The sequence below is a fragment of the Vicugna pacos genome, chromosome 31 (assembly GCF_048564905.1).
Source record: "Vicugna pacos chromosome 31, VicPac4, whole genome shotgun sequence".
Taxonomy (NCBI): domain Eukaryota; kingdom Metazoa; phylum Chordata; class Mammalia; order Artiodactyla; family Camelidae; genus Vicugna; species Vicugna pacos.
The window spans coordinates 19,073,793-19,362,150 of record NC_133017.1 but is presented as its reverse complement, the minus strand read 5'-3'; the positions used below and the strand labels follow the sequence as shown (position 1 = coordinate 19,362,150).

The 288,358-nt window shown below is 44.0% G+C and overlaps 2 protein-coding genes, 1 long non-coding RNA gene and 3 other non-coding genes across 7 annotated transcripts; 3 read left to right on the top strand and 3 right to left on the bottom strand.

The window, feature by feature from the left end:
• The first annotated feature begins 17,452 nt into the window (after nucleotides 1–17,452).
• On the top strand, nucleotides 17,453–17,525 carry TRNAA-AGC (transfer RNA alanine (anticodon AGC)). Its single transcript has one exon. It is a non-coding gene; the product is annotated as a tRNA-Ala (tRNA).
• Nucleotides 17,526–100,261: 82,736 nt separating this feature from the next.
• On the top strand, nucleotides 100,262–276,555 carry DOCK5 (dedicator of cytokinesis 5). 2 transcript variants are annotated; one of them, XM_072952781.1, is made up of 52 exons: nucleotides 100,262–100,539; nucleotides 147,552–147,635; nucleotides 162,619–162,659; nucleotides 167,960–168,015; nucleotides 169,891–169,987; nucleotides 179,920–180,068; nucleotides 182,560–182,695; nucleotides 183,752–183,909; nucleotides 184,115–184,196; nucleotides 186,562–186,691; nucleotides 188,891–188,963; nucleotides 192,630–192,772; nucleotides 194,974–195,099; nucleotides 199,385–199,509; nucleotides 200,918–201,016; nucleotides 202,341–202,413; nucleotides 204,844–204,947; nucleotides 205,966–206,149; nucleotides 209,910–210,007; nucleotides 210,246–210,335; nucleotides 211,880–211,980; nucleotides 214,456–214,590; nucleotides 218,603–218,714; nucleotides 219,407–219,477; nucleotides 220,137–220,243; nucleotides 222,113–222,249; nucleotides 224,144–224,239; nucleotides 228,797–228,895; nucleotides 232,300–232,394; nucleotides 233,641–233,719; nucleotides 235,089–235,189; nucleotides 237,504–237,562; nucleotides 237,863–238,017; nucleotides 238,776–238,861; nucleotides 240,986–241,145; nucleotides 241,934–241,974; nucleotides 242,644–242,734; nucleotides 244,055–244,174; nucleotides 247,559–247,648; nucleotides 249,111–249,215; nucleotides 252,872–253,013; nucleotides 254,011–254,092; nucleotides 255,236–255,320; nucleotides 255,771–255,857; nucleotides 257,809–257,985; nucleotides 261,840–261,923; nucleotides 262,551–262,688; nucleotides 264,122–264,288; nucleotides 269,845–270,013; nucleotides 270,683–270,821; nucleotides 271,755–271,858; nucleotides 272,439–276,555. In XM_072952781.1, the coding sequence occupies exons 1-52, from the start codon at nucleotides 100,497–100,499 to the stop codon at nucleotides 272,541–272,543; spliced, it is 5,610 nt and encodes a 1,869-aa protein (XP_072808882.1). In that variant the 5' UTR covers nucleotides 100,262–100,496; the 3' UTR covers nucleotides 272,544–276,555. The 2 variants fall into 2 exon arrangements, with proteins under 2 accessions (XP_072808882.1, XP_072808883.1); XM_072952782.1 differs by lacking the exons at nucleotides 100,262–100,539; nucleotides 147,552–147,635; nucleotides 162,619–162,659; nucleotides 167,960–168,015; nucleotides 169,891–169,987 and adding an exon at nucleotides 174,435–174,532.
• On the bottom strand, nucleotides 214,153–214,226 carry TRNAT-AGU (transfer RNA threonine (anticodon AGU)). The gene has a single exon. It is a non-coding gene; the product is annotated as a tRNA-Thr (tRNA).
• Nucleotides 246,154–248,246, bottom strand: LOC140690789 (uncharacterized). Its single transcript, XR_012066112.1, has 4 exons — nucleotides 248,177–248,246; nucleotides 247,900–248,050; nucleotides 247,457–247,771; nucleotides 246,154–246,391 (listed from the first exon to the last, which is right to left on the bottom strand). It is a non-coding gene; the product is annotated as an uncharacterized lncRNA (long non-coding RNA).
• Nucleotides 276,556–278,670: 2,115 nt separating the features above from the next.
• Nucleotides 278,671–278,742, top strand: TRNAA-GGC (transfer RNA alanine (anticodon GGC)). The gene has a single exon. It is a non-coding gene; the product is annotated as a tRNA-Ala (tRNA).
• Nucleotides 278,743–280,025: 1,283 nt separating this feature from the next.
• On the bottom strand, nucleotides 280,026–282,984 carry GNRH1 (gonadotropin releasing hormone 1). The gene is made up of 3 exons (XM_006203219.4): nucleotides 282,797–282,984; nucleotides 281,390–281,485; nucleotides 280,026–280,223 (listed from the first exon to the last, which is right to left on the bottom strand). Exons 1-3 carry the CDS (start codon nucleotides 282,959–282,961, stop codon nucleotides 280,182–280,184), a joined length of 303 nt encoding a protein of 100 aa, XP_006203281.2. The 5' UTR covers nucleotides 282,962–282,984; the 3' UTR covers nucleotides 280,026–280,181.
• Between the last annotated feature and the right edge of the window lie 5,374 nt (nucleotides 282,985–288,358).

Below are 288,358 nucleotides of genomic sequence, written 5' to 3'. Positions count from 1 at the left end.
TTTCTTAGTGTTTATCACCATCTTCGATACTGTTATGAGCTGAATTATGTCCCTTCCCCCAAATTCTCGTGTAGTGGTACTAACCCCCAGTTCCTCAGAATGCGATCTTATTTGAACAGTGGGTAATTTCAAATATAATTATATAAGATCAGGTCATCTTGGAGTAAGGTGGGCCCCCAATACACTGCAATGGTGTCCTTATGAAAAGGGGGAAATTGGACACAGAGAAATGCATAAAAGAATACAGGTGGAGATGAAGACGGAGATTGGGGTGATGCTCTTATACACCAAGGAACACCAAAGACTGACAGCAAACCAACCACCAGAGGCCAAGACAGAAGCATGAAATAGATCCTCAGAAGGAATTAACCCTACCCACACCTTGGTCTCAGTATTCCAGCCTCCAGAACTGTGAGACACAAGTTTCGGTTGGTTAAGCCCTCCACTTCGTGGGACTTTGTTATGGCAGTCCCAGGAAATTAATGCACACACCACCTATTTTCTTGTTTGATGTCTTTTTCCTCAACTAGATTATCAGACCCCTGAGGCCAGGGTCTCCAGGAAGTGAGACGATAAGACAGATGAGTCTCTAGAGTTGGTGTCACACACCTGTCATGTGTACCTGTCTGGGCTCAAGAAATGGCTTAGAGAGCAAGCAGAATTTCATGAGAAGGTAGAGTCAGAATTAGCAGCTGTAAAGTCAGTATGCATTAGACCAGCATAAGAGGTTGGAGAAACGTGGTTGGTTGGGCGAGGATAAGAAAGTTTGGGGCTTTTCTAAGACCTGAGTCTTGCAAAGTTTGCTCTTCCAGGAGGGAATAAAGGAGCTGACTCCACTTCCAACTCACAAAACCAAGTAGAGATAAGAAAAGATTCACACTGTGAGAGGGAAAGCTGAGAAGCAGGTTTTGGCCAGGGCTGAGGGTCTCAGTGGACCTTGGATAGTCCTGGACACGCATCCACCAGGGGCAGGGGCAGCCTTCCTCAACCTCAGTGCCATCGGCATTTTAGATAGGACAAACTTTAGCATCCCTGATCCCCACCCTCAAAATGCCAGAAAGTGCCCTTCAGCCATTGTGACAACAAAAAACGCCCCCTCCCTCCCCTCCCCATCAGTACACATTTCCAAGTGCTGCCTCCCATCAAAACTACTGGGCTAAGGTGAGAAGTACTCAGTGTACCAGACTGTCACCCTCAGGTTGAGAAAGGGGAATGACAAAAGCAAGGCAGGACCCGTCCAGGGAAAGGCATGCGGTGCCCAGCCGGCGACCCAGATGGAAGAGGGGTCAGAAATGACAGTGGAAGTCATTCTCCTCTGGTGGGGACCCAGGTTAGAGTGAACCAGATACTGAGTGTGGAATATGGAGCTAGAGATGCTTAAATACCCTGCACTTGAGGTTAGGTCCAGATTCGTTCCATAAAATTGAGGATGGGACAGAGACCAGCAACAGTGAGCATTTAGGAAAGAGAAGGGGCGTGAAGCAGGCAGGCAGGTAGAGAATTTAGGAGGCTGAATCCCCCTTTACATTTCACTTGGTTGCAACCAAGAACAAAGAGAGGGAAGATTGTCCTGTTCCTATACCCCACAGGGGCCAACTCCCCTCTCTCCCCACGCCTCATGTCCATCTCATCCAGAAGAAACCCGGCATTATGAACAGCAGCAACAAGTCACAAAAGACTGAGTGCCAGTAGCTAGATGTCTATGCCCACCCCCGGTGCCTGGGATGGAGACATTTCCCTGGGATAGATCCTGCCTATATGTGTGTCTTTGGTGTGTTTCAGCCGCAGCAGACACACCTCTGTCCTCTCCATGGACTTTCAGAGTCATTATCCAGCTACTGGAAGACTAACAAAAATATGTGGACCCAAAGCAATGCCCCAGCGCATTAAACCCCAGGAACTGCTCCTGGGATAGTGTTCTCACACCCAGAACCGTGAACTGGAGACCCGATGGGCAATAACAGGTAAATACTTCTTCAATAAGGAAAAGAGGAACTCAGAACAGGCCGAGGTCAGCGACTTCTTGATTCCCTTTCAAGCTGTTCCAGAAGAGCTTTTCTAATTAAAAGGCTCTTTGTGGGCATTAAGGATGAAAAGACACTTTATGCCACAGACGCAGGGAGCCCACTTACCTGATAACACGGGGCTGTTTCTTGCACTTGACTTCCATTTAATATTCCCCATAAGCACTGAGCTATCCTGTAACAGACTCCAATGGATTATTCTCCACCCCTTGTCTTTTTCTTCAAAACCACCCAGCCAGGGAGAAAAAGAGAACATGAAATTCTCCCATTGCTCCTTTGGGCGATGACCGTGCATTTTATATCAGTGCTTTATGATCGGGACAAGGGTCCTTGCATAATTCCTGATGTCTCTTGGAATGCTTCTTAAAAGGAAATACGAGTTTATCAGAATTAGGGTGAAAATGCCACATGAAGAGCCTAATCGCGCTTCTAAACGCAGAATTATGCATTAATAGTCAGCTCACACTCTGAGACAGCAATTATGTTAAAGACAGACCTTTATACAGCAAATAATCTCATATCTAAACTAGGGCGGAAAGCACTAGTGCTTAGGGCTGAAAACGTCTCCGAGCCCCAGTAAGACAGGGGGGAAGGGGGCAGGGCACAACCATACAAGAGGTGCTACAGCAATTAGCATCAAAATGGTGGAAGATTCAACCCCCAAGACGCCTTGAGGCTCAGGATGCTGAGAGATTTAACTTCTAGCAGATCTTGAGCTTCATTATAGCTCATTGTAATATATTAACATGGTGAATAACACGCCCACGGGCCCCTTGGCAGCCCCAAGGCTGGCCACAAAAGGTCAAAGGGTGGGAAATGGCCAACTTCCAGGGAGTCCCAGCCCCTTCCCCAGGCTACTTAGACTGGCCCTTCCTTTTTAGCATATGAAGCCACCAAGCCCATAAAAGCCAGCAACGTGGCGCTTGGTGGCTGCCCCTCTCTCCCTGTTTGGAGGCGGCCCGCACTCTGTCTATGGAGTGTGTACCTACTTTTAATCTGAGCACCCAACCCCCACACCTCGTGGCCTTTCTTTTGCCTTTTGATGTATCTCTCTGAATATATCTACCTTCACTCAACTGTGGCTCGCTCTTGAGTTCTTTCCTGCGCGAAGCCAAGGACCCACGCTTGGCGGGGCACGTCCCAGGGGCTCAACCGAAGCCTGGCACCTGGCCCTTCTCACGCTGTGCACCTGTTTTCCTGCATCACCAGCATCCATTCTGGTTTGCAAATTGACAAAAAGAGAACTTAAAGAGGAGGCCAAAGATTTTTTCCTTTCCTGGACTATACAGGAAGTACAGCTTGGCTATTCATACTCTTAGTTTTCTTTTTGTTGATCATAAAGGATCAATATCACTTCACAGGGAAAAATTCTTAAAACTTTAGTTTCTAAGCAAAAAAAAAAAAAATTCCCCAGTCTCAGTTATTATCTGAGTTTTCTCTTCCCACTCCCACCCCCTCGCTACAAGTTACTTTCCTTTAGCGGTTGAGGGGTAGGTGCCAGTGGTGGGTGGGACTCTGCGAGGTGGGTAAAGTACAGCTAGTTAGTAAGTGCCGTTCACTGCCGTTTTGCAAAGGGGGCATCAGGCTGGCATCCAGTCTGGCCATGGGACTCTGCATGCTTGCCCTCAGCCTTCCCATCTTTACCTGAAAATCGCTCGCCATCCAGAATTCTGTGATTCCATGAGCGTTCAACTTTCTCTCCCATTTTGCTGCTAGTAGAGGTTTTTTCCCCTATACACACACACACACACACACACATGCGCACAGTTCCCTGACTTTCTATGAATAGGAGAAACCGGATCTGCTCTATTTGGGGATCAGACCACAGGAGGAGTTGGCATGTCTGTGCCTTATCTCCTCTGGGCCTCTTTGGTCCCTGAGCCCTGACAAGCGTGACTCAGGCTTTTCGGCGGCGCCGTCCCCGCTGCAGCATCTCTGCCGCAGTCCTCAGTCCTCGGAAGCAATAAGCTCCAGGATCCTAGCCGGCTGTAAGGTACACGGGCCATCAAGCAAACCATTAGCTCCCGGGGAGCCGGCCGCCTCCCTGATAATGTAAATGGACTCATTGTTCGGGTAATTTACTAGGAACCGCAGTAAACCTGACATTTTCTTTTTTTCCTTTTTTTTTTATTGAAATTTAGTTGATTTACAATGTTGTGTTAACTTCTGGTGTACAGCAAAGTGATTCATTTATATAAATATATATATATATTCCTTTTCATATTCTTTTTCATTATAGGCTATTACAAGTTATTGATACAGTTCCCTGTGCTATTCAGTAGGACCTTGTTGATCTGTTTTATGTATTGGAGTTACCACCTGCAAATCCTGAATTGTCAATTTATCCCTCCCTACCCCTCTTCCCTCCTGTAACCATAAGTTTGTTTTCTATGTCTGAGAGCCTGTGTCTGTTTTGTAAATAAATTCATTTGGATCCTTTTTTTTAGATTCCACGTGTAAGTGATATCATATGGTATTTTTCTTTTGCTGTCTGACTTATTTCACTTAGAATGACGATCTCCATGTCCATCCGTGTTGCTGCAAATGGCATTATTTTATTCTTTTTTATGGCTGAGTAGTATTCCATCCCACAATCTCTTCATCCAGTCATCTTCTAATCACTGAGAGAGAGAGCTGGTGGAAATCCTGGAAGCCGAGCTGATTTGTTCATTTTGCTGTTGAGAAAACCCAGAGAAGGGTGTGACTTACTTGCCCCTACCCCGGCTGGCTAGTAGCAGAGTGTGGGTAGGAGCCAAGATGCCTGACTTTGACCTCTTAATGGCTCCTTCCATTATACTGTGATGCCTGCACTCTCCTTGCAGGCGTGGCCAGAGCACAGAGGACAGAAGGACGGAGGGGAGGGAAATTGCCAAAACTGTGCCAGGGCAACGGTCTGGACAGCAGTGTGCCTTTTCAGTGCATTACTATCGGGAGGCAGTAGGTACCAGCGCTGTGGGTGACCTGGTGTCACAGCCAAGCTAAGCTCTGCCCTTTTCTCTGCTTTGTCACTTTGGTCAGTTTCCTTTGTGAGTCTCAATTTCCACACATCTAGAAATTCCTCACAACCCAGAATGATGGCAAAGATTAAATAAAACAATTTGTGTAAATTGTACTTGACACCTAGATGATACATAATTGGTTCCCCTCCTTCTTTCTTTGTAACTTCCTTCTTCTACTTTTTTTTCTGTTTTGAAAGGAAGAAATGATACCACGCTAGTTATATAATTTTTTTTTTTTACTGTGAAAAAGTAGCAAAAATTGCATGGGTATGTATCCTGTATCTGATTGGAGTTTCCCCCAAACCGGTCCTAACATGTAGGACAGACGTTCTATGTGAAAATATAGCACAGGTCTCTATTTTTTTTTCGGATTTTTTGAATTGAGTTATAGTCATTATACAATGTTGTGTCAAATTCCAGTGTAGAGCTCAATTTTTCAGTTATACATGAACATACATACATTCATTGTCACATTTTTTTTCGCTGTGAGCTACCACAAGATCTTGTATATATTTCCCTGTGCTATACACAGCTCTCTATTAAATTAGCATGAGGCTTGCATGAAAATTGTTGCTTACCAGTATCATGAAATATTTATTGAGACTCCATGTAGAGTGCTGTGTGATGTCTCTTACACGGAATTACCATCAACGTCATCAATGTAGTTATTGTAAGAAGTTGTAAACAAGAACCACACAGATAAAGATTGGACACTTTTCCCTGAAATATCCCAAACAGACATGGCCTCTGGCCTCTGTGATCGCCCCGTGTTGCTACTGAGAAATCACAGCATAGGGTTTAGGAAGCCTTTCAGGGCATTTCCATAGTGCAGAGATCAGGCATTTTAAAGTGCGTTGTATGAATATGAATGTCCTTCCCATTACTGCTACTTGAATCATTGACTGGAACTGTAATGACACCTATTAGACATGCCTACTTTTCTCGTTCGTAGAATAAAATGGTTCGTTAGCCAAAAAGAAGGATGCTCAGTATTCACTGATGGGCAGGGTCTTGCTGTGTGCAAGTGGACAAGAGTGTTTTACTAAGATGATCAAAGTGGAATCAGAATGCAGGAGGAACGCAGAACACACAGGAGACAATTCTCCCTGTCCTTGAAGAGTCTGGTGAATTCCTATCCTGCAAAACTAACAGCTCCTCTTGAAAAATGCCAATTACAGCCTCAGGCAGTGGACTGCATATAATATTTTGTTTTGCTCATGTCCTTCCTTTGTGCATCGTGACCCTTTGAGCAAATCTCTACCGTGGACATGATCATTCTGTATTATTGTAATTGTTTGTCTTCCTCATGAAAGGGTCAGGAAATATATTTAACTCAGGAAGTGAAAGCTTCGATTGCAAACCTGCTGTTTCATCAAAGAAGCAGGAGTACTAGGGATATTAAAAGTGGGGGGGGAACCTACTAAAATTTAAATATTACTTTAAAGGATGGGAAGAATGTAAATGTTTTGGGTATGATCGGAACACGAGTTATGGAGGGGGCAGTGGTGAGAGAGAAGGACGAAGGTGTAAACAGGGATCCTATACATGTTGCTAAGAAGTTCGCATTTTATTCCAAAAACAATCGAGACCAAATGATACCGCACGAGCAGGGGGTGACATGTTCGTGTTTTTAGGAGGATGGTTCTGACACTGAGGGGAAGAATAAACTGGGGAGCAGGAGCAAAGTGAAAGGAAGGCGAGCTCATGGAGATCATAAATCTAAGACACGATGAGACCCCCAGTGAGCCAGTGAGAGTAAGAAACACTGAGGTGGAAAAGCATTCTGCACTGACGAGGGAGAGCTTTGTGGCTTTTTTTATGGGGTCTTAGTCTGCTGGAGTTGCCAAAACAAAAGACCAAAGGCTGAGTTTCTTCAACGACAGAAATTTATCTTCTCACGGTTCTAGAGAATGGAAGTCTGAGGTCAGGGTACCAGGAAGGTCAGGTTCTGGTGAGGGCCCCCTTTCTGATTTACAGATGGCCACCTCACATGGCCTTTCTCGCTCTTCTTCTTCTTTTTATAAGGAAAATCAGTCCTATCGAATTAGGATCCCACCCTTCGTTTAAACTCGATAATCTCCAAATACAGTCACATTGGGGGTTGGGACCTCAACATATGGATCTGGGGGAGATACAACTCAATACATAGATGACAAAGAGGAGTAAAGGATGGCGGCTAGGTTTCTGGCCTGGGTACCTAGATGGACAGTGTGCGATTCACTGATGGAACACAAGAGGAACAGTGGCTGCTTTTGATGGGAAGAGCCATGAGTCCAGTCTAGAGCACGCTGAGTGTGACCCACCTGTGGGACACCTTGTGGAGATGTCCGCAGGCAACTCAATGAATGTGTCTGGCTCTTAGCATACAGAGATGGGCTGGAGACACAAGCATAAGCACCGTCATTGAACACAAAAGGTTGAATCCACGTGAGCAAATCAGAAAACCCAAGGAAAATGATTAGAAGAAGCACAGCAGTGAGTCTAGGACAGGACCCTGGGCCACACCAGTGTTTAAGGATTTCTAGATATGAGAGCCCTGGGAGACTGAGGTGAGTAAACCCGCTGGAAGAAATCCAAGAGAGGTGTTGGCTTCGTAGTCAAGTTTGGAAGATGGCCGCAAGATCTGTGCGTTCAAGAGCACCAAATACCCAGACAAGGCAAATGAAATAAAATGCCCTTCAGGTTTAGAAACTACTGGGTCCTTGGGAGCCTGAGCAAATCTTGTTTCCCTTGAGTAATGTGGGCGGAACTGGGTCACAGGGGGTTAAGGAGGCATTGAGAGGTGAGGAGGGGGAGCGATTCAGACATCTGTATATGCTGATCGACATCTGTCCACATGTTAGCCCAATGCGAAAATGGCTCTGTAGTCAGTCATTAATCTACCTGTCAGCTCTTACACTTACCCTCTATTTCACTAGCTTCCCACAAAGACCTTACGAACGACTCTCTCAAACACCAGGCTGAATTCCAGATGCACTGTGTCTACAGCTTTGCTCTAAGCTGCTCAGTCCTGTTCCTCTGTTGATAAAGAAATGTTGACCTGGCATTATATATTTATTTTGCTTGGGGTTTGCTGAGCATGAAATTGTGGGTTGATATTTTCCATCCAGCTTGGGGAAATGTTGGTCCTTAGTTTCTCCAGAAATGGCCTTTCTGGTTCTATTCTTTCTACCTCTCCATCCAGGATTCCAGTTACACATAGACCACGTGATACTGTTCTGCAGGTCCCTGACATGACGTTCATTTTTTTTTCCAATCCTTTTTCTTTTCCTGCTTCAGTTTGGGTAATGTCTGTTGACCTTTCTTTCTTCAAGTTCACGGATTTGTTCTGCTGCAGCGTACAATCTGCTCTTAATCCTATCCAAGGATTTTTTTTTTAATTTTAGACTTTGTATTTTTCAATTCTAAAGCATCCATTTGGGTTTTTATTTTATTTTATTTGCGGGGAGGTAATTAGGCATGTATGCATTTTAATGACGCACTGGGAATTGAACCCAGGACCTCGTGCATGCTAAGCACACACTCTACCACTGAGCTATGCCCTCCCCACCAGTTCTCTTTTTTTAAGTTTCCATTTCTGTCCTGAAAGCACCCATCTCTATCCATGATATCTTTTTTTCCTATAAATTCTTTAACATTTTTAATAGCTGTTTTAATGTTTAAAGTCATTGTCCAGTAATTCTAACAACTGGACTTGCTTCCAGTGACAGCTGTTTTCTTCATGAAAGGACACATTTTTCTGCTTCCTCGTGTGTCTCACTTTTTTTCCTTATACCTCTTTTGTATGTAAGAAAGAATGGAGGCTGTAGCATTATATTTTTCTATTACATTTTTGTTTTATTCACTTCCCAGAGAATGAGAGTCCTTTTCTCTGTCTGCTGGTAAAGCTGAGGGAGAGGGGGTGCTGGCCAGTCCCATTCCTCCTAAAGCTGAATTGAGCAGGAGCTGGGCAATAGCTTTAACTAGACAGAGTCATCTCTGATTAATGCAACCTCCAGCACCTCATTCACAGCCCAGGGGCTGATCTTCGGGGTCTCATCAGCATTTGAACTGAGAGTGGGTTGGGCTTCAGTTTCAAACAGTTTTGGTTGGTCTTTGAATTCAGCTCCAGTAGGTTCCCAGAATGGAAACAAAATTCTGAAAATGTGATCTCTCTCTCTTCTCCATCCCTTGACCACTGTTGCTTTCTCTTCAAAACTCAGCATGGAAGTGGTGGGGATGGGGGGGAAGGGCTTGGGGGATAGTTTTGAACCAAATGATTTGATTTTGCATTCGAGGCTCTTCCAAAGTCCAACACATCCATTGAGCCCTCACTGCTATTCTCCTCATCCACACAAAGCCTCTCCATCTACGGCTGACTTGTCCTCACCTCCATAGACCAGGCATCCACCTCCAAGGATGGAAGCACCTGAAAGTCCCTATTCAGTGGTGAGGGAGTGGCTTTCCTCTGCACACCAGTTCCTCACGCCCTGCTTGCATCCTACTGCTCTTTACTAGTTCCACAGATAACTCTGATTTTTCTTTTGTCTGTTTTTTTTCCCTTTCCTTTCTTGTAGTTACCTCCAGAGTGAAACTCTTTCACATCCTTGTTCATCCTGACTGGAAGCAACCCTCTCTTTGATCTTGAATCGGCTAAAATCATCAGTATGTCATGTAAGAAACTGGGGACACTCCCCATTTTTCAGCATGAGGCTTCCAACAGACATCCAGGTAGAAAAAGTCTTTTTCCGTCATGCCACCAGCCCACAGGAATAATGCATCTTTTCCCGTTTTATGATCTATGTCCTGAGGCACTTACGCATTACCTCACTGCAACTGTTGCTGAAATGCATAACTAAAGCCAGAAATCTGTATTCAGGGACTGGGTCTGAGAAACTGCAGGCTGCGGGAGTGACAGACGAATGCCCACAGTCAGCACATCAGTCGTGCTACCAGGAATGGCTAGTGCGGTGTGGACCAGGGCGGAATGCTCTGGACGACACAGCTCACACAGACTAACACGGGAAGTGGATTTAAACCAGGTCCAGAAGATATGTTACCCTAACTGTGCTTTTGAGAGGGCTTTCCCATTAATTTTGTGTAGAAGGATTGGTAAGGAATCACAGAATCACACTACATATTTTTGATAATTTCCTTTAAGTCTGTATATGCACATTGAATCAATCATGTATATTTCATATCATATTACAGATTATCCTTCTGGCCTACATAGTATTAGATTTTTTTTTAAACTGTATATTTAAGAAAGACACCAGAACAGATCAGATAGACACAAATGACATTGTGATTGTTATCCTGACAGCTGGTTGAAGTGAGCGGCTCTAAATAGGAATTATTCTCAGTTGGTGCAGATAATAATAGATACAGTATAATTATCCTTTTAACCACATGCCAGGTACTGCACTGATTTAATGTAGTATGTTGAATGCCCCTATAATGTCACCAGATTGGTAGGTTTTATCATCATTTTACATTTGAGGAAACTGGCTCGGAGAGGTTAAATAATTCATACAGTTGATGAATATTTATAGAACGTTCACTATTTGCAGGAACTGGGCTGAGTGCTGGGGTTGCATTTCATGAAGAAGACAAGCTGATAACCTAGTGGGATTTTTAACGTCTTTTTCATCTCCTTGTGAGTTTCCTGCTTTATGAGAAATTAAACACAGCAAACAGAGAAGCAAAAATCAAAACGTTAGCAACGTTATTGATAAATTCGATCGTATCTCCCTCCACCTGGTCACTGGCCCTACCGGATGATTATAGGTCTTCCCTCCTTCCTGCAAGGATCTATGGCTCTTACCCAAGGCACAGAGCCATCCAGGATGGGAGTCCCACCAGCCAACCAGCACCGGAAAAGAGAAATTCACAAAGGACTAAGCCACGCCCACCCAGCTGTTCCTCTCAACTCTCCAAACTGAGAAGGGAAAGAGAGGCAGGCATGAGGATTACAGAACAGAAGTAACTGCAGGTGGAAGCATGAGGCTGGAGGGAAGGCTGTGGCCCTGGAACAAAGTCTAGTGTGGGAGATAGACAGTAAACAAAAAAATTATTTGTTCACTTAATTTCTGATTTTGGCTGGCTCTATGAATCAGAAGCGTAGGGTGTGGTAAGAGTGTATATCAGGAAAACTTCCCAAGACTCCCCAAGGAAGTGATATGAATGAGTAGGAGATATCTGAGCAAAAAGGGGGAGAGTGCTCCAGGCAGAAGGGATCTGCACGTGCTAAGGCCCTGGGGCAGGAAGTCACCTGTAGTGCTCGGGGAAGCAAAACGCCAATGGGCGGTCACACAGGGAAAGACGGAAGTTGTCAGAAGAGACTGCTGTGGTCTGAATCATTGGCGTCCTCCCAAAATTCATATTTTGAAATCTCAATCCCCAAAGGTGATGATATGAATAGATGGAAACTTGCGGAGGTGCTTAGATCCTGAGGGTAGAGCTCATATGAGTGGGACGTACGCTCTTATAAGAAAGACTCCCCATTCCCTTCTACCACGTGAAGACACAGCTAGAAGGTACCAGCCTGAGGCAGGCAGAAGGCCCTTACCTCACTATACTAACACCTTGATCTTGGACCTCCCAGCCTCCAGAGCTGTGAGAAATACATTTCTGTCATTCATTAGCCACCCAGTCTGTGACCCTTTGTTACAGCCACTGGGATGGACTCAGGGCTGCAGAGATGGACAGAAGCCCTGCTTCCTTGCAGGCCTTTGTGGAGTGTGGAGGGTTTTGAATTGTACATTAGAGGCCAAGAAAAGTCATGAAAATGTTGTAAGCAGGGACTTGACATCATCAGAGCGCCCACGATGACCTTGCCTCCACCTTCATACTAATGATTTACTATCACCAGAGGAGATTTTTCAAAGAGCTTCCAATTTTCTTTGCAATTCTCTCGTCTTGTACTGTCTAATTCATCCTCAGCAAACACAAATGAGCTGAGGGCTTTGAGGCTATTTTTAGTTTCATGATTAAGTGGTATCCAAAGTGGCAACTAGTGTGTTCTGGGACTTTCAGTGGATTCGTTTTCACTCAGTCGGCTGGCCTTCAACTCACTGTTTCATTTATTCATGTCTTCCTTTTTAAACTTTAATTTAGCAAAGCGCTCTAGATGCCAAAGCTCATTATGCTTCCCGACCTGTGATTTAGCTCGTCCACCTTTGTTGATAACGCGTTCCAATCCATCAACATCACTGTAAATCCCAGGTCTCCGGGCCTGAAACTGTCGCTGCCGGTGCTTCCCTGACTTCACGTGAAAACGCTTCTTCCAGCAGATGTGCCCTCCCTGGGGGAACCGCATTTGTGCGTATTTGATGCCTCTTTTTTCCAAAACGATGCACAGTTGACTCTTTAACACGGGTTTGACCTGCATGGGTTCACTTCTACGTGGTTTTCCTTTTCCCACATTATATTGCATGTAAATACATATATAGAGTACACTGCACATTCTTTTAGCTTACATGTATGTACTAATTATTGTTTCAAAGAACAGATTAGATCTTTAGCTTTTTAAACTTACATAGTTATCAAAGGAATAAAGCCAACTGTAAAATAAGAATCAACAAAATGCAGTAATCCAATCATAAAGGACAGTCAAATGTGCTTACACATATTCAAGAAACCAAAATAATATCTTTTTCAATAGAAAATACTGCATTACTGCGCGATCCACAGTTGGTTGAATCTATGGGTGCACAACCAGGGATACGGAGGGCTGACTTATGCTCAGGTATTCCACTGTGCAGACAGTCGGTGACCCTAACCTCCCCTCCTCCCTGCGTTGATGAAGGGTCAGCTGTAATTCCAAAATGTGGATCGTATCTGAGGGATCCTTCCTAACTTGGATGAACCAATCCAATCATTTAGCCTTCTAGTATTTGTTGAACCTCTTAGAAACTTTAGAAACAACATATCTAGAGACTGTAGGAAATTTGAGGGAAAGGCATATATTGTAGGTCTTGCCTTAATTCTGCTTGTGTTCTAGCTGCTGGGAAAACACACATGCATTAAAGGAGCACCGATAACACAAGGCAGTAGGTGAGGGTTGCTAAATAAATGACAGTAACACGGAGGAGTGTGGGGAGGGAGAACTCCTAGCAAAGGGAATCTTTGGTGTGCAAAAGGACCTGCAGGGATGGGCAGGATTCAACGGGCAGAGAAGGTGGCTAGAGCTTTCTAGTTGGAAACAAGTTCCCAATGAGGGGAAATGGTATGTAAAAAGTGCTCAGAGAAACTGAAGTTTCAGTAGTTGAGGAACAAGCAGGATTTAAATGGTAAGGGGTCATGGGGTCAGATTGTAAAGAACTTTCCATGTCAGAATATGGTTAGATTAATTAGCAAATCATGGCTTTAACTGCACTGTTCTTAGAAGTGGAAGAGATAAGGTCAAATCTCACTTTTTAAAATGGAAAACTTAAAACCCAAGATGGATATCTTATTGAAGTTTTAATCTATATTTTGTATTTTATCTGCTTATAAAAAGCTTCTGAGATGTTTCCAGTTTGCCCAGCTCCTTACTTCCAGTATTATTCAGCCAAGCAGAAAGATAATTTCTAACTAAGCTCCTATTGAATATGGCTGTTGCAAACACTGAAGTTATTTGGTTGGCCTAAAGTTTTCGGTATATTTTATCAATCTTTCATCTTTAAGTAAGCTACAAAATGAGATCTCCTATTAAAGTATTCTCTAGTGAATCTGACTCATGCTGAGCCACATTGCTAATGTGATCTGGCATTACTAGAAGTTTTGCATGGGTTGGTCTAGGTGAAACCACCCACCACGACCATTTCATCCTTTCCCCTGTGAATATGAGCATCCTACAGAATTCAGTTCCTTCTCTGTCTACTCTTGAAGGCTTACTCATCTGCCCTTCCTGTTGAGTCATTCCTCTCTCCTCTGATTTTCTGCAGAATTTATTGTCCGTGGCAGCCTTGTTAGACTCACTAAGTCTTCTGTTTTTGGTTTCTTTGTACTTTACTGAGGAATAATTTACATAAAGTAAAATTCACAAATCCTAAGTGTATCACTTGATAAATTTTGACAAACGTAAAATCATTATTTTGACCAACATAAAGAACATTTACAACACCTCAGTAAGTTCCCTCCCACCCCTTCCCAGTCTAATACTTCCACCACACCAAGGCAATCACTGTTCTAATTCTAATCACCATATATTTATTCTGACTATTCTTAAATCCATATTAAAGATTTGTACATTGCAATGGAATCATACAGCATATGTACTCTTTTGTGTTTGGCTTCTCTCACTCAACATAAAGTTTTTGAGATTCACTCATGTTGTTTTATGTTTCCATACTTTGTTCTTTTTTTATTGCTGCATAGTATTCCGTGGTAGAAATGTGGTATAATTTATTTCCCTACTGATGGTCATTTGGATGTTGCCATTTTTCATCTGGAATATTTTTGTGCAAGTTATTTTGTAGACATACATACCAGATCCCTTGAATAGATATCCTGGTGCAGAATTGCTGGCCCATAAGTCTGCATGTAAAGATATACTTGTAACTTTATTAGAAACTATCAAAGAGTTTTCCAATATGGCTGTACCAGAATGTATTCCCACCAAAAAAAATATATATATATAAGAATTGCAATTGCTCACTATCTTCATTGACTTTTTTGTTGTCAGCCTCTTTAATTTAAGCCATTCTGAAAATGTCAGAGGGATGTCATTGTTGTTTTCATGGACAATTGCCTGATGTTTCATGATGAACACTTGTTCATATACTTATGAAGCCTTCAGATGTCGTTTGGTGAGCATTTCTTCAAGTTTTTTGTCCACTTTTTACTGCATTATTTGTCTTTTGATTTGTAGGAATTCTTTATATATTTGCAGTACAAGTCCTTTATCAAAGGTATAAATTTTAATATATTCTCCCAGTTTGTGGCTTTCCATTAACTTTCTTGGCATTGTCCTTTGGTCAGCAGAATTTTTTTTAGTTTGATGAAGTCCAGTTCATCTTTTTTTTTCATTTATGGTTAGTGCTCTTTGTGTCCTAAGTAATCTTGGCTACCCAGAGACCATGAAAATATTCTTCTAAGTTCTGTTCTAAAAACTTTATAATTCTAACTTTTACTTCTAGGCCTAGGATGCATGTTAAACTAATTTTTAATGTGTAGGGTAAGGTATGGAACAAGGTAATTTGTATGGTTATGAAGTTACAGTGCCATTTATTGAAAATAACTTTATCTCCCCCATTAAATGTCTTATGCCTTTGACAACATTTAACTCATGGTCATAAGTTTTGAAATCTGATAAATAAGTCTACCAGCTGCGTTCCTCTTCTTCAAGACCCTCCTGGATACTCTATGTCCTTTGCATTTAAATATGCATCTTGGAATCAGCTCATCAACTTCCATGAAAACAAAAGCCTGCTGAGATTTTCATTGGAATAGCATGCATCTATAAATCATTTTGATAAGAATTGACACCCTAATATTTTGAGTCTTTCCATCAATGATTATGATATATCTCTTCATTTATTATATATCTTCCTTAAGATCTCTCAACAGTGTTTTGTATTTTTCAGTATAGAGGTCTTGCTTATCTTTTGTTAAATGTATTCCCAGATATTAGGGGAGCGTTTTGATGCTATTGTAAATAGTATTGTTTTTCAAATTTAATTTTTTAGTTTTTTGTTGCTAGGATACAGAAATAGCCATGGATTTTTAGATATTGATCTGTGTACCCCAGCCTTGTTACATTTACTTATTAGTATCAAGCAGTTTGTAGATTCTTTGGATTCCCTAACAGACAGTCATGTCAGCCCTGCAGTGAGGTAGTTTTAGTTTTTCCTTATTGTTTCCCTGGGGAGACTTTTCCGCTGGCTAGGTCTTCCAGTACAATGTTGAGTAGAGTAGCAACAGTGGACCTCATTTCATTTTTCTAGATCTTAGAGGACAAGCATTCAATATTTCACCATTAACATATCAACTACAAGGTTTTTTTTATGGATATGCCTTATCAGATTGAGGAATCTTCTTTCTATTTCTTGTTTGGTAAGAACTTTAACCAGGGATAGCTGTTGAATTTTATCAAACTCTTTTTCTGCGTATATTAACATGATGATATGTCTTCCCCTTTATTCGGGTAATGTGCCAAAATTCACTGACTGATTTACAAATACTAAACCAATTTATATTCTCCTGATGAATCTCATCTGATCATTATGTATTACCCTTTTTTCATATTATTGCTGGATTCGATTTGCTAATAATGGTTGCTAACCTTTTAACTGTATCCATGAATGATGTTGGTCTATAATTTTCTTATAATGTCGTTGTCACATTTTGATACCAGGATTGTGCTGGCCACATTAAACTCGATGAGAAATTTCCCTCTTCCTCTATCCTTTGAAATGATTTGTGTAAGACTGGTAGTATTTCATCATTAAATTGTTTTATAATCTCTCAGTAAAGGCATTTACTATAAAGACAGTATATTTACATTTATGAGAGTAAAGCTTAGACCTTCTCTGCAAAGTTCCTGATTACATGATTTTCTGTAGTAGATATATATTCAGATTTTCTATGTCTTCTTGAGGTTCAATTACAGTTTACATTAAAAGGAAGAGAGGCTAAAACTTACGTCTGTTTGACAACAAAACCATGAGCTGGTTGATCCTCATTTCACCGTGTCCTCCTTCCAAAGGGCCAACTTCCTAGCCTGCAGATCTGGTGGAGCCTACAGAATAGCCACCAGTTCCTTCAGCATCTCCCCGGAAGAGCTGGAAGTAAGTTTCGTTAGTCCAGAGCCTCAGCGATGTGTTTTAGCCCATGAAATGGCATCCTGGCATCGACCATGACTCAGAATCAGTAGATCCACTCGCATTATAAATGTCCTCACTTTCCAGGCTGTACTCCAGGGACTTTTTCTTGTGTTCAGTGAGATTCCTGAGGACTTGACATATCTGTCCTTTCAAGTTACAGAGGCTTGGAGCCACTGTTCTTCCTTGCGTTAGAGAAGTGATGTCTCACACACCATGTGGGACTGCTGACTGGGTGTCCGTCGTGGGCACTTTCTGGAACTGGCAGATCCCAGGGCCATTATCTGACATCACTTTCTCAGATGCTGTCTATATGAAATACATTATTTATTATTATCTCCATCACGGGGTTTTAAATATTTGGAAAGCATCTAGCATACATGCAATAGAGCCTAAACAAACAAAAGCCTGTCTCGTTGCTCCTGATCCTGGGCTGAGTCAGCTGCAATGAATGTTTGTTTTCATTTCTTTGGCTGCCAGAGTTCTGCTTTCTTTATGGGGTAACCTTGAAATTTCTGTTTCTGTTGGGAATAATTTACTGAAGAGAACATTGGAAGGGAACGTGATAAGCAGATTCATAAAGGTTTTTACAATGCAATTTTGAAGGAAAAAGAGAAAGAAAGAAAACAAAAGAGGCTGAGGCTGGGGAGGGTATAGCTCAGTGGTAGAGCATGTGCTTAGCATGCACGAGGTCCTGGGTTCAATCCCCAGTACCTCCATTTTATTTTATTTTTAAAATTTTTTTGTGGGGGGAGGTAGTTAAGTTTACTTATTTATTTTTAGAGGAGGTACTGGGGATTGAACCCAGGACCTTGTGTATGCTAAGCATGCACTTTACCACTTGAGTTACACCCTCCCTGCTCCAATACCTCCATTTTTTTTTAATTTTTAATAAATAAATAAACCTAATTACCCACCCCCATAAAAAACAAAGAGGCCAAGCAGAACCCTGGAACAATTTTCCAACTTGTGGAGAATGAAAATAGATCTGACACATGCACAAAAGGGAATGATGTGGTCAGAGAAGAACCTTCTGGTATGCGTAGGTGTGTTATGATGCAGAATTCTCAAGAGATGAACCAAAGCCACAAACCCAGCGTCTCAGGGTTTGAGAACAGCAGACCTGAGTGTAAGCATGGGGGGCATCCCCCGAGAAGATACCAGGAGAGAAAGGAAGATGTTGTGGACTGTTGCATCCTGAGATCAAGCTTCTCTGCATTTTGGGGTGAGAGTAGAGGGGAGACGAGAGCTAAGGATCCTCGCCTCATCCGAGCAGCAGTCAACCGGGGACCGTGAGCCCTGCTGTCACGGGACTGCTCTTCCGCGGGCACCAGTAAGGAGCCCGCTTATTCTTGCTCTGCTTGCTCTTTGGCTTCTTGGCATCTGACTGCGCTTTTAGCAAAAAGTCTTGACTGCACCCCAGAACCCATTTCCAATTTCCTGCTCTTTTCAGTTAAGCGCTTCTGAGAGTCTCTCAGTTTCTCTCCAGGTCTTTTACCACCTCCCATATCAGCTCCCATTTTTCTGCCTCTTGGCTTCAGACTCTGAATGCTGTCTCACCCGAAGAATCGGCTTTTTGACATACCACCCCACCTTCCATCAGCATCAACAGAAGTACCCCTGGATGTCTGAGCCTTGGTCCAGCCCCAGAAAGAATCACTTAGAGTCATAAGAAGGCCCCCTTCTGGGGTGGGAGTGGGAACGGAAGGCCTATAGACTGAGAGGGTGACTGGAAAAGCCAGAGAACATCGTCAAAAAGCTGGGCAGATATCTTAAGGCTGAAAAGATCCTAGAAGTCTACAGTCAGAATCATCTCTGTGTCTGGGTCTAACTCAGGGATTAGCAAACTTTTTGTGTTCGGGCCAAATTCTAAATATTATAGAGTTTATGGGCCATGTGTTCTCTATGACGTCTCCTCAGCTCTGCCATGGTAGAGTGAAAGGACTCACGGGCAACACATCAATACATGGCCGCGGGTGTGGCTGTGGCTGTGCCTCAATAAAACTTTATTTACAAACACAGCTGTTGGGCCAGACATAGTGTAAATTTATCGCCAGTTGTGCCATTTATTAAGTATATGACTTTGACCAAGATAATTTCTTGGTAAAACAGGATAATTATACCGACTGCTCATATATGTTTAAGGGACGAACATACATATAAAAAACTTTGTACAATGCTTTGGCCTATGGTAAGCAATTTATAAATAGTAGCTTTCACCATTCTGATGATCATCATTTTTTTTTTGCTACTGTTGATCATTATTTTATCATTATTGTCATCACTATCAGATCCAGAAGAGGCCACTCAGACGAATTTCTCTAATTGCTTGAGCATCTCTGTTACCCTTGTTTGTTCTTAACTATTTTTTTTATTGAAGTATAGTTTAATTTGCAATGTTGTGTTAGTTTCAGGTGTACAGCAAAGTGATCCATTTATACATGTAAATGTATCTATTCTTTTTCAGATTCTTTTCCATTGTAGGTTATTATAAGGTATTGACTATATTTCCCTGTGCTGTACAGTAGGGCCTTGTTGTTTATCTGTTTTATGTATAGTAGTGTGTATCTGTTAATCCCAAACTCCTAATTCACCCTTGTCCCCATCCTTCCCCGCCTTTCCCTTTTGGTAAGCATAAATTTTTTTCTGTGTCTGTGAGTCTATTTCCGTTTCATAAATGATTTCATCTGTGTCATTTTTTAGGATTCCACATATAAGTGATATCATATGGTATTTGTCTCTCTCTGACTGACTTCACTTAATATGATGATCCCATTGAACGTGTTTTACTTAAGGCACCTGTGTTCTACCCCTTCCAGACAGCCCCAATCTCTCACCAGACAATGTCTTGGTCAAAGTTAGCCAGAAATCCTTGGACAGAACTAGAAAGCTTGGCTAGGCCCTGGGACACCACCAGGTGGCTATGGAGAATCTGACATTAACATCAAAATTGGTGCCTCTCTTCATTAGTGATGCACCTGCTGGCTTTCTACTTCCTTTGATCTGCAACCTTCAACCAATGCTAGTTGTCCACTCTTTCCAGCCACAGCTGGCTTTTCTGAATGCATTTCTCTGACTTCCTGGACTTTTAATACCATCATCTAAGCTTTCCTCGTATTAGGCTTGGGTCCTTAAACTAGGCTTGCGTACTTAGATTTCTAGTTCCTGAGATGGCCTAGACCAGGGCAGGCATTTACTAATGGTCTGGATCCACAGCCTGAAGGTGGTGTCCATTGTAAGCTTTGATGGGCTCACACACCCACCCAGTTGTAGCTTCCTTCTCAACCTCACTGCTGTTCTGCCAACTAACATCTGAGTTTTGGCCTGTCCCTCTGTTTTACCTGAACATGACTGTGGGTATGTTTTGATCCCAACAGTTTATTTATGGGAGTCTATTCTAGGCATTGTTTGGAGGTGGGAAGAAATAAAATATTAGGTGGTCCTCACCCCACAAATTTAAGTGCAGAAAATTGAGCACCCTATGAAAATGACTCAATAGACAAAATTAATCAATCGATTAATCTTTGATTTATTTATCCAATGATCTACTCAAGTGGTTGTTAAATGAAGGTATCGTTAATCAACGAGGTATTTACTGACCGCCTATTATTTGCCAAGACTACGCTGAGCTCCACAGGGAATGTAAAAGCTAGATGAACGGATTCCTCCAACAAGAAGTTTACAAACTGAGTGAGAGATAAAACTACCAAACATGAGACAGCAAACAGTTAAATGATTAACTGCTTTATAGAAATGATAAATTGGGTAGGGAAATCAATAAAGATTTTCTAGAGGAAACTGTAGGCAAACTGAATCTTAGATGCTGACTTTAATTGGACTAGACGGATGACAGTGGGAAGGACATTCTAGGCGAGGACAATGATATTACACATGAAAGTAGCACTGAGCGTGGGGAGTTGGGTGGGCAGCCTGACCACCTGATGAGGTCAAATGATGTGAGCTGAGGACAAGTGGTAAAAAAACAGTGGAAAGGCTGGCAGATGGCCCTAAACATCAGACTGAGAAGATTTGACAGGAAGCAATGAAGTAATGATATATATAAATGTCTTGAAGATGCCTTTTTTGGGAAGGGACAGGATGAAATGTGTCAGCACAAGGAAGTGACAGCAATCTGGGCCAGTGGTAAGGAGGCCTGTGGACCCAGGTGGGGATGGATGGGAAGGATATGAGATACTGTGAAGAGAAAAATAGGATCATGTCACACACAGGAGGTTTTAGATCGTTAAATCTGAGTAATTTGCAAAATGATGATACCACTGCCAGAGTGAAGAAGAAGAGATCAGATCTGTTCGGCAGAAGGCGGCCATCTGTAGTCTGATGAGAACGGGGTGCAAGTGAATAATCCCAGTGGAATAACCCAGAATAACTTGGAGATAAAGTACTGGGGTTCGGGAAGGAAAACTGACTTGGAGAGGGAAGCATTTTGCACAGAACCTTCTGCAGGTAGGCATTCAGTATGTACCTTTTGATGGACTAGGATGCAGAGATATGTCTGAAACACAAGGTATGTGTTTAGGTCAATGAAGGAGCCTTGTCAACTGAAGTTTTGAAAATGGAATGAACTCTTTCAGCCAAAGAAAGTTGAGCAAAAAATCCATTCAGGAGACCAAGGGACACTCAGAAGAGTAGTAGGAGGCCCAGAAGGGTGAAATGTAGTGGGAGTCAAAGGAGGATAAAATTTCCACAGGGACAGGGAGTGGCCAGAGGTGTGTGAGCAATGCGGGAAAGGAGACCACCAATACTGTCAAGTTCTGCAGAGTCCAAGATACGGAAGAGCTAGGAGCAGGCCATTTGACTTATAAAGCACCACTGGTGTCTTCCAAAAGAGTTGCTTTAACTGAGTAACAGAAATGCAACCCAGGGGTCAAGGATCAAAGGCTAAGCATGAGACAGGGAGAGAGAAAGGCACATCCTATCGCAGAAGACCTGACGATCCGGCAGGTTGAGAATGGGCGCTCAGAGGCCCACCTTATCTGGAGCATCGTGGGGAGCGGAACACAGCCTGGCTATCACCCCTGCGAGGAGACATCTCCGTCTGCGACTGGCGGATGGTGACAGTCCAAGTTAATGAAACCAAGGGCCTGAACCGGCAGGATTCCGTCTCTGGAAGGCAACAAGAGAAGACAATAATAAACCAAACTAGGGAAACTGAACACGAATTGCTTAGCTGTTTACAAAGCAATTTGAGGACTCCAAGAAATAAGAAACAAGCCCAGCAGACAGACAGGCAGTCGGAACAATTAGCAAATCACCATGTGGGTTCATGCTCCTCCAGTGCAATCAATTGTTTGTTTTACGTGCCGCTGCTACCTTGATTAAAACACTCGGTGATGCCCCTGAGTGGTTTAAAACATGACCCTTGAAATCAACCCATGCGGTTTCACCTAAATTACTAAATTAAGGTTAACCAGTTGGCTTTATCTCATAACTTGGTTGCAGCTGTTAAGTGTTCACTGTTAAGTAAGATTCTGAGGCTTGTCAGGAAAGGGTACCTTTTGATAAGCAACTTTATAGGGAGATGTAGCATTGATGCCTCCCATCTCCTACCTTCCTACTAATTATCTTTTGTGATGGAAGATTTGCGAAAACCAGGACACTATAAAATGTGTTCGTTATCCTTTCTACACGTCAGTTTTAGAGGAGGCAAAAACCTGTGTTACAAATGCGAAACGGTCTCGTGCTAGGGAGCAGCAAATGAATAAGGAAGAGTCTAGAAGTGAAATTGGAAATGCATAGGGAGTGACACACGCTGGGGATAGAAAGATACAGAAGAGAACAAGAGAGAAGGATGAACAGATAAACAGAAAGGGGCAGAAAGGGACACAGGGGGAGATGAGTCTCTGGCCCCCTCCCCCTTTTTTCCTTCTCAAGTCTTCTCTAATTTTCTCCTTTTCTGTTTGCAATCTGGATTTGGCAGCCCGGGGTCCCCAAGGCTCGTACCAGACCATCTTCTGGGATCCGGTAGCACTCCCCAAGGCTCAGAGGACATCAGAGTTACAAGACAACTGCATTAAGAATTCCTCCAGTCAGTGACTCAAGCATGCTTGAATCTTAAATGTCTAAAATGTGTACCTTTCGCAGATAACAGAGAAGCCAGCAATTTCACCCTACGTGTGGTCCCTCATGCTGATCTGGGCTTTTTATGCAAAACCAGTCCAATATCTCCATTTAATTCTAGTCTTAGTCCTAGAAAATGTCTGTGCTCACATGTCCAACTAGAGGCACTATGAAATATTTATTTAACCTTCAAGACTATGACTTTGCAACAAAAGGACTAGTTTTCACCGTACTAAAAGCTCACAGCATTCATCAGTGGCCTTTTGGGTTTAATTCATTGTCACAAAAGCATTTCAGGGCAGGAATGGAAAAAAAATTGAAAACCACTGCTTGTCTTGGTATCTTAACGTAAATTATTTATACTCGCTCATCCTGGAGACAGTGGGAAGAACAGAATGAATCAGCAGTTTTCTTTGTAAAGCTGTATGGAGCATAAAAAGCAACAACGTGGACGAGGTAAGACACAGAGGTATATATTCTTCAGTGTAGTACTTACATAACACCACCAACTGGCCTCCTCTCTTCTGGTATTTCCTTTGAAAATGACCAGAACACAGACTCACAGACATAGAAAACCAGGGGGGAAAAGGGGTGGGGAGGGATAAGTTGGGAATTTGTGGTTTAACACACTAACTACTATACAGAAAATAGATAAACGACGAGTTTCTACTGTACAGCACAGGGAACTATATTCAATATCTTGTAGTAACCTATAATGAAAAAGAATCTGAAAAGGAATATATGCATGTATATGTATGGCTGAAACATTATGATGTACATCAGAAATTGACGCAACATTGTAAACTATGCTTCCGTAAAAAAAGAATGCAAATTAAAGAAAAATTTTTTCAAGTGAAGGGTAAAACAAAAAAAAAAAAGAAAAGAAAATGACCAGCCCACAGTCCAGGAATAGGTGTCCTAATTAGCTGGCAGCTTAACTCTCCCGTTTCACTACAGGAAAACAAAATGATGCCCTGAGTGACCTCAGAACAAGATGTTCCCAGTGTCTGGCTCCTTCCCCAATAAAGGCTCCTGCATTTCCCTTGTGTGCGATGTTCTCACCATCTCTAGGGTCTAGAATGCCCTCATCTGTATGTCAATCGCCAGATGAGATGTCAGGTCGAATGAGAACAAAAGAACACAACGGGACTAAAACTATCCAGCAGGTTTCAGGAGAAATGAAGTATTTACGAAGGATAACTGGGGTCTAGCTTATTTGTATCTGAGAATCTTAATTTGGGGGCTGCAATTAAAAAAAAAAGGTTCCTAAGATCCTGAAGCTGGATTCACATAGGGTCTTTTTAGCGATGGCCTGGGTGCCCTGAGGAATGGCCTCAGCTAAAGGCAGGGCTAGGATTCCAGGGACATGCGTCCCTTCCCGGAAAGAGAGAACGCATGATACGAGCTTCCAGAAAGAGGCTCTTTTCATGCTATTTAGAGCATCTTCCTTAAGGAGTCTGACCTCTATCTAATTATGAACACAAAGCCAAGTTCTGGCTGGAGCAGGAGCTCCGATAATGAAGGCAAGAGGCTTGAGAGCAACAGGGAACGTGGTGGCCGCAAGGACATGCCCTCTGCTGTCCGATGATGTTTATTCACACGTTCTTTCACTGACTCATTCAACAAACCTCCTCCACAGGCCTCCTCTCAGGTCGGAGGATTATAGAAGCTTAGGGAGACAGGGCCCCTGCCCTCTGTGAGCCTCCCGCCCAGTGAGACAGACACTTAGGGGATTCTGAAAATGAGTCTTGATCTTAATGTGAATTATTGTTGTATTTTGAGTTCTCAAAATTCCTTCATTATCAAAAATGTGGATACAGAATAGCATGATATAAGGTTAAAACTCACTTCCCCCTAGAGACGGCACCTGATTAGGTACAAATCCTTTTATTCCTGAGTTTGTGTGCACGTTGTGTCTTACTCTACCTGCCGGCTTAAGTCCGAGGGGCCAAGTGATGCCGACTTTCATTCTGGGTGAAGAAGAGGGAGTTCTGCCCCAGGAGCTGGGAGACTGGGACGTCGGGGAGTCTGGTCTCAGTTCCCTCTTCTCTACAACCCACGTGGGTGGACTCTCTTTCTCTGAGGTCCCTGCCAGCCCCCCGCCGGCTCCCTGAGTGTTAGATCCTCAGAGTCAAGGTTGCTCTGTTTAAATATCACATTGTCGAGGTAAAATGGGACTTATAACTCAAACCCATCCAACACAGGCATTATATATATAGAAAGATGGCTGGGGCTCTGCTTTATTTAAATTTCATCTTCAACTTCAGAATCCTCCGTAAATAGCATCCTGGGAAAAGTGTCATTTAATCCAGAGATGAACTACTTTTCCGTACAAATGAGTTCATCTCTCAGGCAGGGCGCCTCCGAACTGTATTCTGAACAAAAGCCACGGTCGGGAACAGGCTCTCCCAGCTGCTCCCTGACAACCTCCGCCCTGCGGCAGTGTTTTTGCTGCAGCCATTAGCATTCCGCGGCAGGTCTCCTGCAGACCGGGTCCCACCCGCAGCAGAGGCCCTGCTGAAATTTCAATATGTTAAGAGGAATTGACTTCGGCTCGAAGAGGATGATGGATCACAGCAGCTATTAGCTAATAGCATGTATCAGCCAAGTCTCGTTCTTAGCAGATAATCAAGAGTGAAAACAAGGGTGAATGTTCACTGACACACTTTCGTTTGCCTTTTGCTTCAAAGCTTGTGGGTCTGAGGATGGATAAAAGGACACAAGTTCTTAAGACCTGGAGTGTAGTCCCGGCTGCCATCTGGCCTTTTGCTTTGGGTCCCTACCAGTTCAGGCTTTATGATCAATAAACTCCCTTTTATTCTCAGTACCTAGCAGAACGGATAAAAGAGCCTTTGATGTTAATAAGCCTGAGTCTAAACAGCATGAAGTCAAGTGAATGTAGGTAATTTGCTCAGTATCGATGAATCAGCCTGAAAAACCTGCCGTACAGAGTCCCCTGACTTCTTGGGACACTGATGGTTCTGATGTGGCTGCCTGTGGTTTATTCTGCTGCCCCAGTGATGCTGCAGCAAAGCCCTTGAAAATGCTCACCACTTACAGACGCACTCGGCTGAATCTGGGAACCCCAGCAAGGGACCCTCATCTCCAGCAAACACGCCATTATTGACCATTAATTCCACCAATTTTTTCCCCTTAGATCTAATGGGATTTATCATCTTTTACAAATATTTTTAAGGAGGATGGCCCTCTTGTATTTTGTCTTGGGGTGGGGGAGGTAGCCGGGTTTATTTTATTTATTTGATTTTTATTTATTTATTTGTTTGTTTTACTTTAACAGAGGTACTGGGGATTGAACCCAGGACACTGTGCATGTTAAGTATGTGCTCTACCACTGAGCTATACTCTGCCCCACCAGCCCTCTTTTAAAATAAGCAGCTGCAGGTCTAATTTATTATGCTGGTATTTGATTCGATCATCTCACTAACCATTTTTAAAAAGGTACCCAGGTGCTTCTTAGAACCTTCTGAATATGTATGATTTAAAGATGAATTATGCTGATCAAGGCCAACTGGTCACCTCTCCATATTTGATTAACAATTATGTGGGCCTAACAGGAGACTGGTTATTAGATTATTTCTTAGCAAAGGAGAAAGGAGAGGAGACAGAGTCTGATGGATTTGTAGGGCTCTTGAGAGAAGACTCACCGTGGCCTGAAAGCGTTTAGAGGCTATGAAGTTAGGGAGCCTTCTGGAAAAACCCATCAAGCCTTTTTGTTCCAAATGTGGTAAATCCCTAATGGGATGAACCAATGCCTGTCTGGCTCTGACTGGCTACGCTTTAAACCCAGATCACCATCTGTGCTAAATGCCTCCGATCCAGATGTGTTTCTTTACTGTGGAGCTAAATGTTTTTCTTTCCTATCTCTGACCAACTTAAGTGAAGGTAATTAAACATCTGAAGGGATGGAGTGCCATTCTGAGGCCTTCAATAACTCCAGGCAGAATTAGGCTCCTGGCCTTGAACCAATCAGTTAATTCTGTCATTCTGAAGTGCAGCATTCCCCAGCTTACGTATCGAGCTCTTCTCCTGGAAACTTGGTCTGCAGGCAGAACTGAGTGCCCTCTCGGGTTGAGTCACTTGGCTTCATCAGTGGCCTTGAAGACATTCCATGAGGAAGACAACCAGAGACTGCCATGATGCCTAATGGCTTGTAGCAGTGAATGCACATCCATCTTGCTGCTTGTGGGCAGTGCCTTGAATGTCTGCTTCTCGATGGCAGATGAAAGTCAGCTGAACGTACAAAACCATGAGAAGTGGGATCGAATAGGCACAGGGGGCAGTGGTAGAAAGTCCCAGCATTTTTCAGACAACGAGGTAACTCTGCATTGCCAAGAAGCGTTGAGTGTCCAGAGCTCAGGGGAAATGTCCTAGCAATGAAGTCCTTTATTGGAGTAGAGGATTTTAATAGGCCTAAGAGAGGGAGGTAGGGTAGGACATGGGGCTGGAACAAAGGTAAGGAGCCAGCAGCTCAGAACCCCAGTTGTCTGGGCTTTAGATCAACCAGTGAAACAGTCAAGGCCTCGGACCAGCATATTTTTCACTAGGCTTTATTTTTTTAGAGCAAAACTGAAAAGGCACAGAGATTTCCCATAAGCCACCTACCCCAACGCATGCATAGCATCACTCACCAGAGTGGTGCATTTGTGACACTTGATGAACCTCCATTGATACATCATGATCACCCAAAGTCCGTAGTTTACATTAGGGTTCATTCTTGGTGTTCACATGCTATGGATTTGGACAAATGAATAATGACATATATCGACCATTGATTTCAGTACCATACAGAATATTTCTACTGCCCAAAAAAGTCCTCTGTGTTCTTCCAGTCCATCCCTCTTTCCCTCAACCCCTGGCAGCCACAGATCCTTTCACTGTCTGCCTCGTTTTGTCTTTTCCAGAATGCCGTATAGTTAGAATCCTACAGTATGTAATAGCTTTTTCAGATTGGCTTCTTTTGCTTAGTAACATGCATTAATTTTCCCCCATGCCCTTTCATGACTCAGTAGCTCATTTCTTTTAGCACTGAATAATGCTCCACTGTCTGGATGTACCGCTGTTTCTTAATCCATCAACCAGTGAAGGACCATCTTGGCGGCTTCCAAGTTTTGACAATCGTGAATAAAGCTCTGTAAAGATCCACGTGCAGGTTTTTGTGTGGAGACAGGTTTTCAGCTCCTGCAAGAATTCACATTTTCTGACTCCCCATGGCGTTCTCTTTTCACGATGCCTCGGAGTTCCTTTTTTATCACTTCCCTATGGAATCCCACGACTTACAATTTCTCTCCCTTCTGGGTCTATGACATCTTCTTCGAATCAATAGATGTCAAGGGTTAAAAGAAAACCTTTGGTCACCCACTCTAACGCTTTTATTTTACAAACTTGAAAACCAGCCCAAAGAGGGCAAATCGTTTGCCCCAGGGAGCATTGCCAAAGCTGGCCTCTGACTCCAGTGCTGACGCTGCTCCCCTTTGCGGTGCTGCCTCCGCCCTTTGTAACCGGGGACGCAGAGCCTTCTTTCCTAGGGGGTTTTAAACAAACTAAAGTTACCTGTGTGGGATGATGGAAATGTGGTCTCGTATGAGGCTAAGAGGAAGGACCAAGTCTGGAAGCTCTCACCTGGGGGAGGGGATGGCTCAAGTAGTAGAGCACATCCCTAGCATGCAAGAGGTCCTGAGTTCACCCCCTCTACTACCTCCTCTGAAAATAAATAACTAAACCTAGACGCTCTCACCTGCTAGAGGCAATTTTTGTTGTCTTTTTCTTGGATGTGTCTCATTTTAGTCTTTTGGAGGCAGACAGAGCAAGGACTCTGGTCCTATTTAATGAATGAGAAAGTGACATAACAGAGCCAGGGCCAGAGTCTTCTGCCTCCTGGTGCAACGAACGGGGCAACACTTGCTTCTTCCTAAAGGATGGAAGGGAGAGCCCTGTCTCTGGCACACATGTAAGCTGAAGTGTGCTGTCCGTATGTTCGCTGGAAGGGAGCACTTTCCTTGGAGGAATCACAGCTCTGCAGGTCCCCTGCCGTCCCCCCATCTGCCGGCTCACCGGATGAAGATGTTGAATTTGTTGGTATCCAAACACCTAACCCATGATACTGAAATTTTTTGTTTATAGGTCTTCTTTTAATCAGACTATAAGGCCCTTAAGGACAAAGTCACAGAACAGCCTATCAGTACATACACGCTGAATGGCACTTACGTATAATCTGGAAACTACTTTTTTTTTTTTTAAGAGTGGTGACGGCTAACGAATTAGAATAAAAATGTGACTCTTTTATAACTTCGCGCCAGCAGCGTTGGCTCTTTAGCATGGATTGTCACAGCCATCTCATCTTGACTGTCTAATCTATTCTAATAAACGGTTTGACTGTACTTGGTCCTGAGGCTTTTCATCATTGGAAGCAGTTTTATAGATTGGATGATAAACAGGAGGGGAAGCCACTTTTAAAAGCACCCGTCGTTTCTTTGAAGAAAAGATTTAGTGCGGATACTTAGTAAAAATAACTTTATTACGCGGAGTGTTTCAGCTGTCAGGTTGCGGAAATAAAAGAGTCTTGCCGATGGCGATGTTACTGAAATGCTCCTGTAGTCACCTCCAATGATAGAATCGTAATTAGGGAGAATGGGAAACAAGAGAAGTGGGGAGCGTACCACGTATGAGAGGGCAATAAAGCAAGAGAAGTGATGGGAGAGGAAGAGCAGGGAAAGAGGATAGAGTTGTGATGGTTTCTGGAATGAGTCAGCTGTTTGCATGAATCTTCTCATGGAGGTTGCAGTGTAATCCAGCGTCACCAATAGTCCTGGTTTTCAGTACAGCTGAACTCAATTCGGACGCGATGTTGGGTAGCTCCGTGTGTGTGTGTGTGTGTGTGTGTGTGTGTGTGTGTGTGTGTGTGTGTACGTACGCCCATGTGTTCAGAGGTATCAGGAGAATCATAGTAGCCAATCAATGAGCTTTATGTATAAAAGCTCAGTCCTCAGAAATGACTCATTTCTTCCAAAAGAAGCTTCCCTTCATGATGGATGGGTAGTCGATTCCTGTCAGCTAATGCATACATCCCCGCACGGTCTGAGACGATAAAGTGGTTCTCTCAGAGGAAGGATGTAACAATAGCTCTTTCGTGATTATGTGCAGAGAGGAGACAGAAATAGGATTTCGGCCTCGCGGAAGATGGGAAAGGAAAAAGGCAGTCACAGATTCATCATGTTAGTTCATGCTTTGCTGTTAGCTGTCTGTGTGACCTTAGACACTCTCTGATCTTTAACATCCCTCCTAGATACATTAGCTGAGAGCTACCATACATTTCCTCTCATCCATTTCCATCTGAAATTCTCTCTACAGTCAGCTACATCATTCGTTCATCATTTGTCTTTGGATCCAACGACTCCTACCAAACACTCTTATATGCCAGACCCTGGAGTATCTATCACCATATTGTGACCTCCCAGAAGGCAGGTTTCTTTGCATATTTTCTACTGTTTAGTCCACTGTCATTGGGTGTTCGGTAATCATTTGTTGGATTGAGTTGAATGGTGTCCTTCAGATAAACTCAAAGGTTAGACATGCTGTTTTAGTGCTGTAATACCTCACTGTGTTAGAAACAGCACAGCCTTGGTGCCAGAGAGGCCAGATTTCAAATCCCAACTCAGCCACTGCTGGGAAACTTTGGGCGAGTTACTTAACTTCAAGGTGTCTCAGTTTTCTCCATCGTAAAGTGGGAATGATCATTCCTGTCTCAGAGGGTGGTTGTTAGCATTAACTATGAATGTCCATGGAAAACAGTTCTCCAAGTGTCTGAAACACAGCAGGCTCTGCATAGATGGTGGTGATTCTTTTTCCCTAAATTCATCTGGGTTTCAGGGTTCGACTTTATAATTACTGCATTTACCCTGCAATTTTCCTCTGAGCTGCTCTGGTACTCTGAAAGGTTAGACCAATTCTTAGAAGCTCATTCAATGGGAAAACATACCTCAGGAATTTCATCAGTAAGGCAACATGAAAATGCATCCTGGTGCAAAGGAGGTGGACTCGCCTGGATCCAGTGCCTGGATTGAGTTCAGGTCTGCCACCACTAGCAAATTACTATAAGCAAGTTACTTATGCTGTTAGCAAGTTACTCGAGGCTCTCTGAAACTCAGTTTCAGCGTCGGTAACTACTAAGATAAAAACCAGCTTCCAACATTCATTATTCACTTTCATTTAACAAATATTTATGAAAGTCTTTCTGAGTGGCAGGCATTTGGAATGCAGACAAGACTGAGATGGTTAAAGTCTCTTCTGAGTTTATCACCTAGGAATATTTTAAGGACCAGATCAAACCTGGTGGTACATGGTAGACACCTGCTCTGTGTCTGATAAATTACCACTGAGTGTCTGTGCTGCGTGGAGGGATCTTTCAGGTCAACCCCTCTCCCTCTCTTCCCCGCCACTTTGATTACAGAAGATGAACTTAATGTGCTTCCTGTCATGACTCAGAAAGAATAGATGGCACCGGGGTCAAGACTCCCTCAGCTTTCTCTCTATTCTAGTCAGTCTCTTCAATTTCAAGTCACTCAGGTTATCTCATAATTCACGTGACAGAGAAATTCCATGGAAACCCAGGAAAGCCGTAGAGCTTGGTTAAGTAAGGGCAGGAATTAACAGCAAACCTGGGCTGCAGGAGAAACAGCTGCGGGGCTGGACCTTGGAGTCTTCCTTCCCTGCTGGGTCAGTGGGGCTGGTGCCTCTTAGGTGGAGGAGAGGAGCCTGGGGACGAGACACTGCACATGAGGAGTCCAGACATGGTGGAACCTAAGATCACCAAGCTGTTTTGGCAGAGGCGGTGGGTGGGGAGGGTGGGCAAAGTGTTGGATACAGTGTGGATTTTTTAAAACATAATGATCATATTAGTTGAACTTATTAAGTGATATGTAGGCATGCTTGGTAATTTCTAGCTTCCTTAATGAAAATCAAATCCCAATCCTCCAAGATTATAAATGCAGAGGAACTCTAAATGGAGTGCAGGTGGGACCGAGACCTCAGAGCCCCCCATCCCTGTCACCTGGCATATACTGGCCCTTTGGAGCTTTCTCACTAATTGCCAGTCTTGGAAGATGGGTGCAAACCTCACGCATTCCATATAAATTCAACATACTTAGGAGAGACTCAGTAAATATTTATCTGTTCAATCAATTAAATTCCAAATATAAAGCAGAAGATTTCACGTGAGTCCAAAAATCTCTGGTAATTCTGGTTTTTAGGGACCTAAGGGAACACTGTAAATTAGTGCCTCAGCTTTCAGATTCAACTGACCATATACGTCACCTTCATTTGACACAAAATCCTTTATCTCTGAAGAGAGAGGACAACATTTCAATTGCTCTGTCAGCATCAATCTTTCTTGCTTTGAGTGCTTTGAGCCTAAAATGAGAATTAGTGGGAGCACATTTGTATTCAGAAGAAATAGGCTTTGAAGTTTATTTGTATTTTGCCTCATAGAAGTAAATTCATGGATCTGTAATGGGGAAGGACAATTCTGACTCTACGTTAGATCTGTTTCTTTCACTTTAACCCTTGTATCCTATTGCTTGCTAATCACTAACAGGATGTTGCCTATAAGCTTAAATTAAATATAATGGCCCATCTCTGGGACCCCTGCTCCCAAGTAATGAGCATTATGCTAAAATACCTTTGTTTAGCTCACAGGAGACATCCTGACCACGCCCCCGTGTGAATGACTGCGGGGAGGAAGAAATTAACTCATCCCCTCGAGTCTGACTGGAACCAGGAAATGCTTGACTCTAGCCCCTCCCCTTTTAATATAAAAGAAGCCTGAATTCTAACTCAGGCCAAGATGGGTCTTCGGGACACGGGTTCACCATCTCCTCAGTCTGCTGGCTTTCCGAATAAAGTCACTACTCCTTGCCCCAGCAACTCATCTCTCAACGTAGTGGCCTGTCATGCAGTGAGCAGAATGGTCTTGGTCTTGGTAACAGGTCCAAAATTGGAGGCTTTACTTGGTAAATAATTATCTATGTTTAAATTTTTTTTCTGAGGAAGAAAACTAGTCAATATATGGTAATTAGATGCTTTTCTAACACTTTTCTTTACCACAGCTGCTTACAGCATCTCATTTCCTTCCATGAAATCTTTTTACTAGAAACATTATCAGCGCATCCTACATTTTTTAAAAATGTTTAAATATCCATTCTTATGATACTATCATGCAAACATTAGGTTTATTTATTTTGCCTTATTTTTCTTTGAACATCCAATTCCTATGAGTTATCCCAAAAGGGTCTCTAATTCTTCCTCAAATGTTTATCTTCAGATCATCTTTTCACGGGTGCTCTGAAGTGAAAAGTCTTCTTCCCAGGCAGCTTCCAAGTCCTTGTATTTGACTAAAAATACTTTTTTTTTTTTTTAGAAAGCAAGCATTGGTGGTTTATTTTATTTTTTAAATTTTTATTTAATGAAGGTATAGGGGACTAAACCCAGGACCACATGCATGCTAAGCACATGCTCTACCCCTGAGCTCTACCCACTCCCCCCCCCCAAAATACCTTTTAAACACTTTCTTTCCTAGATTCTACAGTGGAAATGCTTGCCTCTCCCAGATCCATATGGGCGTCGAGTTCCCACCCTCTCTGATCCTCAAAATGATTACACACTTCTTTTTTTAAATGAGTCCCTCCCTCACCTGCAACAGAATCTTCTAATAGAAAAGTCAGCTCTGGTATAACACGGAAAATACTGGGTCAAAAGTTAGAAGACCCTACATCCAACCTCCCATCTGCCGTTTGTAAACTGCAAGAATTTTCACAAGTGACATAACCTCTCTGAGCCCGAACTTCTTCCTCTGAAAAAGAGGGATAAGGAGCCATCTTTGCAGGTTGTCAAGTTTAAAAAGATCTCTCTGGGGAAGCCCCTGATGCAGTCCTGGGGCCCGCCTGTAGCAGGTAGGCAGAACGTGGACTGACACTGAACACACGCAAGGCTCTATTTTAGAACTCACATAACTCGTGTCTAGACTGCTGCGGTCACTTCCTAACGGGTTGGGGTTCTTTTCCTCTTGAATCCATCCCGCATCAGAGTGCCAGATTAATCGTCTAAAAGCACCGCTTTTATTATGTCACCCTCTTGGCTTAAGGACGTAGATCAGGAAAGAATAAAAATCCTCATTCTGACATTCGGAGTCCTCTGTGACCTATGACAACATGACAGCACAGAATCTTGCCTCATCCCGGCCACTCTCATCTCCCCTGCCTCTCCCTACTCGATTCGGCCTTTACCCTCATCTGCGGGTTCCAGTCCCTTCCTCCACCCCGAGGTTTCCTCACTCCCTCATCTTGTTCGTCCAAACTTTGTCTCTTTAATCTCTTTTTAAAAAAATTTTTAATGTATGCCTCCCCATCCCCTTTCCCCCATAGCCATGTTTGTTTTCTATGTCTGTGTCTGTTTCTGTATTCAGTGCTTACATAGCATTCCGCTGTATAAATAGATCATCATTTATTTAACTAATCCTCTGCTGAGGGATAGAAAATTGTTTCCAGCCTTTTGTCTTTCAAAATAGAAAGAACTTTGCAAGGAGTACCTGAAATGCCGGGCACTTTGCAGTGAACAGGTTTATCGGGGGTTTGCGACTAAAGCAGCAGGTCCACTGAGAGAGCAGGTGCCCAGGGGGGATGAGTCCTGGGGTGGGGGGAACTGCCCAGGCCTCTCCCCCTTTAGGAGACAGGTTATCAAAGAATGCGGGGTCTTATTGTCCTCGGTGGAGACGACTTTACTGGGACCTGGTGGCCACTAGCATTTTGTATACAGACTAATGTTCCTGGAAAAGTTCAAATGACCTTGAAATACACAGGTGGAAATACGGGCATTGTTTCCCCTTGTGAATGAAACTGGGTCTTTAATTAGATCAATCAGACCAGAGCTAAGAAATCTAAGAAGTGTTACCTGAAAACCATGACCTTTCTGCCCCACGCAGACTGTGGTCCTGTGTGAGCCCCCCACCCACCAGAGCCCTTGCTGAAGGCCTGCTCTCCGCTGGTGGTGCTGGATTCCTCCAGGCGCAGCTGAGGATGGAGCCTGGCTGCAGGGAATTCAGGGCTGTGCCTTTAACAGGGCGTGCAGCCCAAATGCTGCAGTCTGCTCTGCAGTGAGCGCTGGATGCTGGGCGGATGCTGTCCCAGTGCCCAGGCTGAGCCCATGCCCGGAGGTGACACCCCTGACAGCCAGCAGCAGGACCACCCGTGAATCGCTCAGCCTTGCTTAAGCCCTGAGTTCCTGGTGCCTACAGATTAAGACACGGGTGAGGAATGGCCCAAAGTCTGCTTTCCTTAAACAAGCATCCTCCAGACATTCAACAATTAATTACGGGCAAGGTCTTCACGGGGAGCAAGCACTTTCTAAAGCTGAGATCAGAGCTCCTTGCAGATACACACGATGTTGTGCTTTGGACAGAAGTCTCAAGCGTCAGCCTTGGATGCAAATGGGTTGCTTTATTGATTTCTTTCTTTTTTTTCACACTCTGGGAAGATTTTCTCCTCCAACATGGCTGTTGTGTGAGAGCTTGTTTAACATTTTATCGCAAAAGCTGTGCTCATTTAAAGAATGCCAAGATTATATCAAGATTATAAAATGCTCAAACGTGGAAACAGGTTCTCGATCATAACGTCACTGCCACGTTAGCTGTAATTCTAGCACAACTGGTGTGCGCTGGGAGGACTCGCCCCGATCTTCGCTTGATCAGTCTTCCTTACGTCCTTTATATAGGAGTGCTCCCCCCTTTCAGGAACCTACTGTTACATCAAGATACATACAGCACAGCACCAATTAAGTGCTTTTCCTCCCATCTCTAAACGTCCCACACCTCCCCGCTCTCACAAAAATCACAAGCCCAATTAAGCAAGTTAAAATAGCAGGTCTCTCCAATAGCCCCGTGTAGGCTGCTATGTATGACTTTACTGCATATTACACCCTAAGAGAGATGCTCTAAAAAAACAAGATATTAATACGTCCCTGTTCCTGTTGGCTCCTAAGTTAGCCTGCGGCGCAGTCCTCATAGAAGAACTGAATGTTCCGATCCATTGCAGGATGCTCCACCGTACATATCCCTCCCGTTTATGCCCTTATGATGGAAGCAAAACTTAGGTAGAAAGGGAAGAGGTGAGGGTCCCACAAACTTTTACTTTATTGGAGCATTTTTCCTCAAGGAATTCGTTCTGCAAGTGGCTAGTTAGAGTGTCCTTGGAATTGAGGCAAAAGAATGAGAGGACTTAATATAGTTGCACGTATGTACAGTCCTGGCACAAACATCGTCAGTGCCTCCTTTTCAGCCTAGATTCACTACACGGAGGCTCCTGCCACCTTATGGTCAAATCGCACCACAGCAAAGCCCAAAGCAGGGGACTGGTGGACTTCTCTCTTGGACCAAAACTATTCAAAAACTGTCTGCTGTCTTTGGCTTCTGCCGCCGAGTCCCCACACCAAGGTGGTACAAGAGTACAGGATGCTTGAGCATGGTTTTTCCAAGTCTATGGAGGAAAGACGACTGATTCCTTCTGTGATTTGTCATAAAAGAAATAGAGTGCTCCGCTCATCAGGAAAACTAGATGCGGGTTTTGTCTTTGCCATTAACCAGATGTTGAGAAGGTTAGTCACTCTCAGTTTGTGAGCGTAATGGAGAGATTCAACAGATCGAGAAAGTCTGTTCTCCTACTAATCTGAGTGGAGAAGAAGATATGGGTGGGCTCCGGTAGGCTGCTGTGTGTTAGATGACTACCAATGACATCCGGAGAAGAATGCGCAAAAAAGGAAGCAAAGATACTGAGATCTTGGTGGGTACAATGGCATATAGTCACTCAAGCTGAAGAGCTTACCCAAGGTGTGGTCTGTTTTAATTCGGAGACAATTCAGACCACCATACATCTGATTATCTACAACTTCACAGGCTCAGTAGAGATGATTAAAACACATACCACAGAATTATATTCATGCTAAATATAATTAAACTATGGCAGTAAAAGAAACAGATACCAAAAGGCAGAATTCTCCAGTTTACTGTCTGTTGTCTTTGGAGCTAAGGTTGTTCTGCTTGTTTTATTTTGTTTGGTTTGTTTCTGGTTTTGTGTTTGTTTTTCATAGTAGCTCCGGAATCAGGAACACGATCTGGTGCAGACACTTTCTTTCCGACTCCATCTCTCTCCAACCATCATGGATTTGTGATGTGGCGGGAGACTGCTAGGTAGGGAAAGGACTAACATCTGATGCCTTCTAGATACTGGACAGCGGTTGAATGTTTTCAGATGCATCTTTTCCTTCCACATTGCAAAACCCCTGATAAGAGAGGGACCGTTGTCCTAGATTTTACAGAGGAAATGGAGACTCAGAGCAGTTGAGTGATTTAACCCGTTAACCAGCCGCTGAGTGAAAGAGCTGGGATCTGATCTAAATACTAGGAAGCAGCTGGGGAAGGGTGTAATTATGGGATTTTTGCTGTTGTACAATAATGGACTCAACATGCAGTCCTCGTTCAGTGTGAGTTTAAAAGCACCTGGCACATTAAAGCTCAAAAAAATGTTAAAGCTGAAAAAAAAATTAAAGCTAAAAAAAAAAAAGAATGCTACATGCTGATCAGATGTACTTCGTTAAGCTGGGGGAAGGACGTGGTTACCCAATGTGGCTAATATCTCCCTTTGAACATGAATAGAGTTGACCCTAGCTTTGACTTTGGGATGTTAAAGCCTTTAGATGTGAGCTAGAAGGGGACTTGGGCTTCCCCAGCCCTGAAGACACGGTGACACCCAGGACTGTCACAGCAGGTGGGAATGCTTTGTTTTGAACATTCTGAGCCATCTCAGGAATTAGGTGTGGTTGATGGTAGCAGCCCCGCTACTGCGTCTCCCCCAAGCTTTCAGATACCCTAGTGCCAAACACCGCTTACTCAGTCCTGATCAAAAAGACACCTCAGCCCACGGGAAGGAGCGCAAGCCTGAGCTCAAGATGCAAAGCTACCCAGGAAGGGGGAAACAAAGACATCACCCCCAGCATCCACCGCAGCCTCTCTCTGGGAGGAAGGGAGGGGCTTCCGCCTGCACTGCCCCTGGCATTTCACTTTAAAATGCAGCTCAGGTGAATGACAATTGAAATCTATTTGTCAGTGGATGAGATGACACTGTTGTAAGGCACGAACCGGGTTATCTGAAGGTTGTGGTGGATAAGGAAATGCATTCTCCTGCCGACAGGAGGAAAGCTGCTACAATTCTGCAGTGATTAGAGACAGCTAGAGCTAGTTTTCTCTTTTTTCTTTTCTCTTTTCTTTCTTTCTTTTTCTTTTTTCTTTCTTTTTTTTTTTTTTTCTGAGCATGGAGGATATGGGGCAGAAGTGGGAGGCCAGCCTTCAAACTCAGGAATCCCTGGTCATTGCCAGCATCATTTTCCCATTCTTTCCTCTCCCTGCTTCCTCCCTGCAGGGAGGAGAGAGTGCCCCCCCCATCTCAGCTGCTACCTCTGAGTAACTATTCCATCTCACTCAGCCAGGGGGCCACAGCTCAGCAACTCCTTTGTCACCGCTTTGCACTCAAAGCCAGGAGGGGCTATGATTGAATCAGCTGCACGGGAGCGCCGATGGGGGCAGAGCAGGGAGGCATTCCCCACTAGATGTGGCTATTTCTGGAAGAAAGCTCTGCTGTGTTTGTTCTGAGCCTAGTAGACCCAGGGGAACTGACTTCAATACCTTTAGGTCCTAGATTCAAAAGTAGGGGAGAGTGAGACACCCACCCCATGCGGAGGAATAGTGGGAAAGCGTTCCCCGAAAGGCCACCCACCGCATCCCAGACTAGAATGGGTGCTTAAGTCACCGCCTGGTTCTAACCTTCGTTTTTTCCTCACTCCTTTTTTGGGTGAGGCTGGGGAGCAGGTTGGTGAATCCTGTGCACCGCATCTCATAATAATGCTCTCAATCCCATAAAATAATGGAAAGCCAATCATATTGACAGTCAGTTCTAAGATTCTTTGGTTTAAAATACAACTGTGGTCCAATTAGTTCAGAAATCAGTTGTCTTCTCATTAAGATTACAAATCATTTTAGGTCAATGACTACGCTTTTTATTTTTCCTAAAATTCCCCTTTCTAGGAGTCCCTGCAGAAGTCTCCCCCAGGGGGGAGGTGAAGCACTTAGCACATCTTTGGGGTTTATTAAAGGCATGTTTCTCTTTCATGAGTTATAAACTCATAGTTTAAAAATGTAACAAAATATATACTTTTCTCATTACTCATGATTCATCCTCTGCTGACAGGGAAAATAAAAACCCATCCATTAATTAAATCAGAAAACATGAATAAAAACATCAACATGCTTTTACCATCGAGAAATCTGTATGAAGTAATGAGGTGACTCCTGGTTACACATTAGGATTTTTCAGCCCGTCCTTTCTGGGCTTGTAGACTTTGTCCTGAGTCCTCCCACTGAATGATCTAAGGTTACTCTGTGCTCAGACTGGAAGAGGTCACATGCTGAAAGGGTAGGGGGCTCACGTGTGGACTCACTGCTTACTCCTCACCCTGGAAGGTGGCACAGTACAGGGCTGGCTGACAAGTTCATAGATGCTAGCTGATCCTTGGAAGGCATTCAGCAATTTCCTGATTTGTGCAGGTCAGTCGGGAGAGAAGTATCTTCTGCTAAGGGATTCACCTGTTGGAAAACTGCAGCAATAATTTATTCACTCCAAAGGCATTAAAATTCTATGTGGCGCTTGGAAAGAGCTCAGGCAGGTAGACTAGCTCCTAGGTGCCAGGCTTTCTTCCAGGCATTTTGTGCTGTCTTATGTAACCTTCACCTTAAACCTGTGAACAGCTACGATTATCCCAACTTTCCAGAAGAAAAACAGGCTCAGAGGTAAGATTGACAGAGTACAGACGTGTTTCTGTAGGGGAGAAAAAAATAATTGTCTTTCTACTCTTCTGAATTTCTTGGCTGAGACCCCCTATAAGAAAAGACAGATTAGCAAGAGAAAAACAAGTTTCTTAACATGGGTACCTCAGGTGCACATGAGAGATGCCCAGGGGAAAGTTAGTAACTCAAAGAGATGGCTTAGAACTCTGGTTTATATACCATCTTCAGCTAAAGACAAAAGAAAAAAGATGTGTGTGTGTGTGTGTGTGTGTGTGTGTGTGTGTGTTGGGGGACAGAGGGGGCAGTCATAGGAGTTAGCAGGAAAAGATGGTAAAAAAAAAAAAAAGAGGGGGAAGGTTCGTTATGCTGATTCAAATCTGCCATCTCCATTGCAAGTTTCTCTTGTGACTTAGTCATCCTCTTCCTGATACAGAGAGGAAAGCATCCTTACAAATGGAGGTTCCCTCTGTACGTGTAAATTTACTACACAAAAGAGTAACTTCTACTCTGTTTTCAAAGCTTCTCCTGTATCCACTGTTTCTCAAAATAATCCTTATGCCAAAGAAGCATACTTGGGGTGGTATATTCTGCTACCCTTCATTCAAAACCCAAGCCTGACTAATCCCAGAGCCCACACAGATCTCTTATGTCCTGCAAGCAACAAGGAGACAAATGTACCAGAGCAAAGGTGGGGGGGCGTAAGTGAGGGAGCCGTTGACACCTTTGTAACCAGTACAGAGCACCCTTATATGTGCTAAGTGCTCAGTTAATATGTGCCCCTTTTTTTGGTTTATTTTACTTCTATATTTAAGCAAGTAAAACTGAAAATGTAGTTTGAGTCCCATTGACAGGATTGAGAAAGGCTTTTGGAATGCTTAACTGAGCCCCAGATTTTATTGTGAAGTTTCTAAGAAGCCAGTGTTAAAAAAAAAAGAGACAACAGGTCCAAAATGGAGTCACGTGTGCTAAGCCCCTGTCACCAAACCGAAACTTAATCCCTAACTTAATTGCAGTTCAAATCTCCCCCAGGAATGTAGTCTTAACAAGTCAGTTTGGAATTTTCTGGTCACCACCAATGAGGTCATGTGCCACATAGACCCCTTTTCATCCCCCAAAGGAAGATGAGGTCATGTGCTCTCTGGCTATAAAAGCCTTCTGTTTTGTGCAGCTCCTGGGAGCTCCTCTCCACTTGCTAGATGGGATGCTGCCCAATTCATGAATCATTTAATAAAGCCAATGAGATCTTTAAAAGGTACTTGATTGAATTTTTGTCATTGAACGCCAGTCACATATAAGGAGCGACATCATTAAAGCTCAGCATGAGACCGGATGAAGCGAGAAGGATGATATTAGACACAGAGGCAACCGTTAGGACAAGAATTTGGATGTCAGGGGTTCTGTGAACCTCCAGATATCATATTCAAAATGTGCGTATGTGCACAATCACATTTTTCTGGGGAAAAAAGACAGTCTTCAATTTCCAATGAAACCACAAAGGAGTCTATAGAACAAAAAAGTTTAAGGACTGTGAAATAAAAGCTGAGACTTGGGTGGACAGTAGCAGAAATACGAAGAAGGGGATCAATACAAATGTTTGGGGGTAAATTAATAAGACTCAGTGACTGTTTATTGATAATTCAGGAAAGGAATGAGTCTAAGATAATGAAAAGATTTCAGATTTGATTAGCACACACTGCTATTATCAGCAGAGGGGAAGGAGGAAAGGACATTGGGAACCTGCTGAATTTGTGATGACAAAGAAATATTCAAGAGGAAATCTTTCATTGTAGGGAGAAAATAGAAACAAATCTTGTTGAAGGTATAATTTCATAGTCATCTGTGCAGAGACATTCATGGGAAGTCTTGAAAACAAGACACTTTCCAAGTAGAAAGAGTCTAAGAGAGTGTGGGATCCCAAGAGCCAAGAGAGTTTGGGGTGAAAGAAATGACCAGTAAGCAGATGCATCTGAGAGATCAAGGGCATTGCCAGCTTCCAGGAAACACCCCCTAAATACCCTGTTGATGTGTCAAAGCTGAGTTCATTTGCAAAAGAAAAACACAATCTAACCTCAGAGGGGTGAGAACAGGTTAGAATGTGTATGAGATCTGACCTTTGGTTTAAGGTGAAACTTTCAATGCTGGTAGAATTAGGTAAGAATCACAATATAATAGTTGAGGATTGGTGGGCACTAAATTGAGAGCTTTGAAGAGACTTGCAGAGTAAATGCTGACTTGATGCTATCTATTGAAAAAAACGCATGTCTGATTGATGTTTTGTTAAATGAGTGTTTCACAAATTTCCTGAAATGAATAATAAAGTCATTTGCAGGTTTCTTCTTCTGGAGCAAGAGTTTTCAGAACGGTAAAGTACATTAATGAAGACAGGATAAGAGTAACATTGTATTAGTGAAGCAGGCGAATAGTACCATCAAGTTCATGTAGATAACTTGTGAGATGTAGATGGTTTCAAGTCGCAGAAGTAAGATGTTCCAGCAGATCTGGTTAGTAGGAAGTTGTGAGTGATCTTTGAAGCTCTAGGGGTTTGAACTGCTCCAGAATTCACTCAAATTCCTTGTCTTCCTTCACGGCCCCCCACCCCCCAGGTCCACCCCGATATGGACCAGTCCAGTCCTCTAGCCACTAGCCTGCTCTACAGTCCAATCTAAATCTGGGGCAGGATGGTGCTACCAGACTGTTTCCATCACTGAGGTCCTAATCTGCATACTGTTTGAACACATTTGCAGTAGTAACTTCAAAACACCCCATTTGTGAATCAGAAGAACAAAATTTTTTGCAGTCTGTTGCAATTCTTCTGAGAGCAAAGATTCAGTGCAAAAGAGTAGAAGAGAATTTTAAATCATCAGAGAGAGGAAGGAAGAGGAACCCTTTGCCTGCCATAGGCAGACTACTTACATGGCTCTGAAGAATAGAATAAAGGAGGAAGCTGACCGGTCCTCTTTCTCTCCTGCCTTTGGCCTTTCACTCTCTCTCCATCTGTCTGCTATTAGCGACCCTGGCAGGAAGCAGCCTTGATTCAGGCAACTGCCTGAAAATAGAACCCGGGGGAGGGGGCAAAGGACTCATTCCCTGATACCAGGAATCTTCATTCATCTCCATCACTATCCTCTGTCTGCATTTCCTCCAAGATAAAGCACAGAACGTACCCACCATGAAGTTAAGCAAGTGTATCACCCCATCTGTGATAGTTCCAGAAACTTCTTTTTCTCAGAGGAGTTTTTTTCTTAGAGAGCTTTTGTCCGCAGAACAAACACCCTGCCCGGTTAAAGCCGGCAGCGTGTCATGTGGAGCCCTTCCTGTTTTGTGTTCTGCTGACCTTTCGTAGTGGGGGTCAGAGCAACAGCTCAGACATGGGCATCTCCATGAAAACTCTCGATTTCCTCGTCTTAAACTTCGGGGTGTCTTACACGGCTGTGTTAACAGACACTATTCTCGGCATCACTTCCTCCCTCAAATAAAACAGCTGTGATCAACACAGAGCTGCACCATGGGTCAGCTAAAAAGAAAGCAGGAAGCCAGGACCTCTGCAGGGGGTTTGGATGCCTCTAACTCGCGGTCTTAGAGTGACATCTAGAGTTGACGAGGTAAAGATCAGCTACTCCCTGATGATGGCCCCAACGCTGTGTCAATACTCATAAACGACTACAGCTGGGTCACTTTACATGGGTGATACACGAGTTGTCATCTACAACATCAGTGTGCAATAAAGGCCACATTTTTCCCCCTAAAAATGTTACCGTGGGGAAGGAAGGGAAAAACCTCTATTCTTTGTCTTATTCGAGAAAAAGAATTTAAACAGAAGACTGAAAGTGTGACATAAACAAAGGATTTTATTAGTAGGAGCAAAAGTCGGTATAGTATGCTCTCAAGAATTGAAGGCGGGCCAACCCAAGAAAGGAAAAATGGCCCAGCTTCCTTGTGTCTCCTGCTTTACCTCTTGGCTTTAGGGGCGTGCTGGTGATGGATTGACGGTTTATGTCCCTTTGTTAGAGCAGGTAGATAGCTAGATATAAGCAGAGAAAGAGGGACACAGACCAAATGGCAGGAACTGGGCAGAAAGGAGGGGCACAGGCCAAATGCAGGGAAACACACATCATGTGAGCACCAGGGGTCCCTGGGCAGAGAAAGAAAAGCAGGAGTCTTTGGGCTGATAAGGGGCTACACCTTTTGGCCTGGAGACCAACAAAGAAAGTTCAGAAAAAGCAGGAATGTAACCTTTTGCTCATTATGCCCTCATTTCAATAAAATTAGCCTTGCAGGTCAGAAGTACCCATCATGCACCGATGCCATGACCCTTCTGATCCAGACTAAATAAGGACAAAAAACCCCTCCTCCCTTTGGGAAGGTGGAGTTAGGATGATAATCAGGAAATATGACCCCAGCCCTTCCCTCCTCAATGAATATTCTGCCCACTCATTTTTACACTCTGTAACTAACTTGCCAAAGAAACTGAGGGCAGCCGCTCACCTGAGCCTGCCCACTCTCTCCTCAAGAGTGTAATATCCATCCTTTAATAAATCCTCACTTTACTTTTTTTTAACCTCTAAGTCATGTCTGAATTCTTTCTGGGACGGGACAAGAACCTGGAACACTGGTTGGATCCACCGGCAACACCTTGAGTGCTTAGGGATGCTCATCTCCTTTGCACACGCTCTTACCCGTGATGCACACAGACAAGCCTAAGGGAGGGGGCCCAAATCGCAATGTTAATTATAGTCCGATGAACATTGGGTCCTGTCTGGTTATAAGTCCTTTTTCTACTGTGCAGTTGTGGCTGTTGGGTTCTAATCTGTTTCTTGCTGGCGCTCACTTAGAATAAGTAAAGACGGGCACAACGCCATCTTCTGGACCATCCTCCATCTCCTCCACCTGTCTGTCCAGTGCCCCCACTTATCTAACTACTTAACAAATCCAAGATAACCCGATGGGATCCACCATCCCATTAGGTTGTCAGAAAAATTCTGTTTCAGGCATTGGATGTGTTCCCTCCCCACAACTCTCAAACTATCATTTGAGAAGGTCTCAAGAGATCTTACATAATGCAGGGCATCTAGGCAAGTGCTCTCCATTTTTTCCAGCCTACTCGGGTCACCACTGACTTGCTCCTTGTCCAGGATACAGGTGGACAAGGATTTGAACCCCAGCTCAGTGTTGGTTGGGTAAGTCACGTAATCTCCCTGAATCTCAATTTCCTTTTGCATCATGGAAGGAAAATCAAAATGGAGTCAGCATTGCTAAGACAGCTCTCTAAAACAGAACCGAGAGCCCATCGAGGAAGGTGACTTGTGCACTTCTCAGCCTGGAAGGAATCCGATTTGGGGGCCACTTACTGTCCTAATGAAGGCTTCCAGAACATCTGCCAGAAACCCAGACCCTTCCCCTAAGATAACTCCAGACAGCCTCTCTACTTATGGGACCCCTACACTAAAACACCCCATGATTCATTAAGGGCAAATATTTCCTCACGCCCATCAGTCCACCACAGTTCTTGCGGGCAACTTTTAACAGCAAAAGCCCCTGACTCTTTCTCTTCCCCGGAGCACTCTTTCCTTGTCTCCCAAATTGCAATTCTTAAGATCCTCCCAAATAAGCTCTTCTCTTACTTGTCGCTTTCTGCAAGTGTCCTTGGTTGACACCATACAATCACTGGATCTGCACCTTATGAGGATTAAATGAAGTTAAGAGGAAGGAAGTGCAGGCCTGACATAGGGTGGGTGTTACAGAACCACACGAGGGTTCGCCCGCCTGTTGGCAGGAAAGCCAATCTACCGACACCAGGTGGTGATGAAAGAAAGTGCAGTGTTTATTGCAAGGTGCCAGGCAAGGAGAGCAGGGCAGCTGATGCTCAAAAAGCCTGAACTCCCCGCTGGGTTTCAGGGAGGTGTTTTTAAAGGCCAGGTGAGGGCGGGGCATCCCAGGGCGGGTGGTCAGCGGTGCACAGCCCTCCGATTGGCTGATGGTGAGGTAAGAGGGCGTGGTCACCGGGTTAACGTGATCAATCCTCAGGCTCCAGGAGGGCGGGGCGCTGTGTGCTCAGGGTCATCAAGTCGCTAACTTCTTCCATTTGGTGGGGATTTTAGCATCTGTAAAGCAACGCAGGAAACGTGCATCAGTGACTGTTATCTGGGTTCTTCAGAGGGGAGCTAAAGCGGAGGATGTGGGGGAGGGGTCTGTCCCGGGAAGGCCCCACAGGGTCCTGTCATCTACATAGGTGTTCAAAGGCCTTCTCTCCATGTTTCCGCATTTCCTTTCATAAAACCACTGCCTCCAGTCACGCTGCCCTTGTTTGTTCCTACCTGGTCCCCAGCTTTCTGCTGGGGGGTTGGCAAATCCACCCTTCTTGTTCAAACTCCATTCAGGCTCCTCTCGGCCCCTTTTCCCACAAGACCCCATCTTTGAGCACATCTTCAAAAGCCCGGTTTGAGCAAGAGTCCTGCTGACTTGGTCTCGCCAGAATCGCCCGCCCTCACTGTCTAATCACCCTCATCACCTAGTCCAGTTCCTCATCCTCCCCCATCTCCCAGGGGCTGCCTGACCGCCCAGGCCTGCCTGCAGCAAGAGTCCTGTTAGGTCGGTTTAGCAAAGAATTACTTGACCCTCTGAGCAACCTGGCATCCGCGGAAAATTCCCACCCCACCTCCACCTACAGTTCCCATCTGTAAACCCCCACCTTTCCTTGTTACATTCGGAGTTGAGCCCAATCTCTCTCTGCAAAACCCCACTGCACTAATCCCACACCGATGGCGACAGTCCTAAGTAAAGCCCACCGTACTGTCTTAACAAGGGTCAGAATAATTTGTCCTTGATCAGCAGCCAAGAGAGGAAAGTCAGAGTGCATATTCTTGAGGCATTTGTAACGTGCGCATACAAAAGACTCGACTTTATCCTCCCCAGATTCTCAACCCTGTACTAAAAATTTTGCTGCATCATTTCCCTCCTGGAATTCTAGAACTCCACACATCTGTAGCGATCTGGTGAATCATGAGAGTCAAAGAAAGAAAGATTGCCTTAAATCTGCGGGATGCCTGGGGACTTCGGGAGGTATAAACGACTGTGAAGCAAGACTCTGTGATTATTTCTGCCTCCAGGTGATGCAGTCAGTGTCAGAATGAGCTTCCCTCATCTAAAAAATGTGGGTCTGGCAGTTCAGTAAAGCACAGACACCACCAGCAGACACAAGCAAGTTGTCTAGTAAAAGGGCTTGTTTATCTTCATCAAAGCTGGTTGCCTTCCTTCTTTCCTGACATTACAGACAAGTTTTCTGATGCCGCGAGTCATTTTGCAAACCCGGGATACAATGAGCATGACAAATAGGACGTATTAAGACGGGATCTGCAGAGGGCAAGGAGCAGGGGGAACCCTCTCCATCTCCATCACAGTCTTCTCTCACACCTGACTCTTTCCTCTGTAAGGGAATTCATTCTTTGACAGAGAACTACAGAAATTTGAGCCAGGGAGATTATGAGAAATCTGTCATGCATTGGCTCACACTGACCACCTGGATGCCCACAGCCATTAACTCAGCACCAATTAATTATACACTGTATTATATTGTTTGCTAATTGTTACGTGTGATCCTCTCATCAGTCTTAAAGGGTCACGTTTTCTGTTTCTCGTAACATCCACAATATCTACAGCAACACTAGATACACAGTCGGTGTCCGGCACTTGCTGATTGGTTCATTCTCATTTTGGAAATATTGTACCTGGAAAGGGGGAGCTGTATAGAGCACTTCTGTGCTTTAAAAAAAAAAGTCCTATGATTGCATAGCAGGAACACCAATCTGCAGTCTGATCGTGGGGCCTTTGACACCCATAGCATCTTCAACTCACACAGTACAGGCAGAGGGATGGCGCTTTTTTTGAATGCTCAGCAGGGGAAAAGGAAGGAAAGTACTCAAGCAGGGAGAGGGGAAGAGAAGCACTCGGCTGGGGAGCCATCAGCCACGGTGGCCGGTGGAGGCAGCTCCGTCCCGGGGCGGGCCGTGTGGACTTTTATAGGAGGCTTCTGCCATCATGTCCTCCCTGTGGGTGTGATGGCACCCATCAGTCCTTGTACAGGCTTTTCCGGTTGTTGTCATGGCAATCGTCAGCTGTCATGGTGCTGAGGGAGGGGGGTGGTCACTTAACATGCTAATACATTACAGTGAGTGTATGATGGTCAGGTCCACGGGAAGTCAGATCCTCCGCCATCGTGGGCCCCATCAGTTCTAACCAGTTCTTGTTTCTTCTCTGCAGCTGCCTCCTGAGACTTAGGTAAGAGTAATTGGTTTTTAGTTGAGGGAGGGGCAGGGGCATCATCCTGGGGGCAACAGACTTGGTTACAAAAAAGAAAATTGCTTTTAACCAGAATGCCTGCAATCTGGTGGACCCAGCATCCCCATTTCTGAAAAAAAAAAAATTTTCCAAAGAGTCTGCTTAGCCATGCAAGTTTTAAAGGGAAATGGGGGAGAAATCCAAGTTAATGGTTGAGATATGTGGTCGGAGTCACTGCCATCCCCCAGCGCCTGCAGGCTTGTCCTGATCGACTGCTTGAGTCTGCTCTTCTGAGACTCGGGGAGGCCGGGGAGACGTCAGATGTCCCATAAACAAGAGGCAGGGGCGGTGGGGGAGCCCTCAGGGCCCTGCTCCCTTTCAGATGCTCAGTTAATTGAACTTCTGCAACAGGTGACATGGAGATGGGAATGACAATTCAGCTGTGTCACCCTTCCTGTGGGTTCTTTACTTCTTCCGAAAATTGGCCTGAGTAAAGAATTCATCTGCCGCAAAAAAAAAAAAAAAAAATCAAATTTTCCACATTGAGATAAATAAATAAAAATAAGTTTTCCACCCTGAACTCTGAAGAAAGGATCTGTAAAAGAAAATGATGTAAATGAATTCTTTTAACAGGCTTAACAACAGCTCCAGGAAGAAAAGTCACAGCTAATATGCATACAGTTTACGGGGAAGTCACAGCAACCAGACGGCAGCGTGCGAAATCAGAAAGGAAAAGCGCCCCCTTCAGCTCCTTATCCAGCAAACTAGAGCTGTTCCAAGTATGTTCGGAACCCAGGATTGTCACACTCTCTGCATGTTCCTTATTCCTTCGGATCCATTTACTCAGTGGTTAGTTAGCATATAGGTTCAGTTGCTGTAACAAAAACCAGAATTTAAAAATGGCTTAAACCAGATTAAGGTTCATGTCTCTTTCATGTAAAACACTAGGTCAGAGCTCCAGGGGAGATGTGGTGTCTCCACAGTCATAAGAGTCCCAAACTATTTCTATCACATTTCTCTTGAGACTCTCATCTCCTATGCCAATATGGCTGCTCCAACTCCTGCCATCACAGCTATATTCCAGCCAGTGGAAACAGGGGAGGAGGAAGTTGAAAATATGCCCTTTTCCTCTGAGGGAACAACACAGAGATTTCTCACATCGATTCCTCCAGAATGCAGTCAGTGCTCTCACTTAGAGGGCTTGAAAGGCAAACTTTATTCCAGGCAGCTCTGTGCATAGTTAAAATTCACAAGTTCTGTTATCAAAGGGAGCAGGTGAGAATAGATAACTGGGGAACAATTAGCAGTCTTTGCCACATTATGTCAACTGTTTAGTGATCTCTCAGCTTTTTCTTGGTACCACAGAACAGTGATTCTCAAGCTTGTTTAGGAGGTAAATCACCTGGGAATCGTGGCCCAAATGTGAACATGAGATGCTCAATATCAGTTTTTCCAAAAATTTCTCCCATGGAATATTAGTCCCACTGGACAGATTGGAGAAAAAATATGGTGTGGGGGAGGTCAAATAATTTTGAGAAAAACTGCAACTTCATTCTTTCCTGGAGCTATGTGGATACATTCTCATTGTACAGACTCCAAGAAAACAGTTTAGCTTTGTTTAATCCAATATTCCCCAGATTTATTTGACTGAAGACTTCTATTGTGTGAACCAAAAGTCCCATGGAACTCATGTGCTGCAAAATATACACTGGAAGACAGATTTCATTTATCCTCCAACCTGGGAGCATCTTTATTAGCAGAGAATATGACTATTAATTATCATTAAAAGTTGCAACTCTAATTTCTCGTTCCAAAACAAAACAAGCTCTCAGACTAAGAATGATTAGGTGTTTCTGTGCCTCTTGCTGCATCTGTGTGTTTGTGTGACACATTTTCACTCATTTTATCCCGCAAAGGTAGCAGGGACAAAAGGTTTTAGTAAAAATATAAGAGAAAAACTTGCAAAAACTCTATTATTGGTTAAATTTTTCCAGAAATTGTGAAATTTCCCCAGTAATCTGTAGACAAAACATCTGAGCCTGTGTCACAAAATAGTCTATAGGAGGACAGCTTGAAAACCCATAGGCTTTTTATTTTTCGGAAGTAGAGTCAGTTTACAATGTGGTGTCAATTTCTGGCATACAGCATGGTGTTTCAGTCATACATATACAGACATATATTCCTTTTCATATTCTTTTTCATTATAATTTACTACAAGATATTGAATATAGTTCCCTGTGACATACAGTAGGATCTTGTTGTTTATCTATTTTTCATTTAGTAGTTAGTATCTGCACATCTCGAACTCCCAGTTAATCCCTTCGCACCCTCTTAGCCCCCGGTAACCATAAGTTTGTTTTTTTATGTCTGTGAGTCTCTTTTTGCTTTGTAAATAAGTTAATTTGTGTCCTTTTTTTAGATTCGACATATAAGTGATATCATATGGTATTTTTCTTTCTCTTTCTGGCTTACTTCACTGAGAATGATGATCTCCAGCTCCATCCATGTTGCAGCAAATGGCATTATTTTATTCTTTTTTATGGCTGAGTAGTATTCCACTGTATATATACCACATCTTCTTTATTCAGTCATGTGTCAGTGGACATTTAGGTTGTTTCCATGTCTTGGCTATTGTAAATAGTGCTGTGGTGAACATTGGGGTTCATGTATCTTTTCAAAATTTCTGGTTTTGAACATATGTAACCTGTTTGAGGAAGGATGACTCACCCACAAAATACAGCAAGTTTGAAGACTTTTTCCCTTATGGCTAGTATTTTACATTTGTACCTATTTCCAGTTGACTCTTGCCTCTCAGAAAAAAGAAGTTTTAAATAAATAACAGCCCAGTTATTAGATACGGGCAGTACTTTCACAGAGTGATCACAGGCTGACCCATGTGACCCCCACCACAAACTCTAAAGTTTTGTGTGCTTCATGGAGGGGGATGGTGAGGGGCAAAATGGGCGAGGGGGGTCAAGAGGCACAAACTCCGTGTACTGAGATGTGTTCTCTCTTTTTTTCCCCCAAATGAGCCAGAAGTAACAATATCTTCAAAAGCCAGATCACATGGGCCCTGGCCCATCCCTGGCTTGGGAGATGTGTTGGTAACTGCTCCCATTAAATGGTTGCATCACCATAAAATGGTTAATTTGAGTGAATATTTTCTATTTGTATAAAATAATTGGGGAAGTCGTGGAGGTGAGGCGGATAATCCGAATTTCAACTCCATTTGTTTCCTCATTTTACTGTTTTTTGTTTTTTCGGAGTGATCCCACCCACGCTCATGGCTCCCACATTTATCTACACTAATCCTGTATTTCCATCTCAAATTCCCCTCCTGAACTTCAGATTCTTTTCAATTCAGATACCAAACAGGAATGGTACATATCACTAATATGTGAAATCTAAAAGAAAACCTAAAGTCATAGAGATCAGATCGGTGGTTGCCAGAGGTAGGGGACAGTGGGTGGGAAACACGGGTGAAGCAGATCAGGAGGTGCAAACTGCCAGTTATAAGATAAATAAGCCCTGGGTATGTAACACACAGCATGGTGACTATAGTTAACAATACTGTGTTGCGTATATGAAAGATGCTAAGACAGATCTTAAATGCTCATTATAAGAAAAAAGTTCATAACTGTATGTGGCGATGTATGTTAACTAAACTGTTCATGGTGATCATTTTGCAATATATGCATTGAGCAAATAGTTATGTAGTACACCTTAAACTGATAAGATGTGACATGTCAATTATATCTCAATTTTTAAAAATAAAAAAAAAACTTTTAATTAAATATCCCAGAAAAGTTACCCTCCATGTAAAACCTTGTTTCCATAAGTAACATGAGTAAATTCATCTCTTGATACTGTTAAAAAAAAAGGGGGGGAGTACTTCGTTCCCCTAGTCATAAACTTGAATGTCACCCAAGATCCTCTCCTATCCCTTAATAAGCACCGTTGATTCTTCCTTCTAAACCTCTCAAATCCAGCCCTTATCCTGAAACCTCACTTGGTTCTGCCCAAATTCAGGGACCCATCATCTCTTCTTGAGCTGTTACAGTAGCTTCCGTTTGAATCTGTCTGTCTATAATCCTCACCTTGTCTGATTTATCCTCCAATCCGGAGTACCCTTTCTAACACTTACATCTTAAATTCCTTCTCTACGTTTTAAGAGCCATCCATCTCCTATAAGCAGTGACTCTCAAGTTTAGTAAAGGTAATGCCTTCTTGTAAGGGGGAAAAAATCCTATGTATTAATTTCCCAGGGCAGCTGTAACAAGTTACCCACAGACTCGATGGCTTGAAACAACCCCAATGTATTATCTCACAGTCCTGGGGGCCAGGAATCTGAAATTGGGTTTCATTGGGTTAAAGTCAAGGTGTCAGCAGGGCTGCCTTCCTTCTGGAGAGTCTTGGGGAGAATCCATTTCTCCAACGCAGAGCTGCCGGATGCCTTGGCTTTGACCTCTTCTGTCTTCAGAGCCAGCAGTGGCCAGCGGAGCTTTTCTCCCGCTGCCTCACTCTGGCTCTGCTGCTGTCACCGTGGCTTGCTTTTTGCAATCTTCTAGAATGTGATCCATGAGCCTGGGTTAAATATTTAGTGGGGGAAAGTCCAGCGCAAAGGAAGAAGTTGGCAAATTCGTTTCAAATTCACTCACTACGTAGCTTTCCTCTTTTATCCTAAAGCCGTAACATTGCTCTCCAAGAATCAGAATGCCTCCAGCCACAGTGAGTTTCCGGAGCTGCTGAAGAGAGCAGGCGAGCCAGTCACATTGAAAGAACTCCGGGACTTGCTTTATAGATGTGTGACACTGCTTAGAAGGGACAGACCAGAGGCCTCGGCGCAAAATCACTTTCATTGTGCTCAACACAGCAGGCTTTTGTCACAAGACCTCAGTGTGAATGGCATTCCTTGGAATTGTGCAACACGTAGCCCTAATGGGGTCATGTCACTATTAGTAAAAACACACCCCTAAGACCTCTCAGAGAACTAGAAATAGCAATGCTTCTCTAGGGCATCGTCTTTGCGTAGCAGGGACACCATTCTGAGTTTGGTTCATCCTGCTCAGTCCTGGAAGTCATCCCCCAGACTCAGGTCTCCTTTAGAAAACCTTTATTCTTATGAGATATTTGCTTTGAACTTTTTTTAGGTGACAAAGATGGCACTTCGCCTAATTTAGCCATTTCCGCCTCTGTGCTTAGAAGGATATTTTCACATTCACTCAAGTGTCATTTAACGAGAATGGCAAGATGGGCTTCAGAAAATAAATTATTTATGAGACCTTTTTCTTCTAGAAGGAAAGGAAGTGAATAGCAAAGAGTCCTGTTACTAGATTTTAACAGAATTTCATTTCTTAATACCAACTGAAAAGAAAAGAACCAGCGTTACAAAGTGTAATTTCTGATAATAGTACTAATAAAGATTTTATTTGCAGTCTTATTATTCAGTGAGAAGGTTACTAAGCAATTTACCAGAGCGTGGGCTGAGGATCATAAAATCCCATTTGCGTGAAAATGAGACAGTGCGTTGCCATGGGGAAGGGCCGGTCAAAACAGGATAATGTTCTGACTCCCTTGAAATGTATCAAGTAATGATTACTTGATATAAAGGAGGCAACTCTGTTCTCATCATCTTCGAACTTTCTGGAAACCACAAAGAAAATCTTAAAAGTTCTAAGCCCTGTTTCTCAAACCTGGCTGCATGTTGATACCATCTGAAAATTTTTAAAATATACTGAAACCCAAGTCCCATCCCCAGAGATTTTGATTTAGTGACATGCAGGCTGGGACTGGGATTCTGAAAGTTCTCCAGGTGATTCTAATGGGCAGCCATGTTGGAGAAACTCATTCTAGATGGTGCTACGTCCCTCCATCCAAAGAGTACACGGTTAAAGTGAAGCTTATTTATCACATATTTGAGACTCAACATGAATGAGGGCTTTGTTTTAGAGGCACTTATATTGGTGTGTCCAAAGACAAGCGAAGAAATAAAAGTATAGAACTAGATTAGAAACAGAACATTTAATAGAGTAATAGATAGTATAAAATCAGATTATATTTTATATCAGATTATATTTTATGTATCCACTGCTAGGATAAGTTCATATAATAATAGAACTATAGAAAGACGTACAGTCCCAGAGTTTATAAAGATTTACATTCAAATAAACTCAGTCTGAACTTGACTAGTCCACAGTGAAAAATAAATTTTGTTTGCAGGGAATGTCCAGGACTTCCGCATTTAGAAGAAAACCAGTTGCCCTTACCTGTAAGGTTACAGGTGGAAGAGATGGTCTTGATACCAGTAGAGGTAACTGATTGGGTTTCCATTGGAGTCTGGGTTATTTAGCTTCTTTGCGTTCCATGGAGCCAAACTACGATATTGAAGTTAGCAAATGATCACAGAAATACAGAGAGTTGACCCCAAAGAACATCAAATTTAAATCAACTATCATCAGTGAGTAAGCAACTGACTGATGTCAGAATTCATGTGTTCATTCATAAAGCATCTCTTGAACACCGACTAGTTGCAAAGCAGTGAGCTTGGTGAAAATGGAGGAGTGAGAACTTTGTATCTGTGAAGTTTTATTACTTCACAGATACTTTATATATGAGAAGTTTCATTACTAAAGGATCTGAGGCAAATATGGGTAAATTATAACATTTGCTCAGTATGGCTACTGAGTGCCTTTGGTGGCTGGATCATTATACTTTCCAAATGTGTTTCAAATACTTCACTTAAGTTGAATTCAACTTGGACTCTAAATTGAAGAAATCTACAATCAAGGTGCAGGAAAAAGAGAGCTATGTAAGCAACGGGAATGTAAATTTGAAGGTCCTGGTTGGGATACAAAAATAGTGTGTTTCCCACTCTCTTACCAGTTCCAAGCAGGTGTTCAGTGCGCAGCTTTCTAGATGGTGATTTAGGGACCCAGCTTCCGTCTTCTCACGGCTCCACCATTTCTTTCAGCCTCTCGGCCCCTCACTGGCTCTTCAGCATCCAGCTAAAGATTCCGGGGACCAGAGTGGAGGACTGCAGGCAGGTTTTTTTAATCAGCCAGACTTGGAAGCAGCTCACATCATTTCTGCCTGCGTTCTATTGTCCCAGACCCGGCCACATGGCCGGCCCTTGTTGAAAACTGGGAGAGGGAGCCTGGCTCGTGTCCAGGAAGGACTGTTTGGTGAGCGTCTGGGCAGTCTCTGTCAGTGACCACATGCAAGAGGGGAAGATGAAGTCCTGTGCCATCTCAGCACTCTTTTGCAAAAGGAATTAGGGAAAGCTTGATGGGGAAGGGAACTTCTGAAATGGAACTTGAAAGACTCTAGGATTCGGAAATGCAGAGGTAAATTTTATTTGGCGTGTGGTGGGGGTAAAAGCTAGGCACAAAGGCAAGAAAACAGAGACTATGTTCCATGTAAGGAACAGAGAGGGAGAAAAAGGGAGGTGGGGCTTGGAGCAGCCAGGCTGATAGTCAGCTGGAAGGATGTGCAAATTGCTAAAACAATGAAACACTTCTGAACTAATTCCACCATTCCTGGCCCCGAATATTCACACTGCTGTCCCAGCCACCACCTGGGCTCCCTGGACCCCCCCACCGGCCAGAGACCGGAGTTGTCCTTGACACAGCAGGGCTGTGGTCCCATCGGTTTGGGCTGATTGGCGCCCGGACTTTACCCACTGTGACACTTTTGAGCATCATCTCAGAGCACAGGATGACAAGGAGGGCTCACAGTAAGGTTCGTAAAGGCGGGCTGGGGCCCTCGAATGCCACACGGTAAAAGGTTGGATGTTCCTCATTAAGAGGATGGAGAGCGTTCATCACTGATTTCCTTGAGTGGGTGAGTCATGTGACCGGAGCTCCATGAAGAAAGATGAGTCCAACAGCAGCTAATTTAGGATGATGTGAAGGGAGAGAAACAAGAAGCAGGGATTCAAGGATCTTGGTAAGGAATGACACCACTTTATGAAAACAGCGGGGACGCAGCATCTAATTAGTTATTACAGTCATTAAGGTAAGGCAAGCTGCCAGCAAGCTAGATCAGACCTGGCCTTATTCCTTTGTTCCAATTATCAGTGTTTATAACTGTATTGTAACTCTTGTATCTGTGTGGGTGGCAATGTGATTCTGATGTGCATCTGAGGGCTCTGATGCCGGGACTTACAGAGCATCACTGCAACCATCTTCCATCGGCCGCCTCCCCCATCTCCGTGAGGGCAAGGACCTGCTCTGCTTTGCCCTTTATTTAAGGGAAGTATCCTGGATTACCCCATCCCCATATTTTCCCCACATGGCCCCATCCACACACATCGACACCTGAGCAACCATGCATCGTGCACAAGCACAGCCACACACACCCCGCAGGACACTGGCATCTACGAGGGAACCCCCTCCCTACCCTCACGTGCTAACAGGATCCACTTGCTTCATCTTCGCCAGCACCGCATCCCAGAGAGGAGCCATGATTTCCAGTCTTCTCCTAGTTCTCAGACGGCCTGCCTTTGATTTAAGAATCAGAGCCAGGTCTTTCTTACTATGTCCCTCTGAGGCGACGGTCCATCCTGATCACCCCAGATCAGGTCCTTCCCTTGCCACCAGCCTCTGGAAATGGAACCTTGTTTTCCATGCCCCTGCCTGGGTTTTATTCTTGGAGGGCTGGCCCATCCCAGGGACCGCACATTTGCCCCAAATCCCTGCTTATATCTGCTTAATGTCCCTGCTCAAGATTGGAACGCATCCTTCATTCCCAGCACGTTTGTGTGACGTGGGTCAGAGAATGGAGTTTCAATTTGCTTTGTTTCCTTTTCACCTGAAGCTGGCAGAAACCGTCTGTGGATGGCACCCTCCACAATGCTTTGCTCAGTGCTCCATACCTGGGTTCTCATGAGAAACTCCGTTTGGGTGGAGAGAATGATGTGTGGGAAGAAGATTGGACTAAAAACATAGGATCCGTGGCCCTGGTCCCACTCTCTCTACTTCACAACCCTAATTCCTCTGGCCTCAGCTTCCTTCTCTGTCAGACCAGAGTTTCCCCACCCTCTGTCCAGGGGAACATCGTTTTGCAGGGAAATAATAGGTTGGGGTAGGGGGCAAAGTGTGCTGGCAACACGGGGGTGCTTTTGTAAATATGTAGATTGAAGAACCAGGTTAAACCAAAATAAGCATCTTTAAACAACAAGGTCCTACTGTCCAGCACAGGGAATTATATTCAATATCTTGTAATAACCTATGATGAAAAAGGATCTGGAAAAGACTATATATATGTATAACTGAATCACTTTGCTGTGCACCTGAAACTAACACAACACTGTGAATCAACTATACTTCCATTTTTTTTTAATGGTTTAAAAAAATGGCTTCTTTACGCAGGGATTCTCAGAGCCTATAATGTGTGAAGCAGCCTTGTAATAATCTAAAGAAAGATATGATACATAACATTAACCCAAGGCATTTGACTGTAAAGCCCTTTTGTCTTAGAGCATTTTGACAGCCTAACATTTCAAAGAACCCAATTTTGCTGAGATGCACCTTAAGTCCCCCTCTATTCTTCAGGAGCCTCTGGGGGGACGGTCTCCAGGTGCATCCATGTTGCTGCAAATGGCATTATTTTGTTCTTTTTATGGCTGAGTAGTATTCCGTTGTATAAATATACCACAACTTCTTGTCCATTCATCTGTTGATGGACATCTAGGTTGTTTCCATGTCTTGGCTGTTGTGGATAGTGCAGCTATGAACATTGGGGTGCATGTATCTGTTCAAATTAGAGTTTCTTCTGGATATATGCCCAGGAGTGGGATTGCTGTATCATATGGTAAGTCAGTTTTTAGCTTTTTAAGGAATCTCCATATTGTTTTCCATAATGACTGCACCAAACTGCATTCCCACCAACAGTGTAGGAGGGCTGCTTTATCTCCACAGCCTCTCTGGCATTTATCATTTGTGGACTTTTGAAGGATGGCCATTCTGATTGGTGTGAGGTGATAGCTCATTGTAGTTTTGATTTGCATTTCTCTGATAATTAGTGATACTGGGCATTTTTTCATGTGCCTGTTGGCTATTTGTATGTCTTCACTGGAGAATTGCTCATTTAGGTCTTCTGCCCATTTTTGGATTGGGTTGTTTGTTTTTTTGTTATTAAGTTGTATGAGCTGTTTGTATATTTTGGAAATTAAGCCCTTGTCAGTCACATCATTTGCAAATTATTTTCTCCCGATCTGTAGGCTGTCTTTTTGGTTTGCGCATAGCTTCCTTTGCTGTGTAAAAGCTTATAAATTTAATTAGGTCTCATTAGTTTATTTTTGCTTTTATTTCTATTGCCTGGGCAGACTGCCCTAGGAGAACACTGCTAAGAGTTATATCAGAGAATGTGTTGCCTGTGTTTTCTTCTAGGAGGTCAATGGTGTCTTGTCTTATGTTTAAGTCTTTAAGCCATTTGAGTTTATTTTTGTGTAGGAAAATGCCCAGCCCACATTTTAATATTTACAATTAGGTCTCCCAGCCTCAGTTTTCTGTTTTAGTGTTATGATTTTTTTTAACCCGAAGTGAAAGCCAATTTATATATAAATCTATGTTTGGACTCACATTTTTCTTATGCCCTTATTAGTGATGATAATGTAAAATTATTTCAGGCTCTGAAACTAAATGTGTAATTTCTGCAACACTGAATATATTCAGGGGAAATACGTCATTTCAGTTAGTGTATTAGAATATTAGACATAGTGCTATTTTTGGTCCTACCCTTTGTTTTATAAATGTGTAAACCTTTCTCTAACAATCCTTTGTTTCAAAGACCATCCTGATACAAAGATTTCAAGCACACAAAAACTCATAATAAATCCACATTGATTCTTGCAAAAGAGCTTATTTCTGAGACTAAAAAATGAAAAACAGATGGTAAATATTGCCCAAAAAGGGGAGAGGTTAGAGCCTGACCCCAAGGGCCCTAAGTCCAGTGTCTTTTGCTTTGATTCACCCATGGTTCCTCTCGAAACTGCTCTTATTTCAATGCCTCAATTGCATGGAAAGAAATTAACTTCAACCTTAAAAGTTCCGATCTTGAGGGTCCAGAATTCTTTGGATTGGATGAGAAGTGGGGTGTCTCTGAGCCTGGATCCACCCAACTGCTCTTTGGACTTCACCTCCACAGCAGTGTAATGTGTCTAAATAAATACATTAGTTCAAGGATTTACAGTTAGTTCCTGGGCACTGAGAAGTCATGGTATAAAGAAAAGTTCATAAATTTTGCTCAGCGTCAAAGCCTTATATAAATCAAGGCATCTTTTTTTGGAAACCGGTATTAACAGCCATCCTGACGGGTATCCATTTTAAAAGCCGTCTTGATCACTGTTCCTAACTTAGGGAAATCAGTCTATAAAAGGAAGCAAACCCCAAAATGCTTGAGAGACAGCGCAGAAGGAGTGGCCATGAAATGACAGTGCAAATGCGTGTTGTCCTTCAAAATAACCCCCACAGGGGAGAGCACACATACTTCAGTGATGCTGCCATTTGCGAGTGTGTGAGGGACCATTCTGAATCTTTTCTGAGCCACTTTCAGAGACCCATAAAAAGTCAGTTTAGGGGGAGGGTATATATAGCTCGGTGGTAGAGTGCCTGCCTAGCATGTGTGAGGTCCTGGGTTCAATCCCCAGCACCTCCATGAAAATAAATAAATACACCTAATTAGCCCCCACAAAAAAAATTTTTTTTAAAAGAAAAAAGAGAGGGAAAATGGGGAAAAAAATCAGTTTAATAGGCAACATGCTCTTTGACATTGGTCTTAGCAGTACCTGTCTGGGTATGTCTTCTTAGGCAAGAGAAACAAAAGCAAAAATGAACAAATGGAACTACATCAAACTAAAAAGCTTCTGCCCAGCAAAGGAAACCATCAACAAAAAGAAAAGACAATCTACTGACTGGGGGAAGATGTTTGAATATCATCTATCCAATAAGGGGTTAATATATAAACTATGTAAAGAACTCATACAACTCAACAACAACAACAAAACAACCCAATTGAAAAATGGGCAGAGCATCTGAAGAGACTTCCAGGTGGCCAACAGGCACATGAAAAAGTGTTCAACATCACTAATTATTGGGGAAATGCAAATCAAAATTGCAGTGAGATATCACCTCACACCCCTTGGAATGGCTATCAAAAAGGAAAGAAATAACAAGTGTTGGCAAGGATGTGGAGAAAAGGGAACCTTCATGCACTGTTGGAGGGAATGTAAATTGGTACAGCCACTGTGGAGAACAGTATAGAGATTTCCTAAAAAATAAAGACGAGAACATCCGCATGATCCAGCTATTCCATTTGAAAAAAAAATGTACATACATAAATGTCTGTGATCATCACAGTATAGTTTATAAGAGCTGCGATATGGAAACAACTTAGGTGCCCACTGATGACTGCTGAATGGATAAAGAAAATATGATACAGATTTTTTTTTACTACTCAGCCATAGAAAGGAATGGAATCGTGCCATTTGTGACAACACGGATGGACCTTGAGATCCATCCTAAGTGAAATAGGTCAAATGGAGAAAGACAAACACCATATGAGTTTACCCATATGAGGAATATAAAAAACAAAATAAATAAAACAAACACACACATCCAGAGAACAGAGTAGTGGTAAGCAGAGGGGGACAGGAGGAGGGTGAAAATGGTTAATTTAAGGGGGTAAATTATATGGTGACAGATGAAACCTAGACTTTTGGTGGTATATACATAAGTCAAAAGATAATGTTGTATACATGAAATTTATATGATGTTATAAACCAATGTTAACTTCAATTTAAAAAGATCAGTTTAGTCACTATCCTCCCAGTATTTGTTTTTTGTGACCAAAGAACATACACACAGTTCAGTGAGTTACCAGATTTGGTTCCAAGTGAGTTTGGGACCATATTTAACAGCTATCTGAAAAGTCAAACATTATCTATCTATTGAGAATTCTCCAAGAAATAGGCTCCTTTACTAAAACAATACCAAAGTAAAAGTTCCAAGGTACTTTGCATCTTGGGTATAATCCAAGTGTTAGCTCGCAATGTTCCCAGCATGAGAGAGAAAGCCATTGGAATGTTCAGATTCTGGGATTTTGTTAAAGAATTGGTCACAGCATTTTATAGACCATGTATTTTAGCTGTGCCTTTAAGGGTAGAAAAAAATGTCAACAATCTTCCCCAGCATTTTGCTTTCTTTACTTAATTACAGTCTTCATTTAAATGAGATGTTTTTCCAAGATGACTTTCCCAACGACAACGTCACATTCAGTTCCACTCCAGAAGACGCATCACGAATGAAGGCTCACAAACTTAGAAAGACTTTTGTTATTGTTAAATGAACACTGGAATGTAATCAAAGTTTGCAGGGGCAAAAGTTCTCAACAGATCAAGTGACCACAATGAAATCCAATGGAACCAACAGACGAGCAGAGGGAAAACACTTCCTGAAAGTAAATATTGGATGGTGATGGTATATGTTCTATTCCTTTGTATTAGTGTACTCGGGTTCTCATAACAAAACACAGTTGACTGTGTGACTTAAACAATAGTCATTGATTCATTTTCTCACAGTTCTGGAGACTAGAAGTCCAAGATCAAGGCTCTTGGTCCATTTCTGTACCAAGGTAGGGTCCATTTCTGGTGAGAGTTCTCTTCCTGACTTGCTGAAGACCACTTTGTCCTCACGTAGCCTTTCCTCTAAGTGGAGGTGGGGAGAGTGGGCCCCCATGTCTCTTCCTCTTCTTACAAGGGCACCTGTCAGATTAGGGCCCCACCCCATTACCTCATTTGACCTTTATCACCTCCTCACAGGCCCTGTTTCCAGATATAGTCAAGTTGCAGGTTAGGGTTTCAACCCAAGGTGTGTGTGTGGAGGTTGGTAGAAACACAGACAATTAGTCTGTAACATCCTTCCTACTGGACACCGAGGTCATTGTCACTGGGGTCAAGACATAGATTAAAATAAAGAAGAGTGAGCCCAAACTGTTGGGATCTACTAAAAGTGATGTCCAAGTGAGTGGATGAAGGTCACAACGAAAATCGGAATCTGAAAAATCAGAAGATTCCCACATGTGTTGAGCAGGAAGAGTTACGGAACCACCAAGTTCAAGCTCATTACCTGTTTGAAAACTGGTAAAGTGAGAGAAAAAGGAATCTACCAGGAGTGAGAGGAGTGAGGCTTAATTATCTACCAGCACCGACCACTGTTCCCTGGAGGGCCGTGTAAGTGTAGTGCCCTGTGCCTTCAACTTTCTGGTTGTTGTCTGCAAATTGGGTCTCCACACCCTTCACCTCGATGAGGGACTCAGCCCAGTTCCAGCTTTGCATCCCCCTTGTGTTCCTCCTGTTATGCTCCAAAACACAAATCCATTTTGGAAATCATTTGCAAGGTCAATATTCTGAGCTACCCGGCTCCTCCAGGTCCTACTGTGGGACTCTTGGTGGTTGACAAGATGTCAGCTCGCCCCAGATGTGGATGGTTGTTTGCCCTGGGGCCTTGGCAGCTATAGACTGGGCTTCGGTCTAGGCCTCAGCCAACTGGATGATTCCCCAGAATTTTGCTCTGGAGGAAGTGATGCAAGAAATTAGAGGACCCTTGAAGAAGTCTCCCTGGTGGTGGGGTCAGCGGCAGACTGAAGATGGCATGTGGCTTCCTCTGGCCACAGCAGTGCTGGGGCTTCTGGACCCTCTACCTGGGTTGGCTCTGGGGCTCCAATCCCCCGCTCCCCTCTTCCTATTACACCATTTCTATTTTCTCCAACCTCCCTGTCCTTCCTGTGAGCTCTCTGACCCCCTTTTAATACATCCCGTTTCTGCTCAGACTAACCAGAGGTGCCCTCTTTTTGCACCTGCGAAGCCTGGAGGACACACCGCATCTGGTCCCAATAGTTGGGATGGAAGTGGAATTCCGAGCTGGAAGAATTATCGACAATTAAGCATAACGGCAGTCATGGAGCAAGAAAACAGGACGTGAACGTGATTAGGAACCAATTAAAAGACAAAAGCAAAAAAATCCCCAAGCAGTTGTTTTTTTTTCTTTTCATCCCTGAGGCTTTGTGAAGGTCAAGCCGACTTTTCAACAGTTATTTGATCTCAGACTAAAAACACTCCTTGAATCTGTATCTCCCACCATTGAGAAAGGCACACCTTTTTACTTGCTTGGCTAATTCTTGAAGCCAATTCTCTGCAGTGTCTCATAAAGGCCAAGCACCTTTAAAATTATTACTGATTGCTTCTAGACTACAAAACTTAGCCAAGTTTTGAGAGTTAATTTATTCACAACCTGATTTCTTCCATCAAGTGGGGGCCCAGGGCTCTCTTTCATATCTAGTGTGTCAGGAATAAGTGGACCTTGGTGAATTCCAGAAAACAAAGACATTTGGGGAACAACTAGGGGAACATTCAGAACTTTCTAGCACCACGGGGCCTAATCTGCCACTCTGTCAGATTTCAGTGATCCTAATTTTAGAGTTTTACAACACCTGCTGGTAAAGACATGCAGCCTTCTCTTACTGAATTGATAAGTACATAAGGAATAATGTTGTACTGAGAGCTGGGTAATCAGGAAACAGGGAGGAAAAAAAAAGAAGATGTACTGCTCTTTCTCTCCGAGATGAGCCCACGTAACGCGGCATGAAAAGTCTGCATTTTCACACAAACTAATTAAAACGACTGGAGACTTACCTCATTAGACCAATTTCATTGAAGCTAAACATATGCAGGGAGTCCTACAGTCAACACGATTTGAAATAATACAGGATATGAGGCTTGGATAGTTGCCAGCTTAGTAGATGGGCCTCTCTTTACCCACTAAAGATGTGTTTCCTGCCTAATTTGACCTGATTAGATTAAGGGCTTAGCTGCAAAGACAAATACAAGAGGAACGGTATTGAAGACGCTGAGTGGATCACAGTGGATAAATCAAGGATGACTCCTTTGATAATAAACATAAATGGTGATGTTGAGTTCTGTTTCTGCTTCCCTTTAGGCATGATTTTCCTTTCCATTTTTTTTTAATATAATAACATTTTAAAAATAGAAAGCACCTCGCCGGGGTTTCTGGATGTCGGTAACAGATCGGGTATGTGATGTTCGCATTTGCTATTAAGAATGTAATAGATCAGATTTTGATTTGCTATTTCTTCTGTCTCTCTGCTTTTAAGACTTCACTTTCTTCATTCCTTTTTTCTAATGCCTGAAACAAAAAACTGTCATTAGTGCTCATTCGAGGTAATCTGAGGAAAATCACAGTTGTCAGTCTCTGCTCGCGGCTTTGACCTTGTTCTCTTTTCTGTCTCCAGGGTGGGCATTTGTCACATCAGGGAGCATGGAAAGAGACTCTGGCCAGGACAAGACTGTGCCTCAGAATCAAAGTCTCCTTGGTGTTGTCAGGATCCCCCAGACTGGTGTGGGGGGCACTGCTGGGAACATAGGGAGGAAAGTTTTCATGGGACATGACAGGCGGAGGGGAACAGAGGCGGGGGCAGGAGTACCTTGAGGAAGGACCGAGATCCCATGAGAAGGCCCTGGTTCCAGGCCAGCACCCAGAGGAGACCTGACCAGCCGGGGGCTGGAGAGGTGTCGGGGAGGGTCAGGGAGGAAGACTCAGCTCTGAAAGTGAAAAGCAGAAATTATGTGGGGGGGGGAGTGGAATAGCTCGGTGGTAGAGTGGTATTGGGGATTGAACCCAGGACCTCCATTAAATACATACATACATAAACCTAATTACCTCCTCCCACCCTAAAAAAAAAAAAAAAGAAAGAAATTCTACGAACACCAGGTAGAGTTGTGGTCATTGCAAGCGTTCTTTTAAGTCAAGGGAGAAAAGAAGCAAGCCACGCCCTTACGTGAGTCTAGAAGAGACCAGGAGAAACACGGGCCCCCATTCTTGATACAGAGCAAGGCACGACTCTGTGCTTTAGCCAGTGCAGCCCAGGCCTTAAGGAAGTTTTACCAACTCTGGGCATCCAGCCCCATGGGGCTTAGTGACAGTCCGTTCTCAACCGAGGTTACACCAGGAGGGAAAGGAAGGTCTGAAACCTGACAGCGTTATAGCTTAAAGAAGCAGGAAAAAAAAAAAGAAAAAACATTTTCAACAAGCAAGAGCTTTTGTTACATACTGACATTCCTGGTCCTGGATGTTTGGGTTTCTCCGTATACTTTCTGTCTGTTTGCCGTCTAGAACATAGCAATGCGTTAGGAAGGACCATTGGCAGCAAGCAAAAGAAATCACCTCTGGCTGAGTTAAGCAAAACGAGCAATTTTTTTCCATATTTAAATTAAGATTTATAAATTTATTTACCAAAAAAAACTCATTTAACAGACAATTTTAAGGTAATGCTTAACTTTTTAAAAATTACTGAGGTATAGGCGGTTTGCAATGTTGTGTTAATTTCTGGTGTGCAACACTGTGATTCAGTGTTTTTCAGTTTTTTATTATAGGCTATTACTATGTTGAATAGGTATTGAATATTGGTATTGAATACAGTTCCTTGTGCTACACAGTAGTACCTTGCTGTTTATCTATTTTATATATAGTAATATCTGCGAACCCCAAACTCCCAATTTAGAGGGGAGCCCCCCCTTTCCCTCTGATAACCACAAGTTTGTTCTCTGTCTGTGAGTCTGCTTCTGTTTTGTAAGTAAGTTCATTTGTCTCATTTTTTTAGATTCCCCATACAAGTGACATTATATGATATTTTTCTTTGTAGAAAAGAGCAATTTATGAAAACGATATTAAGCATCTCGTGAAATCACTAGGAGAGAGGTCAGGAATCCCCAGATCCCACCACAGACCTGTTTCCCACGCCCAGGTTAGCAGTTCCTCCAAACAGCGGTGACTTCCCATCTCACTGCCCCCACTGCTGCCGTGGAACCTTAGTCTTCCATATCCAGCAACACCTCCAGCAGTGCAGCCACCCCTGTGCTGGGGACACAGTCCTGCTGCAGCTGCCCCCACCACCACCCCATGCTCTGTAGTCCTTGCTTCTGGGTGTCCCCAACTCCTGGTTCAAATCCAAGGGCAGTGGGGTATGAGGCTGGCATCGCCTGAGTCATGTGATTATGGCCTCACTGCAAGGGACACTGGAAACACAAGTGCAATTTTAGTTCCCATGAGGGCAGGTGGGCTCTGATTCCCACAAAGACTCATGCAGCAGAGATCTCTTCACACTGGAGACATTGGTATGGGGACCAAGTGATGAGCAACCAAAAAAGAAGGGCAGACCTCAATGACCGGCATCTAATACATCTATGACAGGGCTATGGACCGAATGTGGGTGTGCCCCCTGCCAAACTCACACACTGAAGCCCTGACACCAATGTGACGGTACCTGGAGCTGGGGCCGCTGAGTGGTGATTAGGTCACGAAGGTGCAGCCCTCATGATGGGATTAGTGCCCTGCTAAGTGGGGGACACAAGAGATGCCCTATCTCTTTCTACCATTTGAGGACACAGCAAGAAGGTGGCTGCTATAAGCCAGGAAGAGAGCCTGCAACAGACACTGACTCTGCCAGCACCTTGATCTTGGACTCTCAGCCTCCAGAGCTCTGAGAAGGTGTCATTTAAGCCCCCTGGGCCGTGGTGTTTTGTTGCAGAAACTGGAGAGACTAAAACAAGTTGGAAGGGAGTGCTGGGCCTTTCCCCTCTGACAGGCTTTGCCTCACTCCCTGGTTTCATGATCAGAGCCCTGCCCGACTGTCCCCTGGGGCGTCTCAGTGTCCAGGTCCTCTCTGTTCTCATCTGCCAGCTCCCCGGGTCCTGACCTACTGCTCCCCTCGGACCTCTGGAATCTGGCTTTGACTTGCTTTCCTGTTTATTCGAGACTTTTCTCACTCTCAGATTCTGGCTTCTCGTGCCGTCCAGTGGCCCTGCCCCTGCAGAAGAGTCAGACATCACCTCTGAATGACGACTGTGCAGTCCTTCGTGATAAAGCACGCCGCTCTATCTGAAGATCGTAGCTCCCTGAAGGCACATGATCACGAGGACCTACAGGTAATTGAATCCCCGTGGATGAGGCTGAAATATGCATGATTCATGCCAAACCCTGTGTCTCCACGGAGTGTGTTCAGCGAACTGCACCATATCATCGATGAGATCTTTTTGCTGACTTGCTGTAATAGACCCCCCGACCAATCATCCCCCTAGAGCAGATCAGAATTTTCATTAACTGAGTTGAAATATGACTTTAGAACACTTGTCTCTTGAGCGCTGTTTGACAATAACTGCCATAAATCTGACAAGACGTCGGAGAGACGAGAAAGTGGCCGCATCAGCAGCCCCGCAGTCCAGCCCTGGTGTCCCTGGTACGGCTCCTTACTTGCTGTGCCTGTGGCTAAATTCTTCCACTGTGGGGTACTCTAGGAATCCCAGCGACACACATCCCGACGCAGTTAAAAGAAATCGCACAAGAATGTTTGAAAAGAATTCTGGCAAAATAAAATGCTGTGTAGTCATCTGGAAAGCATGGGACCATTCAGAAGGCAGAGACAGAGGAGCCACAATCGGATTAGGACAAGTCACCTTCTCTGCACCAAGGATCAAACCTGCTGTCTGATATGCCAGGCAGCAGGGCTCCAAGAGTGCTAGAGTCGAGCAAGGAATTAGATTCCTGGGAAGCAAAAACATGGAAGGAAACTGACACAGGGGGGATAGTCCACCTCGGGGCCAAACCAGCTGATAAACTGTCTCTTCACCCTCCTGTCCCAAAACCACCCCCTGTGAACTTGGACTTGTGAGCCTGTCTCCTCATGTGCTTCGCTTTGCATGTTGCTGTCCGATGCACCTGGCCTGATCCTCTCCATCCTCTAGTGCCTTGTCGTCTGCAAAGCGCTCTCACATCCACTTTCTCCTCCGATTCTCCGCAGGTGAAAAGGAGAGGTCAAATCACAGGGCCCCAAAGCACAGGCACAGGGCTCCCCACTTTCCCTGGACATCACAGAGAGTCAGCAGCGGTGGAGCCGGGTCCCCTAATTCCCACTCCACCGCTGATTCCCTTGTGCAGCCCTCGTTTCACGTTAAGCGCTGTGCTCTCTTCCAAGAGGTCCAGGAAAGAGACTTTCCTCCCTTGGTTTTGAAGGAGACACGGGCTATTTGTGCTCGCTCTGCACTTCTTCGGTTCTTTGGGGAGCTACCCCTTCCCTATTTTTGAAGGTCCTGATGTCACTGTCATCAAGAGGTAGACTCAGAGTCTTCACAGCTCGACCAGAGCCCCTCTTGCCACATGGCGTATCCTAAACTGGTGGCTGAAATATGCAAACGAAGAGATTTACGGGTTTTCCACGATTCACCCCAAAGGGAGAGCTGACTTGTTTCTGCTGTCAAGATCCCAGAACATCCCTGGCATTGTTCTTGAAACCAGGAATTCATATTTTGCTGAAGTTAGCCAGACCACACTGACCTAACCAACTCCACTCCATTCATACCCTTAGTCAACTGCAGTAGGAGAGGAAAAACCTTGGTGTTAAGCCCTAGAAAAAGCAAACAAACTCTGGCTTCTGGGAAACACGTCAAAAATCATTTTTCTTGCCGGCAGGAAGGTATTTTTTTAAGATTTGTCTATGTGTGCAAACTTGGCATTGACGATCGAAGTTTCTGCACGTCCTGTGGCATCAGCAGAAAAGACCTCACAAATCCTTCAGGGAACGGTAACACTTTTCTGACAGTCACTTGAGGAAATGCAAATAGTCATTAAACATCTTCATGGTCTTGACCAGACAGATCTAAACGGGCTTCTGAGCCTAGCTTGACTAGCACCCCAGGGGATCTCAAATAACTACCTTGCCAAGCATTTTCAAAAACACATCATGCTCTCTGAATTCCATTTGGCCCAAAGGGTTGGTATCACGCCAGTTTCTCTTCCTTCGCTCTTGGGAATCGTCCCCTTCTTCCCAGTGCTAGTCTGAGGCCAAAAATGAGAACCCAAGAAAGTGTTTGTTTGTTTCCTCCAGACTCAGCCCTTCTTTGAGGCCAGCTCTTACATCACAGCTTACTTCTAGCAAAGGAGACAATATTCATGATTTATTCTACTGCACACATTTATGTTAGGGTCACAGATCCTAGAGCATTTCAGCAGGTTCATGTTCCGCTAACAGTCAGCAGGTGAGGGAAACACTGCAAAGGCTGTTGTCACCTTCAGACCTGGTCTGAGAACATGGCTTGTGACTGAAGCCATCATGATCTCCTCCCATACGAAGATCTCCACCTCTCCATCCCCAACAAGAGACGAGGCCAAGAGCATGTTAGATTTCTTTCTATGGCCTGATTTTCTCTAGACCTTCTCCAGTTGTATTGTTGTGAAGACAGTCATTTTCATGGCAAGGGCAGAAAGGCTCAAATTCACAGGAGAGTGGAACAGATGTCATCTGACTTGGTTCTAGTCCTCACTTCCATCCATGCAAGCATGAGCCCCCTGCTCCTCACCCTTCAAGGTCAGATCTGCATGTGTCATTACCAGATAGGGTGTAGGGTCAGCACCCAAAGATTCCAGGAGTACTTTTCATTGGGGACTCTAGGTTCTGAGCACTGTAGGAGAGGAAAAACCGTTTTCCCTCTACCCTTCTAGGCTTTTGGCTGAGACCCCCATCAAAAAAAAAAAAAAGATAGATTAACAGGAGAAAAACAAATTTAATTGTGTGCATATGTATGGAAGCCTCACAAAGACATGAGACTCAAAGAAGTGACAAGAATCAGAGATGGTATACCTTTTAGACAAAGAAATAACGAATTTGTGAAGAATTGGCAAGACAAAAGGGTTTGGGCTAAGGGTAGTAAAATGATGAAGAAGTAACAGGAGATGTTTATGTAGCCTTCTTTGGTCCTAAATTCCCTGTCTCTCGTGATGTCTACCCTCCTGGGAGGGTAGACACATGGGAGGTTTATCTCTCTCTCTCAGGGGGACAAAGAAGGGTCACATAGTGTCCTTCTTGTACTGGCTATTTTTCAAGTACATTTAACTCAAATTAATCAATATGCCAAAGTGGAATATTCGGGGATAACCAATTCTGATTATCCACATCACCGATTCCAATGTGTAGGATTTTTTTTCCCGTACACCAAGCAATTCTCAGACATCACTTGGATGTCCAAAATCTGTTCAGTTCTGACACTGCCTCCCCCAAGATCGCATCAGATCCCACAATTTAAACATTCAATCCTACAAAACCCTGTCCTTCAATTTCAGACCCCAATTAACAGGTCCAAATTTTGTACCTGTGCTTCTGACCAACTGGCTATAAATCAAAAGGTTCCCACTAATGCCTCCTTGGATTCTGATAAATTTGCCAGGGTTGCTCACAGAACTTGGAGAAATATTTTACATACTAGATAACCAGTTTATTATAAAAAGGTATAACACAGGAACAGCGAGATGGAGGAGATGCATAGAGCATCAAGGATTTTCTGCTCTCTAAATGAAACATTCTTCCCAAGACTCCATGTGTTCACCAACCCAGAAGCTCTCTGAACCCAATTCTTTTACATTTTTAAGGAGGCTTCATTATATAGGCATGACTGGTTAAATCGTTGGCCACTGGACTCAATCTCCCTTCACAGAGGTCAGGGATGACAGGGGCGGGGCAGGGACCAAAAGTCCTTATGCTCTCCAGGCACCACTGGTTCTCCTGGCAACAAGCCCCAATCCTCAGGATTTTTCCTTAGGTCACCTCATTTATATAACAAAAGACATCACTTAGGGAATTCCAAGGGTTTAGCATCTCTGTGCCTGGAAGCGGAACCAAAACCAATTAAGCATTTCAGTTTTTTTTTTCATTTTAATTTTTTTAATTGAAGCATAGTCAGTCAACAATTGCACAGTGTTGTGCAATTAAGTATTTCTTATTGTAAGTCAGCGTATCACAGTATCACAGTGACTTCCTCATCAAAAGAATTCTTTTTTTTTGTTTGAAGTACAGTCAGCTGCAATGTGTCAGCTTCTAGTGTACAGCACAATGTCCCAGTCATGCATATACATACATATGTTCGTTTTCATATTCTTTTTCATTAAAGGTTATTACAAGATGTTGAACATAGTTCCTGCGCTAGACAGAAGAAATTTTTTTAAATCTATTTTTATATTCAGTGGCCAACATTTGTAAATCTCAAACTCCCAAATTTATCCCTTCCCACCCCCTTCCCCCAGTAACCATAAGATTGTTTAATATGTCTCTGAATCTGTTCCTGTTTCGTAGATGAGTTCATAGTGTCTTTTTTTCCTTTCTTTTTTTTTTTTTAAGATTCCACACATGAGTGATCTCATATGGTATTTTTCTATCTCTTTCTGGCTTACTTCACTTGGAATGACAATCTCTAGGTCCATCCATGTTGCTACAAATGGCATTATTTTCTTCCTTTTTATGGCTGAGTAGTATTCCATTTTATAACATGCCATAACTTCTTTATCCAGTCATCTGTCGATGGACATTTAGGTTGCTTCCATGTCCTGGCTATTGTAAATAGTGCTGCTATGAACACTGGGGTGCATGTATCTTTATGAATTAGAGTTCCCTCCAGATATATGCCCAGGAGTGGGATTGCTGGATCATATGGTAAGTCTATTTTTAGTTTTTTGAGGAATCTCCATACTGTTTTCCATAGTGGCTGCACCAAACTGCATTCCCACCAGCAGTGTAGGAGGGTTCCTTTTTCACCACAGCCTCTCTGGCATTTATCATTTGTGAATTTTTTAATGATGGCCGTTCTGACTAAAAAGGAATATGTATGTGTGTGTGTATGACTACAACATTATGCTGTACTCCAGAAAAAAATAAAAGCACATTGTCTTAAGGCAAAATTTTAAAGGTGAAAATTTTGACTTTGGTTCACTTGCAATAGTCTTAGAGCCCCCAAAGTGACATTATCCTCTGGCCATCTGGCCATCCTGGTGGGGCACAGTGGCAAAGTGGGCGAGAGCGAGAGCCATGGGAATCTCTGTTCCGTGGATGAAAAGAGCCGGCTTTCATCCCATTTCCACCACCAGTACCCACGACCTTGGCTGGGTCACTTCTCTGGACTTCAGTTCTGCATTTCCAAGTTGAAGAGATGGGACAGGATGCATGCTACCATCCTTTCAGCCCCTAATGTTCTGCACTGCACACCTACATTCTACAGACAGCTGCCTCTCTTCTCTGTGATGGCCACACCTAGCTGGCCTGTGAGGCATGGCAATCAGAGAGAACAAAGCAAACAAAACACGCGAGAGACTGGAGGCAACTGCTGCTCACCTGGTGACATAGACACCAGCGGCATCCATTCTCGGGAGCCCACCGCCACCTCGTGGACACTGGTGCTGGTGAGCGCCCTTCGTAGGGTTTTTTTTTAATCGTTATTAAGGTGGTGGTTGTTCCGGAGTTCTCACTGCTTTTACAGAGAAGCGAGTTTCCAGAGGTCTTCACTTTGCCGTTCTGGAAGCGCTTTCTAGTTGATTGTTAATCCAGTTGGCAAAGATTACAAGAAAACAGTGTTGTGCCGTCTTGGGGAGTCAAACATTTCTTTAACAACACACACCCACACCATAAAAGAAATTTTTGATAAGTTCAACTACAGTTGACCCTTGAACAACACAGATTTGAATTTTGCAGGTCCACGTACACATGGATTTTTTTCAATGGTAAATACAGTAGTACATGATCCACAACTGGGTGAATCCATGGATGCAGAACCATGGGTATGGAGGACTGACTGTAAAGCTGCACATGGGTGTTCGACTACACAGAGGGTCAGCATCCCAACCCCCACATTGTTCAAGGGTCAACTGTACATTAAAACCAAAAGACTCTGTTCACCAAAGATACTATTAAGAGTGTGTAGAAAAGCAAGTCCCAGAGCAAAACAAAGATATTTGCCATTCATATAATTATTACCTCTTATCTAGAATGTATGTAGCACTCTTACAAATAGATAGGAAAAATATAAACAATATAGTTAAAAGAGTCAAAGAGCAAGATAAGAGTGTCAAAAACAATGAATATATATACGTTCAGGTATAACTGAAAAATTGTGCTGCACACTGGAATTTGATACAACATTGTAAAATGATTATAAATCAATAAAAAATGTTAAAAAAGTAAAAATAAAACTGAATACTAAAAAAAAGAGTGTCATAAAAAAAGATAATCAACTGGACTGATAAATGTATGAAAAGGCACTAGACTTAATTTATTATTAAGAAAATGCAAATTAATACCACAATAAGTTACTCCTACACATTCATCAAAAGAACTAAAACTAAAAGGGCTGACCATACCAACAGGTGACGGGGATTTGGGACAAATATAACTCTCACATGCTGTTGATGGGAGTTAAATTGAGCCACCACTTTTGGAAAGTTTTTTGGCAATATCCGATAAATCTGAGCACATGCATAATTCGCATCTCTAACTCTCACTTCCGGTACTGACCTACAGAAATGCACGCGTGTGAATCAAAAGTCATCATGTGGAAAGAGTACACCCCATGCCGGAGAAAATAAACTCAGAATAACCAATACCAACGTTTATTCTGGTAAAATTATTGGATTTTAAAGAAAAAAAAATCCTTTGGGCAGCTAAGCAAAAGAGCAAGTTGCCTAAAAGGGAAAGAAAATCTATTGTCATCAGACTTTTCAACAGTGATGCTTTATCCTGGAAAAAGGTGGAGTAAAACATTAAGACATTCAAGGAAAGAAATGTGAAGAATGTGAAAATGTGAACTTTAACATCTAGCCAAACTAACTTTCTGATATTAACACAAAACTCAGTTCCAAATCATCTAGAAATGTAAAGATGTAAATTACTATGAATCTGGCATCTCAATTAAATTCTGATTTTTAAAATATGTGAAGTGCTCCTTCACTAATGTGCTCCCCTACCACTGACGGACTCATCTGCAAAACAGAAACAGACTCGCAGACTTAGTAAACAATCTTACGTTACTGGGGAAAGCGGGTGGGAAGGGATGAACTCGGGAGTTTGAGATTTGTAAATGATAGCCACTATATATAAAAATATATATATTTTTTCTGTATAGCACAGGGAATGATATTCAATATCTTGTAATAACCTTTAATAAAAAAGAATATGAAAATGAATCTATATATGTATATGCATGACTGGGACACTGTGCTGTGCACCAGAAATTGACACGTTGTAATTGACTGTACTTCAATAAAAAAATAAAATTAAAAGAAAAATAAATAAAAACCTAATTACCTTTCCCCCAGAATTTGGGGGGGAGAGTATAGCTCAGTGGTGGAGTGCATGCCTAACATGCACAAGGTCCCAGGTTCAATCCCCAGTTCCCCCAGTAAAAATAAAAAGGAAAATTAATAAAAAGCTCTCACTAAGCTTCAAGGACTTGGGCAATAGCTGTGCTAATGAACGCTTCTCAAAGAATCTGCTAGAGAAAGAGCTCTCAACCATCAACATGATCTGAGAGATCGTGATGTAAAGTCCAGTGGGGGGTTGTTTTTTTTTGGAAGTATAGTCGATTGACAACGTTGTGTTAATTTCTAGAGTACAGCACAGTGATTCAGTTGTATATATTCCTTTTTGTATTCTTTTCCATCATAGGCTATTTCAAGGTATTGAATACAGTTCTCTGTGTTATAAAGTAGGACCCTTATTTTTTACTTTTTTATTGAAGTATAGTTGATTTACAATGTTGTGTTAGTTTCTGGTGCACAGCATAAGGATTCAGATAGATACATATATATATATATATTCTTTTTCATTGTTATAGGTTATTAAAGATACTGAATGTGATTCCCTGTGCTATACAGTAGGACCTTGTTATAAAGACCATTGTTGAATGTTAAATACATAGTAGCTACTGAGAGAACTGAGACCAGATGAGGATTATAAGGAAGAAAATATAAAAAAATTTTCTTATAGTAGGAATGGCTACATGCACGACAATTATGTTTTTTTTTTTAATAGGAGAAAAACAGAGAGAACAGACGCACAAAAATAATTGTAATCATATTTGCGCTGGTTGTATTGCTAGTCTGTCCTGGGACCATTACGTGTGTAAGGTGGGATAAAGTAAGTGTGTGCTCATGTGATAGTCTAGCTCTATCGTCCTCTGTATCCTTGAGAACTATTCTCAGTGTGAAAGAAAAGATTTACGATTTCAGACAGAAGAGGCTGGGGCAGGGGATAGCTCAACCTGGCAGAGCGCATGCTTAGCATGTGCCAGGTCCTGGGTTCAACCCCTAGTTACCTCCTCTGAAAAAATAAGTAAATAAACCTAATTACCTCCCTCACCGCCCCCCCAAAAAACACTTTAAAAATAAAAAGGCAGAAGAGGTAAAATAAAAAGCCTGTAGTCCTGAATTTGTATTGAAAATATTAAGTTGGCCTCATGGGGGTTTTTTAATGTATTTTTTCTAGTTCTGTCCACTGACAAAGCGCAGTAACGGTGACCTGCGCAGTAGCAATGAGCACCGCTAGCCCCCGGGTGTGGTCTTGAAATACCACTCTCTACTCAAAAGAAATCAAAGAAAGAAGAAATAGCCAATTGCAGGACTTGGGCAAGAAACACACAAAACAAGCGTAGTGCCTTTTGTCAAGAAAAGTGTCAAAGACGACTGGGGGGGTCATCAAAATGGCACAGGAGCAACTTGAAGAAGCTTCCATTGGCCGAAGGTGGACATGATGATTATTAGGAGAAAAAGCCTGAAATACTTTTTTGTTGTTGCTGGGGGAGGTAATTAGGTTTATTTATCCATGTATTTTCCTTAATGGAGGCACTGGGGATTGAACCCAGGACCTCATGCACGCTAAGCACGCGCTCTCCCACTGAGCTGTAACCTCCGGCTAAAATATTTTCGATGATCCATCATTAAGAAAGTTTCTCTCTAAAAGAATACACTAATTTAGGAAAGACTTTGAAGAAACATTTTATATATTCTTCAATACATCAGCCTGTTTTCTGGAATTCTAGGGTCATTATTTTTACCCTAATCTAAGGTGCAATTTAAATACATGAGTTCATAATGACACTTTAAGAACGTGGCTCTCTCTCTCAGTGGTAGCGCACATGCCTAGCATGCACGAGGTCCTGGGTTCAATCCCCAGTACTTCCACTAAATAAATAAACAAACAAATCAAATTACCTCCCCCACCAAAAAAAAAAAAAGGAATTTGGCTATCTCTGAACAATGGTAGGGAGTCAACTCCTTATTTTTAAAACCGGTTTTTCTTTAAGGAGGGGAGGGGCAAGAATTAGGCATTTTCCATTACTTTCTTTTTTTTAATTAAAAAAAAATTGTTTAGACTAATTTCTTTTTTCACATCTTTGTTTATTTGGGGGGTGGACTTAGGTTTATTTTATTATTTCTTTTAAATAGGTACTGGGGATTGAACCCAGGACCTCAGATGTGCTGAGCACGTGCTCCACCACTGACCTGTACCCTCTCCGCCAGTTACTTTCCTCTGGAATCTGCACCAGATACTACGCCTGAGTGCGTCTCCACGAGTATTTTAGCAAATCCCTCCGTCCTCTGCGTTTCCTAGAAACCGGCATCTGGAGTTACAGGCTTGCTCATAGTCGGGTTTGAAATTCCGAGTCAGATCACTTCCTAATGGGAAAGTCCGCGTGGAAAAAGGCCCAGTTTCTTCACCAAATACAATGCATCTGTAATGATGATACCAGAGGGGGAGTCGTTCCATGGAAAGAGGTTTGAGTGACTTTTTTTTTTTTTAGAAACAGACAAAGCTAAACTTCATTGTTTAGGGACAGACAGTTGGGTGGTAAAACTATGAAGCCGGGCAAGGAAACGAGTTTTCTATTACCTGAGCACAGGTAAGCCTCTGTCTTCCCTCTAGAGGGAGGGGCATGTGTTAGGTCCTGAGTAGCTGGTCATGTTTTATCCTTTCTCTTGGGTGGTGGTTATAAGTGTTCGCCTTATAATCATTCCTCATTATTTACAATTGTTTGGTGTCGTTTATGTATCTGTGGTATATTTTAAAAAAAAATTTTTTTAAGAATCTAGGATAGTGACTAATTTTGGAGAGGAGGATTTAAAAGAGCGCGTGAAGGTTCTGAGGACGTGGCGACATTCTCATTTGGGGTCTAAGTAGTGGTTACTTGGATTTGTGTAAAAACGTGAAATAAACATCCATGACTTCTTCACTCTTCTGTATGTATGTTTTACTTCAATAATAAAAGATATTTTTAAAAATAAAAGGAAGAAAGCACAAGAGAATCTTCCTTAGCCCCTGCTTAATTTACCCTTCATTTTTTTTTTTTTATTTTAGGAAATGTTGCCTTTTGGTCTCATCTGTGTCATGGGAGAAATACATAATTTCATACCTGATTTAGAAAGAGTCCAGATGCTGTTACATTATTTAGTTGGCACTGTGTGGAAGTGTTGCTTAAAGAGAGACTTTCAGTGCCAGAAATTTCTTTGCAATATATCATGTTAAACACCATTGATTTGTGTTTTAAATTTTGGCTAATGCTTTTTGTAGCATTTGAAATTCTTATTATAAACTCTGAGAGCTGTCTGCAGGGACTCTGGGCCTTTTCTGTTTCTCATTTCCTTCATTTGGGGGAGATAACATCACAGTAGAGAGAGAGGGGACCCAGTTATTTCCAAATCCATAGATTCATCGGGGCTGGGAAATGTCAAATCAGCACCTGAATAAATAAAACACGAGCCCATTAGTGCAAGCTTATGTGACCTGTCAGCATCATTAGGCTTTGCTGTGCACAGAGAGCCAGCTGGTAGAAGGCCTTTAATAACGATGGCTTCTCTCTCGAGAGCCCAGCAAATCCAGGCTTTGCTTTCTGAATAAGCATTCTGCTGTTTACTTTCCAGGCGAGGGCCTCACTCCGCTTTCAGGTTGCTGTAATTCAAACCCTGCCCTCCTAGGAGTCTTCCCACCCGCTGTGAGTGGGTGCACCCAATTCCACAGACCTAACACACGTCAGCACCCCACAGTCAGAACCTTCCCCGGGCCTTACATGCCTGATGTTGGCATCCTCAAAGGTGGTGACTGCCGGGACCTCTTTGTTTGAGAGAATAAAGTCGTTAATTTTATTATACAAACTCAGGTTGTGAATGTGAGTGTTTAAGAGGGTAAGTTTTCAAGCATAGACCTAGACCAGACTGTCCAGGTTCAAATCCCAGCTTTGCCACTTACTAGCTGTGTAACCTTGGGCAAGTTACTAAACCTTTCTGGACCTCAGTTTATTCATCTGTAAATGGGGATCATGTGATCAGCTATCCCACAGGCGAGAATTAAATGGTATTATTATTTATAAAGCACTCAGAACTGTGATTATAGTAAGCACTGTAAGTGTGTGTTGTTATTATTATTATTAGCTGTGTGAGCTTGCACAAGTAACCTAACCTCTCTGTGCTTTCGTTTCCTCATCTATAAAATGCAAATTAAAAGAATAACTACTTTATAGGGTTATTACAAGTGTTGATTTAGTTAATTCACGAACAGTATGTAGTGAATTGCCTACAGCGTAGTAAGCATTCAGTGAACGTTTGCTATTAACACTTGATCTTTTCTGTTTTCATACACATACAAATGTGGATGGAAAGCTGGGCTGGATATAACTGACAAAACATGGTCACCACTTTCAAGAAAAAATTATCAATCTGTTAATTTACCTGTCATATTCCAATTATGAAGGAAATATATTTCTACAATAATACACTTGTAAAATAGAGAAAAAAATAAAATTTCCATAATCTCACTGTTCAACAAAATGCATTTTATATAGTCTAGACCCCTTCCAGTCTCTTCTATACCATACACAAACTCTGGGCAGGGTGAAAGAAAATCATAATTTTAATAGCCCTTGAATTCATTTGTTTTCAGTTGTCATATCTTTTTATTTTTTTCCTTCCAGTCTTTCTGAGGTATAATTGACATATAGCACTGTAAGTTTAAGGTGTACAGTATAACAAGGCGACTTACATACATCATCAAATCATTATGACAATAAATTTGTGAATATCCATCATCTCATATAAATACAAAATTAACAAAATAGGAAAAAAATAAAATTTTTTTGAGATGAGAACTCTTAGGATTTACTCTCTTAACAACTTTCATACATAACACACATAAGTGTTCATTGTAATTACCATGTTGTACCTTAATTACATTCCCAGTACGGCCCCTGAATTCCTTTTAAAGGGGAACTGTCTTCCTTTAGCAAAATTCCTTCATAATATCACTTGGGTGGGAAGTGAGACTGTCAGGGCATTAGGAACAGTCAAGGCCACAGAAGGAGAGCTAAACCACCTGACAACAGGAACGAACAGTAATTTTGGAGGTTGAGAAACGCAGTGAAATGGCTGAGGTTTCTTTAAAGAACAAGAAGGTCTACTTTTACCATTTAAATTTTATTACATAAACACCACCCATTTCCCCAAAGGGCCTACGCAGTCTGTGAGCACCAGCAAAAGCTTTGTGTAAGTGTGTATGTGTTTCGGTGTGTGTGTAAGACACGGAAGCATGCTGAGCTCCGTGGTTGGACTGGCGTGGTGCAGGGGAGACACTCCATGCCTGAATGCAGCTGAGACTGACCAGTGGTTCACCAGCATCCTTCATCAGCATCTTTCAAAACAGGACCCCTGAGTTTTAGCTGAGGACCCGGCTACCCAGCTGAAGTCTCCCCTTCCTGTTTTCTTGCAGCCAGGAGGATCCGCATGAAGAGTTCTAGCAATGAGACTGGAGGGAAACGGCAGGTGCTACCTCCTGGTCTAGACAATAAAACCTCCAGCAAATCATGGAAAAGCCTGTGCCTCCTCCTGAGGTCCGGGGTTTTGACCCAGATGCAAGGGCTTGCTCGACTTCGGGCCGTCTCCCTTGAGGAGGGGCGCAGTGTGTCCTGCACCAAGAAGCAGGTAGTAAAGGTGACACAGACTTTAAGTGGCCCAGACTCCCTGGTGTCAACTTCATTACAAAACCAGGGACCAGAGAGAACAATGGACAAGAGCGTGGAACCCCAGAATCTGGCCTCAAAGCCACTCCACTGCTGGAGCAGGGAGCCTTCACAGTGGGTCCTGCAGGAATCAATACCATGGACATTGGCTGCTGTGTGTTTCCAATTCTTTTCTTTTCTTTTCTTTTTTACAAATAAGGGACAGTTTTATTGCAGATGTCCTTGTCCTGGTCTACCATTTCATAATGCATCTCCAGGAGGGGATACAAACAATGTGGGTTTTGTTTTGGAGGTGTTGGGAGAGGCAGGTTTGGCCCCCACTCTGCTGCATACAAACGGGCCTTGGGCCTGAAACTCTTCCTGCTAAGAGACTGTGAGCCCACGCAGCCTTGCTGGCCAGTCGCCTGTGTGGGGATCTCTCTCCTGGCTTCAGGCTCAGTGGACACTCTCTTGTCTCTGCTTGAAGCATGTGTGGCAGGTGGCACCTGGCCAGCCCCACTGCTGTGTCCGTTCTCTGCAGGTAAGGAACAAGCTTCCTTCAACTGCGGCACCAGAAGGGTGACTACAGGCCAGCGGCCCCGTGTCACTGCCGGGAGAGAGCCCCTGGCCGTGGGGCACAGAGGCGCACAGAGGAAACTCATCTTGCCCCGTCTCCTCTCTATGTAAGTGAAGCATTGAGTCATCCAGCGCTGTCTTCCTTGGCCACTTCCGTACAAGATGCAACAGGAAGGAGTCTGGGCTTCCTTTCCTGGTAGCTGGCATAGTGGTGGTCTTTGCTACACCGCGTGTAGCTGGGGTCCTCCCCTGGCACTGGCGAGTGGTGCATGGGACTCTGCTCCACAACAGCGCATCAGATCACGAGGAGCCGCATCCAAACGTGATGGATGCACGGCAGCTTGAGAATCCAGCCATTCAACCGCGTGAGGGGTCTCACCTGAGGAGCTGTGAGTACGTCCCCTGCATTGGAAGAGAAGGATGAGTTAACACTTAGGGATCCAGAAGGATCGACAGTGCCAGAGTGCTCACAGCCCCCCGACCTGATCCATATCCATGCCCTGCCACCCACTTCCAGAGTAATAGCGGTTTCCAGACTCAGGGCAGCCAGCAAAAGCTACATTCTCAGCCTCCCATGTAGCAAGGTGTGGCCATGGGATGTGAGCAGGATTGATACGTGCCACTTGCAGATCATTTTTCAAAAGAGTTGTTGAGTGTGCACTGCCCTGGCACTTGCCCCCTTCCCAAGGATGCTTGGAAGGTGATGAGAACTGAAAGCACCAGACCTGGACTTTCTACCTACAGACCAGCGCCTCTCTGTCTGTGGTGAACGACAGTCTTTCAAGGACTGACACTTTTGAAAAATACTATACAATTCAATCTTTAGAAAACATGAAATGAAGAAAAAAAACAAGGACAATTCCCAAATCTTTGATTATTAGATTCCACAATAATAAAATGAGGTTTCAAAAAATATAATAATAGCAAACAACACAGAAAAACTATAAAAACTGGGCATGTTAACCTTAACAAAAGATGTGCAAGACTCCTTTACTGAAAAGAATAAGCTATTGCTTTAAGAAATTAAAGAAGATCTAAGTAAATAGAGCAATATAACATGTTGATGGACTGGAAAACACAATATTATTAATTCTGATTTGCAGAATCAGCGCAATCCTGATCAAATTTCCTGCAGGCGTTTTGGCTGAAACTGACAAGCTAATTCTAAACCTTGCAATGAAAATCCCTATAGACCTAGAGGAACAAAATTCATTTTGAAAAAAGAATAAAGTTGGAGAAAACGATCCGATTTCATGATTGACTCTGAAGTTCCAACAATGAAGACAATGTGGTTTTGATAAAAGAGGAGCCATAAAGGTGAACGGAAAAGTGACTCCAGAAATAGACCCTCTTCTAAATGGTAAATTTATTGTCCACAGACACGTCAAGGCAATTCAGGGGGGAGAGGGAAGTCTTTTCTACAGATGGTGCTAGAACAGCTGGCTACCTGAGTTTAAAAAAACTGGACGTTAATCCTTACCTCACACCATCCCAAAAATTAGACGTGTATCAGAAGCCTAAGTGAAAAGTCAAAAATTGCCAAGTTTTTAGAAGAGAACTTAATAGACCATCTTTACAGCACTGAGGGAGGCAATGCTGTCTTGGTGCAGAAGAAACATGAACCATAAATAAAAAATGTTTTTCTTCACAATGGACAACGTTAAGACACTGGAAAGAAAGCGGCAGAGTGACAGAAAACACTGACAATACATATGTGACAAAGGAGTTGTATCAGAATATATACAGGACTCTCACATCTCAATGTAAAAAGACAACCCCATTTAAAAAAAAAGACAAACAGATAACATCACAAAAGCAAAGCTGTGCAAATGGCTGATAAGCACATAGCAGATGCTCCACATCAGCAGCCTTCCAAGAGATGCAAACTAAAACCACAATGAAACAGAGCTCTACACACATTAGAATGGCTAAAACTTCGAAAGATGAGCGATACCAAGTGTTGTCAACAATAGGCAGCAACTGGAACTCTACCACACTGCTGGTGAGGATGTAAAGGGTACAATAACCTTGGGGAAAATTCTGGCAGTTTCTTAAAAAGTAAAAGGCACCATACAACTCAGCTTCAGGGCTGTGAAAGTAGCTCTAGATGGTATGCGAACTCGATTTACAAAAGCAGCTGGTGAGCTAGACCTGGCCAATGGACTACAGTTTGCTGCTATGGTCTGGAACATCTTTTTGTGCCAGGGAGAAAGGAAGTTCCCAAAGAATGAAGGAAACACAGTCCACTGACCCAATGGACAATCGGATCATTAAGATGAAAAATGATTGAGTAACAGACTATGATGCATTAAGTGAAGTAGGAATCATGACAAACACACACAGCCATAAGAGAGACACACATACATAAGAAGGGACAACTCTACCTGACAATGGGATGTCAACTAATAAAGGTAGAAGGAATAATGGCATTCGGAAATCAACACTTAGCAGCCACCGTAGTAACAATGGATTAAAACAAAGAATTGCTAATAGATAACTAGCAGTAAACTAGTAGGGGAAACTTTGATAAATTTGTACAAAGTACTAAGTAAAAAACATTTGTTAACTTTACAATAAAGATATATGCTAGGCATGATTTTAGCCAAATGAAAAATGTTAAAATTGTGTGCCTCCTAATGTAGTGCTCTAAGAAGAACACAGAATCCCTTCTGCAGTATTCCTGAAAATATTATACAGTCTGAATGTCACCATGAGGAAAGATCAGACAAACCAAAACTGAGGGGCACTTATACAAAGTAAGCTACCTCTACTTGTCAAAATTGTCAAAGCCGGGAAAGCCGAAGGGAGATGGAGGAATGGTTCCAGATTGAAAGAGACTGAAAAGATAAATCAACCAACTGCAACGTGTGACCTTGGCGTGGGTCCTGAAGCTGTACCTGACACCGCTGGGACGACCAGTGAGATCTGAATGGGCTCTCTGGATGTTCATTTCCTGACCGATGGCTGCTCGGTGGCTGTGCGGGAGGCTGTCCTTGCTTTTAGGAAACATCAAGAAGTAATGGGTGTCCTGTCTGTAATTTATTCTCTAATGACCCAGAAAAAAGAGATTATTATTGTCCTGGTTATTATGTAGCTAATTACCCCCAAAGCTTAGTGGCATAGAACCACCGGTTACCACGCTCATGGATTCTATGGGTCAGGAGTTCAGACAGCACACGGCATGGGAGGGTTGTCTCTGCTCCATGATGCCTGGGACCTCAGCTGGAAGGCGGGAAGCCCGGGGGCTCAGGCATCACTCTGTTGTCTGACCGGTGATGCTGGTTGTCGGCCAAGCTGATGCTGGTGCCGTTGGCTAGAAAATCTATATGTGGCCTCATCACATGGCCCAGGCTTCCCACAAAATGACAGCTGGGTTCCTAGGGTGTCTCAAGAAGGTAACTAGGCAGAAGGTGTGTCCTTTTTATGACCTAATCTGAGAAGTTACATAACCTCACTTGGCCCAGACTGTTGGTTGCAGCAGACACACACCCATGCAGGCTCGAGAGGAGGGGACATGGACCACACCTCCTGATGTGGAGTGGCCAGGTTCTAGAAGAGCGTATGGAACAGTGGCATAGTGCGCTGACCAGTTTTGGAAAGTATTATCTGCCTTGTGTGCACAGAGAGAGAATGAGGAGGCAAAGGTGGCAGCACGTTAACCACTGGGAAATCTGGCTGCTCTTGTAACTTTTCTATGGGTCTGAATTTTTTTTCTTTTTTTAAATTTTTAATTTTTTAAATTGAAGTATAGTTGATTTACAATGTTGTGTCAGTTTCAAGTGTACAGCAAAGTGGTTCAATTATCTACCTGTCTATTTGTACACACATCTACTCTTTTCCAGATTCTTTTCCATTACAGGTTATTACAAGCTATTGAGTACAGTTCCCTGTGCTATGCAGTAGGTCCTTGTTGTTTATCTGTTTTATATATAATAATGTGTATCTGTTAATTCCAAACTCCTAATTTGTCCCCTCTGCCCCTTTTCCCTTTGGTAACCATCGTTTGTTTTCTACGTCTATGAGTCTATTTCTGATTCATAAATAAGTTCTTTAGTATCAATTTTTTTAGATTCCACATATAAGTGATATCATATGATATTTGTCTTTTTCTGTCTGACTTATTTCACTTAGTATGATCATCTCTAGGTCCATCTATGTTGCTGCAAATGGCATTGTCTCATTTTTTATAGCTGAGTAATATTCCATTGTATATACATATACCACAACTTTTTTAACCATTCATCTGTCAATAGATGTCTAGGTTGCTTCCATGTCTTGGCTGTTGTAAATAGTGCTGCTGTGAACATTGGGGTGCAGGTGTCTTTTTGAATTAGAGTTTTATCTGGATATATGCCCGGAAGTGGGATTGCTGGATCGTATGGTAACTTTATTTTCAGGTTTTTAAGGAACCTCCATACTGTTCTCCATAGTGGCTGCCCCAGCTTACATTCCCACCAACAGTGTAGGAGGGGTCCAGAAAGAGCACGTTTAAAGGCCAGGTGAGGAAAGGGCACCCCAGGGCACCTGATCAGCCCGTGCATGGTTCTCTGATTGGCTGGTGGTGACGTAACAACAAGGCGGTTAACATCCTCAATCCTACGGCGCCAGAAGGTCCAGGGGCCACGTGCTCATGATCAAGTAGTTAACTTCTTCTATATGGGGGTGGTTTTAGCCTCTGATGCCCACTTGTTGGAAAGTCTTCTGGGCAACTATGTGTCCAATTGGAACACACAAAAACTGGGAGTTCTGTTATTAAAGGAGTGTGGAGAATGGATATTCAGGGGAAAGTTGCAATCTCTAACACAGCCACAGACATTTTCACTAGTTGATATATATCCAGTAACTTTTTCTGTATTCAAAGTAGCTACAAACCACGCAGTCATCAGTCCTAGGTTCCAGGTATTTTTCCATTAGGATGCAGAGGAGAGAAGGTACTTTTCAGAACCCCCGAAGGAGATCAGATAAAGAAACTCACTCTCCTCCGAGTTAAGAGAAAAGAAGCAACCAGAAGACAAGTTGCAACAGAAATGTGCTAGAAAGGCTTCCAGACTGATATTCATTAAAACCAATGTAGTCAGTGTGTGTATAACACTTTCTAAACGTTTTTACAACTCCTCCCATTAAATCCTCACGGGAAAATTGCTGTCTGTATCACCATCCTTATTTGACAAAAGAGAAAGCTAAGATGCAATGAATTTAAACGATTTACCCAAGTTTAGGAACAAAGGACTAAAATTAGTGTCCTCAAGTTCCAGAGTTCAGAATCCATACTCTTTCCTCCCCTCCAGCCTCCATGCCTCCTTTGGCAGAATTTGACAAGTACACGTGTCCCCACGTTGGACGCAGGCAGGGATGACTCACAACCCCTCTGGGTGCTAACAAGGACACTGCAGACACGAGCTGGGTAACATAGTTGAATTATTGAAGAAAGACCTAGCCCTCTGTTACAACATTGCCTTTGGTCTGTAAACCGAAGAGGTCACGCTAAAGGCGACACTACCCTTTCCAAGTGGGATGTACAGGCAGTCAGACAAGGAAGCCAAGATTTCTCCCACGGGCTCTGTTTGTTTCCTGAGACATTCAGCTACCGTCTTTCTGCCTCAGTTTCCATCAAGACTCCCTAGCCTGCTAGCACACAGAGGGACAAGCACTGTGCGGTTCCACTCTCAGGACTCATCTAAAGTAATCAAAAATCATAGAAACACAAGTAGAAAGGTGGCGACCAAGGACTGGAGGGAGGAGGCATTCATTGTAATATGTATCCAGTTTCAGTTTTGCAAGATGAGGAAGTCCCAGAGATCTGTTGCGCAACAATGCAAATACACGTCATGCTACTGAGCTGTACTCTTAAAAATGACTGAGGGTGAATTTCGTGTGGGTTTTCACTGAGGTAGAGTTGGTGTACAGTATTATGTTAGATTCAGGTGTACAACATAGCAATTCAAAATTTTTATGGATTGTTTTCCATAGTTACTATAAAACAGTGGCCATCTTCTCTGTGCTGTGCAATATATCCTTGTAGCTGATTTATATTACACGTTGCAGTTTGTATCTCTTAATCCCCTCCCTTCCCCTATTCCCTCTTCCCGCTGCTCACACTTGTTTGTTCTCTGTAGCTGCAGGTCTGTAAATTTTATGTGTTCTTTATCATAATTAAAGAAAAAGGAGAGAGGGTATAGCTCAAGCTTAGCATGCATGAGGTCTGCATTCAATGCACGGTACCTCCTCTAATAAACAAACAAATTAATAAATCTAATTACCTCCCCCAGCCAGAAAAAAAAATTTAAAAAAACAACCTTTAAAAGGAACAGGAAAAAATTACAACTCACACACCCACACACATAAGAAGCAGAATTCTCCAGGTGAAAAGAAGGATGCTGGCCCGGGAATCAGTTACCTGGCTTTGAGATGCCAATCTAAGCTGTAACTAGATAACAAAGCTGTGGCTTTGGCATACGCCAGGCTCAGTCAGGTTGGGTGTTGACTCTCCTGATCGCAGAGATGTTCCCCTAAGAAGCAGCACGCACTGTCGTGGAGTCCCCATGTAATCAGGCTGGGCTCCACATCCTCCAGCTGTTTGCGCTGCGCTTTGTAGCTGCCGGGACCACATCCCCAGCTTCTGCTCTTCCGGTGACTGGCACCTGGGCACGCGCTTCTGATTTTGTTTCTGTCCTCCGACTGGATTTGCTACCCTGCCTATGTCTCCCTCCGCTTTTCCCCTCTGCCCTGCTGGGCTCCCATCTATTGATAGAATTTTCCATTGGCTTCATGCCCTCTCTGTTTTATGTTTTTAAACCTTGGACACAGAATATCTAATATTTAGCAACAAACTCTAGGATTTGTTAGAACGTGGGGCTCACAGTTCTTAGCAGCTGCATGCCATAACCAAAGAAGATTTGATCATAACAAGCCATATACACAAAATAAGGACCAGTAAGCCCTTCTTGTCCTCCTGATAGAAAAATACGATGGTTGTGGACTCCTCCGTCTAACAGGGTGCCTTTCAGGGAAAATCTGACCCACCTGCCTGTAGCTAAGCTGTGGTAGTCTGAAAACAGTCAAGTACAAGTTATTCGGGTCAGACACGCCAATTTGCACAAAGGCAGATAAGGGTCTGAAACTTGATAGGCATTTTTTATTAAAATGGAAAAAAACCACCCAAAAGATGCTCTTCTTGGCTCTACTAGTATTTTATAATGATTCACTCCTCTGTATGAATCCTTTTGAAGATGATAAACCGAGGCTGAAGTGATGGAAAAGTATATTCTGAAAGATCTCCCCAAAGGGAGCTCCCAGGACAAAGTAACGTAGCATAAAAAGGCAGAATAACCACCTTGATGTTGGCTTCCGACCCGACAGTCCGAGTTCTCACCCTGGCTCTGCCACTCACCACATACCTGACCTTGCGTACCTACCTAGTGACTCTCAAGGTCTGTTCTGTTCACCTGTTTAATGGGGATAAAAATACTACCTGCCTGGTAGAGTTGCTCTGACAAGTAAATGGGACGGTCTGTGTGAAATTCTTAGTGCACAGTAGGATGTGGGTAAGTGGAAACAGTGAAAACAACAGAAAACATCTACGTGTTCCTACCCTGAAAGAAGAGATTTATTTAAAAGACTTTATTTTCAGAACAAATCCTCTATTGGGTAGCTGCAATTTACATTTCCAACAGCAGGTGGCACTAGTACCACATTTATCCAGTACTACGTTGCCCCTGGATTTTTTTTTTTTTTTTACGTATTCCTTTTCAGCTTTCTTTTCCAGAAATAGCAGCATTTCCCCCTTGACCTTTTAACTTTTTTTTTTATCCCTTTAAGGTTTAGTAAGCTATTTTCAGTAGCATAGCACAACATAGTAAATTATTCCTATTTTTAATATTTTTAATGCAGGCACAAATTGCCCTGGGCTGATTTCACGAAATTTTAACATTTATTTTGAAGTTTTGTCCTCTTTCTAATTCATACTTTAAATTTGACTGTATTGTTTTCCTATGGACACTGAAAGAAGAATATTTTACATCTGTGGTCTCCATTATTCCTAAGAAAGTTTCAAGCCCTTTTTCCAGACAACCATAGGATATACACTTCTTGGAAGGAATGTTTAAAGAAAAAACTCTGAGCATGGCAAAAGGCAAAGTATCTGTGGCTGCCATTGCAGTAATGCAGGTGGTTCACCAGCCCAGCTGGGAAGCCCCAGGGGTTGACTTTTATTGGGTTGCATCAGGCTTCAACTGTAGCATGGCCCCGGGCTTCCTTGCATCACAGAGTTTACAGAGTCTCAGAGTGAACTCAGCCCTTCACAGTACGATGCTCACTCAGAGCCAACCGAAGGCAATGACAGGCTCTGTGCAAAATGCATTTGTGCAACCACACCCCAAAGTCTCGTTTGCAACCACAGTTCTGCGGTCAGAGCACAAACAGTGGTGTTAACGGAGATCGACCACAAGGGCAGGTCTGTCAGCTCGCACTGGGCTGGAAGGTGAACTCTGAGGGGCCTGCTAATGATGCCTTTTAGGGGAGCAATGGCACCAGCTTTGGGGGAGGAATTCAGAACGACATCCTGAAACCCAGCGAAAGTCCCATCCCATCCAAGAAAGTACACTAGTGACAAAAGAACAGTAATTATGTTGACCTGTTTAAACTTCTCTGTAACAAGAGAAATGATTTTGAGCCTAAATTCTCTTCTGTGTTTAAAGATGGATAACGTTAGGGGAGTTGCTCTGTTTTTCTGGGTATCTCTCATGTATACAGGAGTGTTCATGCTGTTAAACTTCAGTTTGTTTTTCTCTTGTTAATTTTTTATTACAGGGGATTCTCAGCTAAGAACCTAAAAGGGTAGAGGAAAAATTATTTCCCGCCCCCCAAACCCCCATTCCTAGAATAGTGCCTGGTGCAAAGTAGGCGCTCAGTAAGTTTTTTTTTTGATTATGTCAATAGAAGTACCACGGGGGGAGGGTACAGCTCAGTGGTAGAGGGTGTGCTTAGCATGCACAAGGTCCTGGGTTCATTCTGCAGTACCTCGGTTTAAAAGTAAAGTTACCTTAAAATAAATAAATACATAAATAAATAAACCTAATTACCTCCCCCCAAAACAAAACAAAACAAAAAAAGATGGATAACTTTTTAAGTCAGAGAAAGACAAAGGTCATATGATGTCGCTTATGTGTGGAAACTGAAAAAAAAACAAAAACACAATTTTATTTGCAAACCAGAAATAGACTCACAGACATGAAAAGCAAGCTGTGGTTACCAGGGGGCAAAGGAGAGGGGGAGGGATAGATTAGGAGCTTGGGATTAACAGATACACATGACTATATATAAAATAGATAAACAACAAGGACCTACTGTATATAGCACAGGGAACTATATTCAATTTCTTGTAATGAGCCGTACCCGAAAAGAAACTGAAAAAATACATATGTATGTATATGTATAATTGAATCGCTTTGCTGTACACCTGAAACTAACATTGTAAATCAACTACATGTTAATAAAAAAATAAGAATTAAAAAAATAAAGATGGATAACTTCAGCTGGGGAAGACTAAACTTGGCAGACACTAAAATATCATATACACAGAAGGGTAATAAATTTAATGAAATGGCCCTAATTTTTTTTTTTTTTTGGCCTATGAGGTTCCCTCGTGTATATTCAAAGAAGAGAGAAGAGTTAAATATATGATAAAATTCTGATTTATTTGAAAATATTCCATGTTGATTCATTGTTGGCCAGTTACGTGACCAGCAAATAAAGACAATTTGTTATCCTGCAACTCCTGTCTCACATTTCCTTGCATTGGAGAGAGCCGCCCTGAATACTGATCTAACAGTGGGGACTTAATTTCTTCTTTCTGGTGAGTGGGAATGCATGACAGTTTGCACTCAGTGTGATGCTAGCTGCTGGTCTCCAATGTATACTCTTCATCAAGTTAAGGACTATATTCTTTTCTTAGTTGACTAAGAGTTTGGATCAAGAAGGAATGTTAATTTTACCAACTGCCTTTGGCACAGCTACCCAGATGATCACGTGATTTTTCTTGGGGACCTTTTAAAAGAGCTAAATTCTGTTGATAAATTTCTTACTACTGACCCACCCTTGTATTTTTAGAATAAAACTTATGTAAGTCATTCTGTATTCTTGTCATAGATCGCATGATGAGATTCACTAATGGTTTATTTCGTATCCCAATTTATGGCTGTATTTGTACAAATACACATGTGTATTTCTTTATTATTTTCGTCTACATTTTAACAAAGTTTTCTGCCAGGGTTATGTTGTTCCACAAAATAAATTCGGAAGCATTGCTTCTTTTTCTATGGGATAGTTTATATTACATTCAAAGGATGTAGTCTTTGAATATACAGAAGATACATGTCTTAATATGTAGAGCTGGCATGTTTTTAATTTTTAATTTTTTTCTTTTTTTTTTAAACTGAAGTATAGTCCATTTACAATGTTGTGTCAATTCCTGGTGCACAGCATAATGTTGCAGTCACACATATACATACATATATTCCTTTTCATATTTTTTCATTATAGGTTACTGCAAGATACTGAATACAGTTCCCTGTGCTATACACTAGAAACTTGTTGTTTATCTATTTCATATGTACTAGTTAGTATCTGTAAATCTCAAACTCCCAATTTATCCCTTCCCACTCCATCTCCCCGCCCCACCCCCACCCCCCGTAACCGTAAGTTTATTTTCTACATCTAGGCACTTTTTTTAGATGTAATTTTTGGACCACATTTTCCATGCCTTCTATGCTATTTCGTCAGCTCAGATATTCTACTTCTTGGCTCAATTTTGTTCATCTTTATTTTCCTAGTGAATTCTGTCTTTCATTGTGATCTGTACAATTTAATAATTAAGAACTCTACGGCATAGCCTTATGTGAATTCGCTTCTGTCCATCTACGGTCCTGTGTCCTTTCACATCCTAACTGTGTGTACAGTATTTTTTTTTCACTTTTGACTAGATTCACTCCAGGTCTGTTCATTTTATCAGTATACTTCTACTTAAAATGGCTTACAGAAATTTAAGGAAAATATATGGCCATTTGAATTTCCCTGTTGTCCACATTCTAGGTAGACAGAAGCTTCCCATCTTCAAATAACACACCACCCCAAAGAATTCTAACATTAGTACCCAGGCCATGAATTACAACGACAATTTTAAAAAGAGGAGGACGAAAGTCAAGTGAGGCCTTTTTGACAAATGACAGGAGAAATCAAAACACACCTCGCAGGGCTGAGCTCCCTCTTGGCACTTGAAGTGTGGGCCAGGCCCAAAGTTAACAAGGACGGACGCTGACTCCATTGCTAAATGGAGTTTGCCTCCAGAAAGAACCTAAGTGAGCTTATTTCTCCTCCTAAGAGACTTTCTGTGTCTGGGGCCTGAGTCGTTCTGAGAAACAAACCCGGAGGCATAATTTTATGGAGGGAAGGGCCTGTTTACATAAGAACTTTATGCCACAGGAACATGACTAAGAAACTCTGTGAGTAAGGAAGCCCAGGGCGCTGTCCTGTCCAGCTGGGCCAGGTGATCGCTGCAAAGCATTTCAAGATAACCTGTTGTTGTGAAAGAACTGGGCTCAGAATATCGCCCAGATGCGGCGCCAAACAACATTGGAATGAAGCCAGACTTTGAGCTTGAAGACTCTACCAGAAAAATTCTTTCATAACGTTGCCAACGCGTTAACATTAAAGGTTTGCTGTTAAGCTGTCATTAATAGGTGCTGTAATCACATAGTTGCTTGATTCAAAGAATAAACCTTAAAAATATCCAAATTTAAAATTTTGCCATCCAAATGAACCATCGCTAAAACTCTGAGTCAACTTTTTTGTTTTTTTTAAACCTATAGCCTCTCTTGGGAGGAGGGCAGGGAATTAGGTTTAACTATTATTTATTTTACTCTTTTATTTTTTAATGGAGGGGCTGGGGATTGAACCCAGGACCTCATGCATGCTAGCATGCAGCCCACCACTTGAGCTGTCCCCTCGCCTGGCCATTCTCTTGTATTTTCTACTCTGACCTGGTGGTGTCACCAGTATCTACATGGCCTTGCAAACCTTTTTGCAGGTGTTGTCACATTTCTTTCCAGAGCACCATGATCTCAGCCAAGGTCCGCTGCCATTTCCAGTAGGACAGCCACAAAAATGCCTCCCTCCACTCTTTCCCCCCCAGCTTTACTGAGATATAATTAACATATAACCTTGTGTAAGTTTAAGCTAGACCACAGGTTTTGGGGGGAGGGGTCGCGGGGGGGCGGGTTGGAGGTAATTAACTTTATTTATTTCATTATTTTTTAAATGGAGGTACTGGGGGGTTGGAACCCAGGGCCTCGCCCATGCTAAGCTCTTGAACTGTTCACCCTCACCCCTGACCACGTGTTGATCTGATACGTCTATATTGCAAAACAGTTACCACCGCAGCTATAGCTAACACCTTCGGTGCCTCACCTAATTATCATATGCGTTTTTTACGTAGTCCAGGTGAAAACACTTAAGACCTGCTCTCTTAGCAACTTTCAAGGATATAACACAGCATCGTTAACTGTGGGCATCATGCCCTACATCCGACCCTCAGAACTCAACTCCTCTTCTAGGTGCCAGATTGCATTGTTTGTATCCTTTGACCAACATCCAGTTTCTGGCAACCACCATTCTACCCTGTTTCTGTGAGTTCACAGATCACACAGGATTTGTCTTTCTGTCTGCCTTATTTCACTTAGCATAATGCCCTCAAGGACCTCAGTGTGGTTGCCAATGGCAAGATTTCCTTCTTTCTCATGGATGAATAATATTCCATTGTTTGTATCTACCACATCTTCATTTCCACCTCTGGGCTACTGTGAACAATGCTGCAGTGAACATGCCTCGCTCCTCCTCTTTCTTTTTGTTTTTAACTCTTTTTATTGACGTATAGTTGATTTACAATGATTCGGGTATATAGCAAAATGATTCATTTATACGTATATATCTATTCTTTTATAGATTCTTTCCATTATAGGTTATTATAAGATATTGAATATAGTTCCCTGTGCTATACAGTAGGTCCTTGTTGTTTATCTATTTTATTTATTTTTTAACCTTTTTTTATTGACCTATAGTTAATTTATAACATTGTGTTAGTTCAGTTTCAGGTGTACAGCAAAGTGATTCAGGTATACATACATACATATCTAATCCATATATACTTACATAGATATACATGTCTATTCTTTTTCAGATTCTTTTTTCCTTTATAGGTTATTACAAGATGTTGAATACAGTTCCTTGTACTATTTGCCATAGGACACCTTGTTGTTTATCTGTTTTATATGTAGCAGTGTGTATCTGTTAATCCCAAACTCCTTCCCCTCTTTAAAAGTCTGCTTGTTCAGTGGGTACCAAAGCAGTGACTCTGTGCTGCTGTCTTACAGAGATTTTGTTATCTTTTTATAGTTTCCATCACTCAGAATAGAGTTCAGAGGGGCTAGACCAGAGGGCAGTTCCCCAAAACAGACTCTCACTGCTCTCAGAAGTACCCTGACTTCTGATTTCTAAGGCAACCTTTACTACTTGGAGTTCTTCTAATGACTTCTCTTCCAGAAGCTTCTACCAACTCCTTATGCAACAGGCTTCTGGTAAGCAAGTCCCACGTGGGCACTTTGGAGCCTCCCTCGTTCCCCGTCCCCTCTCCTGGAGGCCCCTGCAGCCCCCCTGCACCCCCGCCTTCCCACCACTTCAAAGGGTGGCAGTCACAGCACAGAGAGGGGTTGGCAGAGTCAGCCCAAATCCGGCCCACCGCCTGTGTTTGTGCAGCCTGCACGTGAAGAATGTTTACTATATTTTTAAATGATTGAAAAATCAAAAGAGGAATAATATTTTATCACATATGAAAATTACATGAAATTCAAATGCCACATCTACAAATAAAGTTTTATTGACACAATACGGCCACGCTTATTTCTTATGTATTGCCCTACGGCTGCTTCTCTGCTACAATTGCAGAGTGGAGTGTTTGCAACAGAGAACGGACGGCCTGCAAAGTCTAAAATACTTAAAGGGGCCCTTAAAAGTTCACTGACCCTTGGTTTGGACCGTGGAAACTGGCGCCAGTCTGCCTGGGGTTTGAACTTAGTTTTGCCACTAACTACGTGGGTAACATCCTACCATGTCCTGAGCCACGATTTCCACACTTGTAAGGTGGGGATGGATGACAACAGACCTATTGACCTCGTTAGATTGGGGATTAAAGCAAGTGGATTTAGAACACTGCCAGGCACAGGATGTAGATGTTAATTATTATTGTTACACAACAGCTGGTGACCGTGGAAAACCTGCCTGGTATCAAGTAAAAATTCTAAATCAAACTTGTTTCTTAACTGACCTCAAAGTAATAGGAAGAAAAATCTGCCGAATATAAGTCACCTAAACAGTATAGGAGAAGTGTCGCTGTTACGAGGGAATTGTGAAGTGAAACTTCCCTCCTGTCACAAATAAAGGTCAAATTAAGGCATTTAACTTCCTGCTTTTCTGCATGGTCCGGGGAATTGCTGCAACCAAGTAGTATCTTTTATCTTGTTTTGAAGAAGGTTGAATATAAAATTTTTTCCCACTTTCCCCTAGAGCCATTTTCCATGTAAATATATAATTTTATGTAATTACAATCATCTTATGGTATATGCAGCCGAATTATTTTTACTTAAGTTGACATCATAATTTTCCACATTGCTTCTTAGTTTTCATCTTTTGTGTTAAGCAGTTTTATGAAGATAATTTTTCAACATGTTTTTCAAGATACATATACATATATATAGTTTTTTTTAATTCAAGTAGTTTTCATTCCTTTTCACCTATCAATCAACCCAGTTTTCATTAAACTAATGACTTCAGATTGCTCATGTCATCAACTTCTCCCCAAGGTGATCTCAGAGCGGCCAAGAGCAAAACTAAAAGCTTTTGGCTGCAAAAGCGCTCACCAAGCATGAATCTCACAGTGATGGGGATGGGAACATGAACAGCGTGAGTGCCCTGACGATCATCTCCCCATTCATTCAGAGAAATTGGACCTCCAAGGCCACAGAGCAGAGCCACGGAAGACCCCGAGATGCTCCCAGCCAAGTCATTCGGGGGCAGAGAGCAATAGTGATGTCTGCAGGTTATGCAAAAGGTGTTTCTAGGGCTGAAGAGATCCGTTCCTTAGTCCAGGGTAGCTCATGGGGCCCAAATGATAATAGAACTTGTATGGAACCTGCTCCCAACCTGCATAGAACTGCCCAGTCTCACAGCAGTTGCCCTCAGAAGACTGCAGAGTGGTACTGAGAACTAAATACATCCCCCTCCCCCATTTTTTGTAGCTCTAGCAACTACACTCAGTCATTTGGAGGATCAAAGGAGCCTCCTCTATCTGGGCAGGGGGCGAGATTTTCTTTAATAGAATCCATAGTTTCTTTGGGAGAAGCAATTAAGTCAGCCAGATTTGGCCAAATAAACCTGGCAATCAACAGAGGAAGTGAAACCCTTGCCAACTGTCTTCACATCCATCTACTCTCTTAGGCATTGTAAGGGATCATCACAATATTCCTGTCAAAGCAGCCTCTGAATTCATTTATCCTCATTTCTTTCTCCAAGGTACCTTCAGACAGAGCACACTAGTGCTTATGAGTGCTTAAGTGTTTGTTTTAGCATCTGAGTATCCGTGGTTGTGGAATATGCCTAATGTCTCTTCTGAAAAGATATCAGAGGAAAAAAGGGGAAAAAAAGGTATTTCTGGGAATCATGCTGTTATTCCACCTACCCGTCTCATTGACACTCTAATTTTAAGCCACATTTTAATAAGACTCTGAATAGCTCTGCTTTTATGATTTAAATGGACTTTCAAATTGGGATTTAACCATCTGATATAACAGAGTGGGTGGACTTCAGTCTTCAGAGGAAAAAAGAATAAACATCCTGAAAGCTGTAATTACAATTTTCCGTTTTCCTCCCACCCTCTTATTGCAATTATTGTCAAACTTGAAATATCCAGTGTCCAAATTCAAACCTTAAGTTTTGCAAAAAGCCTTCAATTCAATGCAGCAGGGTGGGGGTGGGGGTGGGGCTGGGGGTGAAGAGTGGTGGGGGTGGACGAGGCAGCTGAAATCATTTTGGCTGAAATCCAGTTCTACTCAGTGAGCATTAATACTCTGATGCGGGTTAAATTTAGAGAACATTGGTTATCCAATCTTCCTGAACACAGGTGACACTGAAAAAACTGTGAAGCCTCTAATTCCACAAGGCAAAATGCTTCTGTTCCTAATGGTCCTCATGGAAGCGTTGCTGAGGAAGGTGAGAAGAGGTGAAACCTAAGGAAATGTCAAAGGAAGACTTCAGCACAGAACAACTCGGATGTAAAGGGTGAAGATGAGGTGGATATCCCAGGTGACCAAGAAGTGGCAACTCTCTTTAGTAGCTGCCTGACCGGCCCTCCGGGGACAGACCCCTCCCCCATATCCTCTGCTGTAGCTCCTCTCTGAAGTACCCAGATGATAGTATCTGATGCACATTTCCTGAGTTGTTTTACAGATGCTAAACCCCCCACCAAATGGAAGATGTTAACTACTTGATGACCCTGAGCCCACAGCCCCCAGCCCTCTGGAGCCTGAGGATGGAAAATGTTAACCTCTATGACCCTACCCTATTACCTTGCCATCAACCAATCAGAGAATTGTGCACAGCTGATCACAGACCTGGGGACACCCCTCCCTCACCTGGACTTTGAAAATGCTTTGCTGAAACCCACAGGGGAGTTTGGGCTCTTTGAGCACTAGCTGTCCTGCACTCCTTGCTTGGGGCCCTGTAATAAACGCTGTACTTTCCTTCACTGCAACCCGGTGCCAGCAGATTGGCTCTACTGCATTTGGGCGAGTGGATCCAAGTTTGGTTTGGTGACAGATGCTCAAGCCCCAAACCTTAGAATTACCCTTGACCCATCTTTCATAGCACAGCCTGGGGGCAAGATCCAGAGCGTCTGGGGCCTGAAGCCTATAGAGTGAGGCTCTTAAAAAAAAAAAACAACAAAAAACTTGTATTTTTCCCCAATACATCAGCACGTTTATTTACAAATGCAGCTGAACAGAAAGTTTCACTAGTTTCTGGAGAAAACTTTTAGCATACAAACTATGATGAATTTTCCATGAATGGAAAGAAGCAGCTTTCTACTGGGAACTATTTAGCGGCAGTTCTGGTGAAGAAAACAGAGCTCCCCTCTTCAAGCAAATCAAATGTTATATAAGCTAAAAAAATGCTTTAACCAGAATATTACATAGATGAAAAGAAGGATACTGAAAGTAAATCTGGCGGTGGATCTTAGTGCAACTTTCCACAAGGTTCTGCATTAATTTACTATACACTACAATAAACAGAAAATGCAATTACATATTTATTTTAACTATTTTGAATGTTTCAGAACCTTTAAAAAAAACTAAAATAACCCTCTTCAAAACACCATCAGACAGTTAAACTAGATCTATCTAGCCACCAAACTTTCCAAAAACATATGCTGATTAAAGGATAGTAAGAAGCCTCAGTGCCCACACTGCCCTCTTGTTTCCACCCTCAATTTATGTCAAGAACCCAGCCTCTTTTCCACCTCCACTCCTACCATCCTGGACCCAACGACCTTCATTTTTTGCCTGAACTACTGAAACAGCCTTCCATCCATCTGATCTTCCTGCCTCTTCCCTTGTGTCTTTACAGTCTATTCATCCCACAGCAGGCAAACTCCATCATGCCCTTGCTCGGTTCAAAATCCTCCAAATTTTTCCCATAGCAACATATAAAGCCCTTGCTATGCCTTTCATGATCCTGTTTTATTGGATCGCCCTGTGCCTCTTGGAACAAGTTTCCTCCCGTATTCTGCCCCTTACTAACATCTCTCACCACCCAGGAATCCATGCTGTTCCTCGCAGTCTTTGGAACCTGCCAAACATGCCTCTGGGCTTCTGCACTTGCTGTTCCTGATGTCCAGAATACTTTCCTCTGAAATCCTCTTTTCCTGCAGGTCTATTCTTCACTGTCACTGCATCAGAGATGCCTTCCCAGACCACTCAGTATAAAACTGCAGGGCCCCCTACCCGTCCTGTCCTCCCTGCTCTGGATTTTTTCTAAAGGCTTAGCCTTGTTTGCATACTTTGTTCATTGCCCAGCTCACCTCTTTTAGACTGTAAGCTCTATTTGAGGGTAGGGATTTAACTTTATTCACTGCTGTGCGCCCATTCTTAAAACAATGCCTGACATCTAGTAGGCACTTAATAAATATTTGTGGAAAGAAGAAGAAATTAAGGAAAGTAGAAACTGGGAGATCAGGCTGATTGTGATGTCACTGGCAGAGGAAGGGAAATTTGGGGAGAGGTGGTCGGATTCCTTCTGAATGCTAAGTCTAAAGGGACAGATTTTTGAAATTATCATTACACTTTGTGAATAAATACCTGTTCGTCGATGGCGAAGGGAGTCCTAGGAGTGACCCACCATGAATAAGACCTTTAAAAAAAATTCAGATCTGACTTTGCAAAAAGTTACCAAAGTTAAAATGCACTAAGTCTTCAATGAAGTTTCACTACATCGTCCCTTCATGTTCCAAATAAGCCAGAAAACCTTCCCAGCCTGCAAGGACAAACCAGTTTCTTTCAAGAGGCATTTTCTGAGGCGGTGAACACAAACCAACTGGTCATTTACTCTGATTTTACTTCTGTGTGCGAGGTAGCAAGGCGCCCCACCCCCACCTCGGATCCAGATCCAGTCTTCATTCTTGACGTCTCTCCAGGAGGAAGTGAGATCCAGGAGAGTTTCAGAGGAGCCTGGGGCCGTTCAAATGAGCAGCCCCTGAGTTTGGCTCTTTGTCCAAACAATACGGTCGGTGAACGAGACAGACTTGGCTGTGCCCGGCCCCCTTCTCCGCAGGGATGCTCTCTGGGCTGCTGGGCTGCTGGAAAAGGGAGATCTGTGGGGCGGACCTTTCCCTCGAACATGAGGGTCTGACTGTCTTCAGCTGGGGAGGGCTCCCGGGGTTTGGGGAAGACAGGATTTCCAAGTCAGGGCTCCCTACGTCATCTTCCCACAGAGGCCCCCCTAGGAAACGATCTGACACTTTTGAGAAGCCCGTCTCCCCTGCATCAGTTCTCTGTTTACCAGGAGACAGACGTTCCTGCTTTGACGGCTATAATCGGTGGCCGCAGGAGATCTTGTCTGTCCTGGAGTCGGGCTTCCGGCTCTCGTGGTGTCACTGAAAGCTCTAGGGGGTGAACGCAGCAATCAAGCGCTCATTCATTCAACAAACATTTACTGAGCGCCCGCTGAGTGCCGGGCACTGCGGCTGCCCCGGGGGCGAGAAGTAACTCACGCAGGACCCTAGTTCCTGTTAACTCATCCTCGTTCCCGCAGAGGCTCCCGCGCGCGCGGTGCGAGCGGACCCCGCGCTCCTCGCCCGCCCGCCCCGCCCCGCCCGGCGTGCCCCGTGCCTCCGGCGCAGCCCTCCGGCCGCCCGCGGCGGGGAACCCGCCCCCCCGGGGTCCAGCCTCCGGGGTTTAGCCCGGGTGGGGAAGGCGGGGAGAAAAAAAGCAAAACACAGAACGGAAAAACAAACGCCTCCCAGGCCGTGCTGGGAGGCTGCTCCCGGGAAGTGCGCGAGGCGGAGCCGGCGCCGGCCCGGGGGAGCGCGGAGTCCCGGGCGGGCGGGTGCCCGCGGGCCGGGGCGCGGAGGCGGCCTGGGCGGGCGGAGGGCGCGGCCGGCGGGAGGGGCCGGGGCGGCGCCGGGAGGGGCGCGCACGGCGGCGCGGCCGCCGGGCCCAGCAGGTGACCGCGGGCTGGAGCCGGGGCCGGAGCGGACTGCGGGCGGCGCGCGGGGCCGGCGAAGTTGGCCGGAACATGGCGGAAGAGCTCGGGGCGCGCGGGAGCGCGGGGCGGCGGCGGCCGGAGCCCCAGGAGCTGTAGCCGCCGCAGCCGCCGCCGCCGCCGCCGGGCGAGGTCGCCGCCATGGCCCGCTGGATCCCGACCAAGAGGCAGAAGTACGGGGTTGGTGAGTGCCTGCCCCACCCGCCCCGACCCGGCCGCCGCCAAGTTCGCGGGAGCGGCCCTGCCCCGCGCGGAGTTGGGCGGCGGACGCCGGGCCATCGGTGCGCGCCCGCCGGGGGACCGGGGTCCGGCTCCCGCTGCCCTCGGGGGCGCCGGGAGCCCGGCGAGGGAGGTCATGCTGGCTTTGAGGAATCCAGTGGCTAAAAGTGCTTTCTGGGCTCCGGGACTGGCCATCCTGCCCCCGGCTCCAGAGCTCCAGCGCTCTGCGGAGGAGAGACGCGCAAAGCGAGGGCGCTCGCCTGCGGTTGGTTTGGGACACCCAGCTCTGCCGCTCGCCCCTCTCCTCCCCGGCCGTGCGGCTCCATTCGGGAGTTTGCAACCGGCCGAGGCCGGCGGAACGCGAGTCCGCTGGCCGGCCCGGTGCCTTGTGCCTTCCCTCTTCGGTTCTCTCCGAAGCCCAGGGTGAGGAGAGTTCGGGCTGGGAAGCCGCCCTCCCCTCACGCCTCCCAGGCACTGGGATCCCGGTAGCAGTTGTAAGCTGATTGGGAAATTCGAGTTGTGGTGTGGTGATGGAAGCGGCAGGAAGTGTGCGGCATGGGAACGGGGGTGGCGGGCCCCCGGGGCAGGTTGTGCGGACCCTGGCCCCCAGCGGAGCGTGTATGGAAGGAGAGGGTTGCAGACTGCCTTCTGAATCCCAATTCTGTCGAGTAAGTCGGGGACGTTTTATTAAGAAAACTGTGACAGGTCCCGTGCAGGGCGCTTGGCATTTCGTAAACCACGGCGTTGGAGAGTCCCCAGGACGTGCGCGGGGTTGCTGTCGTGTTGGGTTTCGATCCGAAGCAGTGGCTGGGCAGGGTCTTGACCCAGGTGAAAATGGTCCTTATCCACTAACAAGGAGTGGGGTTGCTGAGGTCTTGAGGGAAAACTCTGCCATTAGCGGGGCGATTATTACAGTGGCCAGTTCGGCTTGGGTGCAACTCGCTGGTGTATATGGTTGTGGGCGTTGAGAAATTTTATCACTTCCTCTCAGGGTCATTCATTTGGCCTATTTGTAATTTAGCCTTCCGCTTCACCCCGCCCCCAATTTTTCCCCCCTTCACCTTAGTGGTTACTAGGGAGCCCTCTTTGAACCTGTTAATCTGTTTTCTGATGGCTATTTCAGAAATACTTCTATTTTTTTGGTTTTCTTTTTTTTGGAGGGGGTGTAATTAGATGTAATTATTTATTTTCATGGAGGTGCTGGGGATTGAACCCAGGACCTCATGCATGCTAGGCATGCACTCCACCACTGAGCTAGACCCTTCCTTCGGAGATACTCTTAACATCATCCATCTCTAGGTGCCTTTCAGCTCTGTGGCCATGAGTCAGTTACAAGAAAACAAACATGCTCCTATTTCTTACTTTTAGATTCTGATCCTTTACGTATGTATGTGGTCATGTTATAATGATACACATATAATTCCTTATTTTCCATATGTTGCAAAACCCTTTTTCCCTTTAAATTTCTTTTGGAATCCTTGCACTCTCCTAAGGCTGTATCTCCGATGTTATATAGATGTTTTTGTCCCAGACCACCCCTTCGTGATTTGGTCGCGAGATTTCAGACAGGGACTCCTGATCAGGTGTACGTTAGTTAAGTAGCTTGTCAGTTGTTGTGGACGTGAGTTGGAGTCAGTTTATTTGTGAATATTACTGGGTACTAACTCCTAAATTAAAGTATGTTTAGCAGTGGCTAACCAGTCTACTCACAAAATAGTTGTCAGTTCTAACTTTGTTCAACAGGGGAAAAAGCTTTCCAAAACCATTATGACTTTGGCATCGTTAAATGCAGACATGCCCTTAGAACGTGGTAGCCAAATTGCACCAGGATATAATTTGGGAAATTCTGTTTCACGAGGCACAATAGATTCTGATTAATCTGGTTTGACAAAAGGGCCCACTGTTAGGACAGATAAGCTGATGAGACAAATCTCCGTTGTTTATTCCTAAAACACATTGTTGTTCCTGTTACCCCCCTGCTGGGAAGCCTTCCTTGGCCTACAACAGGGTAAAGTCTGGACTGAGCCCGGCTTTCAAGGTTCTGATAATCCAGCTCCACAGACCTTCCCAAACCGTCTCTCTCACAGGTTCTTTCAGCCCTCCCGCACAGACGCTGCCCTTCTTGCTCTTGTGCAATATACCACGGAGAGTCCCTCCTTTGGGACTTTGCCCCCCTGTGCTTGTCCCCTGTTGAGCGCGCCCTCCCACCTCTGCGTCCCACAGTCCAGCCTCCCGCTCAGGGCTCCCATCGGTACTGCCTCCTTCAGGTTTGGTGTTCACCAGACCCCATACCGTCACGCCGCTGCCTCACAATTCCTCCATTTTCTTGCTTATCGTATCTTATGGTTCAGTGAATGAGAAGATTATGGTCCTGTGTCCCTGGGACTCAAGAGGGGTCCTCGGTTTAGAGCATGCTTTCGGCAGGTGCTCGTCCTTGGTGGTGGGGTGGTGTTCCAAAGCACCAGCCTCATTTCTATGACTTAATGCAGTTTTTTCCCCCATCAGGTTTTAGCATCTCCCTCACTCCAATATGAGATTTATTTTGTTCTGTTAGATGGATGAAGTGAGAGCCTTTAGTCGGTCTTCATCTTTGCAAGTAAAAAAATGAACCATGCTACTGAGAAAACAAACAGAATAGACAGACTTTTGAAAATACGATTGGGAAAATTGGCTTATTAGCCTTTGCCGTGGGGTTCACTTCTGAGTGTCTGTTGGACAGATTTCATTTCTGGGAAATGAAGCAAACCCTGTGATGGACATTTTGAAGCGTTTTAATGACTCATAGCCACTCTGTGTGGGGGGAGCGCTTTGATCTCAGTTTGAATTGTGCACGGTGAAGCCAGCAGCCTGTACTTAGGGCCACGATTGGCTGTCGCTGACAGCCTAGATTATTCTACAGGGACCGACATGCAGTCTGTCTGGGCTTTCTTAGTTCTTCAGACGTTGGCTGGACGTCTAGCATTAGGTAGGCTGAAATGACCTCTGTGTGTTTTTAGGCGAGAGGACCACAGACTTGCTTCTTTAAACTTCTGGGGCCATTTGTGCCCTGGTGTGGAGTGCTAAGTTCTTAGGAACAAGTGCTCTGCCCCGCTGCCATGGAAAACTGTTTTCTTCCTCCTTCTCTTCTCCTTGTTTTCTTTTCCTTTATTCTTTCTTTCTGTCTGTCTTTGATTTTTTTCTGTTTTAGGATATGAGGGTAAAACATGTTTATTTTTATTTTAACCTTTTTTTAAAATTGAGGTATAGTCAGTTTACAATGTTGTGTTAGTTTCTGGTGTACAGCATAAAGTTTCAGTCATCCGTATGTTCCTTTTCATATTCTTTTTCATTATAGGTTCCTACAGGATACTGAATATAGTTCCCTGTGCTGTACAGTAGAAACTTGTTTATCTATTTTATATGTGGCAGTTAGTATCTGCAAATCTAGAACTCCCAATTTATCCCTTCCCACTCCCTTTCCTCCTTGGGTAACTGTAGTTCTGTGAGTCTGTTTCTGTAAAACACTTTTATTTAAATGTCAAGCAAACGTTAGTGATGTATATTCAGCTTAGCCTTCTGATGATTGAAACATTTCTTCATCAGAGTTGTCTGCTCCCTAACAAGCTATTCATATCACGAACAGACCCAGATTTTATTGGTGATGGATTCTTTGCAAAATCGTTCTTTATTGTTGGTTAGGATTCGTCATATATATTGTTATAATGTGATGAGAGGCAATTTGGGGCGGAATGTTTGCTTCACTATTAGCTTTTCAACTGTTTGGTGTGCTGGGTAGGCCCAGTTAGTTTAAAAACATTTAACTTTGCAGATTCTCGAATGTTAGTGGTAAAAATTTGTGATACTGGAACACAAGTGTTCTTTATTAATGCAGAATAGCTGCTGTACTTTTGAATTAGTGATGAGCACTTACGATTTTTTTTCAAGATGTCTGTAATCACCATAATGCGAATGAAAACACCTGTGATTTCAGTTGATGCCAAGCACCAGGAGTACGCCTGTGGCTTATTGCCTGCGGTCATAATTGAAGTAAATGCTGAGTATCAGAAGACAGAGGTGTAATTTTTTTTCCCTCTTCAAGTGCATGTTTCCTCGGAATTTGCACACGGATGAAGAATCCTTGGCTATAAAGATCACATAGTTAATTAGTTATAGAACCAGATATAAGCAACAACAGTAACACATTGATCATCTGGCTACTGGGACACACAGGTGCTAGACATTATACATTTGTAATGAATTGAGGAATCCTCCCCCTAAGGCATCTGTGTTCTAACAACACTGAGGCTGAGAATAGAAGGAATAGAGAATTAATATTTATTAAGAATTCACTTTGTGACACTGTTTGGAAGCTTTTATTTCAGTATGTTCCAGAAACATGTAGGGGTCTAGGAAACCCTTTAGGGGGCCCATGAGACTGAAACTTTTTTTTGGCAGTAATACTAAGGTGTCATTGGCCTGTTGCCACTCTGTCCTCCCATGAGCATACAGCATAGTTTCCTAGGGGCGGCATCAAGTGTGATACAGGGATGGACTAATGTAGAGCCAGATACGAGAAACTGACTGCCTTTAGTGATGCCAGACATCGAAGAGATTTACAAACATGCAAAACCATGCAACTCTTCTGAGTGTTTTTGTTTGGAAAAGTAGATTTGCTCTAAATAGATGTATATATATGTTTGCTAGTATGTATTGGGTTTGTTATGGTTACTTTAAGTACCAAATAAGTATTTTTTAAGTGTCTCAGCTTGAATTTCTAATATGGAGAATAGTGATAGCTCTTACCTCATACACAAAAGCTCTTTGGACTTCTCAATAACTTTTAAGAGTGTTACAGGGGGAAAAAAACCCTAAAGAAACTAATTTAAAAAAGAAGTATTAGACACAGCATTGTAAAATGATTATAAATCAATAAAAAATGTTAAAAAATAAAATAAAATAATTATGCTTTAAAAAAAAATAAAGCACCAGCATATTAGTACATCATCTCTGCAACGTCCTGAAATAAAACAGTGACTATTTTTTAAATGAAATAAATGAATTGTTTTTTTAAAAAAAAAAAAGCATTACAGGGGTTCTGAGACTAAAACCTTCAATGCTGCTACTTTACACATTATGCATTGACTCTTTGGGATAATGCTGTAATTCTCACAGATTGTCTCCTTCTGCAGATAAGAAATCCCAGATAAGAAATAGACATTTTTTTCATCCAGGGGACAAGGAAGGGCTGTAGTAAATAGTCCACTGGAGGAATTGAGAGTTTGAAGCGTAGTGGCTTTTCATTGGCTGAGCTCCTGCCAGGCAAGAAGAGGAAGGCTCTTCTTCCTGTTGTGTTCTGCCGTTAATGCACGGCAGGAGCCCTCCACTTCTGGCCTCCTGACTATTCCAATAGAGGTTTCTGTTTCTGTGCCAATTTTTACACCAGGTACCCTTGTGTAGCTGCTTCTTGCCCATTGCTGTACCCATTTCCTTCTCTATTATGTTTTTACTTAATATTTTCTTTATGTTGCCTGCTTTTTGTTTTTACCTAAAACAATTTATTGAACAAGAAAACCTTACTTTCCTACCATTAAAGGAGAACCAGCATCACTTGCTTTAAAAAGAGGCCACCCTCAAAGTAAAGGCAACAGAGATAAAACAGCAGTGTATTGGATTCTGGCTCGATGCTGTTGCCTGTGAAGCCATTTTCTCCATTAAAGAGGGCGGAGGCTGGTGCCCAGCTGAAATTTTCTCTTTGGTATTACTGTGGATTCTCTATTTGCGGCAGTTAAAATTCTATAAAGCCACCTCAGACACTGACTTCGTGCGTGTTGAACCATTGCTCCGAGGGGAAATACAAGGTCAGGTTCCTGGGAGCCTCTGGTCACATTTTCATCAACTGATCAATATGTCACCTTATTTTGTGTTTCTACTTAAGGTTTAAAGACCTCATTTAATATACATCGTTGATTCACTAACATTCAACTCATGGCCAAGAACCCTGTATAACTCAAGCCTGAACAAAACTTACCTACCCTGTATATTTTCTCCATAAGGCAAATCACGTCCTTTTTGGGCTTAAGAACACGACACAGCCCTTGAATGCTAAGCTTGGGGGCCATTTAAATAGCAAAATCATTAGCAAAGAGCGTAAAATTAAAACGTGGCACTAAAGGTAAGACCCTGAGAAGGACTCTTGCTTGCAGCATGAGAACTAAAGCAGAAAGGCGGGGCGACCCCATGTCCCACCTCGAGTGGGAACTTGCGTGTCTCTGCGCACACCTGGGAGTGACCGGCAGAGCACCCAGGAGTGTTGATCTGGGGCTTACGAATAAATTTTAGTGAGTGGGGGGATTCACAAATACTGTAGAATCTGCGAATAATGAGGATCAACTGTAGTTGATTTAGATAGAGAATTAAAAATGGAATCCCGTTCCCTTCTTAGCTCTTTCTGAGAAGCCTAGTGAAAGGTACTACTGTCTCGGCCCACAGCCTGTCTGGCCACACCTCTCGATGTCTCTCCTTTTCCCTAATTGCCCTATTTGTTTGTTTGTTTGTATTTACTGTCTGTCTCCCATACTAGAATGTGGGGTTATGAGGACGGGAGCTTTATCCTTGTCATCAGTGTTCCCCAGCTCCGGGGAAGGCACCTGGCACGCAGTCAGCACTCAGCAAATAAATACCGAAGGAGTAAATGAATGCTGCTACCTCCCGAAACCTGTCTTGTGGGCCCTAAGAGATAATTTTCCCCATGTATATTGCCCTCTGTGTGCCTCCAATGAGATAGTCAAAAGCTGTAAGAAAAAAAAAAAAAAGGAAAGGATAGATAACATCGGCTTAATAAGTTGTTTAAGGAAAGGATTGTGCAAACATGGCGGGAGAGGAATGGAAATCCTAAGCGATGATTTATTAGACAGGAGGGAAATGGGAGCGCTTTGTGGCTACTGCTTTCCCCCCCCGTCATTATCGGTGGAGGCTTTGTGGAGGAAGATGCACTGTAGCCTTGGCTAAATGGAAGAAAAAGGCTTGACCACAGTGGTGAATAGGGTTTAGGAGGTTCTGACTCATTGGATTAGCGCCGTGTTGAGCACGAGTTGGAAAGGAAAGAAGATGCAACCTAAGGGAGGGAACCAGGCGTTTAAAGTCACTCATCCCTTCCCATTACCAGGAAGGAGTCGAGAAGCCGTTCAGTCAGCACCTGCAGACTGTGTGCAGGGTAGTTAAACCAAGAAAGTAAGAGACCACAGGTAATGTGGAAAAGAAAACATCACTTAGAGTACGGGCGAGGGGCTTGGAAGCAAAGGTCATGGTTACAATTTAGTTTGTCCCAATTTACAGAAGACTTTTTTTTTTTTTTCTTTTGGTAGTATAGTCAGTTTACAATGTTGTATCAACAGAATGCTTTTTGCAGTGGTCAGATCTGCCATCATAGTAGCTTGACACGTAAATTAATTTGTGGTTTCGCCTCATCTGAATTTTAGGAGACAAACCAGTGGGGTTTGAGGGTAAGGAATCGTCTCATGGCCATGACTTTTTCTGTAAAGGAAACGTTTTCCAACTTTGAGTGTATCCCCAGCAACATCCAATATAATAACAGTAAGTTTATACATGTAGAATATTTTAGTACTGTCCAAAGGATAAAAAGAGGACCGTGGGTCAGAATCTCATACCTCATTTCAGTTCTTCGAAATGAGCTGTAATAGAATTGTAAGAATTTGACCCATATCTCTGTGGCCCAGAAACTTGACTAAGGTCACATAGTTTCTTCTTCAGTAAATATTTCAAAGGTGGGAAAACTAGTTTTCTCCGTCATCAGATAGGTGAAATCACCCAAGAAATGCCTACTGTGTGTAGACATGAAAGGGTGTGATACATCCTCTGGGCAGCCTTTGTCCTGAGTTTAGAAGTGGCGTCCAGCCTACCTCAGGAATAAGGGGGTTTTATCAGGAATAAGGGGGTTTTATTTTTAAGCTTAAAAAAGTGCTTTGGGGGGAGGGTATAGCTCCGTGGTAGAGTGCATGCCTAGCATGCAGGAGGTCCTGGGTTCAAACCCCAGCACCTCCATTAAAAAAATAAACATAATTATCCCCCCCACCCATAAAAAGAAAAAAGAAGTTTATAAAAAAAGAGTTAAAAACATGCTCTGGAGAACAGGCTAAGAAATGATTTTGAGGCAGAGATCTGGGTGGGGAAGGAAAAGCAGGGCTAATGTAAATTTTCCAAGCGAGGTCCAGGCCACACGTCCTCTCGGAGCCCAGGCCAGCAGCCCGAGCTCACGCAAACCATTGTCTGAATTGCTGGCAGCCAGTTCCCCAGCAAGAGACAAAAGTGGTCTTTGTGTTGTCGCAAACCTCTGGGCCATCACAGAGCTGCTGCTGTTCAGATGGACCCACCTTTCCGGGTTCGGCCATTTTCTCTTACCTTCCCGCACCCGCTGGGACTGTCCAGGTCAGCTGAAGTCACTGGAGCCCCACAACGTCCTCTGAGAACCTCAGGCGGCCAATTTTTGCCTTTTAAAACAACTTGAAGGTAGGAAATTGCAGCAGAGATTAATTCCCTCTTGAAAATAGCTCTTCGCTGACTCAACCCAGGTGAGGGAGAATGCACCCTAACAGCTGGCGTGTTACCTGGGTGCCGGTGGCAGGACGGTCTGTGCTGTGTTTGGACTGTCTGTGAGCCTGGAACCAGAGGGCTGTCACTCCGCAGCCATCCTGCAGGAGACCGGTTCGAAGACTAAGTCAGAAGTCTCAGTTACGGAAATCTAACTGCCCTGCCCTTTGGTGTGTAGACTCACAAAACATTAAGAGCCAGATTCATGATGTATCACCTCTTGGCGAACACCTCATTTTTTTGGAAAATTATGTCCCGGAGGCATAAAATGACTTAACTAAAATCCCAAAGCTTGTAGCAAATGTGTTTCAACTTGTTGTCTCCTGGCTGCTTTTTCTTCTTAACTGGAGAAAGCGTGTTTTTTAAATCACGTCTGCTTGGTAGTCTGAGGAGTACATTCTCTCCACCCAGGAAAAAGCCTGTGTCAGCCCTGGGTTTTGTCCAGGTGGAGGTTTTGTTCTATAAGATCCAGCTATTAAATATCCCCCCCTTTTTATTGAGATATAATTGACACAGAACATTATTTCTGTTGCAGGTGTACCATATCATGATTCGATATTCATGTATTACAAAATGATCACCACAGTAAGTCTACTTAACATCAGTCACCACACAGAGTTACAAGTTAGTTTCTTGTTTCTTTGATGAGAACTTCAAAAATCTACTCTTGTAGCAACTTTCAAATATACAATACAATGTTATTAACTATAGTCACCATACTGTACATTACACCCCCAGGACTTACTTATCTTATAACTGGAAGTTTGTACCTTTTGACCACCTTCACTCATCTCTTGCCGCCTGTCCCCACCTCTGGCAACCACCAGTCTGTACTCTGATTTTATGTTGTTGTTTTTAGAGCCTGTGTTATTAGTAATAATATATAGTGCTTGTCTTTCTCTGACTTACGTCGCTTAGCATAATGTCCTCCAGGTTCACTCATCTTATTTCAGATGGCAGGATTTCCTTCTTTTTTCTGGCTATTCCATCTTTTTTTTGAGTTAGGGTTACTGTTTCCTTCCGGTAAATGCCCAGAAGTGGAACTGGTGGATCACATGGTAGTTCTATTTTTAATTTTTTGAGGAACCTCCAAACTGTTTTCCTTAGTGGCTGCACCAATTTGCACTCCCACCAACTGTGCACAAGGGTTCCCTTCCCTCCACATCATCACCAACATTTGTTAATCTCTTGTCTTTTTGAGAATAGCCATTCTGACAGGTGTGAGGTGATAACTCACTCATGTTTTGATTGGCATTTCCCTGATGACTAGAGATACTGAACATCTTCTCAGGCACCTGTTGGCCACCTGTATGAGTCTTCTTTGGAGCAATGCCTGTTCAGATCCAGCCCATTTTTAAATTGGATTGTTTGGATTCTTTGATATTGAGTTTATGAGTTCTTTACCTATTTCGGATAGTATCCCCTTGTCAGATATATGATTTACAGGTATTTTTTCATTTTGGTAGGTTGTGTTTTCATTTTTTTTTTTTGATGGTTTTTGCTGATCACCTTCCCCTTTTTAAGAGGTCTGAGAAGGAAGTGTGTTTAGAGGTTTGAGCCTGCAAAGTGGAAGTCACGCTGTGGGTTCCATGGTGGTCACCATGTCTCAGACGGCGATGGGCCAGTGTCTCTGGCCCTCAGCACCATGGTACTGACGTGATGTTAGTCGCAAAATTAATAAGTAGCGTGACATCTTCATGACGTTATAGGCATGTTTGAAAACAAATGTTACTGTGGTTACAAGGTGCTGATGAGTGAAGGGTCAGGTATTGATCATAAGGGGTTAGAATACTGACCCGGAAGTGAGGGGACATTGGTTTTTTTTTTTTTTTTTAGGCTTGTATTTTGAACAAAATGGTGATGTCCTGTTCTAAACACTTGATGTGGGAGGAGTCTGAGTAAGATTCCTTGCTCTGACCGTGCTGGGCTTTGAGCTTCCTTCAGAACAGGCACAAATAGCGGGTGTCCCGGCTCTTGACTGTGTGAAGCAGAGCACACTGCCTCTCCAAGCGTGACAGTGTGATTCATTTTAATTTCCATCTCTCAGGATGGTGAGGCACAGTTTCTGTGAACCGTACATGGTTATATATATTTCTCCATCAGTAGTTACTACAAGCGTAGTTATGTATCTGTCATCCTTAAAAAAAGGGCTCCTAAGGCTTAGAAACGTTGGGGACTTTGGTATAACTGAAGTTCTGATGTGCTGTGTTTTATAACCATACTGTGTGTACAGTTCACTGTGATCTGAAAAACCCATTTAAAATTGGTATAGTATCTCTCAAATATTGGTTAAAATTAAAAATGCACATACCCTTTGACTTAGCAATCCCATTTCTATGAGTTTGTCCTACAGGTAAACGAACACACGTGAGGAGTGATACATGGACAGGATTACTTATAGCATTATTTATAGCAAAAACATGAAAACAGCTTAAATTTGAATCAGTGGGGGATGTAGCTATGTGTATGTAGACATGTGCATACCATGGAATATTATACAGCCATTAAAAAGAATCAGACTCAGTGACAAAGTGTCTGCTAAAGATGATACTAGCATGCAGTGATGATACTGGCATGCAGTGATGATACTGGCATGCAGTGATTATAGGCTGATCTCTTCAGAAATGGTACTGGGTCAGGTGGTTATCTATATTGAAAAAAATATACTGGACACCTACTAAGTGCCATATAAAAAATTGATTTCAAATGTCCCAATGTGAAACAATGAAAGCTTTCAGAAAAAAGCATCAGAGAGCATCCTGACCGTGGAATAGGCAGAGATTTCTTAAAGGGACACAGAAAAACACTAACTTTAAAAGAAAAAAAAATTAACGCTAAGACATATTGTAATTAAGAACTTTGAACACCCTGAAGAAGAGATTAAAAAGACAACCCACAGCGTAAAAGCCATTCTCAATACACGTATCTGACCAATCGCTCTGTTATGAAAATGTGAACAACTACAAATAAATAAGAGAAAACAAAAACCAGAGGATTTGAATAGACACTTCACAAAAAAAAATGGTATCCAAACATCCAGTAAATATTTGGAAAGGTGCCGATCTCCATTTGTCGTCACAGAGAGACAAACACAACGGCAGACAACAGCAGCCCTGCCAGCAGGGCTAAATGGGGGGCAGGGAAAAAACCCACATGCCAAAAATGGAAATTCCAGCCGTGCGTAGGATGTGTGGCAACAGGTAGCCTTGTGCACCGGTGGGACTGTAAATTGGTCTAACCACTTCGGAAAGCTGTTTAGTAGTTCCTAGTAAAGTGTGACCCAGCAGTTCCACTCTTGGGGAAATGAAAAACTTCCACAAAAAGACTTGGGTAGAAGGTTGCTAGTACAGTCTTCAAAATAGCCCCAAATTGGAAACCGTGCTTGTGGCCATAGTAGTTGAATGGATTATAAATTGTGGTGTCCTCACACCAGGAAATATTATAAGATGGTGAGAATGAGTAATTGACATGCACATGCCAAAAAGATAGATAAATCTCACAAACGTGAGGCTAAGTGAGAGAAGACGAACACAGAAGGGTTCACGCTGCATTATTCAGTTTCTGTAAATACCAGTCCAGTCAAAGCTGGCTGTTTTCAGAAGTCAGGATCGTGGTTCCCCTCAATGTCTGCAGGGTAAAGGGGTGGTCTTTGTGCTGGAAGGAGGATGAGCAGGACATTATGCTACTGGTAATGTTTGTTCTGTTTCTTGATCTGCATGCTGGTTAGGTGGGCGCAGTCAGTTTATGAAACGTTAGTGAAATGTACATGTATGGTTTGTGCACGTTATGTATATTACACTTACATAAAATTTCTTTTTAAAGAAAAAGAACAAGACAGCCCTCTATACATTGATATGGGCTATTTCCAAGGTCTGTTTGAGGAAAGAGGCAAGATTCAAAAAGTGTATAAAGTATTAATTTCATTCATTAAACAAATATTTACACAGTACCCATTGTGTGGGCACTGTTCTAGGCACTGAAGGCAGTAGACAAAGAAGAGCGTATGTTTCTGTATTTGTAAGTGCTAGATTATTTCTGAAAGCGTGCGTAAGATATTGCCCATTATTGGCGCACTGAGTGCAGAGCATTTTTTATGGAATATTTTCGCACCTTTTAAAGTTTGTACAATGTGAGTGGATGACCAATTTAAACAAATAAATAAATTGAACTTAACAATCCTATTACTAGTAATATAACTTGTGAACTAAAGGCAGCAGCTGTTGTCACCCCTGCTTTAGAGATCCAGCAACTGAAGCAGACAATTTTTTTTGTGATTGCCCCAAATCACACGGGTTGTCTTGGCTGGGTTTGGCAAATAGGCATTCCACCTGGTATCTCAAACTGTGCTGACTCTTGCGTAGTCTATTAGCAAACAGTCTAACTTGATATGTTCCTCTATTCTTGATGACCGTCCGTAATTTCATACACTTTGCTTTCGACCATTCAGTTAATTACTTATGACACATTCTGTCTCTTTGTTTGTAATCAAAGTCAGATCCAAGATTTTGCTTCAGTTAAGGTCAAAATGGAATTTCCATGTTTATCCTAGTCTCATCGCTTTATAACCCTAAAATTTCAAAAAACTCGTGGAATCACGTGATTAATTTTAATGTGCTGATTGTTGTCAGGGTCTACACGGTTATTTTATTTTATGGTGGTTATTTTATGGTAGTCTCAGACTTTGACTCCTCTATCTGTTGGAAGATAATAAAGTGTGATGTCACTGTCTTATTTTGATAAGGGAATGGACATCCCAGATACACAAAGTCTTGCGTTACATAAATAGAATATTTCACCAATGAAAAATTTATATATAATTATTTCTATAGTTAACAGCATCACTAACATGATATGCCTTTTAAAAAAATAAATCACATTCTGAGTTACTGAGAAGCTGGAGATGAAGATGTTGATTTGCTCAGCGACACGTGGTGAGCTGACATCAGAACCGTGGGTGCTACTTAACGTCCTGCAGACCATTGTTACAGTGCCTTGTGGCTAAGCCGTGGTGAAGATCAGAATCGTCAGGGTACATGCAAGAGGCATTTGCTGCAGAGTGAAGCTTTGGGGAGTAGCTTTTAGGTTTGGAGTTTTCAAGTCTACGTCTTCTCACTTTTATTACTCTTTGCACTTGTGAAGTCATAGAAGGCTCTAAGCCAAATGAGAAAGGAGGAATAGGAGTTGTACACGTCCTGGGTCAGCGGCCAGGCAGTCATTACCTGCAGGTTTGTGACGCGGGAGCCTGCCCCCAGTAGGTGCCCTTGTTTGCAGAGCAGGGTTGATTCCTAGGTAGATAAGCAAGTTGAGAGGGGAGGGTGTAGCTCAAGTGGTAGCGTGCATGCTTGGCATGCACAAGGTCCTGGGTTCAATCCCCAGTACCTCCTCTAAAAATAAATAAATAGACCCAATTCCCCTCCAACCAAAAAAAAAAAGAAAGAAATTTGGTTAGCTCTGAACTCATCCTTGAAGGTCCAGACTAGATTGTAGTTATTTCCAATTTCCAAGCCTTTCCTTGTGGCTGGAGATGGCCTCGTCTTGCAAGAATCTCCATGGAACGTGTTTGAATTCTTAGGAGTCTCTGGGCGATGGGGGTCTTCTGTCTCTGTGCCTGTGTTTTTTTGGGGGTAGCACTCACTGGCTCAGAATAATCTGGGATTCTGAGAGAGAGCAATAAATAATAAATTCACACATAACTAACTGGACTAATGGACATGGATGTTTTGAGTCAGTCCAACTGGAATTTGAATCCGATTCCCTGTGACTAACCTCTGAGCGCCAGCTGCGTTCCAGGGGCTTATGGGGGTGGTTGTGAGGATTATATAAGGTAAGAAATGTATAGAAACTACACAGAAAGGGTAGGCGGGGCTTCACAGAAGGCTGCTTTTCCTCGCTCTGGCCTGACAGAGCCACAGAATATACCACCACCAGCCTGGTGAACTCAGACGTTCGTGACCAGTAGCCCTGGGCCGGCCGCCTCTGGTCCAACCACACATTATCACAGAGTCTGACTGTAGGAATCCCTCGAGGGCAGGGTCCTGCTTGCGGGCCTGCAGCTGTCCTTGAAGCCGGAGCCTGCTCGAGCGGAAGCCTTGTCTGCATGCGGAGTACTCTGCAGGCCTTTTTCAGAAGAGCCTTACCTGCCCCGGGAGAGGCTGGTTCCCGCTTCGTCTTTGGCACCATGAGGGCTGTCACTCAAGCTGGTTTCCAGACCGCTTGGTAGTGTCAGGGAGGTCTTTTCAGAAACGCACAAATTCGGAAACGGTTTGCGTCTGTAGAAGAATTCTTCTCACGTTCGAGCTCTGATCTAAGCCAGGAGCCTTGGACATTTTCAACCTGTGTCTTAGCTGCTTTGCTGACTTAGGTGTGCGTCTGCTTGCTCAGGTCAGATGTGAAATACGTCAGAAACAAATGGCTCACCCCTTGAAGCCAACGCACCATCCCATCTCCTTTGTCTTTTGGTGGCATTTTGATGCTGACATAAGGCATTGACGCTTTTTAGACCAGAAAACCGGAGAGCCCCTCATTTGTTGCCCAAAGGACTGCATTTTTAAGGAGCAGATCAGTGTGTTAGGGTGGATGTTTGGACACGTGGGTTTCTGCCTTCATTTATTTCCTTTTTTTCTCTTCTTTACTTTTAGTTTGATTTCTTTGAGATCCCAGGGGGGCAAAATTGCACGGTGAGGAGGCTTTGGCTACCGGTTATAGAGTCTTAGGAAAGTACAGTACCTCTGTGGTCCTGTCTTCCTAAAACTCCTGTCAAGAAATGACAGACGGAGGAAATAGAAGTGATATCTAAAATAAAACATGTGTTCTGCCATAATATGTCTTTATCTTCTTGCTTTTATCGGCAGCCCTGAGTGGACAGGGTTTTATACTTTGGGAAGATTAAAGGGCTTGCTTTCTTGCTCTGCCGTGTTCTTTTGTCTGCCTCAGTCCTGAGAATTTTTTTGTTCTAGTTTTTAACACCGTGTGTTTGGATTAAGCTTTAGGAATTATCCGTTTCATAAAGGTCACTTGTTTTTTATATTCTGGGGGCATTTAGGGTTTGGAGGGGTGGGGGTGGAATGAAGCCAACAGAGAGGTACCGAAACCAGGCATTAGGAAGCCGGGTTTGTGTCTCAGTCTTGGTTACATGGAGTCAAGTGGCCTTGACTCTTTTTAGCTTAGCTTTTCCATCTGTAAAACAGAGATAATATTTTCTTCCTTCCAAATTCTCAGAGTGGGAAGAATTTTTAAACGTTGAATCTGTCTGTAAAATAAGCAGAAATGGTCAGGCTACATTCACGAATCCTAGAATGTTGAGATCCAAGGTTGAGCTTTCTGCCTGAAGACATGCTCAGGAGGTTTTGTCTAGAAAAAGCTCTGGGGCAGAGAAGCCCGTTTCTTCCTGGCCTTTCCCTTCACATGCCAAGTAATCTGATCGTTTTCCTTCTAATTTCTTGGCAGCTTTTATATACTGTTCAGGCTGTTAAGTGACCCGTGACATGAAAAACTAATGTCCTCCACTTGACAGTGAGCTTGTGATCTTGTTCATCTGGTTTTGAGCTCTGAGATTTCCCCTTAATGCTCCCAGTCACCTTTCCCAGAGTCTGAAAGGGAGAGCGGGTTTAGCAGGGGCTTGGGGGGGGGTGTGAAGCATGAATCTGATGTTGTCAGATCAAAGTCTAATCCCCATATTTAACCCCTGACTTTTCCCTTCTCTAGTGGCTCCAGTGAGGATAATTGACCCCCCCCCTTCAATCCCCACCAGATCCGGGCCTTTCACAACCTTCCAGACTCGAATCCTGATTCGGTTATCATGGCTCAGATCTGTTGGGGAACTCGTGGGTTAGCAGGCCTAGAATTGCAGGTAGCAGACTTGTGAAATAAGTCTTCTGAATTCATTCACCATGGGCTTCCGAGTAGCTAAGTGCGGAGCAGGTATATAGTTGGCACTTAGAAGGATCCAGAGAAGTGGACGCAGATCCCATTCATGGGAGGTTTATAATGGATGAAAGGACCCCACCGTATGCAGCCAGCAATAACCATTGTAAGAGGCTGAACGTGAGAGGGGTGCAGATAACCATACTTTGGATTCCAAGGCTTTAGAGAAGCAGAGGTGGTTCTATCAGAGGGAATCCGGTTGGCTTCAGGGAAGAGGTTGAACTTGACCGAGAAGGGTATTCGCGTGTGGGAAGGCTGGGGGTGTGGCTTAGCAGGAGTGCTGGCTGTCAGGCAGGTCCTCTGGCCAGTGGAGGATGAGAAAGCGTCCCTCCTGGCTGAACCAAAGGCTGGCTGAGAAGGAGGAGAGGGAAAGGACTCAGGTGACGCCAGGTTGTTGGGGAGCCCCGTTTGCCTTGATGTTTTTTGTCTTCCTCCTTGACCGTGAGTGCTGCAGTGGTGTGCTGGCAAGCGGGCTCTCCAGGAAAGCCAGAGAAGCCCTCATTTGTAGCATTTGCCAACGTCTGGGGTGTAAATACTCCCCCTGTGGCCGATTTCCAGTTACCTGTGAATTAACGCAGAGCTCTCAAAATTCTGGGAAATTGAACAGCTCGAACGCCAGCATAAGCACGCTGTGGCGCAGCCTGGTTTATTTAGTGCCTGTATGACAAATGTTAGTGTAACAAATAGCCATCGCTGTACCTGTCTGGGCACAGCCTCTGCAGAAGACCTGGGGAAGGCTCGGGAGTCACGTTGTGCACCGTATCCGACTCCCACGGCCACGCGGGTTGGCGCAGGGATGGGCGCACCACCCCAGGGAGGCCATTCTGGAGTCTGGACGATGACATAGGTCTTGGCCCAAAGAAATAAGTAGATTCCATTAGATTCCCGGGAATTTGAATGGAGGAATCCCAAAAAGAGTTTTGCCACTGAGGCAAAAGCAAAAAGGATGGCATTTAAGAGAGTTGGATCCGTGACACACTGAAGTCACGTGGCCGCCAAAGTTATGAATGAAAAAACCGGAAACTGAGGAAGCTGATGTATAGAAGGGAGCAGATGTGGAGGGACACCCAACAACCATTGCGGGGGGATGAGGGGCAGAGAGGGGGTGCATCCAGGCAGTATAGATGTCCTTGTTCTCAGTGACGTTCCAGTTTCAGGTCTAAAACATACCTTTCCCTCAGGTCACCTGAGAGGGTCTCGGTTCCTTGCAGTGCAGTGACCTGACTGGCACAGTTTACACGGCACTTCGGAGCCCTTTGGAGAACTTTTCATGAATACAGCGCATCTCTTAAGAGTAGCAGACCGATCACGTGCTTCTGAGGAGACAGTATGCTGTTGCCTCTTATTTCCTTGCACACCCTCTCCGCACTCCTCCCCAGTGGCTTGTGAATATTATTTCTTTCATCCCCGCAGAACTGGTCTGGAATCCACGGTGTCGAAAGTGTAGCCAGTAGGACATGTGACGGGGTGATGTTTCGTGGGCACTTACCATTACGGGAAAGCATGAGAAAGTTGGAGCCATTAGCCAGGAAAGAAAAGGAGTTCTTTATTTGCTAAGGGCATCTGGTGAGTGTGGCTGTGTGACGATGCCCTGTCCTGGTTGGGATGAAATGCCATTTGATGGAGGCTCAGGGCAATTTGGAGCCTTCAGCCCTGTCTGATGTTCTCACCATATGCAAATTTGTGAATAATTAAATTGTCAGGAAGGGGAAGGCGTGCCTCACTGTTTTGGCTCGGGGCTTTGTTATGACCGTAGCTACTGTGGGAGTCAAGTGGTCTAGGAGGGGCAATCTGGCATCGCGAAGGAACACTACAGGGGGAGGATGCAGGGGGAGGAGGGACCCCTGGGAATCAGCCAACGTGGATTCTGCTTAGAACTCTCTCACTGACTACCCCGCTGACCTTACGTAAGTTGCTTTGTTGGGGAACCTCAGGTTCCTCACCCAGAATGAGAAATTTTTGCCAAGAGACTTTTAACTTTCTGTTTGAGAAATCAGACTTCTCTGAAACTCCAATGAGCCCTACAGAGTCTTTCCACAGAAAATCGTGCACCTGCGTGCAGACACAATTTCCCAGACCTCTTTAGGAAGTGTACACACCTTCCAGGACTTATAGACTCCAGGTTAAGAAGAAGCCTTGCACTGGATGATGCCTGAGCTTTTTTCTATCTAAAAAATTCCTTTTTTCTTTCTTCTTTTTGGTGGGGGGAGATTTGGGATGGGGTTGGAGGTAAATAGGTTTATTTAATTATTTTTTAATGGAGATGCTGGGGATTGAACCCAGGGCCTCGTGCACGCTAGGCATGTGCTCTGCCACTTGAGCTATATCCTCCCCACTAAAAATTCCTTTTCTAAGACTTTGGATCCTGGAAGGAACCTGGAGAGTAAGCCAGGCCCCTCCTTTCTATCTCAGTGAGAAACAAGACTCCTCTGAGACACTTCAGACAGAAGAAGGCTTAAACAGTAGGGGAAGCTTGTCTGTTTTGCCCAAAGAATCCATACCCTCCTGGAGTGTGCATTCTAAGTGGGAAGAAATGGACAGTATGTTTAAAGTATGTATCATGTGGAGGGGAAGGAAATAACTCTGGTAGAGCGCATGCTTAGCATGCACGAGGTCCTAGGTTCAATCCCCAGTACCTTCATTAAACAAGTAAAAGCAAAGTAGATAAAATAGAATGTCAGTTAATGTTAATGACCATGGGCATTTTGATAAAGGACTGTGATACTATAAAGACTGATGGGGGTGGGTGCTCTGGTTCAGTGCCGGCGGTCAGAGGTCGCTTCTCTGAGGAAGTAGCATTTGAGAAGAGATCTGAATAAAAGAAGGAATGAGCCATGAAAATCTAGGGTAAGGACAGTCCAGACAGAGGGCTTGGCACACTCTGTAGGGCCAGTGCATGCGGAGCTGAGAGAGGGCAGGAGGCAGGGTGGGAGTGATCGAAGGTAGGTGGAGGGGTTCGCAGAGTTCGGGGGTGGGGAGTTCTGGAGCACTTGAAAAACAGTTGAAAATATCTTGAGTGACATCTCATAATAATGGGTTATTCACTGAGCCATTTGGTTAAGTTTTGTTCGTTACCTGCAAAGTGCAAGGCAGTTGCCCTTTGAATAAGACAGTGTGGTCCTCAGACCTGGTGTGTGTGGGTAGCACCTGGACAGCTTCCTGAAGATAAAGGTTCCAGAGTGCCGAGGCCAGCGTCTCCAGGCTGTTGTGTTTGATGTCAAAAACTTCCCAGGTGTTTCTGATAAGTGGCTGCTGGACCTGTCTTGGGAGTACGTATGTTTGGAATAAGGTCTCCCCACCTTCGGGGAGCTGACAGTGGAGCAGGGGGGATGGGATGACCCTGAATTGTTGCATGTTCGTGGGAGAATGTATGTTTCATAAGAGAAGCACAAAACGTGCTAAAGAGGGTTTCAGAGGAGGAAGTGAGCACTGTGTATTGGAGAGGACAGAGGAAGCCCTAGAAGCAGCTAAGCCAGTTTCCTCACCCGTGAAACTGGGATTCTAGCAGAATCCCCCCCCACCCCGAGGGTTGTAAGGACAAAGTGAGGAAGTGTCTGAGAGCTTTCCCAACAGGGTCTGGCACATAGCAAGTGCTTGATGAATGTGACCAGTTATTGGAGTTGGATCTTAAGGAATGGCTAGGATTTCTGAAAAAGAAAATTCTATCTACATAGTTTATCATCTAATAAAGATTTTATAAGTAACGCTTCCATGTAAAGGGCCATTCAAATAGCCAGCTACAACAGAAGGTAGAGGGGTGAAGTGTCTGACTGTTAGCTGGATGAATAGTCCTGGCTAATGAAGGGCTCAAGATTTTCCAAATCTAAATCCATCTGCATAACCTTATACAGGAAACCTTTGTTCCCGATATCAATTGGGGTTTAATCTGATAAATCTGAACCTTCTTCCTTGTCTTTATTTATTGTTTCATTTACTGGACCAGTTTTTAAGGACCCCCTCGTGGGCCAAGCGTGGTGCTCAGTGCAGGGGCCATGCCCCGTGCCCGAGGTCTGGAGACGCTGACATCATAGGAGGGGAAACAAGACGTACACATAAAAGTCAAATGAAGCTGAGTCTTCATTCAGTTGGTGCCACCCAGGAAGGGCACTGGATACCCATGGCACTTAACGACATCTGGATCCCATTTCCCTCGGAAAGTCTGTTTTAAAAGGAAACAGCCATACGGGTCACGTGACTGCGATCGCTTCATTCAGAGTCGTTAGAGAGTCTAAATCATTTTGCCGATGCTGACGCTTGCAAGTGGGAGCGGGTTGGAACCCCCTTTGTGGGCGCTAGGCTGGAGGGAAGCCTGGGCAGGGGAAGGCCCTGCGAGGCATCGCGTGGGGCTGACAGAGGGCCATACTCTCTTCCGGCGTCGCCTGTCAGCGCTCGGGAAGCAGGCTAAGGCACTGGGGCTGGGCTCTGCTTAACTGACCCCTGAATCGTGACTGCCAAAACCGAATGAGGATTAATCTGCTGCTTGGAGACTATTCCCTGGAGGCTCCAAGGATCATTTCTTGATTCCAAGAAAAAGGAACGGTTGCTTCTTAGCCTGAGCTTTGTAGATGCTCCACACTGGATGTGGGTGGGCGAGTCTGTTTGCAGAGGCCCCCCTTGGCTGGGCCCCAGTGGAGTGGAGGGAGGTGTGTGTGTGTGGGTTGGAATGAGAGATGGAAAGTCGAACCCCGGGCTCAGTGGGAGTGTAATCAAGAGAGAAGGTTCCTGTGGATCCAGCCAGACCCAAGAGTCGGGGGACGGCTTCTCTGTTTCCGGCCTGAAATGAACTGACAATGTGGATAAGGGGGTGGGGGTTCCAGCAACTTCCCTGGGGGAACTCCTGTTCAGCGTTCTGCTCACCTACACACTGTTGTTTGTCCCACGCACAAGTCAAGAGCTGCCTGAGAAAAACACATTAGATGTAGCAGAGCAAAGCTGATCATCTCTAGGTTGCTTGTGGCCCTTCTGGCTGGGAAAACGGAGCGTGGCTTCCCCTTTGTGTCCTGTGGGCATCGTGTTCTTTTCTGAAGGCTTTCGAGGCGTGAGAGGCTGGCGACCCGGGAGGCAGGGCTCAGTGCGACTCCAGTGTGGGTTTTCCTGGTGCTGCAGCAGGGCTTAATTAGAGCCGTCCTGCTGGCAGCCTTCCTGGAGGAGGAAGCATGCTCTGTGACTAGCTCCCTGCACCCCAGGGAGAAGGAGTAACACACATTAAATGCACATCCAGGATTGCAGTCATCAACACATTTCTTCTTCTTCTTTTTTTTTTAAAGCACACTTCTTCTCGAAAATGAGTGCCGTGGCGCTGGACAAGGTTATGCTTCTGACTCTGGCCAGGAGGTCCCTTTAGCACGCTCAGGGCAGGTGGGAGGCCGCTGCTTGGGTGAGCAGAGCTGCTCCCGGTCCTGTTTGCTCCCCCACCTGCCCCTCTGCTTTTAGAGAACGAACTCTTCGCTTCGCTCTGCCTGTTCCTCTTTTGATTGTAACCTGGAGTGCTTGGCTCCCGTTCCCTGCGAGCTTGGTGTGCAGGCGGGTGTAGACAGATGAGCAGGACCCCGGGCATGGCCTGCGAGTGGGAAGTGGTTTGGAGTTAAGTAACCCAGGGCGGTGGGGGTGGGGTGCTGAGCACCTCTGATAAAGGGGAAGTGGCATTTTCACACCTGAACACGCACTTACGTCTGATCTGGTAGTTCCCAGTTTTTATCTCATCTTCAATCTTCCCTTCAACCTCCATGGGTGTGACATTCACGGTCGATATCTCTAATTTTGCTCAACGATTCTCGCTGTAGGAGTGTCTGAGGGTCCGAGAGAAGCCCTCCCTACAGTCTGTCAACCCCCCACCCCCTGCCACTTGGCGTTTGGTGTCGGGGCTACAGAACTGAGGCGGTTCTCTGGTCCCTTAGAGCATCGGTAAATGCCAGCCCCTCCCTCCTCTTGCCTTAGGTGGAAGCAGGTCCTGTCAGTTCCATGGACATTGGTCAGCTGGTCGTCTCCTATGAGTTGTGCCCTGAGTACATGTGAAGGGGACAGAGATGAATGGGGTGTTGGACTGTGATGGAAAGGAGAGGCCCTGAGGGGGCGGAACACAGCTCAGAGGACCAGAATGGGCTGCCTTGAGTCAGTGTCCCCAACTTTGTTTTTCTCCTGTGCTGGCCAACTCCCATTTGCCTCCAACCAGCAGCAAGCCAGTGACTTGCTGAACTTTGAACAGGACTTCCCCCAGTGAAGTTGCTTGGAATAAAAGAGTTCATGTGATTCCGCTGGACGTCTTTCTCCCGAGCATCACCCGATGAGTCTTCTGAGGGAAGGGACATGATCTGTGAATGGGGTTGGAGAAAATGAGCAGGACGCTGAGCTGCGGGAAGTCCTGGACTCTTTGTTTCCGAGCAGGAGTCATCGTCTCCGCCGCTGGGATACGGTTCTTCAGACCAGGGAGCGCCCTCACAGTGGGTCAGCTGGACTCTTTGTGTCTGTTTGAAAAGCGGGGGGAATTGGGTGACCAGTTTGATTTCAGCGTTAAAACCTGGGTAAGCTCGAGTGACATGGCAGTCAGAGTATTCTGTGGGAACGGAGCACCTTTGAACAAAACAGAGTCACCGGAGGGGGCGCAGAGGGAAGGTTTCTTTTGCCCTGTGTCCCGCATCCGGAGTCATCGAGGAGAGAGCGATGCAGACATTTCAGTCCTTTGAGAGCAGGAGTTGCTTCTTCCAGGCCCTCCCCCAGCACCTGGCCCGTGATCAGGTCCCGGGAGGGTCTCCTTGGCCACTTACGCGCTGTGTCATGGCAGTGGTTCATTTTGAGGGAGGAGCAGTGCCTCTCCAGGAGGGCAGAGATGGGGGGAAAGAATTGTTCTTCCCAAACAGGAGAGCCACTGACAACCTACTCAGTCTCCCGGACTTTGGGTGTTTCTATTTCTGGCAACTGACGTTTCTGACTACAGTGTGTGTAACATTGGAGCACAGGGTGGTTTTTTTTTTTAAACCACGAAAAGACCATTTACTAAAGCAACATTGTCCTATTATTAAAGGATTTATAATAATAGAAAGTGACAGCTATTAACTTTGATATCACTTCCCCTAATTTGGATAGAGTAAAAGCTTATTATATTTTCTATATTGTTACTAAAAATAACATCTCAGGGCGAGGATATAGCTCTGTGGTAGAGTGCATGCCTAGCATGCATGAGGTCCTGGGTTCAATCCTCAGTACCTCTGTTAAAAAATAAAGAAATAAGAATCAATAAACCTATTTACTTTACCCCCTTGCCGCTCTGAATAACATCCCAGATTTTTCTTATAATCTTTTCAAACCCTGGAAACACCGCACACTCACACACTCACACAACTCTCTCATATAATAATTGAGAGGTGATTTTTATAACTATTTTGTGTTTAAAACAACTAATTACGTTGATGCTCTCTGGACACCTGAGTAGTGGGTATCTTAGAAAGGAGCAGTCGAAGTTAGCTATTTGGGTCATCATCAGTTTTCTGAACTTCCTACTCATGGCAGTAGTCCTGATCCGCAGGATTATTTTATTTGGGAGTTGTGGGTTCTTGTTTCTATGCCAGCTGATGTCAGCATCGAACAGACCAGAAGCCAGGCGTATAGTATAGTTCTGGTGCCATGAGTTCAGTGACCCAGTTCACAGACATCAAGCTTGGGTGCTTGGGGCGGGGATGTGTTGGTGGAGGGCAGTGGTTCCAGGTGGCTGGGAAGGGCTATCGCTGCCCGAGGCCAGCACCTGTAAGGAGGCAGCCGTGTCTCTGACTTCATAGGATTTTAGATGGCGTGGTACGTGGCGTGAATGTAACAATGAATCAGATGGTGAGGAAATGATTCCTTTTGAATTGTCTTTCAACAGCCCTGGTTTCACCCAACAGAAAGTCTCAGGGCTTGACCTTGCTGGCTGCTGTAGCCACTGAGACTGTGATTCTGGCACCTGTGTTGTCTCTTCTGCCAGGTTATTTTTCTTCTTTTTTCTTCTCTTTTCTCTTCTGTGCTGTAGTCCTCATGTTGGAGAATTTCCCTCAAATATTTGCTGATCTCTTGCTTTCTTGTTCGTCTAGAAGAATGAGAAACTCCGAACTCTCTGTCTTTTTAAGAACTTTAAATGTTTTTATCTGTAGGATTTTGTCTGGGAAGGTTCAGATTCTCCTAGAAGAGGGGTTCTAATTTCTCACCTAGGGAGAACACGCCTGGCTGTTAGCACTCGTGGACATCAGTGGGAGAAGAGAGCTGGGCTGATCGGCACAATTTAAGATGGAAATCGCTTTGTCCTGTTTCCAACATCTCTCTCTCTCTTTTGCCTGGTGTCCGTGAGTCTGGAACATCTCTCATTCAATTTTTTACAGAGGACGAACTTCCTGTGTCCTGTGGAGAAGGGATTGTTCTCTGGACGTGTGGAGCGGTTAGGGATGTCATTCATTTTTCCAGCCTCTCAAATTTCCCCATCTTGACAACTGGCTTCTCCAGTCTGTCCATAATCATGGCCCATCTATCTAGATCACTTTATTTCTACAGGTTTTTTTTTTCCCCCCAAAACCTCTGCAGTTGTTACATATTTATTAACTTGTTTACTGTTTTTCCAATTACAACTAAACTTTTTTTTCCAATTACAACTAAACTTTAAGTTCTCTTGCCTATTTCTATTTCCAAAAGAATATTTCCAATAAGTGGGATCACTGGATCAAAGAGTAAGAATATTTAAAATATCTGAAGCTTTTTGAAAGCTTTAGCTGTGTATTGCCGGATCTTAAATTCCAGTTCCACTGCTAATTATCCTCATCCTATCTGTTACCACCATCAGCATATTCGTCAGTACCATCATCACCACCATCAGTGTGTTCACCACCACCGTTATCACCACCATCGTCCTATTCCTCACCATCACCATCTTCCTCACCCCATCACCATCACCATCATCATATCTATCACGATCAGCACCATTGTGATCATCACTCAGTGGGCACCTGCAGGGACTGTTTTAAGCACTTTACATTCTTATCGCATTTCATCTTCACAGCAATCCTGTACAGAAGGCACTGTTGCTAGCAGGTTGGCAGAGAAGAAAGTGGAGGCTTAGAGAAGTTGAATAACTTGCCCAGAATTCCAGAGCTGGTAGGTGGCAGAGCTGGGATGCCTATTCTGGCGCCCTGACTGCGTAGTTCTGCTGATCCTATCAGCGCACCGTCCCCAGGGCTGCTGCCCTCTGCTCCTGCTTATCAGGGCTCGTTTTCAGGGCATTTGGGAGTGAAGAAATATGCTCAGAGTCTTACCCTCCCTCTTGCCTTCATCCCTCCGAGTTAGTAAGGAGTGTAGTCTTTTGCTCGGGGTCTTGGCCCTTCCTAAGGACAGTACATTTTCTCTCAAGGAAAAATTATGAATGGATGGTCTTGATTTCTTCCTGCAGCCCCAGTCTGCATTGTAGTGTAGGAAGAATCTCTCCAAGGCTCTGGCATGTGCAGAGCGCTTTGGTTTGGTTTCTATGGTGGCTGCAGAGTTTTCTTACTTCCTGTAATTCCAGTATTATTCCAGAGGGGATCTGAGAGGCAGATCATACCCCTGTGGGCCTCTGCCTTATCATTTAGGAATAGTTCCCAAACCCCATCTCTAAAATAAATGGAAATACAAGTCGGTTGGGCCTATCATGTTCACTTCTGGATGGGTGGATCTGATAGATCTTAGGAGACAAGCTGAATCTCCCCCTGACTCAGACAGTCCTTTCTTTTCTCAAATATAAGTAAAAGAATAATATGCCCTGTCTCTCGCTGTTTCACAGAAGTTCCATGAGAATAAGTAAGAGAATCATTGTAAATTTGTCTTTTTTCCTCCTCTAATCAGAGAGGATGAAGGCCAGGAATCGTAATTATTGGCACACTACCACCCCGAGGTAGAGCTCATTAGAAAGCATTCCTTTCTATCTAATCTTTGTTCATACCTTTCCACAGAGGCACCTGGGTGACCGCTGGGATGCTTTTGTTTATTTTTAGCAAGCACATAGCCCAGTCAGCTTAAAAAAATAGACTTTTATAAATGCTGCCGGCCACCAGCATTTCCTTTACTACAAGCAGACTTTTCCATCCATAGGAAGCGTGAAGTGTTGGAGGAAATTTACCAAAGTGTCTTGTGTACTTGGAGCCACTGACGTTGGCCTGTCCAGCAAACGACACACGGTGTGACCCCGTTAACTGCTGCCCTCTCCTCCTGTGAGGCCACTGCTCACTCAGGCTGCAGTGCTGACGCCCTTGCGCTGGTCAGCCGAGCCTTTCCATGGAAAGGGCTGGAACTAGGTGCCAGCCCCCCCCCCATCTTTGTCAGACTCAGCGGTTTACTCACAGGCCCAGATTTTGGAATATACATCCTGAGCCTCAGTCGTCTGAACAAAGCACATGTGCTGGAAGGGTTGTTTTTTTAATTGAAGTATAGTCAGTTACAGTGTGTCGATTTCTGGTGTACAGGGCAGTGTCCCAGTCATGCATGTACATATATATTCGAGTTTTCATATTCTTTTCCATTAAAGGTTATTACAAAGATTTTGAATATAGATCCCTGCCCTATACAGAAGCATTTTTTAAATCTGTTTTTGATACATAGTGGCTAACATTTGCAAATTTACCAAGCTCCCAAATTTTATCCCTTCCCACCTCCTTTCCCCCAGTAACCATAAGTTTGTTTACTGTGCCTGCGAGTCTGTTTCTATTTTGTAGATGAATTCTTCAGTGTCCTCTTTTTTCTTTTTTGTAGATTCCACATATGAGTGATATCATATGGTATCCTTCTTTCTCCTTCTGTCTTAGTTCACTTAGAATGATGATCTCCAGGCCCATCCATGTTGCTGCAAATGGCATTATTTTATTCTTTTTTATGACTGAGTAATATTCCTTTATACAAATATACCACAACTTCTTTATCCAGTCATTTGTCAATGGACATTTAGGTTGTTTCTGTGTCTTGGCTATTGTATATAGTGCTGCTATGAACCTTGTGGAATGAAAATATGAATAATATAAATATATAAAATAATATATAAAAAATATAAATGAAAATATGAATAAATAAAGGACTTTTAGTATAGCCACAATGAAACAAAAAATGAAGTCAGAATGAGCGATGAGGATGGATTTGCTGTTGGGGGGTTGGGTATGGCTCAGTGGTAGAGCGCATGCTTAGCATGCACAAGGTCTTGGGTCCAATCCCCAGTACCTCCATTAAAGAAAAAAAAGAATGGATCGCTCTTATTGTCAAGAAGTAACATCTTGGTCTGCTTGAGCTGCTCTAAGAAATACTGTTGACTGGGTGGCTTGGACAATGGTCATTTATTTCTCACAGTTCCGGAAGCTGGAAAGTTGGAGGTCAGGATGCTAGCATGATCTTGTCCTGGTCAGGGCCTTCCTGGCTTGTAGACAGCCTCCTTCTTGGTATGTTTGGTTTCTTCCTCATCTTATAAAGGACATTTATTGCATTGGGGGTCCCCATCCTCATGACCTCATCTAAACCTAATTACCTCCCAGAGCCGTGCCTCCAGTGCCATCACACTGAGGCTTAGGGCTTCCATATGTGAATTTTGGGAGAGACGCAGTCATTCTGTGACAAATAACTTTCTTTTTTTTAAAAAAATTGTTATAAGTACACAGTTACATATTAAGATGGATTTAGGCCCATTTTGGTAGATGATTGTTTAAATTTGTCAAAATCCTTCTGAGAATTAAGTTTTTTTAAAAAAAATAGGCTTTATTTAAAGTTTCTGTTAATTGAGGGGACTCCGTACCTCATGAATGAAGCAGGAACTTTCAGAGCCTGTCATACCTGAGATTCACCATATGAGAAAATTTCCCTGACTTTTCTACCTAAATACTATCCCACCCTCCCCATCCAGCATTATTTTCTACCACGCTTACCACCTTCCAGCTTTTTCTGTTTTGTTTACTATGATATCTCCAGCAACTGGAACAGGACCAAATTGCATTCAGTTAATATTTGTTGAGTGAATGTAAAAGGCATTTTTACCTTTAACAAAAAAAATTTTTTTTTTAATGGAGGTGCTGGGGATTGAACCCAGGACCTCGTGCATGCTAAGCATGTGCTCTACCACTGAGCTATACCCTCCCCCACAACCTTTAACATTAAGCTTCCTAGATTTATCTAATATCCTTGAGTTCTTAATATTTTTAATAATATCTATATAATAACAAATATCTCTTTTTTTTTTACCCTATGGTAAATATTATGGATATTTTTATAACTGTAAGAAAAAGACCAGGAAGCATGCGTCTCTGAATCTTATTCCCTTGCAGTTGGGAAAGCTATGAATAAGCTGAAAACAAACCTTTCTTCAACTCTGAGAGAGAAACGTAGTTTTTTTAAGTGAGTATGTTAACCGTAGGAATTTTTGTTTTTATTCTTTTTTACTGAACTGTGGTTGCTGTATAATATTATGTAAATTACAGGTGTACAATATACTGATCCACAATTATGAAAGGTTATACTCTATTTATAGTTTTACAAAATATTGTCTCTGTTCCCCAGGTTGCACAATATATCCTTGTAGTGTATTTTATACCTAATAGTTTGCACCTTTTAGTCCCCTCCCCCTATGTCACCCCTCCCCTGCCTCCCTCTCCGCCCTGGTAACCACTAGTTTGTTCTCTGTGTATCTGTGAGTCTGCTTTGGAGAGAGAAACTTGAACTTGAAATAGGTTGAGGGAAGATGGGCAAGAGCTTGCAAGGGTCGACGTGAAGCTCCTCCCTGCAGTGGGAGACACAGCTTCATTTTTTTTTCTCTATAATTCATTAGATACACAAACAATCAGAAAGGTAATCTTTTTTTTTTTTAAATAGCAATTCAAATAATATAGATCTCTAGAATGAAAGTACCTGGCTTCTCTGCCCCCACTTCTCCCTGGGTCACCCTGGCACCCCTCTCAGGTGACTGATGTTAAGGAGATAGCCTGTCTTATAATTTAACAGCCCCCCCCCAAAAGCCTGCTGAGTAGCCCATTTTAAAAAAATGACGGGGAAAGGACTTAAATAGACATTTCTCCAGAGACGTTAGACACATGGCCAACAAGCATATGAAAAGATGCTTGGCATCGCACGTTATTAGAGAAATGCAGATCCGGACCACCTGAGATGTCACTGCACACACATTCGGATGGCTGCTATGAAAAGAACGCAGAATAGCAGGGCTGGAGAGAGTGTGGAGAAGTTGGAGCTCCTGTATCCTGTTGATGGGGTTGTAAAGTGATGCAGCGAATGTAGAAAACCAGGATTGTATTTCCTCCAAAATTAAAGAGAGAATTACCTCTATGATGCAGCAACCCCACTTCTGTATGTACCCCAAAGAGTTGAAAGCAGAATCTCCAGTAGATACGGGTACACCCGTGTACAGAGCAGCACTGTTTGCAGTGGCCAAGAGGTGGGGACGCCCCATTGTCCATCAGTGATGAATGGATAAACTAAATGTGATATATCTCTACAATGTATTATTATTTAGCCTTAAAAAAAAAAGATGAAATTCCAACACGTTATAACACGGATGAACCTCAGGACATCACGCTGAGCGGGATAACTCAGTCACAGGAATGCAAATACTGTCTGATTCCCTGTACGTAGTAAGGTGCCTGGCGTAGTCAAATTCATAACAACAGAAAGTAGAAGGGTGGTTACCAGGGCTGCGGGGGAGCGGGAGCCGGGGAGTGATCACTTAATGGGTACCGAGTTTCAGTTTTGCAAGATGAAAGAATTCTGGAGATTGGTTGCACAAGAGTGTGAATATACTTAACTCTGCTGAACTGTACACTTAAAATGAGTTGAATGGTAAGTTTTAAGTTATGTGTATTTTACCACAATTAACAAAAAAATTTTTTTTTTAAGGAAAACGAAGAGAGGTAGTTTGTATCATCCACACCTGTGTCAGTGCTCATATAAACCAAATACGTCAGGCTATTTCTTGCTTCCTGTTTGCTTAAAAAAAAGAAAAAAGGTGGAGAGGTCATATTACATATATTACTCAGTAACTAGTAACTTGCTTTCCATTTTAACCCTTTTAAAGACATATTATGTATATCTCTTCAGATCAGCAAACATGGATTTGACTCACATGTCTTTCAAAGATGACAGGATGTATGTGTTGGGATTTATTTTAATGTTTCCTTTTTCTGACCCGTCAGGCTGTTTTCAGTTTGGTAGCCACTACAGACGAGACCTTAATAAACAACTTTATTCGTATTTCCTTATAAACAGCTGAATTATTTCTGCTGACTTCCAAAAATTATCGCTCAGTCAAGAGTATTGTCAGACTGTTTTCCAAAACGTTTATAACCCTGCGCGTTCACGCAGTCCTGTATGAGATGGTACCTTGTTGACCTCCCTGCTGAGACCAGGCTTTGCAATCTGCTGGTGGCTAATGATTTGCTAGTATTTTTCCAAATGGTATTTGTGAAGTCGAGTATCTTTTAAAATGTACTAACTCTGCTTTTTTTTTCTTTTTTTTTTTCTGTTTTTGTGTATGGAATAAGATAGGAAGTCTAATTTTATTTTCTTTCAGATGAATAGCCAATTATGTGAGCACTGTTTATGAAACCATTTCCCCCCACTAAATTAAAATGCCGTTATCATATGTATTTGGATATTTTTCTAGACTCTTTAATTCCACTGATTTTTCTATTTCTGTATCAGTGCTAAATTGGTTTTGCATATATAGAAACTTTATGATCATTTTTTCCCCAGTGTTACTAATAATTGACATAAGTGTATAAGTTGAAGGCCTACAGTTGAAGATGTTTAAAGGAAAATCCCTTACCATTTTCCTTTTTTCAGAATGTTTCCTTTTAAAATGTAATGCTTGTTTTCAAAGCGGTCTCCAAAAAACGTCTCATTGGTATTCCCACTAGCCATGTTTTTAAGTACCTGTCTCCGTACCCTTCCAACCTTGGGAATTCCCATATTTTAAAATATTTCCTGATTCTAATAGAAAAAAAATTGATTGCCACTTTAATTTCCACTTTCTTGTTTCTAATGTACTTTTTTTTTTATTGGACATAGATATTTCTTCTGTGTTTGGTCTGTTTGTGTTGCTTGCTCACTTTTTCTCTTGGGTAAAAATCTTCCTTTGCCTTCATGGTTGATAACTTATATTTTATGTCATATATTTTTCTGTCTTTGTCATATACGTCATAACTTTTTTTAAAGAGTTTTTTTTTTAAGAGCAGTTTAGGTTCACAGCAAAACTGAGAGGAAGGTATGAAGATTTCCTATCCATGAACATGGAATATCTCTCCATTTATTTAGTTCTTCTTTCATTTCATTCATCAGCGTTGTGTAGTTTTCCTCCCAAAGATCTTGTATATATTTTGTTAGAGTTATACCTAAAGTATTTCTTTCTTTCTTTTTTTGGTTCTGATATAAGTGACATTGTGCTTTTAATTTCAAATTCTGCTTGTTAATTGTTGGTATATAAGAAAGTGATTGACCTTTGTATATTAACCTTGTATCCTGCAACCTTGCTATAATTGCTTATTAGTTCCAGGAACCTTCTCTTCTTTTTTTTTCTCTTTTCTTTTCTTTTCTTTTCTTTTCTTTTCTTTTTTCTTCTCTTCTTTTTTCTTTCTTTCTCTTTCTCTTTCTCTTTTTCTTTCTTCCTTCCTCTCCTCTCCTTTCTTTCTTCCTTTCTTTCCTTTCTTTCTTTTCTTTTCTTCTCTTCTCCTTTTCTTTTCTCCTTCCTTCCTCCCCTCCTTTCCTCCCTTCCTTCCTTCTTTTCTTTTCTTTTCTCTTCCTTCCTTTCTTTCTTCCTTCCTTCCTTTCTTTCTCTCTTTCTTTCTTTCCTTTCTTTTCTTTCTTGATTCGTTTGGATTTTCTACATAGATGATCATGTCATCTGCAAACAAACACATTTAATTTCTTTTCTCCCCAACCTGTATCCTGTTTATGTCCATTTCTTGCCTTGCTCCATTAGCTAGGGCTTCCTGTACAGTGCTGAAAAGGAGTGATGACGGGAGCCAGCCTTGATTTGTTCCTGATCTTAGTGGGAAAGCTTCCAGTTTCTCACTATTAAATGTGACGTTAGCTGTAGGCTTTTTGCAAGTATTCTTTTATCAAACAGAGGAAATTCCTCTCTGTTCCTAGATTATTCAGAATCTTAATCATGAATGGTTATTTGATTTTGGCCTTTTTATTTGAAGTTGGCCTTTTGTAAATTTAATTTATGGATAGGATTTGGTCCAGTGGAGGAAAGTAGAGAGAGCCATTCAAGCAAGGGGATTACAAGACTCAAGACAGGACGAGTTTGAAGATTCTTAAATCACATGCATGAGTAGAAAATAATTACCAGAAGATTTCTGAGCTGAGCAATAAGATGTTCTAAGTAGTGTTAAGTGTTAGAGTGGCACAGTTATACAAAATAGCATTATAATACCAATAATAGGTAGTTCTTCCCATGGTAAATGTTTTAGAAATGTTATTCAATCTCCACAGTAGCCCTATGATATAAATGTTGGCACCCATGTCAAAGAACAGAATCCAACCAAGTAAATTTGAAGATCTAGTTGGCTTTATTAGGTGGTTCATGAATCCGGCAGCATCCCGCCTAGCAACTAGATGGATGCTCCAGAAGGTTGTAGGAAATGGAAGATTTTTATAGGAAGAAGGGTGGGGTGAGGGGCTATTAGTGAAAGAAAAAAAGGATTATTTGAGGCCAGGAGTCTTCTTTTGCGGGAGGAAGAGGACAGCAAGGGTGTTACCACGCAGGTGGCCTTTTCTGCCTCTGGGAGATGGAGAGGGCCCACCTGGCAGGTGACCTCGCTGGTGCTGACCGGAAAACCCCAGTCTGTTGATTTAGATTACATTTCTGGTGAAGGTTGAAACTGCAGTCGGTCGGGTGTTAAATCTCTGTTTGGTGTCTCGGGCTTTAGCACAAGTGACGCTGTTTTGGGCCTGTGGTTTTTCTCTCTAACGTGCCATATTATATATGAGGAGAGACTGCCTGCAGGGCTGTCGGTAAAGACCCAAGGGCATTCATCTGAGTTCTAGATCATGAAGGAAAGACTAAAATCGTGGGACTGGAAATGGAGAACAGCAGGTCTAAGATGACTGACCATTGGGGTCAAGCCTTAGTGACACAGAAGAGTGAAGTCCCCAGTCATCGCTCTTAAATAAACTGAGTTTTGTTTTTACTCCTACACTGTAGGTCACTGCTTATTGACTAATTGGGTATATTGAAATAAAATATAACATGCTCGTGTAGAAGACCAGGATACAAGTTTTCCACTAGCTTTAGAGTGATTTTTATTTAAAATGCCAAAAACCAAGAAGGGCTAGATTTCTGGTTGGAAAAATGTTATTTTGCTATTAATATTTAGATTGTGCTGTAAGTTAGGCGGTTATATTTTATGAACAATATTTTCTCTGTATGAACATTTGTGCCTAAAATATTTTAATGCTTTAGGCATAACCCAAGAGTCATTTTGAATTTGCATGCTACTCTGTTTTTGATGATTTTCAAATGTCAGTGAAAAGAGAGAGGAATTCAGGTGAATTTTTTAAAACGTAAAGTGGTGATACTGATATACAACCTGTGAAATTTCAATTTTTCATTTTGTTCTAAAATTAAATCATAGGAATATTGTATTTACTTTTCTAGAGATGAGAAGAAGAAAGGAGATGGAAAGGAATTTTCTGTATCTTTGTATTGAATTAACTCTAACTAATTGTATCTTAAAAAGAAACTTTTATTTGGTTACTAAAATAAATATATGAAGAAGGCAAATAAATCAGAGCATTAGCTCCTCACGGTCATAGACCCCAATGCTTGCTTGCTTATTCATTCATTTATTGCATAAATGGTAATTGATGGTTTTTATTCCTCCACTGTTTTAATTGTTTACCTTAGAAGTAGTCCAATACAAGGTGAAATTTATTATAAAGACCACTTAGCGGGGAGGGTATAGCTCAAATGGTAGAGCACATGCTTAGCATCATGAGGTCCTAGGTTCTTGTAAGTGGAAAGAACAGTTGAATCTTCAATTTCTGTGGAAGTCTTCTAGTTTTAAAGGTTTCTGAAACAATTTTTTTTAAAAGATAGGTTTTGTGGAACTTACCAACGTTGTTTTGCAGTACCAAACTGCATTTGTGTTGACAGTGATTGAAAATGAATATGAATACCGAGATTTGAGTTTCATCTCTACCACTTAACTAACCTATTGATAATATAGTTAGTGAACATTTACCCAGGGTTTACTATGTACCAGGCACAGATTTAAGTGCTTTACATTATAATCCCTTTATCCTCACAAGAACCCTGTATGTGAATTGCTATAATTGTACCCATTTTACAGGTGAGGAAATTGGGGGGCACTAAGAGGTTAAATCACCTCCAGTAACAGTCAGTAAATACAGAGCCCGTGTTTGGACATAGATAGTTGAGTCCAGGGCTGGCATGATTAACCACAGTCTAATACCACAGATCCCTTAATCTCTCAGAGATTACTTTTTTAATCTGTAAAATGAGGCCCACGTTCACTCCTTCTTTGCTGGTTTGTATGAGGCTCAAATACAGTAACGCAGGGATTCTTGAAGTGTTGGCCTGACCCGGGAGTGTCATTGCTACCTGGGAACATGTTCAAATGCAAATTCTGGAGCCCCATTCCTAACCTGCTGGCTCAGAAACTCTAGAGGTGGGACCTAGGAATCTTGTGTTTTGACAAGCTCTCTTGCTGATCCTGATGCATGCTAAAATTTGTGAACCACTGGAACTGTAATGTTGAAATCATAGAAGAATTTACAACACTTGAATGAAAAAAAGCTAATAAATCCCCATGTATCCCCCATCTAATGAATGAATTGCAAAAAAGTTTTCTGTACGTTAGTCCCATATCCCTGCTTCTCCCCAATAGTCTGACACCCCAGCCCCACCCTGGATGTAAAAATATCCTGAAATTATGGTGCTTTATTTTCATAATTTTTCCTGTAGTTTTACCTACATATAGTATGTGTATTTAAAAAACCGAATTCATTTAGTTTTCCAAGATTTTGAATTTTGCCGAAAGGCACTCTTTTGTGAATATTTCTCCTGGCTTTTTTTTTTTTTAACTTGCTCAACATTGTTAGTGGTATGTGTACAACTTTGACGAATGCATTCATTTTCCCTGCTGTATTCTGTGTTTGACCATAACATAACTTATTTCTCCATTTTCCTTTCAATGGACATTGGCTTGATTCATTTTTGCCATTATAAACACTGCTACTGTGAACATTCTTATAGATATTTCTCAATACACTTGTGCAAGAGTTTCTCTGGGGCACTGGTTTTCAAACTGTTTAACCTGCAGTCTATAGGAAGAAGTGCACTTTATGTGATAACCCACCAATTTCAGCTTGCTTAGTATAGTATAGAGAAAGATGATCGATTTTCTTGTATATTGGCCAAAGTTGGGTCTAGAACCTCCTTAATCTCATTCATTAGTTCTAGTAACTTTTGTAAATGCCTTAAAATTTTCTGTATGGATGATCATGCTGTTTGCTAATAAACACAGCTTTATGACTTCCTTTCCAATTAGTAAGTTTTTATTTCTTTTTCTTACCTTATTGCACTAGCTAGAACCACTATTAAAGTGCAGAACAGAGAGCAGACATCCTTGTCTTGTTCCCAGTATTAGGGAAGCACATTTAATATTTGATGATTCAATATGATACTTGCTATAAGTGCATCACATAGGCATCACATAGGTTTTTTATCAGGTTGAAGATAGTCATAATTTGCTGACACACCTTTTTTTTTATCATCAGTGAATATCAATTTATCAAATACTTTTTCTGCATCTGTAGAGATTATCCTATTTTTTTTTCTTTTCTCATCTTAATGTGGTGGATTACATTGATTTTTGATGGTCTTGGGGCTATTTAGAGGTGTGTTATTTAGTTTCCAGATATTCTGGAATTTTAAAAATGTCTTTTTGATACTGATTTTTACTTTAATTCCATTGTAGTCAGAGAAAATGCTTTGGATGATTTGAATTCTTTTCGGTTACCTGGGACTTGTTCTGTTGCCTGACCACCATCATTTCTAGGTCTTTTTCTAGTGACTGATTTTTCTCCTAACTACTGATGACATTTCCCTCCTTCCCTTTCCTGCCTGGTAATCGGGAACTGGGTATCGGACGTTGTAAATTTTATCTTGCTGGGCGTTTGAGCCTTGTTCTGGGATGCAGTTGAGTTATGAGGAAACTTACATTCTTATCAGGTTTGCATTTGATCTTTATTCAGTGGGACCAGCACAGCCAGTAGTCCTGGGCCAGCTTGTTCCATTACCAGGGCAGTGCTCTCCAGAGTACTCAGATCAGTGGCCATGTAGCCCAGGGTTTCTTGACTCAGGTTGTGAAGAATGTGTCCCATTCTCAGTCTTGCGTGAGGCTTGGGACTTGCTCCTCCTGTTCTTTCCCAGTGGTTCTTTTCCTTGCCCTCAGGAATCCTCTTCATGTGCACGCACTGACCGGGAGTCACCTGCAGGCTCCAAGAGAAACTTCTGCACCTCCTCCTCTGCCGATTCCCTGCCCTGCACATTTCAGCCGTTGTGACTTCCTTGACTTCTCAACCTTTTCCTCATCTCAGGGTGACTGCTGGGTTCTCTTAGCGTTTCTCCTCCCTGCACTTTTTCCTGAATGTGCATTTGTAGATTGACCTCATCTGTTTCTCGTCTGTCAGGCATCACTCTCTTGCACTGAATACTGTTCAGTGTCTGCAGACCATTGTGTCATATTTTTGTCCATTTTCTGGGTGTTGAAGGCAGGGTAGTTCAGTGATCCCTGATGGTTCCTCTGGTCCATTATGGCCACAAGTAAAAACGAATGTGTATTCTTTTAAGAGAGAAAAAATTCCAAATTCTGACTGTATTTCCAGTTCCAATAGATTAGCTCAGAGTTGTGTATCTTTTTGATTTCGTACTTGTGTTTTCTGTTATGCTGAAAGATAATCGTTCCAAAGACGTTACCAATAGTTATCCATTTTTATGTTTCTTATTTTATTCTTTTTTTCTTTTAATTTTTTAAATTGAAGTATAGTCAGTATACAACATTTAATTTCTGGTGAACAGCATAGTGTTTCAGTTATACAGATATGTATTCCTTTCCATGTTCTTCTTCATCATAGGCCATTACAAGGTATTGAATACAGTTCCATGTGCTCTGCAGTAGGACCTTGCTGTTTTTCTATTTTTATATATAGTAGCTAGTGTCTGCAAATTCCAAATTCCCAGTTTTTCCCTCCACTCCCCTCTTTCCCCACTGGTAGCCATAGTCTGTTGTTTATGTCTGTGAATCTATTTCTGTGTTGTATCTTCTTGGTCTTACAACAAACTAAGAGGTAGACAAAATACCAGTTTACAAATGTCACTTTATTCATGTGGAAACTGAAGACAAAAAGATGCAGTGACTCACCTGAGAATCCAGAATGGTAGCTCTTGGGCCAAGCTGCAGAAAGTACCTTTGATAGCTGGATTGTAATTTGGTTTCACCTTGATCTGTCACACACTGGGCTTCCATTTCTTTATTTATGGCACGACGAGATTTCTCTTCAGTGTCTGGCTCCTTCCTCAGCTCTTTGCTGTTCTGGTGCCCGCTTCCCTCCCGGCCACATGTACACACACTCTGTTTTCTCATGGTGCTTTCAGTAGGACGTGCCTCTGGAGTATATAACACGGGAGAAGCTGGGCTTCAGTTCTGACACCTTCCTGAAGGTGACCCGTGGGGTAAGGGAGGCCTGTCGGGTTTGTCCTAGGACAGGTCCTGCAGAGATGTGAAGTCCCGGTCCGAAGCTGCTGCTGTCCTATTTGCATTTTCAGGCTGGTGATTTTAAGTTACGGGGTTTCCAGTCTGGTTAGGGATCATTCCTTTCTTCAGTGAACCGCATTTTTGTTTTTTTATTAAATTGAAATGTGTTTTGCCTCAAATTCATGTACATACAGAGAAAATAGGAGTTTTTTTTTTTAAACGAGGGGAGGATCAGATTGATTGAATGATTGATTGATTGACTTAATGGAGGCACTGGGGATTGAACCCAGGACCTCATGCATGCTGGGCATGCACTCCACCACTGAGCTATGCTCTCCCTGCCCCGGAATATTTTTGACTGTCATTTCAAAGTACTTGTCCAGATTCCACAGTGATCGGTGGCTTTTATGTTTAGGATCTCTGTTCCTCAGTGATGATTTCTGTCCATTAGGTAGATGCTGCAGACTCAACTCAGTCTTACATCTGACCATTATTATCACAGGTCTGTTTCATTTTTATCTGTATACCAGAAAGAACCTGATGATAATACCGTATTTGAGTGGGGGAAGGTGTTCTGCGCTTGTTACTAAGTTAATTTCTTTGTCATTAAAACCCTGCCTTAGCGGCCCTCTGATTTTTTTTTTTTAACTTTTCCTTAACAAGAAAGAGGTCAGTTGGAAAGAATAGAAGCTACCGGGACTTGAAGCGTGGTGACATTCGAATGTGTACCGCTAGTGTTATATCCGGACTGAGAGGGTGATAGTGAGTAACACCCTGGATCCTCAGTTGAATCACTGCAGTGATGCTTGGAAGAGGCAGCAAGAAAATAGTTCAAATGACTAAACTATCCCCCTGCTCTCATGCTGCTTCTTGGGGGAGCTCTGTACTTAGCTGCCTGCAGTAAAATGGGTTTGCTGTCCTTAAGGACATCTGCCCTCCATTGTCCAACCCCTTGACTTTGGCTGGGCCGTTGAAGCTAGCTGGTTCTGTCCCCTGTGCAGTCCCTTCCTGAATCCCAGTTTGCGTTGAATGGCTTCCACTGTCCTATTGGTGAGGGTGGTGGTGTCCATCTCTGAGGATGTGGCTGCCACCGTACTCAAAGTGGGAAGTTGGACGGGGCCAGAAAGGGGAAGGGGGAAAGGGGAAGGTGACTGTCATTTATTCCATGTCTCCCAGGGCTTGTCATGGTCTCAGGGGCTCTGTATACATTCTCCTCTGTGGGCTTTGCAAAACCAAAGGAAGAATAAACTGTTGCCTCTGTTTTTTTATTTAGGGAAGCTTTGGGGGAAAGCGCCTCATGTTTCTAGAACAGAGTTTCTATTCTGTAATTTCGAGTTGCTTTGTTTTTAGCTTACCTCCTTTGCATATTCTAAGCAGACTTAATTTCGCGTTAATTTAAATGAGATGGCTTATAGGTCATCACTTGGCACCAGCGAGGAATTAAATAAACTGTAGTTGAGTTTATAGCTGTGAAATAGCTCTCCCGTTAAAGAGATATGTATCTATTCTGGCCACAGATAGAGCTAATCCTGAAAAGAGGGATTTCTAAAGAATAGCCAACTAACTGGTCATGAACTCCTCCATTCTCCCAGAAGCTCTGGAGAACAAAGGTGAGACTCCGGTAAGAGCCGACTCCAAGGGAGGACTGCTGGTGAGAAGTCAGGCTCACGGCCTCATCTGAGAGCCCCTGGTCTGGATGGCTAGTTTGAGCCTAACTGGAATGATCAGCGTAAAACTGTGTTTGTTTGTTTGTTTTATTCCTAGGGTCGTACCTCCTATTGAAGTTGATTCTCTGATCCTGGTAGTAGACTGGAATTAAAGAGCAAAAGGAAAAAGTGGAAATGGCATTAGTTCATTCCTTTTTTATGGCTGAGTAGTATTCCAGTGTGTATATGTGTGTGTGTGTGTGTGTATACACACACATATACATACACATATACATACACCACATCTTCTTTATCCAGTCCTCTGTCAATGGACATTTAGATTGTTTTCATGTCTTGGCTGTTGTAAATAGTTCTGCTGTGAACATTGGGGTGCATGTCTTTTTTCAAAAATAGAGTTTTTGTCTTTTTCAGATGTATGCCCAGGAATGGGATTCCTGGATCTTATAGTATGTCTATTTGTAGTTTTTTAAGGAACCTCCATACTGTTCTCCAAAGAGGCTGCACCAATTTACATTCCCACAAGCAGTGTGGGAGGCTTCCCTTTTCTCCACACTCTCTCCGGCATTTATTATTTGTAGACTTTGAGATGATCATACTAAGTGAAGTACGTCAGACAGAGAAGGACAAATATCATATGACATCACTTACATGTGGAATCTAAAAAAATACAAGTGAATTTATTTACAAAACAAATAGACTCACAGACATATAGAAAACAAACTTATGGTTACCAAAGGGGAAAGCAAGGGGGAAGGAGGGGTAAATTAGGAGTTTGGGATTGACAGAATCACATCACTATATATAAAATAGATAAACAGCAAGGTCCTACTGTACAGCACAGGGAACTATACTCAATATCCTATAATAACCTATAATGGAAAAAAAAATATATGTAACGGAATTACTTTGCTGTACACCTGAAACTAACACAACATTGTAAATCAACTGTACTTCAATTTTTAAAAATCTAAAAAAGACAAAGACAAAGTAGAAAAAAAAAATCTACTTGGCCTTCTTGGATATCATTGCATTGAATCCAGGAGAAAATAAAGTTGAGGTGTGCCTTTTTAGTTTTCAGAGTTTCTATGGCTAAAAGTAGGCAGATTAAGATAGTAGTGAAAAAAAAATGAAATTTGATCATCTTGTTAGTATTCTGAATGGTAAACAACTCAAATCGGGACCTCATTCTGTGTTTGTGGGGTCTTTTTAGATTACCTAGATCTTCTAGGTTTTCTTTTCTTAGATTCTACCGAAAGACTAGTAGAAAATGTCGTTTCTCAGTTGTTCCTCAGGGGGTTGTAACTGGAGGATTCATGAAAGAATTGAATTCATTAGAAAGATTAACTACCAGTTACCCACTGACTTTTCATTGTCAGAACCAGTCCTCATTTGGGGGCCTGTATGTTTTGCTGGTTTCTTGTTGCATAGTCCTAAGACCTCAAATTTCTTCTCTTCTTTCCCTCTCTCATGTAAGCCTGATGTGAAAGGGAAGTCCAGGCCAAATCAAAGATTTGCTGAAAAGCAAACTGTTCTACATTGTAGACATACTGTCTTGTCTGGTTGGCTCTGCAAAATTGTGCTTTTGGGACGTAGGCAGCACGCTGCTCGGGAAAGAGTTCCCACAGCGTGTCTTTCTCAGCCGCGCTCTCAGCAGCCAGCACGGCGGCTCCCACACAGCGACTCCCCGTTCCTCTTTAATTTCCTCAGACAAAACAAGAGATTGCGGTGGTGCCTGCTCGTTCAGAGTGCACAACTTGTTTCTCTCGCCTCTTATCATCACCTCATGAATCAGAGGATGTCGGGGCCACAGGGACCTTTAGAGACATCTGGTCCAATGTCTAGTTTACAGATGGGAATCCGAGGCCCAGACTAACCCATCCAAGGTCATGCCTGTGTAAGCGGTGGAGCTGAGTCTTTGTTTTCTGTTGAAAAATAGCTGAGTTACAATGTTGTGTTAGTTTCTGGCTTACAGCATAGTGATTCAGTTATATATATATTCTTTTTCATTATAGTGTATTACAAGATATTGAATATAGTTCCCTGTCCTTGTTTATCTGTTTTGTATATAGAAGTTTGTATCTGCTCATTCCAAACTCCTAATTTATCCCTCCTCGAGTCTTCATTTTTATTTAACCTGAAGGGTTTCCTTCGTTCCCCCTTCTCTGTCTTTCTCTAACAGTTACTCACGTCTCAGGGAGAAGACGCTCCAGGGAGTGTATTAATTATGTGCCAGTTCTGGAAACAGTACCGGACAAGCAGACATGATTCCCCAGTCACTGATTTGTACGATCAGGCTTGATTTGGGAAGTGGAGTCTCACTGAATGAGAGACTTCTAAGGCAGACAACATACTGAGAATCTGTCAGACTCCTTTCTCTGCTTCTGGGCTATCGGAGGGCATTCCTTTGCCATCCAGGACCAGCCTGGTAAAATGAGATGAATGGGTCATCACAGGACCATGTTGGTATCAGCTTTGCTGCTTGTAAAGCTGGGTTCCTTGGGGGCAAAGTGCTTCCCCCTTCTGAGTCTCAGTTTCCTCATTAAATAATGTGGTTAGTTAGCACCCACTGGATACAGTTACTGTATCCCCTGTGGAAGTGAAACCGTAAAGTACAGCGGAAACGAGGTGCGTAGAGAGGATAGGATGGACTTGGTTCTCAGGTCTGCGGTGAGTGAGAAGAGACGATGGCTGGAACTGAAGGGAAATCTTGTTGACACTTCTGCCCAAAGACATCAAACAGGTGGTACAGATGTCCTGTAACTGGTGACTTGTCACTCCAGTGAAAGGCATTGTTGAAGGATGTGTTTCCCATGTGAGTCTCTTCAAAGGCTTGGCTTGGAAAGGCAGAGTCTCTCGTGTAATCAGCAAAAAGAGGCCGGAGAGGGGATCTGATATCCCTTTCCTGGGTGGTGGGAAACCACAGCTGCTGCTCCCGAGGGAGGCAGAAGTGCCCTGAAGTTTGGGGAAGAAGTGGTGAGTAACTGAATTGATAGGCGGATTTTATAAAAGTCGCTCTTGTGCCTGGAGCACCTTCGTGGGGCCTCGTCCGGTGCCTTGGAATGTGACAGACACAGATGACTGTGTAACCAGGTTCCCCACTGGTGAGGAGTTTACCTTCCGATTGCTGGCAGATGATAGATAACACAGATTATCTGTGATGAGAAACCCAAACTGTGTTGGAAGGAAAAGGTGGGGGGCTCGGAGAAGCAGGAGATCCTTGCGGGGTGATGGGGACTCAGTAATCAATTGTGGAATTGTGAATGTGAGCTTCTCAGTGCTAGGAAGAGAAAGATATGCTGTTGTTCCAGGCAGAGGTAATCCATGAGTTGAGCACAGAATTTAGGGGAGAATAGAAAAGTCTTGCCTGGAGCAGAGGGTGGAATTTGGCAGATGTTGGAGGCAGAGGTGGGTAATTTGGGGAGTACTTTGTCAGGCTTTGGAGTCTAGGATTTCGGGAAACCTAACAGTCTATGGTGTGTGTGAGTGTGTGTGTGTGTGTGTTCATTCGTGTTTGTGTGTGTTCACAGCAGTCCTTGGTAGGTGTTTGTGCTTGGAGCTGCCATTGCCGGGGGCCACCTTTGAGAGCTTCTGCTCACTTTCCTGATGACTAAGAGCAAGGGAGAGGTGACGCTTGGTCACTACACAACACAGTGTGACACAGCGACCTCGCTACTTCCGGATGCCGCCTGCCGGCGGGGCTGCTGGAAGGAACCAGTTCGGTGGGAGGCGGTGAACGGGGGCTCGGGGGAGTCAGGGATGGGAGAGCCACATTTTCTCTAGAAAACCATCTACGTCCTTAGTGGGCAGACACTTGCATCAACTGGCCATCAGGCGGAGGAAGTGAACTTCAGTGGAATAGTGGCTGTGGCTTGTGGCCCACGAAGGTGTCTAACACCCAGAGCTAACCTCTCCTTCTGAATTCGGTGCAGTTTCTCCTCACCCACTTCACCAGTCAGTCCTTGTTCTGAATGCATGGAATAGTCCAAAAGCTCAGTAGTAAAGCAATTCCAACAGTATCTGTTCAGGTTTCTGTGCCAAGACTCTGGACTTTGGGTGATTCTCTTCAAAAAGAGAGGCCACTTGAGAAAGGTGGCTGGAGGTGTGCGCCTTCCTTTGACGGACAGATGGACTGTGATGTAGGGAAAAGCACACAGTGAGGCTGCAGATCGAGGTGCGGTGCTGGCTCAGGGAAGATCAGTAGGTCCCCACGACTGGCAAATGCCAGGGACACCTTTCTTCCCTTTTTAATGGCCCTTGTGGGATCCGGCAGACGGACTGATGGATCCAGTGACCAGACCAGCCTCCTCTGCTCATCAGAGCTGCAGAGTTTGGGAGCATCGTGGGCTCCTTAGATCGTCAGGTCAGTGGGTGGAACCGAATCTTTAAGATGGTTCTTTTTCCCTGGAAGAATGTAGATCACTCATCCTGAGCGAGAGCAAGAAATAAATCAACCTGACACAACATTGTAAAATGATTATAAATCAATAAAAAATGTTTTTTTAAAAAAAAGAAAGAAGTCAACTTAAAAAAAAACTTCTTTGAAGTGTAATTGACATATCATAAAATCAACCCATTTTTTAAGCATATAATCCATTGATTTTTAGTAAGTACACGGAGTTACATGACCATCACCACAAGCCAGCCCAGTTTTAGGATGTTTCCGTCTCTCCTGTAAAGCTCCTTTGTGCTTCCTGTGCTCAGTTACCATTCCCACCCCCAATCCCAGGAACCGATCACTTGCCCCGCATCTCTGATGGATGTATCTATTCTGGACATTGTATGTATGTGGAAACTTAATGTATGTTTTGTGCATATGACTTTCATTTCACATAATGTTTCTTAAGTTTATCCACGTTGTGGTCTGTGTGATTCATTCCTTTTTAGTGCTGAGTAATATTCCACTGTAGGGATATACCATCCATTTATTCATCCATTCATCCTTCAGCTGATGAGTTGTTTCCGGTTTTTGGTCATTGTGAGTAAGGCTGCTATACTGGTTTCTTGTGGCTGTCATAACAAACTACCACAAACTTGGTGGCTTAAAACAACAGGATTTTATTCTGTCACAGTTCTGAAGCCCAGACGTCTAACATCAAGGTGTCAGCTGGCTGTGCCCCTTCCAGCTGCTCTAGAGGAGATTCCATTCCTTGCATCTTCTGGCTTCTAGTGATTGTGGTACCTCGACTTGAGGTCACATCACTTCTACCCCTGCCTCCATCCTCACGTTGCCTTCTCTTCTGTGCATCTCTCAAAACGTCCTGTCTCTCTCTCATCAAAGTACAAGTGATTATGTTGAGGACACACGCTGAATATTCAGAATAACCTCCTCTCAGTACCCTTAACTTGCTCAGGGTTTATTTGTTTGGGTTTTTTTTTGCCACATAAGGAAGCATTCAGAGGTTCCAAAATCTGATGTGTACTAACTACTCAGCCATAAAAAAGAAGAAAATAATGCCATTTGCAGCAACCTGGATGGACCTGGAGATTACCATACTAAGTGAAGTAAGCCAGAAAGAGAAAAAAAAAGGACCATTTGATATCACTTACAGGTGGAATATAAAAAAATCACACAAATGAACTTACTTACAAAACAGAAACAGACTCACTGACATAGAAAACAAACTTATTTACAGTGGAGGGAGAAGGGGAGGGTGGAGGGATAAATTGTGAGTTCGGGATTTGCAGATACTAACTACTATATACTAAATAGATAAACAATAAGGTTCTACTGTCTAGCACAGGGAACTATATTCAATATCTTGTCATAAGCTGTAATGAAATAGAATATGAAAAATAATATATATGTATATAGCTGAATCACTATGCTGTATACTAGAAATTAATACAACATTGTAAACCGACTACACATCAATTAAAAAAACAATCTGATGGGGATATCTTTTGGGGGCGATGTTTCTGTCTCCCACAGCAGCTATAAATATTCACATAAAGTTTCTGTGTAGACATGCTTCCATTTCCCTTTGTAGATAACTGGGTGCGGAATTGCTGGATTGTATGTAAATCTATGTTTAACTTTCTAAGGAACCGCCAAACTCTTTTCTGAAGAGGCGTATCATTTTACATTCCTACCAGGAGTGTTTGAGGGTTCCAGTTTCTCCACCTTCCTGCCAAGTCTGCCTTTTAAAAATCATAGCCATCCTAGAGGGTGTGAAGTGGAATCTCATCTGTGGTTTTAATTCGCATTCCCTGATGACTAACGGTGTGGGAGCAGCTTTTTTTGTGCTAACCAGCCGTCATCTGTGACGCCCGGCACAGTGTCTCTTCAGAGCTCTTACCCATCTTAAAATTGGATTGTCTTCTTCTCGTTGAGTTCTAAGAGGTCGTCCCCTGGTTTTCACGATCTGGTCCAGTCATTACCAGTCCTAAGGACTGTGGTGATAGAGGTCACCTTGATGGGGATGTGCTGGGGCAGCCCATTTCCCCAGGGTGCCTAGAATTGGGGCAACGCAGCCATCCCTGCCTTGAAGCCTGCTTAAGTCTGTTTCCGGAGGGTGGGTGGGACTGACAAGCGGCCCTCTGTGTCAGGGAAGCTGGCAAGCTCAGTGGTGGTGTAGCCTGGCTCTTGTCTGACTCACAAGAGGACTGACCCACAGACCCCCACAATGTAGTCTCATTATAGCCTGGTTCTTTTTCTTTCCTAACTCTCATCACCATTTTAATTCTGTCATTGTTTCTGTAATAATATATTTACGATCTCTCTTCCCATGTTAGATTATTAAAAATCCCTTGGTATGGGGACCATGCATGTGTGTTTCAACACTCTGTCACTGGTCTCCAGCACGATTCTGCGGTACATAGTAGGCAGCCAACCAGTATTTGCTGGATGGAGGAATGACAGTAAAATACCAGTCATGGGGACCCAGGAGAACGTTCTCTGCTTTGCGGTGGGTGATTCACGTGAAAGGATGAAAGAGAGGGTTATGTGTTCAAGAAATGGCTCGCTCGCTGCTGGATGTGCTCTTCGGTGACCTGTGTCTTAACTGCCACTGACGCCATTTCTCCCCGCTTTTGTTTCTCATTTCCAGCCATCTATAACTTCAACGCCTCCCAAGATGTGGAGCTGTCGCTGCAGATTGGAGACACGGTTCACATCCTGGAGATGTATGAGGGTAAGTCTGGATGGCCTTCTGCCAGACGGGGTGGGGGTGGGAGGGGCAGGCAGGAACAGGGGATGTTACTTATTAATGACGCACTCAGAGCAGACAGCAACATACTTTGTTTCCTGAAGCAGGGTAGTAACACTCTAGGAAGTACTCGGGTTATACAGCCTTATACTGAGGGCGATTTCAAAACAGCCAGCTGGGTGCGTTAAGTGCAGGTGTGCCTGGACACCCAGAATCAAAGTACAAGGCTCTGTGGGGCGCCAGCCACTGGATGAAGAAGGAATGGATGCAGTACTGGCTCCGAGGGACACCGGGCTGGCTGGAGCGCGGACGAAGCACTGCTGGTTACGTGGCTCTTTCTACTCAGCACTGAATGTTGCCAGACTGGGGAAGAAGTGAGGGAGAGATTTACTGATGATATCAATTCCATGGTGTCCCTAAGTCACCGGGACACTAGGACCATCTGCTTATCCTCTTGAACTCCTTTGCCTGTTGAAACCATGGGTCCCCCAAGCCTTACTCGGTCACATCGCTTTGTCAGGGGCCCGGTTCAACCACTCTTTCTAGTCTTTGAGGACACACTTTTCTTCATTGTACAGGTAAAAGGCACACGTTCAGATTCCACAGGGGCTTGAAAAGAATGTATATTTTACAGTTCCTGGGCACAAAGTTCTATGGATGAGAATTAGTTTCTGATTTTGTTTCTCTTTTTCTCCCCCCAGATTTGCTACATGCTAACATTTTTTTCCTGCTTTTTCTGTTACTGAGAGAACTGAGTTAAATATTCCACCACGACTGCAGTTTGTATCAATTTACAGTGATGTCAGTTTTGTGCTTTCTGTGTTCTCAGGCCTGTTTTTAGGTGCATACAATTTTAGAATTGGTACATTAGATCATTCCAGCTTTGTTGATTGATTGATTGATAATTCCAACTTTTAATTCCTGCTGTAAAACTTTCTAAATGGTTACCTTCACCTGCACTGTTGCTTTTTTCCCTAGTCTGTTTTGTCTGAAATTCCAGCCAGTTCACTGGCAGTGCCGGGGTTCCAGTTTTTTTGTCCTTCTGGCCCCACAAGGCCATCAGAAATGCTGCTCAGCCACTCGGGAAACTTTTCTTAATTCAGCAGCTGCCCCAGAGGAAAGCAGCCCCCAGTGCTGGCCTCATCTTTCCGAGTTTGATCTTTTTCAGATCTAGACCTGGTAATTCTTCACTTTACCATGTGAGCTCCTGTGTGTGTGTGTCTGTGTGTTTTCCAGCTTTTCTGTTTGACCTGCGGCGTGTGGGATGACAGAGTGGAGAGTTGATCTGAATTCGAGTAGATGGTATCTTTTAAATACATTTTGTATTCTTTTCTTTTTTTTCATTTTTATGTGACCCCAACATGCTTCTTGAAATAGTTAATTGAAGCACTTTGTCCTCATAGGATTCGTATTAGTGGTAATTTTAAGTGTGTGTACTATTTATACTTTACTGAGCAATCTCTGAGTTGACCAGTGAGCATTCCCAAAAGTGACATTCCTGCGGAACAAGCTGAGGTGGTCACTGAGCTTAGCTGAATATAAATATAAACACACAAACTCGTCCGTGTCGAATACCTTCTGGGGCTCGAGTCCAAAAGCCACCTGCATCCATCTAATGTGTTGTGACTCACACAGGGGTACGCTTGCCAGAAGTGCTGGCCTGGCTAATAGGCAATCATACAAAAAGCTGTTACTTTGTCGTGGCTTCATCTGGAATGTGATGATCCAGGTGCTATAGGTCCTGGCCGCAAGAAGCCGATTTTCTTAATTTTTTTTTTTTTAGTGGGAGGGAGGTAATTAGGTTTATTTAATTATTTATTTTAATGGAGGTACAGGGGATTGAACCCAGGACCTCGTGCCTGCTAAGCATGCGCTCCACCACTTGAGCTGTACCCTCTTCCCCGCTTTTCTTATTATCTTCTTATTAATCCATAATATACGTGGGATGCCAGACACAGAATTCTTTTCTTTTTTACATAGTCAGTTTACAATGTAATACGAAAATGAATATATGTATGTTCAGGTATGACTGAAGCATTATGCTGTTGACCAGACACAGAATTCTTTCATCTCGAAGAAGGACACCAGTACCCAATCTGTAGAAGTGGACGTGTGCCAAGGAAAGGGGAGACTTAGAATATGAACTCATTCAGTTCATTAACTACCAAATGGCGCGTCAGCTTTACAGAGACTCTTAGACTGGCTCACGTTTTAAAATAGTGTTTATTTTATGGGATTAATTATTTTAATAGTGCGCGCGCCTTGCCAGATGCAGTGGTAGGTCCTTCTATCTGCTGAGTACTCTGAGTTCTTGGCTGGGTTCTCAAATTCCTTGCTGCTTCCAGGCAGTTCAGGACGAAGTGAGGGCAGGAGTGCTTTGCAAACATTCAACGTGATGGAAACGCTGAGTAATCATTCGGGTTCTATCTCTCCTCCCCCATCTCCTCTTTCCTTTAAAAAAAGTAAACAAAATTGCAAACACCCACAGGACTGCCCGATGGAATTTAAGGGTAATGCCGGCACCGCTTCATGGCCCTGGGGGTTGTGCCTTTCAGCTTCCTGTCGGCTGTGACTCCAGGGGTGTCCCCCACCCAGCCCTGCGCGCCCTGCCGCACCCTGCCTCTGAGATATTTGCACACCAGACCTGTGTGTGCTCTTCCAGTGTGGCATGAGTCCACTTTTCTGGAACCCAGACTTGATAAGTTCTTTTCTGCCCACAGGCCACAGCAGGATACTGTTTAGAACTCTCCTCTTGTTGTTTCCTGCTCTGTGGTAGATGAATGATTATGAAAGTGGTAGCTCCTTGAGGACAAAGGCTGTTCCTCCTTCATCTGCAGGGCACGTGCCTTGCACAGCTCTAGCCGACAGTAGGTGCTTGGCGAGTCTGGGATGAGTGGAGATGAATAGGAGACCAAGGCAGGCTAGTGTGGAGGGTCAGGGGGTTGTCACCGCCACAGAGCCCCAGAGAGTACAGGGCGGGGCTGCTTTTCTCCTTCCATGACAGGCCAGCACCTCCAGCCCTGTGCAGACTATAGAAGGATTTGGTTATTGCATGAGCTTCTTTTTAAAATAACAGCTTTATTGAGATAGATTTCAAACACCAGTTTACCCATTTAAAGTAGACAATTCAACAGTTATTTACAAAGTGCTATTCACAGCGCTGGGCAACCATCATCACTGTCTACTTTTAGAATGTTTTCGTTATCCCTGAAAGAAACCCTCTGCCCATTAGTGGTTATTACACCCCAGCTCCAGGAAACCACTAACCTAATTTCTGTCTCTATAGGCTTGCTACTTCTAGACATTTCCCGTAAATGGAATCATTTAATGTGTAGTCCTTTGTGACTGGCTTCTTCTATTTAAAACAACCTTTTCAGACCTCACACTGATCAGAATGGCCATCATTAAAAAGTCTACAAGTAACAGATGCTGGAGAGGGTGTGGAGAAAAGGGAAACCTTCTACAGTGTTGGTGGGAATGTAAATTGGTGCAGCTATCACGGAGAACAGTATGGAGATTCCTTAAAAAACTAAAAACAGAGCTACTATATGATCCAGCAATCCCACTCCTGGGCATATATTCAGAGATAACTCTAATTCGAAAAGATACATGCACCCCAATGTTCATAGTAGCACAATTTACAATAGCCAAGACATGGAAACTGTCCATCGACAGATTATTGGATAAAGAAGATACACACACACACACACACACACACACACACACTGCATATACATATATATACAATGGAATACTACTCAGCCATAAAAAAGAATGAAATAATGCCATTTGCAGCAACATGGATGAACCTAAAGATGATCATACTAAGTGATGTAAGTCAGAAAGAGAAAGACAAATACTATATGATATCATTTACATATGGAATCTAAAATATGATACAAATGAACTTATTTACAAAACAGAAGCAGACTCAGACACAGAAAACAAACTTATGGTTAACAAAGAGGAAAGGGGGTGAGGGAGAGGTAAAGTAGGAGTTTGGGATTAGCAGATACAAACTATAACATATAAAATGGGTAAACAACAGGGTCCTACTGTATAACACAGGGAACTCTATCCAATATCCTGTAATAAGCCATAATGGAAAAGAATATGAAAAATTATATATATACACAAACATATATATAATTGAATCACTTTGCTGTACACCAGAAAGTAACACAACATTGTAAATCAACTATACTTCATGAAAAAAATTTAAAAAACAATCTTTTCAGGATTCATCCGTGTTGTAGCATGTGTTCCTGCTTCGTATCTTTTTATTGCTAAGTGATATTCATTATATACATATATCACATTTTATTTATCCATCCTTCAGTTGATGGCTGTTTGGGTTGTTACTTTTTAGCTATTATGAATAATGCTGCCTCCTTGAACTTTTGTGTGCAAGTTTTTGTATGGACGTATGTTTTTGTTTCTCCGGGCTGTATCCCAGGAGTGGAATTGCAGGATCGTATGGGAACTCTGTGTTTAACCTTCTGGGGAACTGCCAGACTGACTGCTTGAGCTTTGGCTCCAAAAACAGGAGACCACAGTCCACATGAGAGAGCTTCCATCCCTCATCCCTTATCGCTGTTTCTCTCTGTAACCTTGCCCTTGAACGTCATTTGTTACTAAAAATTAAGAGAAGGAGGTGGAATTGACTGAAAGATTGTATGCTGTTCATCTTTTATAGAGCCCCGAGAATTGTTTGCTTGCAGAAACTTGTCCAGGGAACAAAAATCCTCAAGGATCGAAGCAAGCGTTCTTGCCTCTCTTCCTCTCTGGCACCAGCCCGCCTGTGGTCATTGATGAGTCTTTGCTTTTTAACCAGACAGAAGATTTGGCAGTGAGACAGCTGTTCACTGTCTGAGTGTCCAGATCCATGAAAAACGTGGCTACCCAGAGGGGATTCCACTTGTGGCCATTTGTGCGTTCAACAGACTGGCTGAGCAAGTATTGTGCCCTCAGGTGCCAAGGACGTTTACTGAGCACAGGAGACGTTCTGGGCACTGAGGTCACCTGAGTGACAAACAGGCAAAGTTCCTACTCACGTAGGGTGCTCATTCATGGGTAGACAAAACAAGTGACCTAAATATATAAACAAAAGCATTGAGATACTTAAAAGTGCCATGGTGAGAAAAAGATGGTGTTACGTAGACCAGAGGTAGATGAGGGTGACAGAGAAGGCGAGGAGGAAGGACCACTTTAGATTGGATGGTTTTGTCTCTATCTTACCTGGTTTAACAGTCCCTGAGCAAAACATTTAAACTCTTTGTGTCATGGTCAATGCATCTAAAATCGGGTCCCTCTTGGAATTGAAAGTGATTAAATGAAAGTGACTTGAAAGTTCAGGTTTCAGCATCCCTGCTGCCCTGAAGTGCTCCTGCCCTGGGGTAACCAAGTTCCAGGCACAAGTCATTTCATGCCCCGGGTCTGTTGTTCCACCAGCAGAACGCAGGTTTCCTGTGTTTGATTCTTATCCATTGGTTAACTTGTTTTCAGCTCCATCAACCAGTCCCACGCTCGAGAGAGGTTGAGTGGTGTTAACTGTGATTTCTGGGGGTGAACATGACACCATTGGCCCCTGTTGGAAATAACAAAGTGAGATAATGTCTCAGAGGCTTTCCAAGCTTTCCAGAGGCAGGCATGGCGTAGTTTTTGTATTATTTCAGTGTGATTTGTAAAGACCCAGAGGAGAGCATGAAAGAGTGGATTAGAACCCGAGGAAATGGGCAATCCTGAAAAGTTGCAATAAGAAAAAGCATTTGTGTCTATCTAAGAGGGCCTCTAGAATCTACCCAGGTTATGTCTTCTGTATAGAATGAAGCCAGTTTTAAAATGAACCTTCATCAAGAAATCCACTCCCTTATGATATGAAAAGGAAAAAATTGGACTCTGACTTGGGCTGGACATGTTTTGCGTCTTGTCCTTATAAAGTAGGCTTTTTTTGGGAAGTCTGAAAGGCAGGATTATGATGCATAGGTGAAGTTACCTGCCACCGAATTTGAGTTTCATAGGTGACAAAACTTTCCAGCAGAGGAATAAAGAAGAAGAGGGGGCATTTGAAGAGTTTTTTCCAAGAAGAGGCCTGATGAGCATCTTTCTGAGCTGCGGTGGTACAAACCCTGCATTGGACCACGTGATGCAGTAAAGTCTTACCACTCTTCAGAATGTCTGATTCGAGAAACTGGACTGTCACCTCCTACCATCCTGTGCAAGAGTGAGTCCAGCTGGCAGCCTTGTCACTCCTTTCTTGTTCCTCTTTTCTGTTCACTTCCTTCTCTGCGTGGTCAGCCGCACCCAGTGACCATAAAACAAATGAGAGGCAAAACCCAAACTGATTTTTAAAAATTGGCTCCTGACAGCGTGTGTGCAAGTTGACTGTGTATAAGCTGAAATAAGACATTCGATGTCTTCATTAACTTTCATCGACTGTTGTTACCCCCTTCGTCAAGTTGACTGCAATTCAGAATCCATTGTCTTGCCGTGTTCTAGTGGGGAAAACAGCTGCCTTTATCAAACGTTAAGTGGCAGTGAGCCCAACGGCTCGGATTTTATGACCAGGATTGCGTGCAAACATTTTGGCTCGAGTCTTGAAAGCAAATCAGGCCCCGTGGCATTTTGGTGAATGTGCCGGTCACTTCCCACATCTGTGTGACCTTTCCCTTGAGTACAGCAGGACACATGTTCCCAAGTTGTGTTTTTTCAGTAGGTGCGTGTCGCGGTAGGAATGTGTTGATGAGGAAAACTGATTAAAAAGTAGAGCAGATGACAATCTCATCCCACGTTGATCAAGAAGACGCTACCAGGGGGAAGGTATAGCTCAGTGGTAGAGTGTGTGCTTAGCATGCATGAGGTCCCGGGTTCAATCCCCAGTACCTCCATTCATTTAAAAACAATTAAATACAAACCTAATTACCCCCCCCCAAAAAACCCCCCTGAAAAATTAGCAGAGAAGAGAATATCTGCTCTTTTTTTTCTCCCATTTTCTACCATTTTCTTGGGGGAGGGAACATTTGGACAGGCTTCTGAAATTCCACCTTTAAAATTTTTTATTTACATCTAAGCAGGTGTGGGATCTTCTAGGACCAGAGTCAGAACCCTTTCCTGATTTCAGCCTTCATTCAGTTACTTCATCATGAACTGGTGCTTGGCGTTGGCTCATCTGGGCAGCTGGCCATGTGCTGAAGGAGGCAAGCGCAGGCTGAACGCAAAGATGTATTGGGGATGCTCTGGAGGAAGGTTCTCGGGAGCGCTTGGTGTCCCGTGCGTTTTGGTCTCCGAGGGATCTTGGTGGGATCTAGGGGTCGAGAAGAAGGCAGAGTGGTGGGCAGGCTCCTTGAATTCCCATGCACGCACATGCCCACGCCTGGCTGCCTTCACACCTGTGGATGCTGGCCGTTCACACTACTGGGTGTGTAACTTTTATCAACAGTGCCTTGGATGTTTCGTCCCCATTGTGGTTCTCAGGGCATCAGTCACTGTGGGGCTGGGTAAGACTCGGTGAGGAATCCATGTAAAGAGAAAGGCCCAGAGGAAAGTTCAAAATTGATCGAGGGCCCGTCGGAATAAGATGCTTCTCCTCTTGCTTATGTCTGGAAAGAGAAGGCGAAATAGATGCCTCTGCTTTGCTCGCGGCCATCGAGTCATTTATGAACTTTAAAAGCATGTAAGGAGACTTAGGTCTCATTAATATTAACTCTCTGCTAGAATGCCCCCATTTTATTCAACCTGCAGAGGCGAGTCGTTTCACAGAAAGCACTGGACGAGCAGAAAACACACCTGCCGCGTGAGAACTCCCGTTGTTTCCTTTCTCTCTCCTCCACCTGTGCTTCAGGCTGAAAAATGGACACTGCAAGACAGGAAGGATGCTTATTAACGAGGATAAGTCTAACCCTTCCATTCTGTCAGGGCATCCTCAGTGTTTGTCATTGGAAGGAGAAGATTAAATGTGTGTGTGTGGAATTTTGACAGCAGAAACAGAAGGCTTTAAATAACTGTACCTGGCAATTTAGTCTGTCTGCTAAGTGGCGTGAACAATCAGTGCTAACTTCCTAACCTTGAGTGCTGGTGTGACGTTCGCCATGAGGGATGGGGATCTTGTTATTAGAGTTGGAATTGAAGGATATGGGTGGGGAGTGGGGGGCACTTTTTCTTCTTTGGCCTCCTGTCAGGTTCACTGCCCACTGCCTGTTTAACCGGGCCCTCACGCCACCTCTCCTTTGACCTTTGAGTTCTTTGGGGGCTGCATTCAGTCTCCGCTCAGGCCCCGGGGTATTCACCACTGTCTTATGGTTTTTTTTTTTTTTTCTGAATCACCCACGTTATTTCTTCTTTTTCTTGTTCTCTTTCCCTTAAAGTTGTATTTTGTATCATTTTCTTGGAGGGGGGAGCTTTGTTGGAAAATCAAAGTCCATCTTCTGATCAGTCCTGAGGGCTCTGGAGTGAAGTTCCCCCCACGTGGACTCCAGCTCCCTGCCTTTTGTTCATTGTCAGTCATTTCACAGTAATTTAGAGAGGTTCCCCTCGCCCTCCCAGGGAGCGCAGACGTATGCCTCGGACACAAGTGAAGGAGAACTCCGAAGAGCATCTCCTTCGGTCGCCAGCGCAGGGGCCAGATGGTGGCCCTGAGAGCAGGAGCCAGTCCCGCGATTCTGTCTTTGGGTACCCGCAGTGCTCACTTTAGCTGGCATTTTCAACTCCTCCGAGTGCCAGGCCTTGAGCATAGACTGCATCTCAGTTGTAATAGTCCTGGGAGATCAGAGTGACTGGTGCTTGTTTCATAAAGGGGAACGTCAAGCTGAGGACGCTTGAAGACATTCACGCGGCTGTTAAATGGCCGGGCTGTGATTCCCACTGGGTCCCACGGAATCCAACTCGAGTGTTCTTTCCACATGTCAAGGCCCTTGAGGACATGACGCTTCTATGTGGGACGTAACATACAGTTTTCCACGGGGGCTGAGGTTCTTTTGCCTTTTCAGTGGCTGTCAGACAGGTGTCCCGCCAGCCCAGAGGCGTATCAGGGCACAGTCTTTCGGAACTGACACCCCTCTGTGGCTTTTCCCCCCAACTTGTTGCTCTGGCTGGTGGTCCCCTCCCTCAGCCTCCGAGCTCGCTGTGTGCCGTTCAGCCCCAGTGCCGGCTCCCTGGCTGCCCTCCACGCGCATCTCCTCCCCTGCCTGTTTTCAGCCGCTGGCTTTCTTGGAGCAGGTGGGCACCTCTGTTCTGGGGGAGCACGGCAGAATCATCCCCCCGCCCCAGGAGATGCCGATCCCCCTCCTGCAACCCGCACACTCCCGGGAAGAATTACCGAGGTGGCGGACAGTTGTCCTGACAGTCAATCTGGGCCCCTTCGCCGTGGCCGGGAGGTCAGGGAGGACAAAATCGGCAGAGAGGTCTCTGGAGGGGTCGCTGACTCCCCCAGCCTGTCTCTCCCTCCCTGTGTGTCTGTGGCAGTGGATTCGGGTCCCTGACGTAGCAAAGAGGCATGCGTGTCAGACTCAGTGGTCTTAAACTCTGATGCTCTCAGACGGTCCCATGTGGTTCATATTCTTCCTCTTGTTTCTGGCGCTTTGCCAGCGGGGCTCTTCATGCTGTCACCACCCCTGGGTGCCAGCGCTGCTTCTGTCATTGCTGGTCTTGTCACACCCCTGGAAGTGTCTCCTCGGCCCCAGCTGTCCGGGTCCACAAAGTGGGGTCCCTGGATTCACGTTTGGAGCCCAAAGACGTAGCCTGGCTTTTTCACTTGTAGGAGGCATTCCACTGAAGAGCATGGAGCAGGTTTCTACGTGACCCAGGCTGACAGGGTTTTGGGTCCAGTGCAGGGTCACCCTGGAGGACTTCCCTCACATCCCCCGACTCGTCCTCTGAGCTCAGATGCGCGGATTTCCAGTGCCTCTGCGCAGGATGAGTTTCCTCTCTTTCTGGAGCCTCCATTCCCTCTCAGAAATGAAGACAACCTTCCTCTCTCGCCTCGAATCTCAGTGTCCTTCTCGGGAAGCTTAGGTGGTTTCCCGAAAAAAGCAGTCTGCACTGAAATTCCAGAAATCCTGGTAAACTAGCCATGCAAGTTTGTGTTCCCTCCTCTCTGGAGTCACTCTGTTCCACTAGCAGTTAGAGGAGACGTTCTGGAAGACGAGGAGTTGGGGTTTATTTTAATCCCAGACTCCCTGGGTGAGACCCCGCAGAGCCTGGCACAGCTCCTTAGGAGAGCAGGCCTCCTTAAATGCATCTTGCTGGAGAAGGTGATTCCTCATTCGCACGCCTGTAACCCCTCACGTCGTTTTGCAAACTGGTGCCGATGATAACAAAACCAGTTAAGTGACAGCAGATTCATTGCTACCCCTGAGAAACCCCTGTGCTGTGGCCGTTCATCTCGGCTTGCTTGACCTTGTTGGTTAAGTCAGAGAAATGGATCAAAGAAGAGGGAAATTGGAGCCAAGAGCAAGAAGGACTCACAGCTGGTGAGATTACTTGGCTTTAAAAAAGAAAGAAAAAGCCGCATCCAGAAAACAGAAAGGAAATTGGCAGAGCAGAGCAATGATGTTGATGAGACGAGAGGAAATGTTATTTCCTCCGTCTCACTGGGCGGCAGGGTGTCTGTGAAGTCACAGCGATGTCCCAGCTTTGCGGGGGATGTTTGGCTGTGTCATCGCTCCATTCTGTCAGCTGTGAATTGGATCTGCTCCTCCCGCTGGTCCGCCCCCTGGACCAGGTCCCTCTGTCCGTCTGAGGAGGTGTTGGCTGGTTAGCAGAAGTCCTGTGTCACCATCTGTTGCAGGCGACCAGAGCACATCTCGGCATGTTAGCTAGGGAATGAGGTTTTATTTATTTAAAAAAATTTTAATGGAGGTACTGGGAATTGAACCCAGGACCTAGTGCATGCTAAGCATGCGCACTACCACTGAGCTTCGCACCAAGTGCGCATTTTAAAAATCGTGAGTACCGGGGGATGACTTCCGTTCTAACCCAGTATCACAGGGTTCATTCTCGTTTTTTCTTTTCTGTGCTTGTAACTCCCTTCTGTGACAGAAAGAAGCCTGACTGTCAGTTTTTCTAGTATGTTTACGTATTTGATCAGTTCCTCTGTGTGTAACCCATCTCTGCCTTCTCCCACGTGGATGTCCTCCTCGGCTCTGAGAGCCCGTGTCAGTCCGCCACCGCTAGTGCTGGGTGGATTCCCCCACCCCCCAAGCAGGCTCTGGTGCCCCATGCGGGCCCCGCACCCCCACAGGGATGCCCACCTTGTTGTGCCCAGGCTCCGACATGCCGTGCCCATCTGGCCCCTACGTGGATCCCCCCGCCACTCATACCTTTGCAGATGCCTGAGTTGCCCCATCCCACCTAAGAGCTCAGGGCTCAGTTCAGGATGGGAAGCAAAAGGGCCAAGATAGGTCTCTTGGTTCTGTCTCCCATTCACCAGTGTTTTACTTTTTTCAGTCTTCTCCCAGCAGAGGATGATACTGTCGGCTCATTTGCTGCTGCCCAAGATTGAAATGCCTTTGAGTGTTTGCCTTCCCTCCCCCAGTTCATGGCTACTCCCAGCTCAGTCATGAGCAACTCCTCTTGATTCAGAGTCTTTCCTGCATCTTTTCATCTCCCCCCATCGTCACTGCACCTGCCAGTCTCCTCCCTGGGGTCCTCCCTCCACTGTCTCACCTCGACAGTCCATCCTCAGAGAGCAGCCAGGACCATCTTTTGAAATTGCGAGGCATGATGTCATTTGGAACCTTGCAGCGGCTTCCACTGTGCTTAGGGTAAAACCCCAGGTCCTTCCAGGTCCAAGATACCTATATATTGGGTTGATGTTAGTATCGCCAGGGGAACTTTTTAGAAGCCCCTAAGCCTGGGTCCAGTTAAATCAGGATATTTGGGGATGTGGCCCAGACATCAGTGTTTTGTATCCACTAGGCGGCCAGGGCTGAGAATCATGCCTCCCTCTGGCCACCTTCTTACTGCTGTCTCCCTTTCATGACTGGTTCCATTTATCTTCTCAGAGCGGCGGTTCTTTGGTTACGTTATCTAAGGTAATGTCCCAGGTTACTAACTGTTTTCTGCCAGGTACCACTCCCCTGGAGTGCGTCTTCCTTGCGCCATCATTGTCTGAGATCATCATAGATACATTCCACATTAGACTGTAGTCTTCACGGTCACTCTTGCTTCCCAGTGCTCCGGGTATCTAAACTCATGCTTAATAAACATTTGTTGAATGGTTGCCTGTAGAAGGGGCCAAGCGCCAAGTAAGGGACCTGTCCGACGGGAGCTGGAAAGCGTGCAGTCGCCACAGATGCGTTTGGACCAGTGAGGGGAAATGGAGCTGGTGATAGAGTCTTGGCTGATGGAGATGATCTGAGAAACCAGATAAAAGCCATCATCTTTGACCATGGAATTACGAACTCTCTGATATTTTTAAGCTGGAGGGGACAGATTTGTGTTCTGAATTGGGGCAGTCCCAGGAAAACAGAAATGGCTCGTTTCCCCAGTGGAAGAGCAGCCTTTAGCACAGAGTCACTTGATGCTCCCTGTGGCTGCTGGAGACTTACTTCAGAGAGTGGGGCTTCCCCTGCAGGTAGGTGAGGCTACTCCTTTGGAATCACCAGCCCCCACTGTCCCCTTCATTTTAGCAATGTGCTCACTTAAGAAAGCATCTGAGGGACACTATGAACTCACCTACAAAACAGAAACAGACTCGCGGACATAGGAACCAATCTTACGGTTAGCGGGGAAAGGGGATGGGAAGGGGTAAATTTGGGAGATTTATAAACACTATATATAAAAATAGATTTTTAAAAAGTTTCTGCTGTGTAGTGCAGGGAACTATGTTCCATATCTTGAAATAACCTTTAATAAAAAAGTATGAAAACAAATATATGTATGTATACACATGACTGGGACATTGTGCTGTACACCAGAAATTGACCCAGTGTGACTGATGATACTTCAATAAAAAAAGAAAAGAAAAGAAAGCATCTGAGATTCTGACCCGTTCACATTCCAGTGATTATAACTGCCTGTTTATATGCATGAGGAAGCCAACAGCATGCCACATTTACCTGTAATTAGCTTGCTTTAAATATTGGAGTTAATTGGAAAACTATGATCTTGCTTGTGTCATAACCCCATTTGTAATGTGGAAATGAGCAAATGTACTCTTGGACTACGACCATATCCCTCGCATTGGTTAGCAACTGAATTTGCGGAGTCCTAACCCTACATAATTACAACTCTAGAAGTGGTATTCTGCTGCCTAACGCCAAGGAACGCGAGCGCTCACTTTTGTGAAATTCCGCGTGGTCATCTTGAGCCTTTAGATCAGAGTTATTATGCACAGACCCCAGTTCTGGAGAAGATGGAGGAGGTTAAAAAAAAAAAGATAGTATTCAAAAATGACAGGTTTAGGAAGCCGAATTCTGTGATGAATGGTGGTGCAAAAACCCTGTTTGCACAAGGACAGATAAATTCCCCTCTGAAAGTGGGGCAAGTCTGGGTTGTAACATCTTGGCTTTATAGGACAGAGAGAGATGAGAACTGCTTGGAAGAGAGTAAGGTATTGTTTCTCAGATGGCCTCCCCCTCCCCATCCTGGGATGAAGTGGAAGCCATTTAGTCATGCAAAAGCCATTTTGACATGTCAGCAGACCCAGGCAAGTGCGAATCGATGGTCAGGACTCTTGAGATTTGAGAGAAATGTTTGGCGTGGTTTCAGCTGGATCTCTTGTGCATTTTAGCATCCTAAATCAGGAGCAGTGTTTCCTATTCAGATATCTTTTCCTCAACCGTGAGCCTTGATGCAAACCTGTAACTGATTCACAACATAATACCTCATTCTTCCCCGAAAAAAAAAAAAAAAGCAAAATCCTTAAAAAATTGTTGACTACCGACAGTTTAAAATTTGTGAAAATATTAATAAATCTGTGCTCAAAGAAGGTAAATTAAACTTTCTACTTGTAACACATTCAAAATAGATTGTGTGTCCAGTTCGGGATGGTTTTCATAGAACAGATTACAGGGGAGTTCTAGAATGCTGTTAGCAGGTGCCTGCAGTTTTAATTACAGCTTCCGTCTGCTCACTGTGTGTGTGTGGTTGCTTCGCACACGTGGACCGCTCCCAACAGGGTACACTTGGGCATGATGGCCACACTGATGCCTCAGGGGTGTGAGGAATGAGGAAAATTATTACAGTGAGTTACGTATGGTGGCTATTCAGTAAATGTTTGGTATAAAATACCTGTTTATGGGCAAATTAAATCGTGTACTCCTCTATAAGATAGGGGGTGGGGGACAGACATAGCTCTGTGTGTCTTTATTGCAATCGTAAAGAAGTTAAAGTCTTTAGTGAAAGCCGCATTGTGCAATGTGGGAGGCGTGTATAGTATTGCCAAGAATTGTTTACAATGTTTTATTGTTTGTTTCAGTTTCTTTTTAGGTAATATATATATTATTTTTATATAAGATTTGCTACTGCAATTAAAATTGTTCCAGAATATTGATTCTTAACCTGAAATCGTGGAAGGGAGGGAAGTAAGGGTGGGGAGGAATGTGAGAAAGAATATATATAAATTATTTTAAAATACCTATTTGAATAGTATAAGGGGTAACTTGCCAAATGTATATAAACGGGTGAAAGTTCATATTCATTCAGGCAAAAATACTTATGGAATGACTGTAAGGTGTAAGGTGTCAAGAGGTTGCCTCCTGTCTTGTCTTTTCGCTCTGTCCTTTCCTGAAGGAGTAGAGGTGAGGCGTGGTTCTAAGTGAATTTTAAATCTTTTAGTTATGCAGTGATTAAAGTTCTGAAATAGATCTAGATTTTTATTGTGTAGTAAAGCAGAATGCTCCTATTGTCTGCTAATTGTGTCCTGGATTCCATCCCAGGATTCTAACACAACTTGTGGGTGTGTGATGCGAATGTCTTTATGTGCTCACAGATAACGTGAAGGATTTTGTGTTCTCTTCTGTCCCGACAGGTTGGTACAGAGGATATACCCTCCAGAATAAGTCTAAAAAGGTATGGCGTATCGTGCAGTTTTTTAGTTTGAAATCTGCCTGCTAGCTTTGTGCTGTGCTATCTGACCCCATTCTCTGCTGTCTGCTATCCCCAGACCTCGTTTGCGTTCTCTTTGACTGGCTGTGCTTTAGATTTGAAAGCAAATCCTCTGATCTCACCGTTAGGTAAGGTAGTGCAACTCCCACCGGCCGCGTTTCCCACCAGGCAACTCGAGGATAAAGGCCAGAGGTGAACTGGACACACCGGGTGGGGCCTTTCGGGCTTCCTGCCCCCCGGGCCCTCAGGCTGAGCGGAGCGGGGATCCCGGGATGCGGCTGGAGTTGGCAGTCTGTTCCGGGGAAGGATGCTGGCTTCTCCCAGTGCTGAAATCCCCAAACTCGAGGGTCTCCCGTGAGCACTTGACTCTTTCTTTCATTGTAAAGTGGATAAACCGGAGCAGTGGTTTTTAAACTGTGAAACTCACATGAAATCAATACCGTGGGTTATAGCCAGCATTTTCTCGAAAACAAAACTGAAAAATAGAAAAGAAAATGGAATGCCATGCTCAGTACTGTTTTGTGAAACTTTTGTTTTAGGTATATATTTTACCGTATTTTGTGTATTTTGAATTCTGTTTTGTGGCAGTAGTCCTGGGTGGCGGTCTCATGGTGACTAAAGAGTTTGAAAAATACTGACCCTCAATGGGTTCCTTTTCCCAGTGCCAAAGCCGCGAACGATCACGCTAAAGAAAATCTGTGGGTTATGTTAATACCCCTTCAGTTGGTTTTAGGTCAGGTCAGCGCTTTTCCTGTGATGCAGCTGGCTGGGGCCCGCACAGCACATCAGCCATTCCTTTTGAAAGGACCAAGTTGGTAGGGCCCTCCTGGTTCACAGTTAGGTCACATGCAAAATAGTGAATTAGGAGGGCTGAGCGAAGACATGCCGGAATTTGTCAAGAGCTGAGTTAAAAACAAAAAAACACCCCCAGTTTTTATTCTTCACATATTGCACAGGACAGAAGGGACCCTAGGACAGGAAAACACCTTTCTGTAAGCTGTAGGCCACTGAAAGCCAGGACTGCCCTAGTCAAGCTTTCTAGGTTGCTGACTCTCAGACCACACTCAACATTTGCGCATGTATGTGTATACGCACACACTTATATTAACTCTGACAGTTTAATAATCTACCACGATAAAGGAGTGTTTGCTTTTCATGCGAGAATCAACTCCCACAATTTGGGCCCTTTTATCCCTCCCCACGTCCTGTTGCTGAATTTTTCGACCCACAGTTAGATTCTTGTGTCTTCATTTGCAGCTGAATTCTAGTGAAAATAATTATACATTATGTGATTACATGAATAATCGCTTGTGGACTTTAGTTTCTCCAGGCCTTCATGTAAGGACCTAAGACGACAGATGTTCTGACATGAATGAGAACGTGATAGGGCTAAAGCCAAGACCTTTCCTTCTGAGATGCTGCTGCCTTTTTTTTTTTTCTTTTTTTAAAATTGAAGTATAGTCGATTACAATTTGTCAGTTTCTGGTACTTCTTAACAGGAATACCCGTTTATGACCTCTCCTGCTTCTTGGTTGGGGTTTAACCCCATCGATGTTTATTTTACTTAAAATTATGAAAGTGGGAGTCATTTTTCAAAGCATGATTGGCGTTAACAATTTTGAAGTTCTACATTTATTACGGAGCAACAATACTTAGGTCACTTAATTACCAATCCTTTAAAAAAATTTTTTTAAAACATAAAACTCCACTCTCAGATAAGATCACGTGAATTTAAAGAGCACACAGAAGTTTTTACTTTTTATTACGATTATTGTTTATTATGATTATGATTTAGTGGAAGTACTAGGGGTTGAACCCCAGACCTCATGCATGCTAAGCATTTGCTCTACCGCTGAGCTATTCCCATCCCCTTCAGAATTTTTTATTTTTAACTACTGAGTGTGAATTGCGTTGAAACAAGGCCCCAGACCACAGTTTTCCCTTGTAGAGAGTCTGTGGTTTGTAAGGCTCTTTTCTCAAGCATCTTTAAGGCATCCTGGGATGTCCTAAAACATCAGAATTTCATCTGTTGTCTGCTTTGGAAAGTGGGTGGATGGAGTGATTTGCTAGGGTCTGCATGACAGGGTCTCCATTTTTTTTTCCTTTTTTTTTTTTGTATTTATTTTCTTACAGTCCTCACTTAAACTTTAAACCTCACCCTTGAGAAGAATTACTTCAGTAAGAGCTTTTCTTAGTTCTTGAAGATTAAACTTTGTGATTCAATGAACTAATAGGACAAACAGGGGCTCTGCATTTACTTCTTGATTTTTACGTTGAAATATCTTCCTGGTGGAAAGATCCAGGGAAAAACGGGAAGTCAGTGAGAGCTCAGCTTTGACACCCCTTCATTAAGAGATCTAGCCTGTTTGGAATGCTCTCCTAATGGGGTTTCCTTGTTTACCAGGCTTTAGGGGAATAGCTATTTGAAAGGCCTATTGTTTTAATGGAGATTTTTGGTGTCATTTACAAGCAGACCTAGCCATTTAGACTGGTGATGAAATGAGCTAGTGGTTTTACAAATTGAAGAAGCCAAGAGCTTTGCAGAAACCGATTATTGATCTTGGTAGGATTGTGGCAGTATGGATAAGGACAATAGCTAGAAAGTCATTCATTCTTTTTTTTTTCTTTCTTTCCCCCCACTCAAATGAGTAGCCTGCATTGAGAAAGCGAAAGCAAAATTGTGAGAGAGGCTGTAAATCAGAAATGTATTGACTGGGTTTATTCTGGCTTTCTGTGCCTACAGCCTTGGATTTATCGGAGCAATTAAAATGGCTGTAAGTGGACATGTGCTGTCATGGAAAGATGATGCCTATAGAGTGGTAACAGTGGAAATGCAACCAAATAAATACTCTCTTTAAAAAATTTTATTTATTTATTTGACTTGCAAGCAAATAATTTTTTTTAATTGAAGTAGTAAGTTACATTGTGTCAATTTCTGGTGTACAGCACAATGTGTCAGTTATGCATCAAATAAATACTCTCTTAATATGAAAATCATTGTGTCTATATTACCCAGTAGAAATGATCTGCTTATGATCTGCTGAGACATTCACAATGTAAGCCATTTATGTTGTGAATGTTTCTGTTTTGGAATTTCCCTGTTATTAGGAGGAGACCAGTCTTCACATGATAGATGCATGAAAAAATTCATCAGTCCTTTATCTTCTTGATTTAAAACATCTACAAGGATATTTCTTTTAACCTGCAAATATGGCTCCTTATAACTGCTATTTCAAGTGGTTCGTTCTTACCCAACACTCCACCTTTTTATGAGTTCTGGACAATTTTTTTTTATTGTAGTAAAATATACTTAACAAAAAGGTCACTATTTTAAATGTTTTAAGACGTACAGTTCAGAGGTATTACGAACATTCACAGTTGTGCAGCTGTCACCGCTGTTCATTTCTAGAACGTTTTCTTTATCGCAAACTGAAACTCTACGTGTTAAACACCAACTCCCCATTCCTCCCCCACCCCCGCCCCTGGGAGCCCCCATCCTACTTCTGTCTCTATGAATCTGACTGCATGAGGTCCTTCATACAAGTGAGGTCAGACAGTATTTGTCCTTCTGTGTCTGGCTTGTTTCACTTAGCCTCCTGTCCTCAAGGTGAGTGCTGGACAGCTGTCGGGTTCTCCCTAAAGATGGTCATCAACCAAACATTGGCCTCAGCTTAGCAAACAGAATGAACACCCAAATTTCCTGAGGCATCTTCAGGACTAACCTGGAGCTTCAGACCCCCAGAAGTCAGACCCCAAAGAAATGATATGCACATTGAATTTTGGGTTGAATTTAACTATTCGATTGGTTTTCCAAAATCATTCTGAATCCTGTCCTTGTCTTAAAAGAGGTCAGTGTTACTTCGTCTCTGTGTGTGCCCTGGGATTTACCAGTGACAGGACTGGGGTAGCACTTTCTTGCTCGTATGCCCCACGCCTGCCCCTTTCTCAGAGCAAGGAGGGGCAGGTACGTCTGTACTTGTGTTTTGGTTCTTCTTGCCTGGCGGGAAAGGAAGGCCGTTTTGCTTGTGACTCCAGTGGTGGCAGGATCCTCCCTGTCATCACCAGTGCTGGGAGCAGCTTAATCTCCAGTTTTCTTGCTGTTTCCTGTTTTATTGGCAAAGGATTAGAAGGGAGCATGGAGAGAATTGTGCGTGCTCAGATAAACATAGCACATGGAACGAGATGCAAAAGCAACCCTGGTTGAAATGCACTAGGTTTCTGGCTCTGAATGGCTTAAGGATTGCTGGGTGCACACGCATCTTTGACCCAGTCCCCCGGGGGCGGAATGTCCCTCTCCCACCTTTGGGGTCAGCCTGCCGTGGCACGGAGCGTCTGCACGGTCATGGTCGCACCTTTACAGGTGCCAGGCTACGAGCCGCTGAGCCCGTGGTGCCTGTTAAACAGCATCCTCCCCTGCCTCTCCTGGTCTGGCAGGCAAAGGACCACAAACCGGGGAACAGCGGTGCCTTTTCCAGATGGCGTGTTCTCTGTTTATTGATGAGCATATCACACGGTTGAACAACAGGAGCTTTTGGCTTTTAAGAAAACTCACGCCCATGGCTTGCTTCCTGTTCGTTAGCGCCAATCTCCAGTCCTGCAGTTTCTACTGACCAGTCTCCAGTGTTTCTCCTACATCTTTCTCAGCGCTAGTTTTCCCAAAGGCGATGTCACCATACCATACGAGGTCGGGTTGCCTCTTAGGGATGTAGAATGGAGAGCAATTTGAGACTGGGAAGTGCTAAAAATAACCAGATAACTAGTCCTAATTGCTTTGGGTGCATTTTGTTTAAGTGAAGTGCTGAGAGGCATTAGTCTAGAAAAATCACTGTAATTCTACGGGCCACTCAGTACATGGCCCTCGATCTCACTAATTACACGAAGCCCTTTAAGGGAAGCATCTCTCAGCGGATGGGATCTGGACGGGTTTTAGGATCATCTCACTGTTCAGCTCCTCACCGTGATCGCAGGTCTGAGCTGACCCGGGTGTGTTTGCCTGGTCGTCTCTGAAGTGTTTATCTCACGCGCCCTGAACCCTGTCCTAACGCCTGCCTTTCCGGGGCGTCAGCCCTGCCTTGGTTTGGGTAGCCAGGCCATGTCACTAGTGACGTCCCTCCAGCCTGACTGCCAGCTGTGGCCATTGTGCTGGTGGCCTGCCCCCTCCTCCGCTCATTCTTGCTGCTGCTTCTGCTCTTGACTTTGGGCTGAGTTTTTTTTTTTTTTTTTTTTTTTAAATGGCCGTGTAACCCAAGTTCTTCTCTCTGCAGGGGATTTTCCCCGAAACGTACATCCATCTGAAAGAGGCGACTGTGGAGGACCGCGGGTAAGTTCTAGGGGAGGAAGACCCCTAACGGGTGAGGAAGATGTGAAACAGCATTAAAGACTTTATGAGGTCTTGAAATAGCGCCCATGCGTTAGTTGTTTCCTCTCATCGGTTCCACATCTCGGGTGAGAGAGGAAGGAATAAACACCTTTTCGTGACGTAATTCCTTCTTCTGTCTGCTCATTTTATGCTTGTTCCTCCCTGGCATCCTTTCCCAGAGCAGTCAAGACGGAGGATGAATGAGCAGGGAGGGGCCTTTATCTTCCTCTTGCATTAGGTGCTCAGCGATCGCGTGCACGCGCTTGTGTGTGCATGCATGTGCGTGCACGCGCACGACCATTTGATGCTCTTTTGCTGTTAAGACCTGAGAGCCCCCTGTTTGGAAACGTTGGGCGACAGGTGAGCAGGCTGCCCACTGTGCTGTTCAGCTCTGAACCTTGGACGAGGCGCTTGGCCTCAGTGCCCCTGGGGCTTTCCCCCTGCACAGGGAAAACAGATCTGGCCCTGTGTTGGTCATGAGTTCGATGTGAAATTACCACATAATGCGTGTGAACGTGCTCTGCGGATAAAACCCACGAAGTTCTGGGTATCCTTGTTTCTTATTCACCCTCCCATTTGTCCTGGGAACTGCTGTCTCTGTGATGGCTCAGAAGAGTGAGGCACTTGGCTGGAAGTGGGGCGAGGCCACTCGACAGGTGAGAAGGCAGGCAGGAGAGTTAAGGAGGGAGTAATGAGAGCCTGGAGCAGCCCCGGAATCCCAGGGCTGTTGGTGTGGGTAGAGCGCCTCACGGCTGCGGAGAACATTCTCAGCCAGAAGTTGCACACCTGTGTTTTACAGATGAGAGTTGGAGATGTTCCCAAGTTCACACCAAATCAGGACTGAAAACCAGGGGTCCTCCCTTCCTGGAGAGTCTTCTCTCTGATGGACCGTTCCCGGGCAGCCTCCAGTGTCACTAGCCACAGCCACGTTGGTGGAAAGGCCGGGTGGGGGCATGTTCCCAAGAACTAGGGTTGCCAGGTAAAGCCAGTGCAGGATGCCCGGTTAAATTTGAAATTCAGATAACAACAAGCCATTTTTTTTCAAGTAAGTGTGTCCCAGGTATTTCATGAGACATCCTTGTGGTTAAAAATTATTTTAACCTGTTGGAAATCCAAACCTAGCCGGACAGCTTGCTTTCTATTTAGGTCTGACGATCCCGCCAATAATCCCCATTCGTTTGCTTGCTCTCACTCCCTCCTTGTCTCCTTTTGCTAATTGTAAAAATACCAGACAGGATTTATGGGAATGAATGTCAGGTCTCCCTTGTTGGAAGTCTCCTGGGAGTCAGTGGGGGTTTCAGTATATATACATTTTCTCGGCAGCGACGCAGCAGATGAGAGGCAAAGCTAGTACTGTTGCAGAAGAGGGCCCTGCCTCGATCCCACCCGCAGGTCCCGTGTGAGATGACAAGCCCCAGGACCCTTGTGCTGTGAACACGTCTTCACCCACCTTCCCCATTAAAATGGCCGCTTGGCAGAACCAGCTAAAGTACTGGACGTGGGCTGCCATCCCTGGGAGTCGTTGAAGCCAGCCTGGTGTTGGAGGCTGCTGGAAAGATGCCACATGGGGAGATGGAGGCTGGGTTCTGGACCATTCCACCGCAGAAACTGAGTTCATTTTGAGAATCGAGGTGTTTTCAGCTCTTCTCTTTTCTCAGGTTCTTAGATGTGGTAAGAGTCCCTACCGAAACCTGCCCTAAGTAGACAAGTTATGCTTTGTTTCAAGCCCCCAGCAGCCCCGTTCCCATCTTTGAGTTTTGGGGATCATGACCTCCATCTCAATAAAAGCAGCGGTGAGCGCCCATAGTGAAGGGAGTGTCTGTCTGTTCTCTTTAGGCAGCACGAGACCGTGATTCCTGGGGAGCTCCCCCTGGTCCAGGAGCTCACCTCGACGCTGCGAGAATGGGCTGTCATCTGGCGCAAGCTCTATGTGGTGAGTTGGCCCCTGGGGCTTGGAGCCAGCGGCGTTCTTCCTGGGCCCTCAGCCTGTCTGTGCTGCTGCAAGGGGTTGGCCTTTTGTTAGCTCTCTGCATGGAGGGGGTGCATCTCACCTGGACAGGGCGATGGCTGACAACCAGCAGATTCCCATGGTCCTGGAGCAGGGTTCTTGATGATGTGGGCAGTGGAGGAAGTGGGCATAACCATCAGGACAATGTTTTCCTATCTGATATGCTGATCGTGATCCTATAAGGATAATTACAGCTGCAAACACGTCATCCCGACTAAGGGCCTGGAACTATTAACCCTCACAACACTCCTATAAAGTAGGTGTAATTGTTACCAGTTTATCGATAGGGAAATGGGAGGTCGTGGTCTTAGCCTCTCTGTGTATCCCAGTGAATAGACATTTGTTACTGTTTCAGTTCTCAGCCACACGGGGGCTGCCACGAGGGTGGCATTTTCTGCCTTGGTCAGCGGAAACTTAAGCCGTGTTGAACCATGCTCTGGAGAGTCTTCTTTTTGAGGCCAATTCATAGTCTTGTTTCTCCCAACAATGGTTAGACCCCAGAATGCTAATAAGATGTGCCAGGGCAGTGGGAAATTACACAAGAACCAGCACATTCTTTCCCTGATGAACCACAATCACATGTTTTGTGTGTAGGTTTGCAACCAAGACAAGGTAAATCTAGCACTTGGTAATTATCAGACTGAGGACACCTGGGGCAGCCACCTTACAGGAGGCCAAGAGCACTGAGAGTCTGGTGGCAGCACGCCCGCACCCCTGTCCACTTCAGGAAGCTCCTTGCTCGACTTTGGAGTGCACGGTCACTGGTTTCTAAAGCTCCTTCTTTCCTGGAGGCCTTGCAGATAAGCACCTCTAGGTTTTGCCTTCTGTAAGCATCTTCCAGGCTTCGGGGACTGCCCAGGACTTCCGCTGAGTGTAACTTCCTTACCCGACGTGTGAATGAGGTCGGTGAGGTAAGGGGCTTAACTCGATGCCTGGGGGCCAGTCTCTTTCTTTATGTGGCTTTGCTCATCTAGGTTTTTGTTCAGTCCGTGTTGATTCTGCATTTTAACTGTCAAAAGCCAATCGTAATAAGTAACTGGGAGCACCTCACTCGAGACCCTCCGTACTAGAAACAGGAATCAAAACTCCTTCTAGCATAACTTCTAAGACATAGTGTAAGATGCTTCGTTTCCCAGGGCCGTGTGGTTTCCCAGGATGGGTCACAGCAGTAGATGTCACCAACCCCTTCCATGGAAAAGCACATTGTTTATCTCTACCTGCCCATCCTTCAAAGCCCCAGTGAAGTCTTCCTTCTTCACAATGTGTCTTCTATACATTACCAGCCCATAATGTTTCCTTCTGGATTATAGGAACACTTAACTGCTGAACCCATCATCTGGTCCCCTGGGCTGTGTCTTGTAATGCAAGTGATCTTTTGATCTCTTTATGTTTAATTGAGGAGAGAGCTAACCTGTAAGTTCTTAAATCACAGTCTGGAGGAGGAGAGAGATGCTGTTTAAAGCTGTTTGGCCTACATCCATCATCCTGTCCTTCTGTTGAAAGCACTCTCTGGTTCCGGTTAATTGATTGGTTAGTGGTAGATGTAACAAGGTTGATGGATGGGTTAGCTCCTTAACACATTGTTTCTGGAAATCGGTAGGTGGTGAAATGTATTAGCTAATAAGTGCTGGGAAATGAGATTTTCATGGTTGTAATATACAAGAGTGGGGAGGGTGAAGGAGCTACCGTTTTTTCTTGCTAAAACAGAACTGTGCTTAGTTCATTATCTGTGTCTATTATGTGTCCACGGGCAATTGTACCAAGTCCCCTGTTGACTGGAAGTGAGAACTGAGTGAGCCAGGGAGGAAGAAATGTGATTCATGTATTTGGGTTCCCAAATCTCAGTAGTTGAACGGTGATAAGCTTTGGTTGAGGATTTCCTATGTGGAGGTTCCACTCTTTAACAGCAGGATTGGATTTTGCGTTTAAAACAAAATGCACCCTCCTCTTGGAGGGCAGCACATTTCCCATCTTAATTTTGACATCTCATAACATAATAATTTTGTTATTTGCGAGTATTTAGAAATGTCTTACAGCTGCTGTCGGCTGACTCAAAGACCCTCATGGTGGGGATCTGAGTCAGTCGATGGGGCTGAGAGTCTGCTTCTGCTTTTAATGCAGAAATCATCCACTTACAATGGAAACTGTGGCTCTCCCCCGTTCTTCCCTACCCCTTCGCAAAGCGCTGACGGTTCCCTCCAGGCAGAATTTCTGAACTGCTTTCTCAAAAATGTGTCTGTCAAAGTAGCAAGCCTTACATACAAGGCTTCACTGGGGGGAAAGTTAAAAGGAGCCCAGATCTGTAGCTTTCAGTCCCCACCCCCCGCCTTGACTCACAGATGCGCGCGCACACACACTTACTTAGCAGTGTTTGCTTTCTGATTCCGTGTGTGAGTTCCTGCAGACTGTGTAAAGATAAATACAGATTTTACTCGTACACATCAGTACTCACATCTCCCATGCATTTTCTCCCACAGATTATGAAACCAGGCATTCTGCTTGGTGACTTTGAAGGGCCTCTTAGAACCTCCCTGTTTCTCTACCACACCCTTGTTAGTTCTCTTCTTTCCAGTCTGAGTTCGTGAGAGATTTATAGGTTGATCTAAAGTCCTGAGTGAGAGGAAGATGCGGTCCACTAACCAGATAAGCCCAGCCCCACAGATGCCGGTAATTATTCTGGAAAAGAAAGGTACTTGTAGAGCTCTGATTTCTTTTTAGCAGCAGACTGCAACCTTGTGAAACTACCATAAATGTGTCGTAAAGGGGACAGGGGGCGGCTGTGCCGAGGCGAGGGGAGCCCCCCTCTCAGTCCAGAGTAGAAAGAAGAAACGGAGAGACTCCCACATGCTCCTTTTTTTCTCTTTGTTGTGTTAGATATAAAAAAAAAATTGGGGGGGGGGAGGGAGGTAATTAGGTTTGTTTATTTATTTTAATGGTGGTGCTGGGGACTGAACCCAGGACCTTGCACATGCTCTACCACTGATCTATACCCTCCCCTCTACATTAGTATTATTTATTGATTTTTCATTTAATGGTCTTTCCCGGCAGATGTTGACGTCCTGCTCTGGGGAAGAAACAAGCTCAGGAGACGGACAGGGGACTCAAACTTAGGAAGCGCGGTCTCACGTCCCGGCCCCGCCCTAGCCGACTCTGGTCTTGGGCAAAGGGCTTGAAATGTCCATACGTCTGCTGGATTTTGCCCCTCTGTAGCAGTGCTGTGAAGTCCGCCTCGTTGACTCCATAGAGTCGTGAGGGTACGAGCAGAGGCGGTGGCCGTGAAGCCACGGTGCAGACAGGCCCCCGCGGGCTCTGCGCACGTGAGCCCGGGAGCCCTGACGCCGCCTTCGCCGCAAGCAGCAGCCGCCCTGGACTGCTTGGCCGTGGCTCAGTGCCCGTCTGACCCGACGCGGAAACTGCAGCTCCATCTGTGTCCACCCCCCCATCCAAGGCCACTTCCTTTATCATGTGTTGCCATAGCAGGTGGAGTGGCCTTGACTACTCAGTAACCAGGCTGCCTGTTCCACGCCCTGGAGACTAGCCTCCTTAGCTTAGGTTCAAGTCCAGGAGGCGTGGATCATTCCAGAACCACAAGGGGAAGCATGCCAGGGCAGCGTGTAAATTCCTTGCAGTTTCGGATGCGCTTTGCCTGCCCCGCGGCTCCTCAGTTGGAGCCCATCGACTGGGTGTGTTTTGAGGGCTTGACCGGAGATGGAGGGGACCCTGGGAAGGAGGAGGTGGTGGCCGGGTGAGGTGGCTAAATTGGACATGGGGGTCAGTCAGGTGGGTGATGCTTAAATTCTGACCTGCTCCCTTCCTTGGCGTGTAGTTACATTCAGAAAAAACTTGCAAACCCGGTGATAGTTACTGCAGACAAACAGACCGGGAACAGAAAAACGCAGATTCTGTGGGCAGGGATTTTGGTTCGGGGTGTGCCACCAGCCGATTGATCCTGCAGCCTACGGCAAGCCCTTCGACCTCCGAGGTTTTCCTTCCCTCAGCTGCCGTGGTAGTGGTATGCATTATCCACGCCTTGCAGATCTGCTGTGGAATTCAACAGGTCATCTGTGTAAGGCTCCTAGGACAGTGCCTGCGTGTCATCGTCAAAATAGGACAGCTCCTCACTGTCCCCTTATGGCGCTGCTTCACGGGAGAGCTGATTGATGACGAACAGCGTCAGAGGAGGAACTAGATGAACGTGGACTTTCGCCCTGAGGCGGCTGAAGGGGTTGCGCACTGGTCCTCCAGCTGGGGCTCGGGGTGGGCTCCCTTCCAGCCCTAGAGTTACTGAGCTACGCTAGGTGGAGAGTATATACATATTCCATCCTCTCTTTGCTGCTGCCTCGCAGGATCTTAGGGTTTTCCCCAGCCTGGGAAGGTGGATCCAGTGAGCTGAACCCTGGCTGCTTTTTCTGCTAACAGCACATCTCTCTGCTTGCACATGAGGATTCGCAGCAAGAAGGGCGGACGCCGGTGTGTTGATTTAAAAATGTGATTGGGTGGATATCGTATCTAAGTTTACCTCTCTAGTGACAACCCAGTGATACTTTCTGAACATGCACAAATCTCTATCCCACGTCCTAGTTATCCTCTTTTCTGAACTAAAAATCAGGTCTTGGAAAGTGACACGTTCAGGTATATTTGTGGGGATGTTGGGACAAGAATTTTCAGAAGAGGGGCCGTCCTGGAAGTTCTGAGATGTTCAGTCGTCATCAGTGTCCTCTTGAACATCTCACCCCGAGGTTAAGTTCAGTGCTGTTTCCCTGCCTCCCAACGGGAGGAATGGTGTGGTGAGGTTTGGTCAGCCAGGCTGTTTTGTTGATATAAGTTTGGGAGACTGAACCTTGCCTTCTTACGGAAAAGAGATCGCAGAAGAGCCCGGGGATGGAAGGTGGTTGGTACACCTTGTTGAATCTAGTGAACTTAATTGCCAAAATGCAGCTCATCGAGAGCACTGATACCCTCTCATTTAAAATTTGCCAGCAGAGTAGAACCTTGTGTGGGTCTATAGTTCCATAAAAATCTAGGGCAGAAAAAGACCCATAACTGACGTGGGGGTGGGGGAACTTGCAGACACAATGAATCGCTCTTTCTTCCTATCTTGGCATATCCAGGCAGATTAAAGCAATTCAAGTCTAATCTTTTTAAACTGGTGGTTTTTCCTGGCTGCTGGGGCACATACTCTGAAGTGTAATGAAGCTGGCCTCATGCTTAAAACCGGCATCTGATCGCTTATTACCAAGGACAGAAATTCCCACAGAGAGCTTCGTCCTGGTGTCAGGGCATTGCAGCTGTGAGTTGCAAGCCCTCCTTGGGCGCCTGATTCTCATGGGAGGCCGGAGGAGACGTGGAGATGCCCGGAACGGGGCAGAGGTGGTGCTTTGGGTGTTTTTCCAGTTTTGTTTTTCTCTGATTTTTGTGCCTGGCTTGCAGGATTTCTTGCACTACTTCCAGAGGTAAAAGCTGTCTTTTACTGGGATTTTTCCCTTTAAAATCAAGCTTTTGCTCATCAGGCAAAGCTTTTTCTGGCAGAGAGACAAGGCACTAGGCGGAGAAGAAGACCAGCAGGGCCCATGTGTCCTCCCAGAGCTCAGAGGGTCAGTGCAGCACAGGACACAAGGACCAAGAAACCATTCGGGATCCCAGGAGTTAGAGATACATGGAAGAGACATGAGATGAATTGCGAAGAGAGCTATAATCGGGGGAAATTTGATATAGAGCCACCCCACTGTGTGAGTCCATCAGGGGTGAGTTGGTTGGAGTCAGATACAGCTAATCAGGAAGTTGCTTGGAGGAGTAATTGAGTTTTATGTTTCAGCCGTAGACTCGACGTCGCTTATCCTTTGAATGGATCCTAGTGCTGGCCCCCTTATTCTGCAGATGCGTCTCCCAGAGAGAGTAATTTGCTCGAAGTCCCTTAGCACGTTGTGATAGAATTAGCGATAGAAGCCAAGTCCCCATACTTTGAGCAGGGAACTTTCACATGGAAGAGGAAAGGCTGATGAACAGAGGAAGTACTGGTTCTCTAGCAGAGAGAGAAATGAGGTGGAGGACCAGAGAAGAGGGGTTTAACTGTGGTCTGCATTCATTGGGAAGGAAAGTAAAGACTAGAATCCAGGTTTTCTGACACTCAGTAGGGTGATGCCGTGGTCACAGTGGCCCCCAGAATGTGTAAGTTACTCAGTGGATTGAGTAATTGAAGGTATTGAAGGCAAAGCTGTTTTTTCTCTTGTCACTTTGTTTTTTATCTCTAGACATTCTTTAAAAAAAAAAAGTTAGACACCCACAGTAGAAATATAAAAAATGAGACCTCTAAGATCTCCAAGTAGAAAAGCAGGAGAAATTCTAAGCAGATGCAGGAGGACCTTTACTGCCTGCTTAGAAGAATATTTAGATTTCTCTGTTTTCTGTAGCTGTTCCTCAAATTGAAACCAGAGTGTTATTTTAAGTTGCTGCTGTCAAATTTTGTGTTTTGGTTGCCCCTGTGTCCCAGGGTTGGGCTGACTTTTGCAGAAAGGACCAAAGAAATTATTACATACGTTCTCTGCCCTCCTAAATGATGTGACAGTGGCTGCCGGTGTAAAAAGACTGGGTTTACCGAGGGCTGGAGATGGCAGGAGAGGCACCCTGCCATGGGCAGGCTGGGGCGTAACGGGGGAGAAGATGGCTTGGCTCCTGGCGTTATGGGAAGGCTTTCTTTTCTCCTCACCTGTCCTCATTCGCTTCCCCAGGAACAAAGTGTCAGGGGCCAGTGCCACACAGAACATCTGCTTAGAACAGCCTCAGAAATGTGGCGGCAATAGCCATTTCCGTAAAGTCAGCGGGTAAATTGCTTCCCTTGGCGTGTTGCAGCCTGTCTGTTCAGAATTAATTTGGCACAGTGAGCCAGGGAAGAATGGCCGTCTTCAGTCCTTCTTTGGGGGAACGCTTGGCAAACCAGGCTGATATGGACAGGCAATAATTAAATTGCCTTGGGTGGTGTCTAATATAATTGAGACCAAAAGCTTCTGAATGCGCACCCCAGACAAAGCGCTGTCTCTCAGGGAGGGTCCCCTGAGTTTTGGAGCATTTTCTTTGCGTATTATGTGACCCAATATCTTAATTAAAATGAGAAAACATTGGGGGGAAAAATCAACTAGGAACAGACAAATGGCTTGCAAGAAAGGAAAAAAAGATCCCTTTCTGCTTAGCAGCTTTGAAAGGCAGAATGTTATGGGCTTAATCTCTCAGTTTGAAAGACAAGGAGTTGGAAACATTTTATACAGAATTGAAAGAAGAAAAAGCAGGGTGTTTTTTTTTTTAACCTTTGCTTTTCTGAAATGGGATTTTTTTTTAAGTCTTATTTTTCTGCTTTCTCTAAAGATTGGCTGATGAGAAGGAGGCAACTCAGAAATGCTAAAAGCATTAAATGTAGGTGGCTTCGCAGTTCTCATCTGCTTTTCGTGTTCTGTATTTTTCAGATCAGTGGTGTTAAGAGAGGGTGAGGCAGTCACAACTTGATGAGTTCTTTGTCTCTTTGTGTTTTCACTGAACCTTGAACTTCTCGTGGGGCTCTTAGCACATCTGCTTGTGCCACTGCAGCCTCCGCTGTCCCCGCTCCTGAGCTGAGCGTGTTTCCCTCCATGACTGTTTTGTTCAGGATTATCTTAGATATTTTGAGCCCTGATTCCTGTGGAATAACATCACTAAAGAACATGCCTTACAGCCATCGGCAGCCTCTTTGTGTGGCCTTTTTTTTTTTTTTTTGCATTGCTTTTATAGTAGATCCTAATAGTTCATATCATTTTGGAAGTTTATGGCTATATAAATTTATCTTGACTTTTTGCCAATAAATAAAAAAGAAGTGTTTCATAGTATATAGGGGGAGATAGTGTGTATTTGTATATCAAAAGGGATACACAAAACTTTTCCCTGACCTTTCTGTCTAAAGCGACCTCCTCGCCACTTATCCCATTGACCTATTTCCTTGTATTTTTTATAATCTGAAACTATCTTGTGTGTCTGTACATATGTATGTATTATATATCATTGTGTGAATATTATATATGATATTGATGAGGTATATTGTTTACACATAATGTATATACATTTATTTTGTATATTTTCATATATTTACGTACATATGTATAAAAGTTTACTTATGCCTGCCTTGCCCCGTCTAGAATGGGCAGGAACTTTATTTCCAGCACATAGCAGATGCTTATTGACTGTTTTTGTTTGTTTTGTTTTGTTTTTTTTAATAGAATGAATCAGTCAGTCATTTAGATAGAAGCAAGATCATCATGGCGTGCACATCAAGTATTAGACTTTTAAAATGACTGAGGCTCAAATAATTTAGTGGGTTGTAAGTGTAATTTAGTTCAGTTACAGGAAGTCCTTCCTGAAGCCCTGAATAATGGTTTAGTTATTCTAGATCTGATGCTTTTCGAGATGGTTTAACAGTTTTATGAGGATTTTAAAATAATATTGCACGCTCTATTTTTGATTATCCCTTATCTCTGAAATTACAGTTCTTTCTCCATCCATATCTCATGGATGCAGTACATTTTACAGAGTGCCTACTCTGTATCAGCTCCTACGAATACAAAACTGAACAACCTCCTTGTCCTGTGGGTTCTTGCCATCTAAGGGGAGACTTAAAGCAAGCCGAGGTGGTCCGGGTTCAGAGTGCTGTGATGGGAGTAAATTCCAGCAGCTGTGGGAGAGACAGCCAACCCAGAGTTACGGTTTCAAGGAAGAGACCTCTAAGTGTTGACTGTAGAATCAGAATTAGCAGTTGGAGGAGGGTGTGGTGTGTGAGTGAGAGGGGGACGGTGTGGGGGAGGAGGAGTCACACGTTGAGAAGGTCTCGAGCGCTTGGGAGAAATGGACAGAGCTTTGTGTGGAAGGGGTGTAGACTTTGGAGGTAGTGATGGTGCACAGAGCAGTGGGAGTGCAGGAGGGAGACAGGATAGGAGGGGACTTACAGTGTGATCTACTGTATCTGGAAGGCAGGGGAAATCACTGGAGGGTTTTAAGCAAAGAAGGGACCTGGGCAGAATTTTAGGGTGCACGGGTGACTTGGTACACTGATGAGTTAGGACCAGCCACCCATCCTCCCAGTGCTTGTCTACTTCGAAAGATGCAACAGAGGAGGAAGTGGGAATGGATCAGGGCAAGGCCATCCCTACTATTGATACAGGAAAAAAATGGGGCACGAGGGGATGGCCACGTTCCAGGTCCCAGGCAAGTCCCTGGGACGCGCCCCTTCAGGTGAGGGTCCTTGGCTTCGCGCAGGAAAGAATTCAAAAGCGAGCCATGTTTGGGTCAAAGTAGGTGTATTCAGAGAGATGCACGCTCCGTAGGCTGAGTGCAGGCCATCTCGAAAGGCAAGAGAAAGGCCACAAGGTGAGTGATTGTTAGTTTTTATGGGCTCAGTAACTTCATATGCTGACAAGTGAGAGGATTATTCCAACTACTTTGGGGAAGGGGGATTGGATGCCCAGAAACTGGGCCATCACCCACTTTTTCACCTTTTATGATCAGCCTCGAAACTGTCATGGCACCTGTGGGAGTGCCATTTAGCAGCCGTTGTTTTTCAAGGAGTGTGTATCCAAGCTCATGGTCAGCTGGGAGTTGAACCTTCCACCATCTTGGTCCTAATTCCTGTGTCTTTCTTTAGATGGATGTTCCCTACCCTCTTCCCTCCTGTCTCAGTGTTATAAAAAGATCCACTCAGAGTGCACAGCACATTGTATGGCAAAAATAATCGGTTAAGTAGCACTTTATAAAGAATCAAGTCAAAAGATGTTCCCATCATTCATCACAGCCTTTTTTTTTTTTTTTTCGGTCCTTTCTTCTGCCTCACTTTCCCATCGTAGAACAACAAGGTCACACTCTTCCGCCAGCTGCAGCAGATGACGTACAACCTGATCGAGTGGCGGTCGCAGATCCTGTCTGGAACACTCCCCAAGGACGAACTGGCCGAGCTCAAGAAGAAGGTCACGGCCAAAATCGATCACGGGAACAGGTAAGCCAGGGATAACTTTATCCCAGGAACTTAGAAGGAGCCGAGCACAGTCATGCTGACTAAGGACACAGCTCCCCATGAGCTCTTGATCTTAGACTCGCCAAAGAATAGTGTTGACTGCTCTCTTTCTGCCTTGGAAAACACTGAATTTCGTTGCAGAAAATTTGGCAGCAGCGTCCATGGTCCAGACCCTGTGCTGGATCTCTGGTCTCGAGGACCTGACGGATGAGTAGCGAAACTGGGGCTGGGATGGAAGTAAACGCACTGCCAAACAGACTCAAAGTGTCTGAGCACTTGAAGCTGACATTTTCGGGGACCTGGGACTGTCTCTATTCTTCTGACAGTGGTTTTTACATCAGAATCAGACTCACTCTCTCTCTGTCTTCCCCTAACTGGGACCACTGTTTCCACTGTGTAAAAATCAGATTTACCAGGAGTAGTAAACATGCTTTTAGCCTGTTATGTCTCCAGTAACCTCTAAAGAGTTAACCACTTCATTAATCTTCCCACAGCTCAGGCAAGTATATTATTCTGCTTTTTGGAAAATAAGAAATTCAGTCAGTTCATCAGCATTGATGGTGACCTGGGATTCATGCCTCTCGATCAGCTCTTTTTAAAATCCCGGGTTGGTTTCTCAGTTTTTGTGGATGATTTGTTTGACATTAAGTTTCATTTTCTAAATTTCTTCAACATGTGCATGTGTGATATTTTTTTTTTCCTCCCTCTTTGCCCTGTTTCTGCAACTTCAGGACCCTGGAATGTACTTCAAAGACCTGTTAAATACCGCTCATTGCCTACTCATTTAAGTGTTATGGACTCTGACAGCTGTATTCAGGAAGAGCTGGAGTAAAGAGCGTACATCAGCATTCAACCCTTGTTTTTGAAATCTTCCGCGTACACTTCGCATATAGCCCTTGATTATAACCCTGTGAGGTAGCTGTTACTCCCATTTATGGTTAAAGAAACAGACCAAGTGAGGTTAAGTGAATTGTTTCCATGTCACATACATCACTAAGTGGGGAAGTTTAATTTGAACCCAAGACTTTCAAGTCCACGTCTAATGCTCCCTTCCTAGGGTTGGGAATTACTCGCTCTCTCCCTCCTTGCTTGGACATTCAGGACTCCAACCTCAGGAGTTGCACTGCCAGTCATGTCGTGCTGGGAGATGCTTAAAAAGACAGCTGAGGTGGGATAAGGCTGCTCCCTCCTTGCACATATGCAGCCTCTGGCGTTTTGGGTCTTGGCACAGTAAGGCATTGGCTTGGAGGCCCCGGTCTCTGGCACAGGATGGTCACGTCCCACAAACAGCAGAACGCGCTTGCCTTCCCATTTCAGCCCTTGGAAGCCGCTCAAGAAATGAAGCTGCTGCATCAGTACATCAGAGATGCGGCCTGAGCGGCCAGCGAGGCCCGTCTCTTCGCTCATGAGTGTGGGTGGCACGTGGGTCTGGCTGCCGTAGCAGGAGACCCACCGGAGTGAATCAGTTGATGGAGATGCCATAAACAGACAGGAGGGAAATCAGGCACTTGTGCTTTCTTCCCAAAGACTTGGCCCAGGTCCCTGTGACCCCTGCGCTTTCTGGCCATTTGGACAGCCCCACTCCCAAACTGCTGGTGCCTGGAATGCAACTGGGCATCCAGATGGCAGTGTCCTGTTTCCACCACGGTCCGGACTTCTCAGAGCTAAGCAAAATGCTTTCTCCTTCTGTGCACACATTGGGCGTAAAAGCCTTGGTGGTTCGGCGCTCGGCGCTTCATGCAGCCAGGGGTTTCCTCGTGCCAGCTTCTGCCACGAGAACTCACATTCATTGAGAGCGCAGTCTGTGCTGGATATTGGATTATGTGCTTTATATGCATCCTCTCATTCAAGTCACGCAGCAGCCCTGAGGGGTAGGGAATATTTACAGCTAAGGAAACCGGGGCCTGGCAAAATGAAGTAGATTATCTGAAGTCACCTTGCTAGCAAGTATTCAAGCCAAGATGTGACTCTTGGTCCAGCTGACACCAGAGCCCAGGCTCTGAGATGGGTTTTGTGACACCAGCAGCCAGGACTTACTTCTTGGATCTTCTTTAAGATGGTCTTGAATTAAGGACTGTGCTTTTAAGAAAATCAAGGCAAATCCCCTCACCAGTATCTGTGCATTCTTTGTTCATAGTTCCCACGCCAAACTACACATGCTGGTGGGGAAGAAGCGTCGGTCAGAGGATTTTGGTTGGAGGCAGTGCCAATTTTGCCTTTTCTGTTGAGGTTCTGTGGACCAAATTACTTTGCACGTCATTATATGAGTTTGGGTACCATTAAGTTTTTGAGCATCATTGTTGTGTAGAAAGGAGGCAGAAATTGAAAGGAGAAAAGTCAGGGGGCTCTTCTCATCTTGGCTTGTCCAGCACCCAACCTTTCACCGGAATCCTCCAGGTTCTTCTCTGCAGACTCTTCAGGAAAGGGTCTGCTCCTGGTGAGGAGACCCAGCTGACCACTCCTCTCCTTCTAGGATGCTGGGCTTGGATCTGGTCGTGCGGGACGACAACGGGAACATCTTGGACCCTGATGAGACCAGCACCGTCGCCCTCTTCAAGGCCCATGAAGTGGCCTCGAGAAGGATTGAGGAGAAGATCCAGGAAGAGAAGGTACACTTCCTCGCACGTGCAGGCTCTGGCCATGGAGGTTCCATTTTTGCGTTTGTTTTTAATGAGGGAAAGGGAGTCGTTGACAACAGAGATGGAAATGTTGTTTAGAAAAACATCCCTCTCTTGGTTTTAGAAGCAAAATATGGCAGAAAGAGTGAGGCAGCTTTGTATGTTCTGACCTGGAAAGATGGCAAAGGTTGCAAAGTTACGGGGAAAAGAGCAAGATGCAGAATGGTGTGTATTAAATAGTGTTATTTGTGTCTCTTAAAACGAATAGACAGACGTGTGCTTGCCAAATGCAGATTGCTCTGGAGTGATGGACAAGAAATTGATAATTAATGGATGCCTCTGGGAAGAGAGCTGGGTGGGAGGAAAGCCTTTGTACCGTGTAAACGTCTATATTTAGTACATAGATTATGATTCCCAAAATAATATTAATAAAATAAAGTGAAAGATTTTGAAAGTATCAATTGGCCAGTAAATAAAACTTAGAAAGGTACAGAAAAAGAAAAAAAAAAAATCACCGATGTGGCTGCCCAACCCAACGATGATTTGGTTTATCTTTTTCCAGTCCTTCTGTTCCGATGAGTAAAGGTTTCTGTTATTTTCTTTAGTTGATAGGTTTTATTTCTTTAGCACAGTTGTAATAATATTTAATTGTGTCTTTGACTCCAACGGCTAACCATGCCTGAGGGTGGACCTTTTCAGTGGAATCTCTTATTTGCACTGAGAATTGTGCCCGAAAAGAAGGATAATGGGCCATAATTTTTACGCTTTTGAGGCTTATCCCGAAGCCATTGTGAGACATGAGAACTTCTTGAAGACGCTGAAACCATGAATTATCATAATGTCCAGATACTTGCTCTTTAAACAGCAATGTGTTGAGTTACTGGGGCTCGCTCGGTCCCTTGTCTGCTTACACATGTTTTGTTTTCAGTAAGCGCCTCTCCTCGTGGGTGGTGATTACATTTGTCCTCCATGTGCAGGCCAGTGTCTTTGTCAGTTTTTTCCCATTTGCTGAAACCAAGATGCTTTTCTGTCTCTTGCTGTGTTCAGTCAATTCTGCAGAATCTGGACTTGCGGGGTCAGTCCATCTTCAGTGCTGTCCACACCTACGGCCTCTATGTGAACTTTAAGAACTTTGTCTGCAACATCGGGGAAGACGCAGAGTTGTTCATGGCCCTCTATGACCCGGACCAGTCCACGTTCATCAGGTAGTGGGGACCCTCTGGGTGTCCCTCATGGAGGTTGGGCCACAGCCAGGAGACCCGAGGTTGGTCCTTGGCGTGGTCTCAGTTCTGCCTGGTGAATTTCACTGAGCTTCTCGGGGTCGCCTTTTGACCCCATTAAGTCTGCACTGAGAGTAGTTTCCACCCCCGTTAGGTCCTCACTGAGAGTTTTTTTTGTCCTCTTCACCAGTGAGAACTACCTGATTCGCTGGGGCAGCAACGGGATGCCCAAGGAAATAGAGAAACTCAATAACCTTCAAGCCGTCTTCACTGTGAGTCCTTCCTGCGTTTAACACTTCCCTTTGTTTATGGTGTTGGCGGGTGCATGTGGTAAACCATATGGAAAACTTAAAAAAAAAAAGAAAACATGAAAACAATATTCGTCATCATCCCTCCAGCAGGAGTAACTCGCTCATTTATGCAACAAAGATTTAGTGGCACCTGTTAGATGCCAGGCTCTGATCTAGGGGCTTGAGATACATCAGAAAAAAATGTCCCTCTTAAAAAAAAAAAAAAGAAGTCCCACTTCTCAAAGAGCTTTTCATCCTAACGGGGAAGACAGGAGTAAACAATAATTGAACAAACGAGCACTTTCTGTGCAATGGGAGAAGTTACGAGTGCCCTGGGGGACCTGGGAGGGAGTTTCCGGGCTGGGGAAGGGCTGCCGTCTGAAATAGGTGCGTCAGGGCGGACCTCGGGGAGGAGGGGCTTTTGTGCAAGAACTTCCAGTTGGCAAAGGGGCGAGCGGTGCAGACAAGGCGGGGAGCATTCCAGAGCGAGCGGACAGTCCCAGCAAAGACTGGACTAGACTTCCCTGTTGCTTTATGTTCTAATGGACTTTGTCCTCTCTTCCTCCACGTCCCCAGGGTTGGAGGGGTGCTGCTGTATGTGGGTCAAGGGCAAGGAAGACTGCTGGGCTATAGGTTGGAGACTGGGGACTCTCATGGGCTCGGAACGTTTTTGGGGCTCTCTCACTTTTATGACATCAGTGCTTGACATGCCCTGGAGCTGCTGTCACCTGCTCTGAGCAGCTTTGATGGGCAGGTGTCCCAGTTCCCATCAGGCCTGAAGGAGATACCGGCTTCCTTTTCTCCCTTTTCCCTTAAGCCACGCCCATATTTTATCTCCTTATTCTCCTCCCGCCCTCACAGCAAGGAAAGCAGGGTCTGCGGTAAAGCAGCAAAGGAAGTGATAGGAAGGAGCAGTGGCCCCAGCACTGGCTCATTCATTCATTTCTCCTTATTATTATTCATTTCTTCTCTACACCTCCCACCCCTGGATAAGCATGGTCTGATTACTGTCCCTGCGCTGACCCACTCACATCTTCACCACCTAGTAAACATTGACAAGGAAGACCTAGACCTCTTTCCAAAACCTCTCCCCAACACGCAGAGTATCTCCTCACTTCTAAGATCTGCAGAGGTTTTTTCCCTAAGCTCAGAAGGCATTTATCAGTCAATGTCTACACTGACAAAAACACATTTGAGGACGTGTTACTGACTCTGTGGTCCATCTTCTAACCAACACCGTTTTAGAAGAGCTGCAGTTCATCCCCCTACCCGACTCCCCCTGTCAGTTAGGCCCTTCCTGTATGCAAATTCCATGTCCAACTTTTTCAATGACATAAAATGTGGCTAATTCCTTGGTCATTAAATGTTCTACAAAAACTTCGTTTTATATGATTATCTGTTATTAAATATTATCAGTGTGCCACAATTCATGTAACCTGTCACCTGGAGTCCTTTTTTTTGTTAATGGTAGCCTCACAAAACCTGGAGTAGAAGTTCAAGGCCGAAGTTACCATTGGTACACATTCCTGTCTTGGAGGCCTGAGTTAACTAGATTACAGAGGATGAATTTGGAGTGATTAACTTAAAAAGTTTAAGTCTTGGTTCAGTAAAGAGGCCCCTGGACAGCTGTTTCATGGAAAGAATTTGAGGTGCAATTCCATCATTGCTGCTGCTGTTCACGTGAGTGAGACATGTGAGCTCATTTGTGGGTTTACTCACCCGGTTTTGAGACTATAAAGAAGCATAGAACAGAAGCCACAAAAAGACAGACATTTCATCGACACGGTTCTCATGAATCAGCACACACCCAGAAGCTCTCGGTGGATACCTCTCATAAAATAGGAAAATAATTACAGAAAGCAGTGCATGTGAATTTCTGGGTTGTAGTTGCCCCACAGGATTATTTGGAAGATGAAATGAAACATCACCAGCATGTGTGGATACCTAGTAAACGTCAGTGTCTCGGAAGTTTTAATTTCATTTGACACTGAAAGGCGTTGGTTGCTCAGATGCGCCCTGGCAGGGTGGAAAGTAGCAACAACTCGATTTTTAAGTACCCTGCGTGAACCAGAGACGTGAGATTGAACACGATCTGATTTATAAATTTGAAGTAAGAGCTGAGGAATTCTTTTTTAATTCCTTTTTTGAATCCAGTCATTTTCCTCTGATGCCTTGAATCGATAATCTTGGGTGGGTCGAGGAAGAGAGGAGTCGTCCTGATATTTCAGCAGGAGGAAGTGTGCTCTGAAGGGTGTTGTGTTACAGAGTGGAGAGAGAAAAGAAGTGAAAAGTGCAGGTGGCAGGGTGACGCGGTGTGACCCCCTCCCTGTGCTCTCTGCCCCGTTAGGACCTCAGCAGCACAGACCTCATCCGGCCTCGCATCAGCCTCGTGTGCCAAATTGTCCGGGTCGGCCACATGGAGCTCAAGGAAGGCAAAAAGCACACCTGTGGACTCCGAAGACCCTTTGGGGTAGCAGGTACGGAAAGACCGCGAGATGGATGTAGAATGTAATATGATGCAGCCGCTGTGGAAAACAGTGCGGTAGGTCCTCAAAAAGTTAAACGTAGAACTTGGGATCCAGTAATTCCCCTTCTGTACCCCCAAAAGGATTAAGAGCAGGGTCTCAGAGATATTTGTACACCCATGTTCACAACAGCATTGTTCACAGTAGCCACAAGGTCGAAGCAACCCAGCTGTCTGTTGATGGACGAGTGGATAATGAAATGGTATGTCCGCAAAACGGGATGTCATTCAGCCTTAAAAAGGGTGGAAATTCAGTCGTATGCTGCAACCGGAAGGAACCTTGAGCATATTATGTGAAGTGAAATAAGCCAGTCACAAAAAAGACAAATACTGTACAATGCCCCTTATAGAAGGGGTCTAGAGTGGTCACATGCACAGAGACAAAGTAGAGCAGTGGGGCCCAGGGACCGGGGAGAGGGGCAGTGGGGAGTCAGTGTTCAACGGGTAGAGGTTCCCTTTGGGAAGATGCAAGCATCTGGAGGTGGGGGTGGTGATGGCTGCATAGCCACGTGACTGTTCCCAATGCCACTGCACGGTGCATTTAAAAATGTCAAAATGGTCAATTTTATGTTATGTATATTTTTCCACAATAACACAAAAATTAAAGAAAGAAGAGGGAGGGAGGCCCCGAGACAGCACGAGCTGGGTTTGGTCGTCAACATCAGTATCAGACACACAGCATTTACTGCCTGGAATGGCCAGCGAGCGTCTCGTGGGTCCTGTGTCCCCTGCTTTGTCTCTCCCTGGCTGCCCAGCACTGTGTCTTGCGCACAGCAGGCCCTCTCCGTAAAGCCTCCGTGGGACCGTTGGATCTTCCCTGCCTGCCTGCCTGCGGCCGCATACTGATTTCAATCAAATAGAATTCTCCCTGGAAGGCGGTTTGCCTGTCTAGGAAATTTCCTCTTCAGAGGCAACGTTGTGTTTGTAACTGCTTTCAGGGAGGGTTCTTGTCTTGAATCAGACTCCCTAACCTGCCAAGAGGCCCTCTGTTCTCATCTGGAGTTTGTTAAATTGAGGACGTATATTTTTCGGTCTTACGCTGACAGTTGGTCACGAAGTGGTTTTGAAAGCCATCAATGGAAGGCCATAATTCTGCTCCTGGGACGAGGGCCCAGACACTCCGTGTTGTCAGGGCCGACCTGTGGGTCAGGTGGATGGTGAGGCTGACTTACTTCACTTAGCCTGAGACCCTCCGAGTCCATCCAAGTTACTGCCAATGGCAAAATTTCATTCTTTTTATGGCTGAATAGTACTGCATTCTGTCAGTACTTCTTCTAATCTCCCAACGGGTTACCTGGGGGAGGGGATGACTGGCGTGTGTTTTATGGCCAGATGGTAATTTATTAATGAAGGGATGGCCTCTTGCCATGAGTCCTCTAAGTTCAGCAGCTGTAGAGTGAGTGGGCCTCTTATCCATTCTCTGGGCAGTAGGCATGGTTAGGTTAAATGGTTTGGCCTTGTAATCGCTGTTGGGTTCATACCCTGGCTTTTTCACCTTAAACTTCTGATCTAGGGAGCACTGCCTGCCTTTCCTGTGGTCAGTTTCCTCATCTCTTAAAGTAGGACTAATAATATTGGTATAAATAAGCTAGCACGCGTGGTAGGGTTAGACCAGTGCTTTCTGCATTGCTCTTCTTATGCACGAAGGAGCAGATCCCTGTGTGATCCCCTGGTCTGCTCTGCTCGTGTCCTGCCTGCCCTTCGTTTATATGGACCCCAGGTGAGCAGATGTCAGAGGGACAGTGGACCACTTCAAGTCTTAAGTTCCTCTCCCAGATCTTTTATTCTGTTGACACTCCTGCCAAAGATATGTGTTCCCTTGCCTTTGCACTCAGGCTTACTACAGAGTGTCAGTGTCAAGTTACTCAAGAATTCAGTAACTTGGTTTAGCAGAATTTTTTAAAGGGGCGTGGTCTGCAGGGTTGATCTGCGAACCCTCACGCGCCGGCCTGAGCTCCTGATGAATTGCTGTCCTGCTCGGCGGGGCGTGGGCACACCGGGAGTCACTGGTGGTGAAGAAATGAAAGAAACGTCCCTGCTTGCCATCTTTCTCCCTGCAGCGTTCTGCGGTCGCTGATACTGTAATATTCCATACTTACTCACTGGGGCCTGAAGCAATTAGTATCTTTAATTAAGTTTCTCTTTTTCCTAGTGATGGATATTACCGATATCATACATGGCAAAGTGGATGATGAAGAAAAGCAACATTTTATTCCCTTTCAGCAGTAAGTAAACTCCTTGGGCACTTATCCTGGGTGACTTGAGACCTGGGTGAGGCCTTTGGGTGGCGCGTTAGCACAGAGCCAGGTTGTTTGAGAGGAGCCGACAGAAGGTGTTATTCAGAGTCCTTCCTACTAGACACCAATTTAAGAGGGTGAACTGAACTTGCGTGATTCTACAGAAATGACCAAAGGAACATAAGGGGCAAATCTACCAAAGGTTGGTACCATTTAAGTGCCAGAAATGCCAGTCTAGCTGGACTTTGTCGTAGGGAACAGGTGTCACGGAAGACAAGGAATCAGCAGGGCTTCTCAGACTGTAACCTGCATATGAACCCCCTGGGATCTTGCTGGAGTGCAAACACCATCCAGTAGGCCTGGAGTCTGCATCTAACAAGTTTCCAGGGGATGCTGCTGCTGCAGGTCTGGGGACCACACTTTGAGTAACAGGGGTGTAGAGATGCGAGAGTGAAGGGTGATCTCATCCTTGGGTTCCTGCAAGTGGAAGAAAGCCAGCCCAGGGGTACGTGGAAGGATTCCCTGCGGAATTGTGCTGAGTTCCCCTTACTGAGCTTCAGGAGCGGGAGCCCTGGGTGGGCCACTGCGGGGCTGATGGAGAACGACTTTCATCCCCCGTAACTCTAAAGGAGCATGCGTGTCAACATCGTGGCTGGCTCCAGCAGCCGTGTGCCACTTACCTCGCACAAGTGATGGGGACAGTGCTGGATCTGACTCCCAACAGGGCTGTCTTGTCCATCAGAGAAGATGATTGTCTTGGTCACCCTGCAGCCACCATAACAGATCAGTGTGACAAACTCAGCTTTCCCAAAACCAGCCCGAGGCTATTTGAATTAACACAGAATTTTATTAACTAATAAGTAATATATGATTTTTTAAAAATTAATTTAAAATCAATGGGGAAAGATAAACTTTGTAAAAAAACATTGAGAAAATTAGCTAACCATTTAAGAAACATAAATTAAAGCCTCATCTCACAACTTAACATTGTAAATTCTGGATGATGACACGTGTAAGAGCCAAACCTTGAGGAACTATGGGAAAATGAGAGTTTTACATGTTAGTTACATGCGGGAGGCCTTTCTGAGTCAGACGCCAAAGATTCAACTGAGAAAGAAACATTGGTAGGTTTAACTGCACAAAACTCATAAACAACTTACACGTAGAAAAAAATGTAGTAAAATCTTTGCCATGTGTATGAAAAAGGATAAGTGTTCTTAATAGATAAGGAATTAATGGAAGCGTTCATAAGGACGTAAAAAGGAAACATACAAAGAAATGGCCGATAAATTCATTCAGAATCAATGAAAGGCAAACTAAACAATGGGGTTTAGTTTTTGGGTTGGCCAAGTTTTTAAAATATATATGATATCCAGCATTTGGTGGGTGTAAAGAAACATTAATCATAAGCATACAAATTATTACAGTGCATGAAAGCCGTAAAATTTAGAAATTTCAAAGAATATACTCCGTAATTAACAGTGATTATATGTGGATGTAACTGGGAGATTTTGCCCCTTTTTTTGTTGAACTCTGTTTTCTATTTTTTTCTACAATAAATATATTTTGTATATAATTTTATTTAAAATATGGGAATCTTTGTCTTTCAATTTAAAGTCCAGCACCTTTGGACCCATTCCTAAATATCACAGTACAAACAGCTTATGCTAAATAGTTCTCCCCTTCATCCAGAAGCTGCTATTAAGTTTTTAAAAAGTATATACTTACCCAGTATCCTACCACCTATATACTGACCCTCCAAGAAAATGGTGAGGTCAGTATTTTTTGTAGCTCAGTGCTGGTATGAACTATGATGTAACTTTCAAGTTCATGGATGCTGCTCCCAGAATAAATACGTACATATGGATTTAAATATATCAAGTAAATATATATTAAAATATATTATACTTTGATATTACTATATTGAATGAAATGATTTTAAACATATTATAGCTTATATAAATATTAAATAAAATACATAGCATAAATATGAATATATAAATACATGAAATATAAATATATTATACTTACGAGAAAACATAAATAACTTTTATATCCATGAATGTTGTTTCTATTATATATCCATATATAGCGTATATATGTATTATGTATAAAATATGTTATATATGTATATGTAATAAGAGCAACATCATGGATGTGAAAGTTATGGAATATTTTATAATAATCTGATATATAATATTACAGATGTATATGTAAATAATAGGGGCAGCATTCATGGGTATGAAAGTTATTCTGCTCCATAAAAATAATATTGTAAGTATATATGGAATAAGAATAGCATTATAGATACGCATTGTCTCAGATGTGTTTCTTTTATATGTTTGTTTCACTTCTGCTGTGAGTTTTTTCCTTTGGTTACGTGCCTCCCTGCTTGCTTTTGGAACCAGCTCTTGTCTGACAGCCTTGCTGGAACAGTGAGCCCTCAGATCATCTCCACCGGATAATAATACATGCTTTGAGTCTCCGCGGAGCCCAGCCCTAATTTGATTACCACTCACAGGGCAGCCAGCAGCCACAGTAAAGCTCTCACGGTGCAAATCACAGCCTCTGGGGTTTAACTCCTACGATTGACAGCAGATGCTTTCATAACTTAGCTCAAAACTTTATAGTGATTTTCCTGGGGGAGTTTTGTGTGTGTATCCTGCGAGTCCGTCTGAGAGTCGTTGGAAAACAATTCAGACTGTCACAGTCCCACGTTCCAGTAACATCTTGCAGTGTGCTCTCCCGCTTATTGTCAGGGTGCAGATCGGAGCCCTGCAGAGAAAGCTGGCCTGTGTGTCCTGGGCGGAGAACAGAACCACAGCAGAGAAGACTGGAGACCATTGTCCTGCACCAGGCTGATCCTCGGTCACTGATAATGCTGCTTACAGCAGAATGGGGGCTGTGTTGGGCTCTTTGATCACCCCGTATGAGCCTCAGCCCGATGTGATCATTAAAGTGACGCTTGTTTGCCGCTGTCTGTGCCATTACAACCCTAAATACAGTTTGTCGTCACGTTGGAATCTAAGAACATCTGGGAGCCGCTGCATATGTCCTGCTCGTGTACGTTGAGAGTTGGCACAGGATGGGGGCCTTCAAGGCTCATGATCCAGGCCCGTTTCCTTGTGGATGAGGAAACTGAGGCCCAGAGGGCCCACTCTGGAAGAGCTCACTGTCCAGTAGAAGAAGAACTGGGTCTCCTGTCCCTTCCCCGTCCTTCTGACTCCAATACCGCAGCCTCTCCCACCTTGTAAAGTGCGTCAGGCGTTGCCTCAGTTTTAGTTGTTAACATGTGGCCATCAGTTTTGTTTGTTCTTGGTTTTTTTTTTTTCTTTTCCCCCTAGGTTATCTCAAGATGAATTCGGTGTCTAAGATATAGGTACAGGGTGGGAAAGTAAAAGAAAGATAGAAAGTGTCCTGTGATTAGGTTCGTGTAGTGTTTATTTTTTAAAAAGAAATTTTTTTAATGGAGGTACTGGGGATTGAACCCAGGACCTCATGTGTGCTAAGTACACACTCTACCACTGAGCTATACTCACCTGCCTCGTTTAGTGTTTATATTTCCAAATTATTCTTGTCGGACCCACCACTATCTGAGGCTGTGCTACAGAGGGGTCCTCTTTTTGCCTTACCAATCATTTCTGGCTTTCCCAGAATTGCAATGGAAACCTACATCCGGCAGAGGCAGCTAATCATGTCGCCCCTGATAACATCCCACGTGATTGGAGAGAATGAGCCACTGACTTCAGTCTTGAATAAAGTGATCGCAGCCAAGGAAGTGAATCACAAAGGACAAGGTACACCGCCCTGTGGACTGAGCTGGGAGGGGCCTCTGGGAGGGGAGGGGTGGCGTTCCGAGCTGAGTCCTTGGACTCTGGCCCATTCATTATCTTCCTCTGCAATAAAACAGACCGTGCTGGGGACTGTCCGCCTCAGCTTCCTGCTGAAGGCAGTGGAGAAAAAAGAGCCTGGAGTTGGACCGCAGGTGTATTTTGTCAATTCTGTAGAACAAATTCTTTCCCTGTGAGTCTTTCCTCACTCTTGTCTGCCCCACAATCCCAGTGCTGTCTCTAGGTAAATGCACAAAGAAAAAGAGTTATAAGGATGATTATGTTCCACTCTCTGAATATGTTTATTGCCTTCCATTGCCTCTAATTGAGAAGGAGACCAAAGGGATGCAAATGAATATGTATTAATATAAAATAGTGGGTTATCCAGCAAAACTTTTTTCGTTGTTTTTAGCGCCTCTGTATATCATTTTGTTGACATAGCTTTAATGAAGAGGAGTTCTGCTAATTGAAAGTGTATTTATAATTCAAATAGAAATGGAAAATAATTCGAGTGTTAAAATTCAAATACCAAGATGATGATGATTTGGGAATAATTTTGAAGATTGAATCTTTTTTTTAATACTACTCTGTAATTGTCTTCCAAAGTGGAAGCAATTAAACACATTTTTAGCATATTTAGTTTGCCACGTAGTCTCTGATCCTGAGTTAGGAACACATGTGAGGCATCAGAGAATTTGAAAGTAAATAACTCAGTGTGTTTTCTGTTGTTTTGGAATTCCTCGTCTAAGGATGTCATTTGTTAGAGTACAAGACTCTTACACTAAATAGATTGCTGTGGATGTATAAATTTTTTTTAACAAAATTGAAAGAAATACCATTCCTCCTCTCCCTTCTGAACAAAACACTTTTCAAATGTTTTCATGCTGTTCATTAAAAAATTTCATGGCTGTGTAATATTCCATTGCTTGGATTTTTTTTTTTTTTTCCCCAGAGCATGGAATCCCCTATGTAAATATTTAAGTCCTTCCTAATTTGTCACCATTGTAGTTTGTCACTGTATTTAGGACTGCCTCCCTAAGAAAATTCCAGAAGTAGGATTTCTGGGTCAAATGATGGGAACAAGCTTTAACCTGGCCATAAACATATTGCCAGAAGCTTCTCATAGGTTTCTTCCAGTGGGCACTAATTCCCATCTGCCTGCTTTGCAAACTGATGTTTAAAAATCTTTACCTGTTTGAAAGGGGAAAAGTTGACTTCCAAAGCGCTCTCAAATTTTAAGAAACAACTTGATGTTGAATTCTCTAGCCCTCATATGTATTTGTTTCTCAAGTTTTCCTTCTCAGTTTTTGTGAGCTCTTTGTTTAATGAACGTAACAACCTGTCGTGTTTAGGACGCATGCATCTCAATTTCTGGTTTGTCAAATATTTATAAACTTCTTGTACTTCCATGTGGGTTGTCTATTCACGTACTGTTCATTTGTGAGGATCTTAAGGGTTTTCTTCTAATGAGTATAAATTCATAATTTCTTACAAGGATTTCACCAGGCCTTTTATAGGCATGTGAACTGTGCCTTGTACTTTTTTATGAATATCAAAATTTCAGTTTGTATAGATAACTCTTGCTTTTATGATTTCTGCATTTGTTTTTCTATTTAGAAAAATGATTCGTTCTCAGAGATTTAATAGCTGTACACTTATTTTTCTTTTAATTTCCTATCTTTTTTTCTGTTGTATTAGGAATTTATTTTTGTGAAAATGTGTGGTGAGAGATTAGATTAATTCTGTCCTGAGTAGGTAGAAAATTATCCCGGCACATGTCTGAAATTGTTGTTCCATTTTTTATGATTTGTTATGTCTCTTTTTGTGTATGTTTAATTGCTATATATAATTTTACTTGATTTCATTGTTTCCATTGGTTTATATATCTTTTCTACTACTAATATCACATTTACTATAACTTTACAGTATTTTGGTATCTCATGGGGGCTATATAAACATCTGTTCACATCTCTCAAATTCTTAAAGAAGTCCTGTGATTTTGTTGGGAGTGTCATTAAAATTCTAAGTTAACTGGGAGAGAATTTACATCTTTATAATAATGTGTCTGTGTATCAATACCACGCCTTTATTTTTCTCAGCGTTTGTATGTGCATTTATTATATAGATCCTAACAAAGAACTGAAAGTTTATCTTTTATTTCTTTCAAGGACTCTGGGTGTCCTTGAAGCTATTGCCGGGTGACCTCACGCAGGTTCAGAAAAACTTTTCACACTTGGTGGATAGATCAACAGCGATTGCCCGGAAAATGGGCTTTCCGGAAATAATCCTTCCAGGTAAACACTGTGCTTGACTCACCTGTTCTGTGTCCTGGAGGACTGCCTTCCAGGCAGCAGTTACTTCTCATGGGAATCTTGGAGCCATAAGATTTCGTTATTTGCATTCAGTGATACCAAGACAGTGGGAAATACAGACAGGGTTTCCATACCTTAAAAAACTGCCAAGTGGAAAAGCCCAAGTTAATGCTTTTAAAAGTAACTCAGAAATTTCTCTTTGCGTTCTCTCCGTGTTCTGCGCAAGCCCCTCCGAAGTACTTTCCTAGACCACCCGTTAAGTAGAGCCACACAGCTCAAATTCTCTGCCTGGAGCATAATTTGCTCTTCTCACGATGGCATCACCAGCATCGTGTGCTCCTCGCCAGGGAGCTCCGGCGAGGTGCCTCCCCAGTTCAGATGTAGCTGGACCTTCTGCTCCATTGGCTTGAGCTCCAACTGTGTTCCTGGCTCTCACTGTACTTGTGGCGACAAGACTGTAAACATTCTGCAGTTTCCTGCTTTACTTTCATCTTTTTTGTCACCACATGTTGGTGATCTGCGTGTGCGTTCTCTTGAATTCACTGGTTTAACCCATTTACTCTCTTAATCGTTATAATGGTAACAGGCAATCATCCCCTCAAGGAACTTTATATAAAATATATGTATTACAGATATTAAAATATGAATACGTTGTTTATTTTATAGATAGACTGTATGAATAAACAATCTTTGGCATGTTAGAAAAATTCTAGAAAACCGAGCTATTATCCAATGCATTAAAAACTCAGTTTCTCTTTAGCTATTGTAAGATCTTATTCCTCCTTTGGGAGATTAAGGAGCAGTAATAACTTGATGCCTCACAAATTTCTTTTTACATGTATTTTTTTCTTTAGTTGAAGTATATAGTCAGTTTACAATGTTGTGTCAATTCCTGGTGTAACACATTTCTGTACGTAGTGAGTGTTAAAGAGAGTATCTGTGGAATGAATGAATGAAAGAGCCATAGAATGGAGATTATCTTCTCCTTTTCTCATGAAGAGTAGTTTTCCATCTGCTTTTTTCATCCCTTCCGGAGCCATTTCACCCTAACACATACTCATCAACATTCTGGGGAAATGTTTTGTCTTCTTCTTGTTTATAAAAATGAGTAATGGTGCTATTCTTATAACTGAAGGCAGTCTTACTGCTACAGCAAGACAGAAATCTGACCAAATCGAATATGGAGGCTTATCTTTTGGGCAAAGTGAATTTATCTTTGACAGCTGTCTGGAAAAATTCTTTCTAATCAACAGTGTTCATTCAGAGACCGCCAGGCCTGTCACAGGCATAAAGCACCGTCTCCACGATGGTTCCCAAATGCCGCTTTTGGTATCAGCATGTTAGGATCACCTGGGAAACATTAAAATTACAGATTCCCAGATTTTTCTGGAGACTCTGATTCAGTTTGTAAGACCAGGGCTCCTCCATAGGGTTCTGGTCATCGGCCACGTTTGAGAAATACAGATCTGGACCATTGTCCCTCACCTCTCATCACCATTTAAACAGGCTCCAGGTTCCTCTGCTGCCCTTTTCCCTGTAGCTGAGGTTCTTGGAAGTGATGACGTTCTGTTTTCCCACCTGCCAGCCACACTCTATTCCATCCACAATGGCTGTCACTCGAGTCAGCAAAGATGACAGCGTCACTAAGTCCAGTGGGTATTTTTAGCCTAATGATCGTCACTGGGCAGCCCGTGACACGGTTGGCCACTCCCTCCTTAGAATGTTCCCCACTCATTGCTGGTGATCCCACGCTCTTCTCTTTTTCTTTGTTCCCCTGAAGCCTCTCCTGGGACTCCTTTGCCACCTCATCTTCTTCAACCTCACCTTGGCATGTTGGGGTTCCTCAGTGTTCAGTCCTTCTGCCCCTGTTGGGCAGCTTGTGCTGCCATAACCAGTTCCCACAGGCTGCCAGGCTGAAATGACACAGGTTTATCCTCTCACAGTTCTGGAGGCTGGAAGTCCAAGGTCAAGGTGTTGAGATGTTGTTTTTTCTGAAGCCTCTCGCCTTGGTTTGCAGGAGGCCCCCTTCCTGCTTTGGCCTCACACGGTCACCCCCGGTCTGTGTGTCATCTGTGACACAGTCTTTTCTTATAAGGACACCAGTCATATTAGATCAGGACCTACCATGTGACCTCATTTGACCTTGATCACCTGCTTAAAGGGCGTCTCCAAATCCGATCACATGCAGAGGTACTAGGGTTTGGGACTTCAGCGTATGGCTTTCGGGGAGGGAGGGACACAGTTCAGTCCGTAACAGGCCCCTTTCTCTCTCCCTTCTGTCCTCTCCCTCGGTGATCACTTCTGTGTGTTCATTGCCTCCAAATCCTGATCTCTAGGTCCAGGACCCCTCCTTTGAACTCCGTTACCATCAACCCAACTACTTCATGCCTCAGGACTTTAGCAGGTACACTCTTCTCTTTAGTGGGTTATTTCTTACTCAGAACCCACGTTTGGAACGTGTAACCCTTGTGCATCTAGACCTGGCTCTTCTCCTGTGTCTTCTCCAAGAGTATCGCCCCTCATCCACCCCCTTGCAGAGACAGGAGGCCTGAAAGTCACCCTTGATGCCTCCTTCCCTTTACACCCCATACAAAATTCGTGGAGAAGCCCCGCCAGGTTTCCCTTGAGGAAACCTCCTTGTCTGCATCCCATTGCCACCACCCGAGTCATAGCTACTGTCATCACTTCCATGGACATCGACCATTGCTTCCTGACTGGTTTCCTGTTTCTTTTCCTTCTCCCTCATGTACTCTTCTCCATGCTGTAGCACGAAGGAGCTTTTATAAATGCCTCCCTGATTTCCGTCCCACTCCTTCCTTGCCAAAAACATGTCAATGATTTCTGTTTATAATCAGGAAAAAGATACAAATTCTTCACTTGGCCTGCAAGCCTCAGGGAGACTTGTCCCTTGTGTGTCTCTGTAAGCTCGTCTCACACCAGATTCCCCCGCACTTGAAGACTTCAGGCATGTGTCTCCTACCCCTGGGCCTTTGCACATGCTGCTCTCACTCCCTCTCACTCATTTCTCCAATATTCGCTCAAAGGAAAGAGTCCCCACACCCTCCAAACAAGATCGGGACTTAGTGTTTTGTTTTCGCCGAGCCTGGCTTTCCCCTTCATTTGTAACAATGCTTCTCATCCTGTGATTCTCTGATAGTGCTTCCCTCGCCCACCAGACTGTAGCTGTGTGGGAACGTGGCTGCTGCACGGCTCACCGTCCCCCAAACACCTAACGCGGTGCTTGGTACACAGCCGGTGCTCAGTCCAGTTTCCAAAGAGTAAATGAATATTATTTCATCTTATTGTGCCATCATTTATTCAACCACCTGTTTCTGTGACTGGAAATTGAAGATGCTTCCAAGTTTTCTTTTTCACAAACAACACTACAGTGAATATCCTCGTGGATAAAGCATCACTCACATATTTTTTATGGCAGTGTAGTTGACATAAAATATGTTCTAGGGGGAGGGGATATCTCAACTGGTAGAGCACATGCTTAGCATGCCGAGGTCCTGGGTTCAATCCCCAGTACCTCCTCTAAGAACAAATAAATAAACCTAATTACCTCCTCCCTGAAAAAAAAAAAAAAAAAGAAAATTAAAAAATGTAAGTTTCAGATATGCACAAAGCGATTCACACTTCTTAAAGGTTATACTCTATCTATAGTTATACAATACTGGCTGTATTCTCAGTGTTGTATAACATATTCTTGTCGCTTATTCATTGTATACGTAATAGTTCCACTTACTCCCCTCCCCTTATCTTGCTCCTCCCCCCTGCCCTCTCCCCATTGGTAACCACTAGTTTGTTCTCTTTATCTGTGACTCAGTTTCGTTTTGGTTATATTGACTGGTTTGTTTCATTTTTTAGATTCCCCATGCCAGTGGTATCAGTATTTGTCTTTCTCTGTCTGATATATTTCACTTGGCCTGACACCCTACAAGTCTATCCATGTTGTTGCAAATGGCAGAATTTCATTCTTCTTTATGGCTGAGTAGTATTCCTTTGTGTATGTATACATACCACATCCTCTTTATCCATTCATCTCCTGATGGACCACTAAACCATACTTCAAAGACATGTACAGAAGGGTAGAATGAGGTGAGCTAAAGGGAACAGTACACATAAAAACCTCTGCTATATGAGTAGTTTTATTACAAAGACAGAGCATTTCATATTTTACTTATACTTTATATGTTACATCCTGAAAGTTAAAAATGACTCCTCTCAGCACTGCTTACAGGATGGCTGGCTTGTCATGTTGCAGGAGACGTTCGCAATGATATTTATGTCACCCTGATCCATGGGGAGTTTGACAAAGGGAAAAAGAAGACGCCTAAGAACGTGGAGGTGACCATGTCTGTGTATGATGAGGAGGGCAGGCTCCTGGAGGTAGGTGGCACCCCCGGCAATCCCGCATCCCTCCCACACTCCCTTCCAGTAATGAACACTTTGGGCCCGATGTTGAATGTTCTCCTCTGTGGCGTGCATTTGATGTTTCATAAGGAAAAAATAGGAAACCTGTTGAATTTGTGATTAGCAATGACCAGTTTTGCTAATAAATTCACTTACACCCTTATTTTAGACTCTTAGTTCTCCAGTACTGAGAAGCACCTCAGGCCACCAGGGATGTCATGTGTACGCTTCTGATGCAGTGGTTTCTTATCATCTTCAAGTTACTTAGTCACTTTCAAGCCTCATAAGTTCCTCTGAGGCTTGTGCAAAGTGGCATTCCCGCCCCAGGAGATGTGGGGGCCACGTCCTCCGGCGGGGTGAGCGGAGATGTGCCCACTGGAGCTGTGAAACTGGAAGGGCTCCTGGTTTGAGGTCAGATGCCACACTCTTTAGTTTCAGTGATCAGGAAACTGCAGCCCAGAGAGGAGAAGCTGTTTTCTCAAGGAAGCACAGGACTTAGCGGTGATGGTAGGAATGGACACAGATGTCCAGGCTCCCAGTGCACTGTTGCTCCAACAGAAGTGAGTCTTGATTCTGACATCAAAGAAAAAACATTTTTTGAAAAGAGAGAGAGAAAGAAAGAGAAGGATAGGCCAGGGGTGGCTACGGGATGCTTTCACTGGCTCAGCTGACTCTGGTCCCTCCTGGATGAGCCACAGTTACCTGCTTTGAAATCCACTCTAGTCAGTGGGACACACCCCATCACTTCCCCATGGGTATGATCAACTTTGAAGGAATCAGCTGACCAAGTCAAGTTGTATTCTGCGTAGGGGCGTAAGCAGACCGTGTCGCCACGGGATGGGAGTGGTTTGCTCGTGCCGCTGGGGAGAGCCCTTGGGTCTGGGAGCTGAAGTGCACGTCTCCATGGCTCTGCTCACCGGCTTGGAAGTGCCCCCCTGGAGACCTGGCTCTGCTGAACCAGGTGGTTCATTTCTAGGAAGAGACGCAGCCCTAAGTTCTAGTGAACATGCCGTACCTACACACCAGGTCCTCAAAGCAGAGTGTAGACAGGACCTCACACGGTGGTGCATCTGCCCACAGCTCCCAGACACCCTCACTCGACTTCTGTTCCCTGAGGAAAGAAGAAAGAAAGAGGAGAATGGCTGGGATGGAAGAGAGAATAAAAGTGATAGCACAGAGGATGTGGGGTGCTGGGAGCCTTGCCGACCACTGCATTTATACACGTTGACCCTCAAAGTGCTTCGAAACTCAGTCTTTCTGTGCTCCTCACCCCCAGATGGAATCAGCCTATGTTTGCCAGTGTAAGGGGTGTGCTGGCCACATGGAGAACCCAGATTGTTCTAGATAATACTGTCCCCTCCTAACTCGTTCTTTCCATCCAAAGAAAGCGATTCATCCCGGAGCTGGATATGAAGGCATTTCCGAGTACAAGTCAGTGGTCTATTACCAAGTCAAGCAGCCCTGTTGGTATGAGACTGTCAAGGTGAGACTGTGCTATTTGTAAACCCGGTCATGTAATAAACCTCTTTGAGATTCCTTCTTTTTACCCCCAAATCATTCCTCCTTTATCCTGACGTTGTAGCTGGGCTGTCTGTGGTGTGCAGTAAGAACTGAACTGACCATCGTAATTCTGCATAAGAGCATTTAATCCTTCATAGGCTTCAGGAATCTTAAATAACATTCTCGTTCGCGAATGTGTTGAAATTTGAAGGGAGAAACTCGTGGCGGTGATGATGTAACGGGCTGCCAAGCTGGTCCAAAACCAAATGGAGATTTTCACACTCTGCAAGCAGTTTCCTAACTTCTTTTTTTTTTTTCCCCCCTTCTTGGCCTCTCACCAAGGTTTCTGGGCCTCTTTTCAGTTTACATATATGTCTTACAAACTCCAAAGTGCTTTTCAGATCAGTCGTCTCATGGGAACCTCTCAGCAGCCCTGCAACTCAAACAGACAGAGTTGCCTTTTCGCTGTCGAGGTAACTGACTCTCAGAGAAGTTCAGTGATTCCCAGAGACCCTCTGGGTACTTAGAGTCACAGCCTAAACTGGGGCCCACTTCTTCTGAACCCCAGGCTCCATCAGATCTTTCTGATCTTCAAAGTCTTGTGAGCTCCTTAGAAAACTTAAAAAAAAAAATTCACTAATGTCTCAATTCAGAAGAAAGCATTTACCCCAACTTTATATACTTTATAGGTTTTGAATCATGTTATTCATACAAATGTATATGGTGCCTTTTTCAAACTGCTTAAGGCATTAAAAATTCTTTAGATATCTGTTTTTAGAAACTTGCATAATATTCCAGTCTATAATCCTGCCATAATTATAAAATGGAATATTTTAACTATTTGCCGCAAATTCTCTGCTCTTTTCACTGCCCCATGAATCTGTTTCCCCTGCCCCTTCTATATAGGTAAGCAGCAAAAAAAAAAAAAAAAAGCTTTCTTGTTCCCAGTATTTTATCTTTTCCTTCTATTATGGGTCCTAATTACTACCATATCAGTGTACATCTTGCTGGTCCCATATAGACCTGAAAGGACTTGTGTTTTCCCTCTGAAATAATTCCTATTTCATACGTGAGAAAGAACTAGGAATGCGTAATGTCTCCATTTTCAGAATCTATGATAAACTGTAAGGGTGATCTTCTCTTGAGATTCTTTCATTTTTGAAAATAGCTCAGACTCCTTTGAATGAAACCCTACCCCAAATCTCATTCTATAGGAATTACTCAAAAATGAGCCTCCTTTTATAAAATGAGCTAGGAGGGCAAAGTACTGTATTTATATAAACCCTTAATTCCTTATTATTGTGCAGGTGTCCATTGCTATAGAAGAGGTCACTCACTGTCATATAAGATTTACCTTCCGACACCGGTCATCTCAGGAATGTAAGTATTAGGAGGTTGACGAAATAATTTCCATCAAAAAAACATTTACTCGTGCTTGACAGCACTTCGTAGGTCTGGAGAACGAAATATTTGGCATTTTTATTTCAAGATTCATAGCTACTAAAGAAATTTTTTTAATGAAGTTTTCTGGGCTTCCAAGATCGGTGTTTATCATTCTATATCAGAATTTCCCCAAAAATGTGTTCTGTGAATTCTAAGGTTCTACACCCGCTAGTAGGTGCTCTCTGACATCTCTGAGAGGGTTTCCCACTTGAATAGGGGTAAGAAATGCTGTGTGTTATGGCTCCCTCCTTAGACAACGTCTGTTGCCATGTTGCTGAGAAGTCCTGGAGCGAGAGAACTGTTTCCAAAATTATTATAATTTTTTTTCATGAAAGTACTGTGCCAAGCCTTAGGTCACAGGTCATGAATTGACTTTTCTAAGGTGTGAACAGGGAGGAATGTTGGTTATTTTCAGATGGTTCCCCAAATTTCTGGAAGTGTCACTCTCGCTGAGCACTGCAGAAAAGTGCAGCCCTTCGTTCCAGACTGAATGTTCTGAGCACCACCTGCATACCAGACCGCAGGCCAGGCCCTGGGGGGTGTGACAGCAAATGGGACCCAGCCACTGCTCCGAAGAGTCTCTGTGGTCTCGTTAGGATGATGAGCAGGAAAACAGGCGATGAAGTGCAGTCCGGCGTGATGCGTGCTGTAGCAGCAAACACAGGCTGTAAGGCGGCACGTAGCGCGGCACCTTGCCCCATCTGGGGGTTTATGTGCAAGATTTCCTGCGTCCTAGCTGAGCCTGGAAGGTGAGCAGGAGTCCGCCCAGCAAAGACTGTTGGTGGAGAAACGTGTCTGAAAAGCAAAGTGAGCTTGGTAGGGCTGAAGTGGAGCAGTCATAACGTTAGATTGAGGGGGAGGGTGTAGCTCAAGTGGTAGAGTGCGAGCTTAGCATGCACGAGGCCCTGGGTTCAATCCCCAGTGCCTCCTCTAAACATAAGTAAATAAATAAACCTAATCCCCCCCCAAAAAAAACCTGGAAAAAGAAATACTAGATTGACCATCTGAAATCACCTTTTTAATCAATCAGTGTCAAGTGTCAGCAAGTCACCAGCAATTTCATTCAGTTACACTAAGCTAGCATTTGTCAAGCTCTTAGTTTGCACCCATATGATGTGAAGCTCTGTATGTACACGACTTTGTTTCGGGTCTACCGTAGTCTGATACGGTGCACACTACTTTTATCCATATTCATACATAAAGAAACTGAGGCACGGAGACGTTAAATACTTGCCCAAGGTCACAGGACTAGTAAGTACCTGGATTGACGGCTGAGCAGTCTGTTTCCAGGCCGGAGACGGATCATGAAGGATGAAGTTGCTTTTGAACCATGTTATGGAGGAGCTAGTTAAGAGCGTTATGTGGGTGATGGTGGTGGTGGTGGTTTGGTACATACTTAACAACAGCTTAGTCACCGTGCCCCTGAGTGGGACGTAGCTCATACGGCCATCAACAGGAGAAGAGGTAAAGTATTATATAATCCTATGGCAGATTCCTGCTCAGCCCACCTGGGGACACTGAGTCACAGCAGACCTGGGGGCTGTCCTTGTGGTAAGAGCAGGTTATGAGTCACCGCAGCCAAGACGTCTAAGGAGGGGACACAGTGAGCTCGGAGGCCCACACCTGGAGACCAGGAGGGAGGTCCTTGGCTTCCCTAGGAGCTGGACCCCCCTCCCCAAATGCCACGAAGCACCCATACCCACTTATCCTGGCACCTGGGCTACCGTCTTGGAAAGGAGAGTAGAAACCTTAGGTGGCACCATGAACCTTAGAATATAATCAATAAAATACATACTGAGTTGTCTTAAGAGAGCAATAGTGAGATATCTCATGAGAGGGCTTGGGACCAGGGCAGGTGACCTAATTAGGTTTGATTTTGGAAATCCCAGAATTGTGGAGAGAGTGCTGCGTGGAGAAGGGCTGGAGACGGAGAGACCTGTGACGAAGATGCTGTGGGGGTACAGGGAGGAGGTGAGGGTGGCCTGGACTTAGGTGGGAACAGCAGGGGTGGGGAGAAAGGGCAGAGCAACCAGAGGTGCTCAGGACTCGGAGTTGGCATCGGAGTGGGTGGCATCGGAGTGGGGTCAGTGTCAAGCCTGAAGTTCTGACGGGGCCGACTGAATGGATGCTGGTCTCGTTTATTCACAAACGCAGAACGAGGAGTTGATTTGAGGGCACCAGAAGATTTCAGTGAGGGGAATATTGCCTTTAAGGAGCCTGTGGCGTGTGCGGTACTGATGGTTCATTGGATCTGGCCGAACTGTGTTTGAACACCCAACCCCAGAGCCAAATGTCAGATCAGCTCTCGTGGACATCACCTCCTGGTATCTTTCTGCACCACTCAGACGTGTGTTCCTGTCTTTTCAGCCAGAGATAAATCGGAGCGAGCTTTTGGGGTGGCCTTCGTGAAACTGATGAACCCGGATGGCACCACTCTGCAGGATGGGAGGCACGACCTGGTGGTTTATAAGGTGGTACTAACAAACGAGGCTCAGCAAACTGCTGAGGAGATGTTTCCTCTGCCCGAAATTGGTTCTGAAAGCTCCTTTCAGACTGATGTATATAAACATCAGAAACTTGCCTAGCGCTGTACGGGTTTGCCTCTTCAAGTCTAGATCCCTGGAGGGCTGTGGTCACACCAGCTGCTTGGTCTCCCATCCCCTTTCTGGAAAGAGCAAGTTGCATTTAGCAGGTAGTCTTCTGAGGGATGGTGCCTCCATCTCCTGCGTGTCCTCCGGGGAGATGAGCAGCCCAGGGCTTCCCTTCTGCTTTTGCGCCACCCTTTGTGGGGCACTGACAGTTGCACTGTTGGGCTTGGGGTAGCGTGTGGTGCGTGTGGTAGGATGTGGGTTTCATATCAGCGTGAGCCAGGCCCCCTTTCTCTGCTGTGGGACCTCCTTTCCTTCCCTAACTGTCTGGTCCTTATTCTTCCCCTCTAACTGCTGCAGATCTGTTGCTTCCCTGAGATTGTAGGTTAGAAAGTAGACGCTGGGAGATCTCATTGGTCCAGCAGGATTCGGAAGGCTTTCCACACAGTGGGTAGCTTTTTTGAGATGAGTCTCCCTGCTGTGAATTTCCCTTCATACCTGATGTGTAATTTCTCCTTAGCTCGTAAATAGTGTTGGAAGCCATGGCAAGCTGTTTCTCCTCAGTGGACCCAAATAAGTAATTATGACCATTTGTATGTTCAAGAAAATGAAATCCAACCTTATTTATTTACATATTTATTGTATTTATTTACATGTAAAGGGAGACAAGGCTACTGATTTCTAGTGCATAACTTACTCTGTTTTCATTCAGTGCTGAGATGGTTTCTGGGCTCCAACTCTGGAAAGGTATCACATCGTCTCAGAGTTGGAAGGGACCTAATTAGATAAGAGTTGTTTCTCATGCTCCCGGAAGGGCACCGTGCCCGTGAGAGATGCTGTTTCATTTGCATGTAAGGGATTTTGTCCATCATCGGGTGTCTCTCACATGCATCCTTTGCAGGGCGACAACAAGAAAATGGAAGATGCCAAATTCTACCTGACCCTGCCTGGAACCAAGGTAGAGATGGAAGAAAAGGAGCTGCAAGCATCCAAAACCCTCGCCAACTTCACGCCAGCCAAGGACAGCACCAAAGACAGCTTTCAGATTGCCACCCTCATCTGCTCCACGAAGCTCACGCAGAACGGTAGGTGTGGTGACCTGCGGGGCACCAGAATGAGTTTTCTGTTTGATCTGCCTGGGCTCCTTTGTCAGCCTCAGGGGACTGGACCACATGGGGCCGTGTCTTCTGAGCTGGGATCCTGGGCTCTCTGGCTTCCGTTCTCTGCTCTGCACATGACGTCCTGGGTAGAACTGATCAGATGGCTGAAGCTCTTTCTGGGGCTTCTTCGTCTTTCAACCAGGATGAGAAGCACGTTGGTGTTTTTTAAACACCATGGTAAAACCATTGTGTTAAACACCATTGATGGTAAAAACTTATCAATGCATCCATTAGCAGAGGCTGTAAAATTCAGAAGGCAGCAGAGAACTCGAATATTGTGCTCTGTGTGACGTGGATAGCAAAAGATGCCAAGGGGAGGGTACAGCTCAAGCAGTAGAAAGGTCCTGGGTTCAATCCCCAGTCCCTCCATTTAAACAAACAAACAAATGAAGAAACCTAATTATCCACCCCCAAAACAAAAACAAAACCAGAGTGGAGTGGCCTGCTGTCAGCCTGGCCGGGGATAGGAAAGGGGCAGAGACGTGCGAAGATGGGTCGCCATCATGCACATCAGAGGAGACAGGGCATTCCCAGCCATAGACCATGAGCGTGGCTGTTCCTGTGTTTGCTTCCTTCTGATTTGATGGGAAGGATAAAGAACCAGTTCGACGCGTCGTGAGAAGCAGGATGCTGAGGAGCGTGTTTGCTGATCGAGAGGGTAGCGTTTCTCCTTTCACACGGAGACCGTGACGAAAGGCAGGAAGTAGCCTGAGGAGGGCTATTCAGTCCCGAAAGGTTAAAAGCCCCTGGGTTTGGATACAAACAGAGCCTGTGGCTCCTCCGTTATTTTATGAATTTTTTCGAAACCAGAACAGACCGATTTATATGGGATCATTTTGTTGTTGGGCTCGTATGGAGGGTGAGAATAGATTTGTTGTCCCAGGAGAGGGAGAGGGGAGTTCGAGGGTCTGCAGGTGTGGGGCCCGTGCCTGCACCCGAGCACGCGCAGGCACCCATGTCGCTGCTACTAACCTCGGCTGGCTGAGCGGAAAGCCGAGTTCAAGTGCGAGAATACTTTGCCTAAACTTACAAGTGATGGACTTGGGTCTAAAAATAGATATTTGTAACCCAAAAACTTAGGATTTTTTTGTTGTCATTCTTTTCCTTTTGAAATGTCCCTAATCCTCTCCCAGAGAGGTACTCACTACCCTAAATTTGGGGATTATCATTCAGAGGACCATGAATTCTTACCTGCCTCTGATGGGAATGTAAACTGCGACCAGTGTGGCTGACATTTAGGTGGCATCTAGCATGGATGGAGTGGTCTTTCCTGATAGTCTAGAATCTAATCTGCTCTCGTTTTGTATGTCAGAGAAGCCGCTGCACTTGGACACCAGAAGGCGTATGAGAATGTTCTCAGCAGGGTTGTTTGTGATGGCTGAAAACTGGGAGCAGCCCACCTGGCTGTTTACTGACAGTAGCATGGATAAACAAAGTGCGATACATCCGTGCAACGGGCTGGATCTTGTGCGGCAGGAAACTGAATTCACTCGAGCTAGAGGCATTGAGCTGTGTGAATCCCAGAGACGTGGGGAGTCCGGGGCTGTTTCTGTAACACTGTGACACCCCTGAGACCTGAGGATTCACCAGGTGCCAGATATATTCCTAGCATGAGCAGTGGTGTGGCGTGCTAGTATCTCCAGGGAGTAAACCTCTAGGCTGATCAGTGGGTTCTTTGCAGACACTTGAATCAGATGAGCGACTCTCCATCCCTGGTGGAGTATCGAAATCCTTTTCCTCAGGCAGCAGTGCGTGAAGTAACAAGTGTAATGGTACCGTTGACTAACCTGTGGCAGAGATGGGAGACGGGGAGATGGAAGCGGACAGTGCCTAGTGGACTGGTGCTGAATGAATGAATGAATGAATGCATTGAAGCATTGTACTGAGCACACTGCCGGCTTCCTTGGAGCAACTGGTTCTGTTTCCAGCCGTCTATTCAACCTGTGGTCAAACATGTGTAGAACACCTAACAGGTGCCTAGCACTCGGATGAGCCAGAAGAATGAGTGCAGTATGATCCCTTCCCGTAAGCGTCTCAGATCTATGGGAAGAGCCGAGAGATGCCAAGTGTGATGGTAATTACTTGTTCTAATGCATATGTACAAGGAGGAGGGCGTGCAGATAACAGAATGAGCAAGTCCTCCCAGAGGAAATAAAGTTGGAGATGGGTCTTGAAGTATAAGTAGGAGCTGACCAAACACGTAGTATTACGATCTTTCTAGGCATTTCAGACAATAGGAAGATACGTGCAAAGACATGGAGCCATTCCGGAGCTTCTCATAGTTTGGAGAGTATGGAGTTGATTTGTCTGACTGCGATGGGGCTGATAGGAGGGTCGTGGCTGGGGCCTTACTGCCCTCTGTGAGTGGTGTTGGAACCCTGTTCTGTTGGCAGTGGGACGTTTCTAGGCGTTGGAGGCGTCCCAGGGACTAAACAGGTTGTAAGCCAATAAAACAGACAGACTGTGAAGCACATTGACTTTTCTAATGAACAGAATACATTTTCAACTATATATACACACGCACACGCACACACACACAATATGCTGCATATATATTTGTATATATATTTGTATATACATACAAATCCATTGATTAAAAAGTATATTGCCACTTCTACTAGGTGATGCTTTGTAAATGCTAGCAGTAGTGATGCACTAAACAAAATGGTAAGAGGGACAGTCCAGATGCCTCCTCTGTTTCCCAGTTACGCTTTTAGAATCTAGACGTTCATTAAAGCTGTAAGTGGCTTAGAGATCCGAGAGCCTGCGTTTTATTTTATTTATTAATTTTAATTGAAGTCTAGTTGATTTACAGCGTTTCAGGTGTACAGCTGAGTGATTCAGTTGTACATGTTATCTGTCTGTTCTTTTTCAGATTCTTTTCCATTGTAGGTTATTACAAGATATTGAATATAGTTCCCTGTGCTAGACAGTAGGCGCAGAATTCTGCAATTTAAATCCAAAAACATGTCAAGGTTTTTGTCTCAGACTTACCCTAAGGACCATTCATCGAATGCTCTGCCTGCCTTCAAGATAGCAACCTATCTGATTTGCTCATCTGTTTATTTCTTTGAAGAACTCCAAGAAACTTCAAGTATGACAGGGTAGCAAGGACATGGTTTTTTGGAATCAGAGTAATCTATAATTAAATTCCATTCATACCAACTCCCTGGCAGTTGTGAGACCTAAGGCAAGTAATTTAATGTCACAAAGTATCAGTTTCCTCATCTCAGAAATGGAAAAAGTAAAATCTGTAGCGTGGATGTGATGTTTAAATGAATTAATGCGTGCATGTAAGTCCGCGCCACTGCCCCAGAATCCAGCACAGCACACATAGCAGAGAGGGAGATGTTAAGCAATGCATTAGATGAAAGGTGGAACGTTGAGTGTTCCATCTGTAGGTCTGTGATGTGGTTATCTGAGAGAGGTGAATTCTATTCAGGCATCCTTTTCTGTCCTTGCCCATTAGTGGTTAGGTTTTTTTTCCTCTGTGAGGAAGGAAAGAAAACCACAGGGTTTTCTCTGATTTAGGTAGGGGATAGTAAATTAAAAGACTGCATAAGGTATTAGCCACCATTAGGAGCCGTGGTCTTTTCTAGAGAGCTCTGTAGCTGTGTCCTGAAACGGTGTGGGTTGCTCTGCTGATCCGTGTCTCACGTTTATGGTTTGTGGTTGTTCTTCCTAGTTGACCTGTTAGGCTTGCTAAATTGGCGTTCGAACTCTCAGAACATTAAACACAACTTAAAGAAGTTGATGGAGGTGGACGGAGGAGAGATTGTTAAGGTATGTTTATATATGCATGGTTAGAGACACAGCCACCGAATCATTAGTTTAGTATTTTAAATTAAACCAATTACCGTAAACATAAAACTTGTTATCTACCTGGCGAAGCAAGCGTGCCAATTTTTAAGAAAACGCTATGCTTAAACTTGTTCTACTGAAAGCTAACTATCCCTCAATTTCTGTAGTATGGAGCTGAACCGAAAGCACCAAACCTACGCTCTGTTTTTCTCATCTTCAGTTTCTGCAAGATACGCTAGATGCACTGTTTAACATAATGATGGAGATGTCGGACAATGAAACCTATGACTTCCTTGTGTTTGATGCACTGGTAAGCAGTTAAACGTCTTCACGGGTGTTCGTGCTCGCAAATGTGTAGTTTGGGATGTTTCACTATTATGAATAATTGCGATGCAAATCGTTCCGCGTAAATATTTGTCTCCATCATCTCTGATGACTTCTTCAGGCTAAATTCCCAGAAGTAGCTGACTTACAGTCAAGACCTCTAAGTCTTTGTTTCCTGTTAGATCTGACTTTTTGATAGACTTTCTCTTTCTCATTAGGGAAATGAGATGTTTTATTACATTTGAAATCAGGAGTCACTTTAACTCATTTGAAAAGCGTCTCGTCCTAAACCGGGAGATGCCGTTCACGAAGGCAATTGTGGCTTGTTGTGTATGTGTGCACTGGTGTGTTCCTGCAAGGGAGACTGGATTTGCAAGTCAGAGATGAGCCTAAGTGTCCTTCTGTACAGTAGGTGGCCCAGCAGACAATTACATTTGCCACACAAAGTACTAAAACACGCAGCCAATTCCGAGAACTGAAACCCCAGTGAGGGGAAGGGATGTCGGACTCTGGGAAGGCCAGAGGTGGCGGTGGAGTGGACAAAGCCAGCACATCCAAACTAGACATCGTTTTCTGATGGTCGGGGTTAAAGTTCAGTGCAGACTTTGACCTGAACGTTGCAGCAAAGGAGGGGAAGGTACATGGCAGCTTTAGGTCATTCATCAGCTTGGAGAGACTGGGAGATTCAAGAAGAGGCTGAGGGGGAGGGTATAGCTCAGTGGTAGGGCATGTGCCTAGCATGCCCGAGGTCCTGGGTTCGATCCCCAGCACCTCCACTTAAAAAAAAAATCTAAAAAAAAAAGAGGTTAGGATAGTGAAGCTGAAGATATACGATGAAGAGAGAAGGGCCCCCAGCTGCGGAAACTTCTGGTCAGGTTTACAGGCAAGAGAGATGATGGTGATGAGTTGCTGGGACAAGGTCTGGAGTCAGATTCCTGGGGGACGGGGTGGCTGGCCAGCATTGGGCATGTGTGCAAGTCCCGGGGGCCCCTTCTTTTGTCCTCTTCTGTCACAAGTAGGTGCAAAGTGGTTATTTGTAGATGGCGTGTCTGGTGGTGATAAGAGTGAACATGGGAGGGGAAAGCTGAGAGGAAGGTCTGGTGAGGTTCAGCTCCTGGGGGCCCGCCCACTGCACCGAGGAGGCCCGTGTCCCGGGGGGATGTCATGAGCTGCATCCTGGGGTTCATGTTTATTTTTCCCACAGGAGAGCCCTCCCCACACCCTCCTCCCTCCCGTCCCGTCGTCGTCCCTTACTTGGTCCCTCGTGTACTGTCCCCTCTCCCCGGCAGCCAGGGTGCTGGCCCGGGTTGGTTCCCTCAGAGCATCTAGCCCAGTGCCTGGCCCTTAAGAGTCTCTGCTCACGTTCAGTTCAAAAGCAGCCCCGAGACTGGCCTTCAGCTCTGGAAGGATTGTGTGGGGATGCTGCCACAGTGAGCGGGAAGGAAAGGAGGCCCCGGGCGCTCGGACCCGGCTCGTGGCCGGAAGAGCCTGGGGAGGTGCTGTGCTATTTATAGCTGCCACCTTTGGCAGGTGTTCATTATCTCACTGATAGGAGACATCAAGTTCCAGCATTTTAACCCCGTCCTGGAGACCTACATTTACAAGCACTTCAGCGCCACCCTGGCCTATGTGTAAGTACGAGGCCCGCGAGGGACCCGCTGTTGGGTTGTGGGGTATGTGTGCTCCTGGGGACACCAGAGGGGACGGGAGCTGAGCACCTGTGGCTCTAAGCGCAGGACCTTGTTCTGAGCTTCCTGGTGGCAGGTGGAAACCATCTCAGTGTCCTCACCCTGGAAAAGGGATAGTGTTCATTCGCTGCCTTCTGGGAAGTTAAAGGGGAGAGAAGGCTGTGTGTACTTCTTTAAGAATCCAGAGCATCTGCAGGTGAGGAGTTGAAGCCATTAGGAGCAGGGCCAAGGCAGAGGACGCTACCCAGGATCTTAGGAGGTGGATGTCAGTGGGATCAGCATGAGGCCACAAGGGCATCAGATGGTGGTTTAATCAGGACCACATGTGATGGAACTGAGGCTCGTGCCCTCAGCCCTGCCCCACAGGTGCTTTGTAGCAGTGATTACTTAGAGGATATAAGATGTCCTTTTCTTTTTTTCTTTTCTCTTCTCTTCTCTTCTCTTTCTCCTTTCCTTTCCTTTCCTTTCCTTTCCTTTCCTTTCCTTTCCTTTCCTTTTCTTTCCTTTTTCTTTCTTTCTTCCTTTCTTCCTTTCTTTCTTTCTTTTTCTTTCCTTCCTCCCTCCTTTCCTTCTTCCCTCCTTTCTCTTTCTCTCTTTCTCTCTTTCTTCCCCTCTCTCTCTTTCTTTTTTTCTTTCTTTCTTTTCTTTCTTCCTTTCTTTTTCTTTCCTTCCTTCCTTCCTTCCTTCCTCCTTTCCTTCTTCCCTCCTTTCTCTTTCTCTCTTTCTCTCTTTCTTCCTCTCTCTCTCTTTCTTTTTTTCTTTCTTTCTTCCTTCCTTCCTTTCTTTTCACATAAGAAAGAGTGGTCTCTCCCTTTCCATGGTATAGCCTTCTTTCTGTCTTTGGTTCATGAGCCCCTGACTAAAGAAAGCACCTAATGTTCAACACACTGAGCCTCTCCCTGGAGCGATCAGCTCACCACGGTGTTAGATGTGGCCTGTCACCCCCTCCTTTGTGCAGAGCAACGTGACAGTGACAGGAATGTAGCTGACACGGGCAGAGATCTTTCTGACGGTGGCTTGTGCCAGTTCGTGCCAGTTGCTGCCGGCTGATCTATCAGGCTGGCTGCTGACCTGGCCTGTCAGGTCAGATCATCCAGCCCTTCTGTCCGTGTCTGAACCAAACGAGAAAGTTCTTGGTTTTATTTGCAGGGAAGTCCAGAAATATAATAAGATGTAAGTGACATAAAAGAGGTGTCATCACCATGACCCCTAACACGATGGATATCATGCCCCCTGGATGGGGGGCAGCGGCAGACACTCCATTGAAAGGGTTCTTCCCCCCAGTAGCCCCACTTTCCAAGCAAGCGGTAGCTACAAGTGACGAAACCCTATCACTGGGTCTTTATCCCACAGAGCCTAGTGCAGCAGTCCAGGTGGTGTGTGTCTGGTGATCTGGGTGTATTTGCAAGAACTGACCACTTCTACATGACTCCTCTGGGTTTTCCTTAAAACTAGGAGAACTCAGAGATTCCCAGAAGGAAAATTCAAAACATCAGTGCCTTCAGAAGTGTGAATTAGCCCAAGATTAAGACAGTGCCCAGTCCAAAGCCTCCGGAAGGGCACAAAGAGCAACCTCAAATCCCAGAGCGGATGGTAGGGTATAGGTCAGTGGTGGAGGGTGTGCTTAGCATGCGTGAGGTCCTGGGTTCAATCCCCAGTGCCTCTCTCACAGTAAAAAAATAGATAAACGTAATGACCTCCCCTCCCCAACAAAAAAACAAACAAATAAAATCCCAGAGCAGTTTTATTTGTTCAGATGCTCATAACCATGGGATCCTCTTATTCCCACACTCAGTGAAGTGTCCATCTGGCTCCAGTTTATGGGCCCCAAAAAGTTTGGGCAGGTTGGACGGAATTAGGCTTCTTTGAAGATGACTGCGTTAGGGAGACAATCCCTTCCTTTCAGGAACATCTGAAGATGCCTGTCTGACACGTAAGAGATTAAAACATGCTCATGGTACGAGTCCTTTCAACTTTCATTTCGTGATCCTTTTAAAAAATCCTGCAAAGGGGAAGAAACCATCCTCTATTTCTAAGTTCTTCTGTGTGTGTGTGTGTTTTTTTTTTATTAAGTTTCTTTTGAGGGGGTAATTAAGTTTATTCATTTATTTTTAGAGGAGGTACTGGGGATTGAACCCAGGACCTCATGCATACTAAGCATGCGCTCTACCATTTGAGCTATACCCTCCCCCCATCCTCCATTTCTAAACAGAAGGGAAGCTCTAAACTTAGACAGCAGTGAGGAAACTAAACTGCAAAGGAGTTAATTTCCTTGTTCAGGGCATGTTCTAGAAGACACAGTTACTGTGGTTGTGACTTCTGCTTCCCCAGGAGGCCATGTTCTCTTCTATATAGGGTACCCTAACCCTCCAAGTAGCACTTGGCCCCATTGACATTTTCCTTTCTCATCCTTTTAAGGAAACTCTCCAAGGTACTGAACTTTTACGTGGCAAATGCAGAAGACTCCAGCAAGACGGAACTGCTTTTCGCTGCTTTGAAAGCCTTAAAGTACTTGTTTAGGTTCATCATCCAGTCTAGAGTGCTCTACTTGAGGTAATGGTGACTCATGAAGTGTCGATACCCTCCATCCTCTCTTCACGTAGTTCTCCTAAATCCTCATTGTCATGTTCGGCCCCATCAGCTTTTGGGGTGTGAATCTGCCAAATTTCAGAACTTCAGGGCTGAAATTGAAAATGAAGTTGAAGATGAAGGTGGACTGTGAAGCCATCAGAGAAGGTCCATGCAGAGTCCTTTTGGATCAGTAGAATTTCTCGGGCAGTCATAACAGCAGAACTTAGGGTTGCTGGAGCTTCGGTGCAACCTACTGAAAGCCCTTGTTGGTGACAGTGATTTTCAGAAGTCAGGTGTCTGTGGCAAGATTGTATTTAATACCGCAGGGGGCTTGGTGATGATATTGGGTGTACAATCCGGGATCATGAGCTGTTGTTGGTAATAGGTGGAAGAGTGGCAGGTGTTTAGGGGGAGATGTTGCCTGAGACGTGTGTTTCTTTGCTGATACCCTGCTTAGGGACTTGCTGAGGCCAAGCCCTAGAGATATGATAGTTCCCAGTTTGGATTCCTAGAATAACAGCTCTATCAAAAACAGCAGAAATCAAGAATGAGTAAATAATCTTTCTGGGAATGCCCACAACCCCAGTGCCATCTCTACCCTTCAGTAATGGTTGAATTTCCAAATCGTTCAAATATATTTCTAAGGTAGGGTTAGAAACTGAATAGATAACATGCTAAAATGTTAATGGAAGTAAAACTTTAGGTCAGAGGGTTTCCAGCCTGTGATTTGAACATGTGTGTTTTTTTAACTTTGTATACTTAAAAACCATAAACAAAATTAAAGGCACTTAATTAACATGGGAAAAAAGCTTGCCACATATAGTATAGATCAGAGGTCAATAGATTTACTGTTTAAAGGCTCTAATTAATCCCATGATAAATATCCATAAACAGTAGAAAACAAAAGCATAATGTACAAAAGAAAAATTCAGATGGTCAGATAAATTTTAAAACAAAGATGTATTTATACTATTAAAGTGCAGTGCACGCACACCATCTTTACTTATACGTTCGATAAAGGTGAAAAATCTTTATCCTTTGCTGAGGTCGGGCAAAAAGTGGCCCTGTGTTTTAAAGCTGATAAGAATATAAATTCTTAAAGACAGAAGTCGGCACTATGAGTTAAAAGCAAACACACACACAAAGCAAAAGAAAATACCACATTTGTCCAGTAATTCCCTGTCTGAAAATTTATCTAATGGAAAAAAATCAATTAGGTATGAACAGAGGTGAAAGTTAAAATGTGTATATTCAGCCCTTTCAGTTGTGGGGTATGTTAATGAGGCAAGATAACCGTGATAGGTTCTTAAATAATAAAACCAGGTCTTCGAAGACATCAGTGTGATACGATGCTATAGGTCTGGAAGCTGGTAGATAAGATGCTAAAATTTTAATAGGAGTAAAACTGTAAGTAAGAGTTTTACGTAGGTTTTCACTTTATTCTTCCTGCATTTTTTTAAGTTTCTACAATGAATTTGTACATTGTTATAGGTTTTCAACATGCTTAATGACTTAACATTTGAGCTGGTTGAACAACAACTCCTTCCCTAGTAGAAACAAGCAGTGTTCGCCCAGCACAGTTCATATGCAGTGTCTGTAGTCTCTCCTCTTCAAATGGTCTCCTGTAGTGAGTTCCTCATATTTTGTAGTATGTTGAATTTCTGCATATTCAGTTAGGGTGTCCTAACATTCTCTTAACCTAGAAGTTTGTATAGCAAGCCCTGATGTCCAGCAATAAAAATCCTCATAAAAACATAAACAAAACCTTAATTGATGACATTTTACAATATTTTCCATTAATGATTCACTAGCTCTTTGACGCTTCGTAATGTTGCATTGCATCTGGGCCACTATTTTCAGCGTCAGGTTACATGGTAACAAGGGAAGAGCCAGGTTAATTAACCCATGAAGTTCACTAGAAGAGCTTGATCTGGGAAAGAGAGTCTGGCAATCTGCATTTCTCCGATTGCTTGGATTTGATAGACACAGTAGAACATCAAGAACCTTGATCTTAATCCCTCAGTGTCACACTAGTCCTTTTTTTTTTTTTAAAGTCACAGACATAGGGTACCTGGTAGGGCTCTGGGTGCTGGGAACCTAGCCGCCAATGAGAGCAGGTTCCTGCTCTGACGGTGCTTGTGGGTTACATCGAGGCCAAGGAGGCAGATGATAAAGAAAGAAACCCATAGGACCATTTCAGATGGATGAGGGCTGGGAGGGGAGGCGCTGATGTGACAGTGACCAGGGGAGACGGTGGGAGAGACCTCTCTGGGAGCTGGCCCTGAAGTAGAGACTGAAAGACAAGGACGTGGCCTCTGAAGGTCTCGGAAGAGAAATACGGGGAGGAGAAATTGCTAAGGCAAGGGTCCTGTAGGGGCACTGAGTGCATTTGGGAGGAATTAAGAGAAGCTGGTGTTGCTGGAGGCATGGTGACCAGGAATGGGAGGACAGAGCCTGGGAGGCCATGGCGCGTGATGGGGGCCCTTCTAGGCCATAGTACGGAGTCCGGGTTTCAATCCGGGTGTAATGGGAAGCCACTGAAGGACTTCAGTTAGAGAAGCAATGCTGTCTGGCTTACAGCTTACGTGATCATCTCATCTTTTGGGTGGAAAATGAGTTATCAGGGGTTAAGAGTGAAACCTGGGTGATCACTTAATAGGCTGTTATAGTTCAAATGTGAGATGCAGTGACTCTGTCTCCACTGAGGTGCAGAGTGGACTGATGCAGGGGGAAGAGGTCATAGGACTTGCTGTTAGATTTGGTGGGGGAACGAGAGAAAGGGAAGGTAACTTCTAGGCTTGGGGTGCTGCTTGCCGAGACTTGGACGATTTAAAGATGAACAAGAGATCAAGTGAGTTCTGTTTGGGGTATGTTAATTTTGATGCACTTTGTGGACAGAATTGGGAATGAAGTTCTTTTATGGTTCTGCAGGGTGCTTGAGTTGAGAATTACCTGTAACTCTGATTGAATCATCATCTCAGAGGAGCTCAGAGTCCCTGAGTACCACATAAGGTGTAGGTGAAAAGAGGAGCCTAATATAAATATGTACATGCCTGTATGTATGCATTTGAATGTGTGTATAAAGTTCTAAGTTCAAACCATCATTACTTCTGACCAATTGGTGGTAAGGTTGCCACCAGTGTAAGTGCATTTAAATTACTATTTGGGGACTTTTGTGTTTCTGAGAAATGGGACAAAGACCTGATTTCTGCTTCTGAGAAAGAACCAGCTTTCCAGCTGAGGGGCAGGTCTTCAAGGCAAGCAGAGCACTTGAATCAAACAAGCAGGAACCAGTGAAGACCACGGTGGCCTGTGTCCCGGGGGGTCAGCACCAGTGCGGCCAGCTCAGTGGATACCGTGACACTAACTGGGCTTGCAGACTGGGTTGGGTTCAGGTCATTCCTGGTTTGAGGAGTTTCTCTACCCATTGTCGGAAACTTAAGCTCAAGTGATCAGGGCTGGATCAGAGGAGGCAGAATGGTTCCAGTGCCAGAGTGATTAGACGGAATGATTAGAAGAGAATGAGGGAGGCTGGGAGGGGAAGGTGTGGCCAGAGTGGGGTGTCAGGCAGGTTAGCTGGGGAGGGGGCCCCTGCTGATTGGACATTCTGCTAATGAGCTGAGGAGGGTGGGGCTCACCTGCTACTTGAAGCAAAGCAGCTTCCTATTGTCCCCTCTTCTGTGTCAGAACCTCCCACTCGCCACGGGGCTGGAGGACATCCCCAGGGCTGGCCTTCAGATGGCTTCTGGGGGCCAGTGGGAGCGCTCTGTTGTAGGACTTTACTTATGAATCACTCCCTTCCTTTTGCCCAGGTGGTGACAGCGTCCTAGCCACCGGGCTCCCCCCGAGCCACCTTAGAGCCTCCTGGGACTCCTCCGTGCGCAGCGTGAAGTGGTGGTCGTGGGCCTCCAGCATCGTTTCAGCAACAAATCTATTTGAAATTTTTTTTTTTAAAGATGGAAAATCTGACTGCTTTTCTCCTTTTCCTGTTAAGATTTTATGGCCAAAGCGAAGATGGAGATGAATTTAGTAATTCAATCCGCCAGTTATTTATCGCTTTCAATACGCTGATGGACAGGCCCCTGGAGGAAGCTGTCAAGATCAAGGTCAGCTTGGGTAGCTCCTATGCTGGTGGGGAGGCTGTTCTGGGACAACGGAGAACTGGCCATGGTGGGAGATAAAAAAAAAATGAAAGTTAGTTCCCAGAAAGCTTGTTAATGTTAGAATGACTTATAGAAAGGAAATCCTTGCGTTTAAACTTTTATGTGCATTTATATTTGCAAATGTCGATTTGCCAAAGACAAGCTACCCTTTCAGACGTCCCTTGGATGCTTTTGTGGCCCCTGTGAATTCAGCCAAGCGATACTCATGATGCTTCAGGGAACAGGTTTTATCCTTAAGTCTCCCATTCTTCCCAGCTGCCCAGAGTCACCATCATCTTCATCATCATCAGTTTTTTGAAGTGTAAATCTGTTATCCCTAAAGGCTCAAATCTGAACTTTATTTTTTTGCTCACGATGGCAACTTTGTGAGGGAAATGTCAAGTTTTCAATTACCTCCTTGGATAGAAAAATGAATTCCAAATGGACAGTGATTGTTCGTAGTAAAGACAGAAAGCCTTGACTCCTGACTTTTCAGGGAAATGATCTTGGGGGATCGTGTTTAGCAGTATTAGCTTTCTTCTTCATCGCGAGAGCGTCTGTGTCCAGTTTACTGTTTAAGATCCCAGCATCTTTCGTTTCTTTGGGATCGAGCAGTGGATTCTTCCCTGAGCTTGCCTTTGGTGTTTTTCTTACAGGGGGCAGCCCTGAAGTACCTTCCGAGCATAATAAATGATGTCAAACTTGTGTTCGATCCTGTTGAGCTCAGGTAAAGAGCTCCAAACCCTTGTTTCCTGACTTGAACAGAGAAGCGGCTCCCCTGCTGGGCTCGGGCTGCAGCCTGTGCTGTGGTTCTTACACGTGGTGACCGCTTACATGTTTGTACTCAGTTCTGGGGAAAGATGTCAAAGACACAAAGCCGGCCCCTGAGAGAGGTCTGCACTGTCTCCAGGGAAACAAAACACACAGACGTACAATTACCTACAGAAAAATGTGCATAATGATGTGCTTCCAGCCCTGTACCTAAGTACCCCAGGAATGCAAAGTCAGATGGTGATTGACACAGGGTGGAGTGAGCTGGAAAAGGATTGTGCAGAAATTGAGTGTGAGAGCAGGGTCTGCAAAGCAGTGATGGAACTGACTGTACTGTAGCAACTTAAGCCCACTCTGCTGCCAGGCTGAGCCCTGGAGTGAGCAGGGAACACAGCCTTCCCCTTCCCCTCCCTTCCCCTTCCCCTCCCTTCCCTTCCCTTCTCCTTCTTCCTTCCCCTTCCCTCCCCTTCCCTAGACAGACTTTCAGGTCGTTGGGGAGCAAACTCCAGGTAAACCTCTCGACGCCCAAATCAACTTCAGAGCAGAGGGGAGGCATGCAATGCTGCCTTCGACTGGGCAGCATGAAAACACTAACCCCCGGGGTTTCTCTTCCAGCATGCTCTTCTGCAAGTTCATTCAGAGCATCCCTGACAACCAGTTAGTTCGCCAGAAACTGAACTGCATGACCAAGATAGTAGAGAGCAGTCTTTTTCGGCAGTCGGGTGAGTCTCCACCAAACACTGCGGAAATTCCAGTCTTGCATCTTTTTCAGCCAGTGCTCCCATTTTTTTCTAATGTCAGTAATGTCCTTGCCAGTTATTTATTGGTACTTAAGGACCTCCTGGAAAGCCAGTTTTAAGGAGAAGGCAAAATCAGTTCAGTATTGCCCATAGTTCCTCAAATAGCAAAATCTGTGTTCTTTAATCTTTAATTCAAAGAATCAAGTGTTTTCATTCATTAGAGAACTTTGTCCTCAAAATAGGAACCCTGGAGAGTAACAGGCAAGCAGGAAAGATGGTCCTTTTAAACAAATGCATCTCTTTTGACTTATTCTTATTGCATAACCTCAAAAATAGGGGCTGGGGGATAGAGACAGGGATACAGCGGGGCAGCAATGCAGACATGCAGTGGGGCAGCGGTGTGCGCAGCGCCACTGGTGCTGGGTCAGCAGATCTGCTGTGCGCCTCTCTCCTCGACTCCGTCATGGTCAAGTCACATTAGTAGCTGAAAATTGCTCATGGTGGAAATCCTTACACCACAGAAACTGGCAATCGCTATGAATCAGGTTTTTGCGGGGTCTGGTCGGGGAGCCGGATTACCAGCCTACCGCTGGGAGGGGAGGGAGGAATGGAGGGGAGAAAACTCGACCCTGATAAAATACTTTTCATTTTGTAACTAGAGTCAAGCGCGTAGCCACCAAGTGTAAGTCTCTGTTCCTGTCCCAAAGTTGGCATGGGGAAGGAGGTCCAGTACCTGGTCTTTCCCTAGTCAACCCCAGGCTCGCTTGGGTGGGGCAGCTGCGGGAGCTTCCTTTGAAGCCACCACCAGTTCTGGGGATCCTGGAGGATGACTCATGCTGCATGTAGTGGCTGGCGGGTCTGAGGACCAGCAGGACTCCCCAGAAATAGGAAAGGCTGTGTGGGTGGTTGGTGGGAGAACCCTCCTGACCTTGCCCTTGGCTAGTTACGTAACTTTAGACAAATGAGAGATTTTTCTCTAAGTCTCAGCTCCTGTCTCCATGGAAGGACGGACTTGAACTAGACCAAACCAGCAGCCTCTTTCGGTGCTGGTGTTTTCTGATCCTGTGCGTTTCAGCTGGCACAAGGACACGGATGGAGGCAGTGCAGAAAGCTCGTGGGTGCTCTTAAGTAGAAAACCTAATGTTAGCACATCTCTTAATGTGCTGCGATCATCTCTGCCTCTGAGGATGCAGAAGGCATACCTGAAGATTAAAATAAAGATGAGGTGTCAGAGCAGAAGAGCAAGCCTGCACTGGATGTTTCCAGTAGAGGAAGTACTGTCACCATTCTGAAACAGTCATTTCTGTTAGTGCCCAGAATACCCAGACTCATTGGAATAATGTTTTATATTCGTGAAGATGCCGGGAGGAAGACAGAGCAGAAAGGCGGTGACTTACTTTATGAAGCCCTCGTGCCTGCGAAGACTGGAACAGGGTGTGAAACACACTGCGATGTGCTGATAAAGCTCAGGATTTATAGGAATTTTAGAGTAGCTTTTCTCCCTTAGGTGGAAAATTTCAAAAAAACTACAGCAATTTAACTTCCTTAGTTTATTAGTTTCATATGACTTAGCTTGCAAAGATCAAGTTTGCATTTTTTTTTTAAAGCTAAAGGAATTGTTAAATACTTTCGACCTTTGGCTGCACATACCTGTGATAGGTGTAATTTTTGGAGTTTTTTGTTTGTTTGTTTTTAAGATCAGGGTGCAGGGCTGAGGTTCCTGGCCTGAACCCACATGCTCCTCGGTGGCCGGGGGAGCCCCTGGGGGGGGCTGCGGGAACAGGCAGAGGGAGGGCAGCAGGAAGAAGCCAGGCCGTTCGGGGGGTGAGCTGGCCGCGTTTTCTCCCCCAGAGTGCAGAGACGTGCTGTTGCCACTGCTGACAGACCAGCTCAGCGGCCAGTTAGACGACAAATCCAGCAGGCCTGACCACGAGGCCAGCTCGCAGCTTCTGAGCTGCATCCTGGAAGTGCTGGACAGGAAGGATGTGGTGAGTCGCGGTGTCGCTGCTGCAGAGCACGGCATACGCTGGTCCCACGGCCGCGGATGGGAGAGACCCCGGGCAGCGTGGTCCCGGGGCACTGGGGCCGGCTGCCCCCGCTTCAGAGGTGGTTAGAGGGGCTTCTCCTGGCTCGAGCCCGCCTTGCGGATCTGGGTCCTGGGAGGTCCACCTGCGGCTGGGGCTGCTCCCGGCTAGTGTTTCCAGTTTGCCCATCACTAAAAACCGCAATGAGACTTTTCAGAACCAGAGCCCTGTTTGGACTTGTTTCATAGAAACCTCTGTCCTCTTCTACCTTTGGCACCTGACAGTACTCTTGTAGATCTTCTGAACTTCTGAGAGGGTCTCAGTTTTTTACTCTCTGTGACACTGATTCTTCCTTCTGGAGCCTAGTGGAAATGATGTGTTATTTTTGTGGGTGGGTTGGTTGGTTGGTTTGTTAATTTTATCTCATCTCCTCCCCCTCTAAGAACCTGGGGCCCCACTGCCTGGATTTGCCGTGTTCTAGAGATTGCACAGCTCCCAGGCCTGTCAGAGCCTGCCCCCGAGTCTGGGTTCAGTTGAAGACAGACTGGAGTTGCCAGCCCCCATGACGGCCACTTGGCACCCATGTTCCCACAGAGCCCGGAAACCTCCCCTGGTTTTGCCTGAGCCCTTTCTCTGGCCAGTATCTTTAGATTCAGTTCTGCTGAAGGCTCTGGAGAGCACTGGCCTTTTTCCTGTAGCTAAGTCCTTAGCCCCCCGTCCGGGATCCGCCCCAGCTTGGCCCCAGCCTGGCTCACCTCCTGCTGTTTGTCACACAGGCAGGTCGGCAGCCCTGCTGGTCCCCGCCTCAGCGGTGGAAGGACAGGACACCCCTGCTTTCTCTACCTCCCCCCGCCTCTCCCCTTCCCTGAGCTCCTGCAGCCCCTCTGTATTATTTGTGCGATTTATTTGCTATTTATTCATTAGAAGTCACTCCCCCTCCCTTTTTTCTTCTTGGCTTACATGTGTTCCTAGAAACCACACTGTCAAGTGGAATCAATTTTCCCAAGGAATTTTGTGATTGGAATTTGATTTCTAACCAGGTGCTTTGCAGCAAATAAGTATATGTGACCAAACATGTCACAATGACAGTATTTTTTAAAAGTAACTCTTCGAACTCAGTAATTAAAATGGTAAAATGGAGCTTCGAGCCCTATAGATTGAAAAAAAGGGGGTGGACACTCTGGTCTAGGCAGGGCTCCACGGTGTCCTTACATGGCCTTGCCTCCTCTGTGTTCTCTGGTGTCTCTTCTTATAAGGACACTAACTCATCAGTCCAGGCCTTGTCTTCACGCCCTGACTGCCTCCTAAAGCCCCATCTCCAAGTACCGTCCCATTTGGTGTCAGAGCTTCAACGTAGGAATTTTGAACACAAACGTTTGGTCCATAACAATCTCCTTGACTTGAATTTCTTGGTTTCTTTCCATCTACCCAGAAGGTGGCAAGAACTTTATATTTTTGCCTTTCATTCCCACACATGTACCTAGTTGTCCAGGGCGACCTACTCAGCGTCAGGACTGGGTACCTCGTGCTAACGGGGAGCCCCCTAAAACTGTTTGTCCAGTCGGTGGCCACGGTGAGCTCTCAGGGAGACCAGATGATCTGGGTCATCAGGGATGCATTCCTTCCCCACATCTGCACGTTCCTCTTTTAAATGTTAGGACCAATTATTTTCAACAGATTCCTTGATAACATTATATGTCATGCTATGAAAGCATTTCCCCCTTTGGACAAGCAGTTGCTTTGTGGGGAAGAACCAGAATAAGAGTTAAAGGTGCAACTCCTCAGTCCAAGGTTTCCTTAAGAAAGGTGAAGCTGAGTCTGAAGACGTGGGGTGCATTCCTGTGTCCCCCCCCCCCAGGGCCCCACGGACGCGCACATACAGCGGATAATGGAACGGCTGCTGCGGAGGATCAACCGGACCGTGATCGGGATGAGCCGACAGTCTCCCCACATCGTGAGTGTTGCTCAGGGGCCACGCTGCCACTGCTGCGTCCCAGTGCCCCATCGCGCCTGCCTACTGGGAGGCTTCAGGGCCCAGCATCTTGAGACCAGACTCACGTAGGCCTCGCCACCGCCCACCTCCAGTTCCTAGTCTGCACTGTGTGCTGGGGTGCATAGCTCCCTTGAGAAATGAGGGGAGTCCAGAACTTCACAGCCTCCCCGGATACATGACCCCTGGTCACTACTGCGAGCGGAAATCTGACGCTGATTTTCCCTTGTGGGAAAATGATGCAAAATGAGGGAGGGTTAAGGACCCTTTCTTAAGGAGCCTTGCTTATTTGAAAGGTGAAACAAATGACCCTTAAAATACATAAAAGCAGAGACCCGCTGAGATATATGAGCGCCCTAGGCGGACTGAGAACTCGAGACCCACTCCACCTCACGCTCTTTAAATGTTTAACATTTTATTTAATGAAAATATGAGCCTTTGGGAGTAGAAAATTCGAGGTTTAGCTGACCACACTCAGCATTTCCTCTGTTACCTCAAGCAGTTGGGCTGTGATTCTCAGAGTGTGCGTGCTGTCTGATCCACCTTCGTTAGAATGGTAACAGTAAACACATCAGTACGTCCGGCCACGTGATGAAAACCATGGTGGTCACTGTTAGCGCACTCCTGTGTGTGTGCCCGAAACCCTTTTAAGCATCTTCTGTCTCATTGAAAGCTCCCACCAGCCTCCATTTTTCAAATGTGGAAATGTGCAGAAGCCTGCCCTAGGTTGCACAAGCACCAGGGGACCGAGGTGGCCTCGGCCCCAGGCAGCCGGTCTGGATGGAGAGCTCTGCACGTGTGGCTGTGCCCGGCCCTCGGCAGCTCAGCAGGTTATGCTCCATAGTCACCGTGAGAGGAGTTCTGCTAAATCCAGTTTTTCCCCTCGCATCACGTTTCCCCTGATATTTGGTGTGCTCTTAGATCAGTGCCCTGTTACCATCCAGCCTTTTTGATGCAAAGAAAAAAACATTGAAAGAACTTGGGGTTTGCGCGCTTTTAGGAACGCCAGTGTTGCCCTGGCCTCTTGCTCTCCACCCACTGTGTCTGGGAAATGTCAGATAAAAAGTGTGATTGAGCCCAGAGGTAACTGTCGAAAGGCCAAGTTGTATCATGTTAAAATGAAGTGTCTTTCACTTGGGATTACTAAAAGCTATGATTAGATTTTAATTAGAAGACTCAGAACTATCCCAAATTGCTATAGTAAGTAAAAACCATTCATTTATTCAAAAGTATGTATTGAGAAACTGCAGTGAGTCAGGCACTGTTCTGGACCCTGGAGATAAATCAGGAAACAAAGAAGGACAGAAAAAAGTCACTACCTTGAAAAAGCCTATGTTCTAGCAATAACAATAACAAAAAATGAACTGCATGGTATTAGGAGATGAGTGCTGCGGAGAAAACATGAGTGGGGTAAGCGGGGTCAGGGTAGAAGAGTTATAAATTTAAGTAAGGTGGTTAAGAATGGCTTTCCTGAGAAGGTAAAATTTGGACAAAGACTTGACGAAGCGAAGGAGAGGGCCACGTGGATGTATGGGGAAGGGCCTTCCAGGCAGAGGCAGGAGCCAGAGTTAGAAACCCTAAGGTGTGTCTTAGAAGATTCACACATGAGTGAGAGAGCAGACCCAAAGAAGAACACAGAGAAATGACTGCAAGTAAGGGGGTGTCTCTCTGCTAGATTACAACTCAGGGTGATCCAGAACACGTTACAAGAGGATTCAGACCTTGTATTCAAGGTATAGACACTCAGTGTACCATTAATTGCTTTTGCCAGGCCATTTCTGCCATGGATTTAAGAATTTTTATAGAGAAAGGCAGATTGGTAACTCTGTTGTTTAGGAAATGACATATTGGTTTACAGGTGACAGTACACTATCTTAATTTAAATGTACCCATTCAGCTTCTTTTCGTAGTGAAATCATCCTTTCTCTCCCTTGTTTAAGCTAACTCAGGAACCTTGGCTCAGTATGTTCCAAGAGAAGGGTTAGGGTTTGAATGTTTGAATGTAAAACTGGCAGCATCTCCGTCACATTTCTGTTAAAATAAGAGGAAGGGAGAGGACATGGCTGAGGTGCCTGGAGTCAAGTGAGCATGCTAGAGAAAGAGAAGCACAAGAAGGGGAAAAGCAAGGGGCAGACATACAGAGGGACAAGGGACAGACAGTCCCAAAGAGAAATTATGCCATATGTGTATAAAGTAATAATATACTTTTTACATTTTATGAATATAAATTTAGTAAATTTTTCTTGATATTCAAGAATAATTAAATATTAGAGGATCCAGTAATAAAATGTATCAGTTTAATAAAAGGAAAAAGGCTCTCACCTTGGATGCCAAAATATATTTGAAAGATATAACATCTATTTCAAATTAAGAATAGGAGATGTTCTGGACATACAGTTACCAGGTAACACATTATATGATGGTCGTAAAAAGGAGAGTCAAGACGTCAAATCTCAACACTGTTTAGCATTTTTCTATAAATTCTAGCCCATGTAGTAAGACAAACAAAAATACAGTGCATATAGATATGAAAAAAAATAATAATGATCATAATTGTCATTATTTTTACCTGAGATGACTACCATATCTGAGAAGTCCAAGAGAGTTAATTGGAATTTTAATAAAACTAATGAGCAGTGTATTAAACTAACCAGTCTCAAACAAATAATATTCAGTGGCTTTTCTGTATAACAGCCGTACCTATTTAGAGATTGTAAAAAAAAAAAATTCCATATAATTTACTCACAAAAGTGGGAGAGCAAAAAGAAATTAAAAAATACACATAAATGAATAGCTAAACAGAAGTCAAAATGGAGGGCTTGCCTATCAGATTTTAAAACATTACAATGAATGTTACTCTAATTAACATAGTGTTAGACTCGTGAATGGAGGATATGTATCAGTAGAACGAAATGAAGAGACTTTAAAAAGAGACTTTAGATTATATGAAAATTTTGGTACCTTTCAGTAGGGAAAGTTGAAGGTATTTAATAAATGTGATTTGGAAAATATATGAACAATGTGGAAAAATTTTGTCTGACATTTTATTTCATGCTGTACCCACAAAATTTTCAGATGGAATCAAGAGTTCAAGGTAAAAAAAAAAATTAAACCATAAGCAGCTAGAAACACATACCAAAAAAAAAAGTACATACCTATTTGTAAGAGAAAAGAGATTCCTGATTTTTTTTAAATTGAAAGGCTACTATAAAAGAAAAAACTAGATTGTACTAAGTAAAAAATTTAAACCCCAGTATGTGATAAATATATGTAAAATAAATGTCAAGCACCAAACTATAAACGTTGTAAAATGGCTAATAGCCTTAATATACAAAGAGCTATTACAAACCACTAAAAACAGATATTTTAATTTTAAAAATGGGTAAAGAATATAAGCAAAAAGCAAAATTAAAAAAACACAAATGGCCATATGGATAATAAACATGGACAGAATGTATCATTCAGAACAAAGGGAATGCAAATTAACCAAGAATGAGATTAAATAAAACTCCAGTGCCCAGAATAGCAAATGCCTGGAGAAACGGCCAGTGTTAGGTGCTGATGGTGATGCAAGCTATACGCTGGTTTGGCAATAGATATCAAGCCTTAGTGCAATAAGTTTACATTACTCTATAATTAGAAGAATAAACTTTTCTAAACGAAAGAGGCTAATTCAGACATTCATTCAGAGAGGTGTATGTGGATAGTCTTTTCACTGCTTTCGCAATTAGGAAGTTATTCTCTCCACCCCAAGAGCAGCTGTGTTTTCATCTCCTTTGTGCCAAATTCATTGAAATGTGTGTTGTTTTCATAACTGTATGAATACAGGAAGATACTAGGTCTAAATCTGTGATTCAGATATGGTTGGACTAGGGGAAAGCAGGTTGAATATGTAATTCCTGACCTCAGAAATAGAAATGATGGTAATCATCCAACTATCCAACCCCTTTCTTCAGACCAGGTCCCTGTCTTCATACCAGTGATGCTGGGCATTCTGGAGCTGGAGAAATGACACTGAAATTTCCAGTAGGGAGCTCTCCATTCCTGCCCTCTTCTCTGCTCCTCCACTCTTAGTGTGATTACCTCTCTGTTTCCTCTTTGCTTTCCTCTAAGCTCAGATTTCTTTAAAAGCTCTAAATATTTCAGACATTTCTCTGCGGACTTCTCTGCTACGCCTCTGTCTCAGCGTGAAACTCAATGTCTACAAGTTGTTCTAGCTTAACTAGTAATGTGGCTGAGACCTTAAGAGTCCGTATCCCCTGACCTGTAGGATTTCGCAGATCACAGCTGTTAACAGGATGGATGAAGCCCTCCACGTTCCTTAACTCAGACCTGGAAGGAGCTTGTTTTAAGCACAAACAGCCAAGCACGTGCCTTTGGACCTTTAGAATGCAGTGTGTTTGCAGCGTGGAGGGGTCCCTGCGTGGGTTATTGGATGGGGGAGACCACAGCACATTCACCTACATCTTCTTTTGTCGGTGATCTGAGGAGCTTGGACGTGTGTTCTGTGTCTCTTTCCAGGGGAGTTTTGTCGCCTGCATGATTGCCATCCTGCGGCAGATGGACGACAGCCACTACAGCCATTACATCAGCACTTTCAAAACCAGACAGGACATCATTGTAAGTTGACTTCACTGGGTCCTTGTAACTTTAAGACTTCCTGTATTTGGTAAAAGACACTTGACCAAAACTGAGCATCATCAGTCCAAGGTTCTCTCCCCACACACCTCCAGGGCTGTGTGGTTTCCACAGAGATCACAAAAAGGAGCGTGTTGATTCTTACTGTTTCTCTGCAGTAGGATTTGAAGAAGACGACCCCGCATGGACCAGGAGGTCCTCACGCAGCCCCACGAAGGATCTTGGATTTAGAGCGAGCCCGTATTTAGAAACATTTGGGAGGCCTCTTTTGCCCTCATTTTCGAGGACAGTAGGTACTCATGCCGTGGCCAGGATTTTAGGAGGCAGAGGCGTGTGTGGGCTTCCAAGATATGCTTGGTGTCATCGTTTTCCGTATTCCCTGGAAAGGGAGACGGAGGTAATGCTTGCCCTTTGGAACGTTTGTAAGTTATCTTCAGTGGAACACATTCCATTCTCTTTTGTTTTTAACAAGAAAGTTGTTCTGATAGTTACCATTAAGCACACAACCCAAGGCGGCCTCAGAGTCTAAGTGAGGCCTCTGGCTGCTTCCCCAGGATCCTTCTCTTCAGGGAATTGTTACCGGCTGTTAAAACATCCCTGAAGGTACCGTCGTGTCTGGTGAAGCGGTGGGCTGGACATGGTACTGGATTAACAGTCTGATGTCTCATTGCACTGGTCTTTGCTCCAGAGAACTTCCCGTCATTCGTGCATATTCAAGTCTTCTTTATGCTCTAGATTTTCCACTTTCTGCCTATGTTATGCTGATAGCATGTAACCAGTACAGCCAAGGATATCCAGCTCCTTCCTTGCCAATCACCCTCCTTTCTGTGAGGTCCACATGATGGAAAAACACACAAGGAATGGCAGAGGAAGTACTGTTTATTATTACTGGTTGTCATTGACCCAGTGATGAACTCTCAGAATGCTGTCCTTGGACTGTGTGGCTTAATCTGCAGGGCTAGGTGGGCCTCCATTCAGGCCATGCTCTGTGGGTGGCGTGGATACAGGAACGCACAGCATTATGTAGCTGTACTTACAGAGATCTAGGCAAGAGAATTAGGAGGTGGGGAGAGGTGGAAAGAGGTGGGAGCTGAGGGTGGCAGGGTTTCTCCTCCATGGGAAGATGGTGGTGTTGGTTTAAGAACACAGGCTTCAGAAACCCCAGATCTGGGTTTGAATTCTGGGTGGTTCACTTTCCTCTACGAAATTTTGGGAGAGCTGTTGCACCTCACTAAACCTCAGTTTTCTCATCTGTAAGATAGCCCCTCCCTGGGGACTAATGTCAATTTTGATTGAATTGACACTTGGAAAATATGTAGCTTTGTGCTTGGCATGTAGTTAATACTTAAGAGGGCCAGCTACTGCTAATGATAATTTTATTATTTTTAAAATTATTTTTTTATTTTTGCATAGCAGATTAATATAAAAATGGTTCAGTGACTTTTTTTTTTCTCCCCACATTTCCTTCTGAAAGCAGGTAGAATAGGAAAGTTATACTAAATCCAAAGTCTTGACAATTGGGCTCCATTTAGTAGGCAGGAAAACCCAGGTTTAACTCCTGTTTTCCAGGACAGTGGTGAGCTCTTCCTCCTGTACCACCTAATTAAAAGGGGATTGTTGTCCCCGTGAAGGACTGCGGTCACCAGTGGCGGAGCTGGGCCTCCTGACTTCTGATAGACTGTCCTTTCTCTCTCTCCTGCTGCTTTCTGAATAAATCACTTGAAAGATTTGGGGAAGTGGCAGATAAAATGATCCCTGCATTATCTGTGAACTGCCTCTATTAACCCCTCCCTGTTTACAGTTAACTTAAAGCATCAAGCATTGCATGTTGGGTTGGCATCAGAAGTAGATAACCGGCATCCACATTTCATCCTTGCTTCACAAACCATGAACCTTCGACTTGACAGGACAAGTTAATAGAATACTTAATAAATAATGGGTGCATGTGAAATGTATGATGAAAAGTGGAAAAACTTGTGAACTCTTGTCTGTGATTTCAGGATGGAGGGTAGAAAAGTTTGACTCTCCCCTGAAGCAGAGGGAAGACTCAAGGGTGGTGCAGACTTCAGAGCCAGAATCGCTCCCATTCCTGGGCCGTTTGGCATCCAAAGTGCCCGGGTTAACCAACCTGACCAGTGTCTCGGGGGGATATTGTTAGAAACAGAAACCAGGCCCCCTGCCTCCCAAGCACCGTGTTCTTTCTGTACGTGATGTAACCCGTAAGCTAGAACGGCACGCTTTAGTGCCTGAGAAATTGGACTGGATTTTCATTTCAGGAATCTAAGTGGAAAATGTCTAAATTTAACGAATAAATTTTAAAAGTTTTGATTTTTAGTCCGATTGTTCCATTTCTGAGTTCCTTGTTCGCTACAGCCCCCTTTCAAGTAGCGCAGCTGTTTTCCTGTTGCTGGACTTTCCTTATTTGTTATTACAGCCATCACGGTCCACTGCCGTAAGCTTCTTTTAAGGGCCATTTAGGAGCCTTCTCCCAGGCTACATGTGGTAACATTCCTGGAATAGGAAGAATCATGGCTTTGTTTCTCATTTTATAGCATTTTTGTTTTGTTCTAAAAATAATAGAGGAGGATTGGACTCAGAGTTGTTAGAAGTATCCGTTTTCGCAGACTCAAACACTGGCGGTTGCCAAAGGGAAGGAGGGTAGAGAGCCAGATGAAGGAGGTGAAGGAGATTAAGAGGTCCTAACTTCCAGCCAGAAGTTAATAAATTGGGGGGAATGTCATGTACAGCATAGTGAGTACAGTCAATAATACTGTAACCACTTGGTGTGGTGACAGATGGTAACCATACAGAAAACAACTAGACTTATTGCAGTGATCATTTCATAGTGTATAAAATTATCAAATCACTGTTGTACACCAGAAATTTATTAATATAATATTGTATATTAATTATAACTCAATTTTTTAAAGATTTTTTTTAAGTCTCTGGTTTTTTTTATCAATAGTTATTGGTGGATTCGCTGTAAGTGCAGTAGATCTTTTCAGACAACACATGGCAGCAGAGAACTACAGATATGATGGCTCTAAACTTGGGATCCAGAGCCCCACGGTCTCTTCCCAGCTCCCCTGCTGCTTGGTTTCCATGACCTCAGACAAGTCATTTAATTTCTCACATCCTCAGTTTTACCATTTGTGTGATGTAGACAGTTTTTTCATCCTTGTCTCCTTTATCGGGTTATCTGGTGTAAAAGTCAAATCAGGTGATGGCTGTAAGAATGCTCTGTCAACCTTCCTCAAAAGGCCGGCTGTCATGAGGGACAGGGGACCACGTGTTCTGACGCAGCCAGCATTCCTTCATGCCCACGTGTGGAGGGGACTCATGTAACCCCAGCTTTCCCCCAACCATTCCTCCTCTGCTCTCTGCAGGACTTCCTCATGGAAACTTTTATCATGTTTAAGGATCTGATTGGCAAGAATGTCTACGCCAAAGACTGGATGGTCATGAACATGACGCAGAGCAGGTGAGACTGCCCGTGGCGGGTCCTGAGGCACTTGTGTGCTTGGGTCTGGTAATGACCTTTCCGACCCTTGTGAATCTCTTCAGCTCAAGTCCGTCGTCTGGAAAGCAAGGGTCCTCCCGCTTTCGTGATCCTGGTTTGTGGGCTCTTGTTGATTTCACCCTGGCTGCTGCCGTTGCTCTGACTTGGACTCAGCTTTCTTCTTCCTACTATAACCTCCTCATCACTCCCATGCTGATTATCAGTGTCAGCTCCACGTGGCATCTTGCAGTGGCTCCATGCAGCCGTCATTATCCTGACATCCCAACGTTCAAGCTCCGCTCACCCTGCTTCTCTAACCTTATATGCCACTGTTTCCCTGTGTATACTCCATGCCCTCCAGCCAAACTGGCCTCTCTCTGTCCCTGAACATGTTCTGTACTTCCCCTCAAGCTGCCGTTTCCATCTGAAGTGTCTGCCCCATCGTCTCTGGCCATCAATACGCCCCATTCCTTGGGGTCCTTCTCAAATGCCATCTCCAAAAGAAGCCTTTGTGACCTGGATGTCATCTTCTCTTCTTTTAATTCCCCATATCTCTTTGAGACCCCCGCATAGAATTTTCCATATCCTTTTTGGGTCGTGGTTAGATGTACAGGTTGTAAATGACCCTCACCAAGTTGTGGACTTCTTGAGACCGAGAACCACCTCTTTCAAGGCAAAACCTGAGCCAGTGCTTTGCAGTTGCTGGTATGCCACAAAGCTGTGTTGAATGAAAGGAAAGTGAACTGAATACAGATACTCTATTAAAAGAGATTTGGGATTTTTAAAGAGCTAAATAAAGGAGATCATTATGATAGCATTATTAAGTCTACATGGTCCTGATCCTTGATTGGAAGAACCCTTCCCATCTATGTACAGATCAGAGGAACAATTGCATCCAAAGTCCTAGACTTCTAAGCACAAGCAATCATGACGGAGGGAGAGACTTACGGAGGGAGAGATCTGAGGACCAGGTGCCCCCTGGCTTGTCCCTCAGCTGTACCCTGCACTGGCTACATCATGGTGCAGCCTTGAGTGGTGCTAGTAGTCAGTTCTAGAAGCTGACCTTCTGTGTCGACTGTGCTGTTGTTGGTCTTAAGGACCTTGATAGACCTACGGGTCTTCCGTTGCCAGGTCCAGGTGTGGCTGGCTTCAGTTTTTAACGTGTATGGAAAATGTTTCAAAGAGCATGAAGTTGCCTTCTCCATCTGGTGTGTTTTTCCTCCCCCAGGGTTTTCCTCCGTGCCATAAACCAGTTTGCTGAGGTTCTCACAAGGTTCTTCATGGATCAGGCAAGCTTTGAACTTCAGGTAGGCGTGCGACTCACCTGCGGGTTCCTTGAGTTCTCAGCCAAAGCAAGAGAACTGCTTCATTTTGGAAAACATCACCCCAGATTTTATCATAACAGAATCACACAAATACACACGTGCTTGCACGTAAGCACTCAGGCATCCCTCTGCCTGCAAACGGTTTAGTGTCCAAAGAGCGGTTCGTATACACACCTGTTTCAAAGTCCAGGTGATAGCAAACCAGGTGACAACTTGCGCCATCTTCCTTCCTTCCTTCCTTCCTTCCTTCCTTCCTTCCTTCCTTCCTTCCTTCCTTCCTTCATTCATCCAACAAATATTACAGAGTTCTATGTACAGGGCACCAGTCTAGGCCCTGGTGAAGGCGGACAAGGTCCAGTTCTCGTGAAGCTTCTGTTCCAGCGTATATTTTGTTGGTGACATGCTTTTGCTGTGTCATGGCCTGTGTTTGTATTTATGGATCTTTTAAAGTGGAGAGTCACAAGCAGAGATTATATATACATACTGCATACACATGTGTGTTTGTACGTGTATGTGTGTATGTATGTCAAAATGGTATACATATGTGTGTGTCTATACACACACAGACACTGAAACAGAATCAAGCTATACAATTCTTTGGTTACCTATTGATCTGCTTTTATTTACTTTTTCTGTAATCTTTTCAATGATCATAAATACATTCGCAACATTTTTAATGGCTGAATACAGTCCATTATATGGCTGGACCATGATTTATTTAACCAAATTCTTCTTATGAACATTTTGTTTGCTTGTTTTTTAGGGGGGGAAGGGGGAGGTAATTAGACTTATTTATTTTGTTTTAATGGAGGTGCTGGGGACTGAACCCAGGACCACAAGCATGCTAGGCATGCACTCTGCCACTGAGCTCTACCCTCCCTCCTTCTTATGAACATTTAGATTGTTCCCATTTTCTGTTATGTTAAATAGCACTGTGATGGCCTTCCTTGTTTTAAACAGATTTTTGAATACCCATTTTTATTTTGCCAGGAGAAAGCCCTGAAGTATTTACTGGTTCAAAAGTTTGGCAGGACAAGTTAGGGCTTTTGATACGTATGGCCAAACTACCTACAAAAATAGGTACACTTCTTGGCAGCAGCTTTTCTTTATCCCAGGAATAAAGACAAATATCATAGTTTGAATTTAAAAAAAAAAACCTTAATATTAATAAAGTGTTAAAACTTCCAGTGCTCAATAATTGAAACACTAGAGAGGAAAAGAAGTCTTGCGGATTTTATTTTGTTTTTCTGTAATTTCTGGCAAGTGAATCTACCATGTGGCACTGTTTCATTATGACCCTTATTAATGTGATTTTCCATTTCTTTTCACCCACACAATTAATTTTGAACAGCTCTGGAACAATTACTTCCATTTGGCAGTGGCATTTCTCACCCATGAGTCCCTTCAGCTGGAAACCTTCTCTCAAGCCAAGCGCAACAAAATTGTGAAAAAGTAAGTGTCCTTTTAAACTTGCTTGATTCTGCCATTTCTGTTTAGAGCAGGATTTTTGATGTCACAGAAATTACTGTTCACTGGCTATTCAGGTAATTAGTGATGTAGGTCTTAAAACAGTCATTTAACAGACCTCAGATTTCCCAGATTCACACCTCTTTTCTCAAGGCCCCATTTATTTTCCCATCAACCATCGCATTCTTTCGTGGAATCTCTACATGAGGAGGCACTGAGGCCAGCCAGTCCTCCTTTCTCCGAGAATAGCTGCCCTCTGCTGGCAGCTTTTCTGAATTGCAGGCATAGTGCCTCTTTCTCACTCATTGCTTCACAAAGCAGGCTCCTCTGGCACCGTTGATCTACCTCTCAGTCTTAACAGAGAAGCCAAAACTAACACGTAACGTAAAAATGCCCTCCAGATTCCTGGCTCAGAATTCAAAACGGGCTTGTGTGTAAGAGTGATGAGAGATGTAGGGAAATTTTTCATTGCTTTCATCTCACGTCTGTTTCAGAGTTCATTGAGAGTCTGGAAACTCAAAGACTGTGTAGTTCAAAAGAACTTGAGAAAATTCATCCTTTTAAGGGCTGGGAAATTTTAGTTCTGTTCCCTTGCCAGCATGTCTGGAATTCTAGGCACATTATTTAGGACCCCTCTGGTTCCTAAAACGCTAAATTTGGTGGCCCAGAGATTGAGATTTAGTGATTGCACTTTAAAAGATAAAAGTAAAACCTGTTTTGTAGACTTCCCTGTGGGGTGGGCATCAAGAGATATTTGATTTTTAAGATGAATACCTTAATTTCATTCTTTGGAATGCCTTAAATGACATAACTTCATTCAAGGATGGATTTGATCTTGGTTCAATGACCGTAAGTGAAATGAGTTGACACCAAGTCTGATAAATAAAGTAGCTAGTTGTGATTAATGATTCTGGTTTTGGTTAAAGGGAAGTGTGACTGTAAGTACAATCCTTGTTAAAATATGCATCTGGGCAAAGATAAACCTTGGGAAATAACATTTATATTAAGGTCATAGGAATGTGAGTGAATTTTCTCTCAGGACTTCTCTTATTTTTATTAAAAGTAGCATCAACAGTACTATTAATAAAGAATAAGAATAGTTATCATTTAATATGTGTTCTAAGGCAGATGTGGACCACATAGTGTTTCTAATATTAATTATAAAATTAGGTACTTTTGTTAAATTGAAGTAGTAAGAGAACTTTTAAAATAGAATTTTTGTTATTTTCTAATTTTTAAAAATTCTAAATATGGTTTTTATACTAGCTTCTGAAGGCATTTCCAAAGCAGGAATTTGAAAAAAATGTTTGGTACAATAATAGCATGAGTAGAAGATGTGGAACCATGCTGGTAGGTTGGGTCATAGGTCCATATTCAAATTCCCTGGGAACATTTTCAGTATCCACTTTTGACCCACCCTCATGCAATTTTTCAAGCCCCCAGCCTCTGATACAGTACGTGGTCCAGGGCAGCCCCAGGCATATGCATTCCTTGAGAGATTTCCAGGGGACTCTGATTCACCTCCACCCAAGGACCGTTGTCTAGATCTCTACTTGTTTTTCCTTCGTTATCGACTCCTGTAAAGAACCTTTTCAGAAATTGTTTTTCTAATCACATCCTCGCCCTGAAACATGAATACCACAGATAGACTGTTTATCCCTTTATGTACCAAATGTATTTTTGTACTTGATATGGAAAAACAGTAAGCTTTTTTGCCCCCTCCAAAACCAATTTTCACCCCTTTGGGGACACTGTCGCTCCCACTGAGAATGTGTATCTAGTGTGTTCCAATGTGAGCACTTTGAAGAGTGAACTGGTGTGGATAAGGGTTACTTCGTTGCGGGAGGGTGGGTATAGCTCTGTGGTGGAGCGTGTGCTTAGCAAGCACGAGATTCCAGGTTCAATCCCCAGCACCTCCACCAAAAGTACTAGGTAAATAGATAAGGCTAATTGCCTACCCCTCCAAAAAATTAAAATTAAATTAAAAATTTGAGAAAGAAAAGAGCAACCAGGGTATTTCTCTTCTCCCTTCAGTAAGCCTGTCGGTCTCCCCCTCTGAGTCATTTTCAGCACTTCCTTAGGTCCTCTTCCTGCTGTGAAAGTTCCCCCCACTTCTCTGTGGCTCAGTTCTTTGGGGGCTTGTTTAGGTGGAACCAAATCTTTCAACGTGACTTTGCCTCAAAACCTGCCTTATTTGTGACCGCGAGGAATGCAGGCTCTTTTTTGCTCCCTTCGTCACTGTGTTACATGTACTCATTTCCTCTGTAATCTTTCTCGTGGTGTGTGATCTTCTTCCTAGATACGGGGACATGAGAAAGGAGATTGGCTTTAGGATCCGGGACATGTGGTATAACCTGGGTGAGTGAATGACCCGAACTCCTGTGAGACATGCATCCCGCGATGAATTCTTTTTCGTTGTAATTCCCAGAACCCTGAGATTTATTTAGTCTGTGTGTGTCTGGAAGGGAAAGTTGACTCGTGAGTCTCCTATGACATCCATATGTTAAATCAGAATACAATCTTTAGTCGCTCACTTCTGAATTGAGTTGATTTACCCACATAAGCTTTTTCTTTTCTTACGGGCCCTGTGGAGGGAGATTTTAATACTTTACTTCCAGTGAATTTTTTTTTAATACCCTTTCTTAACTTTCATTCCAGGTCCCCACAAAATCAAATTCATCCCGTCCATGGTGGGTCCCATTCTGGAGGTCACATTGACACCCGAAGTTGAGCTCCGGAAAGCTACCATCCCCATTTTCTTTGATATGATGCAGTGTGAGTTCAATTTCAGTGGAAATGGCAATTTCCATATGGTAAGGAGCAGTAGACCTGTAATCTTACTTATTTATTTTCTTTTACATAGAGAAGCAGCCGCCTAAATAATGTAAATCCAAGTTGATCTACTTTTATTTTGCATTTTGGTTCGTAAAGCAACTAGACGTAGAATCAGATATTCCACCTCAGTCCCTAGAAGCAGTCTTTTTGCTGCTTGTGTTTCCTAAACCATCACTCTTACCTCTGGATAATTAAAATTTGACTTCTTGCATTTTAATCCTATCTCTTGCAAATATTCAGTGGATTAAGGGAATGGTGCAGAGATTTCTAGTTTTGAGACCAAAGTTTGTCTGATATATTTTGTCGGTGCTTCAGTTTCCTTATCTCTGCAGTATATTCGTGTTGAAGGGAAGATTTTACAGCCACCAAGTTCTGCACAAATAATCCTGTGGTCGAGACATCGACAAGAACCAAAAATAAAATAAGAAATTAGAATCATTAAGCTGTTTTTATGTTCATAGTTGTGACAGGAAATGAATGTTTAGGGGAATTTTTTTTTTCTGCAAACATAAAGCAGAGGACAAAGTAGCAGAATGTACTGCTTCAGGAAGTTTGGCTAGGGCCTTGGTGCACCGTTAACGGACGATGTGAAGTGCAGTCTTCCTCTGTGCATGTTGGAAATAGTTCACAATTCAGTAAAGGGGTCAGTCCAAACCTAGAAAGGTCGGCTGGATGTCTTTCATGTCCTCTTCTAAGAGTATGGCGTTCTCCTGTGGAATTCTGACTCTCCTTTCAGTTTGAGAATGAGTTGATCACAAGGCTGGACCAAGAGGTAGAAGGAGGCAGAGGAGATGAACAATACAAGGTCCTTCTGGAGAAACTGTGAGTATTTCAGAAACACACACACACAAATCTCAAGTTGATTGCATCAACTGCTGCACTTAACAGACCAGTTGAGTAATCTCAGCATCGCTGGGGCCACCACCACAAGTGGTGCTCGGTGGGGTTCATGGAGTTTACACCATCCACTGCTGACATGTGTTTATCTGATGTGAGTCACGTGTTCGTGTTTCCCCGGCCAGCCCGGCCCTGGAGAACAGAGCAGATGGAGGAGAGGGGGGGATGGACAGAGTGGTGGCATCGAGCCCAGTGTCTGAATTGCTGAACTTTAACAAAAGTGCTAGCGCCTCTAATTATGGCTTCAAAACAATAATTTAAAGGAGAAAGGAAAAGCATTTCAAGGTCCACTTACATTTAAAAATACCTCATGCCCAGTAAAGGACATCTCCAGCCAGGTGGCCCTTTCCCCGCTCCCCCGTCCCCCACCCTCTGCTCAACCCAACATACTCATTCCTTCCCTATGCTCACATCATCCGCACTGCTCCACCCTGCACCCCCACACACCTTCACCCATCACCTTCCAGTCCTCTTACTCCCCTTTGCACACAAGGACTTATAACATAAAAAGAGTGGTTAAAAACCCTTGGATGTTGGTGTTAGAGACTGTGCTTCAAATCTCATTTCTCCACATACTAGGATTTTGACGTTGGACAGACGATTTATCCTGACGCCTTTTTAAATGTTTTCATCTGTGATAGTCGAATCTGTGTTTTAGTGGGGATTAAGTGAGATGATGCATAAACACAGCGTCTGCCACGGAGCTCAGGCTGGTGTCAGCGTCAGCTGCTCTGGTGTCTGTTACTGCCATTATCTGAGGATCCTCACATCTTCCTGGGTCGTAACTACCCTAGACTGTCCATTTCCTGTGTTCTCTGAACTCTTACGATATCAGGCAACCTGCTGAGTGGGTAGGTACCTAGGTTGCCCTAGGACTTACCTGCTTTGTGGGTTGGTGGGCACTAGACTGAGTCTGAGGACAGGGACTCTCAGCTCTGTTTTTCTTTTTTAAATGTTTTTTTAAGAAACCAGCATGCTGGATACTCAGAAACGCAACTGATGACTCATCTGTATTTTAAAGAACTAGGAGTCCTTCTTACTTTGTTTGCAGTGGATGATAGATCTTTCCTCCTGTTTGCACTAGGTCTGCCTTTCAGCTTCAAACCTTTTAACTTATCCCTTCTCCAAGGCTGATCTTGTACAGAAATTAAATGCAGAAGTTATGCACACATACAAACACACACACACGACATTTACAAATGATAAAACTACACTTTTGAAAAAACCCTGCAGTTGAATTTTCACCCGGAGATCTTATTTTTTCTTCATTCTTCTTGGATCACACATGCAGAAAAATGTGACTCCACAAATCTCCAGTGCTCAAGGACAAGAATAATTCTGAGAGTCTGGACTAATGCTTTGAACTCTTTTTTTTCCCCTCTTTTTTTCTTCTATTCTGCAAGATTTCTTCTAACTGCTTAATCTAGGAAGCTTCTATAGAAGCTTTGCTCTATTTGGGTCCAAAGGGAGAGGATTTAGACCAAAAGCTTAACCTCAGTCTATTTGTTTACATCTGTGCATTTTTTTTTTCCTGAAAAATAACACTTTTATCTGAAGTGCCGTATGTCTGGATGTGTACTGGGTTCCTAGGCTCCTCTAGGCTGGGCAGCAATCCGAGGCTCTCCAGAGTGCCCTCAGGATGCCCTGAGGTACTCGACTTTAGAAAGAATAAAGACAGAGAAAAGATGGCCTCTTAAATGAATAGAAGGATCAGATAGTACACACAGATCTTTTGGGCAAAGGTTCTCATTTCTGTGGTATTGACAGAAGATGAAAACAAAAAACAGATACGCATAGGAGTTCAAAGAAGGTCATCACGGGCTGGGATTCTCACTGATGGTGGGATTTGAGCTATAGACCTAAAGAAAACATAGAACCAGAGAGGAGCCCTGTGCGTGAAGGCCTCGGGGTAGGATAGGATGGAGTTACCGAAGGGTGTGTGTCTCCTCGCCCGGTGCCACCTGCTGCTAGGACCTTGGACAGCTCTCGTAAGTGGTGCTGGATTTACGATGTGGGACGTGGGCTTTTGTCTCTTCCTTCACCCTCCAGGCTCCTAGAACATTGCCGGAAACATAAATACCTCTCCAGCTCCGGGGAAGTATTCGCGCTCCTGGTCAGCAGCCTCTTAGAGAATCTCTTAGACTACAGAACCATCATCATGCATGACGAAAGCAAAGAGAACCGCATGAGCTGCACCGTTAATGTGCTGGTACGTGCCCCGCCCCCAAGATGGCGGGAGGGCAGGGCCGGGCCACGCCTGTACCCCTCAGCGCAGCACAGAGTAGATCCAGCAGGCACCTCGGGACCACCTTTCTGGAGTCTGTGTCCTGCTGAGTCTAATTAGAATGGCCAACTCAGCTTTGAACTCACAGATACCAGCTGCCTCCGACCTTGAGGATGAATGCAGAAACAGGGATGGAAAATGCAACATCAGGTCTTAACTCTCTTGCTGAAGGCCACCCTCAGCCTGTTTCTCTGTCTTGTTTGTATGTGGTTGCTTTGTTGTTGGAATGACTCAACAAAAATGCAGTAGAAACAGTATAGCTTGAGTAGACAATTTAGTCCATGCAGTCCTCACAATGGTAGAGCTCTGTGGTCTTGCCTTTCCCTAGACAGTTGTACCTGGACCACAGACCTCGGAGGTGTAGGCTGCCACGTGCTCCTCTGCTTAAGATAAATCAAGAACCTACCACCTCTGACCTCCCGAAAAAACAGTCTCGTGTGACATGGGTGTGCCCTGGCTGTCTGTTCACGCAAAACGTTTCCCGCACATTTCTCAGAAGCATGGTCCTAAAGACGTCCTTCCACTTTTCTTCTTTGTAAACTGTCACTTCCATATTTTTGGAGGGAGTATTTGTTAAAAGGGAAAGAGGAGCATCTTTGGAAAAGGGACAGTGTTGAAAAGTGCAAGTCACAGGTTGGCTGTTTTTGTGCCAAGCTCATCAATAACAGATTGAGACTGGTATTTTGTGACTTGTTTGTTTGTTTGTTTTGTAGAATTTTTACAAAGAAAAGAAGAGAGAGGACATCTACATAAGGTAAGATGGAGGGAATTTCTGCTCTTGCGTCCGACTTTATTATTTATTTCTCCAATAAACAAATAATAAGCCCCAATACCATGCTTCCTGCTTTGAGAGACACCAGAAAGTATCTGAAATGCTCCCTGCCTCCTAAAAGGGTGAACTCTTTACACATGTAAGTACAATACAGAGAAGTGCAGAGGGAGGACAGTGCTGGGATTTGGGGGAAAGGGTAGAGGACTCTGGCCGGGCAATCGGGAAAGGGGAGACATGGAAATTCACCTTCTGTTGAGGTCTGTTAGCCTGGGGTCCAGGAAGCCCTGAACATGAAACAAACTTGAACGTAACCAATATGTATCTTCTTGGGGAGAGATTCCATAGCTCTCATTGAACTTCTCATGACTCTGTGACATTAAAAAAATTTTTTTGAACAAATAAAAAATTAAGTATCATTGCCTTAAATGAAGAGTGCAAAATGGAACCAGTAGATTAAGAAAGACACAAAGCCCGGAAGCAGCACAGAGACTTAAAGGAATAGGAACAAACTCTTTTCTGCCTAAGAGTAAGGAAGCGCTCACGTGGAGCAGAGGAGAGAGGATGCTTAGCTGCCGTCAGGCTGGGACGCGGGCTGAACACTCTGTCGGTTCCCCCTGCGGCAAAGCGCCTCCTTTCTCCGCTCCTCACCAGATACCTGTACAAGCTGCGGGACTTGCACCGGGACTGTGAGAACTACACTGAAGCTGCCTACACGCTCCTCCTCCACGCCGAGCTCCTGCAGGTAAGGGGCTCAGGGATGCAGGATGTCAGCTGCCCGGCCCTTTGGGACCACATTATGATTTTGTTGGAAGCCATCCCTGTTCCAGGGGGGACCCTTTCGTCCAAGCATATTTTTATACCTTCTCAAGCGGCACAGCTAATTTTCAGACCAAGGCTGGGAAAATATCTTTTATTTAAGAACCCTTAGGAAGCAGAGCACAGCTTTCAGGTTGCTAGTATTGACACGCTAATTAAAAAACAAAGCACACGCTAATTAAATATATGTTTAAAAAATGTGTGAAACTGCAGAGTTGTACATAAAAATAGAACCGTAGAAGTACTTTCCCATCTATGCTGTCTCACTAAGTAAATTCTACTGTGTCATGGATACAAATGCATTGATACATCATGAATCCCAAATAATTATTTCTAGCTCTAACTAATATCAAATAATTTAATTTAGGGAGAATTTTCCATGTTTATGAAACAGTGCTTTCTTATCCAAAAGCGTGGCGTGACTTTTTATTTGTCACAGTCTGCTTGGGTGCCCTTCGATGGCGTGTTAACGTTTTCTGTGTAGAAGTCTTGGGTGTTCCTGGTTATGTTGATTTCTAGATTTTTTTTTTCTTTTTAATTTAATTATGGTACAATACACATAGCATACAGTTGACCATCTGAGGCATTTTGAAGTGGTTCCGTGGCACAGTTCAGTGACACTAAGTATATTCACACTATTGTGCCTGGGAACCAGGTCATTGTGGATTTACTCTTGTTAGCGGCTTTTCTTCTGGTGTCTTCAGCACAGTTATAATTTATATGACGTCTATCCCTAAGTGATTTCTAAACGAGTTACTTGTTTTTTAATCCCACTGCTTCATTCTCTCCTTACTTGTGGCGGTTTTTCAGTCGGCACCCTCTGCGAAGGGATTGATTTTGAAGAAAACAGTCATTGCTATCATGTGACAGTTTTACCCCCTTTTTTTTCATTTTTGTACATCTGATTTCTTCCTTTCACCTGGTTGTATGCATGCTAACCTCCAGCACAGTCACAGTCATGCTGACTGGCAGCCTCACCTTGTTCCTGACCTTAGTGGAAATGATTTGAGGGTGTGTCCATTTGGCATGACGCTCATTTTGAAGCTGGCGTGTGTATGGTGTATGTGTGTATGCAATTTCTGTGTTTAATAAATCGTCAAAAACACAGTAGGGGTGAGTCAAAGATACATACAAATATTTTTGTGAATTTTTTTAGCTAAATATTTGTTACATTCATCTCCTTCAATTAATTAAATGAAGTGATGCGTTTCCGTTAATCTCTTTCGTTGCTTTGTGTGTTTTTCAGTGGTCTGACAAGCCCTGTGTACCCCATTTGCTTCAGAGGGACAGTTACTACGTGTACACCCAGCAAGAGCTGAAAGAGAAGCTGTATCAAGAAATCATATCATATTTTGACAAAGGCAAAGTGAGTGTTGGGTGGTTTGTTTTTGTATGGGGGCGAAGACTGCGCTACTGTAGGTCTGACGTTCACCAGCTGAGTTAGTGCCAAGCCCGCAGGTGAAGGGCCTCGTCCCCAACAAGACAGCCCAAACTTCAGACGCCAGCTGCAAGTTCAGGGGGTCCCCAGGCCACCCACACTTCTGACCAATTGACTATAAATTTGGGGAGAGTGCCTATAACCCCCACCCCACCCCCAATTTGATAATATGCTAGAATAACCAACAAAAGTTGGTAAAATGCTGTTCTTAATGATTACAGTTTTAACTTAAAGGACAGAAATCAGGCCCAACCAAATGAAGAAATGCACAGGGCGAGGTCTCGGAAGGTCCCGAATACATGGCGTCTGTGTCCCCTCCCCGTGATTCAGGCCCATCACGCTCCTGGTGAATTGATGTGTTCACCAACCAGGAAGCTCATTTGAGCTCTGAGTGTAGGGCTTTTATTGGGGTGTCATGATGTTGGCTGGATTGACTGAATCATCAGCCACATGAATAAACTCCATCTCCAGCCACCTCCCCCCTCACCTCCCACCCCTCCTGCCTCCCCCTCCATCCCACATCCCCATCTCCTCCCTGGAGGTCTGGCTGATACGATGTCACTCAAGACCTCAGCCCTCCAATCACAAGGGGGGCGGTGGTGCTGGCCAGGCCAGCCCCCATTCTGAGACTAGCTGTGTGTCCACCATGAGTCGCATCATTAGCATGAACTCCCAGGTGGTCTGAGGGTTCACCATGAGGAACAAAGACACTTCTGTCACTGGGGAAATTCCAAGAGTTTAGAAGCTTCCTCCCAGGAATCCAGGATAAAGACCAGACAGATTCTTTGTTATGTAACAATGACTCATGACTTAATCTTTATTATTCTCTTATGTATCTTTGAATTCTGGTATTTTTAATGGGAGAGAAAATGAATAGATAAATTAAGGTAAGAAAGGCAGTAAATAGAGATCAGTATCGTGATCTTTTTTTAAAATTTTTTTCGGGGGAGGTACTTAGGTTTTTACTTACTTACTTGTTTTTGGAGGAAGTACTGGGAATTGAACCCAGGACCCTGTGCATGCTGAGCATGTGCTCTACCTCGTGAGCTATACCTCCCTCCCCACCAACCCCAGTATCTTGATCTTAAGTTAACTGAACCCAGTGGGAGAATACAGTGGGCAGCCCAGGGCCCCACTCCCCATAATCATAATTTTACATTTTAAGTATCACCGAGGGCCAGGAACTAGTACCACCATTTTCAGTGCATTCTCCAGAGGTTGTTGGCTGACACCAGGGGCACATCCCATCCCCAGGTCCCCACCTGTCTCACCCCATAGGCTGCACGTAACCAACAAAGGCCCACAAGGGAGAGAAAGTAAAATAACCAAGTAAACTAGGCCACAAAGTTGTGGAATCTGTGATTAGCTGGAGAAAAGTGTGTCCAACTGGAAGGCTTTTAAATTGAAAATTATGAAAAACAAACAAACAAACAAACAAAACGTAGAAGGGGTGGGGGGACAAAGTAACAATGTGTGTGCTATGGAAACAAAGCAGATTCCACATTTGACTGTTTTCAGAGGCCTGGAGGCTCTGAGGGCTGCCTCTCCTAGCCACCATTCTTGTTTTATTAGTGAAAACTGTTGATTGAATAGATAAGCCACATAATCATCACAATAAAATAACTACCATCTCTTTAGTGCAAGTTACTATTTGGAGCGATTTCCAGACTGTTTCTAAGTTAATTTTCCCCATAACCCTATAACCTTCCCCATAACCTTCATCCGTAAAACAACCTCTGTTTTACGGATGAAGAACTTGAGACCCTGAGAACAAGTATATTTGCTCAGACTTCTTGATCTCTGCATCCCTTTACCCTCTTAAAAATCCTTGAGGACCGCCGAGAGGTTTTTTTTGTTCACATGCATTATGTCTATTGAGGGCTATACACTTAGGAATTAAAACAAAATTTTTAAATAGTTGCTCGTTCTTTTAACAGCAGTAAGAAACTTATTACCTGTTAATAGAAATCAGACCTATTTATGAACAATGACTGTATCCTCCAGAACGTGCGTGATACGTGTCGTTTGCCATTTCTGCAAGCCTCCGTATCATCTGGCTCGTTAGAAACAACGGGATTCAAATGTCTGCTGCTACATCTGACCCGCCGTGACATCACACGTCCCGTAGCCTCTGGGAGACGCCACCTGTAGCCGCATGAGAGAGTGAGCGCTGGAAAAAGGCAGACCTCATTAGTAGTATGGAGAAGATAGTTTTGACCTCATGGACCACCTGAAAGCGTCCTGGGGGCTGTCAGGGACCAGGGACTACACTTTAAGAACCGCTATGCTGGGCTGTCTCCCACATCATTTAGCATTTGGTGAATGAGGAGAGAACTGGGCCCCATTGTACTGTTCCTTTACCAGCTGAGCTGGAGTGGTTTCCATGGGGCACATTTCAGAGCCTTTTCAGCGATCCAGGCCTGGAGATTTCAGAAGGGGCAAGTTTGGCAAACGATAATATTAAAAGATTTAAGTTTAGAATGTTTTCCAGCTGTATGTGGCACATACAGTTGTACGTGTATGGCAGGCACATTTCCTTCAGCAGCCAGAAACAGTGGAACGTAGCACCTGGTTAATAAGACTGAAGTAGGGCGTTTCCAGATGCTGCGTTGTGAATAGCATCCAGCTAAGAGCCGTTTATGAGATACCCAAATGAACAGGCGACCGTCAGTCTGGGACGCCAGCCTCAGACACCAGACACGTGCCATGGGCTGTAATTTACATGGTCATAAATGCTCTTGGGCATTTCCCGAAGCTCTTAATCTTTAACTAAGTAGATAGTTTAGTTAGAAATAGGAAATCAGTGCCCTAAATTGGAGGGAGTTTCCCAAATTCCACACAGCAGTATGATTGGACCTCTCTCTCACACCCTACCTCCTCCCCAGCAACTTAACTCAACACGCACACGCCAGTTGCAGAACGAGAGCCCACACCAACTTCTTCCCTCCAACAAGAATTTCTTGTTCTCAAGACCTAGGCTTTGGAACTGGTTCCCCTCCGCCTTCAGTGGTATTTAGTGCTTTGCCCTTTAAGCTCAGTGTGCCTTTGTTCAGGGACACAAGATACAAACAGAGTTAACAGAAAATGCCCCCCACCCCCACCCCGGCAAAGCCACCAGGGAACAGTAGCTTCATGATGTCAGAGGGCAGGTTTTGTTGATCCAAGAGGTGAGGCATAGCGGTAATTTGCACAGAAACTCAACCTCCTTACCTCCCTCGTCACTGCCAGGGACTCCTGAGTGGCTTCTGTGGCTGGGGCTCTGACTGCTGCGTTCTTTCTCCTTGTAAGACTGCCTTTCTTTTTGTTTTGAAGATGTGGGAGAAGGCAATCCAGCTGAGCAAAGAGTTGGCTGAGACTTACGAGAGCAAAGTGTTCGACTACGAGGGCCTTGGCAATCTCCTGGTGAGTCCTGGTTGGAGATGTCGCGCCTCCGGCAGGGAGGCTGAGCATGGTGATTGTGAAAATGTTTTCGTCAGTTTGAGAAGGTCATCGAGGCTATTCTTTTCAGTGGAGAAGTCCGCCTTGCTTGAAATCAAAATGAAGAAAGATAAGGTCTGAAAGCTGTGATCATGAGTCCCCTGATGACTTGTTCTGTGGTCCACCTCATCAGGGCCCTGAATGTATGAACTGCTCATCTTTGAGCCTTGTTTTACCTTTTCAAAGATGCCCTGGTGCACATTTATAGTAAGCTGTAAAATGCTTCTGCCACATTTTGATTCTCAAAGTTTGCCTTCCTCCAGCTCTGAATGTCACTGGAGTGCTCTACCCTTCCGGTCCCCGAACTTGTGTGTTACGCCTGGTCACCTATTTCAGAACAGTAAAGCAGGCAGAGGGTATAGTTCAAATGGTAGAGCGCATGCTTAGCAAGCATGAGGTCCTGGGTTCAATCCCCAGTACCTCCTCTAAGAATAAATAAATACACCTAATTACCTCCCCACCAAAAACAAAAAGAGTCAAGCGAAATGAAAATCCCCTTTTACATGCCCGATGGGAGGCCCGCACAGTATTTACATGTGGTCATTCTTACTGGGGGAATCACTGGGGGAATCACAAAAGGTCAGGTCACCCATTGTCGTGTAATAATCCGAAGAGGTAGTTGTCAAGATGACTTTGGAAAGAATTTGCTAGTGTGTTGTAGCAGCTCCTGCCAGCATGCAAAACATCACCTGTGAATTTCATGAACTACACTGAGCTGAGCTGTTAGTCACACGTTACCCTTCTAAGAAGACACTGTGATGGAAACCTTCATGGAGAGTCGAGCTATAACTGTTGTGGGAGGAGACAGCTCTCCAAGCTGCCAGGCTGGCTGGCTATTTAGGCTTTCTTTAAGGCTGACCCTCTACATCTCGGCTGGGAAGCCTCTCCCCAGGGGAAGAATTAAAGACAGGAGTGGTACCAGGATACTGGAAAACAGAGCATCACCACCACCTTCTGGGAGCTGAGCCGAGGACTTTAATCCAAACCACCTGCATGAACCAGAAAGTTCTTTAACTTCTTTTCTCGTATGTGCAGCCATCCTCGGGGAATCTCAGAAAGTGCTTCTTAACCTTTAAGGGGTCCTGAACCCCCTTCAGGAAACTGGCCAAAGCTAAGCCCTGCCTCCCTCCAGAGATGACTGCACACGTGTGTTTTTGAACAACTGCAAGGATTCCCAGACCCTCCCAGGCCTACTTGTGGACACAGGTCCAAAACCTCCGAGCCAAGGAAAGGATAACTCTTTGGCCCATGAGATATTTTCCAAGACCTTTCATTTCTGTGTGTTACATGGGAAATAACAAAGCAAATAGCCTGATCTTTTTTTTTTTTAACCACCCTAACGGTGCCCTTGTAACCTCCCTAAGGAATGGCTTGTTTTGTTTTCCAGAAAAAAAGGGCCTCGTTTTATGAGAACATCATTAAGGCGATGCGGCCCCAGCCTGAATACTTTGCTGTTGGATACTACGGACAGGGCTTTCCTTCCTTCCTGCGGGTAAGGAGCCTGAGGGTGGTCCGTTAAACCGCGCATGGTCTCAAGGAGGGAGGCGTTCATCTCTTTCCCAGATGCGCCTGGAGTGCTAGCAGCTGCAGCGCCGTGTTCTCATTGTGGGAGGTCGGGGAGGGACTCCACTTCCTGACCGACCGGTCCCTGAGCAGCCGGTCCCTTCACCCCACACCCCTGCCACCTCTGGTATTCTGGCAGCTCTTTTGTAAAATGACTTTTCCCAGGTGGAATGAAAGAGGGAAAAACAGAACCATCCCCTCTGAGGGTCTGCTGCTGCAGGTCAGGCTTGGGGAAATGTGTGGATGGATGTAGCTGATTGTTTATTTTATTTCCAGACAGAGCTAGTTTGAAAGCAAATAATCTCCGGGACAAGATGGCAAAAGTTTCACAAAAATAAAAATGGTTTTGTTGTAAGACTGAGAAGGACCATGTTTATTTTCCTTCTCAAAATTTTCTATAATGTGATACTGATTTTACGAAAACAAACAAAAAAACCCTTACCTTCTCCCACAGAAAAGAAACCGCTTTCAGTGCTGAGCTATGTTTAAACATGTATTATGCATCTTCCTTCCCCTAATTAAAAAGAGAAAAGAAAAAGTGGAAAGGACTTTGCATTCTTTATAGCACCTAGTAAGGAAGTTTATTCATGCATTCATTCGATAACTGTTTCCTGAGGGCCTACTGTGTGCCACGCACACACTAGGCGTTAGAGATACCATTATGCTTATCATCAGGTATGGTCCTTGCTCTCCTGGATTTTACAACCTAATGGGTGAGATGTTAGTTCAATAATCACACAAACTGACGTGAAAGTCTTCTCTGCTGGATGAGTCGGTTAAGCGAGGAGTATTTACCCAAGCGAAACAAAAACCTACGTTCACATAAAAATTGTATGTGATCGTTTACAGCACTGTTATTCATAATCGCCAAAGACTGGCTATAATTCAGACGTCCCTCAAGGGTGATGACAAGGGGAAATCCTCACGGACGCCTCCATCTCCTTTCCCTTCACCAAACGCCAGGCCCCGTAGCTCCTCCTTCTCCCCCTGGGTCCTGCTTGCATCCCTACTGTTGGGCAGATCAGGTTGTCTGCGCTTCTGTCTTCATCACATTGCTCCCTCCTTCCAGAGCCTCCGGTGAATTCCGGGGCCTTGGGACCATCGACCTACCTTTCAAGACCTCCCGTGACCTGGCTTGTCCAAGCCTGTTTCTTCTGCGCGCACTCTGAGCTTCCTGCCTTGGGTGTTGCCTTTCCTTTCGCTTCCGTGCCAGGTGGTCCTGTCCTCTCCTGACCCTCGCCATCCATCCAGGTCCTCCTTGAAACCCTCTCCGTCGCGATGAGCTGCTTCGTGCCGACCTTCAGCTCATCGGGTTCCTTTCAGTTACTGTCCACATCGTACAGTTAGTGTTTTCTTGTACTCGGGTCCCTTGCCCGCCACAGTTTGGCCTGAATGATGGAATTTCGTAATGCACGAACCAATCACATAAGTCTTCCCCAGCCTGGAAGCATTCTGTCATCTCTTCCAAAGGCTCTGGCAAGTTTCAGTGCCCTCCGCGCTGAGCCTAGTGGGGCGTTACCTTTGCGGTACTTACATTGTCTAAATTATCATCTTTACTTACTTGTTTCCTTGTTTGATTCCTGTTTCTCTCCACTGGAAGGTAAGTTTTGTGAAAGCAGGATCACCATCATACTCGTGGCATCTAGCATTTCTCTGCTTGCTCGGAGAAAGTTCTCAAACTTTCTATCTGCTCGATACGTACTTGTTATATGAATGGACAGGTGATTTTTAAAAACATTTTATGGGACAACGTGGGCCCAGATTTTAGTTCAGAATGGATCACGTATGGGCCTTAAATGATGAGTACCTACTGGAGGGACGGTCAGAGGAGCAGGAACCTTTGAAACGTGACGACACTTGAAGTTACAACCGCTGTGAGGGCAATCCCTCCGACGCTTGGGGCCTAGAAAATTTCTTTTTAAAAAAACCCAATTTGTATTCGTTTTATTCAAGAGAAGAAAACTGCAGTTGGGAACGGAGAGAAAGGTATTTAGAGCAGTTATTTTTCAGGAGATGGAGGTGTTGCTGTCCACGGTGATGTCCAGCATCGGCTGTTTGGATGCTCTCGTACTTCTGAGTTCTCTCCAGCAGTGCCACTCAAAGTGCTGGTTCCCTGACTGTTCGTGGACCATGATGAGAAGGGAGCCTGTACCTTATAAAGCCCTTCCTTCCTTCGTTGAGAATTTCTGGCCATGAAACATCAGCTAAACTAAACTGCATGCCTGGTGATGTCACCGATGCCCCACTAGGGCACAAGCTCCGTGCCTCCTTGTGGACCAGTGTGGACTGCACACCAGCTGTCATTCTGGGGCTGCCCTGTGAGAAGCACTGCACAAAGATTTTTTTCCCCATAGGATTTTTTCCTAACTTTGTTTTAATCTATTTTTTATATAAATGGCTAATATTTGTAAACCTCAAACTCCCAAATTTATCCTTTCCCACCCCCTTTCCCTGGTAACTGTAAGATTGTTTACTAAGTCTGCAAGTCTGTTTCTGTTTTGTAGATGAGTTCATAGTGTCCTTTTTTTTTTTTTAAAGATTCCTCATATGAGTGATATCATGTGGTATTTTTCTTCCTCTTTCTGACTGACTTCACTTAGAATGATGATCTCCAGGTCCCTCCATGTAGCTGCAAATGGCATTATTTTCTTCCTTTTTATGGCTGAGTAGTACTCCATTGTATAAATATACCACAGCTTCTTTATCCAGTCATCTGTCAATGGATATTTAGGTTGTTTTCCTGTCTTGGCTATTGTAAGTAGTGCTGCTATGAACATTGGGGTGCATGTATCTTCGAATTAGAGTTCCCTCTGGATACATGCACAGAAGTGGGATTGCTGGATCATATGGTAGGTCTACTTTTAGTTTTTTGAGGAATCTCCGTACTGTTTTCCATAATGGCTGCACCAAACTACATTCCCACCAGCAGTGTAGGAGGGTTCACTTTTCCCCACACCCTCTCCAGCATTTATTGTTCATGGATTTTTGGATGATGGTCATTCTGGCTGGTGTGAAGTGATACCTCATTGTAGTTTTGATTTGCATTTCTCTGGTAACTAGTGATATTGAGCGTTTTTTCATGTGCCTATTGGCTTAACTTTTTTTTTCAATTGAAGCATAGTTGATTTGCAATGTTGTGTTAGTTTCTGTTGTACAGTGTAGAGACTCATTTATACATACATAGATATATAATATTCTTTTTCTTTATAGGTTATTAGAAGCTATTGAATATAGTTCCCTGTGCTGTACAGTAGGACCTAGAGGTGATCATACTAAGTGAACTAAGTCAGAGAGAGACAGAGAGAGACAAGGGGCATTATATGTGGAATCTAAAAAAATGACACAAATGGAACTTATTTGCACAAAGCATTTTTATTCCTGGGACTTAACTCCCCAAATAAACCGCGAGCTCTTTGGTGATGTGCTCTGGATGGTTGCTGTGGGGCCCGTGGCAGGTGTTCAGTGAGAACGCAGTGGTGGATTGCATCTTGCCTGGGGAGGACAGTGCTGTCCTCAGGACCAGGATCCCTCCGGGCCCCTTCATCTTCATATTGAATTCTTCCCCTTGCTGTCTCTGACCCGCAGAACAAAATCTTCATCTACCGAGGGAAGGAGTACGAGAGGCGGGAAGACTTCAGCCTGCGGCTGCTGACCCAGTTCCCCAACGCCGAGAAGATGACCAGCACCACCCCCCCGGGAGAGGACATCAAGTCCTCCCCCAAGCAGCGTATCCTTGTCCCGCGCCCCTGCAGCCCCAGCCTGGCCCCAGAAGCTGAGGGTTCTGTCCCATCCCTGCCGGCAGACGTGTCCTGTCCATGGACCACTCGCTTAACCATCCTGACTCAGTTGCACATTCTGTGTAAAAGCTTTGGGAACCTAATGTCCTTAGCTCGTGGCTACGGAGTTACTAAAGGAGAGAGAGATGATAATCAAGTCTTGAATATGAAGGGATGTGAGTTATAGCCACACGGGGAGGAGAATACAGACTTCCTGTTCTGAGTTCTGGATAAAGATGCATAGCTTTTTTTTTGGTAACATACAATGTCTTATTGAAAAATCAATAACATCCTTTCTTAAACATAAAACCGAACAGTGTTCTAAAAGAGGTCAGAAGGACAGGGCTAGTGTGGCAGGGTGGATAATAAGAGGGCTGTGGAGCAAACTGCCTCGGTTTGAGTCCCAGTTCTGTCACATGCTGTGTCACTTTAGGCAAAGTACTTAATCCCTCTGTGCCTCCGTTTTCTCATCTATAAAGTGGGAGTGATCATTCTTCCTCTTGGAGTTCTCGTAAAGATTGAGAGAGTGTATGTAAAATACTGAGAGCAGTTCCTGGTACATAATGAAAGTTCAGTATATGTTAATGATTATTGATATAGATTGATTAGCAACTACAGAAAGACGGGAATAATGGTAGATGAATAGACACGCCTTTCAAACAAGAGCCATAGTGGCCTGTTAATACATCGTGGATGCTTGGGAAAGAAAGGTTTTCCGGGATGAATCCTCATTTCCTCCTTCCCATGTGGCTGACCAAAAGATGTCCTGAGATTATGGCTTACTAAGGCATTTTGGTAGTTCCTAACGGAACCCAATTTTCGATGCAGTCCTGGCATTTGGTTCAGAGGAATGATCAGTGCAGGTGCTGTTTCCATCGATAGAGCGAGAGGAACAGGCGGTCCTTTCTGCCTGGCCCCGCCCTTTTCCTTCCTTAATGAGCTCCTCAGACATGCAGTGTTTCACCGTGAAGCCTGTAATGAGCCTGCCTCCCGGCTATAAGGATAAACCAGTTCCGGAGCAGATATTAAAGTAAGTGGGGTTTGAGGTTTCTGTTTTAAACCATTGGCCTCTCTCACACACTTCATGTAGTTCATCAAAACCAAAGCCTCAGTTGGGAAGACCTATTGTCTTCATCCACTTGGTCTGTGGTAACAGGAATCCAAAGACTGGGCGGCTCATAAACAACAAAAATTTATTTCTTACAGTTTGGGAGGCTGGGGAGTGCCAAGTCAGGGCACTGGCGGGTTCAGTGTCTGGCATGGGCCTTCTTCCTGGCTCACAGATGGTCGTGTTCTCACTGTGTCCTCACGTGGTAGGGAGGGTGAGGGAGCTCCGTGGGGTCTCTTTTTCAGTAAGGGCACTAATCCCATTCATGGGGGTTCCACCCTCATGAGCTGATCATCCCCCAAAAGGCCCACCTCCTATCATCATCACACTGGGCATTAGGATTTCAACATACGAATTTGGGGGAGGATGCAAATATTCGGACCGTAGCGACTGCCCATTCCATTTTCAGTATAAGAGCTTGGTAACGCAAAGGAATCGGGGAATTTTGTTTTTCTTAACCAGAAGGAAGGAAATAAGGCATTTCGTTCTTAGGTTTCAACCCCCCTAGCCCTTATTTCCACTCAGAGGCATTTACTGGTCAGCAGCGGCTGACCTCACCTTGCCTGGTGAGTTTCCCCATGATTAAAAACCTAATTCCTTCCCTTGAGAAGCTAAAATGCTGGTAGGATTGATAGAACTATTAGAAAACTACACAAATGAGGGGGGAGGGTATAGCTCAGTTGTAGAACATGTGCTTAGCACGCACAAGGTTCTGAGTTCAATCCCTGGTACCTCCATTAAATAAATAAACCTAATTCTCTCCCCCCTAAAAAAAAAAAAAAAGTAAGAGAACTGCGCAATTGGGATCACAAACATGGACATAAATACATACGCCTTTCAAAATTGTGAGCTGTGATGAGCAGCCATCAATAATAAAATCAAGATGTGCAGTGAAATTGAATTGTGCACCACCTCCAGCCTTACGTTGTGGAGACTGAGTTTTGAGATAGTGTTGCGGGCTGGACCGGGTCTGTGTGAGGTGCATCCCAGGCTTTGTTGGAGTCAGGTCAGGGAGTGCTTGTTGCAAGGGGGGAGCGACAGCGTGGTGGTCGTGTCTTTCCCCAGCTACTACAGAGCCAATGAAGTGCAGCAGTTCACGTATTCCCGGCCGTTCCGGAAAGGAGAGAAGGACCCCGACAATGAGTTTGCGGTGAGCGCACCCCCCTTTCCCTCTCCGCCGAGACCACATTGACATGCAAAACGGCGGCCTTCCACCGGCCTTCCACCTCCCCGGCGTCTGCAGCAGGGATGATGGCAGCGCTGGGGGTGGAGGTTCCGTGAGCTTAAGACAGCAGCCTGTCCTCTCAGTGGAGACCTCTGGATTAGGGGGCCAGAAATTGGACTCTGAGCCTGCAACCACTGAGATCGTGAGCAAGTCACGTCTCTCTGGACCTCAAATTTCCCATCAAAGAGGGTGAGAGGGCCCCAGTAGATAACTCCTTTCAACTTTAAACACTCAGCGTCCTCAAAGTTTGGGAGAACGCATGCCCCGTTCACTACGGAGGCATTTGAAAATGGAGTCGCATTCCACTAAACCGGTGAGTTCTGCTGTTTCGCCTCGGAGTTAACCAGCATATCCTACTTTCCTTCCTTCCACCAGACCATGTGGATTGAAAGGACCACGTATACCACTGCCTATACCTTCCCTGGGATCCTCAAGTGGTTTGAAGTCAAGCAGATCTCAACAGTAAGTCATTTGAAAATCGGAACTCAGAAAAAAAAATCTGTCTCCAAACATAATAAGAGCCTTTGTTAAATTCCCCCTCCGGTTCTCCCTAGCTTGGTCGGCCAGCCTCCTTCATTTTCCAAAAGAGAAACAGAAGACATGCTTGTGGAATAGAACTCCTTTGTAAAACTGATGTTACAACCACAGCCCTCAAGGTTACCCACAGTGAATGAGTCTTTTATGACCCAATGAGTGTTGTCTCCACATTCATCCCGCCAGCGCCCAAAACCATTTTTGGAATTCCTCCTTCATGTTACTCTCAGTCACACTCTTCTCTCTCAGCACATCTCCTCCTATTTTCAGCTAATCACATCACCATTCAGCCTAGATTATTCTGTCTTCATCACTCCCCGGAGCTGTTCGCTTTACCTTTTTAGTGTTACTATTAAATCCGTTTTGTCTTTTTTTTCCCCTGGGCCCACCTACAATGGTACCCTGTTTCTAGCCCTTCACTCATCTCTGGCTGATGCCATTGGAAGCGCCTCCTGATTGGCCTCCCTGCTTTGGCTTCTCAGGTCCATTTTCCTCACTGCCTCAGAGTGTGAATTCTGTGGTGAAAACCATTCCGTTCTCATGGCTAAAACCTTGCTGTGGATCCCCAGTGCCCAGACTAGAAAGCCCAGACTCCTTAGCGCACATGTACGGGATCCTTGTGACTCATCTCTTCCACTTCATCTCCTGTGAAATCTGTTGGAACTAAATTGCTCATTCCATGCTATTTCAACCCTCCATCACATTGGGTCATTTTCTCTGCCCACAATGCCCTCTCGCCACCACTTCTCAGCCTAACTCCCACTGAGGTTCAGTTTAGGTACCAGCTTCTCCAGGAAGCTGTCGCTGAAACTCCCAAGCTGGGCTAGATACCCTTTCTCTGTACCCTGTCACAACTGGGCTTATTTCTAAAGAGTGACCTACAGTGCTTACATGTCTTGAAACACTGTCCCCCCAACCCTGCCCCACCGCCTTGTAAAACCATAACCTCTTCCCAGCCATGAATTACATTTTCGTCACTTAAAAAAAAACTTAATCACTTTTGTAACAGTGGGGCATAGCATACAACTTGCATAAAATAAGCATTCAAGAAATACGTCTTGAACAGATCTGAAGTTTGATGTGTTCCATACCACTAGTAATAAGCTATTATTCTTCAAGCATGAATATGATTTTGGGCAGAGACTTTTGGAATCAGGTCTGGAGTAGCTCTTGCTGGCTGATAATGGGTAAAACGAAGAAGGAGATTAATTTTTCTTGAAAGCTGGTTTGGAAGACATTTCCACAGGAGGACCTCTCTCTGAATCTGTATTGCATTCTGTTTCATTTTCATCAGTAATTCAGCCCAGTACATCTGTGACACCTAATACATCCCATTATTTCTGACTTCTGTAAACCACAGAACCTATACTGAGGTGACTTAATGTATGGTCTGAAAGTACGTCTTCCAAAATCACTTACCTTTTCTCATGGAAGGGACATCAACTCCGCCTGCCAGTGAATATTTTTGGTTGTGCAGAGGTGTCTTGGATCAGATAATACTGCCACTCTGTTGTCATTGATCCTCTCAAAAATCGCTGAGGAAGATTTACCTAAGAAACAATCATTATTACAGCTCCAATTTTGCCTTCTCAAAATTTCTGTGGCTGCTTTGCCGCGAGAGGTAATCATTACCATAGCCCCAATCTTTAAATCACCCTTGCACTTTCTAACAAGATTTTAAAAAGCTTATTTTGCAGCTTGCCAACACCATTTCAAGTAAGTGTGCTGTCCTAAGTAAGAAGCATGGCCTTGACAAGCAGAACGCCACTCCTCCATAGCTTGGTGGAAATTGTGTGATCTTGTGGGGAACACTTAGGCGTTTTCCGATCTTGGCTGTGGAGCTCACAGTGTCCCTCCTGTCCTGTGCACTCTGTCCCAGGAGGAAATCAGTCCTCTGGAGAATGCCATCGAAACCATGGAGCTCACCAACGAGAGGATCAGCAACTGTGTCCAGCAGCACGCCTGGGACCGGTCCCTCTCCGTGCACCCCCTCTCCATGCTGCTCAGTGGCATCGTGGACCCGGCTGTCATGGGGGGATACTCCAACTACGAGAAGGTAGGCTGTGTGCCGGGAACCCCTCCAGGGCCAGCAGGTCTGGCGTGTCACTCCCGCCTCTTCTGGTGGCATTGTGCAGCATTCGTTTCTTACAACTTCACACTCCCCTATTTATGAATGGGCAAATGAAATTAATGAAAACTTATCCCTGACCTCCCACCCCTTGGAGACCATCAGCCACCCAGCCAGGGTTGATTCACCTGCTCTTCGCTCTCCCACTCCCGCTCTCCCCTGGGAGGTAGAAAGCGTTCGGGTGGACCTCAGACCTGAGGGTGCTCTGGAAGGGGAGCAGCGTCCATGGGAAATGCAGAGCCACGCTCTATTCGGAACCAGATTCTAGGAACCTCTGGGCCGACTTGGTGTGCCATTGGTTGTATGGACAAATGCTGACCTTGGCCCTGCAGTTAAGCTAGTTCAGCTACGTGTTGTGTCTGGTACTCTGGAAAAACAGGACAGGGATGCTCACCACGTGGGAATCCATTGCGTATGGTTTGGATGTTGCGCCATTTAAAGTGGAGGTAATGCACTCAGTAAGTAAAATTCAGTTAAGTATATATAACTAATAGAGACAAGACTTTTCATTGTTAACTGTGTTTCCAGTGGCTAAATAATTTTGGAGTCCTCTTCTTGAATATCAATAAACAAGACACCCCTGCGGAGTAGCGTGGAGAGTGAGTGGAAAGGAAAGGACTTAGATGGGAAGGGCGAGCAGGGGTTAAGTGGGCTGGTTCTTTTATTTCCATCTGTACGCAGTGTCCTGGGAAGACCAGGGGCTTCAGAATCAGCTGCTTCTATGACCGGACCTGGCTTCCTGTTGGCCACGGTGTGCTCCTTGGGCGAGATACTTAACCTCTCTGAGCCCCAGGGTCATATTCAAAAAAAGCAAGGAAAATAAATAACTCACAGGAGTGACGTGGGGCTTAAGGGAGATATCCTAAAATACGGAACATCATACAACGCCTGCCATGTAGTTGAGGCTTGACTGATGCTGGGTTGCTTCCTCCCTCCTTCTGCCTACGTGGAACAGATGTGTGGCTCGAGTGTCCTTCATGACTGGTGCTTACCTCTGCTCTGGCTGCTGCTACAGAGATCTTTCTTCTCTGTTCTCTTCAACCTCTCAGCCTCCTTTAGTCTTATTATTCTCAGCAGCCAGAGAAGTCTCAACACCAGAGAGAAATTCTACTTTGCCAATGTTAGGTTTCAGTAATAATTTCCAGTGTTACAGTGGAATTCAGTACAAAACTAGGACCCAAAATACAATACAGGTTTTATGCTATAATCCTGTCAGTGTGTGTTTTTCACTACAAGCTGTCTGGTACTAATTTTGATGTATCTTTCCAAGTACTCATTTTTTTTCAGAATGCCCCTGAATTCTGATTCACATATGCCAATATCGGTGAATATTACATAATTTTATGTGACCTTTTTTCCAACATGACCGTCTTCTAATTAAAATGGTTGGGGGGAAGGAAAGGAAAAGAAAGATCTAAACAAATACATTTCAGGAACTTTTAAAAAATATAGTTTATACTTTTAATTAATATACATGACTTTGTACATTTCTAAACATAAGAAAGAGGTAAACTCATCGATCACCTTGAACTGTTACGATCAACTGGGGAGCCCATCATTACCTACGTGATACAGGTGACCTATTTTCAGGCAGCTCTTCAACCATTGCCTGCATGAACGGAACCCAGGAGCTGTTTGCTATAATTCATCAGCCCTTTCTGTTGTGAGGCAGGACTCAGCTAGAAAAATTAATTTCAGGGCACTCTGCTCTAATGTTCCCCGACTCCACTGCTGCTTTGGGAATTTCAGTGCATTTATCATAAATCAGACATTTTTAGGGGAGAGGTACAGCTCAGTGGTGGAGTTCATGCCTAGCACGCACAAGGTCCTGAGTTCAATCCCCAGTACCTCCATTAAAAAATAAATTCATTAAACAAAAAAAAAACTTAAAAAAAATCAAACTTTTTTCAACTTTCAAAAATTTAGAGGGGAGGGTATAGCTCAAGTGGTAGAGCAGCATGCTTAGCATGCATGAGGTCCTGGGTTCAATCCCCAGTCCCTCCATCAAGTAAATAAATAAATCTACTTACCACCTGCCCTTAAAAAAAAAAAAAAGCAACAAAGAAAAAAGCTTTTTAGAATTTAAACTGTTTGTATTTTGAAAGGTAAAGGTAGATGAAGATTTAATCTAATACGGTGTTTTCTTTTATATTGACAGTCCCTCCAGGTGTGAATGTGCCTCCTTTTTGTGATACTTGGGTTCCATATATCCATATTCTCTGTTAAATTAGTGTTGTAGTAACTAGAAGGGCTGCTAGAACAATAGGAATTGGTCCAGTGGTCTGAAGTCAAGGTGTCTGCAGGTTGATTCCCTCTGAGGACCTTGAGGAAGTCTGTCCCCGGCCTCTCTCCTAGCTTCCGTGGATTGCTGGCTGTCTTCGACATTTCTTGCCTGACAGGCGACTGTCTTCTCCCTGGCTCTTCACTTGGTGTTCTCCCTGTCTACATGTGTCTGTCTCCTCGTGTCCCCTTTTTGTAAGGACAGCCAGTTAGATTGGATTAAGGGTCCTTCCTACTCCAGTGTGACCTCATCTTGGCTAATTACATCTGCAACAAATCTGTGTCCTTCTGAGGTCACATTCTGGGTACCAGGGCTCATTGGGTCTTCAGTCTGTGACTTGGGGGCGGGAGCACAGTTCAACCCATAACATCTTCCCACACAGTAAAGAGTTTATACATATTCTGTTTTCCATGTAAAGTGGGCTGAGCACTTTTATGACCGTATCCTGTAGTTTCAGGAACTCTGGGGTTTCATGTGATGGGGTGGCTTTCATAGCAGTGGAGCGGAAGAGTGAGGGGGAACTTTGAAGACTGGTCTTTGAGATTTTTTTTTTAATGGAGTTACTGGGGACTGAACCCAGGACCTCGTGCGTGCTAAGCATGTACTCCACCACTGAGCTATACCTTCCCCCTGAAGACTGGTCTTTGAAAGCACTCTCAGAAATGATGCTTAAGGGAGAAAATAGATAACTCCCATTCTGAACTCTTTGGAGCTCAGATGTTCACTCCAGACTTTAATTTTTCCTCTCCTAATCAATTCTGTCTTTAAAATGGTCTCCTATGTAACCCCTATGTTTATAGTTTGAGTTTGGGTTTTACTTCCCTATTTTAGGGCCTTTCCATAAATGTTTATTGATGATGTTATGGGTGACACGGTCTTGACCTATAAATGCATCCTGCATTTAACATTTTCAGAACACGTTCACATCTATCGCTTTTCTCATGTTGTCCTCAGAATAGCCTTTCGGATAGGTGATTAGTAAAAAAGTGCAGGTTTGAATCTTCAGAAATGGTGAGACAGCCTGGAACCTGTGACAGAGCAGATGAGCTCTCATCCCCATCCTCGGCCTATTAATGTCTTGCTCTTTCCTTTATAATTATTTAGCCCCTTAATCTAATGAAGAACCTTTAGATGTTGTCATTTGGTCTTTCCTTAGTTCTTTGGGGAAGTTATTTTAATGAATGACGTTCTGCTCTGCTGGTGATGCTTTGGTCTGTGCGTGCGTGTGTGCGTGTGTAGCACCTGTTGAGAATGAACTCTTGCTAGGAGTTGCGTGGTTCCAGAAAGACTACACGGTAACCCATACCTTTTTGACTTGTCCACTCTGGTGGCTGCGGGTCTCTCCCAAGAAAGGGATGAGTGTTTACTTAATCATTCCTGGGTGATCAGACAGAACAGAAGACATTTTTCACCCCTCCAGGCTTCCCTCCCCTTCTTTTGCGGGTCAGATAGACAGATAGGAATGTGTTCTAATCACTGCTTGCAAATGCTCTGCTTTTAGGCTTTTTTCACAGAAAAGTACCTGCAGGAGCACCCTGAAGACCAGGAGAAGGTTGAGCTGCTAAAGCGACTGATAGCGCTGCAGGTATGTTCAGGGGAGGTGCGTGGCCGGACGGCTTTCCGCAGTCCATGGGTGGTCACAACGCATGACACCAAGATACTCTAGGGCTCCATTTACAAGCCCATGTTTAGGTTACTTTTTTTTTCTTAGCCCTTGGAATCACAACCTATTTATTTATCTAGTGAAGTGACCTAGGGAGAACATTCCATTAGTGTTGGGAGAGGCCTTCCTAGAGGGGAGATTAAAGACCCCAAACTGGTTTGCTGGCTTGTGTTTCCAGCTGAGAGATGCCGGCCTCTGTTTCTCTCTCTGTCACTATTTCAATGAACAGTGGGAGGAAGTGCAGCCGTCCAGTTCAGTCCAAGGCTGAAACCTGTCCTTTCTCCTGCACAGAAGGGCCCCTGGGCTCACGTGGACTTACCTTGCCCATCAGCCCTTCCCTGGCTACTTGTGTCCTCGGTGTGTGTGTTCCTCTGCGTCACTGCCCCAAGGGCGTCCGGTTCCCAAGCCCTACACTGAGAAGCAGCGTTCTCGTTTGATACAATGCTGTCCACCGCTTTATCTGCCCATCCCCACCCTCCGTCCTTCCCCAGCCTTCCAATCTGAATTCTTCCTAAACCGTATTCCATTCTTTCATGCCCTTTTTCCCAGATGCCTTTGCTGACAGAGGGCATCCGCATCCACGGGGAGAAGCTGACGGAGCAGCTGAAGCCATTGCACGAGCGGCTGTCTTCTTGCTTCCGGGAACTCAAGGAGAAAGTGGAAAAGCTCTATGGGGTTATCACGCTGGTACGCTTTGTCTACATAGCCTATGAGCTTTTTCTGGTGTCTTGTACCATTTATGATATTGATCAGTTTTTCAAATGCCAAATGGGTCAAAGTAGCAAAGGAATGGCATGACAACACTTGGGGGTGCGGATCAGAGAAGGCGGGGTCGGCTCTGGGTGTCCTTCAGCCACTGTTGTGCTGGACAGCGGCTCTCAGACTTGAATGATGGTCGGAGCCACGGGGGAGGCTTGTGAAAACACGCTTCTCTGGGCCACATCCCCAGCGTTCCTGATTCAGTTGGTCTGGGATGGGGCCCAAGAATTTGCATTTCTAACATGCCCCCAGGTGGTGCTACTGCTGGGTCTGGGGACCACCTACTAGAATTTGAGGTTTCCCTAATGCCGGACACTGCTAATCCCTGTCTTGTCTAGCCTTACTCTTAGAGCTTTTCCCTAATCTTTATTTTTATTTTGGTGAAATGTTCATATCCTTCACACTTTTGAAGGGGAGAAAGAATTGTGAATTACATTTTACAATGCATGTAGCTGATTTCATGATTTTTTTTTTTTTGGACGGTTGTAACGTATTTCTCAGAGTTTTCCTTTTTCCTCCCAAGAATTTAGGTGGAGGGGTGCTTTTGCATGCTAACCTTTTCACTCTGACAGCTGTGCTATATGCTTGGTTCCAGCTTCATTTGTCTGCTCTTTGTGAAACAGGAGTTCATCCTGCTCTCTTTAAAAGTCATTTTCTTGAATCTAGGTTTTCAAAAATTCTCCTTCCTCAATCAAACTCTTAAGTTTCTTTTCATGTACTCCTGTCCCCCGTCCCCATGCCTCCATCTCCGCTACATTTTTCTCCCGAGTATCTTTTTGATCGTCTCTCCCACCCATCCAAGTATCGTCATGCCTTCCTGCGAATTCACCTTCTAACCTACTGCTAGTTGAGAGTTTTCTTTTAGGAGCATTTGTCTTTTATACAAGTTCCTAGTTGACAAAGACAAATTTCCTAAAAGAGTAAATCAGTGTTCTTTTACCTCCTAAAAGTCACCAGGTTAAGTGTCAGGTGTGCCATTTCAACCCAAAACCCTTCTATTGGGCCAATTATTGTATTTTTAAAATGGCTGATAGGAGCTAATCTGGAGAAGCAGACAGAGGGTTTTGTGTTCTATTAGTGGGTAATGAAATCTTGGTTTTCTTTTCTCATGGGGCTGGCAGAAAATGAGGGTGAATTTTTCTCTAGTCTTAGAAACAAGGAAGATTTAACCCAAGTTGTGTCTGTAACTAAGGATAGAAGTATTGGCACTATTTAACAACTAATGTGTGTCAGGCAGCAACCCGTCATAAGGGGGTCCCGGTGAAATCAGGAGGCACGCGCCTCAGACAGATGGGGGCTGTGCCAGTTCATACGGGCTGAGTTCCCGGCCAGCTGACCTTGAGGGATCTTGTCTCCCTCAGCCACCCAACTTGACCGAGAGGAAGCAAAGCCGCACGGGGTCCATGGTGCTTCCTTACATCACGCTGTCTACACTGCGGAGACTGTCCGTCACCTCGGTGACTTCCTCTGTGATCTCCACCTCTTCTAACTCATCGGATAATGCCCCCTCCCGACCCGGCTCTGATGGGTAAGGCTTTGGTCTTCAACGGCCAGGAGGGGTGGGGAAACTCCTTGATGTTTGCCTTTGGTCACCGAGTGAGACTTGGTCAGTGTGTGGGTACAGCATCTTCATAAGGGAAATAATTCCAACTACCTGGGTTATTAGCCTTTGGGTCTTTCTCACTATCTCCCTCATGAAGAATATCATTATTTACACGATGGCAACAACAGTTATGAGAAATGGGGGGGAAAATCACTCATAATCCTATCACATCCAGTCACCCCCACCATCACATCCTGACTTTGTTTTTTTTCCACAATAACTTGTAGTTACTGCTTGATTTTTTTTTGCATTATTTCAGTTTTTCAAAAGTAATTTTAAAATTTACATTTTAGGAATAGGTCATATAATCACATATGAAATTTCAAAGGTACAGAAGGATGCATCATGAAAAATCTCCCATCCGTCCCTGACTCGCCGCTTACCTGGACCACGCTCCCGGGGCAAGTGATGCTGGCTTTCAGGCTCTTGTCCTGGGTGCTTTCCCAACAGCTCTGTACTGTTCAGAGCGATTCCTAGATATATAGCCTTCCCTACGTGTTTTTGATACATAAATGGCAGCATATGCTACTCTGTTTACCTTGCTTTTTTTCCACTTACTATATCTTGAAAACCATTCCATTTCAGAACAGAGAGAGCCTGCTCTTTTCTTTGAGCTACAGACATCTTACCATATTTCTGTACCACGGGACATCTCATCAGTGTCTACTGATGGACACTTAGTGGATTTCAGCCTTTTCCTATCACGGCAGTGATGGCCATGAGTAACCTTAAATATATGTATATTATTTTATGAATATTCAAGCATATCAATATGAGAAAAATTCCACAAGTGAAATGGCTCTGTCAAACATGTATAAGTGCAGTTTTCAACATGATTCCTAAACTGACTTCCAGGGAGGTTATACCCATTTACAGTCCTACCAGCAACACACAGGTTGCCTGGTCACCCACACCTTGTCCCTGAATTGTGTATTATCAGTCCTTTTAATTTTTGCCAATCTGAGAGATGGAAAATAATTTCTTGGAATGGGGTTTTTGTTACATTGTGGGGTTTTTTTTGGGGGGGGAGGGTTTTGCTTTCTGAAAACTTTATTTTTTTTCTTTATTGAGTTATAGTCAGTTTACAATGTTGTGTCAGTTTCCAGTGTAGAACACAATTCTTCAGTTATACACGAACATGCATATATTTATTGTCACCTGCTTTTTCACCGAGGTCTTGTATATATTTCTCTGTGCTCTACAGTTACGTTGTGTCTTTGTTTCATTTCTCTTGTGTGAAGTTGTGTGAAGTCTCTTTTCATTCGTTTAATAGCTTGTATGTATTTTATTTTCTGTGAACTGTGGTCAAATATTTTGTACATCCTTCTGTTGGATGTTGGCCCTTTGTCTGTAATATGAGTTGAAATATCCCCCCCCCCATTTTTCCTTTGTCTTTTGACTTCACTTCTAAGTTTTTATTTAGTTGGGCTGATTTTTTTTATGCAGTCAGGTAAGTTGGTATTTGATTTCATGGCTTCTGGGTTTTATATCATAATTAAAGGCCTTCCCCACTATAAGACTACAAAAAACTAATTTTTGAGGTTCACTTTTGACTATAAAAATCTGTGATTCTTTGGAGTTTATTCTCATGTAAAGTGTGAGGTATAGCGCCAATTTTTTCCCCTACAGGCTACCCCAGTTCTCCCTGAAACATTTAGTGAGCAAACTGTCTTTTCTCTACTGATTTGAAATGTCAGGCTTATTAAAAAAAAAAAATCAAGTTCCAATATGTTCCAAAAGTCCAATATGGACTTTGTTTTTTCCTGTTTCTTACATCTACCTGTGTAGTTTATGTACGTTGCTAATGCAGTTTTAATTACTACATATTTTAAAGGTCTTTAATTTCTAGGTTTTTTTTTTTTCCCCCCAGAACTTGGCTAGTTTTACTCCTTGCTTATTTTCAGCTACCTTGTCTGGGACCGTATTGTTAGTTTTATTGGGATCCTGTTAAGTTTATGGGCTAAACTTATGGCTTCTTGATGTTGAGCTTTCGTTGCCAGAAACATGGAGTGCCTTTCCATATGTTCAAATATTTTAAGAGTCAATTTGTAATTGTGTTCAAGTGGGAAAAGCATGTACCATTTCGTGACCCACTGCCTCATTTAATATACATGATGAGTATTTAGCATCATTGTGTATTTTAGTGTTGAATATATGTTAAATCAGTTGACTGAACATTTATTTATAATTTTGATATTCCATATAATAATAATTATACCACAAAAATTAACCTGTACGAATGGCCTTCTACCTAGAAATCAAATGTTTATTACTTCCTGAATGATTTATCGGTTCTTTTCCCCACTGGCATAGATATGTTTACAGAGTTGTAATTATAGCACAGATACAGTCTGGTATTTGCATTTCCTCTTTATCTTTTTATTATAAGCATTTACCATGTTGCTATATAATTTTTTTTATTATTTGTTGTCATTTTTGGTGGCTGTCTACCATTGCATCATATGAATGGGTCGTAACTAATTCTTCTCCCTGCTATAGGATATTTTAGCTATCATGTCATTATTTCTAAACAGATAATCATAGAAGTTCATTCTAAACTTAATACAAAAACATTTCAGTTGCACCAATGTAACATGCATTTATATTATTAAGAATTGTAGGAAACACATGTGTACATATAGTTTTATGATTATTTCTGATATGTTCCCAGATCACATCTCCACCTTTGGTTAAGGGCAAGTGTAGGGTGCATTTCCAGAAGCATATATTACCTACTCAGAGGGTGAAATTATTTTTTAAATTCTCAATAATCACATAAATACCAACGTGCAATGCCATATGCAATGTCAGAGCGACTATAATTTTTCGTAATAATATTCACCCATATTAAGTATTTGGACTATTTTTAATCTTGTGAATTCTGACGTATTAAGTAATGATTCACTTGTTTATTTTTTTCCTTCAGTGGTTTTTTTCATGCCATAATGTGCTACTATGTACTTTGTGGAAAGCACAGACGTTCTCTTCCGCTCAGTAAGACTCTTTTCTTAAATAAACTCTGTATCATGAAAAAAAAAAAAGGGAAGTTTTCAAGCAGCTGTTGAAAATCAGAGACACCATAATAGCTGTTCCATTAGGGCAGGGAACAGACAGACAGATGCCTGGGGTCCGCTGTGCGCCGTGACCCCAGACAGGTGGGTCGCTGCTCTTGCCCACATCTGCCCAGCGAGTAAGAAGGCATCATTGATACTGTTTCCCAACATTTAATCAGGATGTTTCTTTAGCTCAAACATCCCCACCTAATGACCTTGATTCTCCGACTAGCAGTGTTATGTCACAGTGTTCCTTGAAACTTCCATGGTGGTTGTTGGGTGTGCCATCTAGAAACAGTCACTTCTTTCCCGTTAGGATACACCCGTCCAGTTTGGCGAACGGGAGGCTGAGGCCCCGAAAGAGAATTACTTGCTGAAACAGGGCGTTGTGATAAGGGAACCTGGAAGTGATTACACTGCATGCCCGCTCAGAACGTGCCCAGAGCACCAGCAGAGCAGGGGCCCCAAACTAAAATTTTTTTAGAAAAAGACTAATCTTTGGTATTTCAGGAAAATCACTGAAGTAGTCAGTGTAGGAAAAAAAAAACAAAACACAGACACTGTGAGCCTACACTGTCTTTATCTCATGGCTTGGTTTGGTTGGTAATTGGGCCCTCCTGAAACGCACACCTTTGCCTGTCGAGCTAGTGTCAGCAGTCACTCACCCTCATTCTCAGTCTCTCAAGTAAAGTGATAATAGACCCAGTAGGATCTTGGGTGGTGGTTTTTTTCCCTCCCTGAGCAATTAGCTGTTTGAAGTGATTCTTTCTGGGGGGAGGGTAATTAGATTTCTTTCTTTATTTTAATGGAGGTACTGGGGATTGAACCCAGGGCCTCGTGTGTGCTAGGCATGCGCTGTACCACTGAGCTGTACCCTCCCCTCCTGTACCAATTGAAAATCAAACCAGAGCTTATTAAATACCCATTCAGAAGCTGTTAGCAATATACATCATAAAGATAGATTTCTAACCCTTCTCCCCCCCCCCTTTTTTTTTTACATTTTGCCACGTTCATTCCTTCTCTCTCTGTCTCTCCCCACTCCCCAACTTGGCCCTTTGAGAGGGGGTTGCATACATCATGGCTGTAGAACAAGTGGATTGTCCTACCGTGACCGCTTACTACATGCAGTGCAGTCTATAAATTCAGGAAGTTTAACGTTGACACAATACTTCAAGCTACAACCCATATTCCAGTTTTGTCAACTGTCCCAGTAATGTCTTCTGTAGCAATTTCTGGTGCAGGATCCAGTCGGGATCACGTATTATAGTTAACCATGTCTCTTCATTCTTCTTTAATCTGAAATCGTTTCCTTAGCCTTTCTGTGTCTTTCATAATATTGACATTTTTGAAGATGGTGGACCAGTTATTTTATAGAATTTTTTTCGCTTGGGTTTGCCTGATGTTTCCTCGTGTTTAGGATTCAAGTTATCCATTTTTGTGCAACGTCGTGTCCTTTTCAAGTATCATATCCAGAGACCCATTATGTCCGTTCATCCCTTACTGGTGATGTTAATGGACCATGAGGGTAAGATTTTGCCCGCTGTCTTTTCTATTTTAAAAATAGTACTTCCTGGTGGGGAGGGTATAGCTCAAGTGGCAGAGCAGCATGCTTAGCATGCTTGAGGTCCTGGGTTCAATCCCCAGCACCTCCTCTAAAAATAAATGAATACATACATAAATATCAATCAGTCAGTCAATCAACCTGATTGATTGACTCCCTCCTCCCCCCAAATAAAAAAATTTAAAATAAAATAGTACTTCCTATTTTTCCCTTTTGTAATTAATAAGTACTTTATGGGGAGATAGTTTGAAACACTCCTGTTTCTCAGCAAACTCTTCCCTTCTGTAGCATTTTTATGATTCTTGAATGAATCAGTTTTCACTGTGGTGCTTGAAAATCTCATTGTCATTAAAAAACATTTGAGGAGTACGCCTAGCTGCTAGGCAGTATGCTAAGCATTTTATAGTCACCCTTTTAGGTAGGTAGTATTATTATCCCCATTTCACAGATAAGAAAACTAAAGCACACAATGGCTATCTGCCCACGGTCACCCAGTAAGTAAGTATTGGCAGGATTTGAACCCAGGCTGTTGGTCTCCAGAGCAGGTGTTCTTATCCACTGCATAAAGCTGCCTATTCATCTTTTACTGTGTGAATTCTGTCTTTACCTCTGAGTTTAACAAGACCATGTCTTCCTGGGATAAGATAAATATCCACTAGTGCTTTCTTTCCCTACTTCGATGGTCTCATTTCTGTACGCACAGACCCTGCGATAGTCACTGGCAGTTGAGAGTTCGGACTTAGAACCTGAGAGGGAAACTATGGGTCGAGGTCAGGCTGAGGAGCATCTCCCCTGGTCTTCTTAGACTCAGCTTTGCCGGTCAGATGATCAGTGTTTTCTGATTTTGTCCTCATTTGTGGCCGACAGGTCCATCCTGGAGCCGCTTCTGGAGCGCAGGGCCTCGTCCGGTGCCCGAGTGGAAGAGCTGGCCCTCCGCGAGGATGGCGAGAGCCGGGTCAGCAAGTTCAAGAGAAAAGACTGGAGCTTGAGCAAGTCCCAGGTCATCGCAGAGAAAGCGCTGGAGCCTGATCTGCTGGTAAACAAAACAAGCCAAAAACAACGCCACGGGTTTACAGGGCTTTCCCTGTAGCTGGGCACCTCACCAACCACTTCACAGCCGTGAGTCACCAGGTGGAAGCCTGGTGTGGTTTCTCAGGACGTGGCAGCCTGTGGGGGTGTCAGATCTCAGGCTGTGCTGAGAAAAGTGCAGACAGAGATCAGAGTCTAAATCAGTAGTGGCGTAAGATTTACCCACAGTGTAACATGTGGGCTGATTCTTGGAATGTGGTTCTCGCCACTGTGTTCCATAAGGCTGTCCAAACATTGTCATTTCTCTTCTTTTTACTTAAAAAAAAAAGCCAGACAGGTACTTTTTCTTCCATAAGCCACATCAAGTTGTTAAGTGTGGCAGGACCAGCTCTCTCTGATAGTCAGCGTAGCTTGTTTCCAACCTAAATGACACTATGGTTGAAATCAAGTCCGTGGCCAGCTGGAAAATTGTCTCTGGTCCCCTGGTCCCCTGGTCCCCTGTCATTGTCTTTGCCCTCGTGCCCCCCAACAGCGATAAGCTTAGAAAGGGCTCCTGGAGTTTTGCCCTTTTAACAAGTTTCCGCCCTGTAGCAGGGTTGTTCCGAGCATTGATGAGCTCAGCCTTCCTCACCATGAGAACGTTTTGCTGTGTCTCCCCACCCCACCCCCCGACTAGAGTCCAGCCAGGAAAGCACAAAGGCCGAAGAGTCTCCAGCTGTCGGACAGTCGGCTGACACCGTTTCATGGCTCTTCGCCGCCTCAGGCGACATCCCTGAGCCCACCCCCACTCACTCCTAAAGCTACCAGGACCCTGAGTAAGTTCCGCTATAGAGACCCCTTATCTTCGTGGTTTTAGGGGATGGAGTATGTGTGGGAATCTGGAACATTTTTAACCAAAATAGACACAAGGTATATGAGATTGTTGTGAAGTTGGTTTAATTCAGGGATGGTGGGTAGAATTCAGTTAGAGTCTGGCAAGATGTCCTTAGGATGGTAAGAGTCATTTAACTTTTCTGTACAGAGATCCACAGGGTCTCACTGTCCCTTTTCCAGTTGTGAAGGTATCAGTGAAGTAGATCTGGACAAGGACCAGACAGGAAGCGAGTAACCTGGGAACTGTTGGGTAGATAGCCGTGTACTTTATGTAGCCAAGGGTCCAAAATAAGGAAAAGAAATAGACCCATTCTATATAGTACTTAAGAGCCAAGCTTGGGGAATCAGCAGCACACAACTCCTGAGAAGAATTACAAGGTCCCCTTGGCACAGAGGAACAGCAGAGGGGGAAACCATTGTACCAAACAGGGGACAATGGTCAGCCAAGAGTCAGAGATAATTCAGGCAAGTTTTCCTGGAGCAAGTGGATCTTGCCCCCTTTACATGATAGAACTATGACAGTTCAATTGAACCAGTATTTATTGACTACCTAGTATGTGATGGATGCTTTTTCTAAGCACTGGGATATGCCAGAGAACAGAGTAATACTCTGAATTCTAGAAAATGTTCTCATCTTCAGCTTAATAGTAAAAACCCTGAACCCAAAATGGGATTTTTTACTTAAGAACGTGTTGTGAAGCCTTCTGGTGAGTGAAGGGCACTGCATTTTTCACAAAGGGTAAGGGATCTTTTCCATTCTGTCCACAGAAACGATAGAATGTGACCTTAGTGATGTGATTGACCAGGTTGGAAGTCCCATGAGATTCCTTGATGAATTCTTCTCTCTGCCTTCATCCACTTTGTGTCATTTCCAGGCTCCCCATCTTTGCAGACGGATGAGCAGATGACTCCTACTGTCCCACCGCCCCCGCCCCCCAAAAGCAAGCCCTACGAGAGCAGCCAGAGGAACTCCACAGAGGTAGGGGGGCCACAGCGGTCGTGGGGGCCAGAGCACCTCCCCCCCAACTCATGGGGATGCAGCACTGGATGTCCCAAGGTTTTTAGTAGGCAGGTTTGCTCATCCATTTTTCACTCTAATCGAGTCTTGGTTCAATCCTGAAACCATGAAAGAGAGGGGAGTTTTCAGTGGGAAGGAACCATGTGCAAGTAGACCTTTCACCACATTGAAGGTAGAGCTTTTTTTGTACCTCACCTTGGGTACAGGCAAGTGAAATAAGTGAATTCTGGTTCCCATTTAAAGAGTTTACTTCCTCCGAGTGAACATTCTGGAATGGCCTCTGATGGATTTCCTTCATTCATTCAACACATATTTATTGAGTCCTCAAGTACTGGGGATGCAGCAGTGTTGTTGTGTATCTCATTAACGCAAGGAGAAAGGGGGAGATGGAATCAGTCTTGTTTCCTTTTTCACCTTGCAAAGGCTGTGTAGATAAACTCAGATCAGTTAGAAGCTAACGCAGAAAGTCAGAAATGTGGAGAAGGCAGAATTAGGAAGAAAGGTAAGACTCATTTCTCCTTCCGTGTGTCTGCTCCACCAGATTGCGCCCCCACTGCCTGTCCGAAGAGAAGCCAAAGCCCCACCCCCTCCACCTCCAAAAGCTCGGAAATCTGGCATCCTTTCTTCTGAGCCTGGATCCCAATAAGGATCTCGTCCTCTCTCTGGAACTCTGAGTGCCCTGGACCACTGACGCCTGGGAGCTGGCCTCGGGGAGGCAGTGTCCTCATTGCATGGGGCCCCCACTGGCTGCCTTTCCTGATCTGGGATTGAGGTTCACCAGCTCAGAACTGGTTTCATTCTTTCAAAAGCTTCCCTTTGATTGATGCCTGGGTCCCTGCCACGTCTCCTCCAGTCCATGTGGAATTCTGGAATTGGCCAGATCCTGTGTGTTTCTCAAAGGAGAGATCTCCCTCCCCGTTACTACACTGCAGCCTCTGGTGCAGAGCCACCGGGGGCTCCAAGAACCTGGAGAAGTTCTTCCCACACGGTGGTGGTGGAGGAGCCACCCCCATAACCTACTCCTTGGAGGAATTTCTGGCTTGGTTTCTGAAAAGCTGTGCGTAAGACTTAGTTCTCTCCCGTGGACATACCCTATTCCTCAGAACCTATTGAAAGAGACTGAGACAAGTACTTTGGTAGCCAGAATAGTCTATCTTTCTGAGGTCTACTGTGTCTCCTTGGAGGAAAAGAACATCCTTTTAAGGGAGATGGGCTGCTTTCAAGTAAGAATGGCTATCATCACTGAAAGAACTTAGACTCCATCATGAGCCCTGAGCTCCTGCATCCCTGACCCCCATCCACCTGTGGCTTGGGAAAGCTGCCCCCCACATCCCCCACCAGGGGTCCCCCACACTCCCGACTAATGGCCTTACTGCCCAACAGTCACTCTTCCCTCCCACGGACTCTTGAAGCTCCTGTTTTTGTACACAGTTCCCCGTCACCTCCTCTGAGCTCAAGTCACTGGATCTGAGGGACTTGGCAGCCTGGATTCAACTGCTTCTCTTCCAGATCTCAGTCGGGTGTCTCGGTGACCCCTGGCTGCAACCTGATTTTGCCCTGGAGAATACAGTGCAATATCTCTCTTTGGTTATTTATTCCTCTTGATTGTGGAATTGATTTGATTACATATTTATGGTACCAATGTCAATATTCTTTTCGGAAGGAAAAAATGGGGTAATTGAGAGGATCAAATACTATCGACACACACAGAAACAGCCACACAAAGTTAAAGACATTTTGACCTGGAAAGGACTTAAAGTTCATACAAACACACCCTCACGTTGTAGATAAGGAAACTGAGGCTACGCACAAAAAAAAAAAAATTGCAATATTGAGTCTTACTACTAATCCATCCTGCTGACCAGGGTTATCCCCAGGTGACGTCTAGAAGGCAATCCGACAGATTTTTCCATCCCTACCCTGAGTTGAAACAGCAGTGGAAATGTCCCAGCTATTTCTATACCACTTAGGTGTTTATAGCAAAATAGAACACTTGTTCAATGTAGATCCCGGGGGCCACCCTTTGGGTAGGCTCTCTGGGGAACAGCCTGGCCAGGTCACCTTTCCTTTCAGGTGGAGAGAGAAGGAGAGAGTTCACCTCCGAGAATCAGGGCTTGCTGGCCTCCACCTCTTTTAGGAGAGACATGTTAATTCATCACAGGGTCAGAGAAGTCAAAACAGAACAAAACAAAACAAAACAAACAAACAAAAAAACCTCTGAGATGTGTCCAGCCTTACTCAGGAAATTCATATGCGTCTTTAAAAGTGCTACATTCTTGTTTTTGCTCCACCTGAGAGTGAGGTGCTGTACCAGGCAAGAACCTGGACTCTGGAAGTAACCCATTCAGGTTTGAGTCCACCCACCTACGTCATCTCTCAGCTTTGCAAACTCCCGCAAACTATTTGAAATTCTCTTGAGTTTTCATTTCTTCACTTTTCAGAATGGGGCTCATCCCTGCCACACAGGCTGCTTTGGGGCTCAGGTGAGATGGCAGTAGGTACTCATGAAATGGTCCTTTCTGGTGGTCTCTGCTGGGCCTGAGTGAGATCGGGAACTTTCGATACGTGACTGAGATTCTTTTTTGTTTTTGTTTTTTTTCCAAGATCATTTGGAACGTGAGTGCAGGTTAGCGCTGCACATAACAGTTCCTCTTCAAAAGGTGGCATCTCATGTAATTATAACTGGAGACAAAGCATTAATAAGACCTGAAGAGGATTTTAAGTGGCAAGAAAAGAGAATGAGAAGGAACGGATGGGCTCTGCAGGGCTTACGTGGAGCTGGGAGCAGCTTCTGAGAAGTTGCCGGGCAGACTGGCTGGCAGGGATTCGTGTACCTCACCCCACTTTCCAGGCTGCCGTTAAAATAGAAGGATGTAGACTAGGTCACAAAGAAACCAGACCAGAAGCACATCCCTTCTGAGCAGTGGGGGTGAGTCCTGCAGCCTGGCTTTGGTCAGAGGCTTGGGACATCGGATACACCAGTGCCCAAATGCCTTCCCTTTTTAAAGATGTTTTTCCATAGGACTCCCTTCCCACAGTTATGGAAATACTAGATCTCTCCTGGCTGAATACAAAGGATTCCAAGTAATGTTGCGAACAGTAGGTCACAGGGAGACACTGGAAGGGTCATCTCCTTGGGAAGCCACTGGGTCAGAAAGAGTCGTATTTAACGAAAGATCCTAAGTAATGTGTGTCCTGAAATCAAAGATGGAGACTGCAAAGAAATGCCTTATGATTACCGTAAATCTAGGAGAGATGAGGGCCAGGGCATGAAAAGAGAAAGACCTGGTCTTTATCTCCCTCGGTAAGCTTTCTGAAATATTGAAAGACATTGGAAGTAGCCCCCAAATTGTCACAACCTTGTGGGTATTGGTTTCTGGGGTTTTTTTTTTTTTAAATCCCTTTTTCCCTCTTTCTCTATCCTGGTGACTTGTATTGATTTGAGATCATTTTTCAAGAATTGTTTTGTTCAGCATATATTAAGCTCTTACTGAAGTGCCAGACACCATCCTAGACCCCCAGGATATGGCAGTTCAGCATGTCCAAAGGAAACAGCCCCGGTGTACGAGGACTGTGGTGTGCCGTGGGATTGGCAAAAGAATGGCTTTCAAGGAAAGTGAAACTCTAAATAAGGCTGCTGGGCTGTGGGCTGCCTCCCCCTCCTCCACCTTCACACCTTGATTCCAGAGTTACAGTCATTGTCTTCAATCAGAGAGACCCATTAAGAACAACTGCCATCCTCAGGTCCCTAAGACAAAACCAGAGATGAAGCCGGGTTTGAAATAACGATCTCCCTTTGCTGACTCTTTCCAAGTTTCGAGAGTCCTTCGCCCAGATTATGGGCTTTGAAACTGAGATATAACTTACATGCAAGTTAGAGGCACAGATCTTAGGTGTACAGATGGATGGGATTCTGTGTTAGCGCACACCCACGTCACCACCTCCCAGACCCACGGACTGCTTCCGGCACCACAGAAGTGTCCCTTGTGTCCGGGTTGTCATCTTATAAAAGGTATTTCAAAGGCCCTTCAATTTCGTACCTACCTTCTCATTTTTCAGGTATAATGAAAAGGGAAGAAAAACCACACCATCAGCACAGAACAAAACTCTAATGAATATACCTTTGGGCAAGTCGATTTGTAGTCAGTCCCTGGACTTCAGTTTCCTCGTGTAAAAAAATACGTGTTTGAGGTTACGTGATTTTTAGAATCCTTCCAGCCCTAGCTCTCTTTTATTATAAGTAAATCAAAGAGAGAGAGAAGGAAAGTTGTTGTTCAAAGGTTTTAGATCTATACACCATGCCTAAGTGGGATTTTAAAATTAAGTTGGAAAAGGTAAGTTCCTCTTTGGGTGGGTGGAGAGTGCAACCATCAGGTCTAATCTACAGAAGATAAAAGTTTTCAGGTTGATGACGTCAGGCTGATTCATATAATCCAGGCAAGCCTCATCTTTTTATGCTGCCCAGACTCATCCATCAGTCACGTTTTCTGAGTTGTTCATCCAAACTTTGTCAAAAGTCTCAGTAGCCATGATTTTGTAAATGAGTTGGGTTTCAAACATGAACCATTAAGAAGATGTGCATTGAACTAGAGAATTTTTGTTCAGATTTGCTGTTATTTATTTTGTAAATTAAAAATGGTAATGTATTTTCAAGTTCATTGTGTACTTAGCTTATTATTAATTACTCTTACGTTCATGAAATGAAATCATCCCTGAACCCTTTCTTACCGTTGCTCCTTCACGACCTCACACCCGCTGTTCCTTCTGGTCTCATTTCATTACAGGTCCTGTTTGTTTCAACTTGTACTGTGGGGTCATTGAGTCATCTTTGCCTGGAAGCAATTAAAACTGCAAACTATTTGGTTCTTCCCCCACCTCCGCCCACACCCCATTCATCCCTTTGGCATCTGATCTGACAGTTTTCTGATAACAATTAGTTTAATACAGAAGTTCTGTTTCTCCACTCATTCACCACAGATAACTAGGCAGAGGGAACGGGAGAAATGCAGAGGTTAAAAGGGATATTTAGGAGTAACTTCCCTGGAAAGGATGGGAACTGACTCTCAAACTAAGTTGTACAAACTAGGTTGAACCTGGGAAGAAGCCACAGCCCAGACCAATTCGATCGGAATATCCAAGGGAAGGGGGTGGGACCCAGGCAGTAGCATTTCTCTTAAGTCTCCCCCTTGTTATTCCAATGTTAGGCCAAGGCTGAGAACCATTGCCTTAGAGGAAAGAGCAGCTTTAGAAAATTGGTGTTCAAGGTGCATTTCTTAAACTCCCTTCCGCTGGTGGGTCAGATTGGAAAGAAGGGGCAGCTGCATTCCAGCTAGCGTAGCACCTCTGGTTTTTGGTTTTGTTTTTTAATTGAAGTATAGTTGATTACAATGTTGTGTTAATTTCTAGTGTACAGCATAGTGATTCAGTTATATATATTCTTTTTCATTACAGGTGACTACAAGCCATTGAATATAGTTCCCTGTGCTATGCAGTAGGACCTTGTTGTTTATCTGTTTTATATATAGTAGTGTGTGTCTGCAAATCCCAAACTCCTAATTTATCCCTCCCCGCCTTCCCCTTGGTAGCCATACGTTTGTTTTCTATGTCTATGAGTGTACCACTGTTCTAAATCCTGGGCTTATGCATAGATTTTTTTTTATTTTGAAGAAGGCATCCCAGTGCTTTAAAACATGTGCAGTTTATTGCTTTTTAGGGCAATAGTGCTCCACTGTCTGTGTACATAAGAATCACCAGAAGGCTTGTTCAAAATGCAGATGGCTTGGGCTCCAAAGACTAAGTCAGTCAACCTGGGTAATCTTAGGATCTAGGGTCCCCACTGAGAAAAGCTACTTGAGAGCATCTTCCACTGTCAAAATGTGTAAGTGCTGTTACTCTATGCAGTGATTCTTAGCTTTTTTCCCCCAGTCACCTCGCTTCTAAAACTTTTGCTAGAAATGGTCTGTCTTCAAGCCATTCTTTCTGTTAGTTGATCACTTAAAGCCGTGTATGTTTGAGAACTTTTTAAGCGTAACATTCAGTATGTTTCCTCATCCTTTATTTTGAGAGGATGCAGACTTCTTTTTGAAGCTACGTTGATGAGTTAGAGACTTCTTCAGATTCAGGAAAATGTTTAAAATTTTAGTAAAGGGCTCATTTTCTCTCCTTCCCCCTAGTAATTTGGGCCATTGGAGAGTCAAACACCTGACGTGTTCACATAAATTGTGAATAACCTGATGCCATCGCCAGCCTCTGACTTCAGCATCAGGGAGCTGGGCTGAGAGCATCTTTTTGGTACCCCAGTCAGGAATGTCCACAGCTGTCTCCAAAGAAGTTGTCCCAAAGACAAGCTTTGGCCAAGGAAACCTGATTTTCCAAACAGGATGCATTAGATAAACAGGTGTGTGGCCTTCTTTTTTGTAATGTGTTAACTCATGTAAAGATTGTAAATTAGATTGTTTTTATATAGTAAAAAAAAGTTCCTGAGTGATTGGCAACGTAAAAGCCTCTCATCCTGTGTCGTATGAGTTGATTAATGAAATAATGCAGTTTTGCCTTTTGTTCCATTAAAAAAACTAAGGTGATTGTGGACCACTTCACTGCCTTATTTTATTAAGGAGGGAGGAGAAATTTTTGGATTCCATTTTAGAGAGTTCTCAAATGGAGGTATTTGGGAAATCTAGCATTGTACAGTAGCAATTATTTGTGTTAAAAGTAGGGGTTTTCTCCCCCATGGGGTGTTTCTGATGCCTGTTTAAAGTCTTTTTGGTGCGGCTAGGGGTATAGCTCAGTGGTAGAGCACGTGCTTGGCATGCACGAGGTCCTGGGTTCAATCCCCAGTACCTCCGTTAAGGAAAAAAAAAATTCTTTTTTTGAAGGGAAGGAAGAAGGTTCCAAATGTCTGATTAAAAGAATTAAAAAGGCCTAGCTAGGTCTTCGCCATGAGAATGTAGGCATAAGTAGTTGCTGTGACATCAGGCAAGTTATCTGAAATTTGAGATTTTCAAATGGTCTCATAGTCACTGGGGACCTGTGAGGATGAAGGAGAACAGGAGTGTCCTAGCGTCTGGGGCCACGTGGAGAAGTGGTCACCAGTGAAACTAGGTTGACACAGGAGCCCCAGGATCCTGTTTCAACTCCAAGTAACCAAAACACTGGGCTTCCAAGTTCAAGTCCATTGGCTGCTCATCGCAGTGCATTACAGGAGCACTGACTTTGGAACCCAACAAAACCGAGTGGGTCTTGTAAACTCTTAGAGCCCCGTTTTCCTCATTTTAAAGGAGAGGCAATAGTATCTATTTTCCAAGGTCACTGTGAAGGTTAATGAAAATACTTCAGCACGTATCTAGCCTGTTCTGGAGGATGTGTGGTGGCGGTGCTGTTTGACCCGGGGACATGGGAACGCCTGAATCCTGTCTTCACTGACTGCAGGCCATAGTGTTACTTAAGAGAAATACCAAAGAGATCAGGCAGGGGCACACTGTGGTTTTTCGGCCTTGGTCCCAAACCTGGTGTGCACGGCTTGCTATGGTGAACTTGGACCCTGTGGAGCCAGAAGGAGCATCAGACCAGGTGCCTAGTGGAGCCTCTTCTTCCCCGAGGCCTCTCTCGGGTTCCAGTTGACTTTCTTTCTTTTTTCTTTTTTTTTTGAATGATTTTTATTTGTTTATTTTTGTTTGTTTTGTTTTGGGGGGGTAATTAGATTTACTTATTCATTTATTTTTTAATGGAAGTACTGGGGATTGAACCCAGGACCTCACGCATGCTAAGCTCAACCTATACCACTGAGCGATACCCTCCCCCTCCATTGGCTTTCAAAGGGATTGGAGACAATCTGGGGAGGAAGCTTTGGCCGTGGCGCTATCTTGCTTCTGAAGGGTATGGTCAAAGATAAAGCTACAACCACAGAGAAAATTGTAGCTGAATCAGTTTGGGGCCCAGACCGATATGTGACCATTGTCCTTGTGGGTGCAGGGTGTTGGTGGTGGAGGTGAGCCTTGAGATACCTGTAGCCAATAATGACATTGACTCTGTTACCCCACCTTCCATCGCCCACTGTAGACAGACTTGGGGGCCCCTGTGTGGGCTTACAATGTCCCTTCCCCACCAGAGTTCTGAGTTAGAGGAAGACTTCACATTTATGCTACTTTATTCACAACACAGCACTTGATTATGAAACATGCAACCTGGTGTTAAGAATTTCTGAAGTTCACACAATTAACAGACATTAAGTGAGTCACACGTTTCAGTCAGAATTGTACTTGTCAAATTTTCTGGCCCAGTGGATTTAAATCTTCTTCTGCTCAGTTTCCTCTTCAATCAGACTTTCCTGAAAAATACGTGAGTAACAAATATATCAAGGTTGATTTTATGAGCTGAATTTCATTATGTTTGTGACATTTTAATTTCTAATGTACTGATACAGAAAGAATAGATCCATTTGTCTACACATTGTTTAGTAAACATAAGGTCTACAGTTTTAAGGGTGTGAAGACAGGTAAAAGAAAGGGTCTGATTTACCCATCTGTTACTAACTGAGCTTTCTCCTCAATTCCTTCCTTCCAGCGTCATGTTTGGAAATTTTCACTATTTGCTATCATTTTTCTCATGAAGTCAGCAGGATTAGAAAGGGGAAGTAAAGATGTCTGTCCACTTTTTCCTTTGTCCTATGGGCGTAGAAGTTGAAGTCAGTGGAGAAAATAAAAACTCGCTCATCTTCATATATGATTTATTCAGACTTTCTCTGTTCCTGGGTGTAATTGAAAATTGTAATGCCTTCTAACTGCTGCAAATAAGTGGACCACAGAGCTCAGAGAACACTAACATTGAATTCAAGATTCAGTTTCTATATTCAATTCTCTTTATATATATATATATATATATATATTTAATTTTTTAATCAAAAACTTACATTGGGTTAGAAGATTTCCATCTTTGGTGGGAATTTGGAAAATTGTTGTAGTCCAGTCAGCAAACTGGAAGTCAAGCCTGTGGCTCTGAATTATGAGTGTACTAGTTTGGAAATGCTTATTGCAAAGGGCAAAAAGTTAGAACACCTTTTCTGATCTCTACATTTCTAGGCAAAACCATGTCATATCAAGAACTACTGAGGTGTCCGGTGGGAAGGTGTGAATTAGCCTAGGGAGGAACAGCCTAGGGGGTTTGATGAACATACCTGAAGAACTGACATGGGAAGAAATTGGTTTTTGTTAGTCATCCCAAAGGTGAGAGCCGAGATTAGGAGATACGGGTTGCAAAAAGATTTGAATTTTTTAAATATAAGAAAGAAAAAGTAGGTTCCAACCATTAGTACTGTCTAACCACTGAGAAAGAGTGTTTTGAAATGACGAGGGCCCAGTGCAGGAGGAATTCAGGCAATCAGGAAGGTAAGCATCGCAGTGGCTGTGAGGTGGTTGTCCCAAGTGGATGACCCAAAAGGTGGTACCCAAGGCCCATCCGTCTCTAAAGCTCCGTGTTATTAACACTGTAACTCACCAGAGCTCCTTTCAGGTCCCTGAGGGGAGAGCGGGGCTGGTGAATGGTACATTCGAAGCGCTGAGGTTCTGCTAGTCGATCGACCTCTTTGGCTATCTGCAGAAAAAGGACGTGATTCTTGGAGATGGAGATAAAGAAGTGAAATGGTATTTTCCGTTTCCACCAAAAATTGTGTCTGGAAAGTGAAGTCATGGGGACTGTGGGGCTGAGAAGGCGGCGAAATGGGATGGGGACTTCAAAAGAAGGTCGGTTTGCTGTCAGGAATTTTTATAAAAGGTTGGTATGCAGTTCTGGAGGAAATGGGTAAGGGTAAGGAGGGATAAATTTTCTCTCTGGAGATGATGAGAATGAAGCACTTGGAGCCTCAGGAGGGGCTGGTATACAAAAAATACAAGAATTTATAGTTATTAATAGGGTTGGTTTTCTAGTTTTTACTAAATATGTCATAGTTAAGAGAGTTGCTCACATATAGTCTGTGGGAAGGAGACTTTTTCAAATTCTGGGCTGCTTTAGTTCCTATTGAATTATCTTGACTATTTCTCATAAAAAGAGAGATTTCTTTTTAATGAAAATTAAATAGTTTTAAGTCTCTTCTAGCTTATGTTTGCCGTTCTCCAACATGTACTGAGTGTCTAGCCCTGAATCATTCATCCTTGAAAGCCTAGTTTGTTTCCCATTAACTAAAAAAAAAAAATTTGCAAATGTTTTTCATTAATCCACTAACATTTTTTGGATTAACCAGCCAAGATACATGGCCTTTCTTCTGTAATCCTCACAGGGCCCCAAGAAGTCACATTTTCTAGATAAAAAAATCAAGTACTCTGTGCTGGTGTTGGTACTAGTACTGAAATCTGATTTATAGGAAGTCAGACTCAGCATATTTTCCAGTATATATTTTGTCTCCTTGAGCTTGCTAACTCCTCTTTTCTAGGGGCTTCAACTTCTTTGCTTGAGAGCTCATATCATTAAAAATATTATAGCGCATGCCCCCTTAATAAGGATATTTATTTATGTTCTAAAAATGTATTGCTGACCTAATATAGATTTTTTTAAAAGATTATATAGAAATTTTAAAAAATAAGCAGAAATTCTGAGATTCTCTTTCCAAATCCCAAAGAATCATCTTGCACCAGAGACCTTGGCTGCATCCCATGGTTCCTAATTCCTTTGGCAATTCTGTATCCTCAGAGAATGGCACACTCCCTTGCGTTTGCTCCTCTTGGAATTCTTCCTGCTCTTTGTCTCATTGGTCCCTGTCTGCATTACAGCAGGAATGGGACCTTATAAGTGCCTTATCTCCCCCGGAATCCCTAGGTTAGAGCCTAGAGTACAGTTGAAGGCACACAGGATGTTAGTTCAATGGAATCCCATAAGCCACGTTTCATTTTGAAGCTGAGACACACTTACCTCTTGGAAAGAATCAATCACGTTTTCAGCATTTCTCTTTCCTCCAGGGCGCAATCCGTAGGACCAGTGCTGGCTGGAGCAGCCCACCACACAGACAGTCAGCAGAATAAGTCCAGCTAGAAGTTTGGAAATCGGCTCCATTCTAAGGAACATCAATGCAACCATCAAAAATTGATCCAGACCGGGTTGAGCAAAGACCTCTGGTTTGTGTCACTAACCCTGCAGAAGACAGAAGTGGGAGGCATCTCGAGTCAGTCCTTTAAACTCACATGTTGAGTAGTTTTTAGAACTGAACTGTCTTAATGTTTCTTATTTATTTGGTTGTCCAAATCCCAGGATTCCTCCTTTATCAAGTTTGCTTTTTTGCCTTAATATTCCACTCCCCACCCCCCACTCTGTGACTGGCTTTCATTCCAGGAATAAGAGGCTTGAGCCATCTGCTCGGAAAATGGCTCCTCCCAGGAATCTCTGGCTAATGTAAGTTGCTTGACATTAAATGACTGCACTGCGGTGCTAATTACATTTTGCTGAGTATCTGTCCTGGTCTTGCACACGTTATTGCTTTATTGCTGGCTGGACTATCTGTGAAAGTAAGAGAGGACTCAACACTTTTCAAAGCACGGGGTCCCAGACCAGCTGCCTCCCTGGCCAAGGCAGCCTTGAATTATCTGATGACATGGGGAGTTTTCACAAATGAATTTTCACTGGTGGGGAAGAGGCTAAAGACAAAATCCAACACTGGTTGATGAGCTGTTGCAATTTCCCAAAGGCTGGATCTCTGTGGCTGGGGTGGCAAGGACCCTGAAGTTCAAGATTTCTTTAGACACCTTTCCTGGCCTTAGCCCTTAGGGCGTAAAATGTGCTATGGACAGACAGTGGCATGCAGTCTGAAAAAAGTGCTAGAAATACAAAGCATTTTACCTGTTTGAGAGTAGAGAGCCAAAAACGTCTCAAGCTTCCTTTGGAGTGTGTTGAATCTGACTTTTCATTTTTCTAGCGTCCTTTTTATATGGAACTTTTCCAGGACACTGAAAATCTCCCCTGCTGGTAAATTGCACTGCACATGGACTGTGTTGTTGTTGTTTTAATAGTAAATGTTTTTTAATCCTCACATAAAACCCTTTAATGGTGTATGTAATTGGAGCACCCACTGCTGTATCTGGTAAATTTATTTAAATCTTGGCCATTAAAACCAGGGCTAAGGCTTTTACAATTCAGAGAGATTAATATCTAGCCAGGTAGGATTCCCTTGAGAAAACTGACAGACACATCAAGAGTTCGAGGAAGATAGCCGTCTCAGAATAAGTGATGTTAAATGCTCACGTAGACACTTTCACAGACGAGGCCATGTAATAATTAAAAATGTCGAGTCAGGATGTCTGGAAGATGCTTATTGAGTTAAAACATGTGAATCCCTGTACTGAAGGCGGTGGGAGTACAAAGATGAGAAATAATAGTTACCTGGCATGTGAGTGAGACTAGCCTCGCTCATTATTATAGTCCTGCAAAGGGGGGGTCATTATCCAAATTTTGCGGGTAGATGTCCCATGCCAGCAGTGAGCCCTTGGACTTTTTATTTACATAGCACAAGCATTTGAAAAAGCGAGCGACATTACTCTTTATTACATTTACTTGAACACATGATTGTCTTCCCCTAATTTACCCCTGGGCTATAACTCAGGATGTTCAAGGATCCCATTTTATTTAAGTATCTGTTAACAAATCCATAGCACAGTCAGCATTCAGTAAGTATAGATTTGAACGAATAAGTGAATGAATGAGTAAATGAATACAAAGTAAGGGCTTTTTTAAAAAAAAGGAATAATTTGCTCTTCCTCTTTACTTATTTTGGGGGGAGAGATAATTAGGCTTATATATTTAGTTTTTAAAAACATTTTAAAATTTATTCATTTTATAATATCATATTTTTTAATTGAAGTATAGTTGATGTACCATATATGTTACAGGTATACAATATAGTGATTCACAAAGTTTTAAAGGTGATATTCCCATTTATAGTAATTATAAAATATTGGCTATATTCCCCATCATTGTAGCTTATTTTACACCTAATGATTTGTACCTCTTAATTCTCCATGTTTACTTATTTTTTAATGGAGGTACTGGGGATTGAACCCAGGACCTTGTGTATGCTAAGCATGCGCCCTACCACTCAGCTGTCCCACCCCCCGGCAAAGTAAGCTTTTAACCGGGTTAGAGCTATCCTCTACTTCTGCATCAGAGCTGTGTTTTATCTGACACAGAATTAAACCTTCATGTACAATTGGATGTCAGGCCTATTACATTAACCAAGCAATAGAACATTTAAAAATAACTGGATGTTTGTTCATTTCTGAGCTGGAATTTGCCATTTCTCCTTGAGTAGGATGCTGAATGAGTCAGTTGTTGACCAGTGTCTTTGGAATGATTACAGTTGCCAGGATTTCAGCATAAAGAGCAATATTTATACTGCCCAAAGAAACTCCTACTTTGCCCAGACACCTCTGTGGAGGTTGTCAGCTCCGTGGTAGGGTAAAGAAGAGGATAAACTTTAAAGTATAAATGCAAATAGAGGAGGAATTAAAAAATAGAGCATAAGTGATTTACTTTATCTCACTTAAATTATTTTAATTATTTCATTTAGAAACTTCAAATAATTTAGGTGCCATTCTTTCTTTTTTTTTAATTGACGTATAGTTGATTTACAGTGACGTTAGCTTCTAGTGTACAGCATAGTGATTCAGTGATACATATATACATATTATTTTTTTTTGCAAGTTTTGAAGAATTTTTACTTTTTTATTGAAGTGTAGTCAATTTTAAATGTAGTTTTTACTATTGACTCTAAGTAAATTTGAATCATCTACATGTGACATGCATCCAGTTTTCACTGGGGTGTCTGTTTTTTTTTTAACATCTTTTTATTGAGTTATAGTCATTTTACAATGTTGTGTCAAATTCCAGTGTAGAGAACAACTTTTCAGTTATATATGAACATACATATATTCATTGTCACATTTTTTTTCGCTGTGAGCTATCACAAGATCTTGTATATATTTCCCAGTGCTATACAGTATAATCTTGTTTATCTATTCTGCGTATGCATGTCAGTATCTATAAATTTTGAACTCCCAGTCTGTCCCTTCCCACCCTCCGCTCACTTGGCAACCACAAGTTTGTATCTATGTCTATGAATCTGTTTCTGTTTTGTATTTTATGTTCTTTTTTTTTTTTTTTTTAGATTCCACATATGAGCAATCTCATATGGTATTTTTCTCTCTCTTTTGAATGACATTCTCCAGGGACATCCATGTTGCTGCAAATGGTGTTATATTGTAATCCCATTCCTAGGCATATATCCGGAAGGAACCCTACTTCACAAAAGACACCTGCACACCAATGTTCATAGCAGCACTATTTACAATAGCCAAGACATGGAAACAGCCTAAATATCCATCAACAGATGACTGGATAAAGAAAATGTGGTATATTTATACAGTGGAATACTATTCAGCCATAAAAATGACTACATATTCTTTTCCATTATATGTTATTACAAGAATTTGAATACAGTTCCCTGTGCTATATAGTAGGTCCTTGTTGTTTGTCTATTTTATATATAGCAGTTGTATCTGCTAATCCCAAACTCCTAATTTATCCCTCCCCCTCACTTTACCCTTTTGGTAACCATAGTTTGTTTTCTATGTGTGTGAGTCTGTTTCTGTTTTGTAAATAAGTTCATTTGTATCATGTTTTTAGATTCCACATGTAAGTGATATCACGTGATGTTTTTGTGTGACGTACTTTACCTAGTATGATAATCTGAGTCCATTCTTGTTGATGCAAATGGCACTATTTCGTTCTTTTTTATGGCTTTTGTATTCTGTTGTGTATATGTACCACAACTTCTTTATCCAGTCATCTGTCAGTGGACATTTAGGTTGCTTCCCTGTCTTGGCTGTTGTAAATAGTGCCGCTGTGAATGTTGGGATGCAGGTATCTTTTCAAATTGGAGTTTCCCCTGGATATATGCCCGGAGTGGGATTGCTGATCATATGGCAAGTCTATTTTTAGTTTTTTCAGGAACCTCCTTACCATTTTCCATAGTGGCTGCACCAAATTACATTTCCACCAATGGTGTAGGAGGGTTCCCTGTTCTCCACAGCCTCTCCAGCATTTCTTGTTTGGTGGACTTTTAAATGATGGCCATTCTGACTGGTGTGAGGCGATACTTCATTGTAGTTTGGATTTGCATTTCTCTGATAATGAGTGATACTGAGCATTTTTGCATGTGCCTGTTGGCCATTTGTATGTCTTCCCTGGAGAAATGTGTAGTGCCATTCTGACATGAAGTGGTAGACTCCCATCTCACTATGATAAAGGCAGTGAGAGGTTGGTTTTCAACAAGAGTCCATTATGTTTGAATGGGTGTTTGTTTATAAACGGTCCAGCTGATTTCCTGTTTGCTGGAAGAGATGTGCTTCTGACAGTGACTGCTGCTCAAGCAGATATGGTCTTTGCTTAGGGCTCCTGAACAGGGAGGTGAGACTGCTGATCCTTATTGTCACGTTAATCACTTATCTCTGGTTAAGCATCACTGGATTTCTTGTAGGTTATTTCTATCAGTTGGTATTCAATTTTTGAAAAATGCTTTGAAATTTTTAGATGAACACAGCCACATGGTCTATGAATTCGTTTGATACGCTTCATGCCTGCAAAGTCTGCCTTAGCATGGCCATAGATCTCAAGGGCAAAGCCCAACTTGTCTTATTTTCTACAGCACACAAATAGGGTATCAAACAAATATGCAATGAATGGAACTTGGATGTTTAGTGACAAACTTAGATCATTTTCATAGCTCCAAGGATAGAGCAATTGACCATGAAGCTGAATTTAGTAAATTGGGTTTAAATAATTGGATGTCTATAATTATACATTTTCCCCCTAAATTTAGAAATTTCCCAAATTTTAAAGTATGGCTTTAGAGAGAAGATGGCTTTTCAGCATCAAGGGATGCACCTCAAAAATAGTAAAATGGAACAAAAATGATTTAGTAATCTTGCTGAATGACAGATGAAAACCTTTTTTGTCCTGATGTAAAATCTCAGCAGGATGGACTCATGAACTCCTGCTGACATATCCAAGGTTGTAAAAAGGTTTTAGAGAATTAATCCTTGCATAAGATGCTTCATACGGAAAGTACGTTAACTGCTTTTCTTCGTAGAGTGGTACCTTTTAAAGATAGTACTTCCTTGGAGAGTTAATAAAATTCTAGGGCTTTTCGTATATTAAAGATGATTTAAAGTTGACTTGGGGTAGATTTACTTGCAATTCATAAAATGAACAGTTGGAGAAAATATTCCAAGTCTGGATTTATGACAGTAAACTTCTTAAGAAAATGGATTTACAGTATTTCCTACTAAAATGTCAAACTGTAGTTGAAAGACTGGATTACAGCATAATATGCATTGCTTTAAACAAATGCATGAGTACTGAATTTTCTGTGTGGATACTTAGCTAATTTAGGTTAAACCATTTTCTAGCCCTTTCCCATCCCTCCCC

Bases quoted from the DNA above. Each gene is read 5' to 3' on its own strand.
- DOCK5 (XM_072952781.1), top strand. From the start codon at position 100,497: ATGGCCCGCTGGATCCCGACCAAGAGGCAGAAGTACGGGGTTG. The intron at 192,773-194,973 runs GTACACCGCCCT...ATTTCTTTCAAG, and splicing joins AGTGAATCACAAAGGACAAG to GACTCTGGGTGTCCTTGAAG. The intron at 219,478-220,136 runs GTAAAGAGCTCC...TTTCTCTTCCAG, and splicing joins TTCGATCCTGTTGAGCTCAG to CATGCTCTTCTGCAAGTTCA.
- GNRH1 (XM_006203219.4), bottom strand. From the start codon at position 282,961: ATGGTTGCATTGATGTTCCTTAGAATGGAGCCGATTTCCAAACTTCTA. The intron at 281,486-282,796 runs GTAAGTGTGTCT...CTTTTTCTGCAG, and splicing joins TGATTGATTCTTTCCAAGAG to ATAGCCAAAGAGGTCGATCG. The intron at 280,224-281,389 runs GTGAGTTACAGT...CGTATTTTTCAG, and splicing joins GGGACCTGAAAGGAGCTCTG to GAAAGTCTGATTGAAGAGGA.